Raw genomic sequence first — 256788 nt, forward strand, 5'->3', positions numbered from 1 at the left:
ATGAAAAAGTCTACTTGTAGCTTACAAACACCAAATCCACACTTATGGGATGGAAGAGACTTGGCTTAGCAGCTTTACATGTAAAAATGTAATCCTGCTGGGGTTGGGGTTGCTGGTAATCAGTTAGTCGTGTTGCACTATTCTACGATGAGGCTTTCCAGTTCAAAAGAAATTAATGAGCATTAAATACAGAAATGACCAGAGTCCCCAGTGGCACAGGAGAAAAAACTCCTGGGCTGCTGAACTTGCTGACTGAAAGGTCGGCAGTTCGCATCCAGGGAATGGGGTAAGCTACCGCTGTTAGCCCCAGCTTCTACCAACCTAGCAGTTCGAAAACATGCAAGTGTCAGTAGATCAATAGGTACCGCTCTGGCGGGAAGGAAACGGTGCTCCATGCAGTCATGCCGGCCACATGACCTTGGAGGTGTCTACGGACAATGTCGGCTCTTCGGCTTAGAAATGGAGATGAGCACCAACCCTCAAAGTTGGACACAACTAGACTTAATGTCAGGGGAAAACCTTTACCTTTACTAAAACATAAATGTGTGGGAGAGTGCCTGATTGCAGCCTGAGTTCAGTGGGTCCTTCATATCTCCTGGGGTTTGATTTCAGGATCCTACATGGATCCTGTGGAAACAGAATGAAATGGAATGAAAGGTTTGTTTTTTGAATATAAAGTGGATGGTTGAAGCCTTGTGTAGCTATATCCAGAGGGGAAAAGGAAAACAGAGGGAGGTAGTCAGTGAAGTCATCATCCCTGCCAGTCAAAACATGTGAACATGTGAGACCTGGCTATACTATACACTGCCATGCATTCCTGCCCGTAAAGCTCAAGATAGTTCAGGTGGTAAGGATGGACATGAGATCTTCTATTGCAAACCCCTCTAATTCTAAGCTTTCTCTCTCCCACAATAGTCCTACATTTATAGATTATTCTAACAGTTATTTTGTTTGATAATGCTAGTGTTCATGTGTATATATTCCCCTTTGTCCTGTGTCTCCCTGCAGGTTGTATCGAAAGACAGGATTGTCTCCACTGGACAGAAGCAAGTGCAGGTTGGCAAAGATGAGAGTAAGTAGCAAGAACCATGTTGAACTTTCAGTTCAGCCATATGGGATGGGCTTGGTGGGATTGTCTGTATATGTATATGTATATACATATATATGTACAGTATATGTACAGTGTACATATATACATATATATGTACACTTATCCAACATAAACGGGCCGGCAGAACATTGGATAAGCAAATATGTTGGATAATGAGGAGGGATTAAAAAAAAAGCCTATTAAACATCAAATTAGGCTATGATTTTACAAATTAAGCACCAAAACATCATGTTATACATACAACAAATTTGACAGAAAAGGTAGTTCAATACGCAGTAATGCTAAGTAGTAATTACTGTATTTACGAATTTAGCACCAAAATATCACGATGTATTGAAAACATTGACTACAAAAATGCGTTGGATAATCCAGAACGTTGGATAAGCGAATGTTGGATAAGTGAGACTCTACTGTATATGTGCCCCTTGTGGCACAGTGTGTTAAAGCGCTGAGCTGCTGAACTTGCGGACCGAAAGATGCCAGGTTCAAATCCCGGGAGCGGAATGAGCGCCCGCTGTTAGCCCCAGCTCCTGCCAACCTAGCAGTTCGAAAACATGCAAATGAGAGTAGATTAATAGGTACTGCTACGGCGGGAAGGTAACGGTGCTCCATGCAGTCATGCCGGCCACATGACCTGGAGATGTCTATGCACAACGCCGGCTCTTTGGCTTAGAAATGGAGATGAGCACCAACCCCCAGAGTCGATCACTTTACCTTTATAATAATAATAATAATAAAACTTTATTTATACCCCGCCACCATCTCCCCAACGGGGACTCGGGGCGGCTAACATGGGGCCATGCCCAGAGCAATACAATATAACAAAATATAAAACAACATAACATAGCACCATTAAAAATACAATAAATGCATCAACATCAAGAAATAAAAAAAAAAAAACAGTAAAACAAGGGCAGGCCACGTGAACACAAAGATAAAACCTGGGGTGAGAGGAACATAGGGGTACTCCACTGCGGGCAGGGACATATGGAAGTGGGGTAATCTAGAGGATAGATGTTCGGGGTGGGAGTAACACAGAAATAACAAAAGTTACCAAAGGCACAGCGGAAGAGCCATGTTTTCAAGTCTTTCCTAAAAGCTAACAGCGTGGGAGTTTGCCTAATTTCAGTAGGTAGTGAGTTCCACAATCGGGGGGCCACAGCAGAAAAGGCCCTCTCCCTTGTACTCACAAGGCGGGCCTGGGATAAAGACAGTGGTGCTAAAAGGGCCTCCCCGGATGATCGTAAAGATCGGGCAGGTTTATGAAAGGAAATACAGTCACGGAGGTAGGTGGGTCCCAAACCGTCTATGATTTATATGTCTATGATTCTAAATACATATAACCAAATAACACAGAGCAGATTATTTTTCTTCTCTTTACATACATAATATTTTTGCTATCAACAACAAATATGTTGAAAAAAATAGAAGATGCTGAAAAAACTCAAAAAACAGAAAGAAGAAAAGAAAGGAGGGAAAGCTGAGGTTATGATAAATCTAAAGCAGCTATTTACCAAAACGTACCGTATATACTCGACTATAAGCTTTCAGCCCTTTTTTCAGGCTTTCTGTTTGTGGTTCACCTACACATTCATGTGTCTTTTTCTCTCTGTGTGTTTTCTTTATTGGGGAGTGTCTGCTTGTGTGCCTCAGTGTGTGTGAATGCATCAATGTGCTTGTGAGTCTTTTTCTGTCTCCTCTCTGTCTGAGGAAGGTATGTGTGGTGCGAGAGGGAAGGAAAGAAAGGCATATGCCTTTCCCTCCTCCCTCACCTCATACGCACCTTTCCTGCTGCCGCCGAGGAAGGAACACATGGGGCAAGGGAGGAGGGAAAAGCGCACACCTTTCCCTCCTTCTGTCTCGCCCGGTGTGCGCCTTCCTCCACAGTGAAGGAGGAGTCGTGGCAGTGGAGGGAGGAGAGGTGCCACTGCAAAGGAAAGTGCATGTGGGCAGAGGGGGGAGGAGAGAAAAGACCACACAAGGTGATAGAAGAGGGAAAAGTACGCACCTCTCCCCCCTCCTTCCTCACCCCATGCTGACTTTCCATCTGCCGGGGATGCTTGGATTGTCATTTTGATGCATGAAGGTAGAAGGGGGTTGGACTAGATGGCCCAAGGGGTCTCTTCCAACCTTCTTTATTATTATTATTATTATTATTATTATTATTATTATTATTATTATTATTATTTTATTGTATGACACAGCAAACAAGATAGATATGCTGGATTTCGTATCACAAAACCACAAGTCGAACACTTCCCAAGTGTCTAGGACTGTGTGATGTATTTTCGGATGATGCGTGCAGATCCCAGTAGGGTGGCCTTTTGCAGTTGGCAGATCGTAATTTTGTCAATGTCTATTTTTTCCAAATGCCGGCGGCTAAGATCTTTTCGCACGGCACCCAGTGTGCCGATCACCACCGGGACCACCTGTACTGGTTTCTACCAGAGTCTTTGAAGTTCGATCTTGAGGTCCTGATAGCGGCTGAGTTTTTCCTGTTGTTTTTTGTCAATGCGACTGTCACCTGGGATGTCGACATCAATGATCCAAACCTTTTTCTTTTCCACAACTGTGATGTCTGGTGTGTTGTGTTCCAGAACTTTGTCAGTCTGGATTCGGAAGTCCCACAGTATCTTTGCGTGCTCATTTTCGAATACTTTTGCAGGTTTGTGATCCCACCAGTTCTTTACTGCTGGCAGGTGGTACTTGAGGCATAAGTTCCAATGAATCGTTTGGGCCACATAGTTGTGCCTCTGTTTGTAGTCTGTCTGTGTGATTTTCTTACAGCAGCTGAGGATATGGTCAATGGTTTCGTCAGCTTCCTTGCACAGTCTGCATTTTGGGTCATCAGCTGATTTTTCAATCTTGGCCTTAATTGTTGTTGTTATTATTATTATTAAGGCTTGGTGGCCATCTGTCGGGTTTGTTTTGATTGTGCTTTCCCTGCATAAAGGCAGAATGAATGGGATTGGACTAGATGGCCTTTAGAGGTCCCTTCCAACTCTAGGATTCTATTAAAGGGGTCTTAGTTGTTCACGAGCTGAACACATGCCAACAGTGTGATGCTGTAGCTGAAAGGGCCAATGCCATTCTAGGCTGCATCAATAGGAGAAGCCTGAGAGAAGGTGAAAGGGAACTGATATGATACTTTACCTCGGCTGGTTTTTTAATTGTTTTTAATGATAATTATTTAATGCAACTGTTAATTTTAACTTACTGTACAATGTTTAGTGTTGTCTTTTGTTTTAAATTTTTATGATTTTTTGTTTATATAGGCATCGAATGTTTGCCTGTTACTACGTTGGAAACTGCCCTGAGTCCCCATGGGGAGATAGGGAGGGATACAAAAAAATTATAATTATAATTATAATAAATTATAATAATTATTATAAAGTTATTGTTGATAGCATATTGTTTTTGTTGACCGTCCTTTTCCACTGACAGAGCTAGTTTACTGTTTTTCTCAAAAACATTTAGCCTACTGATGCCTCAATTAATGTAATTTTATTGGTATCTATTTTTATTTTTGAAATTTACCAGTAGCTGCTGCATTTCGCACTCTCAGTTTATACTCAAGTCAATAAGTTTTCCCAGTTTTCTGTGGTCAAATTAGGTGCCTCGACTTATATTCGGGTCGGCTTATACTTGAGTATATACGGTAATTTGAAAAGCAAATCATGACAACCACTGGAAAATTATTAAAAGATGCTAGAGCCTCATATAACCAGATTTCTGCAAAACTGTCTTCTTTTATTTCACCTCTTGCCAAATGGGCTTGAAAGGTTAATTTCACAGCTAGTGCTAGTGTAGTGATTTTAACTAGGACTGTGATTAAAGAGGTTCATATCCGGTGAGCATCCGCTTAACCAGCTCAGCCAAGACAGAGAAATAAACTCCCCAGGTTAAAGACAAGCCACAAGGTTTATTACGATTTGGCCCATAAAGATGTAAGTACAAGCAATTTCCTTCAAAGGATACAAGCATAAACTCACATAGAAATACACAATATTTATTCAGTTCTGACAGCTATTCAGACTTCCTGCTCCTCTCCCTGATTGACTGAAAAAGAGACAGACTAGGATATGCATCCAGATTGCCCAGGGGTTCCCTTGACATCACAACCATCAGGAGAAGACTCCTGTGACAGGAAGAACAGCAGTCTGTGGTTAGAACCAATTCATTGCAGAGATGCCCAATGGGAGAGTATGGTCCATGAGGAGAAAATGATGTAGACATGCTGATAAGTCTTTAATTAACTCGAATGTACAGTTCTGTGTGAGACAAAGGTGTAAGTCTCATAAGACAAAGATGGTGATTTTAGACAATCAAAGACTTGGCTGCTGGCATTAAGTTAGTGAATGCACACCTACTAAATCCACAGGCATGGAAAACTCTCAGCCTCAGGTGAAATAGACAAACATCCTGAGCTTGTTGTATGTCTTTCGGGCTGTGTGGCCATGTTCCAGAAGCATTCTCTCCTGACGTTTTGCCCACATCTATGGCAGGCATCCTCAGAGGTTGTGAGGTATGGAGAAAACTAAGCAAAGAGGTTAATATATATCTGTGGAAAGTCTAGGGTGAGAGAGGTCAGTGTGAATGTTGTGTAGTTAATCACTTTAATTAGCATTGAAAAGCTTATCTGCTGTCTTCTTCCTGCCTCTGGGGCATCCTTTGTTTAGAGTCGTTAACTGCCCTAGGTTGATTCATGTCTGGAAATCCTCTGTTTTCAGAGTATTGCTTTTTATTTACTGTTCTGATTTTTGAGTTTTTTAATACTGGTAGCCAGATTTTGTTCATTTTCATGGTTTCTTCCTTTCTGTTGAAGTTGTCCACATGCTTGTGGATTTCAATGGCTTCTCTGTGTAGTGTGACATGATAGTTGTTAGAATGGTCCAGCATTTTTGTGTTCTCAAATAGTATTCTGTGTCCAGGCTGCAGGGCCGGCCCAACACGGAGGCCACGTGAGGCTGCCGCCTCGGGCGCAGGCCCGGGGGGGGCGCCGTCAGGCGCCCTGGCCCCGCCTCCCACGCTGCGTGAGAGGCGGGGTCAGGGTGAGCTGCACGGGAGGCTCCCGCGCAGCTCAGCCTCGCCGGCCTGGCCTTTTGCAGGGGGCCAGACTGCAGCAAAGGCCCTTGCAGGCCGCAATCGCGGCCTGCAAGGACCTTTGCTGCAGTCTGGCCCCCTGGAAAAGGCCAGAGCGTGCTGGAAGGGAGGCAAGGCCCCGTCTGGGCGGAGCCTCGCCTCCCGGCCTGAGCGCCCTGGCCCCGCCTCTCACGCAGCATGAGAGGCGGGGCCAGGATGAGCTGCGAGGGAGGCGTGGCCAGGGTTGGCCCCGCCTTCCCCGCAGCTCAGCCTCGCCGGCCTGGCCTTTTCCAGGGGGCCGGACTGCAGCAAAGGCCCTTGCAGGCCGCAATCGTGGCCTGCAAGGACCTTTGCTGCAGTCTGGCCCCCTGGAAAAGGCCAGACTGGCAAGCTGAGCTGCGCGGGAGGCGGGGCCAACCCTGGCCCCGCCCCCCACGCCCTGGCCCCGCCTCTCACGCTGCGTGAGAGGCGGGGCCAGGGTGACCTGCGTGGGAGGCGTGGCCAACCCTGGCCCCGCCCCCACGCCCTGGCCCCGCCTCTCACGCTGCGTGAGAGGCGGGGCCAGGGCGCAGGAGGCGGGGCCCGCCGGCGGGGCGCAGGAGGCGGGGGGGCGCAATTTCCCCTCCCCGCTTTATATAAAAAAATATGTCCGGCCGGCCTGCCAGGCTGGTTCATCAAATGCTCTGCTATGGCTGATTTCTCTGGTTGAATTAGTCTGCAGTGCCTTTCATGTTCTTTGACTCTTGTTTGGGCGCTGCGTTTGGTGGTCCCTATGTAGACTTGTCCACAGCTGCATGGTATCCGGTAGACTCCTGCAGAAGAGAGAGGATCCCTCTTGTCCTTCGCTGACCGTAGCATTTGTTGGATTTTCTTCGTGGGTCTGTAGATAGTTTGTAGGTTGTGCTTCTTCATCAGCTTCCCTATGCGGTCAGTAGTTCCCTTGATGTATGGTAAGAACACCTTTCCTCTGGGTGGATCTTTGTCTTGACTCTCATGGCTTGTTCTTGGCCTTGCAGCTCTTCTGATGTCTGTGGTGGAGTATCCATTGGCCTGTAGAGCCCAGTTTAGGTGGTTGAGTTCACCTTGGAGGAGGTGAGGTTCGCAGATTCTTTGTGCACGGTCTGTCAGGGCTTTGATTGTGCTCCTTTTTTGACTTGGGTGATGGTTGGAGTTTTTATGAAGGTATCTATCTGTATGTGTAGGTTTTCTGTAAACTGTGTGGCCCAATTGTTGATTGGGTTTGCGGAAGACCAGAACATCTAGAAATGGCAGTTTTCCTTCCTTTTCTTTTTCCATGGTGAATTGGATGTTTGGGTGGATGCTGTTAAGATGGTCCAGGAACTTGCTGAGTTCTTCCTCTCCATGGCTCCAAATTGTGAAGGTGTCATCTACGTATCTGAACCAAACAGTTGGCTTTTTTGGTGCTGTTTCTAGGGCCTGTTTTTCAAAGTATTCCATATAGAAATTTGCTACTACTGGGCTGAGAGGGCTCCCCATGGCCACTCCATCCTTCTGTTCATAGAATCCAGTGTCCGACTGAAAGTAGCTAGTGGTGAGGCAATGGTGAAACAGGGCTGTGATGTCTTCTGGGAAGTTTTGTTTGATTAGTGTGAGGGTGTCAGCTACTGGGACTTTGGTAAAAAGGGACACCACATCAAAGCTGATCAGGATGTCCTTGGTGCTTAGATTGAGGTTGCTGATCTTTTCTATAAAGTGTGTAGAGTCCTTGATATAATGTGCAGTGAGCCCAATGTGGGTTTGTAGCTGTGTAGCCAGAAATTTTGCCAGGTTGTAAGTCGGCGATCCAATGGCACTTACAATGGGTCTGAGTGGGATGGAGTCCTTGTGGATTTTGGGGAGTCCGTAAAGCCTGGGTGGGAGGGCTTCTGATTTGCACAGCTGTTGGCGTATGTCAAAGTTAATGGAGGAGTTCTTGATTAGAGTGTTCGTTTTTCTGGTGATTTTGTTAGTGGGGTCTTGTTTCAGTTTCTTGTAAATTGTGGGATATGTCAAAGTTAATGGAGGAGTTCTTGATTAGATCTCAACTCAGATCCTGAAATCATCATTCTTCCAGCTGACAAGGGGAATGCCACAGTAATCATGGAAACAAAACAATACAAAGAAAAAATCAGACAACTTCTAGATCCCACAAAACTTCCCAGAAGACATCACAGCCCTGTTTCACCATTGCCTCACCACTAGCTACTTTCAGTGGGACACTGGATTCTATGAACAGAAGGATGGAGTGGCCATGGGGAGCCCTCTCAGCCCAGTAGTAACAAATTTCTATATGGAATACTTTGAAAAACAGGCCCTAGAAACAGCACCAAAAAAGCCAACTGTTTGGTTCAGATACGTAGATGACACCTTCACAATTTGGAGCCATGGAGAGGAAGAACTCAGCAAGTTCCTGGACCATCTTAACAGCATCCACCCAAACATCCAATTCACCATGGAAAAAGAAAAGGAAGGAAAACTGCCATTTCTAGATGTTCTGGTCATCCGCAAACCCAATCAACAATTGGGCCACACAGTTTACAGAAAACCTACACATACAGATAGATACCTTCATAAAAACTCCAACCATCACCCAAGTCAAAAAAGGAGCACAATCAAAGCCCTGACAGACCGTGCACAAAGAATCTGCGAACCTCACCTCCTCCAAGGTGAACTCAACCACCTAAACTGGGCTCTACAGGCCAATGGATACTCCACCACAGACATCAGAAGAGCTGCAAGGCCAAGAACAAGCCATGAGAGTCAAGACAAAGATCCACCCAGAGGAAAGGTGTTCTTACCATACATCAAGGGAACTACTGACCGCATAGGGAAGCTGATGAAGAAGCACAACCTACAAACTATCTACAGACCCACGAAGAAAATCCAACAAATGCTATGGTCAGCGAAGGACAAGAGGGATCCTCTCTCTTCTGCAGGAGTCTACCGGATACCATGCAGCTGTGGACAAGTCTACATAGGGACCACCAAACGCAGCGCCCAAACAAGAGTCAAAGAACATGAAAGGCACTGCAGACTAATTCAACCAGAGAAATCAGCCATAGCAGAGCATTTGATGAACCAGCCTGGACACAGAATACTATTTGAGAACACAAAAATGCTGGACAACCTACTATCATGTCAGACTACACAGAGAAGCCATTGAAATCCACAAGCATGTGGACAACTTCAACAGAAAGGAAGAAACCATGAAAATGAACAAAATCTGGCTACCAGTATTAAAAAACTCAAAAATCAGAACAGTAAATAAAAAGCAATACTCTGAAAACAGAGGATTTCCAGACATGAATCAACCTAGGGCAGTTAACGACTCTAAACAAAGGATGCCCCAGAGGCAGGAAGAAGACAGCAGATAAGCTTTTCAATGCTAATTAAAGTGATTAACTACACAACATTCACACTGACCTCTCTCACCCTAGACTTTCCACAGATATATATTAACCTCTTTGCTTAGTTTTCTCCATACCTCACAACCTCTGAGGATGCCTGCCATAGATGTGGGCAAAACGTCAGGAGAGAATGCTTCTGGAACATGGCCACACAGCCCGAAAGACATACAACAACCCTGTGATCCTGGCCATGAAAGCCTTCGACAACACATCCTGAGCTTATTTAGGTGGTAAAGATGATAATCTATATACATATACACAAAATGGTCTTGATAATTGTCTGGCTTGGGAAATAGCTGGAGGGATTGTAATGAAGTATGAATTTTGGTTTACAGATGTTATGTTTAATTGTGTGTATATGTTTTAAAAGGGTAAATATTAGAGTTATCAGTGCGTGGGGGATGGTAGCCAGCTCAGCATTCTGAGGCAGGTTGCCATAGAAACGTAGCTGCTTCTGTAGAATGTAACTATTTTGAAGCTAGCAAGAAAGGGGCGGAGCTAGCTGGATGAAAAAGGAGGGAATGTTTTAAAAAAGAGTTCAGTCTGTGATCGGGAGAGTCACAAGGAATAGACTGGTTCTAAGGTGGTTAGAACCAAGGAAGTTCAAATGTCAGTCTGTCATCTGAGAGTCACAGGAAATAGACTGGTTCCAGGTTTAGGGAAACCAGGGAAGTTCAAATCTCAGTCTGCGCTCTGATGAGGCACAGGGAAGATTGATTCTAGGTTGATGGGATCAAGGAGACTCAATTGTTCATTTTGAGTCGGTTTTAAATAACTTTGGTGACTTATTTAATGTAGTCTGTGTCCTGGAAAGGCACAGAGAATCTGTGATAGTATATCACAGGGGTGACTGTGGTTTGAAGTCACTGGATAGTCCAAGTTTCAGACTTTGGGAACCAATCCCAGCTGGACTCACAAAGATCCATTGAAGTAACAGTTAGAAAAGAGCAGAGGAATAGGTTTTAACTACTTTAAGTAAAAGAAGTGATACTTTAGAGCAGGGGTCCTCAAACTTTTAAAGCAGAGGGCCGGTTCACAATCCTTCAGACTGTGGAGGGGCCGAATTATCATTTGGAGGAAAAAAGACGAACAAATTCCTATGCACTCTACACATGTCTTATTTGTAGTGCAAAACAACAACAACAATGAAAACAGTTGTAACCAACCTAAACCTATCAGGATTTCAATGGGAAGTGTGGGCCTGCTTCTGGCCAATGAGATAGTCAAGTTAATTAGGATTGTTGTTGTTGTGTGCCTTCAAGTCATCTCAGACTTTGGGCGAGCCTAAGTCTAAAATTATTTATTTATTTATTCATTTACTACATTTATTTATTACATTTATATCCCGCCCTTCTCACCCCGAAGGGGACTCAGAGCAGCTGTATGTACATACAATCTATATATATAAAAGAGTGAGGGCATCACGGCAATTCACAAAACAACAAAAGTACAGGCCCCCCAACCTCAAAATTTGACAACACAACCCATCATCCACGCCTCAAGGTTGATACAACAAAAAGAAAAGAAAAATAAAGTCCTAATTAGAGGGAGAGCAATAATTGTTTTTATCCATTTGCTGCCAGTTTAGAGGGCTAATCTCTGCCCACTTGGTTGCCTAGCAACCAAGGGACAGGCAGGTTTCAGTTAGGGGACAGGCAGATTTAGGCCTCACTTAGACTTCTTCCACAGATTATCTAATTTGCACTGGATTATATGGCAGTGTAGACTCAAGGCCCTTCCACACAGCTATATAACCCATTTATAATCTTATATTATCTGCTTTGCACTGGATTATCTTGACTCCACACTGCCATATAATCCACTTCAGTGGGCATTTTATCCAGCTGTGCAAAAGAGGCCTCATATAATCCAGTTCTGAGCAGATAATATAAGATTAGAAATATACAGTAGAGTCTCACTTATCCAACGTAAACAGGCCGGCAGGAAAAGTGAATATGTTGGATAATAAGAAGGGATTCAGGAAAAGCCAATTAAACATCAAATTAGGTAATCGTTATACAAATTAAGCACCAAAACATCATATTATACAACAAATTTGACAGAAAAAGTAGTTCCATGCGCAGTAATGCTATGTTGTAATTACAGTAGAGTCTCACTTATCCAACACTCGTTTATCCAACGTTCTGGATTATCCAACGCATTTTTGTAGTCAATGCTTTCAATATATCGTGATATTTTGGTGCTAAATTCATAAATACAGTAATTACTATATAGCATTACTGTGTACTGAACTACTTTTTCTGACAAATTTGTTGTCTAACATGATGTTTTGGTGCTTAATTTGTAAAATCATAACTTAATTTGATGTTTAATAGGGTTATCCTTAATTCCTCATTATCCAACATATTCGCTTATCCAACGTTCTGCCGGCCCGTTTATGTTGGATAAGTGAGACTCTACTGTACTGTATTTACAAATTTACTACTAAAATATCACAATGAATTTAAAACACTGACTACAAAAACATTGATTATGAAAAGGCAGACTGCGTTGGATAATCCAGAACATTGTATAAGCAAATGTTGGATAAGTGAGATTCTTCTTTAATATGAAATAATTACTGGGATAGAATAATGCAGAACAATATAATCTCTAAAACCAGGACAGTAAATGAACAGGGGAATCCCACACAGGAAACAATCAGGGCCAGCTAACACCTCCCAACAAAGTATTCCCATCATCAAAATCAGGCAAATCCTCTGTTTTCTCAGGGCCACAGACAGTAGAAGCACATAAAATATCGCAAACAACACCACTCTGAAAACAAGGGAATTCCAGACAGGAAACAATCAGGGCCAGCTAACACCTCCCAACAAAGTATTCCCATCATCAAAGTCTGGAAAATCCTCTGTTTTCTCAGGGCCACAGACAGTAGAAGCACATAAAATATCGCAAAGAACACCACTCTGAAAACAAGGAAATTCCAGACAGGAAACAATCAGGGCCAGCTAACACCTCCCAACAAAAAATTCACTCAGGGAGGAAACAGCCAGGCTTTAAAGCTGCAAGGCCATTACATCCTAATCATTTTTCCTAATTGCAGCATTCATACTTGCCTCCAGCAAACAAAAAAAACCAATCAGAAATATTGTATATTCACAACCTTTAGGAAATAATATTCCCTGATGGCGCAGCGTGTTAAAGCGCTGAGCTGCTGAACTTCTGGACCGAAAGGCCACAGGTTTGAATTGGGGGAGCGGAGAGAGCCCCCACTGTTAGCCCCAGCTTCTGCCAACCCAGAAGTTCGAAAACATGCAAATGTGAGTGCATCAATAGGTACTGCTCCGGCAGGAAGGTAACGCCGCTCCATGCAGTCATCCCACATGACCTTGGAGGAGTCTACGGACAACGCCGGCTCTTCGGCTTAGAAATGGAGATGAGCACCAACCCCCAGAATTAGACATGACTGGACTTAATGTCAGGGGAAAACCTTTATCCTTGACCTTAACTACCACCAATTCCTCAATACTTTATTTCCCATACCACCATACTTCGCCACAGCAACGCGTGGCCGGGCACAGCTAGTATATTATATTATTAGCATAGCACAATATTAGCATTATATATTACTATATTGAACTATACCACTATACTGTAATATTATATGTAATATATATCATATAATTAATATTATTATATGGTATTATTAGTATTATATTGTATAACATTATATTATTACCAATATTATATGTATATACAATATATTATATTATTTAAAATGATATAAAAATATTATATTATAAAACTGAGGGCGGGGGCCAGGTAAATGACCTTGGAGGGCCGCATCCGGCCCCCGGGCCTTAGTTTGGGGACCCCTGCTTTAGAGAGTTGATTCATCTCATATTGTAAGTGTTAATAAGAATACCTCTAAGTGAAACATCTTTTGTAACCACCAAGCTTGTGCCTGAATAAACTTGTTATTGTTCTTCCAACATCTAAGCCTCTGTCGCATATATTCTAAAACAAGTTATGCTACCCTTTAAAGTAAAAGTAAACATCTCCCTGTGTCTTTGGTGGTTGCATCTTTACAAATTGGTGGCAGCGGTGGGATAAAAAGATTCCCCCTGCCTGAAAGAACCTTAGTCATTCATAGTCCTTTACAGGATCTTGACCACAGTCACCTTTCCCAGGGGATTATGTAAACTGGGTCATGAAGAGATGATTGCCTTTAAATTATATTTTGATACATTTATTAGAAACAGTTTATACATGTTATCTAGCAGGAATTGACACAATATATAATAGATACAAGGTATACAAAATCATCACATTCATATATTTTATTAAAGGATTAGAATTTATAGAGTTTATAGGGTACAGCTGCTGCTAGGTCCATTCCGGAATCTCTAGCACTTTGGCATTTCACAGCTTCAGATTTTAATAAAAAAGAAAGAATTATATATTTGCTCGGATTCTCTCGGTAAATTATACGTTATTGGCGGTGGGGGGGGGGGGGTAGCATGGCTCGATAACACTAGCTACCCTAATTTTAGCAGCACATAAATTACCATATTTACTTGAATATAACGTGCACTTTTTTGGCTAAATTACTTTGCCAAAATCAGCATGCGCATAGGGCCGTAGCCAGAAAAAAAAAATTGGGGTGGTTTGAAACATTTTTTTAATGAATTGTGAAAAGTAGTTCCATAACGCAAAATAATTTAGAACTCAGGCTCCATTGATAAACTTAAATGGACACTCAAGACAGATAAACTTCAGTGGACACACATGGGGATTTGGCTAACCAATTAAAATTCATGAGTAAACCAGGTTTTTTTAAACCTGAAAAAATTCGGGGAAGGTTTGAACCCCTAACCCCCTCCCCCTTGGCTACAGCCCTGCATGTGCATTACATTCGCATAATAGGTAAAACAAAATGGGACACCACTTCAGGAGCATTGAGTCAGGGCAGTGAAAGTGATATCGGGATGCATTTGTGGGACCAAGGAAGCTGAGGTGGGACAAACAGGAGAGGCTCTTTGAGGGAAGGGTAATCTGTTTCTCTGGCTTTACTTTCCATTGCTGTTAGTTTTGATGTTCTAACACTTTTTGTTTATAAAGGAAAAATCCTAAGCACACAGCAATTGTAAGGTATACTTTTTTGGAACAAATTACAAAGAATGCACTTTTCACCGCTGCACATTACATTAGCCAGCAAATACTTATTTTGGTGACAAGGCTTTAAAAATTAAGGTGCACCTTACATTCAATGACATACTAGATTTGAGTAAATACAGTAATTTTAGAATATTTACCATTTAAATATATTCCTTTCACTTCTTTGTGATTTGTGATCCTATCAATTAAGAGCTTATGAAAAACTTGTTTGTTGCATGTGATAAACACTAGCTTTTGAAAGTTATGCCCATTAACTGATATCACAGTTTTTATATTTTCATGGATGGATGCAGGGCCGTAGCCAGAAAAAAAATTCGGGAGGGGTTTTGAAAATTTCGGGGGGGGGGGGGTTGAAACCCTGACCCACCCGCCCCCCGGGTTCAGACCTGTCAATATCTGCTTGAGATAGTGCCTGGAGGGACTCTTAATGTTTTACGTCTCATAGATTTAGCATGGGGATTTGGTTAACCAGTTAAAATTCATGAGTAAACCAGGTTTTTTTTTTAACCTGAAAAATTTCGGGGGAGGTTTGAACCCCTAACTGTTTCCGCTACAGGCCTGGATGGATGGATATAGTATTAACAAATGTTTGGATGGACACATTTCTTTATTAAATGTATTCATTCTGATAACATTTGCAGTATCTGATTTTCTATGTTTGGGAACTGAAGTCACAAACACATGAAGAACCAAAGCTTGGAAATTACTGCTGTAAAGTATCTGGAATAACAAAGTGAATGAAACATGCATTTTCAACGCACTTTCATTGACTAGCATAATTCCACTTGTAATGCAGGTCTGAAAGGCACCTTCTCTTTCACCTTGACCTCAAGTTCTGACCTGGCACCCAAAGCCAGGCTTTTGCTCTATGCTGTGTTTGCGGATGGCGAGGTGGCAGCTGACCTTGAAGTCTTCACAGTAGAAAAATGTTTCCCGCAAAAGGTTAGCATGTAATTCCAAAGACATTAAGTGTGTGGAGCTAGACAAATGACAGAACCATTGCTTCTCATTTGTATACTTGTTTGTTTCTAATTCTCATCTGTAGCCAGACAGGTTTTGCTGATTGTTTTAAAACAAGTGGCACCAATGTAATAATTGTGCATTGAATTAAAAATTAAAAGGTTGCCATTCCACCATTAACCCTCCTAAAATGTATTTCCATTTTGTATTTTCCTTGTTTCTAAAGTTTTCCACTGCCATTCCTAAAAGTGCCTTCTTTGGGAGTGCAAAAGAGATCGACTATTGACCTATATTAGTCCTTGTACTACTGGTAGTGCTGCTCATTATTAACCATGCATTCTCCAGCCACATGGCAAAGGACATCGACCAGTAATCTTCCTTTCTTGCTAATTCCACTCCTTACTTACCCTTGTGCTTCAGGTGGGGACTGGTCACCTCCATGATTTGTCCAATGACTTTATGGCTGGCCTAAATCTCCAAACAGCCAGATGCAAAGGGGGTGGAGGGGAAACATAAAAGACTTGTTTGCAAAATAAAACTCTCCCCATTTTAGCATACCAAAAAGAAAGTCCCTGGTGCCAAGGAGGGCAAGGAGATTGTTTTTTTAAAAAAATGAGTGTGGAAACCTGCACTGGAACACATGCATAAGATTTCAGATGGCAAGTCATCATTTCTGTGACAAGCCGTCTTTAGTTCCAAGGCAAGAGACAATTAAAGTGGATATGTATAGGGATTTAATTGTTAGCCTAGGACAGTGGTTCTCAACCTGTGGGATCCCCAGATGTTTTGGCCTTCAACACCCAGAAATTCTAACAGCTGTTAAACTGGCTGGGATTCCTGGGAGTTGTAGGCCAAAACACCTGGGGACACACAGGTTGCGAACCACTGGTCTAGGATTCTGGGAGATGGTGATTCTAATCTCCAATCAGACATGGAAACCCACTAGATGAACTTGGGAAAGTCACATTCCCTTGACCTTGGAAAAAAGCAATGGCAAAATCCCTCTTTCCTTGCAAAGGAAAGGTCGCATTAGGTCAGAAAAAACTTGAAAGTGCACATCAACACAACCCAATAATGATGAGGACTACAACAACATCAGTGCAACGATTCATTAAACTAATAGGCCAGATATATTTCATGAAGTTTGACAGGCAAAAGAGAGAAAATCAGCAGGGTTTGAGAAAATCACTGTTCGGGCTACAGTTCCAAGATTCCCCCAACTCTCATGGCCACAGGGATTTGAGAGTCTGGGTCTAAAAAAGCAACCTTAACACAGTCTGGCTAAATTCTACATGAATTTCAATGATAAGTACAGTAGAGTCTCACTTATCCAAGCCTCGCTTATCCAAGGTTTTGGATTATCCAAGCCATTTTTGAAGTCAATGTTTTCAATTTATCGTGATATTTTGGTGCTAAATTCGTACAGTAATTACAACATAACATTACTGCGTATTGAACTACTTTTTCTGTCAAATTTGTTGTATAACATGATGTTTTGGTGCTTAATTTGTAAAATCATAACCTAATTTGATGTTTAATAGGCTTTTCCTTAATCCCTCCTTATTATCCAAGATATTCGCTTATCCAAGCTTCTGCCAACCCGTTTAGCTTGGGTAAGTGAGACTCTACTGTATATATAAGTAAGTCACTAGCCATGTTACAGACCATCCCCCTACATAAGATAGTACAATGCTATTAAAATCCATTTGAACTTTTACATTTGTGCTGAAGTAGTAGCTAAATGAAAGGAAAGCACAATAAATAATACAAAATAGCAATCAGGAGGAGATATGTGCAGAGGGAATGCAATGGTTCAATGAGTTTCATGCTTTTCAAGAAATCTAATGTGGATACCCCATTCTCTCCCCCCACTCCACCCCCCCAACCACCTTTGTGTTCTAGATTATTTACTGCCAATGCAGGTTTCCCATCTGAAAATCTCTCTCCCTTTTCTCTCTCCATAGGTCAAAGTGGCCTTCTCAGAAAAGGAAAAGCTTCCAGGGTCCAAGGTCAATCTTGATATAGAGGCTGCTCCAGGTGCACTCTGCTCCCTTCGTGCTATTGACAAGAGTGTGGCTCTGAAAATGAATACAACTCTTACACCAGAAGATGTAAGCAATTCATATTTCCTAGCAAGGGTCAGTCAATGCCTCCTGTGTAGCTCACTGGTCCTGGACAAAGAGCTTACATTTTGTAGTCTAGGAATTGAATCAAATGGCATTACGAGGCCATAGAATAAACACTTTGAAAGAAGATTCTACCAGGCTCCAAAGCAGCATATTCCAGTGTTAAATGCCAGGAAGTTCTTCCTAATGTTTAGGTGGAATCTCTTTTCCTGCAATTTGTATCCATTGCTCCATAGCCACTTTATTTATATACCACCCAGGGTTATAGCTAATAAACGACCCACCCTTAACATTTAAGTTTTTGTTTTGTTTTGTTTTTTGCTTTTAATTGTCTTCCTTGACGTCTATTAAATCATCTTGTAAGGAGTGGGGTTGTTCCTTGGCAGTGACTACAATTTCTCTTGTTAGATTCCTTTAAAACTCTTAAGCCGGGCCGGGCTGTGGCGCAGGCTGGTAAACAGCTGCTGCAATAAATCACTCTGACCATGAGGTCATGAGTTCGAGGCCAGCCCGTGGCGGGGTGAGCACCCGTCAATTAAAAATAAAATATAGCCCCTGCTTGTTGCTGACATAGCAACCCGAAAGATAGTTGCATCTATCAAGTAGGAAATAAGGTACCACTTATAAAAGTGGGGAGGCAAGTTTAACTAATTTACAATGTTGGAATGAGGAAGTGAGGCCAGAATCGAACATCCCCTCAGGAGAAGGTTAAAATTGCCTCTGCGTCTGTCTCTCTGTTGTCTCTGTCTCAGTTCGATGTGTTTATGGGCATTGAATGTTTGCCCTATATGTACATAATGTGAGTCCTGAGTCCCCTTTGGGGTGAGAAGGGCAGAATATAAATACTGTAAATAAATAAATTAAGCAGAGTTACTCATGATCTTTAAGCATGCAGAAGATCATTCATCCAAAAGGGAGGATTCTTGATTAAACATTCAGGAGTAGATTTCAAGCTCTCCTTCAATTTCTCTTCATTTAAAAAAGCAAATTGGCTTTGTTTATGTTATGGGAACAGCAACCACCTGCAATGGATGTTTCTTCTTAGATCGGTCTCTCTCCATGCTGTGGCAGATGTTGAAACAAGTGTCTAAACAAGCATTAGAAAGCAGAAATTGGAGCTTATTTGAGAATTGTCTCCAATCTTATCATACCAGAAAGAAATCTCCACCAGTCTAAAGATGACACAAGCTAGTGAGACCATAGCTGGCAACATTCCCCTTGAAAGCTTAGAGAGGGAGCTGTTTTAATTTTGCCATCTTGCCTAGTTTTCCTCACTTTTTCACTCTTGAATATGTTCTGATAGTGGTTGGCAACATACCTGGTGTCCTGGTTTTTAATTTCTGAAATATTGGAAGGTATATTATTCTAGTGACCTATTTTTTCAGGTGTATAGCATATACTATGATGGTGATCCAGTTGGTACCAGAGGATTTATGTATCACTTGGAAGACTTTGAGCCGTATCCATGTTTACCATCGGAAAGGAGGACAAAGCGTTACTTTCATGCCCCCTGGTTCCAAAGCCAACCTGATGTTTATGGTCTTTTCCAGGTCAGTATGCTCTGTAAAGCAGCTATCTCTGTCTGTTTGGGATTGAGTTCCTTTGGTTAAATCAGCAGTGGGAAACCTCAGGCCTGGGTCCAAACCTGATCCTGTGGAGCTTTCCAGAGAGTCATGTCCGCTAACTCTTTAACATCTTTATTTGGTGGTTTCTCTATTTTTTAGTGGCTCCACACCCACAGGTCTAAAGGCTGAAATGCTGACAGTAACTGCTTGGGAATAAAATAGATTGGAATGTTTGCATGCAATCTGTTGCCTTTGCTCCTGTACAGAGACACACAGAGCCTCTACCACTGCCAGTAGAATGCGTTTTAAAATGTGGAGGGCATGAAGGAAAATGTTCAAGATTTGAAATGGTAAAGCAGATTTTCTATTTAGCAATCTTAAGCCTGTTAATGAAGGTCTGCATAGTTAAAGCAATGGTATTCCCTATAGTAACTTATGGAGCTGGACCATAAGGAAGGCTGAGCGAAGGAAGATAGATGCTTTTGAACTTTGGTGCTGGAGAAAAATCTTGAGAGTGACTTGGACTGCAAGAAGATCCAACCAGTCCATCCTCCAGGAAATAATGCCCGGCTGCTCACTGGAGGGAAGGATATTAGAGGCAAAGTACTTTGGCCACATCATGAGAAGACAGGAAAGCTTGGAAAAGATCATGATGATGGGGGAAACAGAAGGAAAAAGGAAGAGAGGCCAACCAAGGGCAAGATGGATGGATGGTATCCTTGAAGTGACTGGCTTGACCTTGAAGGAACTGGGGGTGGCAACGGCCAACAGGGAGCTCTGGCGTGGACTGGTCCATGAGGTCACGAAGAGTCGGAAACGACTGAGTGAATGAACGGAATGGAACCCTGTTAAGAAAACTTAGAACAAAATTTCCAGTGTGTGCACAGATCTGTACTCTGTGTGTGTGTAGTTTATCTGGATTATGACCAACAATAACAAAAGCAGGAATGGAGTATATTTTGGGGCAGACATGATAGCTGAAATGCACAAAAGCAAAGTGGTCCATACAGGACAAACAAAACAAAAGCTAACCAGTACAAGTTTTTGCCAAAACAACTATCTGCAACCTCATGTCAGAATGATTCCTCTTGTCTGAACTTTTGCAATATATATGACTTCCAAGGACTTAAATTGTATGCACTTCTTCTTGTAAGCTTGAAGTTTGGAGAATTTGTTTATTATCTGTGGTCACTGGAGACCAGGAGGATGCATTCTGATGGAACTGAAAACCCCACAAAGTTAGCAATTTTACATAACCAATCATCCATTTTAAAGATTTGTTAAAGCATAGAACATTATAGATTACCATTTCAAGGCTAGATAAATGTGCAGGTGGACTCTAGAGGGACAGAAGAGGCAACAACTGCTGATCCCAATGCAAAACAGGTCAGGATAAGCTGGCTTGCCATTAAAGAACGCCTTTTAGAACTGTGTTCTTTTGTTGTGCCTTCTCCAGTAGCCTTCCCAGGTGGAGAAAACACATCAGAAGAGAGACAGGTAGCACATTTCCTGCTGTGTCATCAGCAGCAGGTGCAGAAGGTATAACTGGAGAAAGGCAGCACATTTGGTCCATTAAAACATCCTTGCGTTAGACAATACAAGGGCCTAAATACCCCAAAAAGCACCAGAGCCTGCCTGATCTTATAAGCTAAGTGGGGTCAAACTTGGTTAATACTCAGCCGTGGAGATCTACTGGATCACTATGAGAGACCATAAAGAAAGGACTGGAAAAATCACCTTTGGGTGTACTTTGTTGTACCTTGTGTTGACCCTATATGAAATCTATAGGGTCAACAGGCAACTTGAAGGTACATATACACACAAGTCAAACCTGTCATGAGTTTTCTTGGCAAGATTTGTTCAAAGGGAGCTTGCCTTTACCTTCCTTTGAGGCTGTGATTTGCCCATAGTCACCCAGTAGATCTCCATGGCTGAGCATGTATTTGAATCCTGGTTTTCAGAGTCGTAGTTCAACACTCAAACCGCTATACTATGCTGTCTCACTATTAAGGGGATGTGCAACCTATAGCAACTAAGTGGCTATGTTTGCTGACCTGGACCCCTATACTTCAGCTCCAGAGAACACTATGAATCTTGATTTGATACTAGCCTCTGTATTGCCACCCATAAATATAAAGAGGCATTTTTGTACATACGAGTTATATTGTTCCCCCTCCCCCACCACCACCACCAGTTTTTTTTACTACTTTGCAACCATTTGTATTTGATATGTGATTGCAACAAAGTAGGTTGTTCTTGCCATGAGAAGCAGATTTTAATATTCAACAAGGTTTCTGTCTTTTTCTGTTTGCTTGCTTTTATGACAGCAGGCTTGGCAGAGGTACTGGGTTTTTTTTTTCATTGTTACCCACATGTTCCTTCTCCCCATTACAACTCTGCCAGCCCTTCTAAAATCTCAAGGTTCCAGGTTTTTTTAATTCCCGTCACACTCCACCTTCTAAGCAAGCAAAATAAACTACCAAGACTGTGGTTGCTTTCTCTCTCCCCCCATTCTTTCTGCCTACAAGAGTCAATTGACTTTTTCTTACACCAAAGCACCATCTTATCCAATTCATGCTTTTGCCTCTCCTGCTTTGCACAACTAAAAAGGCACACTGGGAGAGCTTTGCATTGTGGGTGAGATTTTCATTTATGCATTTATTTCTTCAAAAACGTCGCAAATTTGAAATGTACATGAGGGTAAAGTAAATTTGAACTTGTTTGTCTTTTGTTTCCATTCTTTCTTTTCTACTCCCTTTGATATCCTCAGAAACTCGGGCTCAAAATGTTCACCAACACCAAGGTTAAGAAACCAGTCACCTGTGACCTGGCAGTGGTTGAGAGACGGCTCTTCAGAGGAGGTCAGTGTGGTGTGACTGTCTTTCTCCGCTGGAATTTTGTAGGAAAAGGGGAGGGAGACTGGTCAGTCTAGTCACCAAGTGTATAAATTGCACAGAAACTGCTACACATGTATTTCATCAGGACAAATGATCCTCTCTGCTCTGTTGGCTGCCAAATAATCTTGCTAGATTTCTTTTTCCCTGCAGGTGGATTTGGTTCACAAACAGTAAAATAATTTCATTTTTCACTTATGTGGTATCATTTGCAAACTTGATAAGCACACCATTCAAACCTTCATCCAAGTCATTGATATAGATGTTGAACAGTTCCCCAAGGACAATAGTGTCTGAATCTCCAATCTACTTCCATAAAGAAGGCAGGATCTGATTGCACAGTAAAAGTCTAGTCTGGAAGCATCTAAAGAAGCATACAACACTTAGAAAACAACACTAAAATGCTAAAATTAATTCAGTTATGTAGCAAAAGCAGCATAATGTAACATCAATAGAGGGCCAAATGAGCTTTATAATTACAGCTAGAAAAAAATCAACTAGAACTATAATATTTATTTATTTATTTATTTCCGATATTTCTACCCCGCCCTTCTCCCCAAGGGGACTCAGGGCGGCTTACACAACTGGCAGGATCACTACCAGTATATCATAATACAATAAAATAATAAAACAGTTAAAATAGTTAAATAACATATTAAAATACAATATATAAAAGATTTAACACAGTGCAACGCTGAATATATATGCCAGTCATCCATCAGACCTTGTGCAAGAGCCTTAATAAAAAAAGTTTACCTTCTTCCAAAATCTGGGTAGAATAAAAAGACCCTGGTAGGAGCCAAATCTCTTTCCTTGATGTAATTTACTGAGATAAGTCACACTGAAGTTTTATTAGTCTGACCTGATGCTATAATCAGGCCCAACGGGCCACAATAGGGCCATCTGTTGATTGTGGTTGAGCAGCTACGTTCTAAAATGATGGCAGAGGTTATGAGAATGGTAGTCAAATAGACACCAGGTTGTGGTATTAATAATAAATTAATAAACTTTATTTGTATACCGCTCTATCTCCCCGAAGGGTCTCAGGGCGGTTTCCAACATAAGTAAAACATTCAATTACCAGAACAAAACATACAGCAAAACCATAATAAAACATCAATATAATTACTATTTAACACAACATACTCATTTAAAATAAAACCTGTTTCTGTTGATGAGATTCAATAATGGAAAAGGTTCCAGGGTGGGCCTAGACAACTAAAGAGGCTGGGCCAGGGCTAGTGCGGCGAAGTGACATGGATAAAGTGTAAACTGGTGGCCAGGATAGAGCCTGGGTTACTGGTATCAAACATTTATTTATTTATTTATTTATTTATTTATTTATTTATTTCCAATATTTCTATCCCGCCCTTCTCACCCGAAGGGACTCAGGGCGGTATACAATTGGCAATAATTCAACACATCATTAAAACAAACAGCATATAATATCTATTACAAATAGTTAAATACAGTATAAAATATAAAACATTGTTCTGCATTGCTCACAAATAGATAAGAAAAGAACCTGAAAAAGAGATCTGGCTCAGACACAATGCTAAACATTATTTAGGAGCATAGGAATGTGTCTGTAGAGACTTCAGATTTGCACATGTGTCGCTCCTTTCCCCTCCTGTGGCACAGATGTAAGGAGAACAATTAGAGGCACTCCTTTTTTATTCTATCGGAAACAAACTAAAGTATGATTAACGTGTTTATGAAAAAAGGAAAAATCAAATCACAGTGTCTGACTAAAATTTAAATTATTATAATTTGTAGTTTAGAAGCAGCATTAAATGGGGAGGGGGGCAGAGAAAATGTGGCTGAACCTGTAAGAGTACCAAACTTTTATTTTCCCATGAGCTTTCACTTGGTACAGCATCTGAAGAAGTGGGTTTATATCCAAAAAAAACTTCATCCAGAATTAAAACCTAGGGGCTACACATTTCTTTTTTATTTTCTCCCCCCTTCCTTCCTCCTTTTAATACAGTTTTTGGCTTGGATGTAATGACTTTGTATAAGTCATTTGTGGTGGAAATCAAAAAAGAGCATACGCCAACAGGAAGATTGAGCATCACACTCAGAATAACTTCCACACCTCTGATATAGCCATACATATGACATGAGCTGCTTCCTCGTTGCTAACATTTCTCTCTTTAATTGCCTATGATCAGCAAGTTCCTTCTTCAATCAATATGCTCTGTAGTCATCATGGCTCCTACTCTTTTCTAAACATATTGGTAGAGATGATGACAATGACCTATCTTCATATTTGTTTGTTTTTTTATTCAGGAGAGCCTTTTCCTATTGCTTATAGTATCACTCAAGAAAGTCCAATGCCTAGTAATACAGTCACACGAGAAGAAGAGAAAAGTAAACCCAGGACACACTTTCCCGAGACCTGGATTTGGAATCTGGTCCATGTCAAGTAAGTAAAGTAAACATCTAACTGTGAGGCAGGATCCAAATATTCCTTATGAGTATGTGGCCTCCTCCTTTGGACATTAAACCACAAAACCAGCTGTCACAAGAGAACAAAAACCTTTTGCCAGTTTATCCATTGGCCAGAATTCCTTTTCAGATAGATCCCTGCAAAGATATAGGAACATTGTTCTCACATGTGAAAAGCTCATTTTCAATAGTGGAAGAATAAATACAGTCAGTTCTGTATTTCCTTTTCCACTGTTACTGCATCTACTAATTTTCTCTGCCACAGCGCCTGCATCTATGGATTCGACAAACCACAATTCAAAAATTCTTAAGAAAAAATTATCTAAAAAACAAACTATTATTTTGCTGTGTGCCAAACACATGGCCTGTTCTAGGTCTCCTATCATTTCACAGATCCTTGAGCTCTCTCCGGCGATCATTTCATTTGTTTGTCATTTAATACAGGGAAGACCAATTCTGTATCATGGGACTTGAACTTCCACAGATTTTGGTATCCACAGGGGTCCTAGAATCAACCCCAAGTGGATATTTTTCCATCTGCTATGATAGGCATCTTATCATCTGCTATGATAAGTCGGTAAGCACACCAGCCACCAGCAGCTCACAGTTTAATCAATATGACTGAACAAAAAACTTCAGAATTTGAAAAGAAGGGTAAAAGATAAAAGACTGGGGGAAAGGGTAAGAAAGACAGGAAAATGTCAGTGGAAGAATCAAGACTTCCTCATTCTTTTGATTTTACTTGCATATTCATGGTTTTGAATCCAAACTTTTTCTTGAGATATTCTGGGTTCCCCTCACTCCCCACCTTGTGATTTCTTTCTTCCCCCTGCCCCCAATTATGTTTCACATCTAGACTTGGGCAAAATTTCAGAAATTGCCTTTCACCAACTTTCAATGAGACCTCTTTTATTATGCTGTGTAACACAATTTTTGTTGCTGTAACCCAGCAATTACAGAGGCAAATTTCCTAATGTGGAACACATTTATCAAAATGCAAAAACTTTGTTTTTGCGGAACATCCTGTAGCACATTTTGCTATAGTTTTTCCTGAGAGTAATAATATAATAAAACTTTATTTATATACCGCCCTATCTCCTCAAGGGACTCAGAGTGGTTTCCAGCATAACAGGAAACATACAGTCAGTTAAAAACATGCAACAATTAAAACATTATACACATAAACAGCATAAAACAGATAATCATTAAGCACATAACCAAGAATTAAAACCTAATGACAGGGCTCCATCGATGAATCCGGATACAGTGGCCACGATTTAAGGTTGGAGTGGCCAACTATAAAGTGCAAGAGGTGCCAAGTGTTACAGTGCAGTGTGGGCAGGGGTGGATAAAGTGCTAAACGGGAGCATAGCTAGTGAGTCTAAGGAGCTCTATTCAAAAATCTGTTTAACCTTGTCCCCACCAACCGTGCCTGTGACAGTGGCGGAAGCAAGAGGAGGGCCTCTCCAGGAGATCTTAGGGCACGAGCCAGTTTATAGGAGGAGATGCAATCATGGAGATGGTTGGGCCCGAGCCATATCAACCAATTCAACATATGGTAGTTTGTGGCAACCACAAAAACAAAGTTTCTGGAGTAAACTACAGTAGAGTCTCACTTATCCAAGCTAAATGGGCCGGTAGAAGCTTGGATAAGCGGATATCTTGAATAATAAGGAGGGATTAAGGAAGAGCTTATTAAACATCAAATTAAGTTATGATTTTACAAATTAAGCACCAAAACATCAAGTTATACAACAAATTTGACAGAAAAAGTAGTTCAATATGCAATAATGTTATGTTGTAATTACTGTATTTACGAATATAGACCCAAAATATCATGATATATTGAAAACATTGACTACAAAAATGGCTTGGATAATCCAGAGGCTTGGATAAGCAGGGCTTGGATAAGTGAGACTCTACTGTACTTTCAAAGTACATACTACACAATTTAAATAACACTTTCAAACTAGGAACAGAATATGTTTCAAATTTTGTTACATATTGTTACTCAGGTGCTATAGTCAAAATGCTGAGGAGTTCTGGAAATATTACATGAGCAAAACATTGGGATTATCATATTTTATTGCTAGCATGTTTCTTTCCCTTGTTTTATCTCTGTTCAATCTGCTGTCCTAAGAACCGTCACTAAATTTCTTGGGAACAGGCATCTTCAGTAGTTTCAAGATAACAGAAACACACAGGCATGAAATTGTACATTTCATTTTAGGAAATATTGATTTAATTTTCACTCACTTTGCAGATGTCCTTTTAAGGCTTGATAATGGAAAAAATCATATAGTTCTCAAAAAACAGCAACAACAAATTGGAGAGGATGGGGAAAACCAGAAATGTCCCAGACTGTTCAAATAGTCTCTAAGCCTCCCTACACGAGCCCCAAAATTAATCCTCAGTCCTGGATGTGTTGGATACTTTCCCCTCCATTGTTGAAAATGAACATCTCTCAGGTAACATCAGTGTTCCTTTTCTAGCAGTGGAAGGGAAATAATTTCTCTACTTAAAGCTCAGCTGTTTTCAAACTGCTTAGGTAAACAGTAAACAGGGCTTGAGAGTCAGGTGCTCACCCCAACCAGGCTTCAACTGGCCACTTTTCGGTTGGTAGATCTTATTACTGCTTGTGATTTACCAGCTGTGCTACAACCCAGGAAACCTCTACCAAAACAAAGGCATCCAAATGGTAGTGGCAAATGAAAGTACAGTAGAGTCTCACTTATCCAACACTCGCTTATCCAACGTTCTGGATTATCCAACGCATTTTTGTAGTCAATGTTTTCAATATATCATGATATTTTGGTGCTAAATTCGTAAATACAGTAATTACTACATAGCATTACTGTATATTGAACTACTTTTTCTGTCAAATTTGTTGTATAACATGATGTTTTGGTGCTTAATTTGTAAAATCATAACCTAATTTGATGTTTAATAGGTTTTTCCTTAATTTCTCCTTATTATCCAACATATTCGCTTATCCAACGTTCTGCTGGCCCGTTTATGTTGGATAAGTGAGACTCTACTGTAGATGGTGAGAACTAAAGAGCAGCCATACAGATCTCTAAGATAGGTGCTATAGCAGCAGAAGTAGCAGTTGGAATTAATAACAACTACACACATCAGGAAGGTCCCCCAACCTGAATGACAAATGTAGTTCTGTTGCAAATTGTGATCCATTGTTCCAAAGTGGAGGATGGAATATTCTTGACAAGCATAAAAATGAACAAGAGGTCTGAGATCTTGAAGGAATGAGTTTGCTTGAGAGAAATTTGGAGAGCTCTGCAAACATCTCAGTTGCGTCAGGATTCCTCTAACAGACTAGCAGGCCAAAATAAGGCAAAAAAACTTTTCGTGATCTTTAAGTAACTGTGTTGTGTGCAGACATAAAAGCTATGCCCTATCTCAGACCTAAAAGATTTGGATGAAAAATACACCATGCTTTGCAAGCTGACCGGACTCAATAGTCCAACATTCTCCTAGACAAAATTCAAAGGGAGCTTTGGTTAAAGCATTCAAATCCTTGTGAGGACCGTAGGTGGAGTAGTGGTGAATTGTATGCCCTTTCAGCAAATAAGTTGCTTTCTTTCTACCAAGAGAATGGGGAAACAGGTTTTGATATTGCTGGGAGGACACAGTTGATGGCAGTCACTTGTATTTTAAAGGTGGTGGAATGAAGATCTTGTCAGCGTGGATGTCAGGGTGCGTGCTGGGGTTGGTTTCTTCAAACTCCATCAATCATCTTCTCCAGCACCCTGATGAATTGGTTGCAATTGTCTGCCATACCAATTCTTCTGTTCAATGTCAGACTCAAACACATCAGTAATCTGAAGTCCAAACATTTATTCAATATCTACTATAATACATATTTACAAAGCATAGCAAAAGCCATCGCTCTGAGCTGGCATTCTTCTATAGCCTCTTCGCTCCGGCAAGCACCAGCTCAACTCACTCAGAGATAAGAATCACATTCCTCAGTCCGAAGGAAGTTCCCAACCTCCAAAGCCGGAAATCATGCCTGATAGGTCATAGCAGTCACAACAGGCTGTCAGTCAAAACTAGCCTGCTGTTAACTGTTTCCTTGCTGAAACACACACTCTTTCAAAACAGCAAAAACACTTGATTTACATTTCATACACATACAACCATAATCCAACAGATCTTTATCTAATCTGTCATATAGAAACAGTTGTGCGCCTTCAAGTCATTTCCAATATATGATGATCCCAGAGTGATTTAATTATGGAGTTTCTTGACAAGTTTTGTTCAAAGCAAGTTTTGCCTTTGTCTTCTTCTGAAGCTGAGAATGTGTGATTGTCGAAGATCACCCACCCACTGTGTTTCCATTGCTGAGGTGGAAACAGTACTAATAAGTTAAGCCAAACAGTCTGGCAAAATACTCCTTTCCTTCTGCATCATATTTGAAAGGAAAGGAATCATTAATTAAATCATTAATGAAGGCCATCTGGGGTTTAAGGTGGTATTGACCTTCCATTGGGTTTTCTGACCAAACTAAACTAAGGTAAATGCTGATAATATTTTAGCAATGAAGGGCTCATCCTCTGGTTTTATGTGCTGAGAGGTCAATTCTCTTCGTGTCCTTCAGTGAAGAAGGGAAAGCAACTCATCCAGTCACCGTTCCAGACACCATTACAGAGTGGAATGCCAATGCTTTCTGTGTGGCAGACATTGGCTTTGGACTCTCCCAACAAGCCTCCCTCAGAGTCTTCCAGCCCTTCTTTGTTGAGATAACGTTGCCATATTGTGTGGTCCGTGGAGAGAGTTTTCAACCAAAGGCCACTGTCTTCAATTACCTCAAGGACTGCATTCAGGTTAGTGTCCATTTTCACAAACAAAAATGCTTCTCTTACATCTGTACCCAGGCAGATAGGCACGGGAAACCTCTATAGTTCTCTTTGAATGAGATAAATATATAAGCCAGGGGACTGGAAAATCAAGCACCCAGGTATTTCTGTGCTTACACTTTTAAGATGGAAGTTCCACATTTTCCCCACAGAAAAATATCCAAATTTGACAGCAGGTTTTAAATTTTGCCATGGATGGAGGGGAAGAAATTCAGTTTCTGTGTCAAGTGAGAAGGACTTCTGGATTTTTCATATATAGCACAGTGTTGGAAGCCTCAGAGAATGGTCCTATTAAATCCCCTGCCCAGGTGAAGAACATCCATCTGCTTGTTCTATTCTTTCTCTGCACATATTACTTCACAGGATCCAGGCCAGAATGTGATACAAGTAGTGGACAGAAGAAGTACATGAAGTGTTCCCAGAGTAAAAGGGTTTGTGTGAGAAGTTTATATGGGAAAATCAAACAGTCTGCTTGCAAAACAAATTTACCCAGAGGGTTTCTTGTAGTTCAGTGGTTCCCAACCTTTTTTTGACCAAGGCCCACTTTGACCAACGACCACTCTCCAACATTAGTACCAAAAGGGTTGCGAATCAGTTTTTGATTCAGTTTGGTTATTTGAGGTGCTAATTCATAAAATTGCATTGGATAGACCACATCAACTCTAGTTTCTGATACAGAACATCCAGTAGTCTCCATCTGCTCACCCACATAAAACCATATTTAATAATTTAGAGCTGATGCGGTCTATCCAACTCAATGGTCAGCTCTGCGGAAAGGAGTAGAAATCAAATAAATAAATAAATAAAGAGAAGAAGGTTCGTGGACCAGATTTTTGTTCTTACAGCCCACTGCTGGGCCACAGCCCACAGGTTGAGAACCACTGTTGTAGTCAGTCAAATCTAAGGAGAACTTCCTAAGTTCAATATTTTTCAAAAGAAGTGGAATGTCTGCACGGGGAAGACATTCCTGGGAAGAATCCTGACAAGCTGTCCTCCCTTGAATTGTTGCTTGTTGCCCATGCTAGCTGTCCTGTCCATATCATGTGTATTCCTTCCTTGCCTCATCCAGGTGAGAGTAAACCTGTTGGAGACGCAAGAAGTGGAGGTGAAACCATGCCCAGCCTGCCAGTTTACCACCTGCCTCTGTGCTGAAGAGGCCAAAACTTTCTCCTGGAATGTGACAGCTACCCATTTGGGTGAGGCTGAAGAGATGAATGGTGAAGGGTACAAGAAACTGGGAAGTCTGTGTTGTCCCTTTCTTTTCCAAATATCTTGCCATCTGTGAACTCTCAGATGAATCAGTAGTGGAAGGGTTGTTGGCTATGGTAGTACAGATGAGTTTATTGCCAGCCAAGGTTGTGTTCTTTCCAAACTTCTGCCAGGGCATTTACACTAGTGCTTCACTGCTAGTATAGAGGTCTGTGCATATATATATTGTGGTCAATCTGCATCCATTCCAGAAGCACCTCTCCATCTATGCTCTGTTTAGTATCTGTCCCATATATCCTATAAAGAGGAATAATGGAGACCTTCCTTGGCAGTCTTAATAATAAGAATAAGAAGAATACTTTATTTTTATACCCCGCCTCCATCTCCCCGAAGGGACTTGGGGTGGCTTACATGGGAATTCAAAACGCAGGTGTCTATAATCTACAGTGAAATGTAACAAAGGAAAGTATGGTATATAGTATGTAAGTACTGTTGGTAATATAATATTATCTTCTATATAAACAACTGTTAGTGGCACTTGTTATACAAGCTGTAAAAGAAGGGGATTATGGTGTCGTATTTAACAGCAATCTAAACTGGATTTGGCTAGAAACTGTGGTAGATCAAGTACCTGTCCCTATGGAATCGCTTACGTTTACTCGTAGTATATATTGCAATGAATACTTTACTCAAGGTATCCACTATTTGTGTTTTCATTCACTACAGTAGTATAATTCTTAACATGAAGGAATACACTTGGCAAAACTTGCAAAGGTAATATGGAAAAACTATTCCTATTTATAGTTTAAGTGCCAATTATGTCAAATAGAAATAAAAACCAAACAAAGTCTTGTAGTTGACTTAATAACAATCAAAATTGCTGTCTCAGCATTGAATCGAGTTAAATAAACAGTTCTTAACATGCAGATGTACAATAAGGTAACCCTTCACATAAGTCTTAACATAAAGCTGTTGTAGTCTCTAGTTTGATTTCAATCTTGTCAAATCGAATAAATGAAAAACAAGCAGAATCTGCTGCCCTCTTGATAGTGTTCTCAAGTGTTGCTGGAGCGTGGAAAAAGACAGTTCAGTAATTAATATAGCATCTGTATAAGGAGCTACTCTAAGAAGAACTTATACAGATGCTATAGTAATTACTGAAGCAGATTATACTATTGTAGTGAATGAGAATACAAATAGTGGATACCTTGAGTAAAGTATTCATTGCAATATATACTACGAGTAAACGTAAGAGATTCCATAGGGACAAGGCCTTGATCTACCACAGTTTCTAGCCAAATCCAGTTAGGTTGATGTTAAATACGACACCATAATCCCCTTCTTTTGCAGTTTGTATAACAAGTGCCACTAAAAGTTGTTTATATAGAAGATAATATTATATTACCAGCAGTGGCTTACATGGGGCCAAGCCCTGATAAAAACAGCCAACCAAATAAAAACATCAAAAAATACAGACACAGCTATTAAAATTCAACTCTCTAAACATAACAAAAGTATAAAATGATAACCATATTAACCATATTAAAACACTGTTTTACACACAATGCTAGGAGAGAATTCTTTATCCTGCCAGACAGAACTACTTACACTCCTGTTAGACCTCTGGTTGAAAGCCTGACATTTGGTGATTTCTGTTTTACCATCTTGTAGGTCATATTAACTTCTCCATTACTGCCGAGGCTGAGGAGACCCAAGAGCTTTGTGGCAACAAGATCTCTGTGACACCTTCACAAGGACGGTCAGATACAGTGATAAAGTCCCTGCTTGTCAAGGTCAGTAGGACCACCATCACCTGTATCAAACACTGGATTAGAATGTGTTGTCGAAGGCTTTCATGGCCAGGATCACAGGGTTGTTGTATGTCTTTTGGACTGTGTGGCCATGTTCGAGAAGTATTCTCTCCTGACGTTTCACCCACATCTATGGCAGACTTCCTCAGAGGTTGTGAGGTATGGATAAACTAGGCAAGGAAAAAATATATATCTGTGAGAGTCCAGGGTGTGGCAAGAGTCCTTTGTCACTGGGAAGCCACCATTAATGTTTCAGTTAATCACCCTAATTAGCATTGGAAAGGTTAACAGCATCCACCCAAACATCCAATTCACCATGGAAAAAGAAAAGGAAGGAAAATTGCCATTTCTAGATGTTCTGGCCATCCACAAACCCAATCAACAATTGTAAACACAGTTTACAGAAAACCTACACACACAGATAGATACCTTCATAAAAACTCCAACCATCACCCAAGTCAAAAAAAGAAGCACAATCAAAGCCCTGACAGACCGTGCACAAAGAATCTATGAACCTCACCTCCTCCAAGGTGAACTAAACCACCTAAACGGGGTTCTACAGGCCAATGGATACTCCACCACAGACATCAGAAGAGCTGCAAGGCCAAGAACAAGACATGAGAGTCAAGACAAAGATCCACCCAGAGGAAAGGTGTTCTTACCATACATCAAGGGAACCACTGACCGCATAGGCAAACTGATGAAGAAGCACAATCTACAAACTATCTACAGACCCACAAAGAAAATCCAACAAATGCTACGGTCAGCGAAAGACAAGAGGAATCCTCTCTTCTCTGCAGGAGTTTACCGGATACCATGCAGCTGTGGACAAGTCTACATAGGGACCACCAAACGCAGCACCCAAACACGTGTCAAAGAACAGGAAAGGTACTGCAGACTAATTCAACCAGAGAAATCGGCCATAGCAGAGCACTTGATGAACCAGTCTGGACACAGTATATTATATGAGAACACAGAAATGCTTGACCACTCCAACAACTATCATGTCAGACTACACAGAGAAGCCATTGAAATCCACAAGCATGTGGACAACTTCAACAGAAAGGAGGAAACCATAAAAATGAACAAAATCTGGCTACCAGAATTAAAAAAAAAACTCTAAAATCAAAACAGTAGATGGGAACCAACACTCTGAGGGCAGAAGTGACCCAAGGACGGCTAATGACTGAGCAAAGGAAGCCCCCAGGCAAGAGACAAAACCTTTCCAATGCTAATTAGGGTGATAAACTGAAACATTAATGCTGGCTTCCCAGTGACAAAGGACTCTTGCCACACCCTGGATTCTCACAGATATATATATATATATATTTTCCTCTCCTTGCCTAGTTTATCCATGCCTCACAACCTCTGAGGATGCCTGCCATAGATGTGGGCGAAACGTCAGGAGAGAATACTTCTGGAACATGGCCACACAGCCCGAAAGACATACAACAACACTGGATTAGAATGTCAAGCACTAGCAAGTGCTTCCAGGGATAGAATGTAGATTTTCCAAGAAGGGAGGGTCTTGGTGCCTGACACCTGGAAAGGAGAATGCCTTAGCATTTGCATGACCCTGTGTATTTTTGAGGCTCAAGCTTGGTTAGCAAAGACAGAAAGAGGAAACTCTAGGACAGTGGTTCTGACCTGGGTCTCCAGGTGTTTTGGCCTACAGCTCCTAGAAATCCCAGCCAGTTTACAAGCTGTTGGGATTTCTCGGAGTTGAAGATCAAAACATCTGGGGACCCACAGGCTGAGAACCACTGTTCTAGGTGGAGGGCTGAGCATTAATGGGAAATTTCTCTGCAAAAGCTGTACTGAAAAAACTCATGACACCCTTTCCCTCTCACAGCCAGAAGGTGTCCCTGAAGAAAAGTCCTTCAATACATTCCTGTGCTCCTCAGGTATGGCTGGATGGCATCCCTTTCTCATGTCAGGGGTGGGCTGACTGTATCACTTGTTCTGGACAGCTTGGTTTGTTCAAGGAACAAAACTCAGAAAGAACATGGTGCATTTTTTGTTGAATTGAAGACATACCTTGCTCAGGCTAGCCATTATATGTTTGAGTGGCATATATAGACCACTGCACTTATGCCAGGAAAATATCATTCAGGAAGAACATAAAGTCCTTCTTGTGGAACTAGTCGTGACATGCAAATTGCTGGTTTGACCTATAAAGCCCTATATGGTTCATGTCTAGGGACCTTATCACATAGGGATATAATAATAATAACAACAACAACAACAATAATATACTTTATTTATATTCCGCTCTATCTTCCTGAGGGGACTCAGGGTGGATTGCAGAACACACATATGGCAAACATTCAATGCCATTATACAATTAACAAGGACAAACAATACACAAATAGAAGTAAAGGCATTTCCTATCTTATTTCCGGCATCTTGGATGCTGTGCTCAACTCCGGCCACACCAGGGTGTGTGTGTGTGCTCTCACTACATCTTCCATACCAAGGAGCTTTTGTCATCCTTAGACGTCCTCCCAATCAATGTCCTTAAGGGTGTCTTTTATTACCTCCCCGCTAAAAGCGGTACCTATTTATCTACTCACATTTCTGCTTTTGATCTGCTAGGTAGGCAAGGGAGCTGGGGCTGACAGCAGGTGCTGACCTTGACCTGGGCTCGAATTACCGACCTTTTGATTGGCAGGACTTTCTGCAACACAGCAGTGTGTATATTAATATACATCCAATTTTTTTAGGACTGGTTCCATACTGTCCATTCAGACAGGATGCATACTCTCCCCATCACACCTGAGTATTACAGTTCTTACTAATTCAAAATACAGTGTTTTGACTCATCACATCACAGAAGTCTAATGGCTGTTCAAATGGCTTCCTAAGTCACTTAAAAAAAAAATCTAATATTGCACAGTAACATAGCCTAGCAGTCTCGAGCTACGAGTACCATTCTCATGAGATTTTAGGTAATGGAATGCATACTGATTTTCTGATCACACATTAAAGCAGCTCCTCAGAAATGTATAAGATTGTAGTATATTTTAAAAACATGATTAGAATCCCAAATGCAACTATTCAATTTCTGTGATATTTTGCTGATGAATTTCAACCGATTACTGACTAGCTTCTCTGCTTCCATTTGATGACATGGGATCACAGTTTTGTCTTCTTTATTGGGGTAACTGATAGATATGAATTGCCTTGAGCACTTGGGTGAAGCTCCCTATAAATATGTTGCTGCCACTTGGTTCAGGATAATATGTGATACTCCTGGGCTTTTATCACCTGACAGGTGACCCAATGGTAGACAAAGTTTCCCTGCAGCTACCTGAAAATGTTGTGAAGGACTCTGGCCGGGCCACCATCTCTGTCATTGGTAAGAAGATAATGTGCCTCCCTTGCTAAAGAAAAATCAGGTCCAGCATCCCATTCTTGAGCACATGAAGGATTAATATCCCTTAGAAATATTTGTTACAAGTGTAACAAATGTGTGTAGAATGGAATACGTTTTTTCCTGATCAACGTAGGTATAAACATCTAAAGCCATTCCACATCATTAAGAATGCTTTATTGTCTTTAATGGTAATGGATGCCTATAGATTGGAAGTGGTGAGTCCCAGCCCCATTGTTCCCATGTGGACTCCTGGTCGCTCACTAGAACTAAAATAATACCTCGTACATTGTATCAGTTTGGAGTAAGGTAAAGGTTTCCCCTTGACATTAAGTCCAATCATGTCTGATTCTGGGGGTTGGAGCTCATCTCCATTTCTAAGCCGAAGAGCCAGTGTTGTCTGTAGACACCTTCTAGGTCATGACTGCATGGAGTGCCATTACGTTCCCACCAGAGCAGTGCCTATTGATCTACTCACATTTGCAGTTTTCAAACTCTAGATTGGCAGAAGCTAGGGCTAACCCGGCTCCCAGGATCTGAACTGTCGACCTTTCAATCAGCAAGTTCAGCAGCTTGGCGGTTTAACTCGCTGCGCCACCAAGAGTTCCATCAGTTTGAAGTACTTTAAAGGGAGAGTTAGGCAAGGCCTCAATGGGGAGCTCTGCCAAGCCACTAGGACCCTGGTAGTTACTGAAGTGTGCCAGTTTTTTTCTAACCAGACTGTATTGCATCCAAATTCAGAAGACTTTACATGGTGTTCTGACCACCTGACAAAAATGTATGGGGAAGGTTTCTAGGAGTGAGAGATCTCACTTCTGAATTCTCAGATGTTTGGAAGATGGAATCTAATATTTTAATCTTACATTTAATCTGCATTCAGGGGACATAATGGGTGCTGCACTACAACATATAGATCATCTACTTCAGATGCCTTTTGGCTGTGGTGAACAAAATATGGTCAAATTTGTTCCCAACATCTTTGTGCTCCGATATCTGGAATCAGTAGGACAAGCAACCTCTGCAATCAAAGAGAGAGCAACAGAATACATGAAGAGTGGTGAGCATTGCATTTTGATCTCTCGCTGTGTGTCTATCTCATTTGAGGAGCAAAGGACTGCTGAGTCTGGTATGTTTATTGGTAGGAACTTTGTGAACATCAAAGGAATGGAGTAGGATGGCTCTCTCTGAGCTGTTTGACTTTCTACAGTCAAAATCTAAAGAATGAGATTCAGAATACTGGCATCTTTGTGAAACTTCTTTTCATAGTTACATCAGAACCCAGACTCTGTTAGAAGCCTGAGCACTGTGGCCCCTTCCACACTGCCCCTCTATCCCAGGATCTGATCCGAGATTATCTCATATAATTGGATTAGATGAGTCTCCACTGCCAGATAATCTGGGATAAACATATAATATGGGATGAGATCCTGGGATAGAGGGGCAGTGTGGAAGGGTTCTGAATTTAAGGATGAGAAAGATTTAGGTTAATATCTTTACCCAGACATGGAGCTCACTGTTAACCTTGGAGTTGTTGTAATAGTTCATCCTAGCTAGCCTTACAAGACTTGTTGTCCAATTCAATTATTTTTTTCCGTGTCAGGAGCAACCGGAGTTGCTTCTGGAGTGAAAGAATTGGCCGTCTGCAAGGACGTTGCCCAGGGGACGCCCAGATGTTTTGATGTTTTATCATCCTTGTGAGAGGCTTCTCTCATGTCCCTGCATGGAGCTGAAGCTGATAGAGGGAGCTCATCCGCGCTCTCCCCGGGTGGGATTCGAACCTGGCAGCTTTCAGGTCAGCAACCCAACCCTCAAGTCACGAGGCTTTTATCCCCTAGGCCATCGGAAGCTCCATCCAATTCAAATGAGGAACTCTGTATATAACAGCCATATTCTTCTTTTGAGGAAGAATCGGGTACAAATAAGCATATTGCTGAAGCTGGACACCTGGGATAAAGTATATTAATTGGAATAAAGTCACACAAAAAGACTTTAAAGTCAGACAAAAAGCCACAAAGACTGAAACTACATAAATAGCAATCTAAAAACCTCAAACCATCTTAATAACAGGAGGTTATTTAAACAAAACACATCATCTCTATGGCATGGAAATTTTGATTTAGCCCTCCTGGCTTGTTCTGAAACTCATCTTCCTATGCTTCATTTTTAATAGAGTCTCACTTATCCAAGCTAAATATCTTGGATAATAAGGAGGGATTAAGGAAAAGCCTACTAAACATCAAATTAGGTTATGATTTTACAAATTAAGCACCAAAACATCATGTTTTACAACAAATTTTACAGAAAAAGCAGTTCAGTACGCAGTAATGTTATGTTGTAATTACTGTATTTATGAATTTAGCACCAAAATATCACAATATATTGAAAACATTGACTACAAAAATGGCTTGGATAATCCAGAAACTTGGATAAGCGAGACTTGGATAAGTGAGACTCTACTGTACTTCTTTCATTGTAAAAGTCCTTGGTAGGTAAAGGATTCCCCCTGACATTAAGTCCAGTCGTGTTCGACTCTGGGGGTTGGTGCTCATCTCCATTTCTAAGCCGAAGAGCTGCCATTGTCCATAGACGCCTCCAAGGTCATGCGGGTGGCATGACTGCATGGAGCGCAGTTACATTCCCACCAGAGCAGTACCTATTGATCTACTCACATTTGCATGTTTTTGAGCTGCTAGGCTGGCAGAAGTTGAGGCTAACTGTGGGAGCTCACCTCGCTCCTCAGATTCAAACTGCCGACCTTTCAGATATCAGGTTCAGTAGCTCAGCAGTTTAACCCACTGCACCACTTGGGATTCCATTTGTGCTTAAATCATTTTGGAAAGCAAAATACTTTTGAGGGATTGGAATATTTCCTCTTTTCCTGCTTGTGTGTTTCCGCCTCTTTGGTACCACTTCCACCACATTCTCTGCCAGGCTATTGTTTTGTTGTCATTTTAAGATCAGGGTTACCTTCCCTGAAGCAAACAATTCCCGTAACCTCGGAATCACAAATGTGGGAGCGTCCACTCCTCCAGAAGGTCTCTCAAAGGCTGCTGAGGCAGTTGGTGAGGCCACTGCACTCTTTCTTACTTAACATTATAATCACGTTAACATCCCTCTCTAAAGGACATGAAAGCAGGGGCTGGGGGATAGAGCAATCATGTTATTTATTTATTACAATATTTATATCCCACCCTTCTCACCCAACAGGGGACTCAGGGTGGCTTACAATAAAACACACATATAGAACCTGTACAATACACTATAAATCAGTTAAAAATTAACTTACATAAAACATTCATAAAACGCATTATAAAAATAATGCTTCCCAGTCTTTCTTTCACACTCACACACCTCAAGTACAGGTGGCATGCAGAGAAGCTTATAAACAAACCACAGAGCAAGAAAATATTTCCAAAGGGTTCTGTATCTCTTTAACTTTTCATCTCCATGGATGGATTTCCAGACTTCTATGTGCATCTGTCTAGCATCTGTCTTCAAAGGCCCAGTTACAATGTGCCAGTGGTTACAGGTGTGCAAAATGGCAGAAATCTGTTTTGGTTTTGTTTCTAATTTTTGTCCCCCCCCCCCCACCCAAATTTCATTTTGGGAAGATTCGGGAAGAATTGGAGGGGGCATTTTGATTCGTAATTCAAAATCCGGTGTTTCATTATTGTTTCAGTAAGATTTGTTCCATTCGTGCCAATGGGGGAACATACAAGGCTTGTGTTCTGTCATTTTTATGGCTATCATGATGTAAGCCTGCCAAGTTTCAGAATGTTTCAGTCATCCACTGATTTTAAAGAATTTTTTAAATGTCTACAAAAATTATTTTTAAAATACCAAAACAGATATCCCCTTGAATTTCTCAACAGCCACAGAACATGAGTAGAGCATCATTCTGGCAAAGTTTCAGAACATTTTGGCTATCCACTGATTTTTAGAATTTTTTTAGAGCTTTTAAAAATAAAATTTATTTTAAAAAAGCAAAAGTGGTAGCCTAGTAGTGTTTTTAGTAGATTAAAGTAAAATTAAGAACACCTAAAAAATCTCCTCCCAAATGCACACCCACACATAGTTCCCTAACAGAATTTGGAATATAAAAGTTGGATAATTTCAACAGAGGAAGATCAATGTCAATGAAGGGACACAAAGAAAAAGAATTCTCAAAAAATTGTCGAAGGTTTTCATGGCCAGAATCACTGGGTTGCTGTGAATTTTTTGGGCTGTATGGCCATGATCCAGAAGCATTCTCTCCTGACGTTTCACCCACCTCTATGGCAGGCATCTTCAGAGATTGTGAGGTATATTGAAAACTAGACAAATGAAGTTTATATATCTGTGGAAGATCCAGGGTGAGAGAAAGAACTCTTGTCTATTGGAGGCAAGTGAGAGTGTTGCCACTGGCCAGCTTGATTAACATTTAATGGCCCTGCAGCTTCAAGGCCTGGCTTCTTCCTGCCTGGGAGAATCCTTGGTTGGGAGGTGTTAGCTGTCCCTGATTGTTTCATGTCAGGAATTCCTCTGTTTCCACAGATCTTCCACAGATATATACAGCCCTCTTGCCTAGTTTCCAATTCCGCTGTCCACATGCTTGTGGATTTCAATGGCTTCTCTGTGTAGTCTGACATGGTAGTTGTTAACAACTACCACAAGCATGTGGACAATTTCAACAGAAACCATGAAAATGAACAAAATCTGGCTACCAGTATTTAAAAAAACTCTAAAATCAGAACAGTAAATAAATAACAGCATTCTGAAAACAGAGGAATTCCAGACTTCAAACAATCAGGGCAAGCTAACAAAGGATTCTCCCAGGAAGGAAGAAGCCTGGCCTTGAAGGTGCAGGGCCATTAAATGCTAATCAAGGTGATTAATTACAACATTCACACTTGCCTCCAACAGACAAGACTTTTTCTCCCACCCTGGACCTTCCACAGATATATAAACCTTCCTTGCCTAGTTTCCAACAGACCTCACAATCTTTGAGGACATCTGCCATAGATGTGGGTGAAACATCAGAATAATGCTTCTGGAACATGGCCATACAGTCCAAAAAAATCACTCCAACTCAATTCTCAAAAAGCTAAACTAGCTAATAGCTAGTGTAACATTCACATACGTTTTAAGAAACAAAAACAGGCAGAATGGGCATAAGGACACTTTTATTCTCTCTCCAAACATCACACCACCACAAAAAATGGAGGAGTGGAGCACAACCCAAAATAGACCAGCTTTGCAGAAAGCTGTGTGATCGGCTTTCTTCTTTTGATTGGATGACAAGGAAGAAAAACAGCACACAGATGCCTTTGTCAATCACGTCAACCTGTCACAAAATCACACACACACACATACACGCACACACCAAGTTGAACTTGTGCAGCCTCTGGATTTAAATTAGTTAATCTCATGTCACCCCACTTTACAAAATCAGAATATTTATTTTCCCTCATTTCCTGCAGGATACCAGCGTCAGCTGCTATACAAACATGATGATGGTTCCTACAGTGCCTTTGGGAAGAGAGATGCCGAGGGGAATACCTGGTGAGTAAGCTGAGCTTGCAGATATGTGGCATAGCCAGTAAATGTAAAACTGGAACACTTTCTTTTTCTTTTTTCCCCTGATCTGCAGGCTAACAGCTTTTGTGGTGAAGGCCTTTGGTCATGCAAAGTCCTATATCTATATTGAAGAAAAGCATATTGAGGAAGCTGTTCACTGGCTAAAGCAACATCAACATCCCAATGGCTGTTTTCAAAGTGTTGGAAAGCTCTTCAACAATGCTCTCAAAGTAAGCAGCCTACAGTTTGTAGTAACAGCAGCAAATACACCAGTAATACTAAAAGGGCTATAAAAATAGCATTGGCATCAACCTTGAAGGACTCTTGCATAGGAGACCAAAATAATGGATATGATGTTTCTACAAAGTGATAACAAAGCCATTTTGATAAAAAAAAAAAAAAAAAGATTGGTGTGGCAAGTGACCACAGTGTGGCTGCTGGAGCCATGCTGAGGAATGCATCTTCCTTATATTGCCATTCCTCTCTACTGGCAGAAGGTCACTCCTGCCCATTAGCAAAAAGTATATACTGCAACATGCTAGTACAAATGAGCTTATGGTAAAAACAGGAATATCATAACTACATAGGGTGTCCCAGTAAGATACAAAAAAGAAATGCCAAAATAATTGTGACTATGCTGCTATGGAACTGTCCTGGATACTACATGGAAATGTCCCAAAATCCTTTTCCAGTCCAGGTGCCTGGCCAGACTGATAGAGCATTGGGTCTACCTCTGCCATTTTGCCACCAAAAAACAGCTACTTGGGAGAAGCAATGTTGATAGCAAGCTTCTGCCAAATAGCTTCTTCTAACCATTAACACAGGGGGTACATGTACAGAAGTGGGGCTCAGGAGCAACCTGGGGACCTGGACTTGTGGAGGCCAGGCTGTCCCTGAGGGGCTTTGGGGGTCTATAAGGCTTCTGACGGGCTCCTATCTCCCTAGGTCATCTTATGTACCAAATTTGGTCCAGTGAATGAAAATACATCTTGCATATCAGATATTTACATTATGATTCATAACAGTAGCAAATTTACAGCTTACAGTTATGAAGTAGCAATGAAAATAATTTTATGGTTGGTGGTCACCACAACATGAGGAACTGTATTAAGAGGTCGCGGCATTAGGAAGGTTGAGAACCACTGCGTTAGGGCCTCTTGACTCCCCACATGCTCTAACCTTGATCTCACGTAAATGATCAGCAAAAAGGGTTGAAATTATCCTCTTAAGGGCTACATATAAATTGAAAGCACTCTTAAGTCTTGCTGGACTGAGTAATACACCTTGTGAGGAGAAAACAATGCATAAACTCAAGGATAAATCACTTAGTACTTAACTGGCTGTACCTCCCCACCACACACATTATGGCTCTTAACAAGTTAGTAATGAAAGGAGATCTTATATAAATAAAATGAACATGTTAAGAACGTGTTAGTCCTGTCCTCAGCATTAATGAAGTTTGATGTCACTTTTACTGCCAGGTTCAATGATAAGGAACAAATGGAGTTATAGTTTTGCAAAATCTGTGACCTTCTCTGCCAAAGGGTGCTGTTGCCTCATCAAACTACAGCTCCTATAATTCCTTAGCCTTGAAGCATGACAGTTAAAGTGGTATCAAAGTGCATTAGTTCTGTAGCGTAGATGCAACCCTCCTCTGTGGTTGGTCACTATATGTAGAGTGCAGTGGAAACTCTCTACAGGCTTCAATTGAGGAGAGATGCAACCAAGAGCATGAGTAGCTGCCTCCTCTTTTTAATAATATAGTGAATGGCAGATGAGTTTTTGAAAAGATATATCTGTTTGTTTTGGAAGGGGTTCTCCTGTTTTCTGTTCTGCAAATAAGAGAGCTCTTGTTCTATGATTCCTCCTCCCTCCTTCCTCCCTCCTTGCATTAACCTAACTCTCAAAGTGAACCATTTCTGATGAGGTGGTCTTTTTGCAATTCCTTGTGAAAATGTCTCAGAGGCAAGGAAATATAAGCTGGTGTTACGTTTCTTGAGTTTTCAAGTGGACAGAAGTAAGCCCTACTCTTGGTCTGAAGTGCTGATAAAACAGTAATAGAAAACATCCTCTTCACTGTGCAGAGCTTGTCTCTCATGATTTTCTTAGTGGGCTTTTCTCTTCCTCCTCAGGGTGCTGTGGATGATGATCTCTCAATGACTGCTTACATCACAGCCTCTTTGCTGGAGATTCATCTGGAAAATGAAGTAAATCTTTCTGTAGTCTTTGGCTTTTTGCTATAGATCTTTGTCTAAAGTCTGAATTGTGGACTTTCTGGACAGTTGGTAATACTGATCAAGCAAACCATTGTAAAGTTTTGATTTGTTTAACCTAAGCATAGGCTGAATCTACACTGCCATATTCGTGAATCCAGTTCTTGAACCCAAATGACCTTCTTTGAACTGGATTATGTGAGTCTACATCTGGTTCAAAACAAATTATCTGGATTCACAAACTATATTATATGGCAATGTAGATGGGGCCATACTGGTTTGCGTGTTAGGCTGGACCTACACATATAACCTAGATAAGCAGATAATCCATATTATTAGATAATATGAGCCTACACTACCATATAATCCAGTTCAAAGCAGATAATCTGGATGTTATATGGCAGTGTAGATCCAGCCTTAGACTGGAGACCAGGGTTCAAATCCCTATTCAGCTAGGAAAACACACTGGGTGACTATGTCACACACACTTTTTCTGAAGGCAAGTTTTTTTGTGTGTGACAGGAGCGGCTTGAGAAACTGCAAGTCACTTATGGTGTGAGAGAATTAGCCGTCTGCAAGGATGTTGCCCAGGGGATGCCCAGATGTTTTTGATGTTTTACCATCCTTGCGAGAGACTTCTCTCATGTCCCCGCTTGGGAAGCTGGAGCTGATAGAGGGAGCTCATCTGAACTCTCCACAAATTCGAACCAGCAAACTTCAGGTCAGCAACCCAACCTTCAAGTCAGCAGTCCTGCTGGCACAAAGGTTTAACCCGTTGCGCCATCAAGGGCTCCTAGAAGGCAAGAAAACATCCCTCTGAATATATCTTGCCTATGATATGTTTGTCTTAAATTGAAAACGAATTGAAAGCTCACAACAGGCAACAAACATAAGCATATGTGTAGGATAGAGCCCATCGTGATAAATATTGCAAGAGTGATTGACTATAGGGCATATTTGGAGTTTTTTAAATGCCATCCTATCAGAATAATTTTAGGTACAGAAGTGTATGTGTCACTTATGGAATGATATCTATTACTTGCAACCTAAGAGGCTGTTGTTGTTGTATTGTAGGCCACCTTAATAGATAATGCCTTGCTCTGCTTGAAGAGGAACTTAAGTTCTGTGAGTGGAACTTACACCAAAGCATTGTTGGCTTATGTCTTCACATTGGCCGGGGATGTAGAAACCCAGCAACAGCTAATGAAAGAGTTGGATGAACAGGCTGAGAGAAAAGGTAGGCGTTCATATACTTTTTAGTACTTGCTTTGTTCTGGAGCTGTGGTTCTCAACCTGGGGTCCTCAGGTGTTTTGGCCTACAACTCCCAGAAATCCCAGCCAGTTTACCAACTGTTAGGATTTCTGGGAGTCGAAGGCCAAAACATCTAGGGACCCACAGGTTGAGAACAACTGTTCTGGAGGCTTCTGCTTTATGAACCTGGATTCTAAATTTGCTTTGATTAATTCCAAGTAGTCACTCCTTCCACTAAAAATGATGAACTCCTTAAATGCTTCCCCTAAAACACCTGTGTTAATTTATGCCATTTGATGGTATGATCTTAATTGTTGTTTTAATAATTTGTTTTAATTGTTTGGTTTCAACTGTAACTGTTTATTTTAATATATGTGTGTATGGCACCGAATTGCTGCCTGTAGTAAGGCAGCCTTGAGTCCCGTCCAGGGTGAGAAAGGCAGGATACAAACATAATAGATAGATAGATAGATAGATAGATAGATAGATAGATAGATAGATAGATAGATAGATAGATAGATAGATAGATGATTTTCTATCTCTGCAAGATGGGAAAAAGGTTCCAGAATTACAAGAGTCATTGCTGTGTGAATTATTTAGCTGAACATTATTTTTCTGATCCAACTATCATGAAAAAGGATTTTTTTTAAAAAAGACACATCTTTCTCATGCCAAGCAAAGATTCTGATTGAACAGGATGAGTCTACATTGCCATATAATCCAGTTCAAAGCAGATAATCTGAGATGAGAAACTGGATTATATGGCAGTGTTATGGGGCCAATGCTGCTTCTCCATTTGACTTCAGTCTGAGAGTTTGTTCCATTAGGGCACTAGTTCTCAACCTGTGGATCCTCAGATGTTTTTGGCCTACAATTCCCAGAAATCCCAGCCAGTTTACCAGCTGTTAGAATTTCAGAGGGTTGAAGGCCAAATCATCTGGGACCCACAGGTTGAAAACCACTGCATTTGGGGTTGTCTACACTAGCAAAAAAAAAAAAAAAACTCTAGACAACCTTGAATGGAATGCTGGCTGTCTTCATGACATGCAACTGCTTTTTTGTAAGAACCCTGGTTTGCTTGGTTTTTTGCTTTAAACTGGATTTGCCTTACTCGGGGGTACTCCAGAAGCTTGCTAGAAACTGTGGAGTTTCATTCTTTATTTACTGTTCTGATTTTAGAATGTTTTAAATACTGGTATCCAGATTTTGTTCATTCTCATGGTTTCCTCCTTTCTGTTGAAATTGTCCACATGTCTGTGGATTTCAATAGCTTCTCTGTGTAATCTGGTATGGTGGTTGTTAGAATGGTCCAGCATTTCTGTGTTCTTAAATAATATGCTGTGCCCAGGTTGGTTCATCAGGTGCTCTGTTATGGCTGACTTCTCTGGTTGAATTGGTCTGCAGTGCCTTTCATGTTCCTTGATTCATGTTTGGGCAATGCTGCGTTTGGTGGTCCCTATGTAGATTTGTTCAGACAAGAGTTCTTTCTCACACCCTGGACATTCCACAGATATATAATCCTCAGTTAGTTAGTTTCCAACAGAGCCCTCAACCTCTGAGGATGCCTGTCATAGATGTGGGTGAAATGTCAGGAGAGAATGCTTCTGGAACATGGCCATACAGCCCGGAAAACTCACAACAACTTAGTGATTCCGGCCATGAAAGCCTTCAACAACACATTTTATTACACTGTTATATTTTATTACATTATCTGGTCTTACAACTGTACTATTGGATAAACACAGATGTCTATTCTAAACAATGTAATGAGCTATACAAAACACAATAATGGTTCAAAGCATAAGTAGTACACAATATGTATATTAGAGCATCATATACATATTACATTCACAGAATCAATGTTCAGCCCTATGGTATATAACCCAAAAGTATCAAACTCAGTATTATAAATCAAACAAGATGATATAAGTCTCTGCAGTCCTAAAAGGATTTGATTGGCTTAAAGGCAAACCAATTCAGAGTCTCTGCAGTTCTGGAAGGATTCCTCGGGACTCCACAGGTTTAGAATCAATAGTAAAGCCAAGGAGACAGAATCAATGCTGATGTAGATCCTGAGTAGCTGCTCTAATATACATATTGTGTACTACTTATGTTTTGAACCATTATTGTGTTTTGTATAGCTCATTACATTGGTCTTACAACTGTGCCAACTTCTTTTTGTTCTCAAAATATCTTGGTATCTTTTCAGAGAGAGGTGTGGCAAACCAAAATTTGACTGAAAAAAGTAACAAACCAGCAAACCCAGGCACATTTTTATTAACCAATGTCCCATTTTAAAAAATATATCAGTGTGCAGGGGCCATCTGAAAAAGAAGAAAACACTGTATATTGCTTGTTTATGGCATGTTTTGTTATTTTTGGAGACATTCAAGGGTAGGAAATGGAGCTATCTGGGATGCAGGAGGCTTCAGGAAAACATTTGTAATTCTTGCTCCGGATTCTTATTACAAGAGCCGACGGGGTCCCAGTGGTTGACTTTTTGTTGTGCACTAAAAGGCTTTCCATTCCACTCTTTCTTTTTCCTTTTGTAGCTGGAATCATATACTTTCCGGAGGTAGAGACCATGGCCTACGTTCTCTTGGCTTACCTTTCTATGCCAGAGGTGCCTACAGAGAAAGCTTCCCAGATTGTACGTGCCCTCACCCCACAGCAGAACCCATATGGAGGTTTCTCCTCCACACAGGTAACAGGCTAGATTTGTCATTTGCGAAAGCAGGTTAGGGCTAGCAGTAAGGAACTTGCTATTCTTGTGAGCCTTATATTGGTAATACTTGCCCTGATGACCAAGAAATACACAATCTAGGAACAGGAGCTTGCCACAATAAATCCTGGACCCTAAATGCCGTGTCTAACAGAGTGAAGAATAGTATATTTTTCGTATATAAATATGGCACTACTACCATTTGATAGCAAAGGTCTATTGTTATAACTTGTCCACAATGCTTTAAATATATTTTGCAAAATGTAAGGATGTGTGGATGCCTGGATATTGGAAACATTTGGAAGAAATAATGGAAGCTATCGGAAGAAGTAATGTAAAAATCGTATATTCTCTTACTAATGCTCTCACACAATTATACAGTCCAAGAAAAAAATTCTTGGTATCTTGGCTTTTAGGCATGTTCTGGGTTATTTGGGGCACTGATTCAGAAAACTGCATTAGACAGACCGCATCAGCTCTTATGATTATCATGGTTTTCTGTGAGCTAGCCGATGAAGACTGGTAGATGGCATATGCTCTGTATCTCAAAACCTGATATGGGAAAACTGATGCCATTTTTGGAATCAGCAGGTCAGATATACACAGAAGCAGAGCTGACATTTGAGGCACCAAAATGTATGTTGGTCAGTATTTTAAAACATATTGTGAACCAGGCTCTGGGCATTTAGCCACCCAAGTGCAGTGAAAGATTAAAATAAAGTAAAGTAAATGTCAAAGAGTCTAACTGAAAGATAGAGAAAAAATACCCCAAAGGTATATTTAAGCAGTACACTAGTACTTAATTGTGTTAAGTCATATATAAAGCAATCCAAAGGGAAGCATATACAGTGTGTGTGTGTGTGTGTGTGTGTGTATGATAACAATTTGGTTATTTATTTATTTATTTATTTGCATCACTTTTACCCCACCTTTCTCTCCAAGGAGACTCAAAGCGGCTTACAGTAAATAGGCAAAAATTCAGTGCCTAAAAACAATGTAAAAACAACAATTCATATAAAACAATCTACAAAACAACAGTTCATATAACACAGATACCATTACAAAATAAAGTCACATTATATAAAATTTTAAGAATGTCCAAAATTAAAATCCATTGTTATGTAAACAAATAGCCTAAAAAGATGCAGCGATCTATTTTTCCCCATGTGGAGTAATCTGGAATTCCAGTGTTGAAGAGAAATGTTAATTTTTAAAAAATATTTTTTATTTGGTTACACATAAGTCATTTGTAACATTGTTCCAACTGCATACACACAATTATGAGAAATTTTATGTGACCCCATAAAATAGGTATAAAAAACCAAACATTTACTGATAATGGTCTTTATTTCTCCCATTACCTACAATTTGTTAGGTAAATAATTGTTTTTTGTTCAGTTCTTCTCCCTAATCATTCTTCAATCTCATCCTTAATCTTTTTGTAGAAATTTTGTAGCTTTTCACAGTTCCACCACATATGGATAAATCCTCCAATTCCCCCACATTTATGCCAACAAAATTTTGATATTTTTTTTTTGTAATGTGGGCCAGTTGGAGTGGGTTTTGATGCTATTTTGTCAATATTTTACATTGTGTTTCCTTAATCCCTAAATGTTTAATTTCCCTAATTGCTCTTATCCAATTTTCAATCTCATCCTCCTTACAATTTAATTGGTCTTTTCCATACCTCGGACAAAGTGTGTTTCATCTTGTTTTGTTTTTTTTGCCTCACCAAATTACAAATCCCAGGATTCCATACTGTTGAGCCATAGCAGTTACAGTGATGTAAAACTGCATTAATTCTACAGAGCAGATGCACCCATTTTTCCACCAATTGGGTTTCTAAGCGGGGTTGTCCATAACAAGGGTTCCAGAAGAGAAATTGAATGCTACATTGCCAAGATTTCTGTGCACTGGATTCCTTTTGCGTGACTTCAAGGAGAGTTATGCACATTTACCTTCCCTAATATTACTATTATTTTTTGTAGGAAACCATAATTGGCATGCAGGCATTAGCAAAGTATGCTGCCTTAACGTATCGTGAGATAGAAGACCTGAAGGTGGTGGTAAAATCAGGTGAGGATTTCCAGCATGAATTTCACGTGGACAAGAAGAACCAGCTGGTGCTGCAGCAGACCTCTCTTCCAGCTATCCCAGGTCAATACCATGTGGAAGTGTCGGGGAATGGCTGTGCATATGTGCAGGTGAGCTATGGAAACTCTAGGTGACTGGGCATAAAGCTACCAGTGAACTTGGCCTTTGCCCTCTGGCTGTGAAGGAGAGATTAGGGAAAGTATCCCAGAGAGTCCTCACAGGATAGAGGAGGACAATGATGGGGCATATGAGGGTTATTTTAGTTCTTAATACTGAGAAAAAGGAACATAGTCTGAGATCCTATTCCACATTGCTTATGCTGAAAGTCTGGCTCCATAGCAGTGTCTATGTAGACCATGGAGAAAATACTGCTCTCCTGGCCCTCTGTCATATTTACACCATGGAGCTAGGAATGCAATGCAAAGTTACTTCTTCTTTGGAGGCTTTTTGAACAGATGCTGGATGGCCATCTGTCAGGGTGTTTTGATTGTACTTTTCCTGCATGGCAGACTGGATGGCCTATGTGATCTCTTCCAACTCTATGATTCGTTCCACCAGCTACACAACCACAGCAGCCTTGCCACCACCAGCAATTTGTCACCAGGAGAGTGAAGCTGCACCCTGGCACTATCCCACTTACAGTATCGTGTTTCCCCAAAAATAAGACAGTGTCTTGTATTAATTTTTGCTCCCAAAGATGCTCTATTTATTTCAATTATTTATTTATTTCAATTATTTATACCCCGCCCTTCTCACCCGAGGGGACTCAGGGCGGCTTACAAGTGGCAATTGATGCCGTTACACTGATATAAAATAAACTAAAATGATTAAAACAGTTAAAACAATCATAAAATAGTCATAAAATAGTCATAAAATACAATATACAATATAGGTCCTATTTTCAGGGGATGTCTTATTTTTCCATGAAGAAGAATTCACATTTATTGTTGAACAAAAAAAAATAACATTTATTATATACTATACAGTAGTTGTCATCACAAACCAGCATAACCAGACAAACTGTGAATCCTATCAAGAATTTCTTGTTACTACCAATATTTCCATGTACAACACTCTATGGTACGTACATTTACTGATCCTGTATGCTCTGGTGTTCTGTTTGGCAGGCATGCTTCCAAACAAAAACTTTGCTAGGTCTTACTTTCGGGGGAGGCCTTATATTTAGCAATTCAGCAAAACCTCTACTAGGTCTTATTTTCTGGGGATGTCTTATTTTAGGGGAAACAGGGTATTTATGAAATGGTGGGGGATGTGCAACTAGGTATCCGGAAAGTTGGTTACAGTAGCATAATTCAATAAGATGATATTTCATCTTATTCAGCCCTCATTCAGTAGGAAATACATACGATTCACCTCTGTGCCATATTCTGCAGCATGGGGAGGGAAGCCCAGAAGATCTTTTGAAGAAATTTATCTCTGTCCTCCCAACAGGAGGCATAATCTGGATTAATCAAGAAGAGCCGGGCTGTGGTACAGGCTGGTGAGCAGCCTGCTGCAATAAATCACTCTGACCATGAGGTCATGAGTTCGAGGCCAGCCTGTGGCGGGGTGAGCACCCGTCAATTTAAAAAAAATTAGCCCCTGCTTGTTGCTGACCTAGCAACCCAAAGGATAGTTGCATTTATCAAGTAGGAAATAAGGTACCACTTATAAAGTGGGGAGGCAAATTTAACTAATTTACGACCTTGGAATGAGGAAGTGCCGTCACAGTGGATGATGAAGCAGCGGCTCCCCAGAAGCAAACATCCCCTCAGGAGAAGGTTAAATTGCCTCTGTGTCTGTCTCTGTCTCGGTTCTGTGTGTATATGGGCATTGAATGTTTGCCCTATATGTATATAATGTGATCCGCCCTGAGTCCCCTTCGGGGTGAGAAGGGCAGAATATAAATACTGTACATAAATTGTACAATTCTTTCTTGCTTAAAAGATTGGGGGGGGGGGGGGGCTCTTTAGGCAACTCAAGTAATTTCATTTGGTGTGAATGAACTGAATGGCTTAACTTGGAAAGAAGTGTCTGTCAAAATGAAAGAGCACTATGTTGCCCATGTATGTCATCCCATCTCTTATGAATGTACCATTTCCAGAACTGTACGTTTTGCTTTGAATTTGATAGGTTAATTAAAATGACCATGCATGCAGCACATTGCTTACTTGATAGCAATATCCATGATGCAGCAACGTTTTTTCTTACCTAGACTACCCTTCAATTCAACCACCAACCTGAGAAGCCCAAAGTTTTTGATCTGAGTGTTACAACATCCCCAAAGGAATGCAACCAGACTTCCAGGAAATATTTTGACATCCTTCTACAAGTGAGGTATGACATTTCATTTTATTTGATGCCTGAGGTCCAAAAAAATTGTTGGAGAGGCTTTCAAAGGTGTGAAGAATTGTGCCCCCTTTTCACAGTTCTCTATATGGTCTCATCTTCTCCAAAATCCTCCCTACTGAGATGTTTTTCCTTCTTTCTGTAGCTATATAGGTGAACGAGAGACAAGCAACATGGCTCTGATAGAAGTGAACATGGTATCAGGATTCATCCCAGTAAAGAAATCTGTGAAGAAGGTGAGGAGGTCTTAGTCTCCACCTGCCTCTTTATCTTTTTATCTAGTACAGTGGTTCTAGATGTTTTTGGGCTTCAGCTCCCAAAAATCCTAACAGCTAGTAAACTGACTGGGATTTCTGGGAGTTGTTGGCCAAAAACATCTGGAGACCCCAGGTTGAGAACCACTGATTTTGGAGAAGGCAGCTGCCAATAGTGTCACATGTCAAACCAGTGCAAGTTGAGATGCAAAGGCACTTGTCAAGTTAAAAATAGTGGGATAATTTTGATTTTTCTGAAAGTAATAACAACAACAACAAACAACAACTTTATTTATACCCCGCCATCATCTCCCAAAAGAGACGGGGCGGCTTACAGAACAGCACGTAATAGTGCCATACAAACCATATAGAATACATCAACATGTATAAATATCAATAACAAGACCATGAATTGAGATAAAACAACACTTGCAAAAATAACAAAAACCCATTTCAATTTAAATTAAAAATTGATAAAACCATAGCAGTAGCTGGCTACTGATTAAAATGGGCAATATAACCAAGTCACTGCAGAGGCCTCTAGGGATTGTCATTTCGTCTGCAAGAATGTGCCAAACAGGTGAGATATGGTTGTTGTAAGTCTTTCGGGCTGTGTGGCCATGTTCCAGAAGTATTATCTTCTGACGTTTCGCCCACATCTATGGCAGGCATCCTCAGAGGTTGTGAGGTATGGATAAACTTAGGCAAGGAAAGGAAAGCCAGCATTAATGCTGGCTTCCCGGTGACAAAGGACTCTTGCCACACCCTGGATTCTCCACAGATAGATATTCTTTCCTTTCCTTATCCATACCTCACAACCTCTGAGGATGCCTGCCATAGATGTGGGCGAAACATCAGGAGAGAATACTTCTGGAACATGGCCACACAGCCCGAAAGACATACAACAACCCTGTGATCCCGGCCATGAAAGCTTTCGACAACACAGGTAAGATATGGTGAGCAAACCAACCAGAAAGTCCAGCCAACGTTAGATTTAGGAGCTGTGATGAACTGGAAGCTGTATGCACCCCACAAGTCACTTACAGTTTGTTATGCAGATAGCTTTTTAAAAAAAATGTGGAACTCCTTGATCTCAGTTTTTCCATAAATGTGCATTCACAGTTATGGTTTCAGTTCATAACTGCTGCCCACAAAATCGTAACCAGGATGCTCCCTAACTTTGTCTTGTTCTGTATTTTGGCAGCTAAAAAACAACACCCATGTAAAGAAAGTGGAACTTGACCCTGACAAGACCATTATTTACCTGGATGAGGTGAGAGTTGGATGAGGAGATTGCTATCAGTTCAGTATGGATCAGCAATCCAGTGGGATGGACAGGGAGTGAGCAGCAATTACAGAAAACAGTCCAATTTCTAGATCACCATGAAAAGGAGGGGCTGGTAAACAGCTGCTGCAATAAATCACTCTGACCATGAGGTCATGTTCGAGGCCAGCCCGTGGCGGGGTGAGCCCCCGTCAATTAAAAATAAAATATTGCCCCTGCTCGTTGCTGACCTAGCAACCCAAAAGATAGTTGCATCTATCAAGTAGGAAATAAGGTACCACTTATAAAAAAGTGGGAAGGCAAGTTTAACTAATTTACAACGTTGGAATGAGGAAGTGCCATCAGAGTGGATGATGAAGCAGCTGCTCCCCCCTGTGGCCAGAATCGAACATCCTCTCAGGAGAAGGTTAAATTGCCTCTGCGTCTGTCTGTCTGTTGTCTCTGTCTCGGTTCAATGTGTCTATGGGCATTGAATGTTTACCCTATATGTACATAATGTGATCCACCCTGAGTCCCCTTTGGGGTGAGAAGGGCGGAATATAAATACTGTAAATAAATAAATAAGTAAATATAAATAATTGTTGCAAGAATGCATCCTGCGAGAAGTCTGATACAGATGCAAAACCTTTTCTTATTCTCCCATTTTCCTTAGCTGGATAGGAATGTTCAAAGCTACCATTTCTCTGTGGAGCAGGAATTTGAAGTGCTTGATCTGAAGCCAGCAATTGTGAAAGTCTATGATTATTATCATCCAGGTAAGCGATTTACTATAATGGCTTTATATTTATTTACACCAGTAGTTCTCAACCTCTGGGTCCCCAGATATTTTGACCTACAAATCTCAGAAATCCTAACAGCTGGTAAACCGGCTGGGATTTCTGGGAGTTGTAGGCCAAAACACCTGAGGACTCTCAGGTTAAGAAGCACTGATTTACGCAATTCCTTGTAAGTCCTACCATTTTGCACCCACAGATTTTTGTCAGGCTGCTTCAGTTTCCATCTCTTTTAATTTAGTAAAGGTAAAGGTTTTCCCCTGATATTAAGTCCAGTCGTGACCGACTCTGGGGGTTGGTGCTCATCTCCATTTCTAAGCCGAAGAGCCGGCGTTGTCTGTAGACACCTCCAAGGTCATGTGGCCGGCATGACTGCATGGATCGCCCTTACCTTCCTGCCGGAGCAGTACCTATTGATCTACTCACATTTGCATGTTTTCAAACTGCTAAGTTGGCAGGAGCTGGGGCTAACAGCGGGCGCTCATTCAGCTCCCAGGATTTGAACCTGGCACCTTTTGGTCTGCAAGTTCAGCAGCTCAGCGCTTTAACGCACTGTGCCACCAGGGGCCCCATACTTTTAATTTACCGTACTCTTATTTGTTCAAAATTGTACTCAGGGCCAGTGTAAGCCAGTCCCTAACAACCTAACAAAGTCCAGAACCCTAGTCTAAATGCTACATCAATGTCCCATAATGCCCATAGTGTTGAGTTCCTCTGGGGCATTATTTAAAAGATTACCCTCAGTTAAACAACATTCTCTGGAATGTTGCTGCCTATTAATGCAGCCAGGTGAGCCTAGCATGGTATTATGGAATTCAGGGGTTTTTTTTTAGGGGTGTTGTTTTGGTTTGGTGTTTTATTTTGAAATAGCTGTACTGTGGCACATATTTCCGTGACCCATTTCAAATCAGAGCAGGATACAGAGTTGAGATTACAATGGTCGCCTTAGTGGATTATCTCTATCCCAACGCCAACAGGGGGGGGGGGGGCGGTCTGTGTCCCTGTTGATGCCATGGTTTCCTTCTGGAACACCTGGAGGGGCTGGGAATCGGAGAATTGGTTCCGGTCATACCTTTCAGGCAGGTTCCAGACGGTGGTGCTTGGGGATAGCTGTTCCCCAAAAAATGAGTGGCTATGTGGCATCCCACCATGTGCCATTCTATCCCCAATGCTTTTTAAACGTTAACATGAAAGACATTATCCAGAGGCATGGGAAGGGTGCTTTCAACCGAAATATATTTCTCCATGCCTTCAATAACAGTTTTAGCTAAGGATGGTGTGTCTGAAACAAATACCTGGAAGAGTTAATGGGCTGGATGGAGAAAAACAAATCAAAACTGAATCCAGATAAATCAGAGATGCTTGCCATTAAGAGTTTTAACCTAAGGTTGGAGGTATGTCATCCAGTTCTGGATAGTTACATTCCATCTGAAAGATTGTGTTTGCAGCTTGGGAGTGCTCCTTGATCAGTCTCTCCAAATATCAGCCCAGATAGATGCAATAGTGCTTATTATCAGCCTCGACTGATATAACAGCTGCACCTCTTCCTAGAATCAGAAGATCTAAAGATGGCAGTGCAGGCACTGGTAACCTCAAGGTTGGACATCTGCTATGCATTGTACAAGTTAGTGTAAAATACAACAGGTAGTTTGATTACAGGTACAACAAGAAGCAAGTATATCACACCTATACTAAGATCACTCCACTGGTTGCTAATTAGTTTCTGGGGAAAGTACAAAGTGTTAGTTATCACTTTTAATGCGCTACATGGCACCTGGAGGATTGTCTTTTTTCATATAATCTGCTCTGGACAGTTAGGTGATTTAACCTAAGTGTCCAGGCTTTACTTTACTTTAACCAGCCAGAACTTGACTGGCAACTGTCACCCAAAAGATCTTTTCACTAGCGATACCTCGATTGTGGAATGGTCTCCCAGAAGAGATTCAACAGCTAAAGAAACTGTCATAATCTTCTATACACATAATAATAATGTGTATGTGGTATGGACATCCGTTCACAGAGACAGCCTCCGGTCTCCACAAACAGGATGTAGTTTCCAGTGCTGAGGAGCCACCAAGTCACTCCCTCCCAGGACACTGCAGATTACAGCAAGCACATCCCAGCATTTCTTTCTCTCGCCATTTGCATGACTCCACCCATTGCCTCTCACTTAATCATTTCCTATTCTTTTCTATGGCACACAGCAACTGAACATACTAGGGAGAGAGATTTGGGGAGCATTCACCATGATTTCTAGGAGTTGTAGGGACTGGGATGTATAGTTCACCTGCAATCTAAGATCACTCTCAACCCCAACTACGATGGATCTGGAACTCACTTGTCACACACACCCAACACGGCCAACTCTGCATACTGTCGGAGTTTTGGGATGATTGAACTTGGCATCCGGGAGTTATAGTTCACCTGTATTCAGAGAACACTGAACCCATCTGATGGCAAATCTGCACCAAACTTGGCATATAAATTCAACAAGGCCAACTGGGAATACTGGTGGAGTTTGGGGGTGATTGACCTTTAACTCTGGGAGTTGTAGTTCACCTGTGTCCTGTGAGGACTCTGAACTCCACCAATGACTGATCTGGACCAAACTTGGCACACAGACACAACGCTGCCAACTTTGCATACTGGTGGACTTAGGCGTGATTGACCTTGACATCTGGGAGTTATAGTTCACCCGTATTCAGAAAACACTGAACCCAGCAGATGATGGATCTGGACCAAACTGTGCGGGGTTTGGGAGTGATTTCCACTGGCATATGGGAGTTATAGTTCACCCACATCTTTATGTATTTCCTGATGGGAAAATTCATAAAAAATAAAATAAAAGCAAAGACTGAGTTTTTTCTAAGACATAGCCTAACATATGACCAAACTGATATGACCTAACACCCAAAAACAAACAAGGCCCTTTTCAAATAACCCGGGCACTGCCGGGTACCAAAGATAGTTTTAAATAAAATTAAAGACTTAACTCTTCTGGCAGGCCTATTCAGTCAATTTTAAACTCTGCCTTTTAAGGTGGCATTTTATTGGAATGAATGATTTTAATGTGTTTAATCATGTCTTTTAATATATATGTTTTAATGGTGTTACATTTTCATTTATGTATATCATGTTGTGGTTACTATTTCAGTGAACCACCAGAAAGCAAAAGTGTGACCATCTCAGCCACTAATGTGGACAGTTTGGAATCCTTTTATATTTCAAAATTCTAGATAAGGGATGCTCAGCCTGTATATGAGATGGCATTTTGCCCAGGGTCCCCTAAAACCGGCAGCCAGCCCTGACAATACTTCTGTGACCTCTAAATGGAGGTTCAGCAAGACACTGCCCTCTTTTCTCAGCCTGCTCCCTCCTTTTCATAGATCTTTACCACAAATACAATTTCAACAAGCTATTCTATGCATCCAGTATCATAGTGGGTCAGGTTCAGAAATCTGCCAACTGTTCTGTGCCCACACTTGTTTCATCACATCCATTTTATGAGAATGTAGTAGGTACTTCTCATGGTGGTGGGACGTGGCTTCCTCTTCCTTTTGTGAGCAGGAAATTCAGTGAGGTTGAGCCTTCAAGTGTAATACAAATCAGGTTTCTACAACTCTATATTAGAGTAATTCTCTTCAAACTATATTGCATATAACAAAATTGCTTTCAGGATATCATAAACAAAGGTACAATTTCCATGTCATAATCTCACAAAGTATACTATATCAGGAGTAAGTAACAGACATAAAGAGACAACCAAGTCCATATTATTCCTGGAGTTGCGTAGAATCTTGGGCCAATGTCAATTGTAGTAAAGATATTCAGTCTCCAAGATAACAAGTTCTATAACAGCTTGTTATAGAACTCCATTTAAAACAGAGCCAGAGCTACGAATAAGAATCATACTAAGCACAATAAAATTAAAACAGACACAACACACGAGGAAGTGATAACGAAACAAGGGGAACAACCCGGGAGACCTTGTTGTGTACCAGTTCTTGGCGTTGCGAAGCAAACGAAGAATTCCTTTGAATATAGAAACTATTATCTTGGAGACTGAATATCTTTACTACAATTGACATTGGCCCAAGATTCTACGCAACTCCAGGAATAATATGGACTTGGTTGTCTCTTTATGTCTGTTATTTACTCCTGATATAGTATACTTATGACATGGAAATTGTACCTTTGTTTATGATATCCTGAAAGTAATTTTGTTATATGCAATATAGTTTGAAGATAATTACTCGAATAAAGAGTTGTAGAAACCTGATTTGTATTACATTTCTTGGGATTTTTACAAGAGTGTATATACACATACATTATTGTTCTGTATTATTATAGATATTTGTGCATTATCAGCAAATAAGTTGAGCCTTCAAACGCATGCCGCTCTTTCTAAAAGGTTGCTGCCTGGAGATTAGCTACCTTTGTGAGGATCCTATGTTTCTAAAGAAAAGGAGGGCTGTTCCTTTAAAAATATAGGATCCAGGAAAAATTAGTTTAGGATTTGGAATGTTTTTGTCTGGTTGATTTAAAGATGCTATTGATGCATTGCTTTCGTGCTTTCTTTAAAAAATGATAATGTACTACTTGAATGTTGTACAGTTAGTTGTCCCTCCATTTTCACAAGGGTTAGGGGTGCAGCATCCCAGTGAAAGTAGAAAAATACAAATATTTTTTCTACTTTCCACTGCAATCCCAAGGGGGGAATAGCAAACCTGTGCACCACTTTACTTACCCTGCGGATATCTGCTCCTTTTCACCTTCTCATGCACAAGTCTGTCTTCACCCAAGTATAGAAAGGAAGATAGCATGGGGACTAGTAACACATATCAAACTGGAAAAAGAAGAGGAACCAGCCCCGATAATTCTGGTAACTCCTCCTCTTCTGTGCTATGTGTTCATGTTCCCCTAGTACTATCTTCCTTTGTCTTGGTGAACATGGATAGAGGAAGAGGAGTTGGATTTACGAGGTAAGTGAAGTGTTGTGGGGCCAGCTCCTCCTCTTATACTGCATCCTGCAAGTCTCTGTTCACATGGTGGCCCCAAATCACAAATAATCAAAATCGCAATTTTAAAACCTCTGAAAGTGGAGAGCCAGTTGTATTTGAATTCCTTTATGTGAGCTGGTGGGGACAAAGAACGTTGACATGAATTCAGTTCATTTCTTCTCTTTCACTTAGATGACCATGCAGCTATTGACTATAATGCTCCCTGCAGCTCAGGTAAGGTAGAGATGACTGCTGGTTTTTCTGTTTCTGTCTCACTTTTTTTTTGTTCTGGTTTGTCACTTTTCTTTTTCTCGTCATTAGATTGTTGTAGACATATTATTGTCATCCTTATATGGCAAGGAGCTAAACCAAATGGTTCATTGCAATGCTTTGGCAACTCCCCATATGGTTCTTTCTTTCTTTCTTTCTTTCTTTCTTTCTTTCTTTCTTTCTTTCTTTCTTTCTTTCTTTCTTTCTTTCTTTCTTTCCTCCTTCATATACCTTCTCCCTCTATCCCAGTGGTTCTCAACCTGTGGGTCCCCAGATGTTTTTGTCCTTCAACTCCCAGACATCCTAACAGCTGGTAAACTGGTTGGGATTTCTGTGAGTAGTAGGCCAAAACATCTGGGAACCCCAAGTTGAAAAACACTGCTAGTATCTTGTCTTTCTTCCCTTGATTTTCCCCATACACCTCTCTCTTCTTTCTTTCCTTCTTTCTTTCTTTCTTTCTTTCTTTCTTTCTTTCTTTCTTTCTTTCTTTCTTTCTTTCTCTTTCCTTCCTTCTTTCTTTCTTTTCTCCCTTCCTCCCTTCCTCCCTTCATCTCCTATCTTCTTCCTGCCTGGGAGCATCCTTTGTTCGGAGTTGTTAGCTGCCCCTGGTTCAAATGTCTGAGACTCCTCTGTTTTCAGAGTGTTGCTTCTTATTTACTGTTCTGATTTTTGAGGGTTTTTTTTAATACTAGTAGCCAGATTTTGTTCATTTTCATGGTTTCCTCCTTTCTGTTGAAGTTCACAAGCATGTGGACAACTTCAACAGAAAGGAGAAAACAATGAAAATGAACAAAATCTGGCTACCAGTATTAAAAAACTCAAAAATCAGAACATTAAATAAGAAGCAACACTCTGAAAACAGAGGAGTTCCAGACATGGGAACCAGGGGCAGCTAACAAAAGATGCCCCCAGGCAGGAACAAACCAGGAGATGAAGCTATTCGATGCCAATTAAAGTGATTAACTGCAACATTCACACTGGCTTCCAACTGACAAGAGTTCTTCTCTCACCCTAGACTTTCCACAGATAAATATAAACCTTCCTTGCTTAGTTTCTCCATACCTCACACCTCTGAGGATACCTGCCATAGATGTGGGCGAAACGTCAGGAGAGAATACTTCTAGAACATGGCCATACAGCCTGGAAGACATACAACAACCCCACTCCAAGATCTTTTTCACACGTACTTCTTTCGAGCCAGGCAGCCCCCATTCTGTATCTTTGCATTTCTTTTTTGCTGCCTAAGTGGAGTATGTTGCATTTTTCCCTGTTGAAGTTCATTTTGTTAGTTTTGGCCCAAAATGAAGTTCAACAGGGACAAATGTATTTGCTTTTCTCTCCTCATGCGTTTCCCATTTTCCTTTCTCTTTCTTCCCTTCCTCCTCTTTCTTTCTCCCCTCTCGCCTTCTCTCCTTTCTTTCCCTTCTTTGTCTCTTTTTTCCCTTCCTCCGCCCCCCTTGTACACATGTCATCTTTCTTTCCCAATGACATCACAGAGGGTCACTTCACCTAGCAACAGCCAATCCTTCACCTTGCAACAGCCAATCCAGTGACATCACAGTGGGACATTTCACCTAGAAATAGCCTTTGTGATACAAGCAGATAGGCAGATAAACATACAAAGATATATGTTGTCGAAGGCTTTCATGGCCGGGATCACAGGGTTGTTGTATGTCTTTCGGGCTGTGTGGCCATGTTCCAGAAATATTCTCTCCTGACGTTTCGCCCACATCTATGGCAGGCATCCTCAGAGGTTGTGAGGTATGGATGATATGAAGATATATATTTTTGACTTTTATATAAAAGATGATGAAGGCATGCAAGGAAGCAAATGTATAATTTTGAGGTTTTGTATGCAAACGTAAAATTTCCTCAGCCTCATGTGGGAGTAATAGTTGGGGGGGCATTGTTATAAGATTAATTTTTTAAATGCCACTTTTTGTTTCACAGAAAGAACAAAGGAAGAAAACCATTAAAAACCCTCAACCATCATCATCCGAAACATCCCAACGTGAACAGTTAAATTTCTGAAAAAGACTCATCTTGCGTCATTCATTGGTGGTTGCTTCTTTAAAAATAAAATAATAGACTATGGGATTAAATTTATAAACGGACTTTTCAGAGCAGCTTTCCATTCCACATGCCTACTTTTAATATTGTGTGTATAGGGCTCGCACTCATCATGTGTAAATCACCGAAATCCTCTTATGTCTCTCCTTTCCCACACGTCAACGACATTGATCTTCATGGCCAGCTGATGTCACCTTTGCATTTCCTGCCCCGTTTGTCCCTGTCCCGTTTGTTCATATGCTATGAGACTGCACCAGGGATGTCATAATTAAATAACATGATTATAACAAATATATTATATACAGTAGAGTCTCACTTATCCAACGTTCTGGATTATCCAACACATTTTTGTAGTCAATGTTTTCAATATTGCTCCTGACATGGAAAAAAATTATACCACAGTAATTATTACATATTATATTTATAATCTTATATTATCTGCTTAGAACTGGATTGTATGAGGCCCCTTCTACACAGTTGTATAAAATCCACACTGAACTGGATTATATGGCAGTATGGACTCAAGATAATCCAGTTCAAAGCAGATACTGTGGATTATCTGCCTTGGCATTCTGGGTAATATAGCTGTGGAAGGGCCTTGAGTCTACACTGCCATATAATCCAGCTCAAATTGGATAATCTGTATTTTGTAGGCAGTGTGGACGAGGACTAAGTGCACTCTGCCTCTGCCCTGGGCGCCATTTTGACTGAGGGAGTTGCTAGGATATGAAGGGGGCAGGGCCTAAAGGCAGCAGAGCCTACCTTTCTAACTGGCAGTTAGGGGGAGAAAGGCTCATCCTCTGTAATTTGGACTATTTTTCTAGTCTTTTGTGGCCAAATTTAGTGTGATTGGAGTCACTGGTTTTGTTGTTTACTCCATCGTAAAACGCCACATTACATATATATATATACACACACACACACATACATACATATAGCCTTCTCCTGTAAAATCTGCTCACATCTCAGCACACTGCACAGAAGCACATTGCCTGCACACCAGTCACATTGCGTTTTACTGAAGCCATATTGCATTTCTAGAAACTTCTTTGCATTCTAGAAGCTTCTACTCCAGCAGGAACAGGAAACTCCAAAAGGGGCACTCTACCCATTCTGGACCTTTCTATTGTTTTAAGCCTTGCATTACTGAAACCATACTGTTTAAACTATAAGCAGTTTTCACACCAGATAACATTACATACTTTTTTTCGTGTCAGGAGCAACCGGAGTTGCTTCTAGAGTGAGAGAATTGGCCGTCTGCAAGGACGTTGCCCAGGGGACGCCCGGATGTTTTTGATGTTTTTACCATCCTTGTGGGAGGCTTCTCTCATGTCCCCGCATGGAGCTGGAGCTGATAGAGGGAGCTCATCCAAGCTCTCCCCGGGTGGGATTCGAACCTGGCAGCCTTCAGGTCAGCAACCCAACCTTCAAGTCACGAGGCTTTTAACCCCTAGGCCACCGGAGGCTCCACATACTGACAGATTTAGACACAATGGAAAGGAGAACTGGGACCTTAGAAGAATGCCTTTTCCTCCTCGCGCCTCCATCTCTGTTCTGCTTCCAAATTAAGAGAGAAGGGAGGGCCTAAGAAACCTCACTTTCTGAGATTCTTCTCCTTCTAGCGGATGCCTGCCTCCCCACACTCCACATGTAACTGAAAGAAACCGAAAGCAGCCAGTTTTCGACAGCCACTATTCTGTTGCGGCCAGTTAAAAAATGACACTCATGCCGTTACTTGGCTTCCGAACAAGCCAAACAAGCTGAACAAGCCAAAGGCAAACATCCAAAACGAATCTATGCACAAGCCTGCTACATAGCCCCCAGGAAGAATAGCAACACTGTGTAATGCATATCAATAACATTGTCTCATTGTGCAATGCAAACATGCACATTGCACAACTGCAGTACAAATTACAGAATGTATAATCACAAAGCATAATATAGAATGCACAATTACCATGCTCCGTCAGAAAGTCTAGGAAATAATAGGATGCACAATGTGCAAATTGCAAAGACAAGGCACAGATTGTTATCGACCGCGTTTGGGGGATCGGGCCCCTTTAGAAGGAAGCCGATCCGGTCCTGAGGGAACGGACCTTGGCGAAGCCAAAAGAGGAATATAAGCCGCAATACAACCTGAAGCCTGAAATGAAGAAGGTCCGCCAAGTTGAAGGAAAATCCGCCAAGGAGTTTTTATTGAGCAATTCAGCTGAAAAGGACGCTAATAGTGATCATTCAATCTACTAGCGTAACATATGTTTCAAATAAAGTCATATTTATACAATGTTTCGGTCTGACAGCCCTTTGAATTTCCCGCCCCGCTTCCCTGCCCATCTGATCGCGGATAGGCTGAGAGTTGGAACGAGGCGGGCTTTCGTTTCCCGCCTTGCTCTGCTGGCCCAATGGGGAGCCGTTTTTTGTCCTCTCTCGGGCCAATCAGAGAGGAGGAGGCGGGAGCTATTGAAACAATGAGGTGACCGGACAGGAAACATCGGATTAATTCTGGCCCAGCCAATTTCTAAAGGAATTTATGACACCCATCAAGGATGTCCGGGGTCCTGTCACGCTCACAGATTTTAGATATGTCTTTTGGGGCATCAGACGGGAAGTGGTGATGGTTGTTGATGGGCCGTCATTGACAGCCCCACAGGGTGCCTTCCAGCGGCGTCCTGGCCTGGGATATGACAAGGTTTGCCCTGGGGGTGAGTCACCTTTAGGAATTTGGTGGCTCGCCCTATATTGTCCATGCGATCGGAATGAGATTGGATTAAACTGTGGCAGATTATCCTTTTGTTTTTGGGAAGGGAGGTCTGGGTCATAGGGCTAGAGTTCATGTTGGGGTCATAATATTTCCCATTTGATTTCACGATTTGACAATTATATGGGATGGAATGAAAATTAAAAATAAAGTTGAAACATAAACCCAGCAGGGAAAAACACATATTTTCCGGGGATCCCAAAGAGTATAAATACATATAGGCAGATAGGTAGATAAAGGAGAATCCATAAAGGTGGGTGACATTGCATAAAGGGGAATCATGAGTGATATAAACAATAGAAAACATTTGATAAAAACGAAGTTTACAACATCTGGGGAACCCAATATGGAGATTCATAAGAGTGGAGTTCTAGCAGCATACTTTCACAATCCATGAAGTTAGCCCAGCGATTAGAAATTCATACAACAGTGAGTTAGGAGAGGGTCCAAATACATAGAATATGGAAATTCACAAATACATGAGGGAAAAGAGTTCATCTGTGATGGGAGGAATTCGTAGAGGTGGCATAGGGAGGAGGCACATGTGGGTGGCAGTCTTTGGAAGTATAGGATTTCATAAGTCCAGGGGTAGGTCTGGGGAAGAATGTTCTTCTCTTTCATAAAATCATGAAGTATGAATGAAACGTGGAGGGCACCCATCCGGGCACCCCTTGGCAGCTGTAGAGGAAGAGGGTCCTTGGAGAACTAGGTCTCCCCCGCGAGAGAGCGATTCCCCCATCCCCAGTACACAGAAAGGGGCTAGGGATCTCTTAAACCCTTTCCGCGGGTCGCGGGGAGAGGAAAACCCGGGATAAAGCAGCAGCTTGGCTTGAAAGGAGCCGTCCGTCCTGTTTGACAGTCAGCTGTTGAGGTGCCGAAAACTGGACCGATTCCGGGTCTGCTGGTTGTCTTCGAGTCAGGAGCCTTAGAAAGGGTTAGGACTAAAAGAGGAGCGTTCTAGGGGTAATTTTGATAGAGATATGAGCCAATTTATATCGACCGCCATGTTAATCTATGGCAGAGAAACCTCAACCGGAGTTTAAAGGGACGGGAGGGAGAGAAAATGCATGCAAAGGAAGGAGTCAGAGGGAGATACAAAATAACCAGATAGAGAGTGTTATTGTTAAAATAAATGCTACTTTTATTGGGGGGATTTGTTACATAGTTCAGGGAAGGGGAAAATGAAGAGAAAAAAGTCTTTTAATAATAGTCTGCTGCGGTCCCGTTCCGTTCCTTTGGTGAGCAATCTATGGAACTTTCTGCGGCGTTTTCAAATCAATTTGAAAGCTGGGGTGACGGACATCATACTCCCCACTCGGTAAGGGCGGGGCGAAGTGGGAGGAGCCCACTTTGCCCCTGCCCTACCGCATAAGCATTATAACCTCTTAGCGGCAGCATGGCCATCTGCTGAGAGGGGTTTGAATGGTTCTTTTTGCGACAAATTTGGAACAGAGCGGGCAAATGCGACCAGCAGCAGCTTATTATTAGAAGGAAAAGGGTTACAGCTAGAAAGAGGAGAAAACCTTTCCTCAACCAGTCTAAAGAAGGGAGCCAGTCGGTCAGAAAACTAAGGTCGAATCTAGTCGTCTCCTTAATTCCTGAGGCCAAATCATCCAAACCCTCGATGGATTTATGAATCATAGGAGTCTGGTCTGTCAAATTAAAGCAGCACATGTGCCTTACACTCTCACAGCCATAGTGGTTTTTCAATAGGAGGAAATCAATAGCTGCCCTGTTATCTAATACAGCCTCCCGCAGCTCATGCATTTCCTTTGCCACTGATGCCAAGGCTTGAGAGGTATTGGCAGATAGATAACCATAGGCTGTCTGTCCACACAGGAAAAACCATCCTGGGGGCAGGACCAAATGGGCATTCAGATGAGACAGTATTTCTATATGTGTGCAATTTAGAGAGTTGTCAATGGGAAGCTGATGGCACTCACCGATGCAGGTGGGTATTTGAAAACAATTTTCTGCTTGAGGAACATGAGCAAGGCGGATGGTAGCCATGCCAGGCAACTTGTCCATGGAGACTCTTCCCCAGTTTGAGAGATCTCTGTAAGACATATCCTTTGGGATGTCTTTGGAACATGGTATAATTTCTAAAAATTTCCAGAGGTTCTGGAATGCCAATTAAACAGGTGGAAAACAGGTCTGTGGCTGAGGCTCCACTGGACAGGCAAAAATCTGAGACATTTAAGGCTTTTGTGGCCAACTGTTGCCAGAAGTTTACTTTAGAAGAAAGCCATTCATACAACACCGGGCTAGAACTGGCAGGGAGAGTCAGAGAAAAAATGAGAATTAGGGTTAGCATTTTCTTGGGTTAGTACCCTGGACAGCTACAGCTACCAAGGAGAAAGATAGGGAAAGAACAGAGAGAAAAATAGAGGGGAAATTAGAACTCACGGCTCCTGGTTCAGCACGCCGGATAGCTCCCAGTGGAATCGCAGCGTTAGTTCTTCCGAGCGGGGGGGGGTTGAGGTGAGGGCCGATTTGACAGCTGTCAAAGTGAGCTGTCAAATGTTTGTAGGTCCAAATGGGGGTGTTCCCGTGGTGCTAGAAGGATGGAATTTGGAGGAGTCCTTGGAGGGGGTCTTGTGCTTTGGTCTCTGGCTTTTGGTCTTTCTCCGGACCTCGGGAGGGTGTGGGTCAGGACAACTTGCGGGCGGCAGGCCCTGAGGAGGTGTTTTCCGGAACAACACCTTCAGGTCGTCTCCCAGCTCAGCAGTCCACAGGTCTTTGTCTTCCTCACCGCTGGTGGGGGCTGGTTCTGGTTCAGGAGCACTCTTGATGGATCCTGGCATGGATTCCAGCACCTTGCAAGCGATGTAGGAGGTCAGGAGGGCTTCGAGGAGGTTGTGATGCCATCTCCACCAGGCGCCTCCTAGTGTCCACAGCCAGGTCCAGCACCTCCACCCGGGAGGAGGTCCAAGGGATAGAGAATGCCTCAAGACAGCAAAGAAAAGAGATCACGTGTCCCCTCCCCACTCCCCTTCCCCCAAGACCCTAAGAGTGGAGGGTTAATTTTATAAGGAAGAATAAAGGAGGGAAAAAATGGAAATAAATCATTCATACCTTCTGGGACATTTTCAATACTGAAGGTTCCTCTGGCACCCTCGCAGCCATGTTTGGGCTCCCCACTCGCGCCTGACCCAGCGACCAACAGCGAGGGTCCTGTTCGTGGCTCCATGGGGACACACTTTTAGCCTCTGCCACCTCTTCTCAGGTGAGGGGGGTCGCCCTTACCTGCCAGCCTTCTCCTGGTCTCGTGGGGGCGCCCTCTCCTCCCTGCAGTTGAAGGGGGATGTTCTTCTGCTCAGGGTCAGCCTTACGATCGGAGCCAGCTTGTGGGTGGGGGCCTCATCACCGTGATGGCACCCCACTGGTTGCTCTCGCCTTATCTGAGCTGGGTTTCTCAGAGTCCCTTTATAACCACAGGAGCGGATGATGGTCCTGGTAGTCCAGGTCGGAGTGGGGTGCCTCCCATGTGGGGTGCCAGGATCCCCATTCTACAATTCCCAACGGTCCCTTTTATACTGAGAGAGTGTTAGTAAAACCCCTAACCCATTGTATACACAGTCATTCAAGAGATAGCAAACAAGAGGGAGAGAGAGAAACAGAGAGGATAGCTCAAGGAAGAAAATCATGAGGAAAAGGAACAAAACTTGGTTCCCCACATTTAAAGGACAGACAGAAGCTCCAATGTCAAGGCAATCAAACAAAGAATACTACTCAGAGAACAGGGAAGCCCCAGGCAGGACTCAGCCAGTCTCTGAAGATGGAAGGTTTTCCAAAGATACACAATATCCCCCAGAGAGAAGGGGGGGGGGCTGAGAGGGAGATTCAAAAAAAGGGGGAGGGGTTTTGCAGGGTTGCCCAAAGGGATTGGGTGAAGAAAAAAGAAAAAGGGAAAGGAGTCTTTGAGGACACAGGATCCTTTGGTTTGAGCAAATTTCAAGGTGTGACCTGATGCTTTGGAAAGAATGCCAGATCAAAGGTCCCACTTGCAAATTGTAACCAACAAAAATGCAAATTTACAGTCTAAAAATTTATGTTCTTCTGGGATCTTTGGGGAGTTTCTAGAGGTTTTGGGTAAAGTTTTGAAAGCAAACAGAAAAGAAGAAGGAAAAAGGGGATTGAACGGTGACTCAAAAATTCAGAAGCAGATTGCTTTGAGAAGGAGGGAGAGAGGGGAAAATAATTCTTTGGAGAACTATTGACCCAATATTCAGGCTTTAGATAAAACAGAGGATGGCAATGGATGTTCTTTGGTCTCTGAACAGTCAATTCCTCCTTCCTCTGAGGGTCCTCATCCCCCCCCCCGGCCCCTCCTTTCCCCCTGTTCCTCTGGTCAAAAAGGACGAGCGAGAGGAAGAGAGGGAGAGATCAAGGGAGGGGGGGCTGCAAGGGGGAAGAAGTCTTGGGGTGGAAGGGAAAAAGGCTTAGAGGGATTCGGTTGGGGAGGGGTGGAGAGGGAATAGGAGGTTGGGAAACGGAGGGGAGATGGGGCTGAGAGAAAACAGAGGGCTGGGAAACGGAAGGGAGATGGGGCTGAGAGAAAACAGAGGGCTGGGAAACGGAAGGGAGATGGGGCTGAGAGAGAGTTGGGAGAGTGAGTTTGGGAGAGTGGGATCCCGGGAAACAGAGGTTCCCTTGAAGGGTCGATTTGGGGGTTCTGGGTTGGTGCAGGACTCAGATCAGGGGAGAAAACGGGATGAGGTGGGGCAAGGGATGGGGGGTCGGGATTGGTAAGGTGGGGCAAGCAAATGTCTCCAGAAGTTCCTCTTCTGGTGGAGGCGGGAGGGGAAGTAGGTCTAGAGGGGAGCTTCTGAGGAGGGTAGGTTTTGAGCCCACGTCCCTGCATGGGAAGACTTGGACCCCCTCCCCCCTTCCACTCTCCCTCTGGCTTAAGGCCATGAACATTGCAGCATAAGCAAGTTGGGACCACTTGCCCTCCCCTGGTGAGTCACCTTAGGTCAACACTCCGAATTCGGCGACTCAAGCGGGGGGGGGGGCAAGCTGTTCCCCCTTCAAGGGTCACAAGGGGCCACTTATGTGCTCTGAGTTAGCCCAACCTGGCCTGCACCATGTTTTTCGATGCAAAGCCCACCCCAATTGGCCAGGATCTTTCCCAATGGAGAATCCCTGGGGATGTCTGCTGGGGTGGGACACCCTAGACGTGCTTGAACAAACACCCATTCTTGGCTCAACCCCTGCCCAGTACCTGACAGTTAACGGAGTAACGACTCACCCAACCGGCCAGGTCAGCTCGTCCTGCCGAGAGTTCCCTTCACCAAGACTGGATGGCTGGCGTCCGTGGAATCCGCAGGTGCCCCGGGAACACAACCGTTCCCCTACCCCGCGATTCTCGAACCTGTAATCTCACAAGCCAGACTGTTCTCACACGCCCCCCCGGGTGCCAGATTTTCCCGCGTTTCACCAGGAATTTGTTACCGAGCCCTGATCCGAAGTGCAATACCTCCAGGGCTCCTCCCACCTGGGTCTCAACAACGGGGCCGGTTCCCTTCTATTTTTTACAGGGCGTCCCCTGTTTCACGTTGGCGCCTTTCCTTCGAGGAGCTAAAAATCTGCTTCCTCCTATCTGGCTCCTTTGTTCAGTACCCTGAATCAGATCTAGAGAGAGAAAGGGGCTGCCAGAGAAATTTGGATGTGAAATGAGGTCAAATTGTTGGTCGGAGGGCCCTCCTTGCAGCCGTTTCTCTCCCCAACCTGTCCCAGAATATCTGGACCAAGGTCGCCGCTTGGAATTTTAGCCTAGAAATTGATCTTTGGAACTTCCAAGCAAGTCCCTTCGTGGTAAAGCCAAATTATGTTATCGACCGCGTTTGGGGGATCGGGCCCCTTTAGAAGGAAGCCGATCCGGTCCTGAGGGAACGGACCTTGGCGAAGCCAAAAGAGGAATATAAGCCGCAATACAACCTGAAGCCTGAAATGAAGAAGGTCCGCCAAGTTGAAGGAAAATCCGCCAAGGAGTTTTTATTGAGCAATTCAGCTGAAAAGGACGCTAATAGTGATCATTCAATCTACTAGCGTAACATATGTTTCAAATAAAGTCATATTTATACAATGTTTCGGTCTGACAGCCCTTTGAATTTCCCGCCCCGCTTCCCTGCCCATCTGATCGCGGATAGGCTGAGAGTTGGAACGAGGCGGGCTTTCGTTTCCCGCCTTGCTCTGCTGGCCCAATGGGGAGCCGTTTTTTGTCCTCTCTCGGGCCAATCAGAGAGGAGGAGGCGGGAGCTATTGAAACAATGAGGTGACCGGACAGGAAACATCGGATTAATTCTGGCCCAGCCAATTTCTAAAGGAATTTATGACACCCATCAAGGATGTCCGGGGTCCTGTCACGCTCACAGATTTTAGATATGTCTTTTGGGGCATCAGACGGGAAGTGGTGATGGTTGTTGATGGGCCGTCATTGACAGCCCCACAGGGTGCCTTCCAGCGGCGTCCTGGCCTGGGATATGACAAGGTTTGCCCTGGGGGTGAGTCACCTTTAGGAATTTGGTGGCTCGCCCTATATTGTCCATGCGATCGGAATGAGATTGGATTAAACTGTGGCAGATTATCCTTTTGTTTTTGGGAAGGGAGGTCTGGGTCATAGGGCTAGAGTTCATGTTGGGGTCATAATATTTCCCATTTGATTTCACGATTTGACAATTATATGGGATGGAATGAAAATTAAAAATAAAGTTGAAACATAAACCCAGCAGGGAAAAACACATATTTTCCGGGGATCCCAAAGAGTATAAATACATATAGGCAGATAGGTAGATAAAGGAGAATCCATAAAGGTGGGTGACATTGCATAAAGGGGAATCATGAGTGATATAAACAATAGAAAACATTTGATAAAAACGAAGTTTACAACATCTGGGGAACCCAATATGGAGATTCATAAGAGTGGAGTTCTAGCAGCATACTTTCACAATCCATGAAGTTAGCCCAGCGATTAGAAATTCATACAACAGTGAGTTAGGAGAGGGTCCAAATACATAGAATATGGAAATTCACAAATACATGAGGGAAAAGAGTTCATCTGTGATGGGAGGAATTCGTAGAGGTGGCATAGGGAGGAGGCACATGTGGGTGGCAGTCTTTGGAAGTATAGGATTTCATAAGTCCAGGGGTAGGTCTGGGGAAGAATGTTCTTCTCTTTCATAAAATCATGAAGTATGAATGAAACGTGGAGGGCACCCATCCGGGCACCCCTTGGCAGCTGTAGAGGAAGAGGGTCCTTGGAGAACTAGGTCTCCCCCGCGAGAGAGCGATTCCCCCATCCCCAGTACACAGAAAGGGGCTAGGGATCTCTTAAACCCTTTCCGCGGGTCGCGGGGAGAGGAAAACCCGGGATAAAGCAGCAGCTTGGCTTGAAAGGAGCCGTCCGTCCTGTTTGACAGTCAGCTGTTGAGGTGCCGAAAACTGGACCGATTCCGGGTCTGCTGGTTGTCTTCGAGTCAGGAGCCTTAGAAAGGGTTAGGACTAAAAGAGGAGCGTTCTAGGGGTAATTTTGATAGAGATATGAGCCAATTTATATCGACCGCCATGTTAATCTATGGCAGAGAAACCTCAACCGGAGTTTAAAGGGACGGGAGGGAGAGAAAATGCATGCAAAGGAAGGAGTCAGAGGGAGATACAAAATAACCAGATAGAGAGTGTTATTGTTAAAATAAATGCTACTTTTATTGGGGGGATTTGTTACATAGTTCAGGGAAGGGGAAAATGAAGAGAAAAAAGTCTTTTAATAATAGTCTGCTGCGGTCCCGTTCCGTTCCTTTGGTGAGCAATCTATGGAACTTTCTGCGGCGTTTTCAAATCAATTTGAAAGCTGGGGTGACGGACATCAAGATGAATACGCTATCAGCAGTTCCACTGTTAGAAGAATATGTTCATTGCACAATGATAACTTTTTGGCACTTCATATGTAGCCTAACTTCCATGCATATATTCCTAAGTGAATTTCAGTTGAGATATCATAGGATGTGGATATGTTTAATGGCTACCCATTTTGGTTGGATGTATTCGACATACCAATTTTGTATTGTAATAAACAAGAGGGGAACTTTAGCTTCAGTAGCTGAAATGCTTGTAAATAATGTTGAGTACAGCTGGCTTGTTGTGTTGTCGAAGGCTTTCATGGCCGGGATCACAGGGTTGTTGTATGTCTTTCGGGCTGTGGGGCCATGTTCCAGAAGTATTCTCTCCTGATGTTTCGCCCACATCTATGGCAGGCATCCTCAGAGGCTGTGAGGCATGGATAAACTAGGCAAGGAAAGGAAAGAATATATATCTGTGGAGAGTCCAGGGTGTGGCAAGAGTCCTTTGTCACTGGGAAGCCAGCATTAATGTTTCAGTTAATCACCCTAATTAGCATTGGAAAGGTTTTATCTCTTGCCTGGGGGGCATCCTTTGTTCAGTCATTAGCCATCCTTGGGGCTCCTCTGCCCTCAGAGTGTTGGTTCCCATCTACTGTTTTGATTTTAGAGTTTTTAAATACTGAAATCCACAAGCATGTGGACAACTTCAACAGAAAGGAGAAAACCATGAAAATGAACCAAATCTGGCTACCAGTATTAAAAAAACTCTAAAATCAAAACAGTAGATGGGAACCAACACTCTGAGGGCAGAGGAGCCCCAAGGACGCCTGCCATAGATATGGGTGAAACGTCAGGAGAGAATACTTCTGGAACATGGCCACACAGCCCGAAAGACATCCAACAACCTAGCTAGCTTGTTCTCTGATATATCTACCTAGTGAGTAACTGTTCTGTTCTGTTGAGAATCCTTCCTCATTACTCTGGGAGCCTATTCAACAAAATATTCCCCATTCACCACTTGAAAAAGTTGTCTAGAGTAGCATACAATTGGCACAATTATATACTTTCTTTGTTGCCATTGCAGCTGCCACAGAATGAATGCATTTATTTATTATGGTCACAGACCAAAATATTGCAACATTAAAGCATTAAATCAGAGGTTTATTGAAACATTAAAACCAGGAGTTCAACTCATTAAAAGCAGAAAGTCCAAGATACACAACCAATGTATTCAGCTTCCTATTTAAAACATATCTATGACACATCTAAAACATGGTACAGTAGAGTCTCACTTATCCAAGCTAAACGTGCCGGCAGAAGCTTGAATAAGCGAATAACTTGGATAATAAGGAGGGATTAAGGAAAAGCCTATTAAACATCAAATTAGGTCATAATTTTAGAAATTAAGCACCAAAACTTCATGTTATACAACAAATTTGACAGAAAAAGTAGTTCAATACGCAGTAATGTTATGTTGTAATTACTTTATTTACGAATTTAGCACCAAAATATCACAATATATTGAAAACATTGACTACAAAAATGGCTTGGATTATCCAGAGGCTTGGATAAGTGAGGCTTGGATAAGTGAGACTCTACTGTATATATAAATCCATGTGGAGTCTAAGCATGGTTTACAAATAGCACTTGATTTAAATATGTGAAAATAGATATTAAAATGTATAGGTTAAAACATTATGCACTAAAATCATCCACAGTCTGCCTTCATATTTTTGCAGCTGCAGCACAAAATTTGGCCACTATTAAAATGATCAATGATTCCCTATCCTCTATTAGGTATTGTAAATAGTACACACCACATAGTTAAAGCAATGGTATTCTAAATGGATGCGAGAGCTGGACCATAAGGAAGGCTGAGCGAAGGAAGAAAGATGCCAGGGATCATCTGCACGTTCGGAGCAATAAAAGCAGATTGAAAATCCCTGTAGAAGTGGCAATGTAATAGGACATGCCTGGCTTTTTCCACTTCCTCCAAACCGCATGGGCATATGCGCTCATGGTAGGGGATGCCTGTAAACCTACCCTGCAGAAATGCTGACAGTAGAACATTAAATCTGTTCCTTCAGCCTATTCCTAAGCTAACATATTGTTCCTCATTGAGGACTGCAGACTTGGGTAGTGTTGGGTTGAATTTCAACACTTATGACCTCATCAGAATGGCTACATTTGGTGACATATGCTGCTACTTCGTCCCTTTTGTCACAGAACCCGGGCTCCCATCCCACAATACACCATATATACTCGAGTATAAGCCGACCCGAATATACGCCGAGACACCTAATTTTACCATAAAAATCTGGGAAAACTTATTGACTCGAGTGTAAGCCGAGGATGGGAAATGCAGCAGCTACTGGTAAATTTCAAAATAAAAATAGATACCAATAACATTACATTAATTGAGTCACGAGCAAGTTAAATATTTTTGAATATTTACTGTATTTCAAAGAAAAACAGTAAACTAGCTCTATAAGTGGAAAAGTAGGGTCAACAAAAATAATATGGTATTAACAATATCTTAACAACAACAACAACAACAACAACAACAACAAAACTTCATTTGTACCCACCCTATCTCCCCATGGGGACTCAGGCCAGCTTCCAACATAGTAACAGGCAACATTCAATGCCTATATAAACAATGCAGAGCTAGATATAGATCTATAATTATATATACTAATTTTACATATGCATTTCCCCCTGAAACGTTTGCAAATCCTCTCTATATATGTGCATTTCCCTCCTGCATCTATCTAGAAGTCGGTGTGTGTGTGTGTGCATTTCCTCTGTAGTATTTCCAAGCCCTATATATCTATATTCATATATATCCAGGTAGACATCTCTCTATATATAGATAATTATATCTGCATAGGATTTGCAAAGACTTGCAAACATGTGAGGCAAAAATTCATATATAAAAATAATGTATACACATAGATACAGATATACAGATATATGGAAATCTCTAGATATCTATATGTATATAGGATTTGCAAAGACTTGCAAACATGAGGTGAAATTCATATATAAAATTAATATATAGAGAGAGATACAAATAGTTAGGTACAGTAGAGTCTCACTTATCCAACATAAACGGTCTGGCAGAATGTTGGATAAGTGAAAATGTTGGATAATAAGGAGGGATTAAGTAAAAGCCAATTAAACGTCAAATTATGTTATGATTTTTCAAATTGAGCACCAAAACTTCATGTTTTATGGCAAATCAACAGAAAAAAGCAGCTCAATACACTGTGATGTTATGTAGTAATTAATTACTATACAGTAGAGTTTCACTTATCCAAGCCTCACTTATCCAAGCCTCTGGATTATCCAAGCCATTTTTGTAATCAATGTTTTCAAATTCGTAAATATCAAATTCGTAAATACAATAATTACAACATAACATTACTGCGTATTGAACTACTTTTTCTGTCAAATTTGTTGTATAAAATGATGTTTTGGTGCTTAATTTGTAAAATCATAAACTAATTTGATGTTTAATAGGCTTTTCCTTAATCCCTCCTTATTATCCAAGATATTCGCTTATCCAAGCTTCTGCCAGCCTGTTTAGCTTGGATAAGTGAGACTCTACTGTATTTATGAACTTAGCACCAAAACATTGCAATGTATTGAAAACATTGACTAAAAAAACATTGGCTACTAACAAATTGACTACAAATAAAGATAGAATTGCACTTAATTGAACTTAAAGTAACAACATTGTCAGAAATTAAATCCATAAAAAGTTCAATCCTTGCTGCCTAGAGAAACAGCTGTGAATCCAGGCAGGAGGCAAACTGTGTTGGATAATCCAGAACGTTAGATTGGCAAATGTTGGATAAGTGAGACTCTATTGTACATAGAGATTGCAAAGGCTTGCAAGGGGAAGTGCCTACATATCTATAAGAGAGATTAACAAATATTTCAGGGGAAAATGCTTTTATAATAATGCTTCTTCCTGAATTGCAAGGGCTTATTTTCCTTTTCAGAACATTCCCTTTGGTTAAGAGCGAGGGAGGCTTTGGAAATACAAACACACTGATAAGGGAGGAGAGAAAGATATCATATACAGTAGAGTTTTGGTTATCAGATTAGAACAGGCAGACCAAATCTCGGATACCCGGATTTGTCGGATAACCGGATCTGTAGGCAAGCGCCCCGGCTTAGGGAAGTGCAGGGAGTGCTCCGTGCTTCTCTAAAGGCCCGAGCACCTAGTGGAGGGAGGAAACTTCTCCCTTTGGCAGGTGCCCGGGCTTTTAGAGAAGCGCGGGTGTGCCCCTGCTTAGCGACATGCTTCGTGCTTCTCTAAAGGTCCAGGCGCCTAGCGGAGGGAGGAAACTTCTCCCTTCGGCAGGTGCCCCAGCCTCGGGAAGCAGGGTTGTACCTCTGCTAAGCGACATGCTCCAAGCTTCTCTAAAGGCACAGGCACCTAGCGGAGGGAGGAAACTTCTCCCATTGGCAGGTACCCCAGCCTAGGGAAGTGCGGGGTGTTCCCCTGCTTAGTGACACGCTCTGCGCTTCTCTAAAGGCCCGGGCACCTAGGGGAGGAAACTTCTCTCTTCGGCAGGCACCCCAGCCTAGGGAAGCAGGGGCGTAGTGCTGCTTAGCGACATGCTCCGCACTTCTCCAAAGGCCCAAGCGCCTAGCGGAGGGAGGAAACTTCTCCCTTTGGCAGGCGCCGCGGACTAGGGAAGTGCGGGGCGTGCCTCTGCTTAGCGACACACTCCGCGCTTCTCTAAAGACCCAAGCGCCTAGCGGAGAGGGAGAGACATCCCTCAGCGAGCCCTCAACCCTTGGAAGGAGCCCACAAGCATTGCTGCCTAGCAGCGCTCATGGGCTGCTTCCCAAGGGGCGAGGGCTCGGGACGCTAGCTCCTCCCTCTCCCTCTCCTTCTCACAAGCTCCCTTCACTCGAGAGAAGGAGAGAGAGAGGCAGGGTGCTTCTGGGGCACTTCCGGGGTGCTTGCTCCTCCCTCTCCCTCTCCCTTTGCTCGCGAGAAGGAGAGGGAGAGGGAGGGGCGCCCCCAGCGGCGCTTCGGATAATACAGAGCCTCGGTTAACCAGAGCTCGGTTAACCACGGTTCTACTGTATTGCAAGCAATGGCCTCCAGGCTCCTCTGCTCGGCTTGACCTTGACCCCATTATAAGCCAAGGGAGGCTTTTTCAGCTGATAAAAAGGACTGAAAAACTCGGCTTATCTTCGAGTATATACGGTACATCTACATCGGGCAGGGCTCCATGCCAAAAGTGAAGAGGAACCAGTATATGCTGCTGCCACAGCAACATAGGAGTCTTCCTGTGCTGCATTGCCAACAATGGGGGGGAAGCCCCCCATGGGATGGGGTATGGAGGAAGCTGGGCAATGTCGGGTAATGAGTTCCCCACACCCTGCTGCCAGGTCCCGATGATTTCGACATGATGCGTGGTGAATCCCAAAGTTAATGTGATAAGGTACATAGTGTGAAGTCATACTATGAATGCTTCTGAATGCTCTGACTAGGCTCTGCACAATTTCTTTCCCCGAACTCAAATCCACCTCAAAGGACGTCATTTTGAGACAGTTGAAAGTATCCAGGCATCTGTGATGAGGGCTTTGAACAACATCTGAAATTAAGACTTCCTCCACTTTTATGAAATGTTGCAAAGACACTGGAATTGCTGTATTCGATCACAAGGATCACAATTATTCCTGGGACAGATTAAGAACATAGACATGTGATTAATTTTTTCTAAATAAAAATAGCCACCCATTGAGCACTTGTAAATGTATCAGCTCTTTCCCCCTCGGGGTTCATGAACATCTGCATCAATGGATCAGTGGCGAGGAGTCATCCCTGTACATCAGTAGGTGAAATCACAGGGTTCAGGAGGATGTGGGACAGCAAAACTTGTCAATAAAGCTCCAAAAGGGCATGTATATATTGTTGTTAATTATTAATGATTTAGTTAATCATTACCTTCAAATACTTCTTTATTTTTAAAAACACAATGACAGCAAAATGGAAAAAGGAAGAAAAAAGATAATTACGGTAGATTGTGTATAAGTGTGGGATAGGCATATACATTAATGTAAGGTGACCATAATTCAAAAAATACATTTTTCTGAAGTTGGTATCTATAAAATACACATTTATGCATAGATTAAAGTAGTGAGGCTTTCTGACCCTTGATCAATAAATAGTGAATGTTTAACTTTCCAGCACTGGAATAAAAAAATCTTTTGGTGACAGTTAAGCCTGGACCCGATTGAAATGACTATTGTCTACATTTTACATTTATAACGGGAAGGAGTCAACAAGTCTCAAAGGTTTTTCCAATACAAAATACATTGAACACATCGAGTTACTGAACATGCCCACATCGTACGACACACAGGCTGAAACATGTTGAGCTTTTTCCAAAATAAAAGCAGCCATCATTGAGGATGAGCACCTTTTTCCTGGATGGATGCTGACCAGTTTGCTCTTTCTGCAGAAGTACATGAAGCCAACCTGTAAAACACTTAGGCTTTCTAATGTCACTGCATTGAACTCTTCACAAAAATTTTGCTAGATCCATGGGTAGTGCCTCCAGAGCATGGTTTAAGCTCCTCAAGGCAGTTCTGTACTCACTGATCTCAGAGCAGCTGAGCCAAGTTTGCAAGTCTGACCTATCGAAAGTGGGTGTAGTAAGTTAGCTCTGGCACGCTGCGGTTTCATGAGTTGTGCCAGTTTCTGAAGAACAGAAACTGAAGAATAGAAATTGAAAGACAAGAAGCTCTGACGGGGATAAACAGTAGGCAAGACAGCGGCTTGAATCTATACCTGAAAACAAAGAGAGATAAACAAAAATCTGCAGATAGATTAAATGATTATTTTTGTGTGTTTTTCTCTCTCTAGGTCATGAAGGATTGTCTCTCAAATACCCAGATTACTTTTGCCATCACAATACAAATACTTTAAAATGAAACCAAGCAATTCAGTGAACTCCAGATGGGTGACTTGGGGTTTTTTCGGCCTGTTTTCCCTACGGGTCCACTCAGATATCTATTTAGTCCCTTTCATGTATTAATCTGTGATTTTGTGTTATTTATGTGTACTATATTATGTGAACAATTATGCATTTCCTCCTCAAAATGCACATCCTCAATGTAGGAATTTTGAAATGCCAAAAATGTCTCACATTATTTAAGAAAACCTTGAAATCTGGTGGGTAGCTTAAAGTTCAGATTCTCATTTTTGTCCAAATGGTGTGGATCTCATCCATTCATATTAGAATTCATGACTAAATAGACAAGTGAATTGAAGCTTGCTAGTTGGTACCAAAGACAGTTGCATCTCACCAGTTAACACCCAACTGTTGAAGAATTCTGGAGAACAAGAAAACTTGCTCATGACTTTGTGAGATATATAATTGATGGCCTAAACCTGGATCAAACAGCCTCCTTAGCTTTCAACAAACTATTTCTTTCCTAGGAATAAGGAGATGAATATCTGGTGATTTCAGGAAAATCAAAGTCTCCTTAAATGCAGAGAAATGAAATGTAATTATATAAACAAAGTGGCCAATGATTTTGCTCTCTTTTTAATGCAAAGAAGAATTGCCACCTTTAAAACAGAGGCTTTTTTCTACTTGCAAAATGTCCACAATGGCAGTGCAACTTTTTTTTCGTATTAGGAGTGACTTGAAAAATTGCAAGTTGCTTCTGGTGTGAGAGAATTGGCCATCTGCAAGTACGTTGCCCAGGGGACACCCAGATGTTTGATGTTTTACCTTCCTTTTGGGAAGCTTCTCTCATGTCCCCACATGGAGCTGGAGCTGATAGAGGGAGCTCACCCGTGTTCTCCCCAGATTCAAACTGCCGACCTGTCAGTCAGCGGTCCTGCCGGCAGAAGGGTTTAATCCACTGCACCATGTGGGGCAACTGAAACATTATGCAATACAGTAGAGAACGCTGGATAAGTGAGACTCTACTGTATATTGTTCACAGGCAGGAGGATTTGTGGAGAGGAAAAAAAGTGGCTGCCTCAATTGTTTTCTGAAAACACATCACATAGATGCAAATGCATGCAGTTGTATCTTCTAGCGGTCGTTTCTTTACACTTAGAGGACTTGATTTTATATATCCCCTCCACCAACCTGGTTGATCCATTATTCTATTTTATTTTAATTTGATTTTAATTGTTAATTGAGTTTTGATTGTCTATTGCATTGTTTGCTTAAGGTAACTGTTTGTATAATTGTCGATTTTACTGTATTTTATCGTAACATGTTTTAACTGTTTTACCTGTTTGTATTTTCGGGCTTTTGTCCCGCGTTAGCCGCCCCGAGTCCCAGATGGGAGATGGTGGCAGGATAGAAAAATGAAGTTACTTACTTACTTACTTACTTACTTATATAGGGTGTGCCAAAAGCCACAAGTGCCTATTCATATTAAATCACAAACTACCAGTATTTTGGACTCTCTTGACTGCCTTGGCTGCCATTTGAGAAATGAAGTCCAAAGCATCTCAAAATCCAGAATATTGGGACCACTGTTCTATACAGTATCTAGTTCTACTCTGTAGGGTTTTTTTCACTTTAGTTCACTCTACTCTTTACTCTCTAAGCAAAATAAAGTAAAATTAGGTTGCTGTAAGTTTTCTGAGCTGTATGGCCATGTTCTAGAAGCATTATCTCCTGACATTTTGCCGACATCTAATGGAACATGGCTATACAGCCTGGAAAACTCACAGCAATCCAGTGATCCTGGCCATGAAAGCCTTTGACAACATGTTAAAGAAAATTTGATTTTTATTCTTGTGTTTATTGTGTTTTCTATTTTAACAAGGGTGTGTATTAATGTGGCTCATGCTATTATCTTTCTTTTTTCTTCTCCTCCCTCCCTCCCTTCCTTCCTTCCTTGTAGCCAGGAGCTCCTGCCTTACACTAGTCAGCTTTGTGATTTATTTCCAGCAGTCAACATGCAAGGGTAAGGTTGCACTTATGAATTATACTCCTTGTAATACAGTAGAGTCTCACTTATCCAACATAAACAGGCCGGCAGAATGTGGATAAGCGAATATGTTGGATAACGAGAGATTAAGGAAAAGCCTATTAAACATCAAATTAGGTTATGATTTTACAAATTAAGCACCAAAACATCATGTTATACAACAAATTTGGCAGAAAAAGTAGCTCAGTATGCAGCAATGCTACGTAGTAATTACTGTATTTACGAATTTAGCACCAAAATATCACGATGTATTGAAAACACTGACTACAAAAATGCATTGGATAATCCAGAACGTTGGATAAGCGAATGTTGGATAAGTGAGACTCTACTGTATGTGCAAATCTATTCCTATTGAAAATGTCCGAATGAAAAAGCTATTGAAAATGTCCAATTGTCTCTAGAACCTTTGTTCCAGATTGTGTGAGTATAGCGGCCTTGTGTCTTTGCATGAGTCAAACTACATGCAGCATGCTGGTGTGGGACATTTAAATCTTAACATCCTAGGCTTAAACACAGGACTTCATGAGATGGTCTTCAGGCTCTAATTTCATGCACTTCGGAAACAGAGCCCCATGGAGGCCAGGCCATCACATGATGCAAGGTCCCCTCTGGTGGGACTCCATGGTGCTCCATTCCGTAAGCTCATAGAAACAGAGCCTGAAGGCCAGCTTCGGAAGTGTTACCTGACTCCAAACTGTTGAAAGCGGGAGGAAGATGGGGAAAGGCACCGAAAGGGCATGGAATGGCTGGCCATCCCAGAAGACAGGGAATGACAGGAGGGAACAACGTAAGATGGTTCCCTCCGCTTTCCCCCACCTGTCTGATGAATTGTTATCTAAATTCTGAATATTCCTAAATTTGAACATGCAGCAGATGCCCTCAAAATTTAGAGATCTCTGGTCCAAGAGAGCTTAGAACATGGTTTTTGTTATAAGTACAAATTTAATAGTATTTTTTCAAAATCTTACTTGTTGCAACAAGCTTTCTCAGAATATTAATTTCTTCCTCTCCTGCCCCACTCCATTTTTTGGCTTGATGTTATTATGCTTATGTTTATACATCCATTTATTATGCTGTCCCTTACTTAAATTTTTAAAATGTAAATCTTAACTAATTTGTAGGTAAAGGGTAAAGGTATTCCCTGACATTAAGTCCAGTCGTGACCAACTCTGGGGGTTGGTGCTCATCTCCATTTCTAAGCCGAAGAGCCGGCGTTGTCCGTAGACACCTCCAAGGTCATGTGGCCGGCATGACTGCATGGAGCGCCCTTACCTTCCCGCTGGACCGGTACCTATTGATCTACTCACATTGGCATGTTTTCGAACTGCTAGGTTGGCAGGAGCTGGGGCTAACAGCGGGCGCTCATTCCGCTCCCGGGATTTGAACCTGGGACCTTTCGGTCTGCAAGTTCAGCAACTCCGCGCTTTAACACACTGCGCCACCACCAGGGGCCCAACTAATTTGTATTACCTATAAATAATTTACATTCATAGGTGTCAATGGAAGCTCCCAATTCCAACCTTTGTAGGTCAAGATTTATTTTTTTGTTTCCGTTTATAGTAAAAAAAAATGGCAGAGGAAAAAAAATGAATCTCTTACACAGTGTTCTGTAACCTATGGGATGTTAACACTATGTAGCACGATTATTATTCCTGGGTTATAAATGTCATTTCCTCATTTGTTCTATCATAAGAACATGGAAAAAGTTTAGTGAACTACAAAATCTTTGGTTTTGAGGGACATCCTGCAGGAAATTTTGCTATAGTTTTTCAGTGAATATCTCATCAAGTCTTAACCAATTCAACAGAGTTTGTGGCAGCCACAAAAACAAGGGGAGTATAACAACTACAGTAGAGTCTCACTTATCCAAGCCTTGCTTGTCCAAGCCTCTGGATTATCCAATCCATTTTTGTAGTCAATATTTTCAATATATCATGATATTTTGGTGCTAAATTTGTAAATACAGTAATTACAACATAACATTACTGCGTATTGAACTACTTTTTCTGTCAAATTTGTTGTATAACATGATGTTTTGGTGCTTAATTTGTAAAATCATAACCTAATTTGATGTTTAATAGGCTTTTCCTTAATCCCTCCTTATTATCCAAGATATTCGCCTTATCCAAGCTTCTGCCAGCCCATTTAGCTTGGATAAGTGAGACTACTGTACTTTCAAAGTATGTACCACATAACTAAATAAGTCTGACTTGGCCATGGTGGTCCACACCTTGGTTACCTCTAGATTGGACTACTGTAATGCGCTCTATGTGGGGCTGCCTTTGAAGACGGCTCAAACATTGCAGTTGGTGCAAAGGTTGGCTGCCAGGTTGTTAACTGGAGTGAACTACAGGGAGCGGTCAATCCCCCTGTTTAAACAGCTCCACTAGCTGCCAATAAGTTTCCAGTCCCAATTCAAGGTGCAGGTAAATACCTACAAAGCCCTAAATGGTTTGGGACCTGCCTATCTTATTTATTTATTTTATTTACAGTATTTATATTCCGCCCTTCTCACCCCGAAGGGGACTCAGGGCGGATCACATTATATACATATAGGGCAAACATTCAATGCCCGTATACACACAGAACTGAGACAGAGACAGACGCAGAGGCAATTTAACCTTCTCCTGAGGGGATGTTCGATTCTGGCCACTGGGGGAGCAGCTGCTTCATCATCCACTGTGACAGCACTTCCTCATTCCAAGGTCGTAAATTAGTTAAATTTGCATCACCACTTCATAAGTGGTACCTTATTTCCTACTTGATAGATGCAACTATCTTTCAGGTTGCTAGGTCAGCAACGAGCAGGGGCTATTTTTTTATTTTTTAATTGACGGGTGCTCTGTTCCTGGGTTGAAAGTGTTTTTTTCTTATTATGTGATAATATATCCTGTCTTCTGGAGTGTTAGCTATCCCTCCCAGTTTGGTGTCATCTGCAAACTTGATGATCGTGCCTTCTAACCCTTCATCTAAGTCGTTAATAAAGATATTGAACAGAACCGGGCCCAGGACGGAGCCCTGCGGCACTCCACTCATGACTTCTTTCCAAGATAAAGAAGATGCATTGGTGAGCACCCTTTCAGAAGTAGGACCCCCCCTCCCCAAACTGGGGGCCTTGACTTGCTTTCTCATCAACACACAAAGGGCACAGGTCACCAGAGAAGTGCAGGCACTTCCTCATCAGCCTGGCTAAATAATAAATAGGAATAATGATAATCCATCAACTAGCAGCTGATCATCCAGGGACATAATGAAACCTCCCACACATAGTGATCCAGAAGCCCATTGTGCCGTTGCACCTCTTAGCGAAAGAGGCATGGATATGACATCTTTCCCCAGGGGATTGCTTCTTGCCCTCCTTTAGGGAAACTGGAACTCCCAAGGACCAAAACACTGTAGATAACTCAAAACTGGTTTTATTGTTCACAAAAGGTTATCCCAGTAAGCTGGAAGTTTCAAAGGGGTAAAGGAAAATATACATTACAGTCTTTGGTTGTCTTAAGTCCAAGGAGCTCTGCAGCTGAGAAGCTTTTCCAGGTCCCTCTTTCTCAATGGCTCTGAATGCCGGAACAAACCTCAGCCTCAGTCCAAATGGCCTATGTTTGAAAACACAGTCTTCCTCTGAATCATAATCATAGAATAGTAGAGTTGGAAGAGACCTCATGGGCCATCCAGTCCAACCCCCTGCTAAGAAGCAGGAAATCTCATTCAAAGCACCCCCAACAGATGGCCATCCAGCCTCTGCTTAAAAGCCTCCAAAGAAGGAGCCTCCACCACAGCCCGGGGGAGAGAGTTCCACTGTCGAACAGCTCTCACAGTGAGGAAGTTCTTCCTGATGTTTAGGTGGAATCTCATTTCCTGTAGTTTGAAGCCATTGTTCCATGTCCTAGTCTGCAGGGCAGCAGAAAACAAGCTTGCTCCCTCCTCCCTATGACTTCCCCTCACATATTTATACATGGCTATCATGTCTCCTCTCAGCCTTCTCTTCTGCAGGCTAAACATGCCCAGCTCTTTAAGCAGCCCTATGAGGAGCGGCTTAAAGAGCTGGTCATGTTTAGCCTGCAGAAGAGAAGGCTGAGAGGAGACATGATAGCCATGTACAAATATGATGCCAAAGAACTGATTTGAAGGTGCTTGAGACTCCTCAACGTCATCCAGGTTGGCCCTGAATATGAAGCATAAGTCTCAAGGGTAAGAACCTCAGAATTGGTGCTGAGAGGTAACTTAATCAAGGGCTTTTAGAGCCAAGTCTCTCTCTCACGTCCATCTGGTAGAAAGCTTGATGGTGGAATGACAAAGGAAACACTGACCCACTCCAGGAAAGGGTGGAGTCAAACAATTGAGCTGAGGGAGCAATATAACTGGTGCAAACATTGATTGACAGCTATAAATAACCAATCAGTCCAACTACTTCCAACTCTACTATTCTATGATTCTATGATTCTACATTTACAGGGTAAAAAGGCAAAATAAGGCATGATACAACAATTCAAATCTTGCAACTTACAGATCCACATATAGATGGCACCACTCGCGCCATCACACCCATCACTGCAGCCCTGTTCCCCATTGTTTCATCAAGAGTACTAGAAAACCTCATCACTCAAGGGCCATTCCACCCTGATAGCAATATTGTCCCCATTGTCCCCAAACAACACAGAAAACCCCCACCAGCAGAAAAGGAATGAACTCGAACATGACATCAGATTCAGGTTTCCTCCAATGCAGCTTTATTAAAATTCCCACCACACACAATCTGCCAGTCACAGCTTGAAAACATGCCAACAATGAACGTGCATCAAAACAATGAGACAATTCATAATTTGCACCAGTCAAAACAATGTCTATTACTTTGAATGCCTTAATAATAATAATAATAATAATAATAATAATAATAATAATACTTTATTTATATACCATTAAAAACACGAATGTCTGTAAATGGAAGGCATTCTCCACTGCATCCTTCTTTGATCTTTGAAGCATTAATAGCAACCTCTGGCTTTGCCCTCATCTCTGCATGTCTTGACTGGGACCCAATGGACTCCAAAATTTGGGACAGCAGACCCACTGTACTAATATATTTGAAAACTCTATTTTAACACCTTGTATGTATGCAATGTATTGGGCAAGTCTATTACTCTCCTAGTTTTGCCCCTTCCCCATCACCATTGCTTGGCAATTTTTGCAGCATGTTAGTAAAGGTAAAGGTAAAGTTTTTCCCCTGACATTAAGTCTAGTCGCATCCGAGTCTGGGGGTTGGTGCTCATTTCCATTTCTAAGCCAAAGAGCTGGTGTTGTCCTTAGACACTTCCAAGGTCATGTGGCCAGCATGACTGCATAAATAGTGCTGTTACCTTCCCACCAGAACTTTACCTATTGATCTACTCACATTTGCATGTTTTCAAACTGCTAGATTGGCAGAAGCTGGGGCTAACAGAGGGAGATCACTCCGCTCCCTGGATTCAAACTGCCAACTGTTCGGTCAGCAAATTCAGCAGCTCAATGGTTTAACCTGCTGCACCACCTGGGGATCCTTAGCACCATCCACATAAGAATATATCGATTCCCTTTCTGCGAAAGAGAAATACGTTTGAATTCCTGATACATTTCTTGGACGTTTTGCTCAGGGAGGAGTTCCAAATTTGCCTTTTTTCCTTACAAAAAAATATACAGTAGAGTCTCACTTATCCAACATAAATGTGCCGGCAGAACGTTGGATGAGCGAATATCTTGGATAATAAGGAGGGATCAAGTAAAAGTCTATTAAACATCAAATTAGGTTATGATTTTACAAATTAAGCACCAAAACATCATGTTATACAACAAATTTGACATAAAAAATAGTTCAATACACAGTGATGCTATGTAGTAATTACTGTATTTACGAATTTAGCACCAAAATATCATGATGTATTGAAAACATTGACTACAAAAATGCGTTGGATAATCCAGAACGTTGGATAAGCGAATGTTGGATAAGTGAGACTCTACTGTACTTGGAAGTGAATATTTTTGTGCTTATTCAGGGTGAAAATAAGGTAATGGTGTATAGCATGAAGATGTTTAAGTATGACAGGCTGAATCATTTCTGCTTAAGGTGGAAACTGGAAGCAGAGGAATTTTTGAGCAACTTCGGTCCCTCAGAACACCCAGAAGTTACTTATCTTTTGTATGAAATTCAGTGGGGAAGAAGTCGCAGAACATGGAAGAACTGGTGTAGAAACATTCACCCCGAACATGCTGAAATCATCTTTCTGGAAGATGAGGAGGTACACGACCGACCAGACATCCCATGCAATATCACTTGGTTTGTGCCTTGGACACCTTGTGGTGCATGTGCCTATGAGATCATTGCATTCTTGGAGGAACGTCCCAATGTGAACCTGGAAATACTAGCTGCGCAGGTGTACAAGCCTTATGACCATCGCAATCGGAAGGGCCTCAGAGACTTAGCTGATGAAGCCCAGATATCTATCATGGAGTTCTCTGGTAAGTTAAGAGCACTATGTTAAATCCATGAAGTAGCGGGTAGTGGGAAAGGAACTAGGAGTTGATACAATAATAGGCCTCTGATGGGCTGAGAAAGATAGTGAGAAACATAGAAAGAGAAAAACCTCTACTCCCATCATGCCCCAGGAGGGAGAACAGAGGTTCTTTCAAAGCCTGTGCTATGCAAAGGGCTGCTGGAAAAGCAAGTTTCCATTTGCCCCAAGTGAGCTCCGGGGGGGGGGGGGGGGGCTTCATGAAGGGATAGAGGAGGCTGTTGCGAAAGAAAGAAGAGGAGAAGCTGCAGCTTGCCTGATTTGCAAGGCTGCCCAGCCCACATGCTGCCTCAGCCCCAAGTGCAGATAAACCTCTGGTTTTAAAAAACGAAGTGGAAGCAACCCTCAGCACACTAAGGAGCAATTAATCAAATGGCATACCACTAAAGCTCCTTCAAGCTACAGAACCAGAATCTACTCTAGATCTTATTAAAATTTATTAAGAAGTATGGTAAACAAAACAATGGCTCACAGATTGGAATTTTTCAACATACATTCCAATCCCCAAGAAATAGGACACAAAAAAGAGGCTCTAGGGATCTTGTTCTGTCACGTGATGGGCCTGTAGCTATTGTCTTGTATAGGACGTATACTTTATGCCCAGCGGGAAGCCAGGGCGCCTCAAAGAGAGGTTCTTGAGGATTTTCCTGAAAAGGATAGTCCTTTGAGTCTTTAATGAGATAACAAAGTCTTTATTATTGAACAATTAATAAATCTTCAAGGAGTCAAATAACACTTCAAGGTTTCCTTAAAAAACTGTTGGCCTTTTCAGTCTTGTCCCCAGGGGACAGACAATTGGCTTTGGATAACTGTGCTTTCTCTATAAGAAGAAAAACCCCTTATAACCTCTCCCAGGCTGTCTATTATATGGGCCTAGCTGATGTGGGACCCACTACCAATTCCAAATGTGTCTTGGTATTGAGTGGACCTACCAACCAAGGCTTGCAGATGTTTCAGCTGGGGTTCCATGGATCTGTGGTGCTGTTTCCTCTCTGAGGTTTCTTTGGAAACTTTAGGGCTGTTTCCCTCAGGAGCTGTGAGGCTGATAGGCTGTGCGCTCTTAGCCAGAACCTTTGGGACCTTTCCCCTGGAATTGCTGTTTCTGATTCCTCGGATGTTCTATATCCCTGGATGTTCTTGAGATATGAAGCTTTTCTACGGGACGAGCTGGTCTACATCCTATAGCTTAGCTTCCTTAAGTGAGACTGACTTAAAAATGGCTCCTTCCCTCCCAGAGCCCTGAACAAGGGGCGAATCCAAACTTAATGATGATGGACAGACGGCCTGCCCTATGACTGTAAACATTAGCAGAAAGAAAATAAAGTTGGAGCTTCTGGTACAGCCATACCAGCACAGACCTCATCATACTGCTGCCCCCCACTCTTTTGTCCTGTTTTACCGGCAATTACCAGTGAAATGGAAGGTGCATGTGGCACCTCACGGTGAGCCATGCACCCTCCTTCGCCTATCGGGGCATGGCGCATTGGCACCCTGTCCCTTCACCCATCAGAAAGGGGCAAGTGTGGCAAGGTGTGTTGCCTCGTTGCCGTTTTCCCCATCAGACAAGGGGGAAAGGCCAAAAACCGCAGGTAGCACCGTGGTTGGTGAGGAAGCTTCTTACAGTGCTTCCTTGCCATTTTAGCCATCAATGTGGCAGGGCCATGGCCTGCATCATATAATGCGGTTCATCTGGATCTGTCCCTGATAAGGAGCCCCAGTGTGCTAAGGGGCAAAAAAACCCTTGTGTGAGGAGGTGGTAAGATATTGCAAACATACATTGTATTCTGGACCCTAACAAATAATTTCATAAGAAAATAAGCCTAGGTTTTATAGACTATAGCAGTGATTCCCAAAGTGGGCGATACTGCCCCCTGGTGGGCGCTGCAGCGATCCAGGGGGGCGGTGATGGCACCTATTAGGACACGGGGGCTGGGCCAGGAGAGGGGCGGGGTTTCTTCCCAAGTGCCAGAGACAGGGCTGAGCACCTGTTAGGGCACAGGAGGCAGAGCTAGAGGAGTGGGCATGGCTTCTTCCCAAGAGCCTGAGACAGGGCTGAGCCTCTGTATACCTCCCCTGAGGTGCTTGTTAGAACACGGGAGTGGGGTATAGAGGTTCAGCCCTGTCAGGCACTTGGGAAAAGGCCCCGCCCCCTCCTCTAGCCCCACCCCCTGTGTCCTGGCAGACACCGCAGGACAGGGATAGAAGCTCAGCCCTGCCTCAAAGCTTGTAACTCCGCCCATCCCAGTCCCGATCGCCCATTTGTGGCCCCGCCCACCTCCCCCTCCCAGCCCAGCATCTTGGACTAGGGGAGAAGCTCAGCCCCGCCCTCTTGAGCAGGAGCCACGCCCACCCCTCTAAGCCACGCCCCCCTTTCCAAGGAGCGCTGACTAATCTTTTTTCTGTAAAGGGGTCGGCAGGCCAAATAAGTTTGGGAACCACTGGACTATAGCAATGCTTTCAGTGGTAAAAAAAAATCATGAAAAAATATGCTTTTAAAAAATGGGTGTGCCTCAATATTTAATCATCTGGATGTGTAACATGTATAGAGGACAAGAGGAGTCCTCCAATATCTGTCCTCCAGATTGCACCACTACTTTATGACCCTGTTTTCTGTGGTTTATTCCTATTCCCTTTCTCACCCTGAGTTTTTAACCTAGTGTTCATGTGGCCCGCCCTTGGTTTTATTGTTCTTTTGATTTTGCTTAATGTAGTGTATATTATCTTTTATTGTAATGTTTAATGTGTTATGATTTGTTGTTCTATTTATATTCTGTGATATTGTATTGTTCTGGGCATGGCCCCATGTAAGCCGCCCCGAGTCCCCGTTGGGGAGATGGTGGCGGGGTATAAATAAAGTTTATTATTATTATTTTATTATTAGGACAGAATATGGATAAATAGAATGGTTAGCAAGGTAATTAGGCAAGGCTGCAGTTTAGGTCTTCCAGTCTGTCTCTTGGGTCAACATCCAGTAAAGGTTGATCATAGAGCCACACTGGAGGACCTATAGATACTGAGATAGATGCTTTCTCAGATTAAGAAAATGGATTTTTCCACATTTTTATAGGGGGGGGGGGCGTGTGTCCCTAATTCCAGTGAATGTGGAGAATCTGCTGCACATAATTTTCAAATAGACAAATACTTTAAGACACTAAAATAGATTTTTCATGACTTGGATGAATCCGTTATCTGAGTGAATACTTCAATCGAGGAATCAGAAGGAGATTAATACTTCAATGTGCAACTTCCCATTTCTATGTATGGGCATGAAAGCACAACAGTGAAGACAGCTGATGTGAGGAAAACCAACTCACCTGAAACATGGTGTGGATACAGCAGACTGATTAAAGTGGAAATAAGTGTGTCCTAAAGCAAATCAGTCTGAACTCTCCCTAGAAAACAAGATAACTAAACTGGGATTGTTGTGCTTTGGGTGTATCATTTGAAGACATGACTCATAAAAAAACAATAATGCTTGGAAAAGTAGAAGGCAACAGGGAAAAAAAGAAAACCATATTACAGGTGAATAGATTCAAAGAGAGAAGCTACAGCTCCTAATCTGCAGGATATGAGCAGCACTGTTGGGGATCGGGTGTCTTGGAAGTCTCTCATACTTAGGGTTGAAATCAACTTGAAGGCAGTTAACAACAATATCAAAGCTTCATTTGGGTTTTTTATGCTCTGCCAATCTTTTCTGTTGAGATAGAAGTCAATCATAAACTCAGCCCCCTATCTGAAGCTCACACTCAGACTGATGGGATATTTGTTTTCTTTAGATTATCAATATTGTTGGGAGAAGTTTGTGGATCATCAGGGGATGAACTTAAGGGCAGGAAGAGGTTTCTCAAATCAGAGACGGATTGATTCCAGGCAACTTGATTCAATCATCAAGTAAGTTAGGGGTAAGTTTGAAAGAAGAAATCCAAAATATCTGCTGTTATTTTAATGGTGGGATGTATTTGATCTTTCCTGGTAGTACAATGGAAGTGTAGTAGGGAAGGTTAAACAAGATTCATGACTCATCTTTTTTAATCTCTGATGATATTGGAGAGGGTTATATATCCATCTAGATCCATTTCTAGATCCTTCCCAACAGAGCTCTCAATCCCCAGGATTGGAAAATTTCCCACCCGAGAAACACTTCTCTACTTGTTTTTTCATACTGGGGCACCAAGCAGGTCCTGCTATTACTAGAACATAGAATGTTATTTTCTAATTTTAATTTATTCCAGCACTGGAAAGTTATCCATAGCTGTTACTCATTACAATGTTGAAAAAGTACCGTATATACTCAAGTGTAAGCTGAGTTTTCTAGCCCTTTTTTAGGGCTGAAAAAGCCCCCTTCGACTTTTACTCGAGTGAGAGTCCTGGTCAGCTTATATTCAGGGCAGCTTATACTCGAGTATATAGGTAATCCTATATCTTATTAAAGTCTTATTATTATCGTAAATTAAAGTTTTACGTAAATATTCAAAAACATTTAGCCTACGGATGCTTCAATTAATGTAATTTTATTGGTATCTATTTTTATTTTTGAAATTTACCAGTAGCTGCTGCCTTTCCTACCCTCGTCTTATACTCGAGTCATTAAGTTTTCCCAGTTTTTTTGGTAAAATTAGTTGTCTCGGCTTATATTGGGTCGTCTTATACTCAAGCATATACGGTAACTTGCTACCTTGTTTGATGCACATCTTGTTATTGTTTTGTGCTTTGTAATTTTGAAAGGTGGGAACCCCACGATGGAGAAAAATGGCATAAAACTTGGATTCCCAATGAAAAGCCTATCAAAATGTCCTTGAAACAAATACAGTAGAGTCTCACTTATCCAACATAAACGGGCTGGCAGAATGTTGGATAAGTGAATATGTTGGATAATAAGGAGGATTAAGGAAAAGCCTATTAAACATCAAATCAGGTTATGATTTTACAAATTAAGCACCAAAACATCATGTTATACAACAAATTTGACAGAAAAAGTAGTTCAATACGCAGCAATGCTATATAGTAATTACTGTATTTACGAATTTAGCACCAAAATATCATGATGTATTGAAAATATTGACTACAAAAATGCATTGAATAATCCAGAACATTGGTTAAGCAAGTGTTGGATAAGTGAGACTCTACTGTAAGTGAAAGTAATTAGAAACAGCTGCTCATTTTACTGATAAAGTAATTTTGATCTTACATGCTTTTGAGAAACGACTTTATTACACCTCTCTAACCAATAAAGTAACTGATTCCAGGTGACTTACTACCTGCAAGCTGTGGCCACTATTCCATTATCCCGTTTCTCTCTTCCACCGAGAATTGGGTACAGGCCCCTTCTACACTATCATATAATCTAGATTATCAAAGCAGAGAATCCACTATCTGCTTTGAAGTGGATTATATGAGTCTACACTGCCCTATAATCCAGTTCAAAGCAGATAATCTGGATTTTATATGGCAGTGCCACAAGACTCTGAACCACATCATGTTTCCTTGAGAATCATCTCCAATTGGATGGATTGTTCACTACACACTTATGGGACATGGGGACATACTTGTGTTTTTGTTAGCCTAAGTATGGCCACATCTACACTGACCATTTAATGCAGTTTTAAATCAGTTGATTACATGGGAAATCCTGGGACCAGTTTGAGGCCTGAATGGTGACTACACAAACTAAAGAGCACTGATGCACATCAACAGTTTTCTTTTATGCACTTTTGTGGGGATTTGTTGTTTGGCCCACACCAACTTTGGGAATTAGAGCCCACAGCTTTCTGTTGCAGTTTTGCCATCCATTGATGCGAAAGCAGCCAATAGCATGGAATGTCTGCAGTTATTCATTGCCATTTACTGCTTCATTTCCCCATAATGATGCTCCTAAAAACATATTGTTCATATCTCTCTCTTTTTCTCTCCACAGCCCATTTTGAATTGTCCCGGGTTGCCAAGAACAGCCACATGCCTAGCAGTTCACTATGATTTCCTTGATGCAATGAACAAATCCCTACACAGATATATGCTTTGTGTAGTTGCAAATATAACTGCTTCTTAAAAATTATACTGCACTGTTTCTTATTACGAGGGCTATCCAGAAAGTTCATTACGTTTTGGAATTAAAAATAAACAAAGTATAGAAGAAAACATTTACCATATTCAGTTGAAAACCAGACCCAAATACCAGTTCTCACCATAGTCCCAACTGAAATCTAGGCAGTTAACATGGCGATAAAAGTGTTGGGAAAGCCCTCCCACCACAACATTCCCACCTGGCTTCCCTTCCCTCAGCTGCGCATGTGCTGCACTCAGCTTTCCCCACAATCTTCCTGGATCGCTCTTTCGTTTTGCAAATGCTTGCAAGGAATGCGCTCTTCTAAGGTTTTGCAAGAAGCACACCTTTCCTGTCCCAAAAAAACCTTCCTTACAAGCGTTTGCAAAACAGAAGAGCAATCCAGGAAGATCGTGGGGAAAGCTGAGCGCAGCACATGCGCAGATGAGGGAAGGGAAGCCAGCCTGGTTCAGTACGCAAGCAAGGTGGGAATGTTGGGGGGGGGGGAGGGCTTTCCAAACACTTTTATCACTATGATAACTGCCTAGATTTCAATTTGGGTCTGGCTTTCAACTGAATATGGTAAATGTTTTCTTCTATACTTTGTTTATTTTTAATTCCAAAACATAATGAACTTTCTGGATAACCCTCGTAAATCAACATAGCTGTTTGCATTCATTTTTCAAAAACCTCAATTTGTTCCTGTGCATGTGCCACTATTGGTGTTGCTAATACTTCCTCCACAATTTTTATGATATTGTGTAGCATTAGCGATAATTTGATTTAGAGGGGAGCTCCAAGCTGTATGATGCATTACTAGCCGAATGTAATTTTTCTGATCTTGAATAAATCAGAGTTTTTCCTCTACTTCTTTGTTAAACGTCATTGGCATTTTGAAATCTCAAGGTACGGATACAAAAACCAGAGGAGAGAGGGGGCAGAGAAAAAGCAAAGGAAGAATATGGGTAGGAACTGGGAGCTTCTGGTTGGCTAGAATTCCTTCTTTTGTCTAGAACAGTGGTTCATAACCACTGATCTTTCAGATGTTTTGGATTTCATCTCCCAGAATTCATGACAGTTGGCCAAGGTGGCTGGAACTTTTAGGTTTGAAGTCCAAATCACCTGGAGAATCAAAGGTTAGGAACCACTGGTCTAGATGTTCCTCCAGCCTGAGAAACAAAAGGATATAGCTTTTCACTACCATCGCTCCAGATCTGCTATTGAGGAACTCACTTCCACATTCCATCCTGGACAGGAGAAGCCCACATTGAGTTTTCTGCTGGAGCCCTAAGGCAATATGTGCACATGTCCGGCTTTCATAGAATCCAGAAACATTATCTCCTGATGTTTTGCACATATCTACGGCAGGCATCCTCAGAGATTGTGAGGTAAGTGGAACGATGGAATAACTGATAGAATAAAAGTAACGAAAAGGACTAAGCAGGGATGTCCTATGTCACCAATATTATTTGCAATCACAATAGAAATACTACCAATGTAATTAGGAATGATGATAAATTAATACGGATAGGACAAGAATCAGATAAAATCAGCTTGTTTGCTGATGATACAATTTTGACTCTAAAAGGAATAACAGATACAACAAAAATAACAGGAGAGCATATGAAAACATTTGGAGAAATATCAGGGCTGAAAATAAATTAGAAAAAATCAGAGATGATTCTCTTTAACTATACAAAACAAGAAGAGGAAGTTTTCAAAAATCAGAGGGTGATAAAAATAACTCTAAAATAAAATATAAAATACCTAGGAGTAGTAGTAACTAAAAATGTAAGTGAAATAGAAAGGAAAAATTTAGAGGTTTAAGTAAAGAGACAGAGAAAAGATTAACTGAATATAACAATGCACACCTAGCTTGGTTTGACAGAACAGCTTTATTTCAAATGAAAATCTTACCCAAAGTAAATGTTATATTTAGAACAATATTCCTCAAAATTTCAGAAATTGAATTGAATAAATGGCAGCAATTAACAAATAAATTTTGTAACAATGGGAAAAAGAACAGAAAATATAAATGCTACTAGTACAAACAACAAAAAAGAGGATTAGGAATACCCAAAATTTAAAGTTATTATGAAGCGAACCAATTGAGACATGTGGTAGAAGGGATACTAAATAAAGCTGACACAGACTGGATGGAAATAAATACTAAAGATATAGAAATGAGATTAGAAAATGTATTTTTAAGGGAACACTCAAAAAAGGAAATTAACCAAAGGGAAATGTACCTTTAAAAGATATATTAATACTGTGGAACAAATATAATCAAAGGGAATTCTAAAATAATGCTAATCATAATGAAGGGGAAATTTCCTACAAACCTAAAAAAACGTGATGGATAAGGAGTTGAAAAGGAAGAAATTAGACAAAATTGGAAGTTGGATGGAATAAAGGAGAAGAAAAACATTAAGGAAATCCTAGGTGAATTAAATATATCATGGCTCCATTGGGTTCAACTGGGTCAATGGTTCAAAAATTGGAAAGAAATGAGCTCGGTAAAAAGAGAACCAATGAAATTCGAAAATATAATATTAAAAGAGGAAACTAAAGAAGAAAATGGGCATCAGAAAGGAATAATCGGTATGATATACAAAATATTAATCAAAATTAAAGGGGGAGGAAAGGGATACAAATAAGGGAAATATGGGAGGAAGAATTGGAAATAAAAAATAGGAAAAAGAAAGAATTTGTCTATTAGAAAAACAACTACAAGATGATATAGAAATGATATTTGACCCTGATAAAGATACACAATATGGACAAGAGCTGTTCAGAGAAATGTTGGAGGGGTTGCCAAGAAAGGGGAACATATATTCACATGTGGTGGCAATGTAAATATGCACACAGGTTTTGGGGAAAGTTATAGTAGAAAGTATTATGAAGAAACTATATAAACCCAATGACTATACTGTTATCCATTTATTATACAGATGAATGGAAAGAAAATGAAAAGAATTCGGAAACAATGTTGTTAACAGCTGCAAGGCTATTAATAGCAAAAATTGGAAAGATAGAAGAATGGTATAAGGAAATTTGGAAATTAGAAATAAATGATAAATTAAGATGTAATCTAAAAGTTAAAAAAGACCTAAGGAAAAATAATGATTTCGAAAGTATATGGAAAAAATTCATTGAAGAAACATTAAAGAAAGATGGGAACCAATCCCCACCAGAAGAAATGAGGTTCTGGTGGGATCATAAAGAAAAGAAGGACTCTGGAGATGGGGAGCACAACAGGTAACACAATGGGGGAAAGGAGAAGAAATAACTACATTAATTGTAAAAAAAATCTATAACAAAATGAATAGAAATGTAATAAAAATTATTAATTAAAAATGAAATAATAATAATATAATAATAATAATAATTTTATTCTTGTACCCCGCCCCATCTCCCCGAAGGGACTCGGTGCGGCTTACATGGGGCCAAAACAAAAGTTTTGTGCAACTTTTTTCTGATTCTTTTCCTTAGTTTCTTGGACAGAAAGTACTGCTTCCCTCTGTTCAAGGTAATCTTTGTTTGGGAATCATCCCTTTGGGGTGTGGCTGAGGTCTCTGCTTGGCTTCTAGAAGGCAAAATGAGATGGCTGGCCAATTGTTCACATTGGGACACATGCACATACAGTAGAGTCTCACTTATCCAACACTAGCTTATCCAACGTTCTGGAGTATCCAACGCATTTTTGTAGTCAATGTTTTCAATACATATTTTGGTGCTAATTTTGTAAATACAGCAATTACAACATAACATTACTGCGTATTGAACTACTTTTTCTGTCAAATTTGTTGTTAAACATGATGTTTTGGTGCTTAATTTCTAAAATCATAACCTAATTTGATGTTTAATAGACTTTTCCTTAATCCCTCCTTATTATCCAACATATTTGCTTATCCAACATTCTGCCGGCCTGTTTATGTTGGATAAGTGAAACTCTACTGGATGTCACACCACATGCCACAATAATGCAATTACAACAGCTATCTTCATTTGTAGTGGTAAGTGAGAGAGATACCACGGACGACTTAAAGTATTTTGGTAATATTCAATTTTATTTACTAGTACAAAAGTCAAGCACAGAAGTTCTCCTCTGAGCAGCAAATCTTTTCCTAAGGTTGCCAGAATGAAACATTGAGCAGGCTCCTGTATCTTTAATGGCTGCATAGAAGCATAAGATTCAGCAGCCACTAAAACCAAGAGTTCTCTCTAGTTTTCACTCTGGGAAACATTTCTACTTCCCTGCATCAGATCCCACAGAATTTGATGCCAGGTTCGAATCCCACCCGGGGAGAGCATGGATGAGCTCCCTCTATCAGCTCCTGCTCCATGTGGGGACATGAGAGAAGCCTCCCACAAGGATGGTAAAACATCAAAACATCGGCCATCCCCTAGGCAACGTCCTTGCAGACGGCCAATTCTCTCACTCCAGAAGCAACTCTGGTTGCTCCTGACACGAAAAAAAAATCCCACAGAACTGGGGTGGACATCATGAGGCCCTCCAGATGTTGGCAACTGCAAAATCTAGTAGCCTTAACCAAGTGCAACCAATCATACATTATGTTGGGAGTTGGTCCAGCAATATCCAAAGGGTTGCCTGGTTTCCTGCCCTGTCATAGGACTTCATCCCACAGGAGGAGGGGGGAATCAGAGGGAATCATCTTCTTAGCATGGCATTTCATGTCACTTCTTTTCCTAAGGATCCAGAGAACTTCTTTACCCCATCACATGTGTTTTCCTTCTCCCTTTTCTACAGATATCATCTGTTTCCTTTACCGTCACATTGGAGAATGTAAATTCCTCCCTGTTTCTCTCCCCTTGTGTGTTTTTAGAGAATTTCTCAATTCCTATACAGCAAAGTAGGAGCCCCGGTGGCGAACTGCGTTAAAGCACTGAGCTGGAGACCGAAAGGTCCCAGGTTCAAACCCCGTGAGCGGCGTGAGCGGCTGCTGTTAGCTCCAGCTCCTGCCAACCTAGCAGTTTGAAAACATGCCAATGTGAGTAGATCAATAGGTACATGCCGGCCACATGACCTTGGAGGTGTCTATGGACAATACCAGCTCTTCGGCTTAGAAATGGAGATGAGCACCAACCCCCAGAGTCAGACATGACTGGACTTAACGTCAGGGGAAACCTTTACCTTTTTATACGGCAAAGTAGCATTACTTCAGCATTGCAAATGCTTGTTAATAATAATTATTATCATATACAGTAGAGTCTCCCTTATCCAAGCTTCTGGATTATCCAAGCCATTTTTGTAGTCAATGCGTTTTGACCTATATTTTGCGTATTACACTTTCTGTCAAATTTGTTGTACAACATGATGTTTTGGTGCTTAATTTGTAAAATCATAACCTTATTTGATGTTTAATAGGATTTTCCTTAATCCCTCCTTATTATCCAAGATATTCGCTTATCCAAGCTTCTGCCGGCCCATTTAGCTTGGATAAGTGAGACTCTACTGTGTGTGTGTGTGTGTGTGTGTGTGTGTGTGTGTGTGTGTATGTGTATATATATATATATATATATATATATATATATATATATATATATCAATTATTTTCTGCTCTGTCTGCTGTTCCTAACTGTATCTTTGGACTGCCCACAGGAAAACGTCACAAAACAGAAAGAACACGGAAAAAGAAAGCAATTCTCATCACACCTAAATTTTGCTGTTTTAACCTGTCTCTATACAGGGAACCACCTGGAGTCGATTCCTAGGCATGTTTTATAATCCTTGCATTTCTACACACTTAAGAAACAGGCTCTAACGGGGAACCTATGGTGTATAGAAACACTTGGAGAGGCATCGTGGGATGAAGTCCCTAGGGAGAGGCATCCCTATTTTCTGGTAGGTTTTAGCTTATACTGTGCATGTCATTTCTCCCTCCCTCTCACCTACCTCTCTTTATCACTGTCTAGTTCTATTTGAGCAACAGTTTCTCTATTCTCCCTGCCTTACTTCGGTAATGCTTCTATTATTTATCTCACACAGAAAGATGCCCTTTCAGAATTGTGGTGGGAAATTGTGAATTCATTGTGAACTTGACATTATTATTATTTTTTCTTACCCACTTCTCCCCATGGCTCAAGATGGGTCACAGCACAGTCAAAAACACACAAATACTATAAAAATTGCCAGCCGGGTTCTGGACAGTTGGAGTAGCCATCCCCAGAGGATCTATGTAACACCCCTAGACTGTGTGAGCACTGGAAACCAACACGGAGGCCAATAAACAATCTAATATCTTTATTAAAGCAATAAAAAAAAACAAAAGTATGCAGAGTATATAGTCAAGCAATTGTCCTTATAGGAAAGATCAAAAATAGTCCAAATAAATGAAGTTATATGTCCAGTATTAGAGTGCAAATCTACAATCCAATAACCGAAACACACTCAAACTCTTTGGAAGTTTGAGTGGGGAAAGAGCAAGGATTCACCGGGAGATTCTTGAAGTGAAGTCCAGACAAGGATTCGAGGCTAGGCAAGGTAATTCGTGGTGGATCTGAAATGCAGTCCAAACTTGAACAGGAGTGAAAACGCAACTCCCGGTCTACTCGTGAGTAAGCGCACCAAAGCTCGGAAACAAGGAACGATGTTCTTCTTTGATTACTCACGTTGACACCGCGATAGGGAGAGCTCAGTGCAGAACTTTTATGGAAGTTGAAGAGTTCCCCCCAACAGGTGTTTAACTCCCCAATTGTTCCCAGAGAAAGTAGCTGTTTCAACATGCCTGCCTCCCTGAAACTTCCCAAGGGAAACGGTTTAATTACAATCATCTCTCTCCGCTAGTCTCAGAAACTCCTTATGGGAGCGATGTGTTTTGAGAAAGGACTTCCTATCAAACACAACACTTTCCGGGGAACCAGGCTCTGTTTCAAGGGCGTCCGTAATTGGCTTTGGCACGAAAATGTCAACAGGGGACATCTCGAATGGAACAGAATCTTGCTGAGATGGGGAAAAAAAACCCATATCCTCTTCAGTTTGATCTATGATGGCTGCAGGGTCATGGGTCATAGGTCCCTGAGACATCACAATCTAAGTGTGCAGGAGAATGAGATCCTGTAGGTAACCTGGACCCAAACTATGTAGGGCTTTAAAGGTCAAAACCAACACCTTGTACTTTGCCCAGAAACTAACTTGCAGCCAGTGGAGTGACTTTAGGATAGGTGTAATATGTTCACTCCTAGATGTTCTCATAAACTATCTGGCTGCCGTATTTTGAATCAGCTGGAGTTTCTGAACCTGGTACAAGGGTAGCCCAATGTAGAGTGAATTGCAAAAATCCAATCTTGTGGTTACCAATGCCTACAGATCTTCCAAATCTAGAAAGCTGGTGTATCAGCCAAAGCTGGTAGTAAGCACTCCTGATCGTCGCATCTATCTGGGCTGACATTTGGAGAGAAGGATCCAGGCAACCCAAACTGCAAACATAGTCTTTCAGGGGGAGTGTAAGGACTGGTTGACACACCTCCATCCCCATGTTAGGACACTTGATGGTAAACACCTCTGTTTTGTCTGGATTCAGTGGGATGTGGGAGTGCCATTACATCTTCCCATCCAGCACTAGTGGCTGTCCATGTGTTAAAGCTCCATTTGTTTTCCTTTCATTGCTTTGATGGTCAGTCTGAACTCGTGCCATTCTGTGCCTCTCTTTTCCTAACCACCTTTTCTTCCAGGCTATGTTCATATTAATATGTGGAGTCAAGAATGGGCTTCCATGTAACCACTCCCCAGCTATGAAGCACATAGGCATGTCCTATGGATTACATAAATCTGGTTTTATGTTTAGGAGTACTTAGCAGTGTGGTTTTAAGGTGTGGTGAGAGTGGTTATAGTTATGTGGTATGGAAATATGTGATATTTCTGCATATTTCCAATGACAGAGAGAAAAGAAAGAGAGATTAGAGTAGAAGGATACTTCTCTCTCCTTCCTTTGTGTATTGTGATGCTTCCTACCTTAGTCATTGGGCAGGTCTGACCATTGCAACCCAAACCTTTATTTATTTTATTTATTTTATTTACAGTATTTATATTCTGCCCTTCTCACCCTGAAGGGGACTCAGGGCAGATCAAATTGTATACATATAAGGCAAACATTCAGTGCCATATACACATAGAACAAAGACAGAGACAGAGGCAATTTAACTTTCTCCTGGGGGGATGTTCGATTCTGGCCACAGGGGGAGCAGCTGCTTCATCATCCACTGCGACAGCACTTCCTCATTCCAATGATGGCTGGATGATTATTATGGAGTCGTAAATTAGTTAAATTAGCCTCCCCACTTTATAAGTGGTACCTTAATTTCCTACTTGATAGATGCAACTATCTTTCAGGTTGCTAAGTCAGCAACGAGCAGGGGCTATTTTTAATTTTTAATTGTCGGGTGCTCACCCCGCCACGGGCTGGCCTCAAACTCATAAACTCTTGGTCAGAGTGATTTATTGCAGCTGGGTGCTCACCAGCCTGCGCCACAGCCCGGCCCACTTTTATTACTGCAATAGCCTTTTATTACTGCAATTTGCTCTAGAAATGTAATGGAGGTGAAATGTCAAGTCAAAAATCCTCGTATCACCCATGGCCCACCTATCCAAGCTACCTAAGCCTTCACTCAATTTCACTCCATTTCCTCTGGGAAAGAATCACCATCAGCTTGTGTGATGAAGGCCTAAGATTCAGTGTGTATGTGCGAAGGACACCAGCAAGATCTGAGTGCTGTTGCACCCTCCATATTACATTCCCAAGCATGTGACTTCTGATGAGTCTGAAGATGGTACATAAGGGAAAAAATAATGTCAAGTTCACAATGAATACACAATTTCCCACCATAATTCTGAAATGGCATCTTTCTGTGTGAGATAAATAATAGAAGCATTGTCGAAGTAAGGCAGGGAAAATAGGAAAACTGTTGCCCAAATAGAACTGGACAGCGGACTAGTAGCCATGGATATCTCCATGGGTTTATCCCATCACCCCCTTTTAAAAACATCCAAAATGATCATTGCTGCATCTTGTCACCATATCCTATTCCAGAGGTTGGTGGAAGTTTCAACCATGAGCCATGAATCCCACCTGGCAGGAGTGTGAGTGAAGCCATTCATATGTAATATCCAGTCTCAGAAATGTGGCTTTTATACAACTATAATTTCCAGAATTCTTTGCCATTTTGGCTGCTGGAGATTCTGGGAGCTGTTGTCAAAATCATTTTTCAAACTCTGCTTAATGTCACCACTCACCTTCCTCACACACTCAAACCACTGGATTCGAAGTAGCAGCAAGTAGATTATGTATCAGTATGATGGTGAATCCACTCTGGACTTTAAGAATGAAATCCAAGTTATTAAATCCCCTGATTGAATAACTTTGATCCTCCAGTTTAATAACTTTTAAGGAGCTATTCAAAGTACTGAACAGCAGGGGCACTGGCTGTTCACCACTTTGAACAGCTCCTTTAAAATTATGAAAAAGCCTAAAGTTCATTAACTACTGAAATACATGTTCTCATATAATGAACATACCATTAGTGCCTAGTGCAGAATTTCTGGTTCCTTGAGACAGACCACAAGATGCTTGTCATAGCTGAGGTCATGATTTCTCATGAAGGTGTGGCAAAATGGTTCTATGCCATCCTAGCGTTTCATTTTCTAAAGAACAGAAATTGAAACGAGAAAACTCCATATAAAAGGAGTAACCCATCTGGAAACTGACAGCAGAACAGAACGGATCCACACCCTTCATCAGGAGAAGGTAAAAATTCAATTTTATTGAAGTGCGAAATGAGGGAGCTATAATCCGTCAGGGAAACTTTGTTGATACCTTTAATATATTTTAGTTGTCCAAATTGTTGTGCTCATTTTCTTTTCTTTTTTAAAAAAGAATTTTATTAAATTTTTTATACTACATCGAAAGAGTGAGAACAACCAAGGTATAGAAAAGCAGGAAAAAGAGAGAAAGATAAAAGTCTACAATCTACAAAAATATAGCCACACACAAAAAACAAAAAGCAAAAAAAAATGTGACTTCCATTCCATCTTCTTGGATAATATTTTCTTATTATTCAATAATATTTTTTCTTACTAAAGAAAAAAAAATAGTAAAATTGTCTCTCGTAATCTTCATTTTCTCAAATTATCCAGATAGTCCTGAAGATCGTCCCAATTCGTTATTTTCATTATCTTGCCTGTATTTTTCTTCAACAAAAAAGTCCATATCCTTTATTTCTCTTATCTTCTCCACCCACTCCTCAATTGGTGGGGCTGAGTCCTGTTTCCATTCTCTAGCGAAAACAATTCTAGCGGTGGTCATAATATAAGTGAAAAGTTTATCTTCTTGTTCAGTCAATTGTAAGTCTAAATCTGTAAATCCTTGACATTTCACCTCCATTACATTTCTAGAGCAAATTGCAGTAATAAAAGGCTATTGCAGTAATAAAAGTGGGCCGGGCTGTGGCGCAGAATAATATTCTGTTTCTCTTATAAAGTTTCTCTTTAAAATCTTTTGTGATTCTTCATGAATCTTCGTCCAAAACTTTGTTGCTTCTTTACAAAACCACCACATGTGATAGAAGGAGTCAACTTGTTCTTTACATTTCCAACACTTATCAGAAACTGTTTTGTACATTTTGGCTAATTGTTTCGGTGTCATATACCATCTGTGGAACATTTTTATCCAATTCTGTTTCAAATCCGTTGCATATGTATATTTTAATTTTTTGTGCCACATTTGTTCCCATTCTTTCATTTGGAATGGCCTTAAATTTTGGGCCCATTTTATCATACAATTTTTAACCTGTTCCTTTTCAGTCAGCCAGGTGAATAATATATTATAAATATTTGATATTACTTTCTTTTCTAATTTTAAAATCCTATCCCAGATCACTTCTTCCCAACTAAAACCTAGTTTTTTATCTTGATTATAATAGTCTTTTATTTGCATATAATATAACCAAGTAATATTAGGGAATTTTTGTTTTAATTCCTCATACTTTTATTTAACAAATCTCTATAGGTTGGCCATTTTCTCCATCCTAAAAGTCTTCTCTGGTGAGCTTCCATAGGAGAGATCCATAGAGGTGTTTTAGAATAAAGGTGATTTTTGTATTTTTGCCATACTCTTAGTAAGGATGCTTTCACAAAGTGATTGCCAAAATTCTTTTCCTTTTTTTCTCTTTCATACCATAAATAGGCATGCCATCCTACTCTTAAATCATTCCCTTCTATATTTAAAAAGTCTTCTTTGTTCAGTAATATCCAGTCTTTTATCCATGTCATAGCACATGCATCGTGGTATGTTGTTGTGCTCATTTTCAAGTTGAAAAGTCAATTTTGCAAATAGAGGGCAAAATATAAAACCATCTTGCCAGTCTAAATTAAGAACTATGAAGCAGGAAAATAGAAAAGACCTATGGTACTACAACTAAGATTCCTGAGATTTAAAAGAAAAATATAAGAGGATGCTCTGAACTATGCAGGGCTCTCTGAGCTATTGCTGCTAGGATTCCTGATCGCTGCCAGAATTCTGCTAGGGTGCCAAGAGGTTATAAAGGAAAGCAGCCAGATGGGGTATCAGGTACAAATACAGTCAGTTATGGGAACAAACTCAATTATGGAATGATACGCAGAATCATTTTACACTGATGCAGGGGTTCTCAAACTGCTCCATGGAGCTCTTAGGGTGATAGTGAGGGGCTCTACAGCGGCATGCTGCTTCCCATCTCCTCCTTTTTCCTCCTGCTGAGAAATGCAGGGAAATTAAAGTTTTGAGCTGCTGGGAACAGCAGCAGCAGCATCCTCCCGGGGCACAGACCCTTTTCCCCAATCTTCCTCGCTGCCCAGACTCTTTTCCTTGCTACCCAAACCCTATCCCCCCCCCCATCACTCAGGGAGTGCTTAGTGTTTTTCCTGCATGGCAGAAGGGGGTGGCTATCTGGGGTCTTCCACTGAAATATTGCTAAGTTTATGTTGGTTAAAATTGTTATTGTATTGTTATTTCTTTCTTTCCTTTTTTCCTTTTAGTTCACACAAATACTCTCCATTCCATCTGCCACTGGCCCGGCCCATGCCTAATCTATATATCTATATCTATATCTATATTTATATCTATCTATATATATAAAAGAGTGATGGCATCACGGCAGCGGACAAAACAAGAAAAGTAAACACCCCACAACCTCGAAAATTGATATCATAACCCCTCATCCATGCCTCTAGGTTGATACAACAAAAAGAGAAGAAAAATAAAGTCCTAATTAGAGGGAGAGGAATAATTGTTTTTATCCAATTGCTGCCAGTTAGGCTAAGCTCCGCTCACTTGGTCTTCTAGCAACCCACACAGCCCAGGGGACCCTTTACCTTAACTACCACTAATTCCTCAATACTTTATTTCCCATACCACCATACTTCGCCACAGCAACGCGTGGCCGGGCACAGCTAGTATCTATATATAGAATAAACATTTCTTCAAGCTCCACAAGAAACTTTGGCTTCAAAATGGGCTCCATGGCTGAAAAAGGTCGAGAACTTTGCCCAATCATAATGGAGACAGCTTAGTCTGCCATTTCTTACTGCTGTTGTGGCTACAAACTTTTGATTCTGCCATTGGGCTGCTGAAGAAGTTAATGTAGTTTTGCTAATGTAGACCATTAAGAGGAATCCAGCATATGTGCTGGGTGCCAAATTAAGTATATTTGGAGTGGAATAAATGAGTTATGACATATTTGAAATCAATGCAGTAATCATGGCAACTCTTTTGGGGGGGGGTTATCTTGGCAAGGTTCATTTAGAGGGACTACCATGAAGAACCTTAACTATTGCAATATATTTCAGCTTAAATAACTACAGTGTGAGTGTTAACAAGTTAATTGTATATGTTAAAAATAACTTTCTTTTGAAAAAGCATTTTCTCATGATGTCTATTCAGAATAGATTATTCTTTCCAACAGGTATGTCAGACAGAGGAGCCAACCAAATGTAAGAAACACAATTTCATATTATATTATATTACACTCATACTCAGAAAGCTAGTGTGTTAGAGAAAAGCCTCAGAAACCTTGGGGCACTAGAGTGGAGAGACCATTGCCTTTGCTGTTGATGCGCTATTTTACTCCAAGGCTTGTTGGTCAGAAGCACGATTCCTGCCATATTTATTTGAAGATTGCTATGTTTGCTTTCTCTTCATTTCTTGATTTGTAATGTATACAGTATTGGCTTGTAATAGCAATGCATTTGCCTACTTGATGATGGCTATTGTCATGCTTTCAAGGTGCTCATGTTTGCTTGCACTGATAGAGATTAATGGTGCAAGCTCTCAGTACTGTAATTTATTTTTATGAGAAAAAAGAATGGGGTGGGGTTCCTAGGGAATGTTTTGGTTTAAAATCCAATGGGAAAAAGTCTGTACTAGAGGGATTGATGCATTACCTATAAATATATCATGCAGGTACTATTTTCCAAACTTGACAAAGTTTCATAGTATAGTTATCAACTTTGGCCCTATCTACAGTGACAATTAAATACATTTTCAAACTGGTACTAAAGAAAGTGTTTTTGCTGTGCAATGATTGGTAGAGCTATGCGATCGATGAAAAAAATGTTTCAAAACTCATTACAAAATTAATGGGCACTAGTGTTTTGTTTCTAAAGTGTTGTTAGTGAAAATTTAATTACTATAACAAGAGTAACGAAATTTCACTACTTTTTTGTTATGGTAATTGTGTAAGGGGGGAAATTCAGGGGCTCCTTTCTCCCTAATTTTTACAGCTATTGGGGCAAAACCTGCTACAGAGGTAGAACACGTTTACCACTGTTAGCCCACCAAGTTTCAGAATGTTTCACTTATCCACTGATTTTTGAGGAATTTTCAAAGTTTTTATAAATAACATTTTTTTTAAAAACCTACAAAAGCCATCTCCTTGAATTTTCTATACAATGACACAAGATAACAGGGGATCATTTATTTATTTACAGCATTTATATTCCACCCTTCTCACCCCGAAGGGGGCTCAGGGCGGATCACATTACACATATAGGCAAACATTCAATGCCTTTTAACATAGAACAAAGACAAAACAAACATAGGCTCCGAGCAGCCTCGAACTCATGACCTCCGGGTCAGAGTGATTCATTGCAGTTAATTGCAGCTGGCTTGCTCTCCCACCTGCGCCACAGCCCGAGCCCCCCTCCCAACTTTCAGAAGTATCCATACAACTGATTTTAGAGAATTTAAGTTTTGACAAAAACAGATTTTAAAAAAAACCACAACAGCTATCTCATTGAATGTTTCTCATGTTAAGCAATAGAACTTTAATTTAAGGGATTTCTTCCCAGCACAACACAGAGTAGTGTAATCCAGTTCAATGCAGTTAAACCTTATAATAGGTAGTGAAGATAGAGCCCCAGCCTGCTGTCCACACTCTGCCTGAAGTAGGGGCTGACATTCCCAACTTTCCTTAGAGCATGGCTGAAACAATTCACCCTGGTTTTCTCCCCATTGAGAACTAGAAGTCTTTGTATAGACTTCCAAGAGGAATCTCAGATCCACGTTTGGATTTCTCTCACAATTCTTTGGTATTTCACCTAAGGAAGAATATCTCCATTCAGTCCAACTGTAGCCTTATCAAACTCAAACATGCATTGCTCCTCGGCCTTTTGGCTAAGATCAAGTGAACTCAAACATACAACTGAACATTCTGTTGACCTGCTCTGTGCTGAAGCAAAACACGACAAAAAGTAGGGAGTACCTGAACTGTGAAAGGCTGCAATTCTATTATCAAATTTGTTCTTCAGGTGGCAAATGGAACCAGAGGCGTTTCAGAGGAATTTTGATCCCAGAGAATTTCCCGAGTGTACTTTACTGCTGTATGAAATCCACTGGGATAACAACACCAGTAGGAACTGGTGTACAAACAAACCTGGCCTCCATGCTGAAGAAAATTTTTTGCAAATTTTTAATGAGAAAATAGATATCAGGCAGGACACACCATGCTCTATCACTTGGTTTCTGTCTTGGAGTCCTTGTTATCCATGCAGCCAGGCTATAATTAAGTTCTTGGAAGCACACCCTAACGTGAGCCTGGAGATAAAAGCTGCTCGGCTGTACATGCATCAAATCGACTGTAACAAGGAAGGCCTCAGGAATTTAGGTAGAAATAGAGTTTCTATCATGAATCTACCTGGTAAGTTCAAGTCTTTATATGCTCAACAAGATGGAGAACCAGGGGGGTGGGTAAATTATCTGTCAAATTTTGTAAATTTCTACAGAGAACTCAATGTGGTAATTGTGGTGGAACATTTCAGTAGAAAACCACAGTTGCAACATCCCTAGTAGCCCTCACCAGTTACCATTATTGTATAAATTAGCTATCACCACCAGCCTATAGAGCCCCAATGGCGAAGTGTGTTAAAGCACTGAGCTGCTGAACTTGCAGACTGAAAGGTCCCAGGTTCAAATCCTGGGAGCGGAGTGAGCACCCGCTGTTAGCTCCAGCGTTTGCCAACATAGCAGTTTGAAAACATGCCAATGTTAGTAGATCAATAGGTACCACTCAGGTGGGAAGGTAACGGTGCTCCATGCAGTCCACATGTCCTTGGAGGTGTCTACGGACAACGCCGGCTCTTCAGCTTAGAAATGAAGATGAGCACCAACCCCCCAGAGTCAGACATGACTGGACTTAACGTCAGGGGTGACTTTTACGTTTACCTACCAGCCTATACTTAAGTCTTTTAGTTCCGTATTGCTGATTTGGTGAAGATATGGAGCAAATACATTTTAGTAGTCCACTCCAGGATAAATTGCATGAATATATCTTGCTTTGTTATAGATCAATTTAATTATTCAGGTATTCTCTGTATATCTTTCAATGCTGTTAATTAACAGCTTTATCATACCTGCAGAGGCCTGTGGCCGGTGGTGGCAGCGTTCTGTTTCACCGTGGGGCATGAGAAATCTAGCGCCCCACGCCCTGCATCACTCAGATCCATGGATGACCTGGAAAATCAGTGCATAATGCCAATTTTAGCTCAATGTGATGAGGCCACAAGACTAACATCATTTCAAGTGCTTTCCAAAAATAGTTAAGACTGCTCTAGTTCTATTCCTTTATTAACAATAGTGAAAATTCCAATTCCACTCTGTCCCAGTAGCCTTGATTTACATCTACTCTTATCCTACATTTTTGGTCTTTCCCACCCCACAGACTGCCAACAAGGACATTCAAAGTGCCCAACTTCCCGTCTTTCTCTTAGGAGACATATTCCTTGCCAAGTGGATTAGTTGATACTTCCAATTCTAAAAGAGCTGTGTGTTTATATTCTGGATCAGGAAAAGATACTATAACCTTTTGTCAGGAAGAACTATGGCATGTTTCCTTACTCACACGCTCCCAACCCATCTTTTAGCTACAGCAGTCCCTCTACTATCAATGGCCAGTGAAATATGGAAAGCAGAGAAGCATCCAACCTTATAGCTGGGTACACACAATAATAGTGTCACCTTGTGTTTTGTACACAACAGCTTTTCTCTGACCCCCAATTGGCTATAGGCATGTACCTGAATTTGATTTAGCTGTAAAATAAGTCTTAAGCTATTATTAAAAAGCTACTCTTTATTCCATTGGTGCTCAAGGGCAGCCCAAAGGACCTGGATTCATCCTTGGAGTCAGTCAGCTCTTGTCCACCAGCAGTCTCCTCTACCATCTTTAAGTATGCTGCCTTGCAGACAGACTGCCTCATCACACTAGAGTATGAATCCACTTTAAATCTAGTTTCTGCCTCCTGCATAATTCTGGGGTTTGTAGTTTGGTGAGGCCCAGGACCTGTCTGGCTGAGCTGTTTAAAGCCCCCTTCAAAAAGCGGATTTAAAGTAGATCCGAGCTCAAGTTTGATGAGGTCCTTTAAGGTTCCACCAACATAATATAGTATCCTAACTTTGGGGATTGAGTAAGGCTCAATTCGATCCTTCTTGCTTTATAGAATCATAAAATAATAGACTCAGACTTTGAGCTGTGGAGAAAAATATTGCTGATTTGAAGCCTGTGTATTCTTCCTTCAGTCTATAGGATATATTTTACACATCAGTCTGATGGAATCAGAAACAAACTCTATCAACCTCTGTTGTGATGTTGAGTACCTTCTAAGACAGGGGTCCCCAAACTAAGACCCATGGGCCGGATGCGGCCCTCCAAGGTCATTTACCTGGCCCCTGTCCTAAACTTTAGACTTAGGGTTGACTTAAGTCAACCTGGTCTTTCGAGGTCTCTTTGCTTATCTATGGTCTTATGAGATCATCTAGATGGTCTTTGAAGGTCTCTTTGCTTAGCTACGGCCTTATGAGACCATCTAGATGGCTTTTGGAGGTCACTTTCCTTATCTATGGTCCTATGAGACCGTCTAGATGGCCTTTGAGGGTCCCGTTACTTACCTATGGTTTTATGAGACCATCTAGATGGTCTTTGGAGGTCTCTTTGCTTAGCTGTGGCCTTATGAGACCATCTAGATGGTTTTTGGAGGTCACTTTCCTTACCTATGGTCCTATGAGACCGTCTAGATGGCCTTTGAGGGTCCTGTTACTTACCTATGGTTTTATGAGACCATCTAGATGGTCTTTGGATGTCTCTTTGCTTACCTATGGTCTTAGGAGTCTATCTAGATGATTCTTGGATGTCTCTTTGTTTACCTATGGTCTTATGAGATCGTTTAGATCAGGGGTCACAAAACTAAGGCCCATGGGCCAGATGTGGCCTTCCAAGGTCATTTACCTGGCCCTTGTCCTAAACTTTAGACTTAGAGTTGACCTAAGTCTGAAATGACTTGAAGGCACACAGCAACAATCCTAATTTTGGACTATTTTAACATAGTCCGGCCCCCCAGCAGTCTGAGGGACTGTGAATCGGCCCTCCACTTAAAATGTTTGAGGACCCCTGTTCTAAGACATTCATACTTATAGAGATTTATTTCTCCAGATTATCGCCACTGTTGGACAACATTTGTGGTTCCTAGAGGGGCAAATGAAGATTATTGGCCACAGGATTTCTTACCAGCCATAACAAATTATTCCAGGGAACTTGACTCAATTCTTCAGGTAAGTGCTTTTTTAAAAAAGCAGCAACTAAATCTAATATTGGGAGGAGGAGTAATGTTTTGAAATTCCTTAACACAAAAGTGCCTGGGGTTGTGCCAGGTACTGAATGGTCTTCTGCAAGGACAGTATGTTCTGAGTATCAAAACATGTCATGCATACTGTTGCACCAGAAGCATTATACTATGTAAAACATTTTTTCCTGGGTTGTAAATATCATGTCCTAATTCATTCCATCATACAAACATGGAAAAAGTTTATTAACCTGCAAAAATTTTGTTTTTGTGAGACATTCTGCAGCACATTTTGCTATAGTTTTTCAATTAATATGTCATTGAGTATCAACCAATTCAACTTAGTTTGTGGCAGCCACAACAACAATTTTCTGAAGTATAATAACTACTTTCAAAGTAAGTATTGCACAATTAAACAGGAATAACACTTTCAAACCAAGAAAAGATTTTTTTAAAAAAAATATATTACATAGTGTTATGGGCTTCTTGTCACTGGAAATGAGTAGGTTTGGTTACCATGGTAAGAACATTATTCTTTTTCCATTCAGAAATAAACGACATCCAGTTCTGGTGACCCCAAAGCCTAGGCAACAGGTTTTGCTATCTTTAGTTGTATCTCATACTTTAGTCAATTACTTTGTTCCATAATTTTATTAAAGTATTTACCGTATATACTCGAGTATAAGCCAACCCGAATATAAGCCGAGGCACCTAATTTTACCACAAAAAACTGGGATAACTTATTGACTCGAGTATAAGCCAAGGGTGGGAAATGCAGCAGCTATGGGTAAATTTCAAAATAAAAATACATACCAATAAAATTTCATTTCATTAATTGAGGCATCAGTAGGTTAAATGTTTTTGAATATTTACCATATTTCAAAGAAAAACAATAAACCAGCTCTATAAGTGGAAAAGTAGGGGCAACAAAAACAATATGGTATCAACAATAAAATAATAATAATAATAATAATAATAATAATAATAATAATAATAATAATAATAATAATTTTAAAAACTTCATTTGGATCCCACCCTATTTCCCCATGAGGACTCAGGCAGGCTTCCAACATAGTAACAGGCAAACATTCAATGCTTATATAAACAATGCAGAGCTATAGATCTATAATTATAGATACTAATTTCACATATGCATTTCTCCTGAAAAGTTTGCAAATCCCTGTGTGTGTGTGTGTGTGTGTGTGTGTGTGCATTTCCCCTACAATATTTGCAAGATAGATATTCATATCTATCTAGACATGTCTATAGATATTTGTGTATTCATTTTCCCCCTGTAATATTTGCAAGCCCTATATATAGGTAGGTAAGAATATATTCATGCCTATCCAGACATCTCTCTTTATATAGATATTTGCAGAGACTTGCAAACATATGAGGGTAAATTCATATATTAAAATAATGTATATGTATGGCTACAGATACACAGGTACATGGATCTATATGTATAAAGGATTTGCAAAGACCTGCACACATATGAGGGCAAATTCATATATAAAATTAATGTATATAGATAGATACACATATAAAGGTACATAGAGATGGCAAAAGCTTGCAAGGGGTCAATGCCTATATATCTGTAAGAGAGTTTAACAAATATTGCAGGGGAAAATGATTTCATAAGATAAATTAATATATATTTTTCTTCTTCCTGACTTGCAAGAGTGTCTTTCTCTTTGCAAAACATTCCCTTGATTAAGAATGAGGAAGGCTTTGCAAAAGAAAATACACTGATAGGGAGAAGAGAGAAATAGATCACGTATTGCAAGCAATAGCTTGCAGGCTCTGTTGCTGGCCTTGACCTTGACCCGATTATAAGCCAGGGAGGCTTTTTCAGCTCATAAATAAGAGCTGAAAAACTCTGCTTATCTTCGAGTCTATACGGTATGCATAGTTTAAACAGCCAAATAACCTGATAGCTAGACCATGATGGCCTAACCATTCATAATGATTGCATTTTCCTCCTAATAGCTAGACCAGATGCTGTTGGAGCTCAATTCCCATCAGCAGTCTAAGAAAATGCAGGCCAGTGGTTCCCAAATGTTGGTCCTTCAGATGTTTTGAACTTCCATTCCCGGAATTCTTGACTTCAGGGCAAGCTGACTGGGACTTCTTAGAGTTGATATCTAAAACATCAGAGGAACCAAAATACAGTGGAGTCTCGCTTATCCAACCTTCACTCATCTAACATTCTGTATTATCCAATACAGTCAGCGGTTTCTCTAGGCAGGCAAGGATCACAGATTTTTTTTAAATTTTCACAGGACTGAACTTTTTACGGATTTAACCTCTGACAATGCTGTTACTGTAAGTTCATTTTATGCAATTCTATCTTTATTTGTAGTCAATTTTTAGTAGTCAATGTTTTTGTAGTCAATGTTTTCAATACACTGCAATGATTTGCTGCTAAATTCGTAAATACAGTAATTACTACATAACGTTACCGTGTATTGAGCTGTTTTTTCTGTTGATTTGTTGTAAAACATGATGTTTTGGTGCTTAATTTGTAAAATTATAACGTAATTTGACATTATGTAAATCACACTGGGAATTGTGGTCAACATCTGTAGGGTCTTTGTCTATCCATACCTTATTGCCACCACAGTCCTAGGTCATTTGATTTCCTTCATGGAAGTGAATAGCAACCGGTTCCTTCTGTCACTTGCCCCTATATCACATTTTATCCAGTCATCTCATTTTATTTATGTGACCTAATTTCTCCCTGGTTTTTCTTTCTTCATGACAAAAACATTCCTAAGCTTCTCCTGAACCCCTTATCAGATTTCCTTGTGATGGGTTATTGTGGTAGTTTGTCAGTGTGTTCCCTACCTTTTGGTCAGAGTAAGGTTGCAATCCAGACTGATTCCATCTTTCCACTCATAAAACTAGACTACAAAATATTTACAGTATTTTGTAAGGAGCTGAGGAGCATGAACTCCTTATGAATACCAACTGCCAAAATAAGAATCTAGTTTGTCTATACTGCAGCCATACCTGATAACATTTTTTGGATCATTGTGAACAATTTCCCACCTGTATGGTGTTTTACTATGTGACATGGTGATAATTTTCCCCTTTGTATCTTTGCAGGATCTGTGCTCTAAAGCCCTTTGCTATCAGATTGTCCTTCCTGGGTGTAACAGTCCCAAGTGGAATTTCAAAGAAACCTGTGCAAAAACCTTTCCTCAAAACCAATCACATATTTTTATAAATCTTTCAATGAAATATCTGTGTATGTTTAGATTTTAAATCCAGCAGTTCAGTGATTCTCAATCCTTTTTAATTCTGTGACCCCTTAATACAGTTACTCATGGTGTGGTGACCCCCCAATCATAAAATTAAATTTGTGGCTACTTCATAATGTAATTGTGCTGCTGTTTTGAATTGTAGTATAAATATCTGATATGCAGGATGTATTTTCATTGTTACAAATTGAACATAATTAAAGCATAATGATTAATCACAAAAGCAATTTGTTTGGGAGAGTATGGACAATGGATGATGGGATTTGTAGTAACCTTCAACCAATTCAACACTGACTTCCACAAACCCAACCCCCCCCCCCCCCCCCCCCACGAATGAAAGAGCTGGACCAAACTTGGCACATAGAATCTCCATGACCAACAGAAAATATTGGAGAGGTTTGGGAGGAATTAACAGTGATTTAATAGTAATAGGATCCTAGACTTGCTAGAGACCTCCAAGGGCCATCACAGTCAAAGCCCCACAACAGATGGCCATTCAACCTCTGAATAATAATAATAATAATAATAATAATAATAATAATAATAATAATAATAATAGAATCCTAAAGTAGGAAGATAATTCCAAGTGCCACCCAGTCCAACCTCCATCTGCCATAAAGTAAAATCACAATCAAAGCACTCTTGACAGATGACCAGTCTGCCTCTTCTTAATAATGATAATGATAATAGAATCCTAAAGTAGGAAGAAACCTCCAAGAGCCATCTAGTCCAACCTACATCTGCCTTAAGGAAAAAGCACAATCAAAACACTCCTGACAGATGGCCGGTCTTGTCAGCAAAGGTAAAAACCTTAGGTTGCAGAGTATCAAAAGAAAAATATAATAAAGCTGCAGCAGAAACAAAGCCCCGAAGTAATGTGGTTAAATAAGAAGCATAAAGTCATCTTACTTTGTTGCTGTAACAGAAGCATAATACAGGAACAAAAGACTCAGAGAGAGAATACAGGCAGAATGCAGAGAATATATAAATGAAAAACATAGCTCCACCTGTATCTGATTGATAAAGCTCAAAATACAAGCATACTACCAGTTAAAGGTACATACCTACTGACTAAACATGAACTATATAATTTTGCAAACATTATAATACTTTCAACAGGTCTGGCTCTGTTTAATCATTACAATGATAATAATAGAATCCTAATGTAGGAAGAGATCTCCAAGGGCTATCCAGTCCAACCTCCTTCTGCCATAAGGGAAAAGCACAATCAAACCATAATAAGAATAGGAATTGTGGTTCACCCGCATCCAAAGAACACTTAATAGCGAACAACGGGACCACTGCTTTTAGATTAATTTGACATTATTATCCAAGGATTCACCACCGCCTGAGATTGGTCTGCACATCCAGATAAGGCATTTCCATCTGTTGCAGCTCCACCAGAAGCTCCTTTCCAATCTCCTGACTCCACTGGCCACTTTGTAACCAAGCCCCTAATAAAGTGTATCCCCTTTTTCTTTTTCAGCTCTCTGCTTGAAACATTGTGTCTTTTTCTGACTCTAGACAGCATTAACCCTTTTCCAAGCAGGCTTAACAGAGACGCTTCAGCAGCGCCCCAAGAGCAAGGAAATGTGGTCCTTGAAACTGTGGATACAGAATTTCTGCTTTGTGCACCCATAACCTCGGGTTCACTGATCCTCACCGGACCAATGTCATTCTCTTCCTTGACTAATTCTAAGACTAACTGCTATCTTGCTTTTGGTTGAACAGACCCCTAACACCTTCAAATTTTACTTTTTTGTCCTATCCAAAGACCCCTGTGGATACCAATGGGCCTACCACGGATTTGCGGTTCCACTAAACTTCATCATCATCATCATCATTTAATTACTTATTAATCGCCCTCCATCCAAGATGCTCTAGGCGATTTACAAGCTAAATTGTAAAGGATAAAAATACATACATACAAATATTGATAAAATTAACATAGATCAAAAGCTCTAGCAAAAAGCCAGGTCTTAAGTGCTAGGGTAAAAGGCCCTAATTCACGCATGGCTCTCATATAGGGCGGCAAGGCATTCCATAAGGCAGGGGCAGAAATAAAAAAAGCTCTGTGTCTGGTCCTTTCCAAGTGCACTTCTCTAGGACCCGGTACATAAAGTAAGTCACGTTGGGATGATCGTTGTGACCGATGATGGGAGAAGGAGAGATGGTCCCTAAGGTACGATGGGCCCTGGCCGTAAAGAATTTTAAAGGTCAGAACTAGCATCTTATATAAACCACGGTAATCAGTTGGAAGCCAATGCAAATGCTGCAGGACTGGTGTTATGTGGCATTTCATGGGTGTTCTTGTGAGTAGCCTGGCTGCTGCATTCTGAACAATATGGAGCTTTCGGGTCGTGGACATCGGAAGGCCAACATACAGGGCGTTGCAATAGTCCAGCCTAGACATGTTAATCCAGCTCTTGGACATGTTAATCATTTTTCATATAGTCCACACATAAACTTATGTGTTTTCCCTTGTCCCTGGGCATGTCACCCCAGAATGGTGTCTGGATGGTGCCTGCTGATCCCAGAAACCCCTTTTGTGTCTTCCTTGAGCCCCCTGGTCTCATCAAATGTATTGGCTACCTTCATGAATGGAACTTGGTCTCTTTGTGAATGAAATTTGGTTTTTTTAATGAACTAAACTTTTATTAATGGACTTTGGCTGATCGATGCCTCATTGAACCCTATAGGACTCCTTATGAATTCCAAGGTGACAGGGACTCCTTTCTTCCCCGTGCTGCATGCTCTCCATGTACCCTGGTGCCATTCCCTTAGTCTTCGGGATCCCCACGAGTTCCTTGCCTTCCTAGGAACCGACGGGGACCCCCTAAGAGACACTTTTCCCTCAAGGGCAGCCTGACTTTTGCCTGGTATGGGTCCCCACGCTGCTCCTTGAGCCCTATCCTGTATGTTACCCCAAAAACTCCATATTGGGAGGCCTCTGTTCATATGGGTCCCCCTACCCTCTATGAACCCCCTTATGTGTGCACATTATCTATTATTTCTTTCAAAAATTATATGTAAATATATATAAATATAAAAATATAAGGAGCCCCGGTGGCGGAGTGTGTAAAAGCACTGAGCTGGAGACCGAAAGGTCCCAGGTTCAAGCGGCGGGAGCGGCCGCTGTTAGCTCCAGCTCCTGCCAACCTAGCAGTTCGAAAACATGCCAATGTGAGTAGATCAATAGGTACCGTTCCGGTGGGAAGGTAATGGCGCTCCATGCAGTCATGCCGGCCACATGACCTTGGAGGTGTCTCTACGGACAACGGCGGCTCTTCGGTTTAGAAATTGAGAAGGACACCAACCCCCAGAGTCAGACATGACTGGACTTATCAAGGGAAAGCAGGGTGACCCCGTTGTGAACTCTGACCAGCAGTTCTAAGATCTGGATACCTCAGGTTGCCTCAGATCATCACTTTGTTAAAAGGACTTTCATGCATCCAACACAGTGGACAATAGACTATTAGCTTCCCCCCCCCCCCAAGCTTCAGAGGGTAGGAGACCAGGCCACTTGGGAAGCTGAAAGCTCTTGGACATGTTAATCATTTTTCATAAGGGACATTTCCTCTCTATGGTGAGCAGGGAACGTTGCAGCCTTCCCCAACAATGACATTTCCACTTCCCAGGAACTAGGATCATCTGATCCCATCAAGATATCCAGATTATTGCTATTTTACAATGGAACTGGTGCTGGTGTGTCAGACCCACTCATAGAATCATAGAATCATAGAATAGTAGTGTTGGAAGAGACCTCATAGGCCATCCAGTCCAACCCCCTGCCAAGTAGCAGGAAATCACATTTAAAGCACCCCCGACAGAAGGCCATCCAGCCTCTGCTTAAAAGCCTCCAAAGAAGGAGCCTCCACCACAGTCCAGGGGAGAGAGTTCCACTGCCGAACAGCCCTCACTGTGAGGAAGTTCTTCCTGATGTTCAGGTGGAATCTCCTTTCCTGTAGTTTGAAGCCATTGTTCCGCATCCCAGTCTGCAGGGCAGCAGAAAACAAGCTTGCTCCCTCCTTCCTATGACTTCCCCTCACATATTTGTATAAGGCTATCATGTCTCCTCTCAGCCTTCTCTTTTGCAGGCTAAACATGCCCAGTTCTTTAAGCCGCTCCTCATAGGGCTTGTTCTCCAGACCTTTGATCATTTTAGTTGCCCTCCTCTGGACACATTCCAGCTTGTTAACATCTCCCTTCAACTGTGGTACCCAGAATTGGACACAGTATTCCAGGTGTGGTCTGACCAAGGCAGAATAGAGGGGGAGCAGGACTTCCCTGGATCTAGACGCTATACCCCTATTGATGCAGGCCAGAATCCCGTTGGCTTTCTTAAGGGAAAATGTTTCAAATCTTCGTGTTAATAGACAGGTCAGGCTAGATGGCTTCCAGCTATCGCCAAGACCATATAGAAAAAAGGGCCCAGGAAGAGCTAACCATAATTCTATCATCATATCAATATTCCTCTTGCTTTACTGCTGGTGCACCTCCACTGCTACCATTGGCCAGCAGGGAGGCAACATCACAAGCAAGGCTCAGACTCTCATTGGCTGATGCGTGAAAGCCTCCAGCAGCTCCTCCCAGCTTTGGGATTCCCCTGAACAATCACTGTGAAGCCGGCTCAAGGGGAGAGCATGGGAAATTCAAACTGGAAAAGTGTATAAAAAGTGTATTTCTCTGTGTTTTGGTTTGCCGGCTTCTTCAGCAGATTACTGCAGTTGTCAGCCTTTCCAGCTGGAACAGAAATAAACTGCAGTGGCTTTGTTTTATCCTGGTGAGACTTTTATTGGCTAAGAAATGAAAAACTTTTATTAGCTTCTCTGGCTCGCCAGGCTTTGCGGACCCCACATTCCTGGGTCTTGCTGATCCCTGCTCAGTGCAGGATCCCTAAATTTCTGCTCGGCTTCACTCTGTACCCGACTGATGAAAGAAAGAGCTGGCACCAGGCGAGAGGCTGCCATCGGAGGCACACAGCTGCCCGCACACCGGCACAACTCTGGTCATGGCAGGGCTGGAGACGACAAAGGATAGGCCATTTGCCAGGCCTCACCGTCCCTTGCCTGGGCACCTCAGCCTTGCTGGGCCTGGTGCAGGGCAGGAGGGAGGTGATTTTCAAGGCAGTCCTCGCTCGCCCAGCACCGGCCCATTCTTCTTTCTCCTGCAACTGTGGGGCACCTTCCCAGGGCACCATGACCCCTGATGGCTGAGGGTTGCAAGGCTCCCTTTGCAGTGAGGCCTGGCAAGTGGCCTATCCTTTACCTGGCAGGGAGTGGGAAGGTGCCCCATGGTCGCAACAGAAAGAAGGGGCTGGCACCAGAGGAGCAAGGCTTACCTCGTAAAGCACCCCCTGCCTACTCTGGTCCTGCCGGCACCCAGGCAAGAGATGGCGAGGCCTGGCAAGCTGTGCCTGCACGAAGCAGCCAGCCAACCGTCTTGCCGAGGGAGGGGGGGGAGTAGAAGGTCTCGGGCTTCTACTCACCCTTTGGGCTGACAAAGGGTCCCAACAGGGGGAAGGGGCCCTTCCCCACCTCACCCAGTCCTCTCCACCCCACCCCAATCCCCTCCACACCTGGTCCCCACACCCACTTGACGCGAAGGGCGGCAGGCAAGCTACACCCGTGCGCCCACCCGCAGCCAGGAGGGTTGGGAAGCCAGAAGGCCCACCACACACCTCTCCCAAGCCCCACTTACGGAATAAGGGACACACTTCTCTTTCAGGCATGGGTGCTGGCTGGCTCTTTGGCTGCCAGAGGTTGGCCGGCAGCCATTCCGGGGATGCAAAAGAGGCAGAGCCAAACAAGGCAGTTTTTGCCTTGTTTTTGCCTTCAAAAATTATCAATCGACCCCTCTGGGGGTTGCGACCCCCAGGTTGAGAACCGCTACTGCAGTGTCTAGCTTGTGTAATAAAAATGTCGAATTCAGATACCTTTGTCTCCATATATTTTGCACCACTATGGGAACTACCAGCAGGATGAGTCAACCCAAAGCATCCAGAGTTGTGGACAGAAAATCCAAGTGACAAAGGACCATGGTGGCCATAATCAGAAGCAAACTGAAAAGCTTGAACAGCATTAAAAGCTGAGACCAAGCTGGAAGGAGGTGAAGTCAGTAACCAAACATGGTAGAGACAGGAAACTATTTGTTCAACGGGTTATCTGGAGCCAAATGATAAGCAAAGAGGCTCCACCCAAACATTGGAAAGAACTTTCAGATTGCTTGACTGTCAGCTCACCACAGCCGCTCCTGAATGAACACACGAGACTCTTTGTGGTATCACCAGGAACTTTTACTGTAGGAAACATGAACATCAGAAAAGCCAAGAATGGGAGGCTCCGGCCAACCCTCCTTTATATACCCTCCCCCTCATTTGAACAGTCTCTTCCCGCTCAGTAAAACCCCGCGCAAATTCCCCGCCAAGTCCATCAGCCGTTTCTCCTCCGAGTCCTGGGACGCAGGTGTCTTATCAATGTCAGTGACCCTGAAACTCAGAGCCACATCCAGGCTCTAGTAGCAGGGTTCTGACATGGCGTCCTCCTCCCCTTCGTCCTGGAAGGAAAAGATTAAACACAACTATTGTTCTCCGCTGTCCAGAGTTCCTTTATACTTTTTTAACAGGCTGCAATGGAATACCGGGTGTACCTTTCCTAGGTCCTTTGGTAGCCTCAGCTCATAGGTCACTTCGTTTATTCTTTTTGCTACCCTGAATGGCCCTATATAGCGTGGAGCCAATTTCTTGGATGGGAACCCCAATTTCAGGTTTTTTGTGCTCAGCCAAACCAGATCTCCTTCGCCCAATTTGTCCCCCTCTCGGCGCCTACGATCCGCAAAGAGCTTGTACTTCTTTTGTGTTTCCCGCAATGCCTCTACCACGGTTTGCCACCCTTGCTTGATTTTGGCCGGCCATTCCTCGTCGGTCTGGCCCTCCCCTTCCTTCCACTCGGGTAGCCTGGGGAAAGGTGCCACCTCCTGTCCGTATACTATTTCGAATGGGGCACGACCTGTGGCCGAATGTACAGCCCCGTTAAAAGCCATCTCAGCAAACGGAAGAAGGTCCGCCCAATCATCCTGTCTATAATTGGTGTACATCCTTAAGAATTGGCACAGTGTCTGTTGGGTACGTTCGACCCCCCCGTTGGTCGCGGGATGAAAGGCAGAGCTCAGGTTCCTTTCTGCTCCTAACAGCTGTAAGAATTTTCCCCAAAATTTTGCAGTAAATTGGACTCCCCGGTCACTAATTATCTTGTCGGGACACCCATGTAGGCGATATACATGCTTCACATACAAATCAGCAAGTTTCTCAGCTGAAGGAAGTTTTGGCAGAGCCACAAAGTGTGCCTGTTTTGAGAATAGGTCCAATATTGTCCAAATGTATCTGTGGCCTCTGCTGGGGGGTAGTTCGCCTACAAAATCCATGGCTACGCATTCCCATGGCCTCATGGGCTCCACCACCTTCTGCAATAGCCCCTGGGGCTTCCCCGGTGGTGTTTTTCCCTCTGCACATAATTCACACTGCGTGACGTATCCCCTGGCGTCTTTCCTCATTCCGGGCCACCAGCATTGTTTGGCCAACAGTTTAATAGTCCTGGTGGGGCCTAGATGACCCGCACCCTTGTTATCATGGTACTTCCTTAACATTTCTCGTCTTAAACATTCAGGAATATACAATTTCTTATTTACAAACACCAAATCCCCACACAATTCTCCCTTTTCTTTGTTTGTTTGTAACCATTTGTCCATTCCATACGCTCGCTTCAACTCTTCCTCCCATATTTCTCCTCCCCCCGTGGAAATGGCAGTACGTTTGCTTTCTTTGGCCGCTTGTGCTCGAGTAAGTACTGCCAGGCCCCATTGCTTATCAAGAAAAATACTCCCTTCAGATTCCTGAATTCCTCCCCCGTGCTGAGGCATTCGAGAGAGAGCGTCAGCGAGTATATTATGTTTCCCCTGGAAGAATCTGAGTCTGAAATCAAAACGGCTGAAATATTGGGCCCATCTAATTTGCTTCGCTGATAGTTTACGAGGGGATCTTAGATACTGTAAATTTCTATGGTCAGTCCACACCTCAAACGGTGTTCCACTTCCTTCCAGGAAGTGTCTCCAGCACTCTAGTGCTTTTAGAATCGCTAAGGCTTCTCTCTCCCAAATCGGCCAGTTTTTTTCTGTATCGCTAAACTTTTTTGACAGATAGCCACATGGCTTCAGGTTCCCCCCCTCGTCTTTCTGCAGCAGAACTGCCCCATATGCCCGGTCTGACGCATCGCAATGTAATACAAAGGCTTTAGACATATCAGGGTGCTGTAGGACAGGCTCCTCAGTAAAACGTTTTTTAAGGGCTTCGAAAGCTTCCTGGCATTCTATTGTCCAGGTCAGTTTGGCCCCTGGGGCCTTCACTTTGGCTGTTTCTCCCCTGCCTTTAGTCTTTAACAAATCCGTTAATGGCAAAGTGAGGCGCGCAAAGTCCTTGATAAATGTTCTATAGAAGTTTGCGAACCCTAGGAAGGATTGCAGCTGCTTCCGTGTTTTGGGGGCTTCCCACCCCCTCACGTCTTCTACCTTCGCAGGGTCCATCGCCACTCCCTGGGAGGAAATCCTATACCCCAGAAAGTCTATCTGGTCTTTATTGAACTCGCACTTGGCAAGCTTCGCATACAGTTTTGCTTCTCTCAACTTTTGCAGGACTTCCCTGACTAGTTCTATGTGTTGCTCCTTAGTCCGAGATACTAACAATATGTCATCTAAGAAAACAAAGACTCCCTTGTACAACAGTGGATGCAACACTTCGTTGATTAATTGCATGAACGCGGCGCCTCCGCCGCACAAACCGAAAGGGAGCACACGATAATTGAATAATCCGAATGCACAGGAGAAGGCCGTCTTCCACCTGTCCTCTGGTTTAATCTGCAATTTATGGTACGCTTCAATTAAGTCCAATTTGGTGAATATCTGTCCCTCCGATAACTGGGCGATCAAGTCCTTCACTAAAGGTAGGGGGTATTTATTTCCAGAACTGATTGCATTCAGGCCCCTGTAGTCAATGCAGAGCCTCAGCGTTTGGTCCTTTTTGCGCCTGAACAACACAGGCGCCCCTAGAGGGGAATTTGAAGGCTCTATGAAACCCCTCGCTAGGTTTTTATCAATGTATTTTCTCAGTTCCTCCTTTTCCCTAGCCGACATTGGGTATATTTTTGCCTTAGGAAGCTCTGCTCCTGGGACTAGCTCTATCTTCACTTCAACTCTCCGCTTCGGTGGGAAACTGTCTGCTTCCTTCTCATCAAATACGTCCACAAAATCCCGATACTCTGGGGGTAATTTATCTGCCAGTTCTGCTATCCTGATAGAGTCTTCCTCCCCCCTTTTCCCCGGCTCCCTTTCCACTTCCTGGCTCCCTCCTTCCAACTTCATCCTGAAAATCATGCTCTTATCCTCCCAGTTGATTTGCGGGTTGGCCTGCCCCAGCCATGGCATGCCTAGTATAACATTATAGCTGGCTATTTGTGATACCACAAATGACACCTTTCCTTCCCAACTCCCTATCTTACACTTTACATCTTCGGCACTGTACTTAGCTAATGATCCCGATGCTGTGGATCCGTCCAACTGCGAAAAAGCTATTGGGGATTCTAGGTTCGTTCTCTCGCATCCCAATCCCTCGGCTAATTCAGGGGAGATGATGTTCCTGGAACATCCACAATCCACAAATGCTTTGCAGGTTGCTTGTTTGCTGCCACTTTCCAGCTGAATGGGGACCACTATCATGGCTTTGTCCTGACTTACCAACCCCCCCGAGTGGTGCCTCATCGGTGGTTCTTCCTCGGCGCGTTTCCCTGCCACGGCTCTTGGTTTGGGCGGGCCTCCGCCTTCCCCTTTTCTCTGCCAGCACTCGGCAGCCCTGTGGCCCAAACGGCCGCACACGAAGCAGCCCCTCCTGCTGGTGCTCACGTTCCCTGTCGGCTCCGTTCTCCTCCCGGCTGGGGTTGATCCCTCCTTCCGGCTCCCCTCTTTCATCTGCGGCCGCTGCTGTAGCCCTCCTCGGTGCCTCCTCGCCTGGGCCAGCGATGTCTCGACGCGCCCCGCCAGCTGAATCCATCCGCGCAGTGTGTCGGGCTCATCACGATGCACCGCCCAGGAGAGGATCTCCCGCCTGAGCCCCTCTTTGAAGAGTTCTATCTTTGTCACTGCAGACCATTCCGGCACCTTTTCAGCGAGGCATTGGAACTCCTCCGCATACTCAGATACCGACCTCTGCCCCTGGGAGACGGTCTTCAACTCCTCCCTCGCCCGGATCTGCTCCAGTGGATCTCGGAAACGGGTCTCCAGGGCCCCCATAAAGCGTCGGAGTGACCCCAGACATGGGTCGCGCCGCGCGTGCAGTTGAACGTACCAGCTGGCCGCTCCCCTCTTCAACACTGCACCAATGGCCCGTACCCGGCTGGATTCCGTTCTAAAAGTGTGGGCATTGTCCTCCATATAGCCCCTCACCGTGGTCAGGAAAAAATCCAGTTCAGAGGACTCTCCCCCAAACTCGATCCTTAGTTCCTCTCGTCTCGGTAGGGGTCCCTGTGGTGGCAATCCCCAATCCTCCGCCCGTCGCAAGCCCCCTTGCGGGCCAGTGGGCCCCGCTGCTGCTTCCCTTTGTCCTGTGCCACGCCCGGCATTCGCCAGGGGCACCAGGGTCTCAGTTGGGAGCGTAGCCGGGATTCTCGGAGGCTTTTCCCCTTCGTCGTCACTCTCCTCCACCCGCGTCAGGCTCGTTTGGATCTTGGGCCGGGCACCGGGCTCCTTTCGCATTTCCCTTCCCTTCGGTGCTGGGAGGTCTGCAAAGCCCTGGCTGCTTCCCATGCTCACGTCCCACATTGAGCTAGCCCGGAGTTCCCTTCCTCGCTCCGGCTCCGCCAAAATCGCCAGGCGCTCCATCGCCCTCGACATCACTGCCAGGGTGGTCTCCATCGCCGACATCCTCTCCTCCAGAAACACCATCTTTTGCGGGCCTGGAGAAGGTGAACCTTCCTCTCCTCCGGTGCTATCTCCCCGCACCACTCCGCGCCTCTGGGTTACCCCATTTGGCTGGGCATAAGCGGTGGATGACGCCAGGGCCGCCAGCTGGTGGAACTCAGCGTCCGTCTCGGGAGTGGCCCTTTCCGACCTTCCTCCTCCGGCGCCCAAGAGCTCTTCATCCTCCACTTGCATGTTACACCTCACCGCTACAGCGGGATGGTGTCCGAATTCTTGGCTTAGTGTCAGCTCACCACAGCCGCTCCTGAATGAACACACGAGACTCTTTGTGGTATCACCAGGAACTTTTACTGTAGGAAACATGAACATCAGAAAAGCCAAGAATGGGAGGCTCCGGCCAACCCTCCTTTATATACCCTCCCCCTCATTTGAACAGTCTCTTCCCGCTCAGTAAAACCCCGCGCAAATTCCCCGCCAAGTCCATCAGCCGTTTCTCCTCCGAGTCCTGGGACGCAGGTGTCTTATCAATGTCAGTGACCCTGAAACTCAGAGCCACATCCAGGCTCTAGTAGCAGGGTTCTGACACTTGACTATACAATGAAGTGACCCTCCTTTGGAGGTCTTCAGTTACCCACCTCTCAGCAGTGCTTTAGCTGTAGGTGCCTTTACTTGAAGAAGTCAGATTACCGTATATACTCGAATAAAAGCCAATGTGAATATCTTTATTCTCCTCCCCTGCACCTTCCCTCCACCCACCAGAAGGGTCTTCAGATAGGAAAGATAATAATGGGAGAAATGTATGATGTAATATGGGGCATAATGGCATTGGCAAGCAGAGTGGGAAAGTCAATGAACTCCACTTTTACATGTAGGAGTTCTTTACATATCTTGATATTTGTACATGTGGAACATTAATACACAGATCAGAACAACACTTCCAAATGACAGGCATGAGACAGTAATCTTCTCCATCAATTTGAACCATCACATGAGTACATCACATGCTTCAAGTGTGGAACTACTGCTGATCCTTTGTTGTGCTTTCTGTGGAACGAATACAAAGAAGTAAACAAACAAACAAAAATAGGCCAGTGTTAAACTGGGAGTTCTATCACTAGAATTAGTAAGTCAGAGCAGCTGGGTGAGTCTCAGAGACAGAAACAACTGATTATTTATTTAGTATCAAAACATTGCATAAATAAATAAGTATAAAACTGATAAAGGGAGCAGAGGCAGCTAAATAATTTTAGACTGATGTTGAGCACCGACCCCCCCCCCCCCCAGGTCAAAATTAATAAAGACAATACCCTGACACAGACAACAATGGACATGGGCGCCATGGGTGTCTGACACACCCTGATGGGTCACTCACAATACAAGCCCATAATCATCAGGGACCTGATGGCCCTGCTTTGTTCATCTCAAAAGAGAGACAATGTGATTCATTCATAAAACTATGTATTCTTTGTCTAAATCGTCATCCAGCACCCTGTCAGCCATTGGAGAGTGTGGACCACCCTCTAATTGGCTGTCGGGTTCCACAGTTCCGCCTCACAGAGGGAATCCTCCCAGCTGGTTGTGATGCCAAGACCGGCTCCGCCAATCAGCATGAAGCCAGCCCCAGCTGAACGTGAACAGGAAAAACAAAAGACCCTACTGTATAAAAATGTCTGTTTTATGATTGTCGAACATGTCCACTTCTTTGAGCGGTGTACCACTTGCTGACATCACTTCTGGATGGATTAAATAAAATACCTCAGTGGCTTCTGCTTCAACTGGTGAGATTTCTAGATTGGGGAACATTGAGTTTTAGCTTTAAGTCTCACCAAGCATGGACTCACAGAAGCCTAGTGCTGGATCTCGCTATCCACCTGTCAGATCTCACTATCCATGGTCCAGATCTCACTATCCGTGAACCGCTCTAAATTGCTCAACCTCAAGACCAAAAACAGGCAACAGGAACTGCATTGTCTGTAGCTTTAAACAGTTCTTCCTCTGTGCATGAGGCACATGTATATTCACAGGGAGACTTTAACAGCTTTAATGATGGACTATGGATTTTGAAAAATGATTCAGTTATGAGATCATGACTCGGCATTTTATTTGGTTTTAAACTGTTTAACTGATTGACCTGTATTTTAATTGCACATGTTTAAATTGTTGTTTAGATTTATTAAGATATATTTTAATGTTTGTAAGCTGCCTTGAGTCCCCTCTGGGGTAGAGAAAAGTGGGATAGAAATGAAGTAAATAATAACAAATAATAATAATTCTTGCTGTTGCTGGAGGAACATTAAGAGGAATGGTGGTTCTCATGAAACTTTTCCTTGGTTTAAGTGTACTGGAAGGAAGCTGATTGCTATACAGTAAGTGGCTTTCCCAGTGTTCAACTTTATTTCTCTCACAATTGGCAACAACTTTCTGTTGCACTTCGGGGAGGGGGGGCAATGCCAGCTAGCTTATAAAGCCTATCAGCAGGTGTAGGTTTAAGATATTCAGTGATTATTTTGTGGGGCAGGTTGAGTCTCCGCGGGGCTCCATGAGTTTGTTTTTAAAACTTTAGAGAACTTTAACAATTTTTCTCTTTTTGCCATCCCTCTCTAATTTCTATAAACCCTGAGGTGGAGGTGGTCACCTAAGAGGAGTTTTAACATTAAAGAGGGAGGTAAGAGCAAGAAACTAACAGGAACGAACAGGAGCCTGGCATGGGAGAGAAAAAGGCACCGCCGGCCATTAGAACTGGCGTTCTTACAAAGAAGCCTATTCTGTCTATTACATCTGGCTGCCGAACTGCCCTAAGGGACTATAAGAACTGTCCTTGTCCCCCATACCTCATTGGAAGAGCATTCTGGGGTCAAGTTTAGAACCGTGGGCCTGTGTGGCCCTCTACCAGAAACCTGGATAAAAACTTCACCATTGGTTGCTGGCTCATTTTAATGCTGCTTGGAGCTAGGGCCCTACTCCTTTGTGTTGCCGGCTCAACTGGGGGACCTCGCTGTCGACTGCTGGCTCGCCAGGGCTGTTGCTTCTTGCCGTTGGTCTGTTCTGGGGAGTCTTGCCGCCAGCTGCCAGCCTGCCTGGGTACTGCGGGTACTGGGGGGGCTCGGAGCTATTGCTCCTCCTTGCCCTTCTCGCTGCTCCTCGCCGTCGGCCTGTCCTGGAGGAGGCCTCACCTGATGCCGCTGGGGTTTGGAACTGTGGCCCCTTCCTGCTGTCGGTTTGCCCCTGGAGTTGCTGGCCACCTATTGGACTTTCCACCAAGGCTGAACATCATGAAGTGCCTGCGTCATCTGCTGTAGTAGCGACACTGTGCCCGAGGCCATACAGTGGTGTTGAAGAGTCCCTACTGGCCTTTACCAACTTACCATCGTTGGTGTGGGTATACTACTGTTATTGGTTTGGAACTACCATTTGTCATCATTGGCTGGGAATTACCATCGCCCACTACCCACACCAGACTGAGGGCCAATTTCCATCTTTTGGACTCTGCCATTGTGGTGTGTCATCTCACTTACTGTCTATGAAAACTGGGCTAGAATATTTCCTTGAACATTTCCTATTCCACCTAATCCACCTGGTGACTTGTCTCATCCAGAAGTGTGCAGTAACCATCTTATTGACTAACCCCTCGACTAAGCACTTTATTCTGCTGCTGTTATTTAGTGTTTAATATTATATTATGAATTTTACCATCTTGCTATGAATTGCGTTTAGTCTTATCAACTTTGGGTTGTTAGTTGGGGTTAGGGAGGGAGTTAGGGTGGGAGGGCTTTGTTAATGATCTACAGAATAGCCATAATCCGTTCAGAGTCATGTCGAAGCACATAGTCACTTTAGTACTTAAATATCTTTGCAACACTATGGCAAGAATAATATTCTCTGGCACTTCAATTGTGAATTTATTAATTTTTTTGTTGTAGATCAGTTTCCTTACCCTGGTGATTTATTATAGCAATTAATGAACTAGATCCCTCTCCACCCTATTTATTTATTTATTTATTCATTTATTTACATTACTTTTACCCCGCCTTTCTCTCCTAGGAGACTCAAAGCGGCTTACAGTAAATAGGCAGAAATTCAATGCCTAAAAACAATGTAAAAACAACAGTTCATATAAAACAGATACCATTACAAAATAAAAACACATTATATAAAAATTTTAAGAATGTCCAAGATTAAAATCCATTCATCCAGAATCCTCAAGTCTTTGTACAGATCATGTAAAGTCCATGTTCTCATTCATTAAAAGCGTGTGTACACAACCATGTCTTTAAGGCTTTCCTGAAGCCTAGGAGAGTTGGTATCTGCCGTATGTTGCTGGGGAGGGTGTTCCACAGCCGAGGAGCCACCACCGAGAAGGACCTGTCCCTCGTTCCCACCAGCCTTACCTGCGAGGCTGGTGGGACCGAGAGCAGGGCCTCCCCCGATGATCTAAGAGTTCTAGAAGGCTCACCCTAGCACCTTGCACTTTAAGAATTACAAAATAAGGAGAGAGTTATAGGGCCTTCTTGGTGGTGGCCCTTCGGCTGTGGAACACCCTTCCTAGTAACATTCTGCAGGCCCTGACTCTCTTGAGCTTTAGGAAAAATGTAAAGACGTGGGTCTGTGCACAATCATTTAACAAATAAGTATTATGATCTGACATGGCCCAAACTAATGTTTATGTATGAGGTATTTGGATGAATGGACTGAATTATTTATGTGTTTTAAACTTTGTATAATGTTTTTATTAAGTAAAATTGTGCTGTAATTGTGCTGTTTGTTTTTATTGAAGTCTGTTTTGGGGTATTGAATTTTGCCAACCCTGTAAGCCGCCTTGAGTCCCTACAGGTGAGAAAGGCGGGGTAAAAAATGTAAATAAATAATAAAAATAAAATGTTTCATTTAGTACTACATTCACCTACTTCACATGGGCAAATTTGTACCAAACAAGGCAGGCATACTCAGCAGGGGGTTTTTTTGGTTTTTTTTTTCGTGTCAGGAGCAACCTGAGTTGCTTCTGGAGTGAGAGAATTGGCTGTCTGCAAGGACATTGCCCAGGGGACGCCTGGATGTTTTGATGTTTTTACCATCCTTGTGGGAGGCTTCTCTCATGTCCCTGCATTGAGCTGGAGCTGATAGAGGGAGCTCATCCGCGCTCTCCCTGGGTGGGATTTGAACCTGGCAGCCTTCAGGTCAGCAACCCAACCTTCAAGTCACAAGGCTTTAACCCGCTCCACCACCGGGGGCTCCTACTCAGCAGTTGAGTAAGACAGGGCTGATGTTCTTATTAATTTTGGGTCTGTACCCCATGCGCTATCAGTAAGTTTCAACAGGATGTTATTGTATGTAGCTTTGTGCTTGGTGTTCACATAGTGTTTCCTTAGTTTCGATCTAAGGTGATGCCGAGATATTTAGAGTGGGAACAGTGTTCAAGCCTTCCTGGGTAACTTTCAATGTCCTGTTGGCTTCATGATTACGTAGGTGAAAAGCACACACTTGTGTCTTGGGTTAGCCTTCAGGTGATTATCTTTGTAGTGGCTGGAGAGGTCTTTCTGGGCATTAACAAGTTGGTTTTCAACTGTTTTCAAAGTCTTTTGCTTGTGTTGTTAGGCCAAGGTCATCAGCATATATAAAGCTCTTTGTGAGTGTTGACTGTGGCTGATCATTAGTAAAAATGTTAAACAAGATCAGTGCAAGAACACTGCCTTGAGGTAGACGATTCTTTACCTCCTCTAACTACTAATTGATAATAATACTGGAAAACCGCCTCCCATATCACTTTTAAAAAATACCCCTCTAAAAATATAGTCTACAGCTTGAGTGTATGTTTGTTTATAGGAGACAGAGGGATGTGATAAAGACTAAAGGTTGGGTTGCTGACCTGAAGACTGCCAGGTTCGAATCCCACCAGGGGAGAGCGCGGATGAGCTCCCTCTATCATCTCCAGCTCCATGCGGGGACATGAGAGAAGCCTCCCACAAGGATGGTAAAACATCAAAACATCCGGGCGTCCCCTGGGCAACGTCCTTGCAGACAGCCAGTTCTCTCACTCCAGAAGCAACTCTGGTTGCTCCTGACACAAAAAAAAATCTATTCATATAAAATAGAGAGGCTTTGCCCAATCTGGGCTAAGGCAGAATTTGCTGCCCTTTCGTTTATGGTCCCTTGAGAGGCAAGCACAGCACATGCACTGTCTTCTATCCCAGTTGATGAGCAGGATCATCAACAGCAACAACGGGCCTGAGGGTTATGCAGAGCATTCTATCTATTAATTATTCCCTCTCTGGAAGACCAAAAGATTTAAAGTAAAATGAGTTGATCACCTTCAACCACTATGCTAACTCAAGAGACCACTGGACTTTTTCAGACTAGCAGCAGCAACAGGAAAAGAAGATTGGGACTCTCATGAAATGCCTAGTTTCCAGATGGTCAATGAACCTAAGGGAATTTGGTGTGTGTGTACTGGCTCGGCCAACAGCTTGTGCCACTGGGCCACCATAGGTGATTGCCTAAGCCATCCATGTGATAACTGCCCTGGCTACATGGTCCCCTTAGAAGCCAGGCATTCAAGAAGAGCACAAGGAAGCAGGCAGTCCCCTTCTTTCAATGCTATTTTATCCCACCTTTTTCCTCTTACTGTTTTAATCACTACTATTTTCACCTTTGCTGTTAAAGAGCCTGGCCAAAGTAAAACAAGCATAACATTTGCCCAGAACTTTCCTTTTTAAATAAAATAGGACATCTGATTCATCATTTTCCTTTTATGCTACAAGCAAATCAAGGCCACAAAAGGAAAAAAAAATGGAGGAACATTCTTCAAGCTACCCAAAAGTGATTCAGAACTGTTTGTGACCCCTTTAGCCTTCTGGAATGTTAATCAAGAGTAACCTCAACCCATCCTTACCTGTGCTGCAGGGAGCATTATATTCTGCAATTGCATTGTCTTCTACATGAGAGAGAGAGAGAAAGAAGGAGGGAGGAAGAGGGGGGAGAAACAGTCTGTGAGATGAAAATGAAACTCCAGTACCACTTTCTTTCCAAACTCTGTCAACATTCATTTCTCTTGATCAGTAGTTCTCAACCTGTGGGTCCCCAGATGTTTTGGCCTTCAACTCCCAAAAATCCTAACAGCTGGTAAACCGACTGGGATTCCTAGGAGCTGTAGGCCAAAACACCTGGGGACTCACAGGTTGAGAACCTGTTCTTGATCAGTCCTGGTGGCTGTGTGCACCAACCAGCCATATTGAGGCGAAACCAAACTTACAGAACACTTTCCCAAGATAATATCATTTTTAATAACTTATAATACTAAAAGCCAGATTCATCTTTAAAATCCTTAGCTTTATTGTATTCTATGAAATGTTTTTAGAGCGACTACTTAGAGCGATTATGTTGATTGTAGCCTTCCACGTTTGCTAGTTTAACTTTGGCAGATGTAATTATTTATGGGTTTAATTGATACGGTCTTTGTATGAACCTTTAGGGTCATACTAGAACAGAAGTTCTCAACCTGCGGGCCACGGCCAAGCAGTGGGCCATGAGAATGAAAATCTAGTCCGCGAACCTCCTTCCTTTTTATTTATTTATTTTATTTATTTTATTTCCGCTACTTTACGCAGAACTGACCATTGCATTGAATAAACCACATCAGCTCTAGATTATTAAATATGGTTTTCTGTGGGCGAGCAGATGGTGACTACTGGATGGCATATGTCCTGTATTAGAAACTAGAGCTGATGTGATCTATCCAAGGTGATTTTCTGAATCAGCACCCCAAATAACCAAACCGAATCTAAAGTTGACCAAAAACTGATTTGTAACCCTTTTGGTACTAATGTTGGAGAGTGATCCCTGGTCAAGGTGATCCCTGGTCAAAATAGTCCCTGTTCAATTTGGCCCTGGTCAAAAAAAAGCTTGGGAGCCACTGCACTAGAAGATGTAGCGCTTCCTAGAGAGATGTTCCCTCTGGTTATTTTTTTTCCCAAATTTTATAGCTTTTCCATTTTTGCAGGGGTCCTGTACTCCTAACATCTGAAAAAGTTGGGGTGGGGGTTGCTAGTGGCTCAATTTTTTAAAAAGTAAATACTGGATCCTTTTGAAATATTATGACAGTGGCCCCTTCAACACTGCCATATAAAATCTAGATTGTCTGCTTTGAAATGGATTATATGGCAGTGTAAAAAGGTAAAGGTTTCCCCTGACGTTAAGTCCAGTCATGTCTGATTCTGGGGGTTGGTGCTCATCTCCATTTCTAAGCCAAAGAGCTGGCGTTGTCCATAGACAACTCCAAGGTCACGTGGCTGGCATGACTGCATGGAGCGCCCTTACCTTCCCGCTGGACTGGTACCTATTGATCTACTCACATTGACATGTTTCCGAACTGCTAGGTTGGCAGGAGCTGGGGCTAACAGCGGGCGCTCATTCCGCTCCCCGGATTTGACCCTGGGACCTTTCGGTCTGCAAGTTCAGCAGCTCAGCGCTTTAACACACTGCGCCACCACCAGGGGCCCCCATATGGCAGTGTAGACTCATATAAACCAGTTCAAAGTAGATAATGTGGATTATCTGCTTTGATGATATGGATTATATGGCAGTGTAGAAGGGATCAGTGTCTGAACTTTGCTAAGCATATCAATTATCATTTTTATTCCTATGTTTTAAAAAATGGCTGATGGAGGGAAGGGTTGTGTATTTCTTTTATGCTTCTCATGTAGAGGCAGCTTATTCATACATGCAAGTACAGTAGAGTCTCACTTATTCAACATAAATGGGCCGGCAGAACGTTGGATAAGCAAATATGTTGGATAATAAGGAGAGATTAAGAAGAAGCCTATTAAACATCAAATTAGGTTATGATTTTACAAATTAAGCACCAAAATATCATGTTATACAACAAATTTGACAGAAAAAGTAGTTCAATACGCAGTAATGCTATGTAGTAATTACTGTATTTACGAATTTAGCACCAAAATATCATGATGTATTGAAAACATTGACTACAAAAATGTGTTGGATAATCCAGAACGTTGGATAAGCGAATGTTGGATAAGTGAGACTCCACTGTATGTGCTTGTTAGAAGGCAACAACTTCCTATGGAGAAACTACATTAAGAAGGAATATTACCAGTGCTAAGTTATACACATCACATGTCAGTATTGTGTTTGTATATACCAGACCTCTTCAGTTGTTTATTAAAGAGCATTAGTTCAACATTTAGTTGATTATTTATTTGTGGGTTTTGTTTATGCATGCCCTTTTCTGCAGTCAAATTAACAAACTTTTGGCTGTACCCTCATCCCCCACCCCACCCCGGATTAGAATCTAAATAAAACACATGTGAGATACAGACTCTGCTAATTTTGCCTATTATGCCATCAGTTCTGTCCCTTTGCTCACATAATGATACTCAAGGGAAGAACTTCTCAGGACCATAGGGCTTACAGTAAAGCCTGAATGCATATACCCGGGGGGGGGGGGGGGGGGGGAGGGGGGCTGTGTTGCTACAAATGCAGTTAGTGATAAGAAATTATACCCACTGCAGCAGCATCAGATGTTTACCTGGCTGATAATAATCATAAACTTTCACTGTTGCTGGCTTGAGATCTGACACTTCATTTTCCTGCTTCATAGTGAAGTTGTACCTTTGGACATTACTATCCAGCTGAAGGGGAGACAGGGAAACAAAAACTGTTTAATTGATGACCTCTGGAACAATAGATAGTATAATTAGAACAGGATGAACTCAACACTGGTATTTTCATTAAGACATCCTAGTCTATATATTTGTAGAAATGCTCTGACTCACTGCCTGCATATTATAATTTATTATGCTTTATTTTATTTAATAAAAGAACATTCCTAAAATAAAAAAGTGATACAACAGACCATAGGATAATTCTGCCTGAAATGCAGGCATTTATATTCTACCATCTAAGGAAATACATTAAAAATATTCTTAATGTACTAAAAAGCAAAAATATACTATTCTTGGAGTAAGAACATGATTTATTACTAGCCTTAATTAAATATAGACTTATCATATATGCACGTTATATTATTCTTCTATATCTCTCTGTTAACCAAATGATGACATACTGCTTGGAAATCCTGACTATTAGTATTACTACTTCTACAATTATTATTATTATTATTTTATTTTCCAACTGTCGTACTGGAACAACAATGATTGTTTAGTTTAACTATAACAATTTTTGGCAATTCTTTGTTAGAACATTACCAATGTCAGCTGCTTCTAACCTAGCGATTTTATTTGAAGTGTTTAATGCCAGTGCTAATGCTTTTTGCTTTTGCTTTTTGGTGTGTTTCTTTGCCAAGTACTTTTGCATTTTTATATCGCCATTTGTTCAGATTTTTTTTCTTTTTTATATAAATATGGACATTTTAGCTTTGTTTTTGGTTTTGGGGTTTTTTTTCTCTCTCTCCCTTTTTGATCCTTTTTAAATCTCAGTTTTCCTACTTTCTATACAATCAAATGTTCTCACTCTTTCCATGTTAATTTACTCTCTTTTATAAGGTAAAACTTCAATAAAAATGTATTTTTAAAAAACTTCACATAGTTGTATTGGTGTGTTAAGACAATAACACAAAATTACATTTTTCTGTATTTGGTCAGAATAAAAGAATGAGAAGGCTTTAGGATTCCCTGGAACACTTCTAGCTGGATGATAAGGAGTTGTTTTTAAAGAAAAAGTGGACTGAAGACTCATGGTTAGAGGAATAATAATGTTAGATCCAATGCCACATTTTACTGAGTCATCATCATCATCATCATCATCATCATCATCATTTAATTACTTATTAATCGCCCTCCATCCAAGATGCTCTTGGCGATTTACAAGATAAAATTGTAAAGGATAAAAATACATACATATAAATATTGATAAAATTAACATAGATTAAAAGCTCTAGTAAAGAGCCAGTAAAGAGTCCCACATGAATCATCATCTTGAATAATTTCTCAACCACCCCCCCCCCCCCCCAATTAGAGATCTGCAGAATTCTCACCTGATCCAGATAGAGGATGATCTTGTCATTGTCAAATTCCACTTTTTTAACAAGGTTTAACATTAGCAGCTGCCAGAAAACAGGGAAGAAAAAGAGCAGTTTATAAACTCCACAATAGGCACAGTCATCAGTAGTCTAAAGGAGAACTTTGATTCATGATGCCTTTTTACCCAAGGAATGTTTAGGGTAAAGGTTTTCCCCTGACATTAAGTCCAGTTGTGACCGACTCTGGGGGTTGGTGCTCATCTCCATTTCTAAGCCAAAGAGCCGGCGTTATCCGTAGACGCCTCCAAGGTCACGTGGCCGGCATGACTGCATGGAGCGCCGTTACAAGGAATGTTTACATAACCACAAGTATATAAAGCATGGAGGGGAACGGGAGAGAGACACCCACACACATGAGAAAGGAAGGCAGAGGGCCCTTCTACACTGCTATATAAATTCCAGATTATGTGCTTTGAACTGGATTATATGGCAGTGTAGAAGGCCCCAGAGATATGTGCACACCCGTGAATGAGAGAAAGGAAAGCAGAAAGAGAGCTGAGAGGAGGGGGGAAGAAAGAGGGGAAAACAGAAAGAAATGGGAGAGAAAGAGAGGAAGGAAAGCAGAGTGAAGTGCTCTTGGGGGGAAATGACGGCAACACCAGCAATACAGTGATGACAACCCCATTTGGAATCCTGACCCATAGTTTAAGAAGCTCTAGTCTAAACAGTCAGTCAGAAACCAATGGATTCTGGGTCTATACAAAGGACATGTCTGTGAGCAGCACTTTATGAACTGATACAGTTGATATGCAGTAAATGAATAAAATCAAATTATTATTTTAAAGGAAAAGAGGGTCTGGGTATGTAGAATGAACGCAGTTCGACACCACTTCATCTGTCATGCCTCAATATTAGCAATTTCTGGGAGTCATCGTTTGGTGAGGCACCAACATTCTTTGACAGAAAATGATCAAGACCTTGTAAAACCTGAGTTAGTAGGATACTTTTAAAAGCGTAGAAGTGAGAAATTGTTCTAAGAGTAGCATGTCACGGCAAGAAAAATTGGAAGGATGGTTCATGATGAACACCATCAAAAGAAGGCAGACAGAAGGTTTCCATCTAGCCCAATTTCTGTATCATTCCTAAACTAAAACAAGCAAGGAGATGTTGCAGTTTGTGATGGGGAAAAAACTAACATTCAAAGGGACATCTATCTATACTCACTGCAGCAGCATCAAATGATTACCCTGCTGATAATAATCATAAACTTTCACTGTTGCTGGCTTGTGTACTTGGCTTTGTGTGCTTGCAGACCTGCGAATGTTTTTGCATGGTTTTTCACTTTATCTGTTTATATGTGAATGTGCGTATATATTTATTACTACATGATAAACCTATAAAAAAGCGGAGCAGCAGAGGACTGTGAGCAGGAAACAATTACTAAGGTTCCATTATGGGTGAATTGGCTAAATGCAAAGGTAAGCAGAACTCCCACACCTTTAACAATAATATGCAAAAGATCAAGTGTAACTTGCATGGCAAACTATTCTTTCTTTAAAATAAACTACACAGCTATTAAAAGTGCAGGAATTCTGTCCTCTGTTCCCTTGATCTATCCCAGGCATTCTTACATTTTGGAATGATGTTGAAAAGCTCTCTATGGATGCAGGCATTCAGGAGCAATAGCTGTACTTTTCCTATTTTAACTTACAGCATGCTGCTATCAGTAATATTATTATTATTAATAATAATACACTTTATTTATATGTGTTGTCGAAGGCTTTCATGGCCGGGATCACAGAGTTGTTGTATGTTTTCCAGGCTGTATGGCCATGTTCCACAAGTATTTTCTCCTGACGTTTCGCCCACATCTATGGCAGGCATCCTCAGAGGTTGTGAGGTATGGAGAAACTAAGCAAGGAAGGTTTATATATATCTGTGGAAAGTCCAGGGTGAGAGAAGAACTCTTGTCAGTTGGAGGCCAGTGTGAACATTCATCGAATTTCTGGTCTTGTTCTTTATGGTGTCATAAAATACTTCCCCTGCTAATTAGCAGTATCTAATTTCTCTACTTGGAGCCCCCGATGGCGTAGTGGAATAAAGCCTCCTGACTTGAAGGTTGGGTTGCTGACCTGAAAGCTGCCAGGTTCGAATCCCACCCGGGGAGAGTGTGGATGAGCTCCTTATATCAGCTCCAGCTCCATGCATGGACATGAGAGAAGCCTCTCAGAAGGATGGTAAAAACATTAAAACATCCGGGCATCCCCTGGGCAACGTCCTTGCAGACAGCCAATTCTCACTCCAGAAGCGACTCAGGTTGCTCCTGACACGAAAAAAAACTCTACTTATAGCTCTAAGCTGTTTTTGAACTGCTTAGGTAAGCAGTAAGCTGGGTTTGACGGTCAAGTACTCACCGTGACCAGGCTTTGAACTGGCCACCATTCGGCTGGCAGATCTTATTACTGCTGGTGATTTGCCTGCTGTGCTAAAGCCCAGCCCCAAGTCTTATTTTGAACTGTTCAGATATTTAATGATAGATTGAGAGCTAGATAGATCTGTTAACCAGTATATGTGTGTGTGTGTGTGTGTGTGTGTGGTGCTAACAGCCACTTCTAATGTTAATTTTTATGGGAGATTTTAGATCACAGTAGTTGGACTCTGTGTCACAACATAATAGAATAAATATTCTAACATAGAAAATTAATTGGGTGATGATGGTAAAAAAAAATCCAAACTATCTTACCGTCTTCACAATTTTCTTCTCAGGGACATATCCGGATAACAGGTTCACCTCTATAAGGGCCATATTACTTGTCTGTCGGTGTCCTGTGTAGCTAGAAAAAGCAAGGAAATATGATATGTCCCAATAAAGGCAGTGGCTCGAAAAACTCTGGCAAAGACCGGGCACCAACTTTCAGCCATTGCTCCCAACATGGCTTTTACTCATCTGTCATAAATCATAGAATCATAGAATAGTAGAGTTGGAAGAGACCTCATGGGTCCAAGCCCCTGCCAAGAAGCAGGAAAAGTAGGAAGAGCAGGCAGAGAATAACAGCAAGCTCGGTTAAATTTGTTGGTGCTCCCATGTCTCAATAAGGATGATGCTTCACCACTTTTCCGTCTCCTCAACACACCACCTTTCTCACATTCTGCTTTATTTCCAGTGTTCCATTTCCTTTGGAAATAGGAAAGAACAAATCCTGGCAGGGGTGCTTCACACTGAATTCAGAAACAGCAGATCTGTGATTTATGATAACACTTTCTGTGGGTGTAGATATAGATTCCAGACCATTCATAATAACTAGGTCAGTTTTCAAGGAAGTTACCCCAAGAGCCTTCCTTTAAAGACTACTGCTTCTAAACTGTGCAGACAGAGTAAACTGGTTTCAAATGGGGCTAAGTTTAATCAGGCAAAAAGACGCAGTCCAAAGCCATATACGTAAGTGATGTCCCTACAACTGTGATTTCTGAATTCTTCAGGAAATATTCAAAGTGGGCTACAGTACCTCACTTCTACATTGAGAACAAAATGCTTTCTGGATTCTTCATTACATTCCTCTGGTGATGTTTCTGTACTCAGAGCAAAAGCTTCAGGCTTTGGGGGTGGGCTGTTATATTGAAGAACAGTCTATGTGAGAGAAGAAAACAAGATGAATTTTGAGGACATGCCATTGCTGATACCTATTGGAAAAAAGTATACCAGAAAGACTCTGTGATGGCCTAGCAAATGGCTGAATTTGAAATGCTTCACAAGAAACTGAACCACCGAGTTGCCAGTCTGTTTCCATCATTTGGAATGGTTTCTTGGAACAGAATGTTGCTTCTAACATCATATGAAGCTACCAGTTCCATACTTCATGACGTATGCCCGTTATTCTTCGAGACACTTCTAGTTTCAAATTCTATCATCCCTGACCACTGGATTTGCTGGCTGAGTTTTGTAAGTTGGGCTCCATCATATCTGAAGGGTTCCCTATGAGAACTCATGTATGGGACCAGCAAATGCCTTTCTGCCTTGGGGAAGGGTATACTACAGAGCAGCAAATATATTTTACACAAGTAAAGCATTGCCATTGTGAGATCAGTTCATCATCTAGTGCTTTTTTCACATTTTGCTAGAGAAAATAGTTGGAGAGAGGTATCATTGATCATTATAAACCCCCCCCCCCCCCAATTCAATTTCTACAAGCAATGAGTTTGCTTCACAATCTGCTGACATTTCTCACAACAGCTTGTCAAATCTGATTACAGGCAGTCCCCAAGTTATGAACAAGACAGATTCTGTAAGTCTGTGTTTAAGTTGAATTTGCATGTAAGTTGGAACAGGTACATTGTTTAAGTGTAACTCCAGGAAAATATATATTGGAAGCATAGGGAAGGGTTAATGCCCATGTAACGTTTCTGTTGCTATCTGTGCCATTATTCTGAAGATTTTACCTCACTTTCTGTCCCTGTGATAATTGGATTTTGAAAAATGTGGCTTGTTGTGGAAACAAGGATTTGTGATAAAGCTTCAGTGGATACACCTTTTTCCCATGGTAACTCTTTCAGGAATGCATTTCCCTTCCTAGATTTATCCTTCCTGTTGTCTCATTCCTGTTCTTAACTGTGAACCATTTGTAAGTTAGATGTTTGTAACTTGGGAACTGCTTGTATATGGCAGCCAGATGCCACTGGTATGTAGTTCCACACTCTTTGTAACTGGATTGTGAAAGCAGAGCTACACCCAGGTGTGGTCTTGTTCCCCTTGTGCAGCTGGGAGAAAAGGAACAGCCTTCTCAATGAGGGCAGAGTCTTAACTTTTTTTTTCAGATGTCCAAAGACAGCTACATGGATGACAGACAGAGCTCTGCCTCTGTGGCCAATTGGTAACTATATGTGAACATTCAGGGTGCTGCCTGGCTGTTATTATGCAGCTAGGAAAGGAACAGCTCAGACCTCTGGCTTTAGAAGACTGGTGGAGCTACATGTTCACCAGTACTGAATAGGATCTCTGCCTCCATTCCCTTTTCTCAGTGCTGTTCAGGATTTGGATTTCTCCTCTTGTCGTGGGCCCTTCCACACAGCCACAGGCAGATAATCCACAATATCTGTTTTGAACTGGATTATGTGAATCCACGCTGCCATATAATATTGTTCAATGTGGATTTTACACAGCTGTGTGGAAGGGAACACTCTCCCAAATCTCTGCTTCACATCCAGTGGGTGAAAGGCCAGGCTCACTGGTAGCTTTATTCCCTGTCGCCTAGAGTTTCCATGGCTCACCTGCACATATGCGCAGCCATTCCCCGACACTTCCACATGGTATTGACCAGGGACAGCTGGAAGAGAGGTCTGCTGCAGCACCATCTGGTTCTTCTTGTCCACGTGAAATTCATGCTGGAAACCCTTGTCAGATTTCATAACCACCCTGAGGTCTTCTATCTCATGATAAGTAAGGGCTGCATATTTTGCCAAAGCCTGTGTGCTAAGCATAGTGGTCTGGGGAAAGGGAAATATAATTAGTGGGCAGGTTAAGTGTGCACAACTCTTCTTTGGAACCATCAAATAATTTTTAACATACATCATTGAACCAATACAGGAGAAAACCTTGTCTGCCTATGGAGAGAGAGTTTAAACCCTGATTTTCCAGGCAGCTGGAAATCAGTGTTGACAATGTGTTGTTGAAGGCTTTCATGGCCGGAATCACTAGGTTGTTATGAGTTTTCCGGGCTGTATGGCTATGTTCCAGAAGCTTCAGAAACAACCCAGTGTTGACAATGGTAACAGATGGAATGAAACTTAATAAACTAGAGGGAGGTGAGCACTTCTATCAGAATGTGGTTATTTACTGGGTTGAATTTATGGGGATATTTACATATCAATTTATCAGTATTAGTGCACTTCCATGTAACAGAAAATATGCTTTTTCTAGTGCATGGGATAATGGAAAAGCAGAGCATTTATATATATATAATACACATACACATACACATACACATACACATACACACACACACATATATATATTAAGGTAAAGGTTTCCCCTGACGTTAAGTCCAGTCATGTCTGACTCTGGGGGTTGGTGCTCATCTCCATTTCTAAGCCGAAGAGCCGGCGTTGTCCGTAGACACCTCCAAGGTCATGTGGCCGGCATGACTGCATGGAGAGCCGTTACCTTCCCGCCGTTACCTTCCCGTTACCTATTGATCTACTCACATTGGCATGTTTTCAAACTGCTAGGCTGGCAGAAGCTGGAGTAACAACGGGCGCTCACTCTGCTCCTGAGATTTGAACCTGGGACCTTTCGGTCTGCAAGTTCAGCAGCTCAGTGCTTTAACACACTTCGCCACCAGGGCTCCTTATATATATATATATATATATTATATGCTGTTGTTGGGTTCAAGAATTCCAAGTATCATTAATGAAGCTACATGAATCACTATTGCTTTGATTAATCCACAAAAAGAAGTTTTTGTCTCTTTTATCTTTATCTTTCAATGCCATTCCAGTCACAGAGCATAATGAGGATGACAGTTTTCTTGATCCCACCTAAATACCAACCTGTGTAAGAAAATGCATCCAAAGGCTCAATAAACAGATTTTCCTTTGAAATATTTCCCACCACACTGTCACCTTTAGTTAAAAGGACATTCTGATTCTCTAGTCTAGACCATGAATTAAGCATTTGTTCTTTACACAGCACTGTGATTAATTGGCATCACAATCTCCCACAAAATCCCGGGATTTGCCTTTAGGGTGTTTATAACTCTGAGATGGAGATATCCTCTGGTGCCTCTGACCAAACTATAAACCCCAGGATTCCATGGCATACAAATTTACAGTTAAAGTTAACTGCAAATTTGCAGTTAAACTATACACTACAATTGTCCAGGATGAAAGAGCCATCTCTTTGCACTCACCAGATTAGCACTTCTAACGCTATCTGCGTGCAATACATTTATATACCTACAGCTACCATCTTCTTACATGAAATAGATGTAAAGGCTGAAACCTTTTTATTCAGGAAGGCTTTTAAAGAAGACAGCTTTTAAGATCAAGCCAGGAGCTTTGAATCGGGTTTTTATGAATTTTAATCTTTATTATTTTAAAAATATCATTTATATTTAATTCTGTTTTAATGTTTGTATATTTGTAGATTTAAAATTGTATTGAAATGCTTTTTAATATAAGCCTCTTCTGAGTCTCCTTTGTGGAGAGAAAAAGTGGGGTATTATTATTATTATTATTATTATTATTATTATTATTATTATTATTACTACTACTACTACTACAGTAGAGTTCCGGTTAACCGACTTCTGGTTAACCGACACTCCGTATTATCCGACGTCCCAGGCCCCTTGGGAGGCGCTCATGCACGTTGCTAGGTAGCTTGCTATCTACCTAGCAACGCGCACAGGCACCTCCCAAGAGGCAGGGCGGCGAGCAGAGAAGCGCCTGTGCACGTTGCTAGGTAGCTTGCTATCTACCTAGCAACGCGCACAGGCGCCTCCCAAGGGGCAGAGCAGCGAGCACTCGGCTTAGCGAAGCGCCTGTACGCGTTGCTAGGTAGCTTGTTATCTACCTAGCAGCGCGCAGGGCACCTCCCAAGAGGCGGAGCAGAAGCGCTCCTGCACGTTGCTAGGTAGCTTGCCATCTACCTAGCAACGTGCACGGGACACTTCTTTCAACCGGCTTGCTGGATAATAGGGCCTCCCTATTATCCATCAAATCCAGTTATTCGACATCGGCCCGCCCGTTTATGTCGAATAACCGGGACTATACTGTACTACTACTACTATTATTCACTATGTAACACGATTTTGTTACTGAGTTAGAAATGTCATTTCCTAATTAGTTCTATCATAAAAACATTTATAAAAGTCTATAAAACTGCAAAGACCATATTTCTGCAGGACATCCTGCAGCACATTTTGCTATAGCTTTTCAATGAATATCTCATAGAGCAGGCATGGGCCAACTTTCTAACTTGGAGGCCGCATGGCAGGCCAGAGTGGGGTGGGCGGGCTGGGAGGGAGGGTTCCCCCCCCAAGTCCCCTCCCTACTCTTTCCTCCCCTTCCTCTTCTCTTTCAGAGGCAGAAAGTGAAGGAAAGATGGGAAACGTTTGGATCCCAAAAGGGTTAGCCTTGGTCAGGATGAGATGGTGGACAGGAGAGAAAAAGTGTGTACCCCATATTGCCTACTCCTGATATAGAATCCCAGAATCCTAGAGGTGGAAGAGACCCCCAAGGGCCATCCAGTCCAACCCCCTGCCATGCAGGAAGGCACAATCAAAGCACTCCTGATAGCCTTTGCGGAAAAGACTCCAGAGAAGGAAAATCCACCACACTTCAAGACAACCTATGCTACTCTCTAACAACGCTTACTCTCAGGAAGTCCTTCCTAATCTTTTCTCCGCCATTTGAACCCTTTGCTCCCTTGTGCCCTGGTCTCTAGAGCAGCAGAATATCAGTCCCCCCCCCCCCCCAATTGGGACACTATTTTAAATCTTGAAACATGGCTCTCATATTCCCTCTCTACCTTCTCTTCTCCCAGCTAAACATCACCCGGGAGTAAAGGAGGAAGGAAAATGAAAAGGGAGGAAGAGAAGGGTGGAAGGGGAGGGAGGGAGGGAGGAAAGAGAGAAAGAAGGAAAGATGGGATGGTGAGAGAGAGGAGAGCCTGAGAAAAGAGCCCAAGGGGTTTGCCCATAACTGTGATAGAGTCTCAACCAATTCAACATAGTTTGTGGCAGCCACAAAAACAAAGTTTCTGGAGTATAACAACTACTTTCAAACTACGTACCGCACAATTAAACAGGAAATAATGCTTTCAAACCAGGAACAGAAAATTTTTGAAACGTTGTTACATAGTGTAATTGGTGTTACCTGTGTGGAACCGTATCCTCCAGTTTTACTCTGCCACAGGGAAAGTCTCTTTGCCAAATCTGAGACATGGCTGATGTCATCTGGCGATACTGCTGGCCTAGAGAGATAGGCCAAGATTACAAAGGCTGTACTTTCAACGGATATATGCTCTAGTCCTAGAAACAAAATAATAGAAAAGAATGAGACTTAAATGTTATAGGATAGATGTCACTAGGACCTCATTTCAATTTCAGAGGAATTTTTGACCACGACTTGATAGAATGTATGAGCCTTTTGCATTATCTGATAGCTTTTTGTTGAATTCAGAGATTCCTTTCTTTTCCTGTGAATACATATATCATGTGCCAAGTAAATTTTATTTTTGAGATGAGTGGAAACAATTGGCAAATACTAAAAAAACTGAAACATTGATGTGGTTCTAGCATTTCAGGAACATTCATGTGACGCGTAGGCATGAAAAATCTCCTGAATTGGCCCATGACAGGGAGTCAGCAGACAAGGGGAGAAACAACAATTCAAGAAGCATATTAAAATCTAGAAAGTGTCCAGAGGGAACGAACAAAATGGCAAAAGGCCTGGATGCCACGTCCTATGAGTAGCCGCTTAGGGATTAGCGTTTGATCGCAGGGCTTTTTTGAAAACAGAGAGATCGCAGATAAAAAGTTTGAGGAGAAGCGCCAGATTAGTGGAGCGTGGTGACTATGGCTAAGCTTAGTTCTCTTGGGAAGAATTAGGGAGTCAGGCACCTGGTTTGGGGGAGCTTATGAACTTCAATAAAAGTATTGCGCTGGGAAATTTCCTTTGCGGTATTAACTTTACTTCTCACTGAGAAACATCATCGTCTCCAGCTCCTGGATCCCAAGCGGTCTGACAGTGTGCTTACTCTTGAGTAGACCGGGCGCCGGTCTACCTTCTTGCCCTTGTTTGGACTGCATTTCAGCTCCAGTACATCTAGCTCGTACCTTGCCTTGAAATCTTGTTTTGGACATTTACTTCGGAGAACTCATCTGTGCTATCTTGCTCCTTTTCCCCACTTAATCCTCAAACTGAGGTTGAGTGTGTTTCGGTCTATGGATTTTGGACTTTAATATTGGACATAAGACTTTCACTTATTGGACAAATTTTGATCTTTCCTGAAAGGTCAATTGCTTGCTCAACTTTTCTGCTTATTTTCTTTTGGAACTTTATTTGCTTCAATAAAGATATTATATTGTTATTGGCCTCTGTGTTGGTTTTCAGTGCTCTCACTGCCTAGGGGTGTAACACATACTGTCTCTCTAAACATGCTTTATATATATATATATATATATATATATATATATATATATATATATAGAACAGAGCAAAAAACTGGGGACCGTGAACTAACCAACAAAACCACACATCCCAGAAACACCACTCTGAAAACAATGGAATTCCAGACAGAAAACAATCAGGGCCAGGTATCTACGGACAACACCAACTCTTCGCCTTAGAGATGGAGATAAACACCAACCCCCAGAGTCAGACATGACTAGACTTAATGTCAGGGGAAAACCTTTACCCTTTACTTTAACTACCAACAATTCCTCAATACTTTATTTCCCATGCCACCATACTTCGCCGCAGCAACGCATGGCCGGGCACAGCTAGTTTTCTTATAAAGGCTGTGGCAAGCCCTTTATTTGAAAAAAGCAACACTAGAAAACTTCCAGTCAGTCACCAAAATCTCTTTTTTGGACAAGGATGTGGTGTACATAATGACCTCTCAGTTTCAAAGATTCCTGAATGAAACAGTTCATTTCTCTGATGAGGCAGTGGAGATGGGCTGTGATCACCTTGATGGATAACTAATGCTGAAAACTGAACAGGATTCCGCTGGTCTTTTGATTCCGCTATTGATTCCGTTGGTCTTTCCATAGGCTTTCAATACAATCAACTGTGGATCCTTCTGAGAAGGTAGGATACAGCAAAGTTTTACAGTGGTTTCCATTTTTCTTGGCGGTGGTAAGGGAGTATTTTTGACCCATCCCCTTCAGGGCCACTGACATTCAGGGTGCCCTTCAGCTCATCCCCTGCCCCATATCATTCTTGGATAGTTTGGACCTTGGCTGAAGATGTGCAACTCTTTTTTTTTCTTTCCATCGCATTCCAAGAAGTCATCTTTGTACTAAATCAGAATCTGCTGTCAGAACAGATGAAGGGGAATATATTGAAACTCAGTGCAAATGAGGCAAATGTGTTTTAGGTAAGTGAAAAGGCAGATCAGGAGATAGGGGCTAGATCTACATCAGTGGTTCTCAACCTGTGGGTCCCCAGATGTTTTGGCCTTCAACTCCCAGAAATCCTAACAGCTGGTAAACTGGCTGGGATTCCTGGGAGTTATAGGCCAAAACACCTGAAGATCCACAGGTTGAGAACCACTAACATATAATGCAGTTCCAGAATTCAGTTTGACTGCATTCAGTTTGATTATATGGCAATGAAGACTCATGTAATCCACTTCAATGGAGTTAAGCAGAATTCTGAAACTGCATTATTTGACAGTTTAGATCCAGCTAGTGACACAGTCTGTGCTGGGTGGGGTTGCACTCTTACTAAAATCTCATATGAGTCTCCACTGCCATATAATCTGGGATAAGAATATAATCTTGGATCATATCCTGGGATATAAGGACAGTGTAGAAGGGGCATCAGGCTTATAGTTTGTATGTACTCTTGCAAACTCATCAGACTGGCTACTTGTTCTCCTGTCATACGGTGCTTGTTCTCCCCTTTCAGCATGGAGCCCATTACACAACGTACGTGTACTTCTGGCCGGGCTCCATTGCAAAAGGAGAGAAAGTTGGCATATGCTGCCACTTGCATGTTGCCTTTAAAACAATGAGGAAAAGCTAGCAGCAGAAGCTTCCCCCATGGGATGGGGTCCCAGGTAAGTCAGACACGGTGGGGTGTGGGGTGACGGGCTTCCTTGAACTCAAATGCCCAGGTAACTGCAGCACATTCAAAATTCTGCACCTGACCATGCAGGTTACATACAGTTTCAATTCTTAGCTGTTTGTTTCTGGACACATTTCAAAATGTTGGTTATGGTCTAGAAAGCCTCGTCTTAGTTCCAGCTGTTATGAAAGACTGTACATTCCAATATGGGACTAGCCAAGTTTTAAGACCATTAAAAGAGGGCTGTTATTGTGTCCTACCATCATCACAACCAATTCAATGAGGACACAGAACTTGCTCAGTAACTGCCTCCAAAGCTAGGTTTTCCCCCTTGTCTGCTTTCTTTGTGCCATTACAAAAGAGCTTTTAATATAGACATTCTTTATCTGTATCATTATTATGTTTTAACTGCCAGTTATTGTCTTCAATATGGTAATTTATTTGTTTTTAAAAATCTTTTATAATATCCCTATGTTTAACTGTGCTTGGTTTTAAACTTGGTTTGTAAGTAGCCTTGGGTCCCATACTGGCAGACCAGTACAATATACATTCAATAAATAAATATTCATGTAAATATGTTCAGAATTCAACCCATCAGTTCATAGAAATGGCTACTGCTTGAAAAGGTCTCAAAGTCAGTCTGCAGCCCAAGCTCCCCAAATAATCAGTCTGGAAATAAAGTATGTAGTCAGTGAAGTAAATCCTTTTACCTTCTTCATCTAATTCCGCAAGGAGCTGTTGTCGTGTTTCTGTGTCACCAGCCAATGTGAAAGCATAAGCTGACAATGCTTTAGTGAAGAAATTCATAGAACTCAAGTTCCTCTTCAGGCAGAGCAAGGCATCATCAACCACCTTTAAACACAGAAGCAGCAAAAACAAATGGTTATCAGTCCATTGTCAGCAAGCAATATTATCTATCAGTGGAATGATTGGAGAAGTCAACAAAATGACTCTTCTCTTTCCTGCTTCTAGCTCCCCATTGTGGATTCTTGTAAGCATCTTCTAGCATATCTATCCAGCTGGCTTATGCAGCTGATTCCCTGGACATTCTTTCTTGTTCTACGAACAGTGTTTAAATAGACAATAAACCTGTTAGGTTGTAACGATCCAAAAAGTCTTTTAAATGTTTGATTCAGAGACAGGTACAGGTTGTGAATGCAACAAGTACATTATCATTATTATGATTATTTTCACTGCTTTTAACAAATAAAATCCAAATCTGCTTTGAACTAGATTATATTGCAGTGTAGACTCATATATAATCCAATTCAAAGCAGATAATCTGACGTGATAATATGGATTATATGGCAGCTTGGAGGAGCCTGGGTCTAGCAGGGATTTGTCCACAATTAAGAACAGGCATGAACCCTAGACCCTGAATATACAAGAAAGATATTGGCCAACAGATTAATTTTCCCTTTCTTCCATTGCACCTGAAACTTCTGTCCTATGCTCGAGCGCTCCATCGCATTGATAACCCCATCTTGAATTAGAGTTGTAGGAGAAACTAGATTTCAGGAGTAGCAAAAGACATTTGGGGAAATTGTCAAATCTTGCAGAAAAGCCAGGCTACAGAAAGATTTACCTTGTTCTGCAAGTTGATCTCCAACAATGAGGCAGTAACATAGGATGCCAGTGAGAGTTCATCATCTACATCACCCTGAGAATGAAAAAAGATGTTAAGATATAAAACCATGATAACCCAGTTCCTTACAGTTTGGAAACACACTCTCAAATACAATCATGTCCCTGCATTGTTTCTGGAGACAAACAATTCCTTAGTGTTCACTCATTTCTACTCCTTTGCTAAGGAGATTTGCTTAACAAAGTCGACTTATGAAGGAGAGACTTCCAAGAGCCCTACTCAAGTTCTGCAGACTCAGGGACGTGGCTGCACTGATTGAATGTTCTGTAGATAATGTTATATTATGGAGGTTGTGGGTGTGTGAATGCATGTAAATCCTGCTGCTTGGAAGCCACTTGCAGCCTCAGGGCCTCTTTTCCATATATTAGAATGCTCTTAGATCCTCGCTGCCACCAAAAAAGGCTTCTTTACATGTCCTAGTGAAAGGTGCACTCTCCAAATAAAACTACACAAAAGAACACAGTACAGACATATTAGATTGGGAGGGGGGGGAGAGACCACAATGTTATTTGGTTACAGCTATAGGCAAGGTTTATCACACATATAGGTCTGGTTCCAGGCATTGACAATAGACCTGCCTGCTGATTCATCCCATGGATCCAGTCTGGTACCTGATCCCTTTAGGATGGCCTGAGATGCTCAAGCTAAACCAGGCCCCGCTATGGTCTCTTGACCTGCAGGATGTGTGTGTGTGCTTAGAATTCCTTCTCTAAAACAAAAGTGTTTCCAATGATGGAAAAGAAAAAAAGAGAAATTGGTAACCCTTCTCTATACTGTTCATCCCACCTCGACTTCCTTGAAGTGCATCTGCAGTGTAGAATTAATGCAGTTTAACATCACTTCTGCTGATACGGCTAAATGCTGTAGAATTATGGGAGCTGTGGTTTTCCAAGGTCTTTTGCCTTCTTCACCAAAGAGTTTTGGTGCCTCGCCATACTACAATTCCCATGGTTCCACAGCATTGAATGATGATATTCTATGTGTTGCAATATAAGTGCATCCTAGGTGATTCCAAAGCCCCTGGTTGTACACTGGAATTAATGCAGTTTAACACCACTTTTACTACTATGGCTCAATGAACTGGAATCTTAGAGGCTGTAGTTTTACAAAGTCTTCGGCCTTCTCTGATAATGAACGCTGGTGCCTCACAAAACTACAACTCACAGGATTACATGGTACTAACCGGCAGGGGCGGTTCAACCATTAAGCAAATTATGCAGTCTCTGAAGGCGCCATCCTCTAGGGGGCGCCTAGGGGGCGACATTGAGGCACCTCCGCCCAGGTGGTCTTCTTGCCTCCATGGCCGCGGCCTGGCCTAGCCTCCGCAGTGGCCGGGCCACCATGGCAGTTAAAAGTGGTGCCAAGGTGCCTTCACTTTAAAGCAGAGGCACAGAGTCACTTCCTTCAAGTGACCACAAGCTTCAGTGGTGACCCAGGTGTTTTGGACTCCAGTTCCCACCAACCCCGAGCATCAGCCAAAGCAGTGAGGCTGTTGGGAGTTGAAGTCTCCTCCCTGGGGGCATGGCCTGAGGAGGAGGCCACTCAAATTCAGGCATGGTGGCCGCAGCTTGCTCCCAGCGCTGGTGAGGAATGGAGGGCAGCGGCGTGGAAAGCGGGGGCCAGGGCAACGGGGACATCTATGGAGCGGCCAAGGCGGGCAACCCCTTTGACCTGTGGTGCTTCCTGCAGCAGCCCCAAGTCCTCGCCCGACTCCTCAGTGCCGTAAGCCGGGACTTGGGATGGGCGAGGAGTTCGGAAGGGAGTTGAAGGAGCTCTCTGGGCGCACCCGGGGAGGACTGAAGTACGGCCTCCTGATTGGTTGCTTCAGATACCTGGGCTTGAAGAAGGGAGTCATTGGCCCAAAGACTTTCTGAAATTCCCAGGATTTTATAGCATTGATTGCTGCAAAGTTGCATTTGTTTACTTTACAGCAAGCATAGGCAAACCTCTGCCCTCTGGTTATTTTGGACTTCAACTCCCACAATTCCTAATAACGAGGGGCAACCATGAAAACAATTTGCTCAACTATCTATGGCAGGCATGGGGCAAACTCCGACCCTCTGGGTGTTTGGACTGCAACTCCCACAATTCCTAACAGCTAGTAGGCTGCTAGGAATTGTGAGAGTTGGAGTCCAAAACACCCGGAGGACCGAAGTTTGCCTCATGCCTGATCTAAGGCAAACAATTGGCATAATAAAGCATACTGGGTTCAAGTTAACTAGCAAGGAAAGTGGGATGATGGTCATATGTGGAGTCAAGGCTCTTCTGGACTCTTGGACCAGTTCTTAAACACACTTCGTGTATTCCAAGTAGACTGAAACATACTTGTGGATTATCTGCCTTGATATTCTGGGTTATATGGCTGTGGGGAAGGACCCTCAGGGCTCTTCCACACAGCCATATAACCCAGAATATCAAGGCAGAATAAACCACAATATCTGCTTTGAACTGGGTTATCTGAGTCCACACTGCTATATAATCCAGTTCAAATCAGATAATGTGGATTATCTACCTTGATATTCTGGGTTATATGGCTGTGTGGAAGGACCCTCAGGGCTCTTCCACACAGCCATATAACCCAGAATATCAAAGCAGAATAACCCACAATATGTGCTTTGAACTGGGTTATCTGAGTCCACACTGCTCTATATCCCAGTTCAGTGTTTGGTGCTAAATTCGCAAATATAGTAATTTCTACATAACATTACCATGTACTGAACTGCTTTTTCTGTTGATTTGTTGTAAAACATGATGCTTTGGTGCTTAATTTGTAAAATCATAATGTAATTTGATGTTTAATAGGCTTTTCCTTAATCCCTCCTTATTATCCAACATTTTCGCTTATCCAACGCTTTTATTTTTCAGTGATTGGTTTGGAAGGGGGCGCCAAAATTCTGTTCACTTACACTTGAAAATTACCTAGGGCCGGCCCTGCTAACCGATTAAAAGTGGTGTCAAACTGCATTAATTCTGCAGTGTAGATGCACCTTGGGAGGGCTAGGCTGGGACCACAGACTTTAGCCTTCAAATCTACTTAGAGCTATACCAACGTGAATGCAAAAGGGAACCACAAGTAAATCTCACAAAAAAAACCTCTGAATTAAGTCCCTTTATGGGGATTAAGTGCTCCAAAGGCACCAGGTATTATCAGATCTTGGAAGCAAGTGCTAGTTAATAATATCTGGATGAGGTACTAGTTAATAATAGTGCTAGTTAATAATATCTGGATGAGGTGACCATCAGTGAATACCAGTTGGTAGAGGGTGTATAAGCAAGACTCTACTGTATGTTCTTTGTTGTGGAGAAACCAAGTTAGTGCCTGGGTGGAGTTAGACTCGAGTCCTGTTAATAAATCGTTATCCTTTCCCTAAAAGCAACAGCATGGACATTAATTCTGTGCGGTTCCTTGTTCTCAAAGAAGGTGTACAGCATCCCCCAAGCTGAAAGTTTAGATACGTTCATGCCAAAGATACCTTAACAGCAGTTTGGGTGCGACAGCACACCCCCTTTTGGCTTTGCCCCATTTGTGACAGCCTTCAGTACCAGTCTAACTTTGGGGTGAGGAGACAGAAAATGTCTTTATATCAAAGAGCTTTCTCTTCTTCTTTTACTTGTGTTTTTACTAAGGCTGCTCTGTGTTTCCAGACCTCATGGTGTTCCTTAAGCAACTTCCCCTTTTGCTTTAGCTCAGTACTGGATCTACACTGCCCTTTATCCTAGGATCTGATCCCAGATTATCTGGCAGTGTAGACTCATATAATCCAGTTCAACACAGATAATCTGGGATCACATCCTGGGATATAGGGCAGTGTATATCCAGTCTAAGGTTACCATTTTGCATGAAACTAGCACGTACCCTAATTTTGGGAAAGTAATTTAGCCAAAAAAAGATGTACATTAGACTCGAGTCAATACGGTACTCTTCCCTGTCCATAGTTTTCCACAATATATTTACCTTCAGAGCATTGTTGAAGATTCTTCCCACACTTTGAAAGCAGCCATTGGGAAGCTGGTGCTTCTCCAACCAGTGAACAGCATCCTCAATATACTTTTCCTCCACATATATGTAGGGTTTCGCATGGTGAAAAGTCTTAGCCACCAAAGCTGTCAGCCTGTAGAATTACAAAATTCAGTGCCACTCAGAATCACAAACACATCTCATTTATTTTTCCTCTAGGTTTGCCAATATCCCAGTTATTTTATGCATTTTCTGTTCATTGATCTTGAAAGAAGCAATGCAGTTATGTAGATTCTTACACATTAACAGTGTTCAAAGATATAGCCATGACAGTCCGTAAAATACATATAAAGAAATGCCCTAAAACCTTTTAAATTAAATTATGTAGACCTCAGCTTACATCATCAGATTTATGAAGTGATCTAAATGATCTAAACTGATCAAAGGTCTGGAGACCATGCCCAATGAGGAAGAACTTAAAGAGCTTGATATGTTTTGTCAGCAGAAGAGAAGGTTGAGAAAAGACATGATAGCCACATATAAATATGTGAAAGGATGTCATAAGGAAGGGGGAGCAGGGGAGTTTGCACAACAAGATAAGATGCTCTGACAACCCTCTCCCAGAAAGTTAAGAGTTATACCCATAAAAAGAAGAAAAACAGAAATAAAAATAAAAATAACAGGTAACAGACTAATTAGCTTGGCTGAGCAGAACTGGAACAAAGCTCAACAGAAAATTTAAGAGTGAGTACTATTTGAACAAATCTGGGAGGCTAAGATAAACAGTTTGATAAAAGAAAATGGTAAGAAACAAAGAGCTGACAGAAGTACTCTTTAGTATGGAAAAAGTATAAGGGTGGATATCAAAATTGTTCAGAAGGAGCTAAAACAAGTCCACATTGAAATGAAGTATGTTAAGAAAACTGCAGATAATGCACAAGAGAAAGCAGACTCAAATGAAGCAGAAATAAAGCAGTGTTCCAAAGAACTAACTCAGCACAGTGATAGAGGAGGAAGAATTTAAGATTATTAGGAATCTTGGAGGAGGTCTCCTCTGCAGATCTGGAAAAAACTCTTAACAAGCTGGCTAAGAGAAGTAACAGAATTGGAAAGCCGAGAAGATGACTTCGAAAGAATACACAGACTGTTTAACCCTAGAAACACAACTGGTATTCCCCGATAATTAATAATAGCTTTTGCCACAGAAAGAAAAAGGTACTGCTTCTTTAAAACACTGAAAAAGATAAAGGACTTACAACTTAAAGGACAGAGAGTTATTGTGAGGGAGAATTTCTTCCCAGATACGTTGCAGGAAAGAAGACAAATGAAACCATATGCTCAAGGGATTAAATTTATGTGAAATTATCCTGAGTCGATTGTAGTCTACAGGGAGGAAAGACGCTACAGAGCAAGAAATCCAGAAAAAGCTTAAAAATGCTGATAGAGTTGGGAGTAAGCCAGGAGATCTGCCATCAGTGGATTCAAGTGAAAGCCTGGAAGGACAAAGCTTGAGTGTAACTATATTCCAGAGTAAAAGGCTCTGTTTGGACAACTTGGGGGAAACCCTTAGGTAAAAAGGTAAAGGTTTTCCCTGATGTTAAGTCCAGTCATGTCTGACTCTGGGGGTTGGTGATCATCTCCATTTCTAAGCCGAAGAGCTGGCGTTGTCCGTAGACACCTCCAAGGTCATGTGGTCATGACTGCATGGAGCGTCCTTACCTTCCCGCCGGAGAGGTACCTATTGATCTACTCACATTGGCATGTTTTCGAACTGCTAGGTTGGCAGGAGCTGGGGCTAACAGCGGACGCTCACTCCGCTCCTGGGAATTGAACCTGAGACCTTTTGGTCTGCAAGTTCAGCAGCTCAGCGCTTTAACACTTGAAGAGAGGGAGGGGGAAGGGAGTTGAAAACACAGCTTCAAAATAGAAGAGAAGAGACAGAGAGTAAAATCACTCCCTTTTTTCAAGGTCTCTGTCGGGTTGGGGGTGGGGACAAAATTTCTGCAGGAACTAGGTTAAAATGACCCCATTCCTCCTGCAACTTAGGACAGCTCTGAGTTAGTCCGCTGTATGGGAATTATTCCTACAGTCAATAATGCATAGAAGTGGTCTCCGCAGGGAGCTGCTTGTGACCTCTGAGGGTGGGGGGTGAGGAATTTCTGCTATTTATTGTTTGCATTTTGCCCTATGGCAAATTTGTCCTAAGTAGAAGTCTTGTTGATTTTTTTCACTCCATACAATATGTATTACAGGGTGAAAAATAGTTGTAATTCTATGAGTTTGAGCACTTTACACTGTGTGGGGGCTAGGAAGGAGAGAATCGTGTCCAGTTGGCTCAGGCAAAAGGAAACAGCTGTGGCCCCTCCAAGAATATCTGTTGTTCCTCAATAATCTTTGCCATCTTAGCCACGCTATGATGTTGCCTTGCTGCATGTATCCTGGTGCCTTTTCATAAAATGTTGAAAAGTATCTGCTTACTCACCAGGTATTTCCCTCGGTATCCCGCTTCCCAAAAGTACTGTAGGAACCATCATCATGTTTATAGAGAAGCTCACGCTGGTACCCTGCAAGAAATTAAGGAGTATGTTGTGCCATCAATTTTTTATCTGTACATTCACATTTTATATTATTATATTTTATTGGATTCATCTCTTATTCTTAAGTCAGAAACATCCCAGAGTGGGCCAATAAAGCCAGATCAGTGAACTATATAGAGAGAACTATATTAAATTGTAGTCCAGGAGGAGGCAAAGCATGGTCTATAAACTGTGTGGTCTGTGATGGGGGGCACTGACCCAGCATTTCTTGTGGGGAATGTTACCAATAAATAGCCAACAGAACATCTCAAAACCTTAGGAAGATACTGCTAGTCTCTGTAGTAATCCCTCACCTTTATCAACTCTTTCCAGCCCACACACCCTTTATAGGCTATAGGAGTAAAAGAATCCAATGGCATTAATAAAATTCAGCAGGTCAGAGCACAGGGAAACTTTGAAAAGAGTGTTCATCTAACACTGGGGAGACACCTGGATCAGCATTGGGTCCCTGGAGTTTTTCATCAGAGTGACCTATAAATTAAATACTAAGAAGACACTAGCAATCAAGGCTTGCACAAGCTACACTTCAAATGATCATATAAGCATTCGTCTTATTTCAAATCAAAACAGTCTGCACTCGTTATATACTGATTTATTTTATTATTTTTTTGCTTTTTCTGCCAGGGTTGGGCTTCAAGATAACTGAGGTTCAAGAAAATCCAAAAACTGTATACATTAAAATACAATTTACATTAATCCTAGTATTAAATTCCAACTGAAACACTTTTAAAGCACCACACAAATAATAATGGGAATAATGATTTATGGGATCTAGACTCGATTTATGGCAGTTGGTGTACAAGAGATATATGCAAACACTCCTGAACATTTTTCTTTACAAGGCAGTCCTAGGCAGGCATCAATTGCAGGTACTGGCAGATGTATATTTTCTTTATAAAAGGATCTCACACTTTTAACACACACACACACACACAAATTGGGAAGCACTTTCAGGGAGCCCTTCTACACTGTCATATAAAATCCAGATTATCTGCTTTGATAATCTGGATTATATGGCAGCGTAGAAGGGGTCTGACAGTAAGGGCTGATTCATAGCGGACATACTGTCTCAAGGAGTCTCTGTGACGGCGCGAGTGGTGCCATCTATATGTTGAACTATAAGTTGCAAGATTTGAATTGTTGTATCATGCCTGATTTTGCCCTTACCCTGTAAATGTAGTTGGATTGGTTATTTATATCTGTCAATCAATGTTGTTTGTACCCGTTATATTGCTCACTCAGCAAAACTGTTTGGCTCCACCTCTTCCTGGAGTAGGACTGTGTTTCCTCCTTTTCATTCCACCAGCAAGCTCTCTATCGGATGGACGTGGAAGAGAGGCTTGGCTCTGAAAGCCCTTCAAAAGTTACCTCTCAGCACCAATTCTGAGGTTCTTACCCTTGGGACTCACACTTCATGTTCAGGGCCAACCTGAACAATGTTGAGGAGTCTCAAGCGCCTTCACATCAGTCCTTTGGCAACAGAGGAAGACTCTTGTCTTCAGATATAGGTCATTGGACTGAGGCTGAGTTTGCTCCGGCATTCACAGCCAGAGAAAGAGGGATCTGGACAAGCTTCATGGACTTAAACAATCAAAGACTGTAATGTATATTTTCTTTTACCCCCTTTGTGAACAATAAACCCAGTTTTTGAGTTATCTACAGTGTTTTGGTCCTTGGGAGTTCCAGTTTCCCTAAAGGAGGGCAAGAAGCAATCCCCTGGGGAAAGATGTCCATGCCTCTTTCACTAAGAGTACAGCCCCAGGCGCGACGGCACAGTCTCCTCTGGAGGTTTTAAACATGAGTTGTATGGCCATCTATTGGCAGTGCTTTGACTGTATGCATGTTTTTAAATATGATGTGAGCCGCCTTGGGTTCCATCCTGGAGAAAGGTGGCATAGTAATCTCTGTAATAAATTAATATAAATATAATAATGTGTGCCTACATGTCAGAAAGTGTTCGACTGGATGATTTCCAGGGAAATGGATATAGTGCAAAATAATACTTCCCTTTGCACCACTTCTATTTTGGGGGTATATCAGAACAAGTTCTAGTCAAATGTGGGAATAGTGTTTCCTTTCTTTGCAGACAAAATGCCTTTTCCTTTTGCAGACAATGTTTGCCATCATACCTTGAAAGATATAGTAATGGAAGGTCCATTGTGCAATCAACATGCCATTATTTTAAATTTGAATTGAATTGAATTGTTGCCAACATTGTGAATCGCCCTGAGTCCCCTTCAGTGTTGAGAAGAGTGATATATAAATACGACAAATAAATAAATAAATAAGTTGTATATATCTATGCAGGCTTTTTAAAAATATTATGGCTTCCGGATTTTTAAAATAAGTTTGTGTGTTTGCGTGTGTGTATGTTTCAATTATAATCATGTTGAGTAGAGGAGGATTCTGTGAATGCTGTGAATGCATTGTGTGTATGTTTGTGTGTGTGTGTGTGTGTGTGTGTGTGTGTGTGTGTGTGTGTGTGTACTTCATAAACCTAATTCAACCTTTTAACAACAAAAGCAGCATTTTACAAAACAGGGCAATCGAAATAGACCTCACAGGCAGAACATTGCAATTCTTGCAATTGCAATTATTACATCCACAAAGCCACCTTGAGTTTAAATGTATGGCCATGAACAGAGCTGCTTCCCTACTTCTTCTGGTGACCTTATGCTCCTCAAGAAGAGATTATGTTCTTGCAGACACCATTCTTGCCAATGAACTCTCTTCAATTCCAAGCTGAAGAGGAAGCATTACTTACCACTTTTCATGAATTCTATTACATTCTCTTTGAACTCAGGGGTTACACGTTTGGTATGCTCCAAGTACTGAAGTACAAAAATATTAGGAGCAAACTTGATCATGTTTTGTTCACCGCAGCCAATGGGCAGATTAACGAGCTGGTCTATATTGTTTGTTGTGAGACCCAAAATATCTCCTGAAGGAGAGAAAAAATGGAGGAGAAAAATATTAAATCATCTCAGTAGAAGTCTTCTTCCAAACTTTTGAAGAAAACTTTTGAAGCCCTTGTTTCTTAGAGACCCGAGAGGTAAAATAATCATATTGGTAACTATAATTATAAGAATAGCAATAAGAGCCAATGTGACCATTACAGTTTGGTGTAGTATGAGAACATGAGAACACAAATATGATATAAGATTATTCATTCATCCATCTATTCCTTGTTAGAAGCGCAACAAAGCTTAGCATTGAAGAGAACAGACTGCCTCGGAGCACGCAAGTAGCAATAGGGTTTGATAGTTTAAAGTCACATCTACACTGCCATATAATCCAGTTTCTGAATGCAGATTAACTGCATTGAACGGGATTATATGGCAGTGTAGATTCATATAATCTGAGTGTGGAGTTATGGCAACTTGTCTTTGTATTTTGGCTAATCCCACCCAGAGGAGAGCTTTGGCTACTGCAAGATATAATGTGTTGCTACCAGCTCTTGGGAGATAAAAAAATATGGAATGTTCTAAAAGTGTTTGTTCTTGTGACTTCGCTTCTGTTGAAACACTTGACCATTCTTTGTTTGTATGCCCCAGATATGATAAGATATAGATGAAATACAGGAATTCAATTTTTTCTCAATGACAAGAGTGTTACAAAATTCCATACCTCCTGAACAAGTCTGATACATTCTTTTGTGAGACTGCTGCAAGTTTTATTCTTGAAATTAATACATTTTAATCACGTTTCTCTTTTATTCTCCGTGACTTCTTTTTGTTATACCTATCAGTGCTGTGATTTTGTTACAGTATGCCAATAAAGGCTGTTTTTGTTGTGACTCTTATAAACTAGCTCAAAGATGTTAATCTGCATTCTGAAACTGAATTATATGGCAGTGTAGATCCAACCTTAGTGATCTTCTTGTCTATCCAACCTGACCTCTTTGTAATATAACTAATAAAATAAAGAAGTAATAAATAACTCATAGGGATGTTTTTCTACCTTTTCTTTCCCCACCAGTCCTCTCTCATATCTTCCCTAGAATGAAGCTAGATTAGGCCACTTCTACACTGCCATATAATCCAGATTATCAAAGCAGATCATCTACATGATCTGCTTTGAACTGCATTATATGAGTTACACTGCCATACAGTCCAATTCAAAGCAAGTAATCTGGATTTTATATGGCAGTGTAGAAGGGGCCTAGATCAACACCCTGAGTACCTTTGACTTTAGTTTGCCTCCCCAGCCATGAATACCTTTGCTCCTTTATCAGGGTCTCTAACCACTGCATGTACTCTCTATCATTCCTTTCACAGAGGAAAATCAGGGATAGTCTTGTGTCCTCTCATCTTCTCTCACCCCATAACAAGCTGTCTAATGCTTCTTTTTGACTGCTGTACATGATGCTGCCAATGTGCATTAAATTATAGCAAGGAATACATGTTTTCCACCTTACCAATGACAGAGACTCTGGCTCGTCCAGAATCTTTCACAACATCTTCAGGCAGCTGTAAGGAAATGTCTTCTGTCTTTGTATCTCCTGCAGGAAAATAATGACCAAGAATTCAACAATACCGTACCATGTTTTGTACAATGTTTTTTTTCCTCCAGTGTTCAGGGAAATCCACATTTATTTGCTTCCCTGCCAAGGAGAACAATACCAATGTTGTCCACTGGGAACAGGAAGGTTGAGAAAGCTGCCTAATGGGGCATAACCTGCTCGCATACATCTCTGGCCCACCTTTCCTCCCTCCCTCCCTTTTTCCCTCAGGTAGGTTAAAAGGTAAAGGTTTTCCCCTGACGTTAAGTCTAGTTGTGACCGACTCTGGGGGTTGGTGCTCATCTCCATTTCTAAGCCGAAGAGCCACCACTGTCCGTAGACACCTCCAAGGTCATGTGGCCGGCATGACTGCATGGAGCGCACTTACCTTCCCGCCGGAGCTGTACCTATTGATCTACTCACATTGGCATGTTTTCGAACTGCTAGGTTGGCAGGAGCTGGGGCTAACAGTGGGCGCTCATTCCGCTCCCGGCATTTGAACCTGGGACCTTTCGGTCTGCAAGTTCAGCAGCTCAGCGCTTTAACACACTGCGCCACCACCAGGTCCCTTTTTTCCCTCAAGCAGATGCAAATCTAGCTTCTTTTGTGCCTCTTGCATCATGCTAGTTTCCTAGCATGAGATGACAGACACTTCAGTTCAACAAGAAAGGCAATGTGATCTTTCCAAAATGTATTCCCTGGAAACCTGGGACAAGGCATATTGCCCACAACAAGAGGGATACAGCCAGCCCACACCTGATCGGAACAAGCGATGCTCTCCATCCATACCTGAGGAGCAGAGGAATGCATTGTAGGTCTTTTCTTCAGGGACACCTTCTGGCTGTGAGAGGGAAAGGGAGTCATGAGTTCTTCTGGTACAGGTCTCAGAGGGGAATTTCGCTCTGCCCTCCACCTCATGCATGCTCTCTCAGTGTCTGGTCAGGCCTTCAGACTGCATACAATTGCTATTAGAAAGGCAACAATGCCTTTGTACTGAGAGTCAAGAATGCTGTACAGTGGACAGCAGCAACAGGTAGTTTGAGTGCCCTGAAGTGTCCTCCCTCCTTATCTATCTATTCTAACCCTGCATGGATGTAAACTGGTACACTTAAGAGATGCTGCTTTACCCCTTCTTCTTCCCAGGATTCCTTTCACAATCTTTCAAGATGTATTTAGATTAAATCAGCACCACCCTGAGTTACTTTCCTGTCTCAAAATGGAGGTTCTTCAATACAGCTTAGTTTCTTTCTATACGCCATCAGCATGTTTGGTCCTTAAATCAAGATCCCTAACTGCTGCATGCACTCTAACATTTCTGTTCACCTGGATGACATGGTCTGAGACCCAGAAACACAGAGGCTCTTGGAAATGCCAAGTAACCCCTCCTTCCCTAGCTTTAAGCACTGAGACACAATAGAGAGTCAAACCTTTCCTTGGAGAGCTACTTTCCAGCTTTGACAGCATTTGCTAGTGCTCGGAGGCTTGGAATCACAGTTTGATTGAGATGCTGAAGGCCCCACTAACCTTGACAAGCAGGGACTTGATCACTGTATCTGACTGTCCTCGTGGTGGAATCACAGAAATTTTGTTGCCGCAAAGCTCTTGGGTCTTCTCAGCTTCAGCAGTAATGGAAAATTTGACCTCTCCTACCAGAAAGTATAATACCAGAGATCATCAAATGCCAAGCATTTTGCCATGGGTCTGAGTGACTGCTTATGTCTGACAGGATAAATAACACCTTTCGACATGACTCCTGGCACTGTGTGTGATGCTGCCAATGAAAACCACCTATCTACACACCACATGGGATAGACACTGGTGACAGCACAGAAGGAGAAGTTCTTCTGGAATTGGTTCAGACATGTGCAACAAGCACTTGTAACAGTCCCTAGATCTTCAATACAGCATGCATGCAAATACACTAGCAGAAGTTGGTATAGACATAGCATTGTCTGGCAAGAAAGTAATCTGTACTGCCGTAACCATCAGCATTTCCCCCAGATAACCATCTAAGTGTTCACAGATTATAAGGTATTTGAGAAAGAGGGGACATACACAGGGAAACCTCAGCACCTCTGACTTCCCTGCACTCTTCACCCCTCCAGTACTAGAACATAGGTTTATCCTCTCATTAATGTTGGGTTGGATATAGGGATGACATGCTAAAAAGAGGACAAAGTTACTTTAATGATTATACAAAAGACAACATTTCAACATGTGTAATTTGCATGGCATTTCTCCTTCCCTTAATGCTGGGCTGTATTTAGAGTTGCCATGTGAAAAACAGCAAAGCTTCGTATCATTATTAGTGATGACCCTCCAGCCTTACCCAACTGAGTAGCTGTCACATTCCAGGAGAAAGTCTTCGCTTCATCAGCACAGAGGCAGATGGTATACTGGCAGGTTGGGCATGTATTGACTTCTGCTTCTTGTGACTCCAAGTTTACTCTCACCTGAATGAAGCCAGGAAGGAATACACATGATATGGTCCAGGAAAATGGTAACCATTCAAGGGGAGGCAACACAGAATCATAGACTTGGAAGAGACTTCATGGACCACCCAATCCAACTGCCTGCCAAGAAGCAGGAAAATCGCATTCAAAGCACCTCCAATAGATGACCATCCAGCCTCTGCTTAAAAGCCTCCAAACAAGCAGCTTCCACCACACTCCATGGCAGAGAGTTCCACTTCTGAACAGCTCTCACAGTGATGAAGTTCTTCCTAATGTTCAGGTGGAATCTCCTTTCCTGTAATTTGAAGCCACTGTTCTGCGCCCTAGTCTTCAGGGCAGCAGAAAACTAGCTTGCTCCTTCCTCCCTGATTTCCCCTCACATATTTATACATGGCAATCATGAAGAGCGATGTCTTATGTTTTCTCTTTGTTGGCACTGTTTGCAATTGCGCCTTGAGTATTTCACTCTTGAAGAACTCCATCCATAACTCCCTTGTCTTTTAGTATTGGTGTCCAAGGAATGCCACTCAGTATTTCCTTCATTTTTCGGAATTAAGCTCTCCTAAAGTCTAGAATGTGGGTTTGACTTATCTTCGTTTCAGCCTTCCTTTGTATTGCAAACTGCAGGAGCATATGGTCACTTGCCCCTAAGAATCCGAACACTTTGACTGCATAGATCAGGTCCTCCACGTTTGTTAGGATGAGACTGAGAGTAGCCAATCCCCTTGTTGCCTCTTCTACCTTCTGGACCATAAAATTGTCTGCAAGGCAAGCAAGGAATTTGTTGGACTTTGTACTCTTGTGTGAGTTTGTTTTCCAACAAATATTGGGATAGTTGAAATCATCCATGACTATATCTCTTCTTTGTACCTGAATGATCAACTGTTGACAGAAGGCTTCATCAAGTTCTTCAGCCTGGCTTGTGATTCCACAATGAGATCTTTTTGGGTCTTGGTTCCCTTGATTCTTATCCAGCTGCCTTCAAGCTGGTTTCCTGGATTGAAGTCTTGCATTTCTTCTGCAATGTATCTGTTTTTGACATATAAGGCTACTCCCCCTCCTCTCCCCTTCATTCTGTTTATGTAAAAGAAGTTATAGCCCTTGATGGCTACATTCCTGTGATAGAAATCATCCCACCAGGTTTCAGTGATGCCAATGACATCATAAGTGTGGTGTTGTGCTAAAAGTTGGAATTGTCTTGTTTATTTCCCATGCTCTGTGCATTAGTGTAAAGACATGTAAGCCCCGGGACCTTCTCCTGAGCTGTTTATTAGGCATGTGCAATCCATGAAAAAAATGGCTCAAAACTCGCTGCAAAAGTAGGGGGCGCTGGCGCTTCGTTTCTAAAGTCATTTCTGAATTTTGAAGGCAAAAAGTTCAAAACTTTCCGAAATTTCTGATTCTTCGTATGTACATCATTAATGGTGGATGCGCATACGCATGAAGGAAAACATTATTGTCAATGGGAAAAATAGAGGGACTTCTCTCTCCCTCATTTTTTGAGCTATCCTAATGAAATTTGCTACAGTGGTAGAATGCATTTACCACTCTTAGCTCACCAAATCTAAGAACATTTGACTTATCCTCAGATGTTTCGCAAATTTTCAAAAATTTTATAAAAAACATTTTTAATAATTGCAGAAATCTGTTCCTGGTTTGAAAGTGTTATTTCCTGTTTCATTGGGTTGTCTTTACTTTGAAAGTCCTTGTTCTACTTCAGAAACTTTGTTTTTGTGGCTGAAACTTTGTTAAATTGATGGACAGAGACTCAACAAACCATAACGTGCTATTTTTTATGGGACAATTCATGCAGTATACCTAGAGGCTGGCAGATGAGCATTATCGTCCCTATTCATAAGAATGGAGAAAAAACCAACCCAAAGAACTATCAACCTATAAGCCTGATTGATATCACAGCAAAAATCTACACAAAATATTTTTTGATTAAAATTGAGGAATGGTTCAATGCAAATAATATTCTCTGTGAAGAACAATCAGGCTTCTGACTGGGACGTTCAACCATAGATAACTGCTTTGTTCTGCAGCATATAATCCAAAAGTATAATTCAAGGGGGGTGAGTCTGTATACAGCATTTATAGACTTGTCTTCAACATTGGACACAATCTGCTGCAACACGTTATGGGAAAAGCTGGCTGCCACAAACATTGACAGAAGATTACTTACTTTAATCATTACGTTGTATTCTGATACAATACTAAAAGTCAGACTTGGACCCAGTGGAGCTCTGAGCAATGAAATCAAAACTTCAACTGGAGTGAGACAAGGGTGCACATTAGCCCCTTTTCTCTTTAACTTCTATATAAATGACATCGTGAAAACATTATCCTCTGACAATCTACATGGCCCTAAAGTTCTGACCAGAACTATCAACATCTTACTTTATGGTGATGATATGGTGATCATGGCAATGTCTCCAGTGGGACTGAGAAGATCTCTGGCAAAATTCAATTTGTATTGTGAACTAAATCCCCTCATTATTACTATTGATATTATTACTGTTGTATAAACCTTTGTTTTAACTTCTGTTTTATCATCTTCTTGTGTTTTAAACTGTGTGTATTGTTTATGTATTTGCGTTGTTACTTTTGTAACATTGTGAGCTGCCCCGAGTCCCCACGGGGAGATGGTGGCGGGGTATAAATAAAGTATTATTATTATTATTATTATTATTATTATTATTATTATTATGAACAAGGATAAATCCAAAATTATGGTCTTTGGAAAAAACAGGAAGCAGTACACTTGGACCCTGAATGGTGTACACTTGGAAGAAACTAAGAGCTACAAATATCCAGGCATTACGTTTTCATCATCTGGTGCTTGGGCTAACCATATTACTCATAATATACAAAGAGCAATTAAAGCAGCAGGTTCCATTTACAAGCTGTACCATCATAGATACCCAGGCACAATCAGACCCGCCCTGGAAGTCTTTAAGAAAAAAATAATGCCAACACTTATATTTGGGGCTAAAATTTTGGGGTACACCAATTTGGCCAAGATTGAAGCCTTCCAAGTTAAACAGCTTCGCATCCTCCTGGGCCTTTCCAGAACAACGCTGATGGCTGTAGTAAGGGCAGAGCTAGGAATGCTCCCAGTAAAAGCTCAAATTTTAATGAGAAAATTCAATTACTGGTCAAAGGTAAATCGGATGAATTCCAATAGACTTCCTCGCCTATGTTTAGAGGATCAAGACCAGCGTGTCCACGAGTCATCGTGGGTAGTGGCCTTAAACAATGAGATGGCTAAAATTGGCCTTCCTTTCTGAATGATCTAGGACCCAGGGCAAAACAAGTGCTCATGCAATGCACTTGTGATATCTATGCTCAATCGGACCTAGCAAGCATAGGTAGGTCTTCTACCACAAAATTTTTAGCCTCCCACAAAATGAATATTCATTTAGAACACTATCTGACTATATGGGCTGCCCACCCTTACCCCCAGTTTGGTGTTTGGAAAGTGTGGAGCTGGTACAAAATTGAGTATTCAGATTTCCCATTTGCTTTTAGGGACATATTTGGGTGGGAAGGCATTTTTCTTCAGGTTAGACTAACCAGAAATAATCCTCTGGAGATATCTGTCATACAAGTGGACAGTTAGGTTTCCCCACAAATTTCTCACACAAAGCCTGCTGCTCTGGGAGAATCTCATGAGCTTCTTCTGTCCACTGCACGTGGCACATTCTGGCTTGAATTCTGTGGGATAATGTGTGTGGAGAAGGATTAGGTCAAGATCATGGGTGCCCTATATCTGAGCAGGAAGTTGAACTAGGTGGTTCTCTAAGATCTTCTACGCTCTTCTGAGTCTCTTTTGATATGACAGAAAGGTAGCTGTTTTGCCCTTTACACTTCTGTGACACATCTAAAAGCTGCATTTCTGAACCTACCTCTACAACAAGGTATGCTAATTGCCCCCAAAGACTAACATTTGGCATTTCACAATGGGGAAAAAGTAAAACATTCATCTTAGAAATGATAAATTGGTGCAAACATAGGAAGGACATGTCACATAATGTTTAAGTTACTTGACCTCTATCTCATCCAAAGTGGATCATTGGGTTTTTCCTTTACCTTTCTTTCTGGCCATACATGTAAAAGAAACATTTTTGTTTGTCTGAAATGAGCATTTACCTGGATGCAGTCCTTGAGGTAATTGAAGACAGTGGCCTTTAACTGAAAGGTCTCCCCACGGACCACAGAATATGGCAATGTTAGATCGACAAAGAAGGGCTGGAAGACTCTGAAGGTGGTTATTTCGGAGAGTCCAAAGCCAATATCCGCCACACAGAAAGCATTGGCATTCCACTCTGTAATGGTGTCTGGAACGGTGGCTGGGTAGGATGCTTTCCCTTCCTCACTGAAGAACAGGAAAACAATAATGTTTTGTGTCATTTATAAGCTTTGAAGTTTCGCTCTACTTTTTAAGGGGTTAGCTAAGGTGGAAATTGGAATAACACAGAAACTCTTCTTGGGTGAGAACACTTGGGTGAGAACAAAGAAGTTACTGGACAAATATATACAAAGAAACACTAGTCTCTCAACATAGCAAATGAGAGACTAACCCAGAAGACCATTCATCTGTTTTGGAGATGAGAAGAGTTTAAACCTTTTTTCCTTTGTCTAGCATATTTTCCAGTTCTGATTTTTCTGAAGCAAATCCCTTCTTTTTGTTCTTTTTAAATCTTTCATATAATTGGTGATAATGAAACCAGTCTTTGTGCAGGAGGAGCAAGAAACGCCAGCAGATGCGGTAGAAGAAGAGGAGGAGGAGGAGGAAGAATCTGAGTAACAAGGGACTCTGTTTGAGAAAGATGTGTATGTATAGACTTTAAGCTTACATAAGGGGGGGTGTCATGGGGGGATGGGGGGAAAACAGGGTATAGATAAAAGGTATCAGTAAAATGTCCACCAAATTTTTGAATATAATTGTTGAATTACCTCTATCTTTCTGTACGTGTTGTCTATAAACAGCATTGAATATTTGCTGTGTATATGAGCATTGTGATTCACCCTGAGTCCCCTTCGGGGTGAGAAGGACAGAATATAAATACTGTAAATAAATAAATAAATAATAAATAAATGTGTCTCAATGAAGGACCACAGATAAAAACTGAGAAAGTCCAAACATTGATTTGTACAGCTTTCTCCCTATGATCACTCTATAGTCTACATTATCCCAAAGATAAGGACAATCAGTAATAACTGTATGTTATAAAAAAATCAGCAGTGTCCAAATAGTGTTGTGGCAAATAATTCTGCTTATTCCTGAAACCGAACAAGGGCAGTGCATTGTCAAGGCTGAAAACTGCTTGCGAATGATATACAAAACAGATATTTAATTTAATTTATATCCAATATAGTACCCAAAGCAGATGGCACCACCAGCATTACAAGATGCATTCAATTCACTCCCCAGCAATATCTAAGAAACACTAACTTGACTGGTACTAAATCCCAGATCCAGCTCTCTGGAAAGTGTGTTCTGGGTTTGCCTTTCTTCTTGTCTCTCTTCTTTTTGGAATCAAGATGCTGGGACTCTTCTTCTATCACATTAGATTCATGATATGGTGCTCCTAAGAGAAACAGAGAAAGAAGCAAAAGTGTTAGCTTTATTACTAACTAAGGCTAGCAACACTGCAAAACATTCAGCAACCAAATGACAGAATGCCTTATTGATAGGGCATAGTCATCACAAGTTACGAAAATATCTGCAGTTACAAAAATAATTAACTCTAGGGAAAATAATTCAACAATAGTCCTACCTATAGCATGTGTGTATGTGTGAATTTTCAAGTTGCCTGTTGATGTATGGTGATCTGATGAAATTCACAGGATTTTCTTAGGCAAGTAATAACCAGTTCCTTCCTCTGGGCCCCATCAACACTGCCCTATAATGCAGTTTGGGATTGCATTATATGGTCAGTATAGACACATATAATGCGGTGTAACTGCATCAAATTGCATTATGTGAGTCTACACTAACCATATAATTCAGTTTCAAACTGGATTATATGGCTGCGTTGATAGGGCCATAGTCACTAAAATGAATAAGCTGAATATCTGCTTTCTTTGAGCTAAATTGAACATTAATCTTACCCAGAAAAGATGGAACTCCATTCCAGGTTAGATGAATGTCAGATTTAGCCACAAGAAAATATACTTGGACAGAAAGCACTGCAATTATTATTCTCACCATTCCAAATCTTATTTATTTATTACAACATTTTCAACCTGCTTTTTATGTTTGGATATGTGGTGGTATGCAATAAACATTATGAAACACTTAAAAGCTTCAACAATTTACAATCCATGTATATTTACATTTCAAAGTACATTAGTCCTCACCCTCAAAGGCTTAAGAGAATTAGTATGTTGGTTTGTCAGCAGACAGAAACCAACATTGATTCTTGCCAGGATTGCTAGGGAAAGGCATTCCGCAACCAAGGAATCACCACTGAGAAGTCCTTCTTCCATTTGTCCTCGCTGGTGGTATACACAAGCGAGTACTGCCTGCAAACCTCCGTTTCCAGGCAAAATTATTTAGGAAAAGGTATTCCTAGCTACAAAGCAGTCAAAAGAGTAACTCACCCTTTTCTCCAAAACCACTTAAAGGTGTTATCACTCTAGGTGGTAGATCACAGGAAACAGGCTTTTTAACTTCTGTGTTGGTTAAAACTTTCATCTTCAGTTGCTGTGGAGAATCAGAAGAAGGAGGAGGGGGAGGGGGAAGAGGAGGAGGAGGCATCATCAACAACAACACATCAGGCCCATCAGCACCAGTTTACGTAAAACCAAAAGCACACCTCACTGCTTCCTCTCCATCATTTCTCTTCTTTCCTAGTCCTGATGCCCCTTTTGCTTTCTCTGTACACTTCAGGGGTTTTGCATTGTCTTGTTTCCACTGTGTTAGAAAGATCTCACATATATGCCTCTACCGTAGAGGAGGATGGAAGAGAGGAGTTGGTATCATCCATTATGGACACAATCCACACAAATGGGGATGCCACCAAAGGGGCTGCACAAACCTGGAGTTAGCCTACACTAGTAGGGATCCATCTACACTGCAAATTTAATGCAGCTTGACACCACTAAAGGAGCCCCAATGGCGAAGTGCGTTAAAGCGCTGAGCTGCTGAACTTGCAGACCGAAAGGTCCCAGGTTCAAACCCCGGGAGCGGCGTGAGTGGCCGTTGTTAGCTCCAGCTCCTGCCAACCTAGCAGTTCGAAAACATGCCAATGTGAGTAGATCAATAGGTACCGCTCCAGCGGGAAGGTAAGGGCGCTCCATGCAGTCATGCCAGCCACATGACCTTGGAGGTGTCTACGGACAATGCTGGCTCTTCGGCTTAGAAATGGAGATGAGCACCAACCCCCAGAGTCAGACATGACTGGACTGAACGTCAAGGGAAACCTTTACCTTTACCTCTACCTTGACACCACTAACTACCTTAATGCAGTTTGACATCACTATCTGCCATTGCTCAATATTATAGAATAATGGGAATTCCAGTATTACAACGTCTTTAATCTTCTCTATCAAAGGAGTGCTGTTGCCTCAACAAACTGCAGCTCCCATGATACCATAGCATTGAGCTATGGCAGTTAAATATCAAACTACATTAATTCTACAGAGTAAATGCATCCTAAACATAACTTAGATAAAGATATTTGGAGGAGTTGCCAGGAATGCTGTACAACATGCACTATATTCCTGCAAAGACCCCTTTGGGTTCATGAATAGGAAGGCTACTCTTAGGAAATTATTTGAGATTTGCCTCCTTTGTAACATTATTTTACTGCTCTGAGAATTCATATAGCACAGGGCACCCTGGCTCTGAACTTCTTCTACATTTCTTCCAAACCCTTACAGGAATCACTGAAATACCTACAGCAGAAACTACACTGGAAGAGTGGTGGTTCTGTTGGACCCTTCAGAGGCACCAACTATGAAATTTCATGTGGCTGCAGTGCCTTGCCTTGCCAGCATGGGACCTCGAGATTACAGTGCCCCATTCCCTCTTGGAAGGCCAAGCCCAGAAGTTGGTGCTGAGATTGAATTTCTTTATATACTAGAGAATATGTATAACAATACCCTCCCACTTCCACACCCTCAGCGATACAGTAAACTCCTGTATAGATCAAGGATACAATAAACTCTTGCGTATTTAATTTACTAAAAAACTTTGTAATGTATATATCATGCTTTTCTTTATTTCCCATCCTTCCCCCACCTTTCCTTTACATTTTAAAAACTTCGAAAATGAAATAAAAATATTGTAAAACAATATACTTATTTAAATAAGAGGAAAAATTTCATACAGACCTTTCTGGTGATTTTGTTGTGACTACAAATACTCTTTAGATCAGTGGTTCCCAAACTTATTTGGCGTGCTGCCGCCTTTCCATAAAAAATATGACTCAGTGCCCCCTGGAAAGGGGGCGTGGCTTAGAGGGGTGGGCATGGCTCCTGCTCAAGAGGGCAGGGCTGAATCTCTCCCCTAGTCCAAGATGCAGGGCTGGGAGGGGAGGTGGGCGGGGCCAAAAATGGGTGGCCAGGACTGGGATGAGTAGAGTTACAAGCTTTGAGGCAGGGCTGAGCTTCTATCCCTGCCCTGCCAGGACACAGGAGGCGGGGCTAGAGGAGGGGGCGGGGCCTCTTCCCAAGTGCGTGACGGGGCTGAACCTCTATACCCACCCCCGTGTTCTAACAAACACCACAGGGGAGGTATACAGAGGCTCAGCCCTGTCTCGCGCTCTTGGGAAGAGGCCCCGCCCCCACCCCTAGCCTTGCCCTTTAGTCCAAAAAGGCCTCTCAGGAGAGGTATAGAGGCTCAGCCCTATCTCGGGCTCTTGGAAGGAGGCCCCGCCTCATTCCCTAGCTCTGCCCTCTGTGTCCCAAAAAGAGCCTCAGGAGAGGTATAGATTCTCAGCCCTGTCTCGGGCTCTTGGGAAGAAGCCACGCCCACTCCTCTAGCTCCGCCCTCTGTGTGTCCTAACAGGTGCCTCAGGTGCTCAGCCCTGTCTCCGGCACTTGGGAAGAGGCCTCACCCCTCCTCTGTTCCCGCCCCCGTGTCCTAATAGGTGCCATCACCGCCCCCCTGGATCACTCCAGCGCCCACCGGGGGTTGATAGCGCCCACTTTGGGAATCACTGCTTTAGATGAATAGATTTCAAAAGAAGAAAGTCATATTCAAGTTGGCCTCAGAAGTAGGAGGTACTCACCTTCAACAGACTATAAACATCAGCCTCAGCCTGGTACCAAGGGGCTTCCTTCACGGAGCGCTTCTGCTTTTGAGGGGCCAAACAGGGGTATGGCTCAAAGTCTTCCAATCGATAAGGGAATCCTCGTCCACCAATTATATCAAAGTCTGGAGGTAAGTGAGGATCAAATACCTGGAAAACAAAATGCTGAAATGTTTGGGCTACAATTCCCATTATCCATGCTGGTTGAACTAATTATCCATGCTGGTTGCACAGAAATTTGGGGAAGGCTATTTTAGTTGCACAGCTCCTACTCTGCGGAGACAGTTACCTCCTGACTACAGACTATGCTCACTCTTAATTAGCAACTGGGATTGCAAATACACAGGATGAAGAAAACATCACTGCTCGTTCAGGTATAAACACTCAGGTATAAGAAGGAAATGGTAGTAAGATATGATTCCTCATACCGTAAACTAAAGAGAAGAAGGATTGGTAAAATGGCACAGTGATTGAGGGGCTGAAGGAATCCAGGAGCCGGATGTTTGCTGTAATGACTGCAATGAAGATGGAAATTGGATGATAGAATCAATCCAACCATCTACCAATGGAAGAAATAAACAAAGAATATGAAATTGGCATGGGGCAAGAAAAGAGTAACAGCAGGATCCACTGCTTCCAGCTCAGAAGGAAAAGCATCCTTACGTTTTCTGCTGTCAGCATTTCATCCTTGTTCAGGAGGACACTCTTGTCCACGGCATGGATAGAACACAGTGCTCCTGGAGCAGCGGCTACTTCGACATTAACCTTGGATCCTGGAAGCTCCTCTTCCTCTGAAAAGTCCAGGGTGACCTGTAGAGGAAGATATACAGAGGGCTGCTTATCAGAAGCAAGGAACTGATAAAACCATTGCAGAATCCGCTATTGGAAGCAGTAAGGTTTTCCCACACGGCCCTGCTCCATTTCCCACAGACCTTATGGTTGAAGCACTCGTCTACTTGGAAGACTTCAAGGTCAGCCACCACCTCACCATCTGTAAATACAGCGTAAAGCAGGAGCCTGGCTGTGGGTGCCATCTCAGGGCCCGCGGACAGGCTGAGCGAGAAGGTGCCTTTCAGTGCTGGATCCGCAGAAAGAGAAGATGGAAGGAAGTGAGAAAAATTGTATCAGCACTATGACACAAATGACCCTGTGGACCTCTACTAGACGGTAACACGGCAAATGAGAATCAAACTCACTGGATCTCATTCCTTGTGAATGCTATGTCTTGCAATTCAAAACTGGATTTGCATCAGGACACGTTCTTTTTACACAGAAATTTCCATCCCCAAATGTCTCTTGAAGTCTACTGAGGACACTTCCAGAAAGCACCAAATTGTGGGTTTTTCATGGGGTCAAAAAAACAAACAAACCTGGGACCAGGCATGTAGCCAATGGGGGCTTGAGGGGCTTCAGCCCCCCCCCCCCCAAAATTCTCAGGGTGGTCCGCGAGAAGGCCTGACATTTATTATTTACACTGTTAAGTTTATTCATATCATGATCTGATCACCATGCTCAATATATCCCATATGCATGGGGGTATTGGGATAACGATACAAAAGGTTTCCTAGGATAGGAACTCAGCCCCCCCCCCGAACCAAAATCCCCCCCCCCCCACACAACCTACAGGCCTGCCCGGGACCTAAGAGGAGATCCGCGCACAGACCTGTTGTCCCAGGATTTCTGCTTGTGATGTCCAGATTTGCTGCTTCATTACAAAATTTTGAAGCTGCAAGATGGCTGCTGCGGGACATCTGGTGATAATTTTGGCTTTAAAAAAAAAACCTTTAAATGCCCAGATGTGAATCTAAGCATTGTTTGTATGGGTTTTGTTCCTGGGTCATACATATTTGTTCCCCATTGCTTTTATCCTGAAAAGATGGCAAGTTGACTAGAGGGCAAAAACTTTGTCCTGGCAAGATAAATTTTATGTTGTTGAAGGCTTTCATGGCCGGGATCACACAAGGCTGTTGTACTTACTGTCATCTTTGCCAACTGGCACTTGCTTCTGTCCACTGGAAATAATCCTTCCTTTTACTATAACCTGTAGGAAGAAAACATGTTCTTTGGAACTGCTGAAAGCTAGAAAAATGCAGAAGGAAAGAAGCAGGGAAATGGGACATTGATAAACACAGAAGAAAAAATGTGAAAAAAATACCCTTGGGATAGTAGAAGGGTATAGGAAAAATAAATAAACAAGCAAACAACAAGCGGCCGCAAAGAGCAAGGAGTAGTGATCTTTCCAGCAGAAAAATAAGAATTAAATGAGGTTATAGTCAAATGTTAAACCGCTGAACTGCTGAACTTGCTGATCAAAAGGTCAGCAGTTTGAATCTGGGGAACAGGGTGAGCTCCTACTGTTAGCCCCAGTTTCTGCCAACCTAGCAGTTCGAAAACATACAAATGTGAATAGATCAAAAGATACCGCTCCGGCGGGAAGGTAATGGCACTCCATGCAGTCATGCTGGCCACATGACCTTGGAGGCATCTTCGGCTTAGAAATGGAGATGAGCACCAACCCCCAGAGTCGGACACAACTAGACTTAATGTCAGGGGACAACCTTTACCTTTACTTATAGACAAATGTTATAGTCAAAGTCAATCAAAGCTTTATGTGGAAATTATGTTATTAAAATACTTTTAATTACATAAAGAGAATGGCATATATTGAATTTATATTGAATTAAAACTACACCTGAAAGAATTCATTTTAAAACATATACACAGAAAGAGTATAACTGATTATCTGATGTGTATTTTATCAACAACTTCACTTTCTTTTGCTGAAATATAACTGTCGTAGCTTCAGCATCACTTTCTGTTCAACACATTCCAGTTGAGAAAAAACTGATGTGATATCTGAACATTGAGTTTCAGAGATTAATGTGATTCTGTAGACACAGGCAACTTTTCACATTTTGTTTTGACTACTTGCAACAGAGAAACAAGAGATTCTGTGAAACAGGAACAAGCTTAATAGTGTTTGGGTTTCTCAGTTCTTCTGAACATCATATCAATGGTTGTCCCCAAAGAGAATAATTAGTTTATGTCCTTAGTCCACCTAACATGATTGATTATAGTAATATGAAAATATGAGGAGATGTCTATATGTGTGTACCCTCCAGATGTACAGACTCCAGATCTGCAATTTCCACTAACCACAGATCATCACATCCTATTCACAAAATGGTGATGACGTGAATGCAGAAGCATCTGTGTATATGTTATCACCATTTAATAAACCAGGACACAACCATCCCCCTTTTTTGGCATCTGCCACAGGTCCTGGAACCAAAAAGCTTGCTGTTCATTTTTAGAGTGATGTTTTGATAGAGTGGTTAACAAACAGAACTCTTAACATGAACCAACAAACGTTTTGGCTTCTGTCTTCTTGAGTTGTTAAAATTTTTGAATGTACAAGTGAAAGGCATGACTAGGAAATCCTGATCTTGCGTGTCTTCAGTGTCTTGGACAAAAAACCTTTCATTTTTGCCCTTCGCTTTTGAAAGCCCATCACTGTGGTTGATCCATCTCAGCTTGGCTATTGATTTTTTCATAATGTCCAGTCATTGTATACTGGAAGTATATATTCCACCTCAGCATCTATGTCACAAGGCTCTAACTCAACATGGCTTTATAGTATAAACTACTAGCATAAGAAGCCAACCAATCGTAGTTCAAGAAATATATATATATATCTGCTTATTCCATCTCGAATTCTATTTTCTTTTCCCTTCTTGCCTACAGTTTTGCTTTCTGAAAATATTTGCAAATACTCACCAAAAAGTAGAAATCTATATGGTCAGCCTCTGGGTCTATTTCTTTCCGATCGATAATATAATCCACCAATATTTCATTATCCTTGTCACAGGACAGACTTTCCTCCACAAATTGGATTTCAAGGAAACTGTTACTTTCTGAGTAGAATGGCTTTAACCATGCAAGATCTTCATTATCCAGTCTCTGAACTGTCTCCAATTGGGTTGCATTCTCAAGGGAATATCTGGCCTATAGAGCAAAACAACATGGAAAACAAGAGAAGTAATTACGACACCAAACTGGGAGGGATAGCTAACACTCCAGAAGACAGGAGCAGAATTCAAAACGATCTTAACAGACTAGAGAGATGGGCCGGAACTAACAAAATGAAGTTCAACAGGGACAAATGCAAGATACTTCACTTCGGCAGAAAAAATGGAATGCAAAGATACAGAATGGGGGACACCTAGCTAGACAGCAGTACATGTGAAAAAGACCTTGGAGTCCTGTGGACAATAAGTTAAACATGAGCCAACAATGTGATACGGCTGCTAAGAAAGCCAATGGGATTCTGGCCTGCATAAATAGGGGTATAGAATCTAGATCCAGAAATTGTGCCTTGGTCAGACCACACCTGGAATATTGTGTCCAATTTTGGGCACCGCAGTTGAAGGGAGATGTTGACAAGCTGGAAAGCGTCCAGAGGAGGGCAAACTAAAATGATCAAGGGTCTGGAGAACAAGCCATATGAGGAGCAGCTTAAAGAGCTGGGCATGTTTAGCCTGCAAAAGAGAAGGCTGAGAGGAGACATGATAGCCATGTATAAATATGTGAGGGAAAGTCATAGGGAGGAGGGAGCATGCTTGTTTTCTGCTGCCCTGCAGACTAGGACACGGAACAATGGCTTCAAACTACAGGAAAGGAGATTCCACCTAAACATGAGGAAGAACTTACTCACTGTGAGGGCTGTTTGGCAGTGGAACTCTCTCCCCCGGACTGTGGTGGAGGCTCCTTCTTTGGAGGCTTTTAAGCTGGATGGCTATATGTCAGGGGTGCTTTGAATGCGATTTCTTGCTTCTTAGCGGGGAGTTGGACTAGATGGTCCATAAGGTCTCTTCCAACTCTACTATTCTATGATTCTATGATTCCATGATTCTATCCACCAAAGTGTTATGGACTGGCATTGGAACTGACGAGCTCGATAGTTGTAATGCTGCCTGAATTTATTATTAGAACATGTCCATACTACAGAGATAAAGCCGCTTTCAAGTGTATCCTTAGAATCATGGCATCATAGAGTAGAAGAGAGCATAAATGCCATACAGTCCAAACCCTGAGCCATTCAGTGTGTTATATTATACTGAAAATGTTAGCCATAAGGAGTTTCACATGTTCCTCTAATGTACACATTTTGCATTGCTGTAGGTTATCATTCCAGCATATTGGTTGGAGTATTTATTTTGGTCTATAAAATTCAGAAAGCAAGAGAGGAAGCAGAAAGCATAAGGAGAGCAAGACAACTAACATTGAATAAAGCAGAGAAGAGAAATTGCTGCAAGCAAAGGAGCTATACTGTTCTCACCATGACCTTTGACAGCATACCCTCAACTGCTCACATACATTCACAAAAATCCCAAATGTTTGCCTTAAGAAATATTGGGAGCATTTTTGTCATGCTTGGAGTGGGGTGTGTGGCTCTGGTCCATTTTAGCCTCAGAAGAGGCATTTTATACAATAAGAAGTGAGTCAGAAATCACTTATTGGTGACTTTCTGATTAAAGAAAAGTGTTATTTTGGGCTTTAAATGTGTAGAAGCACCAAGAACATAGTGAAAATGCTTTTCAACACCATCAAGAGGGCATCTGATATCATTCTGGGGAGGGGGGGGGGGGAGAGAGAGATAATCTTGACCCCTAGGAGGCCCTAGAGACCACAAAAGAGGCTCTTAATAATGGATATTCTGGGATTTTATTATAAACTCTCAGATTGAGAAGAAAATCAACAGATAAGTCTGTCCATGGAACTGTACCAGGCACTGATACATCTCCTGATCTTTAAGTAGATGTAGAGTCCTTTGAATTAAAGGAACTGAAGAGAACTGTTGAGGACTACTCAGCCTCCCTAAAATCTGCTCCCACTTTACAAGTCATATCTTGGTTAGTAGAGTATGTATGTATGCCCTTGCTGAGTTTTAAGATCTCCAATAAAAAGGCTTTTAATCAATGGTAGTCCTTTATCACAGTTGTGTTTAGTGAGGATGCAGATGAAAGCTTTCTCTCAAACTATGGAATCCTCTGCAACAGGAACTCCATTGCTCCTACTATTTTGAATTGGTTGAGGCAGAAACATTATTTCTATAGGAGATGCAATCTTATACAGCTCTACAGGAAAAAGGGCCAACAAAGGGCAAGATGGATGGATGGTATCCTTGAAGTGACTGGCTTGACCTTGAAGGGTGGTGATCACTAACAGGGAGCTCTGACATGGGCTGCTCCATGAGGTCACGAAGAGTCGGAAGCAACTGAATGAATAAACAACAACAACAACAACAACAACAACAACAACAAAAACAACAGGTCTACTCAGAGATAATCCCGCTGAATTTGATCATGCTTACTGCCCTGAGACACCGTAACTACCCTATTTGAAAGGACATATAAAGGCAAGAAAAAAAATCCAAAGATCAAAGCTTCAGCTATGTCTGGACTGCAAATAGGAAAAAACAAAAGAAAAGAGTGTTGACCTTTCCAGCCCTTCATAGGTGAACAGTAGCCCAGGTGACGGCTCTGGTGACTTGATGCCAAGTTCTCACTAACCAGGCACCACCCACCAATCTAGAAACCCTTTTCCACCACCCAATTCCAATTTCAGGGAGGGGAAATCCCAAAACAAAAGTGTACACTGGAGGATTTTTTAAAATGGTCTGAAAACCCCAGGCATCAAAAAGAAGTATTTTCAGAATGAGAAGAATATTATGATGTTCCAACAGGTCTGAGACTGAGGTAAGGCTACATTATTTCACCCAGTAGATTCAGCCTAAGTATGATTTTTTTGGTGCTTTCATAATTATAGAGCTAACAAAATGTGAATTAAAAATCCACTAGTTTTGCATTCGTCTTCAGAACTGCAATTACATTTGGATAATATTGGTTATATCAGCATCCACTGCAGTGTAGCACTGATGGTCCTGTATACATTTTTTTTTTGGGGGGGGGGGGGACATATTAACATTTTGGCCCCTTCCACACAGCCTAATAAAATCCCACATTATCTGCTTTGAACTGGAATATATGGCAGTGTGGACTCAGATAACCCAGTTCAAAGCAGATATTTGGGATTTTCTGCCTTGATATTCTGGGTTATATGGCTGTGTGGAAGGGCCCTTCATCTCTTTCCTGCAAATTGCTTTCTAAATATGGCCATGTACTTAACTCACCCACAGAGAAACCAAGGTGTCTTTCCAGTTAGTTGTATCTAGGGAGAAGTCGACAATACCATTTTCATCTGTGATAAATGGCATATGGGTTTGTTCATCATCAACATCAACAGTAAGGTAGATAGTCTGGTTCTGAATAGGCTTGGCAAGGATGGCTCCAATGATCTGCAGGATTAAAATGAAAACGACGTACTACAGTACCACTCACATTCTGAAAGCATTTACAGATCACTATTCCTTCATACAATAAATAAGCAGGCAATATTTGTTTTTTGCATGGGATCCAACCAGGTTTTTCTTGCTCCAAACTATTCCTTTACTGAAATTTAGGCAGCAAAATTTTGAAAAACTGCTGTGTTTTTCAATGTGTTTGTAGCATAGGACTGCATAGATAAGTGGTTCTCAACGTGTTTTTGGCCTTCAACTCCCAGAAATCCTAACAGCTGGTAAACTGGCTGAGATTTCTGGGAGTTGTAGGCCAAAAACATCTGGGGACCCCAGGTTGAGAACCACTGGCATAGATCAACTGGTCCTATTTTCTCCACAGCTGAAATAATCAGAACACTTCTTAGAAGTTTCATGCTACACTGTCAAAACCAGTGGTTCTCAACCTGGGGTCCCCAGATATCTTTGGCCTACAACTCCCAGAAATCCCAGCAAGTTTACCAGCCATTAGGATTTCTGGGAGTTGAGGGCCAAAAACATCTGGGGTGGGGTGGGGTGAGATTCACTAGCCAAAACTATATTGAAGTGGAGATTGGTACAATCATTAAATGCAATTAATCTACATTCTTAAACTGCATTATATGGCAGTGTAGATGGGGCCTCAATATTAGAACAGCCCAGGGTAAATGTACCCTATGTGGAAGAATAATTATATAAATGTCCCGTCTTTGGATTTGGCCCCAGCACGGCATCATAGAGTTGGAAGGGGCTCAAGGTATTACACATCCTACTCTCTCCCTGGATTCCTGTGCCTTCAGATACAGGGGCCGGGCTGTGGCACAGGCTGGTGAGCAGCTGCTGCAATAAATCACTCTGACCATGAGGTCATGAGTTCGAGGCCAGCCCGTGAGCACCCATCAATTAAAAATAAAATATAGCCCCTTCTCGTTGCTGACCTAGCAACCCGAAAGATAGTTGCATCTATCAAGTAGGAAATAAGGTACCACTTATAAAAGTGGGGAGGCAAGTTTAACTAATTTACAACGTTGGAATGAGGAAGTGAGGAAGTGCCATCAGAGTGGATGATGAAGCAGCTGCTCCCCCCTGTGGCCAGAATCGAGCATCCCCTCAGGAGAAAGTTAAATTGCCTCTGCGTCTGTCTGTCTGTCTGTCTGTCTCTGTCTCGGTTCGATGTGTTTATGGGCATTGAATGTTTGCCCTGTATGTGTATAATGTGATCCGCCCTGAGTCCCCTTCGGGGTGAGAAGTGTGGAATATAAATACTGTAAATAAATAAATATACACAAAGGAAATGAAGATTTGCACATCTGAAGAACACCATCCACCCTTCTCCATATATCTGGTGATTAATTTAGCAATTGACTGGATAAAGTTCACAAACAAAGTTAATGGAGCCTGTGAGCTCTCCTCAGCTTGATTTGATCATCAGGCAGGCTCAAAAATACCCTGAGCCTAACCATACACTGCTGGTGCACTTACAGTTTTTAAAAAGAGTTGTAAAATCTGACCTTACTGCCTCATTTTCACACAGTGCTACTAGTGTATCAGACAGGTTTCCTGACATAAAAATCTAAACTCTTAATTAATTAGGGGACGTAATGCCCTTGCTGGGTTTTTCTGGGCAGATACTTTTTTCAGACAAAATTGATACCTTTAGTGCACTCCCACTTGAAAAACTAAGTGACAGCTTGCGTTATTAAACATGAAGGATGGGCTAGGGGTACCTTTCCAGTGAACGGGAAGCCTTTCTTGTAGAATCGATTGGGTATTAACATTTTCACTGTAATTTCCTTCACAGCAACAGGGATCGTTTCCATTGCTACGTTTGTCAGCCCTGCACCAAGAGATGGCAAGTTGGTTTAGCATACCAGTGAATACAAGTATAAATGTAAATATGGTGTCGTTTCTTTTTCCAAAGAGTCCATAATACCATTTGAAGGACACTTTTTAAAAAGCTTCTAAAACAATAACTGACTTTGTTGATCAAATAAATAGGAAATAAGCAGGAAGAGCCAGGGAACTCTGACTATCAGAAATCTTTAACAATTCTTCCATTGATGATACATAGGCATTTAGTTTTAGCAGCTTTGAGTCCTCTTTGGGGAGATAAAGCAGGGTATAATTAAAAATAATAATAATAATAATAATAATAATAATAATAATAATAATAATAATAATAATAATTTTATGTACCGATGAAAAAGGTGTTTCAATAAAACAATCTTCTTCTGATAAAGTGAACTCAATAAAATCAATGATTCTTGGACAATGGAAAGAAAGTAGCTGCCAGACAAACATTTAAAAAGCTGTTTCTACAAATAGGTAAAGGTAAATGTTTTCCCTTGACATTAAGTCTAGTCGTGTTTGACTCTAGGGAGTGGTGCTCACCTCCATTTGTAAGCCAAAGAGCTGGTGTTGTCTGTAGACACTTCCAAGGGCATGTGGCCGGCATGACTGCATGGAGCGCTGTTACCCTCCCGCTGAAGTGATACCTATTGATCTACTCACATTTGGATGTTTTTGAATTGCTAGGTTGACAGAAGCTGGGGCTAAAAGAGGGAGCTCACTCAGCTCCCTAGAGTCAAACTGCCATCCTTTCGGTCAGCAAGTTGAGCAGCTCAGCGGTTTAACCGGCTGTGCCACCGGGGGCTCCGTTTCTGCAAATACTATACTTATTTATGCTTAATTGTCCAACAAATGAAAATATTCAAGCCTTTAAAATTGTTATTTTGAATGACAATTTATCTTTTCAGCTGTAGTTTTTTAATCATTTGAATACTGTCAAAAATGTAACCCAGTGTAATGTGTTTTTTTTTAATGTATTTTTTTTTAATTGGCCTGAGTTCGAGTTTTGGAAGAAAGGTGGATTCGAAATAAAAACCGTGATTATTGCAATCCTGATCCTTTTATTGTGTTACAGTAGAGTCTCACTTATCCAAGCCTCGCTTATCCAAGCCTCTGGATAATCCAAGCCATTTTTGTAGTCAATGTTTTCAATATATCGTGATATTTTGTTGCTAAATTCGTAAATACAGCAATTACTACATAGCATTACTGCGTATTGAACTACTTTTTCTGTCAAATTTGTTGTATAACATGATGTTTTGGTGCTTAATTTGTAAAATCATAACCTAATTTGATGTTTAATAGGCTTTTCCTTAATCCCTCCTTATTATCCAAGATATTCGCTTATCCAAGCTTCTGCCGGCCCGTTTAGCTTGGATAAGTGAGACTCTATTGTATATATATATATACCGTATATACTGAATAAGCAATATTCATGTTTCATCATATCTGATATCCTATTCCAAGTTCAGTTAAGGACTAAATTGCAGGAGTCCTGTTACAGATCTATTAACTCTACCCTCACTGAAATTGTTCTTGTACAGTTCAGATTATCGGTGCATCTACACCACAGAATTAATGTGGTTTGACACCACTTTAACTGCTATGGCGCAGTGCTATGGAATCATGGATGCTGCAATTTTACAAAGCTTCAGCTGGTTAAATATAACTCCCAGGTTGCCACAGCAATGAGCCACAGCAGTTAAAGTGGTGTCAAATGGCATTGATTCTACAGTTCAGATGCAAGGGTGATACAGATGTTTTGAAGATATCTTCACCATGATAGCAACATAAAACACTTGAAACTCATCACCCTATCTGCCACAGATCTGATCCCCATGGCTTTATACCCACTTGTTAAAGCAATGTGGCTTTGCCCAAGGTCATCTCGTCATTAGAACTAGGACATTTTTATTTTATTTTTTATTATAGTTCTCTTATTATGTAAATTCTATTTCTATATTGCCCAATAGCTCAAGTTCTTCTTGTCGTTCACCAGAGATAAAATCATAATAAAATACAGAAAAATAAAACACGACATAAATACATTTTTAACAAATCACAAATATAATTACAGAAGACTATAAAGCACAATACTGATTTAAACTAAGGGACTTTAAAAGGTGCTCCCAATCACAGAATGTGTGTTCGAGTGTGTGGGAATTGCATGATTGTGCATGTGAGTTTGCACAACTTCTGCCACCAACACACAACTCGGGTATCTCGATTTTGATGGTTTCAGTCATATCTGCACTACACAATTATATCAGTGTCATATCACATATCATTTATTCATTGTAAAAACTATTAGGATTTGTAGTTTAGTGAGGTACTTGACATTCTTTGTTCTCTCTTCTAAACAACTCTGAGAAGAGAGGAATTGTGTATAGGAGATGCAGCACGCTAATAAAGAATTACCCTGTTTCTCCCAAAATAAGACAGGGTCTTATATTAATTTTTGCTCCAAAAGATGTGTTAGGGCTTGTTTTCAGGGGCAGGCTTATTTTTCCAAATTGACTTTTTAAATGAACTATATCTAGGGCTTATTTTTGAAACAGGGCCTATATTTCGAACATCCCCAGAAATGCTGAAAAATCATGATAGGTCTTGTTTTCAGGGTAGGTCTTATTTTGGGGAAAACAGAGTAAGTAAATTGGTTTGTGTCAGCTTCAAGGCACCTGTCAACTTATGACAACCCATAGATTTCACAGTTTTCCTCGGAAAGGGGTGATCAGAGGTGGTTTTACAAATTCCTTTCTCTGAAATTCAGCACCAGATTACAAATCCTAGGTTTCCCTTGGAAGGAACCATGGCAATTAATGTGCAAAATTGGTATAATTCTGAGACAGCTGAGAGGATGTTCATTAGCATGTTAATATGCTGTGAAGGGGACATTTAGATATAATGTAGGAGTTCTCATCTATGATGTGCGAGAAAATATGTCAGTGCAGAAGCAACATCCCAATAAGCCGAATTTTTAAAATGACTTAAAACCGGAAGAGACAACCGAGGAAACACATTCACCTAATAAGCTGACAATTATATTTTCTTTCTTTTGTTTCCCCTCATACCTGTTCCTTCCTCCTCTAGTTCCGCAAAAAGACTGATAAAGTTATTAAAGCCTTTCTGATGCAGATGAACATCTGTTCCTTCAATAGTAAAAGTTGTGCAACCAGTCTTGTTTGTCTGAAGATGCAAAAGAAAAACTGTATGTTAGCAACACTGTCTTCTGTGGAAATGGAGAAGACTGCTTCCTGAAACAAAAGTTAATACATTAACAGTGAATACCTAATATATTATTGACATGTGGTGGAAAAGGGATATGGGACTCTGTCATACAAGACTCGCAACCTGGAATTGCAGGAGGATACACACATCTGCTGCCAAAAGCTTTCATGCGATGTCATGTGCAACCAGTTATCACTTTTAACAGGCAAAGCCCTTCAATGCCTCCCAATACCACCATGTTCTCATTACTTAGTGCCATAGGCCCTTCTTAGTGCTATAGGTGAGGTGCCAGTAGTCACATGACACTCTACCTCTCTTTTACTGTTCCCAAGCTGGCGGTTAGCTTTTCCTTTCCTATTTCTTTTATGATCTTTTTTTTTTTCTATCGCTGTAATTGCAGAACTCCATTAAAATAAAATAAAAAATTATTAAAATGCAAGACACACAGGATAGGACATAAAGAAGGACTGCAGTATTATGGAGACTGTGCCAAAGACTGATTGTAGAACCACAGATTTCCAAAGCAGTGCAGTTGCTCTAATGCAGAAAGGTGCAATACTGAATGGGTCCCAAATGGTTATGAGATAAAAAATGAAATACCTTGGCAATTAAATGCTATTCTAATTAATTCACAAAATTAATATATTTTCAGGTATGCTTTATAGTAAAGGTTTCCCCTGACGTTAAGTCCAGTCGTGACCGACTCTGGGGGTTGGTGCTCATCTCCATTTCTAAGCCGAAGAGCCGGCGTTGTCCGTAGACCCCTCCAAGGTCATGTGGCCGGCATGACTGCATGGAGCGCCGTTACCTTCCTGCCGGAGCGGTACCTATTGATCTACTCACATTGGCATGTTTTCTAACTGCTAGGTTGGCAGGAGCTGGAGCTAACAGCGGGCACTCACTCCACTCCCTGGGTTTGAACCTGGGACCTTTCGGTCTCCAGCTCAGTGCTTTAACGCACTTCACCACCGGGGCTTATACACATAGTAATTTTATAGAATATTTTATAATATTATGGGCAAAACAAAGGTTGCCAACTTTGAACCATCAGAAAGCAAAGTTGTTACTGTTCCGGCCTTTCATGTAGATTATTCTGAATTTTGGATTACTTCATGGCAGTGTTGGACTGGATGACCCTTGTGGTTTCTTCCAACTCTAGGATCATATGAAATTATCTGTCTTTATTTCACCATCAGCCTTCCATATCCATGGATTCTATTTTCACAGATTCAAACACCCATGCCTTGAAAATATTTCCTCCACCATCTCCATTTTATATGAGAGATTATCTTTTGCCTCATCATTGTATATAAAGGGATTTTGAGCATCCATGGATTTTAGTATCCACAAGTATCCTGGAAACAGTACCAAGGGCCCATTACATCATTACGTATTGTTTTAAACTGAAATTATTGCAAGCTGCCCTAAGCTATTTGGATATACAGTATAAGTATCCTTATAAATACAGTAGAGTCTCACTTATCCAACATAAATGGGCCGGCAGAATGTTGGATAAGTGAATATGTTGAATAATAAGGCGGAATTAAGGAAAAGACTATTACACATCAAATTAGGCTATGATTTTACATATTAAGCACCAAAACATCATGTTTAACAACAAATTTGACAGAAAAAGTAGTTCAATACGCAGTAATGCTACGTAGGAAGTACTGTATTTCCGAATTTAGCACCAAAATATCATGATGTATTGAAAACATTGACTGGAAACATTGACATTAGGAATGAAATAATAAACTAAGTCAATGGTGCTGATGTTAAACTCACAGCTTAGGAGGTAGCCATTAACCTTTTTTTTTAAAAAAAAAAAAAAGGATAGCACTTATCACTATCTAACCCAGGGGTCCTCAAACTTTTGAAGCAGAGGGCCGGTCCATAATCCTTCAGACTTTTGAGGGGCAGAATTATCATTTGAAAAAAAAATACAAACAAATTCCTATGCGTACTGCATATGTCTTATTTGTAGTGCAACAACAACAACGAAAGAACAATACAATATTTAAAAATGAAAACAATTTTTACCAACATAAACCTATCAGGATTTCAATGGAAAGTGTAGGCCTGCTACTGGCCAATGAGAAAGTCAAGTTAATTAGGATTGTTGTTGTTGTGTGCCTTCAAGTCATTTCAGACTTTGGCCGAGCCTAAGTCTAAAATTAATTATTTATTTACTGCATTTATTTACTACATTTATATCCCAACCTTCTCACCCCGAAGGGGACTCAGAGCAGCTGTATGTATATACAATTTATTATATTATTAGCAGAGCACAATATTAGCATTATATATTACTATATTGAACTATACCACTATACTATTATATAATATGTAATATATAACATATAATTAATATTATTATATGGTATTATTATTAGTATTATACTGTATAACATAATATTATTATCAATATTATATGTATATACAATATATTATATTATTAAAACTGATATAACATATTATATTATAAAACTGAGGGCGGGGGCCAGGCAAATGACCTTGGAGGGCCGCATCCCCTGGCCTTAGTTTGGGGCCCCCTGATCTAACCTATCCCCTCCCCTGCAATGCCACTCTGATCTGGTAAGACACACTAGCAAAAATATTCTTTCTCTGGAAACTGCAACACAATAAGTGAATTTTTAAAAATTATGTTAAAGCCTAAAAGAAGCAATTTCACTATTCAAATGGCTGGACGTCGTGTGTTCCTACAATTCCAAAATAGAGGTGGGTATGGATTGATTTTTTTTTGTTAGGGTGGATGAAGCACCAGTTACCTTACCTGCCCTTTGTAGTCTCTATTCATCATAGTCAGTGGTTCAGTGTCAGCATCTTCAAACATAAAGGATCGGTCTCTTTCCACAGTAAGTTTTACATTTCCTCGAACAGGTTTCCCATAGGTATACCTGTGGCCCAAAACAAAGAGGATTTGGGAAAAAAAACATACTTTTGTTTATAGCAGCAACTTTCATAATGTATCAAAGGGAAACTTTGGAGAGCTCACTCTATCAAAATACCAATATTGGTTGACAAGTTTGTTGGATTATGGTTGCATGTGTATGAAATGTAAATCAAGTGTTTTCTGCTGTTTTGCAAGAATGTGTGTTTCAGCAATGAAACAGTTAACAGCAGGCTAGTTTTGACTGACAGCCTGTTGTGACTGCTATGGCCTATCAGGCATGATTTCCGGCTTTGGAGGTCGGGGACTTCCTGCAGACTGAGGAATGTGTTTTATCTTATCTCTGTGTGAGTTGAGCTGGTGCTTGCTGAGCGAAGAGGCTGAAGAGAAATGCCAGCTCAGAGTGATGGCTTTTGCTGTGCTTTGTAAATATGTTTATAGATATTGAAATAAATGTTTGGACTTCAGACAACAGATGTGTTTGAGTCTGACTTGAACAGGAATTGGTGTGGCAGACGATTGGCAACCAATTCATCAGGGTACTGGAGCAGATAATTGATGGAGTTTGAAGATCCCCACCCGACGCGCATCCTGACCTCCACGCTGACAAAGTTATCTTGTAAAGGGCTTAGTCTCCATAGGTTACTGTCACAGAAAAGGACCAAATGTACTCTAAGGCAGCAATTTCCAATCCTGGATCTCTAGATATTGTTGAACTTCAAAGCCCAAATGACCCAGTCAGCATGGTGAGGGATTCTACAAGCTATAATCCAACAACATCTGGGGACCCACAAGTTGGGAAACACTTCCCTGTGAGTATACTCATTATATGAAGAGTATCCATACACATGGCACACTATGTGAGTTACTCTGAACATTTTCTAGATCAGCCATAGGCAAACATTTTGATATAGGGGCCGCTTTGCATTTTAAAATTTGACAGGGGAGCCCGGCCAGTGGCTATGGATTGTGTTTGTGTGAACCCATTGGGGAAAAAATGAACAAATTCCTATACACACAGCACTTATCTCATTTGTAGTTTGGGGAGGTGGGGAGAGAATGATACAATATTTAAAATGAAGCACAATTTTAACCAACACAAACTTAACAGTATTTCAGTGGAAGATCCCAGAGGTCATCCAGTTCAACCTCCTTCTGACATGAAGGAAAAACACAAAGTGCTCCCGGAAGATGGCAGTCCAGCCTCGTAGTAATAATAATAGTAGTAATAATAGTTATAGTAATAGGAGCAACCCCGGGGGCCATCCAATCCAACTCTCTACCTATTACACAAATGTAATGCACATGCTGATTTTTTCAACATAATTTAGCCAAAAAGGTGCACGTTTCATTTGAGTAAATACAGTATTTTTGAGGATGGCTCCCAAATGGCAACTGATGGTGGATCTGGACCAAACCTATCCATCATGATTATCTTAAATACTGGCAAGGTTGGGTGTGTGAGAGAGAAAATTGATCAGGATGATGGGAATTGTAGTCTGCCCACATCCAGAGAGCACTGTGAACCTCACCAATGAAGGATCTGGACCACACTTGGCACACATACACATCATAACCTACTTTTAATACTGACAGAATTTCGGGGGGATTGGCCCATACTTATCATGCCCATGTTATAATAATGGTGAGGTGTGCGGAGAATTGACAAAAGATTATAGGAGTTTTAGTTCATCCACATCCAAAATATTTAACCCAGGCATTGCCTAAGCTAGTTAATCTATTAATCTATACACATAATAAAAGTGAAAAATGTGTATGTGTGTATGTGGTGGAGGCGTCCACTTATACAGACAGCCTCCCGCCTCCACAAACAACTATAGTTCCTACTGAGCAGGAGACACCAATGGCCCTCCCTCCACTGACATTGCAGGTTATAGTGAACATGTAACCCAACCCCTACCAGTGTCTTCCACAAACACCATTCTGCCCCCCAAGCAAGTGAAGGCTTTTGTATGGGGACAATTTCATCCTAGATGTTCCATTTTATCTACAGAGCGCACAGCCCAGGATTCCTTAATTTGCATGACCCTGCCCACTGCCTCTACCTTAACCCTTTCCTACTCTTTCCTATGGCACACAGTTAACAGAGGCATTGATCAGCAACTGAACAAGAAGTTCGGGAAGAATTCATCATGATTTACAGGAATTGTACTTGACCTACATCCAAAGAGCATTGTTAACCCAACCAATGATGGATCTGAACCAAATTTGCCACGGATGATGGGACTTGCAGTACCTTCACTGATACTGTGACCCCCACCGACAATGGACTGGGACCAAACTTGGCACAGAGAAGCCCCATGACCAACTGAAAGTACTGTGGGGGTTTAGGAGAATGGACCTTGATTTTGGGAGTTGTCATTCACCTGCATCCAGAAAGCACTGAACCCAGCCAACATCAGATCTGGACCAAACTTGGCACACAAACCCAACATGACTAACTGTGCATACAGGCCTGGTTTGGGGGTTATTGACCTCAGATCTGGGAATTGTGGTCACCCTTATCCACAGAACCCTGAACCCAGCCAACAACGGATCTGGACCAAACTTGACACACAGACCCAACATTGCCAATTGCGAATACTGGCTAGGTTTAGGGGTGATTGCCCTGGAAATCTGGGAGTTGTAGTTCACCCTTATCAAGACAGCACTGAACCCAGCCAATGACGGATCTGGACCAAACTTAGGTGATACTACCTAACATCACAAAACAAACAATGCCTTCTTCTAATAACCCGGGCACCGCAGGGTCCCCAAGCTACCGTGTTTCCCCGAAAATAAGATAGTGTCTTATATTAATTTTTGCTCCCAAAGATGCTCTAGGTCTTATTTTCAGGGGATGTCTTATTTTTCCATGAAGAAGAATTCACATTTATTGTTGAACAAAAAAATGAACATTTTACTGTACAGCATAACCAGACAAACTATCAAGAATTTCTTGTTACTACCAATATTTCCATGTACAACACTATATGGTACGTACATTTACCGATCCTGCATGCTCTGGTGTTCTGTTCTGCGGGCATGCTTCCAAACAAAAACTTTGCTAGGTCTTACTTTTGGGGGAGGCATTATATTTAGCAATTGAGCAAAACCTCGACTAGGTCTTATTTTCTGGGGATGTCTTATTTTAGGGGAAACAGGGTAGTTATAAATATAGAAGAAAATCACAGAAGCAATGAAGACATGTCTCTTTAAGTTAGACTTGCAATATGCCTTCCAGTCTACAAGAACCTAAATAATTGTTACAAGAACCTAACTAAATAATTAGGTTCTTGTAACAAAGGTCTGTTTTATTTGTAAGCTCAGGTATATTTCTCTGAATAGCTGCAAAGCTACAAGTCAATCGGAACATAATTTTCCACGTTTACTTACTTGCCACATACTGTAACACAAAAGTTTTCCTCTGAAGTCGTGACCACTGATGGGACTACAAACAACACTTCAAATTTATTCAACTCTGTAATGAAAGAAAAAGATGCAAAGAGAAGAAAGAAAGTAGATCAGATGGTTCAGATTGAAACCAAAAGACAAAGCCATGTCTCCAAAGTCCAACTAGCCAGTGGAGGGCTAGTTGATTGGTTTATGAGAATAATCAATGCCTCTTTGGAGCAGGGCATATTTCCATCTGGCCTAAAACAAGCTGTGGTGAGGCCTGTTTTGAAGAAAGCCTCCTTGGATCCGGCTAACCTCAGTAACTACAGACCAATCTCTAACCTTCCATTCTTGGGCAAGGTCTTGGAGCGGGTGGTTGCTTCCCAGCTCCAGGGATTCTTGGAAGATACGGATTTTCTGGACCAATCGCAGTCTGGTTTCAGACCTGGCTACAGTACCGAGACGGCTTTGGTCACCTTGGTGGATGACTTCCGCAGAGAGCTGGACAGGGGGAGTGTGACCCTGCTGGTTCTCTTGGACATCTCAGCGGCTTTCGATACCATCGACCATGGTATCCTTCTGGGATGACTCTCTGGGATGGGCCTTGGGGGCACTGCATTGCAGTGGCTCCAGTCCTTCCTAGAGGGCCGTTCCCAGTTGGTGAAGCTGGGGGACACCTGCTCGGACCCCTGGCCATTGACCTGTGGGGTCCCGCAAGATTCCATTTTGTCCCCCATGCTTTTTAATATCTACATGAAACCGCTGGGTGAGGTCATCCGGAGTTTTGGAGTGCGGTGCCATCTCTACACGGATGACACCCAACTCTACTACTCCTTTCCACCTAATTCCAAGGAAGCCCCTCAGATACTGGACCAGTGTCTGGCCGCTGTATTAGCCTGGATGAGGGCGAACAAGCTGAAGCTCAATCCTGACAAGACAGAGGTCCTCCAGGTCAGTCATACGTCTGATCGGGGTATTGGGTGGCAACCTGTGCTTGACGGGGTCGCACTCCCCCTGAAGGCGCAGGTCCGCAGCTTGGGGGTCCTCCTGGACTCTGCGCTGACACTTGAGGCCCAGGTGTCGGCCATGGCTGGGAGGGCCTTTGCACAACTAAAACTTGTGCGCCAGCTGCGACCATACCTCGAGAAGTCAGATCTGACCATGGTGGTCCATGCCTTAGTTACCTCTAGACTGGATTACTGCAATGCGCTCTACGTGGGGCTGCCTTTGAAGACGGCTCGGAAACTACAAGTAGTACAACGATCGGCAGCCAGGTTTCTAACTGGGGCAGATTACAGGGCGCGCTCAACGCCGCTGTTTAAAGAGCTCCACTGGCTGCCATTTATTTTCCGAGCCCAATTCAAGGTGCAGGTTATCACCTACAAAGCCCTTAACGGTTTGGGACCCACCTACCTTCGAGACCGCATTTCCCCCTATGAACCCGCACGACCTCTTCGCTCGTCAGAGGAGGCCCTCCTCTCGCTTCCACCAACTTCGCAGTTGCGGTTGGTGGGGACGAGGGAGAGGGCCTTCTCCGCCGTGGCCCCCCGGCTGTGGAACTCGCTCCCCAGGGAGATTAGGCAGGCCCCTACCCTACTTTCCCTCAAGAAGAGCCTGAAAACTTGGCTATTCCAGAAGGCCTTCGTTGACTGATCCTTGTGGGATCATGTTATTTAACTATTAAGCAGTAGACCCTCTGGATTGTTTTTAGGATTCATTCAGCACTTTAAGTATTACACCTGCTGTATAATTATCCCTCCCTGATAACTTGATATTGCTTTGCACCTTGGCCTGGATCTTTTGACCCAAATCGGGATTTTAATATTATTGTGTATATTGACTTTTATGACTGTTTTTAATCATGTTGAAGTTTTACTGCTCGGTTTAATGTTTTATCTGATTTGTGCTGTCGTGTCTGGGCATGGCCCCATGTAAGCCACCCCGAGTCCCTCCGGGGAGATGGGGCGGGATATAAGAATAAAATTATTATTATTATTATTATTATTATTATTATTATTATTATTATTATTATGTTTACACATGAAATGTACATGGATTTAAAGGAGCACAAAAATATGCATTTCGTCACAACACTTTTCCCCCTTTTTCCATCAGAAAAGGGGGGTGCGACTTTGGAGGCTTTTAAATAGAGGCTGGATGGCCATCTGTCGGGGGTGCTATGAATGTGATTTCCTGCTTCTTGGCAGGAGGTTGGACTGGATGGCCCATGAGGTCTCTTCCAACTCTACTATTCTATGATTCTATGATTCTAAACAAGGAAAAAAATGTTACTTTTTTTAAAAAAGTATTACCTCCGAAAGGTGAGGAGAGATGATCCAGCCTCAGACAGCTCAGTTTCTGTTGTTTGTTTTTCAAAAATTGTAGAGTCATTTGAGCCTGATTCTCCCTTCCTTCCTTCTTTCTCAGAAGACAAGGCAGTTTAAAAATTATTAAATGGAGGCTGCACTCTTCCCCCCTCCCACCCTCATAGAATCATAGAATAGTAGAGTTGGAAGAGACCTCATGGGCCATCCAGTCCAACCCCCTGCCAAGTAGCAGGAAATCGCATTCAAAGAACCTCCGACAGATGGCCATCCAGTCTCTGCTTAAAAGCCTCCAAAGAAGGAGCCTCCACCACAGCCCAGGGGAGAGAGTTCCACTGTCCAACAGCCCTCACTGTGAGGAAGTTCTTCCTGATGTTCAGGTGGAATCTCCTTTCCTGTAGTTTGAAGCCATTGTTCCGCGTCCTAGTCTGCAGGGCGCAGAAAACAAGCTTGCTCCCTCCTCCCTATGACTTCCTCTCACATATTTGTACATGGCTATCATGTCTCCTCTTAGCCTTCTCTTCTGCAGGCTAAACATGCCCAGTTCTTTAAGCCACTCCTCATAGGGCTTGTTCTCAAGACCTTTGATCATTTTAGTTGCCCTCCTCTGGACGCTTTCCAGCTTATCAACATCTCCCTTCAACTGTGGTGCCCAGAATTGAACGCAGTATTCCAGGTGTGGTCTGACCAAGGCAGAATAGAGGGGGAGCATGACTTCCCTGGATCTAGACGCTATACCCCTATTGATGCAGGCCAGAATCCCGTTGGCTTTTTTAGCAGCCGCATCACATTGTAGGCTCATGTTTAGCTTGTTGTCCACGAGGACTCCAAGATCTTTTTCACACATACTGCTGTCAAGCCAGGCGTCCCCCATTCTGTATCTTTGCATTCCATTTTTTCTGCAGAAGTGAAGTATCTTGCATTTGTCCCTGTTGAACTTCACTTTGTTAGTTTCGGCCCATCTCTCTAGTCTGTTAAGATCGTTTTGAATGCAAAACAGTTTACAAAACCAGGAATGAAGTTTTTTGGAGGGTTAGGGTTAGGGTTAGAGGAAGGAAAAAGGAGAGAAGAGTGGAGCTTCAGTCTTCCTTTTTATGGTTTTTTTAATAGTTTTATAGTTGCCTTCAGGGAAAGGAGAGAGAATCAGTCCCAATTGGGGATGGCCATATTTCACAGTAACAAGGTTAAACCCTTGTGCCAGCTGAACTGCTGAGACGGGGTGAGCTCCCGTTTGTCTGCCCCACCTTCCCATGCGGGGACATGAGGGAAGCCTCCCATAGGATGGTAAAACATCTGGGCGTCCCCTGGGCAATGTCTCTATAAACGGCCGAAACTGCTTGCTCAGTTTGCTTCTCACACGATAAAAAAACATAACAAGTTTGACTGACAGTATCTGGTGTTTTAAAAATGTAGAATTAAAAATATTGAAATTACATACCTAGAAAGCCAAGGCTAGCTATATATGTGTGTGTGTATGTGTGTGTCTGTGTGTAGGCAATTCCCATGCACATATACAAAATGTGGCTGAAATTAAGGATTTTTAAGGCACGTGGCTTCATAGGTGGAAAAATGGTAGTCAGGGGCCATATGCAGCTGGTATTAATGCAGATGGCAAGAAGGGAGAAATAATAAGAATTTGGTAATCTTAACTGCTTTTATTCTCATTGTAACATTTTTGCCAGTGGTGCAACAGGTTAAATTGCTGAGCTGTTGAACTTGCTGACCAAAATGTTGATGGTTCGAATCCGGGGAGTGGGATGAGTTCCTGCTGTTAGGCCTAGCTTCTGCCAACCTAGCAGTTCGAAAACATGCAAATCTGGATAAATTTGAAGTGTGTACCGGTCTGGCAGGAAGGTAAGGGCTTTCCATGCAGTCATGCCAAACATGACCTTGGAGGTGTCTACGCACAACATCAGCTCTTTGGTTTAGAATTGGAGATGAGCACCAACCCCCAGAGTTGGACACGGCCAGACTTAATGTCAGGGGAAATCTTTATCTTTTTCTAATATTTATATGTACTCCACTTTTTATTGGGATTAAAATAATTCAATTAAATTATCATTTCGAGAGAGGCGGGACAAACAAGCTGTTTTAGAAGGTTCTTTTGATATTGAAATATTACCATATTCCCACACTTCAAATGTTTTCACACTTTTGCCTTCCACTTTGATGGAATATCTTCCCAGCTCCGCTTCAGAGGCCAAAGGGAAAGACAGATCTGCAATGCCATGATGAGATGTCACATTCAACCACTGGCCAATTAGGTCTTCCGAAGGAGTCTGCAACAGATATAAAAACAGCAAACCATCATGCTTGGGTACTTGGCCAGCAATACTAAAAACCATTGAATGGTATGTAAAACAAAAAAACTGGAAGAGGTCATATGCTCATGTTTGTGTGCATGTGTAAAACAGATAACTTGTACTGGCAAAGAATAATGAGCCTGTGTGGCATGGTGTTTTGATACGACTCTGGGTTCAAATCCCTGCTCAGACAATGATATGCACTGGATGAACTTGGACAAGTCACACATTATTGACCTCAAAGGAAGACAAAGGCAAACTATACTGCCCTAGGGGAGCCCCCAGTGGTGCAGCAGGTTAAACTGCTGAGTTGCTGAACTTGCTGACCGAAAGGACGGCGGTTCGAATCCAGGGAGCTGAGTGAGCTCCCACTGTTAGCCCCAGTTTTTGCCAACCTAGCAGTTCGAAAACATCCAAATGTGAGTAGATCAATAGGTACCGCTTTGGCAGGAAGGTAACGGTGCTTCATGCAGGCATGCTGACCACATGATCTTGGGGATGTCTACGACAATGCTGGCTATTCGGCTTAGAAAAGGACATGAACATTACCCTCCAAAGTCGGACACGACTGGACTTATTGTCAAGGGGAAACCTCTACCTTTACTATACTGCCCTATATCCCAGGATCTGATCCAAGATTCTCTGCTTTAAACTGGATTACATTAGTCTCTCCACTGCCGGAAAATCTGGTATCAGATCCTGGGTTATAGGGCCAGTGTGGAAGGAGCCTAACCCTGAGCAAATCTTGCAAGCGAACCCCTAGGATTAAGGTGGTTTAGATGATATTGTTATGTGCCTTTAAGTTTTTGTTGTCGTCGTGATTATGATGATAATGATGATGATGATTATTATTATTATTATTATTATTATTTATACCACACTATTTCTCTCCAGTTTGTATTGGAGACAATTTAGGCCCCATCTGCACTGCCATATAAAATCCAATTATCTGATTTGAACTGGATTATATGATAGTGTAGAGCCAGCCTCATATAATCCAATTCAAAGCAGATAATTTGGATTATCTGTTTTGATTATCTAGATCAGGGGTCCCCAAACTAAGGCCGGGGGCCGGATGCGGCCCTCCAAGGTCATTTACCAGGCCCCCATCCTCAGTTTTAGACTTAGGCTCGCCCAAAGTCTGAAATAACTTGAAGGCACACAACAACTGTAGTCCTAATTAACTTGACTATCTCATTGGCCAGAAGAAGGCCCACACTTCCCATTGAATCCTGATAGGTTTATGTTGGTTAATTTTTTAAAAAAAATTGTATTGTTTTTTTTTGTTGTTGTTGTTGTTTTTGCACTACAAATAAGACATGTGCAGTGTGCATAGGAATTTGTTCGTATTTTTTTTCAAATGATAATTCGGCCCCTCAACAGTCTGAGGACCATGAACTGGCCCTCCACTTAAAAAGTTTGAGGACCCTTGATCTAGATTATATGTCAGTGTAGACTCAGTCTTAAAGGCACATAATAATGACAATCGTCAACTGCAGAAGAGGTGGGAAGTTACATTTTAAAATAATAAGCTACTCACTGCAGAACCTGAAAATTAGACCCCTTCTATGCTGCCATATAAAATCCAGATTATTCGATGATCTGGATTATATGGCAGTGCATACTCATATAATCCAGTTCACTGTTGTGTGTCTTGTCATTGTATAACCGGCACTGAATGTTTGATGTATATGTGTTCTGTGATCCGCCCTGAGTCTTCTTCGGGGTGAGAACAGCAGGATATAAATGCTGTAAACAAACAAACAAACAAAGCAGATAACATGGATTATCTGCTTTGATAATCTGGATTATATGGCAGTGTAAAAGGGGCCTTAGGAGGTTGCTACAACACTGTATAGACTTAGTAAAAAAGACTGATGTAGACAAGGGATCTCTTCACACTAATTTTAACCCTCCCCCTGCCCTCAATTAGTTCCATTTCGGGAATTGCTGGCAAAATGACAAGCGTGCGGGATGCCTTGTGGAACCCCTCGCACCATCCTTTCTTTTCCCATCACATTGGAGGAACAGGACATCAAACGGGGAAAAGGGTGGCAATGTGTGTTGCCATGTAACCCTTTCCCCCATCAAATGGGGAAAATAGGTGGAAAAAGTGAGTAGATCTATTGCAGCTACTCAAAAAACACACCAGAAGTCATCTTGTCTGCATGATTTTTTTTTACTAATTCTATGAGCCCACTGGGGAGACAGCAAAGGTAGGGAGTAGAACTTAGGCCACCCAGACTGGCTGAGATCCCTTCTACATCTATATATATAAAATAGTAATGGTGTCACCCCTGTCGCTAAACAACAAAAGTACAAGCCCCAGAACCTAGAAATTTGCCAACACAATCCCCCATCCTTGCCTCTAGGTTCCTAACTAGGGGTCAGGCTGTGGCGCAGGTGAACAGCTGCTGCAATAAATCACTCTAACCATGAGGTCATGAGTTCGAGGCCAGCCCGTGGCGGGGTGAGCACCCGTCAATTAAAAATAAAATATAGCCCCTGCTTGTTGCTGACCTAGCAACCCAAAAGATAGTTGCATCTATCAAGTAGGAAATAAGGTACCACTTATAAAAAGTGGGGAGGCAAGTTTAACTAATTTACAACGTTGGAATGAGGAAATGAGGAAGTGCCATCATAGTGGATGATGAAGCAGCTGCTCCCCCCTGTGGCCAGAATCGAACATCTCCTCAGAAGAAGGTTAAATTTCCTCTGCGTCTATCTGTCTGTTGTCTCTGTTTTGGTTCGATGTGTTTATGGGCATTGAATGTTTGCCCTATATGTACATAATGTGATCCGCCCTGAGTCCCCTTCGGGCGAGAAGGGCGGAATATAAATACTGTAAATAAATAAATAATAAAACATCATCAACCTCCATGGGGATTACAAATCCCAAAAAACAAGAACACTCCATCTGCACCTGCGCCAAATGCCACCGCTCGCCCAGACAGAAAAACCCCCAACACCCCTCCCCTCAATGACTGTTGCCGCGTGGTCACTTCTCACACGCGCGCACACAAGGACACCCACCCATCCTCTTAGCGCCCGCTCCAGCGTGCTCCCCCGACACAAAGCACTCCTTCGCCCAAGTTCGTTCCACACACGGAGAAAAGGCACGGAAGGGAAAGCCACCCATCTGCCCTCACCTTCCCTTCAAAGGCGAGGAATGGCAGATTTGTCTCGGGGAAGGACGGACTGACAGGCAAGAAAAAAACACTACTTGCCACTTAGACCCGCCTGCCTCTCACCCTTGCTTGCCTTCCTGCAGTTATAAAGGGGAATGATGGGACTCCCAATCACCGCCTCAGAAAGGGGAGGGGACAAGCAAATGCTCACAGAACAAGGTCTTCATTTGTTGCTGAAGACTTTCATATATCACATGCATTTTTTCCTGACGTAGCACCCAGGTCTATGGCATGCATCCTCACACCCTCACAACCTCAGGAAAAGCATGCTAACAATGTGGATGAAACTGCAGGAGACAATACTTCAGGAACATAGCCAGGCACCCCGCAGAGCAACCCAATGTTGGATAATGCAAGGGGGGTTAAAATACAGTAGAGTCCCATTTATCAAACATTCACTTATCCAACATTTTGAATAATCCAACACAGTCTACCTTTTAGTAGTCAGTGTTTTTGTAGTCAATCTTAAAAGGCACACTGCATTGGATAATCCAAAACATTGGATAAGCAAATGTGAGATAAGTGAGATTCTACTGTAATATGAAATAATTACTGTGTTAGAATAATACAGAACAATATAATCTCTAAAACCAGGACAGTAAATAAAGAGCAACACTCTGAAAGCAGGGAAATTGGGAATTCCACAAAGAAAACAATCAGGGCCAGCTAACACCTCCCATGAAATGATTCTTCTAGAAAGGAAGCTGAAAACGGAGTGAAGCAGTGTGTATTACCAAAGTCATTATTATTACTATCATTATCATCATCATCATCATTATTATTATTATTATTATTATTATTATTATTATATTGCTGTAAACCGTGAAAATGAATAGAATCTGGCTCCAACTATTCAAAAACACTAAAATCAGAATATATAAAAATTACTGTGGTATAATAAAAGAGAACAACACTCTGAAAACAGGGGAATTCCACACAAGAAACAATCAGGGCCAGCTAACACCTCCCAACAAACTATTCCCATCACCAAAGTCTGAGAAATCCTGTTTTCTGAGGGCCACAGACAGTAGAAGCACATAAATTATTGCAAAGAACACCACTCTAAAAACAAGGGAATTCCAGACAGCAAACAATCAGGACCAGCTAACACCTCCCAACAAAAAATTCACTCAGGGAGGAAGCAGACAGGATTTAAAGCTGCAAGGTCATTACATGCTAATCATTTTGCCTAATTGCAGCATTCATATTTCCCTCCAACAGACAAAAAATAATAAAAAGTATTGTATATTCACAAACTTTAAGAAATAATATCCCCTGATATTATTATTAGTGTTAAAGCGCTGAGCTCCTGAACTTCTGGACCGAAAGGTCGCAGGTTTGAATTGAGGGAGCGGAGTGAGCCCGCACTGTTAGCCCCAGCTTCTGCCAACCCTGAAGTTCGAAAACATGCAAATCTGAGTAGATCAATAGGTACTGCTCCGGCAGGAAGGTAACGGCGCTCCATGCAGTCATGCCACATGACCTTGGAGGACTCTACGGACAACGCTAGCTCTTCGGCTTAAAAATGGACATGCACACCAACCCCCACAGTCAGACACAACTGGACTTAATGTCAGGGGAAAACCTTTACCATTTACCTTAACTACCAACAATTCCTCATACTTTATTTCCCATACCACCATACTTCGCTACAGCAACGCGTGGCCGGGCACAGCTAGTTGCCATATAAAATCCAAATTACAGTGTTCCATCACTTATCGTATGGGTTAGGTTCCAGGACCACCCGCAATAAGTGAAAATTCGCGAAGTAGGGACGCTACATATTTATACATTACTAGCTGTGCCCGGCCACGCGTTGCTGTGGCGAAGTCTGGTGGTCTGGGAAATAAAGTATTGAGGAATTGGTGGTAGTTAAGGTCAAGGGTCAAGGTTTTCCCCTGACATTAAGTCCAGTCATGTCTGACTCTGGGGGTTGGTGCTCATCTCCATTTCTAAGCCGAAGAGCCGGCGTTGTCCGTAGACTCCTCCAAGGTCATGTGGGATGACTGCATGGAGCGGCGTTACCTTCCCGCCGGAGCAGTACCAATTGATGCACTCACATTTGCATGTTTTTGAACTTCTGGGTTGGCAGAAGCTGGGGCTAACAGTGGGGGCTCTCTCCGCTCCCCCAATTCAAACCTGCGGCCTTTCAGTCCAGAAGTTCAGCAGCTCAGCGCTTTAACACGCTGCGCCATCAGGGGATATTATTTCCTAAAGGTTGTGAATATACAATATTTCTGATTGGTTTTTTTTTGTTTGTTGGAGGCAAGTATGAATGCTGCAATTAGGAAAAATGATTAGGATGGAATGGCCTTGCAGCTTTAAAGCCTGGCTGTTTCCTCCCTGAGTGAATTTTTTGTTGGGAGGTGTTAGCTGGCCCTGATGGTTTCCTGTTTGGAATTCCCTTGTTTTCAGAGTGGTGTTGTTTGCGATATTTTATGTGCTTCTACTGTCTGTGGCCCTGAGAAAACAGGATTTGCCAGACTTTGATGATGGGAATACTTTGTTGGGAGGTGTTAGCTGGCCCTGATTCTTTCCTGTCTGGAATTCCCCTGTTTATTTACTGTCCTGGTTTTAGAGATTATATTGTTCTGCATTATTCTATCCCAGTAATTATTTCATATTAAAGAAGAATCTCACTTATCCAACATTCGCTTATACAATGTTCTGGATTATCCAACGCAGTCTGTCTTTTCATAATCAATGTTTTTGTAGTCAGTGTTTTAAATTCATTGTGATATTTTAGTGGTAAATTTGTAAATACAGTACAGTAGAGTCTCACTTATCCAACATAAACGGGCTGGCAGAATGTTGGATAAGCGAATATGTTGGATAATAAGGAGGGATTAAGGATAAGCCTATTAAACATCAAATTAAGTTATGATTTCACAAATTAAGGACCAAAACATCATGTTAGACAACAAATTTGGAAGAAAAAGTAGTTCAATACACAGTAATTCTATGTAGAAATTACTGTATTTATGAATTTAGCACCAAAATATCACGATATATTGAAAGCATTGACTACAAAAATGCGTTGGATAATCCAGAACGTTGGATAAGCGAGTGTTGGATAAGTGAGACTCTACTGTAAATACTACATAGCATTACTGCGTATGGAACTACTTTTTCTGTCAAATTTGTTGTATAATATGATGTTTTGGTGCTTAATTTGTATAACGATTACCTAATTTGATGTTTAATTGGCTTTTCCTGAATCCCTTCTTATTATCCAACATATTCACTTATCCTGCCGGCCTGTTTACGTTGGATAAGTGAGACTCTACTGTATATTGATAATCTTATATTATTTGCTTAGAACTGGATGATATGAGGCCCCTTCTTCACAGCTGTATAAAATGCACACTGAAGTGGATTATATGGCAGTGTGGAGTCAAGATAATCCAGTGCAAAGCAGATAATATCTATATATATAAAAGAGTGATGGCATCACGGCAATTCACAAAACAACAAAAGTACAGGCCCCCCAACCTCAAAATTTGACAACACAACCCATCATCCATGCCTCAAGGTTGATACAACAAAAAGAAAAGAAAAATAAAGTCCTAATTAGAGGGAGAGCAATAATTTTTTTTATCCAATTGCTGCCAGTTTAGAGGGCTAATCTCTGCCCACTTGGTTGCCTAGCAACCAAGGGACAGCCAGGTTTCAGTTAGGGGACAGGCAGATTTAGGCCTCACTTAGACTTCTTCCACAGATTATCTAATTTGCACTGGATTATATGGCAGTGTAGACTCAAGGCCCTTCCACACAGCTATATAACCCATTTATAATCTTATATTATCTGCTTTGCACTGGATTATCTTGACTCCACACTGCCATATAATCCACTTCAGTGTGCATTTTATACAGCTGTGAAGAAGGGGCCTCATATAATCCAGTTCTAAGCAGATAATTTAAGATTATCAATATACAGTAGAGTCTCACTTATCCAACGTAAACAGGCCGGCAGGATAAGTGAATATGTTGGATAATAAGAAGGGATTCAGGAAAAGCCAATTAAACATCAAATTAGGTAATCGTTATACAAATTAAGCACCAAAACTTCATATTATACAACAAATTTGACAGAAAAAGTAGTTCCATGCGCAGTAATGCTATGTAGTATTTACAGTAGAGTCTCACTTATCCAACACTCGCTTTTCCAACGTTCTGGATTATCCAACGCATTTTTGTAGTCAATGCTTTCAATATATCGTGATATTTTGGTGCTAAATTCATAAATACAGTAATTACTATATAGCATTACTGCGTATTGAACTACTTTTTCTGAAAAATTTGTTGTCTAACATGATGTTTTGGTGCTTAATTTGTAAAATCATAACTTAATTTGATGTTTAATAGGGTTATCCTTAATTCCTCATTATCCAACATATTCGCTTATCCAACGTTCTGCCGGCCCGTTTATGTTGGATAAGTGAGACTCTACTGTACTGTATTTACAAATTTACCACTAAAATATCACAATGAATTTAAAACACTGACTACAAAAACATTGATTATGAAAAGGCAGACTGCGTTGGATTATCCAGAACATTGTATAAGTGAATGTTGGATAAGTGAGATTCTTCTTTAATATGAAATAATTACTGGGATAGAATAATGCAGAACAATATAATCTCTAAAACCAGGACAGTAAATAAACAGGGGAATTCCACACAGGAAACAATCGGGGCCAGCTAACACCTCCCAACAAAGGATTCCCATCATCAAAGTCTGGAAAATCCTCTGTTTTCTCAGGGCCACAGACAGTAGAAGCACATAAAATATCGCAAACAACACCACTCTGAAAACAAGGGAATTCCAGACAGGAAACAATCAGGGCCAGCTAACACCTCCCAACAAAGTATTCCCATCATCAAAGTCTGGAAAATCCTCTGTTTTCTCAGGGCCACAGACAGTAGAAGCACATAAAATATCGCAAACAACACCACTCTGAAAACAAGGGAATTCCAGACAGGAAACAATCAGGGCCAGCTAACACCTCCCAACAAAAAATTCACTCAGGGAGGAAACAGCCAGGCTTTAAAGCTGCAAGGCCATTACATCCTAATCATTTTTCCTAATTGCAGCATTCATACTTGCCTCCAACAAACAAAAAAAACCAATCAGAAATATTGTATATTCACAAACTTTAGGAAATAATATCCCCTGATGGCGCAGCGTGTTAAAGCGCTGAGCTGCTGAACTTCTGGACCGAAAGGCCACAGGTTTGAATTGGGGGAGCGGAGAGAGCCCCCACTGTTAGCCCCAGCTTCTGCCAACCCAGAAGTTCGAAAACATGCAAATGTGTGCATCAATAGGTACTGCTCCAGCGGGAAGGTAACGCCGCTCCATGTAGTCATCCCACATGGCCTTGGAGGAGTCTACGGACAACGCCGGCTCTTCAGCTTAGAAATGGAGATGAGCACCAACCTCCAGAGTCAGACACGACTGGACTTAATGTCTGGGGAAAACCTTTACCCTTGACCTTAACTACCACCAATTCCTCAATACTTTATTTCCCAGAACACCAGACTTCGCCACAGCAACGCGTGGCCGGGCACAGCTAGTAAGATTATAAATGGGTTATATAGCTGTGTGGAAGGGCCTTGAGTCTACACTGCCATATAGTCCAGTGCAAATTAGATAATCTGTGGAAGAAGCCTAAGTGAAGCCTAAGTCTGCCTGTCCCCTAACTGAAACCTGGCTGTCCCTTGGCTGGTTGCTAGGCAACCAAGTGGGCAGAGATTAGCCCTCTAAACTGGCAGCAATTGGATAAAAAAAATATTGCTCTCCCTCTAATTTGGACTTTATTTTTTTTTCTTTTTGTTGTATCAATCTTGAGGCGTGGATCTGCTAGATTATATGAATTATACGGCAGTGCAGACTCATATAATCCAGTTCAAATCAGACAATCTGATTTGGCCTTGTAGAAGGCGCCTGGGTCTTAGGACAAAAGGATGTGGGGGGAGGCAGAGCTATTGGGGCCAAGACCCTTCCTCTTCTTCCTCCAACCTCTTCTCTCAAACATAAGACTATTTAAAAAAAACAAAACTGGCAGATGTAAGGTGCCATCAACTCTAGGGCTCACCCTGATTTTGAAGCCACTTAACACAGGAAAAATTGCGCCCTAGATTAAGGACCTTTCTACACAGCCATTTAACCCAAACGGCCAAAAAATATCAAGGCAGAAAATCCCACAATATCTGCTTTGAACTGGGTTATCTGAGTCCACACTGCCATATATCCTAGTTCAAAGCAGAAAATGTGTGATTTTATTCAGCTGTTTGGAAGGGGCCTAGGTGAAATATGTATGTAACTCTACAGCTGCAGTTTGTTTTTTGTTTGTTTGTTTGTTTTCGTGTCAGGAGCGACTTGAGAAACTGCAAGTCGCTTCTGGTGTAAAAGTACATTGCCCAGGGGACGCCCAGATGTTTTTACCATCCTTGTGGGAGGCTTCTCTCATGTCCCTGCATGGAGTTGGAGCCGATAGAGGGAGCTCATCTGTGTTCTCATCTGCGGGTTGTATTCGAACTGGCAACCTTCAAGTCAGCAGTCCTGCCGGCACAGAGTTTTGATCCACTGCGCCACCAGGGGCTGCTGGTCATCAAACTAGAAAAATTAAACTTCCTTATTCGGGTGATCATTTTAGCAGCAGTGCTTAAGTCTCATTGAAATATCAGAGTTGGTTGTGGGGTCGGAATGTAGAGGCTTCTACTCTGATAAAAGTCATTCTCTCTCTTTTCTGCAAACTTCTCTCTCACACTTTATGACAATTTCATACATAAAAATCACTATACAACGAGACTGCAGCCTATTGGTGGCAGAAACAAAGATGTCCACATGCACAAGGAATGGGAGAATAAAGCCCCTTTCAAATGAACAATCCCTGCATTGAAGAAAAGAAAACTGAGCCTTGTTATGTTAACAACAAAAGCAAAGGAGAGGAAGTCCGGCTGGTACCTTTCTGGCTCCAATGAAAACATGTTTGTTCAGGAAAGCTTTCAGAATCAAATTGGCTTCACACAAGAAATCCTTATGCGTTAATGATTTCAAATCATTTGAAATAATTTTAATGTTTCAAGCTGCCCTTTTAAATTGTTTAACATATTTTCAGCCCTTTAAAATCATTTTTTATTATTTATTTAACCAGATATAAATTGTCAGATTGTTTTTATTGTACAACACCATCAAATGTCTTGATGAAGGCTTCCAGATTTTCAAATTAACATTAAGGAAACATCAACATTTATGACTCACAATCAAGAAGTAGCTGTTAACAAAATAACTTCTTAATAAAAGTTAATGTAACCATGTGTTTCTATGTTAAAATAGCATCCCCCACCATCTCAGCAACATAAATATACGGTGCAAACGTTTCTATCTTTATGAAAATCCAGTTATGATAGGGACTAAAACTGATCCCATCTATCTTCTATATATATAAAAGAGTAATGAAATCACCGCCTGCCACTAAACAACAAAAGTACAAGCCCCAGAACCTAGAAATTTGGCAACATAACCCACCATCCTTGCCCCTAGGTTCTGACAACAAAAAGAAAATAAAAATAAAGTACTAATTAGAGGGAGAGGAATAATTGTTTTTATCCAATTGCTGCCAGTTAGAAGGCTGAGCTCCGCCCACTTGGTCTCCTAGCAACCCACTCATCCCAGGGGACAGGCAGAGTTAGGCCTCACTTAGGCCTCTTCCACACTGCCTATGAAATGCAGATTATCTGATTTGAACTGGATTATATGGCAGTGTAGACTCAAGGCCCCAGAGGCGGACCTAGGTAATTTTGCCTAGTAGGCGAACCTAGGAGCATGCGCCACAAGCGGGCCCTTACTTTGGCCTCCATGCTGGACCTGTCCCGAAGGCCCTTCCACACAGCTATATAACCCATTTATATTCTTATATTTTCTGCTTTGAACTGGATTATCTTGAGTCCACACTGCCATATAATCCACTGCAGTGTGCATTTTATACAGCTGTGTAGAAGGGGCCTCATATAATCCAGTTCTAAGCAGATAATATAAGATTATAAATATACAGTAGAGTCTCACTTATCCAACATAAACACCCTGGCAGAACGTTGGATAACTGAATATGTTGGATAATATGAAGGGATTCAGGAAAAGCCTATTAAACATCACATTCCCTCACGACCCTATCTGCTACCAAACTGCCATCCATGTCTATGCCAGGCATCCTCAGAGATTATGAGATCTGTTTGAAAACAGACAAGTGGGATGTTTATTTCTATCTCAGCAATGATATCCACGATGGGACAATTCTTATCTGTCTGAGGCGACTGTGAATGTTCCACTTGGCCACCTTGATTACCATAGAATGCCCTTGCACCTTTAAGGCCTGCCTATTTCCTGCTTCAGAGGGGGAATTCTTTGTTGGGAGATGTTAGCTGGCCCTCAGTACATCATGTCTGGAATTCCCTGATTGCTCAGTGCTGTTCTTTAGTTAACTGTCCTGATTTCACAGATTTTTTAAATACTGGGAGCCACATTTTGTTCGTTCCAGGCAGGCAGGAACCATCCAGGCTTTGAAGCTACAAGGCTATTCAGTGCCAGTTCCAACATTCACACTTGCCTAAACCAGACAACACTTCTTTCTTCCACCCTGGTCATTCCACAGATATATAAACCTCACTTGTTTTTGTTACAACACATTTCACAACCTCTGAGGATGCCTGCCATACACGCAGGCGAAACAACAGGAGAGAATACATTTGGAACATGACCAGGCAGATCACAGAACTCAGAGCAACCCAATACAAATAGAAACAAATAATAATAAAATAAATACAAAAAATACATAAAAAACCAAAATAAAATAATACAATTTAAAAAAACATAAATCAAAATAATATAATCAAATAATAAAAGATAATACATACAAATAATAAAATAATAAAATAAAATAATAAAAACACAAATAATAATAAAAGAATAAAAAATAAATTAAATACAAATAATACAATAAAAATAATAAAAAACACTAAAAAAAATTAAAAACACTAAAATATTAATACAATAAAATACTATAACAGAAAATAACTAAAAATAATACAAGAAACTAATAAAATATAATAAATTAAAAACATAAGTTACAATAAAATTAATTTAAAAATACAAATAACATCAAATAAAAATTCCACAACAATTTTTAACCAATACCACCACAACTTTGCCACAGCAACGCGTGGCCGGCCACAGCTAGTTTATTCATATAAAAATAACTCAAATCAGTCATGACATATCTATAGATATCTGCATTGGAAGGTGGTGTGACTGCATAAACTTTGTGGTTTCACAGATCTATATTATTTACACTACAGATTTCATTTTTACTCAATTCCACATCCATTTTGATTAATTGCTGAAGTGTCAGGAGAAAACATCCAGTAATTTGGAACTTTATTATATGAGCCAGGCAAACTGACACTGAAGCTAGGTTGTATGCCAACACTGCATATATAATTGTAAAGAACTCAGGCAGGGGGGAATCTTTTGAATCCCACCGCTGCCACCCATTTGTGGAGATCTATGACCAGCTGAGGTTTTTCCAGGCAGGGGGGAAACTTTTGAAATTCCACCTCTGCCACCAATTTATAAAGATGTTTATTTACACTGCCACCAGAGGTAAAAATGTTTATAATGCGGCCACCAGATGCCGCTGCCACCAGATGCAGCTGCCACCAATTGTAAGGATTTCAGAAAGGGTGGAAATCTTTTTTTTTAATCCCACCTCTGACACCGATTGCGGAAATGTGGAGATGGAGGTTGTTTTTAATTAATTAATTATTATATATTTAACTATATCCGCTGCCACCAGTTATTAAAGATGTTTTTATTTAAAAGCTGCCACCAAATTATAGAGGTTTTATAATGCTGCCACCAAATTACAAAGGGGATCATCAATTCTTGCCACCACTATAGGAATACGTAGCCACTAGCTACTTAGAGAGGAGACTTTTATTTTCCTTCTTTCTTCTTGTTTATTCTTGATGTCTGTATGTATGACAGAGACTGAGATGCTTGAAAGAATAATAACATTTATTTAGGCACAAGCTTGATGGTTACAATAACTTTTCTTCTTGTTTGAGGCACGTTACTGAACAGTTGCAAAGTTATATTGAGGTGTTTCAAACTTTAAAATTCCACTTCAATCACAGAATATCTGTTCCTAGACAGGAGACAGACTACCTTAAAATAAGTCACCAAACTTATTTTAGACTTGACTCAAAATCCAACCTTTGAGCCACCCTGATTCTCCAACTGAGAATCAGTCTTAACTGCAATTCCTCCAATTATAGACTACCTTAAAATAAGTCACCAAACTTATTTTATCCCTGATCCCCTAACTTAGGATCAGCCTTCCCTGAGCGTCAACAGAGCCTTTCCCTAAAATCAACCTTTCCCTGTAGTTCTCTGACCACAGACACTGACTAAGTTTCCCCTCCAAATTCTGCTCTCTCTTCAGCTCCGCCCCCTTCTCCATGGCAATCAGCCTCTGGTGCAGAGTAACTGAAATATTAACCCTTTTAAAAACATAACCACACAATTAAATATGGCATCTGTAAACTAAAATTCATACTTCTTTACAATAATTTATCACATGATGCTGTGTGTAATCCCACTGACAGTGTACCTCCTAACGCGTCCCCCTTTATTGACAGGCAAAGTCCAAAGATAGCAGCCAATCTTACAAAGTTCCCAACACCTACCTAAGTGTGATAGACCTGTCCTGCTTCTATTCCAGCATACAGCATATGTCAAGTTACATCAGGGACACGATTTCCCCCCCCCTTCTCCCCCTCGCTATTCCCGAGCTGTTTATTTTCTTTTGTGGCATCCCTTTCAAGTGTACATAAAAAGCGTTTCCAGTCCTCAGATAAGGGAAAGCTCTTAAAATAAGGGACTATTGGCAATCCTATAAGGTTTCAGGCCCTCAGCCAAGGGACAACACATAAAGAGACACCTGGCAACTTTGTTCAGGATAGATGGTAACACTGAAATATTTTTATGAAATAAATTATAAAAATGTTTTTACTGGATATCATAAAGTAAAATATTAAGAATGTCTTACCAGCAGCTGCACCACCAAGATCTGCAAAAAATAGAACAGACACAACCCAAATCAACTTCATGAGAAATGTCTCCAGTTTCCCAATAGTAACCAATGCAAATTAATCTGCAAGACTCACTCACCCTTAATGCCCGTCAGACCTTCTGCCCAAGTTCAGATTGGACAGGAATGGTATATAATAATCTCACAGACATGATTTCTCTTGGAAGGTAAAGAAAACTCCTGGCTAAAATTCAATGTTTTAAAAACGGAGCCTGATAAGTCATAGGCGGATAAAGTGCAGACCACCACCTAAACAGTTTTTGTGATCTTCAACATTAACACGCTCTGCAAAAAAATCTGAATTGTGTCTCCTAAAAGCCCCCTGCCAATTCTCTTCTTAAAATGGTGGGAGGGCATCTACACTGACACTATAATTTATCTTGGAGCCAGTTTGAGAGGAACCAGTTTTGCGAAGTGGGTGATTACACAGATTGGTCTGGAACATGTTTGAGGTGGTTTCAAACCACTTTGCAGATTTGTTTTTTTTTTCTGTATCTCACAGAATCATAGAATCATAGAATAGTAGAGTAGACCTCATGGGCCATCCAATCCAACCCCCTGCCAAGAAGCAGGAAATCGCATTCAAAGCACCCCCGACAGATGGCCATTCAGCCTCTGCTTAAAAGCCTCCAAAGAAGGAGCCTCCACCACAGTCCGGGGCAGAGAGTTCCACTGCCGAACAGCCTTCACAGTGAAGAAGTTCTTCCTAATGTTCAGGTAGAATCTCCTTTCCTGTAGTTTGAAGCCATTGTTCCGTGTCCTAGTCTGCAGGGCAGCAGAAAACAAGCTTGTTCCCTCCTCCCTATGACTTCCCCTCACATATTTGTACATGGCTATCATGTCTCCTCTTAGCCTTCTCTTCTGCAGGCTAAACATGCCCAGTTCTTTAAGCCTCTCCTCATAGGGCTTGTTCTCCAGACCTTTGATCATTTTAGTTGCCCTCCTCTGGGCAACATCTTGTCAACATCTCCCTTCAACTGCAGTGCCTCAGAGAGATGCACATCAGTGCACCAGAAGCGTATGTGGTAGGAAAAAAGGGAACATGGCAGTTAGGAATAAAGGTGATCCCACTCCCAGGGGATTGATTAGCCCTCCGCTTCCTAGACCTTGGGGCATTTCTCAGCACCGCATGTTCTGTGTCTGGTAATGTGCTTCAGCAGGGGCAGGTGTCTACAATACCCTTTGCATCTTGCAGAGGCGATTTTGCCATGGATCTGGGATATACTTGGTTTAGCTGTAGTACATTATGTGGGTTACATCGGACTTTCATGAGACTTATTTAAAATGCATTGCCTCCTGTTTAATCCATGCTGCAGCCAACATTGCCAGCATGTGTTTTAAGGCAACTGCAGCCTCCAGTCGGCTTCGAACTACATCATATGGTCAGTGATGGAGGGCTTTTACTTTTTTTTTTTGTTTTCAAAAGTAAATGTGCACTTTTACCCACTTCCAGTTTGCTTTGGTTTTAGCTGTTTGTGAGGAGGCAACCAGAAAAAGAACCTTGGTCACCAGAGCCAATACTGTTGCTCATTTCTGTATTACTTGGGGGGGGGGGGGGTGAGGGTGGTAGAGCACGTAAGATATTGTATTGTCGAAGGCTTTCATGGCCAGGATCACAGGGTTGTTGTATGTTTTCCGGGCTGTATGGCCATGTTCTAGAAGTATTCTCTCCTGACGTTTCGCCCACATCTGTGGCAGGCATCCTCAGAGGTTTTGAGGTATGGAAAAACTAAGCAAGGAATGTTTATATATATGTGTGGGAAGTCCAGGGTGAGGGAAGAACTCTTGTCAGTTGGAGGCCAGCGTAAATGTTCCAGTTAATCACCCTAATTTGCATTGAATGGCTACATCTACTAGCTACTTTCTGACTGGGGGCATGCTTTGTTAACTGCCCTTAGTTCCCATGTCTCAGAGTGTTGCTTCTTGTTTACTGTTCTGATTTTTGAGTTTTTTAATACTGGTAGCCAGATTTTGTTCATTTTCATGGTTTCCTCCTTTCTGTTGAAGTTGTCCACATGTTTGTGAATTTCAATGGCTTCTCTGTGTAGTCCTCAGGTACTCTGCTCTGGCTGACTTCTCTGGTTGAGTTAGTCTGCCATGCCTTTCATGTTCTTTGACTCGTGTTTGGGCGCTGCGTTTGGTGGTCCCTATGTAGATCTCTCCACAGATGCAAGGTATACGTTAGACTCCTGCAGAGGTGAGAGGATCCCTCTTGTCCTTCACTGACCGTAGCATTTGTTGGATTTTCTTTGTGGGTCTTTAGATGGTTTGTAGGTTGTGATTCTTCATCAGTTTGCCTATGCGTCAAAGAACATGAAAGGCACTACAGACTAATTCAACCAGAGAAATCAGCCATTGCAGAGTGTTCCGTCCCCCAGGACGATGGTTTGCCTTACCTATTGGTCGTTTGTTTGTTTTCCCTCCTTTACATTTTGTTTGAGCCTCTGGCTGCAAAGGCCTAGGAAAGGTGGCTTGGAATCTGCAAGAGCTGGCTGCAGTTTTCTTTGCAGTGATTGGTCAAAGAGTGCAACATCTTAGGACCGCCCTTTTTACCAGGGTCTAGTCTCCATTTTGGAGCTTCATTCTGGCTATAGTCTTCCAACGTGCTGGAGCTGTGCAAAGCTAACTGGGACAAATCATCCTCAAAACCAGGCCAATCTAAGCCTATCCAAATTAGATAAGTATTGAATTATATTGATCTGGAATAGGAAATCTAGTTAGAGGAGCAAAGTTATTCCATCGCTTCTAGAACTAATCTTTGCTGTAAAGATAGGGAAGGAAAGAGTTTCTCCTTCTAATATAGGCAGCGTGATTAGGGTATAGTGGTTTTATAATCACTTTTGCCTTCTGGAACCAGGGATAATTCTGCAACTAAAACCTATGGAAATTTGTTTCATTTTCTGCAACTTTAAGATCTGTGCCAGGTTTACAACCTTGTATGAATAAACATCCTTTTTTGAAGTTATCCAGACTCAGTCGTTCAATATCTATAGGACAGCTTATAGGGATTTGCAGTTCGCCCGGATAAAGGACAGCACGTTTCAGTTTTATAGTTTTTTATTGTCCGGCGGACGGCACAGTTTTGAGGTAGATCAGCGGTTTTTCCGCTTCAGCTAGCTTGCACGGCCATAGAGACTTTGATTTTGTTGGTCTGTTGCAGTGAAAGCTTGCTGCCAGGCCGAAAGGCAAGTGAGAGAGTGGGGCTCCATTCCTTCAGCCTCTGCAGTATCCTGCTCTTCAGCTCGCGTGTGTGCGCGTAGCCCTGCGGCTGTTTCGGCAATTGCACGGCTGTGCAAAACCCAGCAGTAGGTCCTGGAGGTGGTGAGTCCAGAAGCACTCGGCCGGGACAGTCGCCTGGCGGTGGTGACCTGCCTCATCGTCCTGCGGTAGTGACCTGCCTCATCGTCCTGCGGTGGTGACCTGCCTCATCGTCCTGCGGTGGTGACCTGCCTCATCGTCCTGCGGTGGTGACCTGCTTCATCGTCCTGCGGTGGTGACCTGTTTCATCGACCTGCGGTGGTGACCTCCCTTCACAGCGGGGAGGAGGCGTCTCTTCTCTCCTCCTTTCCAAAGCCAGCCTCGGTGCTCCTTCGGCGGCAGGCCTCGAGCCGCAGAGCACAAGGTGCTTGAAAATTTGGCGAAGTCGCCATTTTGGCAGTTTACGTCACTCGGGCAAGGGAGGTATCAAGTGGCAAGTTGCTGTCAGTTGGCATTTTGCAGCTTGCCCACTAAAATCTGGCGCCAAAGGTCACAATCTTTGCAAAGTATAGTTACTTAGTGATATATATTGCTATGGTTAAGTGTTGTGCATTGTATTATATGTTGTATTTGCTTTTGTTGTAAATTTACTTGCTATTAAGAATACATAATGTCTATGCAATTTCAAGACGATACAGATGGTATACCTCCTTCTGAGGCTGAAAGTAGGAATGAAAGGCCCCAAAGGATAAAGCACCCTTCAGCCAAAATGCTAGCCCATCTAATAGACGAAAAGGAGCTCCTCCATGTGAGGTTAGGTTCGGCATGGGAGCGAATTGTAACATTGATGGTCAGAATTGAGAGCTTGGGTATTACAAGGGTGCCATCCATATTACAGACAGACCTTGAAGAGACCTTCGGTCTCTGGAGGGGTTTGGTGTCTAAGATAGTCCAGGTCCTCGAGCGCATTAACGCCAAGGATTCAGAGTTAGAAATAGTGAGTGTCTTAGCTGACACTAATGAGAAAGAAAATAAGGTGAGGGCAATTCTAGATGCCTTGGAATTTAGTTCTCCACCTGTTAATCTAAGGTCTGAGCCAAAAGGAAATCAGTCTTCCTTATGCAGCCATGAGACCAATCTTTTAAAATCACCTGCTGTGGCACTTAGTCTTAAGTCTAACCGCTCTAGCCAGGTATCTAAACTAAGGGAGTGTGCATCATCTAAACATAGCCACTCTAGCAAGTCTTCTGCTGCTGGGAGTGCCATCTCTTCCCTAGCTGCCTTGCACATAAAGGAGGCTGCACGTCTGGAGCTAAAGAGCAAGGTAGCGGGGGCGGAGGCTGATGCTAAGGCAGCTGATCTCACCCTTCCCTTTAAAGAAGAAGAGCAACGACTGCAAATAGAACAGGCCCGTAGACAAAGCGAAATGCAAATAGAACAGGCCCGTAGACAAAGCGAAATGCAAATAGAACAGGCTCGTATAGAGATGCTTAGAATAAAGATGGATGCCGCAGCCAAAAGGGTAAGGGCTGAGACTTTGGCCAAGGCCCTAATTGAGCCACTCACAGAAGAAAATGTAAGCCAGTTACCAATACAGGATCCTTCTGCCAAAGTGTTTGCGCACCTTGGCAGCATGAACAGCCAGTTTTCGGATGAGGAACAGGAAGACTTCTCTCCTTACCCAGAGCAGGGCCCCAAAGTCACGTTTGAATTTCCTGCAGAGCAGAGCGTCATAGCGGGGAGCTCACCCTTGCTCGAGCTACCTGTGCCTCCTGCTAAAACCCTAGGTCAGTCAATCAGGGCCCCAAGGCCGAGCGCTAGTTGGCCCCTACAGACAGCTGCACAGGGAACCATCGATTCGTCAGTGGTCGATGTCATCCCTCCAAGAGGCCAAAGGTTGACGCAAGGTACACGGTGGGAGTCCACTCCACAACAGCAAACTCCTCAATTGTTCCCTTCGACGCCAGAGTCCCAGCTTGTCTCCATCATCAGAAGCCCCAGAAGAGATCTTAAGGACAAGGGTGTCGAAAAGTTTTCGGACAAGCCTGAGGAATTTCTTCTCTGGAAGGCCACCTTCCAGAGAGCAATCAGAGACTTAAAGTTATTGCCGGAGGAAGAACTGACTCTTCTGGCTGCATGGTTGGGCCCAGCCTCATCCTCACAAGTTAAGAAGATCTACGCAGCCCACGTAGCCGATCCCGACAAAGCCCTGGAAAAGGCCTGGGCCAGGTTGCAGCAGAGGTATGGGGCCAGCACAGAGATTGAAGCATCTCTTATGGACAAGCTCCAAAGGTTCCCAGCTTTGAAACTCAAAGACTTCAAACTCTTGTGGGACCTCAGCGATCTCCTTACGGAATTAGAGTCGGCCAAGGAGAATCCAGAACTGCCCGGTTTGAAGTGCCTCGATCAGCACCTGTCCCAGAGGCAGATCTTGACCAAGCTGCCCTTCACTTTGCAAGAACGCTGGGGACAGGAGGTCTTCAACTACAAGGAGGCCCACTCCCAGGCATACCCTCCATTTTCTCATTTGGTCCAGTTCATCACAAGGGCGGCCAGAGAAAGGAATGATCCGCAGACGGGCCTCCCCACCTTATACCAAGGGACCCAGCCAGAGAAGGCACCTAAAGTGGACAAGAAACCATCTAGAGAGGCCAATAGACCTGTCAGCGTAAAGGCAGTCGAAACTCAACACAAGACTGATGAACCCAGGTCGGAGGTAAAAGAGTTGCTTTGCCCTATTCACCAAAAGCCTCACAGCTTGGCCAACTGCAGGGAGTTTAGTAGAAAGACATACAAAGAAAGGCAACAGCTAGTTCAAAAGCAGGGAATCTGCTTTAGATGCTGTGGAGCAACTCCACACTTTGCATCCAACTGCAAAGAAAACATCAAGTGTGAGAAATGCAACAGCCTCAAGCATTGCACCGCAATGCACAACTCCAATATCATCTCCCACCCCAAAGAGAACGCTTCACCAAAAGAAAAGTCAGCAGTCGAAGACACCGACAAGCCAGCCGCACCAGAGATGCAGGTGGAAGTTTCAGCAGTCGCCTGTACAGAGCTGTGTTCTGACTCGCACCAGTACAGAGTTTGTCATCCTATCTGCCTAGCGGATGTATATCCAGCCAAGAGCCCTTGGCTTAGAAAGAGACTCTATGTGGCCCTGGATTCACAGAGCGACGCCTCCCTGGCTACTCCAGAGTTCTTCCGCATGTTTGACCTTAAAACCAAGATGGTCGACTACACTATGGCTACGTGTGCAGGAAAAAAGAAGTTGCAGGGTCGCATAGCATCTGGCTTTGTTGTCTCCTCTTGCGACCAGAAGAGACAGTTCAAGTTGCCAGACCTGATTGAGTGTTCCTCCATCCCTCGGAACAAAAAACAAATTGTAACTAGAGAAGTTGTGGAGGCTCATCCACATTTGCGACGGTTAAAGAATGCTATACCAGCCTTTCGGCCAGATGTGGACATTGCCCTTTTGCTTGGCTCGGACTGCCCGAGCTTGTTCTGTGTGAACGACCAAGTTAAAGGACCTCCAGGTGCACCTATCACACAACAATTGCCATTAGGCTGGACAGTCATAGGCCCAGTGTGCATAAACAAGATGCACCCACCATCGTCGTTGGACTCCAATCAAGCACAGGTGCTTAAAGGTGGACGTCCTACACTTGTGCGCAGTTGCCTAAGTCATATCTCGGTCTACTGCCAAGCAATAACTCCAGAGTATTCCTCCATCTTCAAAGTCTCTGAGAGAGACGAAGCCACAGCGCTCTCGAAAGATGAGCAAAGGTTTTCGGACATTATGAATGCTCAAGTCTCACGAAGTGCAGAGGTGAAAGCCTGCAAATCAACCACAGAAATCAAGATGGGCCAAAGATCTTGCCTGGAACCACACCGTTTTGAACGTTTTTCGGAGTGGCACAGTCTTCTTAGAGCAGTTGCTAGGCTTATACATCGCTTAGTCTGCAAAGATAGTCAGCCTTTACAGGTCCAGGATATGATAAAGGCTAAGAGCGTCATATTCAAGTCAGTACAGAGATCTGCTTTCAAGCAGGAAATAGCTAGGCTAGAGCAAGGGCTCAACATCCCTAATCAAAGTCTTCTAAATGAGTTAAACCCATTTTTAGACAAGGAGGGTATTTTGAGAGTTGGAGGAAGGTTAGCCAAAGCTAAACTCAAGGCGTGCATAAAAAACCCCATCATCATACCCCCTAATAGTCACACTGCATTGCTGCTCGTTCGGCATTACCATGAGAAAATCCATCATCAAGGTAGAACTCTGACTGAGGCGACCCTTAGAAATGAAGGCCTGTGGGTGGTAAATGCTAAAAGTTTGGTCAGCAGTGTTATTTTTAAGTGTGTCAAATGTCGGCGACTCAGAGTCAGCTGATGGCTGAGTTACCTCAGGACAGGACTTTGACAGACCCCCCCTTTTCCCATGTGGGAATCGATGTGTTTGGTCCTTGGGAGGTTGTCACTAGGAAAACCAGGGGTGGTGTTGTAAATAACAAAAGATGTGCGGTTTTGTTTACTTGTTTGTCAAAACGAACTGTCTATATAGAGGTTGCAGAGGGAATGGACACTTCATCATTCATAAACGCATTGAAAAGGTTCATAGCCCTCAGAGGGCCAATTAAGTCAATTTGGTCGGACTGTGGCACCAATTTTGCATGTGCAGACCTTAGCCAACCACTTCTGGAAGAGGTGGAAGGCCGAATACTTAAGCCAGCTTCCAACCAGAAGACTCTGGCAAACCCCAAAGGACAATGCCAAGGTGGGAAACCTTGTGTTGCCAAAGGACAAAGACTTGCCCCGCTATGCCTGGCCTATGGGCATTATACTAAAGACCTTTCCTTGCCCTGACGGTAAGGTTAGAAAAGTTCAAGTAAAGACTCATAGTAAGGACAAAATGTCTGTCCTGGACAGACCAATTAGTGACCTCGTGTTGCTTATTGGAGATGTTTAAAGTTCTAGTGTTTGTATTGTTGTGTATACAAAGGTGTTTGTATGTTTTTGATTGGTAAATTCCCACATCCTGGGAATTTAGCGGGGAGTGTTCCGTCCCCCAGGACGATGGTTTGCCTTACCTATTGGTCGTTTGTTTGTTTTCCCTCCTTTACATTTTGTTTGAGCCTCTGGCTGCAAAGGCCTAGGAAAGGTGGCTTGGAATCTGCAAGAGCTGGCTGCAGTTTTCTTTGCAGTGATTGGTCAAAGAGTGCAACATCTTAGGACCGCCCTTTTTACCAGGGTCTAGTCTCCATTTTGGAGCTTCATTCTGGCTATAGTCTTCCAACGTGCTGGAGCTGTGCAAAGCTAACTGGGACAAATCATCCTCAAAACCAGGCCAATCTAAGCCTATCCAAATTAGATAAGTATTGAATTATATTGATCTGGAATAGGAAATCTAGTTAGAGGAGCAAAGTTATTCCATCGCTTCTAGAACTAATCTTTGCTGTAAAGATAGGGAAGGAAAGAGTTTCTCCTTCTAATATAGGCAGCGTGATTAGGGTATAGTGGTTTTATAATCACTTTTGCCTTCTGGAACCAGGGATAATTCTGCAACTAAAACCTATGGAAATTTGTTTCATTTTCTGCAACTTTAAGATCTGTGCCAGGTTTACAACCTTGTATGAATAAACATCCTTTTTTGAAGTTATCCAGACTCAGTCGTTCAATATCTATAGGACAGCTTATAGGGATTTGCAGTTCGCCCGGATAAAGGACAGCACGTTTCAGTTTTATAGTTTTTTATTGTCCGGCGGACGGCACACAGAGCACCTGATGAACCAACCTGGACACAGTATAGTGAGGCGGGGGGGGTTAAGGAACCCCAGGAAATACCATATATGGGCAGAGATGGCGACAGCTAGCGACCCGGGTGCATAAACTCACAGAAACATGTGACTTCTGGGAAATCATGTGTTTCTGAAGAAATGAAAGCTAAAGATAAACAAACAGCGCATGCGTACGCAGGCGCTGTTTGTAATTTGTGAGCACGGCACAAAAAGGGTGCAGCCGGCCTGCTGGTCAGCACTGATTGGGCAGCGTCACAACTCTAAGCCAATGAATTTGCTTGTGGGCGGGCATAACCCGAACCCTGTAGTGTGTATAAATGTTCACTCAGCATGCCACTGGTCGGTTCCCCTGGAGAAGCACTTACTTTGTGCTAGGGGGACCCCTAGTGGCCATTAGCGAAATAAAACTGCTTTCTGGGAAATTCCTTCAGTTGTCCGTCTTCAAATTCCTCCACTGCGCCAACAAGAACCGTAGCACGAAGGTTCCGCTACATTTTCTGGTGACCCCGACGTGATTTTTTCCTATAAGACGGGCCAGGAGATTTGGAGACGGATCCCGTTGGCGGGACGGCCTCAACTCAGCGGTGGGGGCCTGAGGCAACTACCGTGAGACGAGAAGGGGCCCCTGAATACTACACGACCGGCTGCGGTGCTTGCCTCTGATGCCAACGCCGACTGACGGTGAGAGCTGCAACATCAGCGAGGTTCCACAGAAACCGGCTAGGAGGAAAAGGATCCAGGGGAAAAAAGCCCAGGGGCGAAGGTTGGTCCGACGTCTACAGAAATCTGGCAAGTATAGGGGTTTGCATGAGATATTAAGGGAACGCCAGCGCTGGGAGGGACAAAAAAAGTTCCCAGGGAGGTAGAAAGGGGTTCTGTCTTGTGTTTCCTGACGCATGCCGTGAGTGGCCGGGTGCCCAGGCCAGGACAGTCCCCTCTATTAGGCAGGATGGGAGGGAAAAATTCAAAGAGCTCCACTCCCTTACAATGCATCTTAGATAATTTTGGCTCTTTTGCTAGCAGAGCCGTAGCAGGGAATCCAAGGGACCTAAGAGATTATAGACTGAGAAATTTGTGTCAGGGAGAATGGCCAGATTTTGGTTTAGGTTGGCAAGTAGAAGGAACGTGGGATCTGAAACTGATCCGAACAGTGGAAGAATATTGTGCTGTGAATCATCCGAACCAGTGGGTCTATATTGCTACGTGGGAACGGGTAGTTAGAGAAGATCCAGGTTGGGTTCGACAGTGCAGGAATGGCAAATGTATGGTGGTGAAGAAGGAGGGGAAAAAGAAGGAAGTTTTCCAATCCAATGAGGAGGACTACCCAGATTTACAGTTGAGTGTACAGGCTAGACAACAGGAATTATTGCCGCCACCCTTGCCACCGCCCCCCCCCCACCCCAGGGAACAGCCCCCACACTAGGAACGAGACCCCCACCCTACTCTTCGGAGTCAACCGAAGCGGCCAAGAAACACTATCCTAGCCTAGAAAAATATCAGGAGGAAACAAAGGAAAAGAAGAAGTCACAACGGATGCCCAGTGATGCTTCTCCGGCACAAACTCGGAGACATGGAGCTCCGGTGTGGTCTGGTGATTCACCGACCGGACCGGCCCTCCAGATGCCCTTGAGAACGGTGCCTGTGATAAACAACAGGAATGAGATAGTTCAAGCATACCAGGTAGTGCCTTTCAGTAGTAGTGACATTTTGAATTGGAAAAATAATACTCCACCTTATAGTGAAGAACCCCAAGCTATGGCTAGGCTATTGGAAGGGATTATGGCAACCCATAATCCCACCTGGCAAGATTGCAGACAATTGTTGAATATGTTGTTCACATCAGAGGAGAGAAGAGCAGTGTTGAATAATGGGGTAGCCATAGCCCAGGTTGGTGCCCCACAAGATGGTGATGCAGCCGAGTGGGGAGCACAGAGGTTTCCTGTGGAAATAGATCCCCAATGGGACACCGCAGAAGAAGGACATTTGCAGAGACTGAAAGGATTCCAGCGTATATTGGTAGAAGCGGTAAAGAGGGGCCCGCCGCGACCCGTCAACATTGTAAAAATTCAGGGAGTGGTACAGGAAAAATCTGAGTCACCAACAGCCTTTTTGGAAAGGCTGGAGGCAGCATATAGAAAGTATAGCCCGTATAATTTGGAGGATGAAAACGGTAGGAGGGCGATTCAACAGTCTTTTATCAGTCAAGCGGCTCCTGATATCCGGAGAAAGATTCAAAAGCAACCAGGATTTCTAGGAAAGACTATGAATGAATTGTTGGCACTCGCAGATCAAGTTTATATGGCGAGGGACCAGGTAGAAGAAGAGAAGAAGGACAGGAAGAAGAAGCAGGAATACCAAGCATTAGTTACCATGATGGAACAAAGTGCAAGTGGACAGAGAGGAAGAGGAGGATATGCCAGAGGGGGACAAGGAGGAAGAAGGGGGCCCCCTCGGAGGTTAGGTCGAGACCAATGTGCTAAATGTAAGAAGTTTGGACACTGGAAAGGTGAATGCCCAGAAGGAAGAGAAGGAAGTCAGGAAGGACCGAGAGAAAGAGGAAGGCCTGAGAGAGGAAGAAACCCAGGAAGGGGAAGAGGACGTGGGAACTACGTACCTTTTCCTGCAAGAGAGGTGATAGCTGCAGCAGCTGTGATGGAAGAAGAATGGGAAGATATGGATGGAGGAGAGGAATGAGGAAGCCAGGCTCTTGTTTTGTTGGACCCCGGGGAGCCGATGGTCACACTTGAAATCGGGGACCAACAATTGGACTTTTTAGTGGACACAGGTGCCGAAAAATCAGTAGTAAATACAAAAATTAGTCCACCAACTCGGGAAACTACGAAAGTAATAGGGGTGTCTGGGAAGACCCAGAAGTGCCCCTTCCTTAAGGAACGCACCTGCAATCTGGCCGGACATCAGGTCAAGCATAAGATGTTATATCTCCCAGACTGCCCAGTCCCTTTATTGGGAAGGGACATTTTATCAAAATTACAAGCACAACTCCAGTTCATGAAGAATGGACAAGTGGAGCTATCATTTCCCATGGAAGAGGAATGGAGACTGTTTCAAGTTAGGATTTTTACTGAAGAAATACAATGGCCATGGCATGAGACTCCTTTAGTGTGGGCAGAAGATAATCCTCCAGGATTAGCTAAATATGTTCCACCGGTGGTGGTGGAAGTGAAAAGAGGAATGGGGCCCATATGCAAGCCACAGTATCCCGTCAGTCGAGAGGCAGTGCAGGGGATCAGAAAGCATCTAGAGCGACTTCTGCAGCATGGGATATTGGTACCATGCAGTTCCCCATGGAACACGCCCCTGCTCCCAGTCAAGAAACCAGGAGGACAAGGAGAATATCGCCCAGTCCAAGATTTGCGGGCTGTAAATCAAGTCACCGTTCCCCTAACCCCGGTAGTGCCAAATCCATACATCATGATGAGTCTAGTACCAGCATTTGCCAAATGGTTTACTGTATTGGATTTAAAGGATGCATTCTTTTGCATTCGATTGGCCCCTGTATCCCAACCGATCTTTGCTTTCCAGTGGGAATCTCAGCAGTCAGGGCAAAGGACCCAGTATGTTTGGACACGCCTTCCTCAGGGGTTCCGGGACAGCCCGACCATTTTTGGTCAAGCCCTGGCCAAAGACTTACAGGATTTTGTAATACCTAAGGAAGAGGGAATTTGGCTTCAATATGCAGATGACCTGCTTATCGCTTGCCGGACACTAGGGGGCTGTAAAGAGCATACTTTGAGATTTCTCAAGACATTGGAAGAAAAGGGTTACAAAGTGTCAAAGAAAAAGGCCCAGTTGTGCTGTCCCACGGTGAAATATTTGGGGTTCCATCTGACCGAAGGAAAGAAGATGTTAGGAGCTGAAAGAAAGGAAGTTGTTTGTGCCATCCCCACTCCCAGTACCCGGCGACAGGTGCGGGAATTTTTGGGATCAGCAGGATATTGTAGACAGTGGATCCCCAACTATGCCGTGTTGGCTAAGCCACTGTACCAGGCTACGAGAGGTGGAAGAGAAGATCCATTTGAGTGGACAGAAGAATGTCAACAGGCATTTAAGGCATTAAAAGAAGCATTGATGTCATCTCCAGCATTAGGACTGCCCGATTTGGAAAAACCATTCACTCTGTTCGCTGCAGAGCGGGAAGGAACAGCGGTTGGAGTATTGACCCAACCACTAGGTTCATGGCAAAGGCCGATTGCCTACTTGTCAAAGCAATTGGACACAGTGGCTCGTGGATTGCCACCTTGCCTGAGGGCTGTGGCAGCATCAGTAGATTTAATCAAAGAAGCGAATAAATTGACCCTAGGACAGCCACTGACAGTTAAGGTGCCCCATAGCGTTAAGGCACTGTTAGACATTAAGGGACCGCGCTGGCTCACAAGTGAGAGGTTAATGAAATATGAGGGATTGTTGTGTGACAACCCACTGGTGACCCTGGAGACTTGCTCCACTCTGAATCCGGCCACCTTGCTCCCGACTCCAGGAGACACCACGATCCATCAGTGTGCCCAGGTGATGGATGAGGTATTCTCCAGTCGACCGGATTTGAAGGATGTGCCACTAACTAAGGTGGACGACACTCTGTTCACAGATGGAAGCTCCTTTATGGAAAATAATCAAAGACACTCAGGTTATGCGGTTGTTCGGTGGGGGGGAGAGACGCTGGAAGCAGAGTCACTGCCCCCGGGGACTTCTGCCCAGAAGGCCGAATTGATTGCCCTGACCCGAGCGTTGGAATTGTCAAGCGGAAAGCGGGTTAACGTCTACACAGACTCAAAATATGCCTTCACCACCCTCCACGCACATGGAGCACTGTACAAGGAGCGCGGGCTCCTCACGTCTGGAGGAAAGTGCGTGAAACATGCTGGAGAGATTGTGGATCTCCTGGAGGCGGTTTGGAAGCCAAGGCAGGTGGCTGTGATGCATTGTAAAGGGCACCAACGTGGAGACGATCCCGTAGTGCAAGGAAATAGGCAGGCTGATCTGGCAGCCAAAGAGGCAGCTAGGCTGCCCTATATTGAACATCAGGTAATGGCCCTACAGGTAGAATTAACTGAACATAACATTACATATACACCAGAGGAAGAAGAATGGGCCTTAAAGGAGAAGGGTCAGTGGTCAGGAGAACTCATAGTGATGCCAGACGCCCGTGTCTACGTCCCTAAGGACTTGGCATGGCACTTAGTCCAACACATGCACCAAAACACACATTTAGGAAAAATGGCATTGGCAAATCTGCTAGGACGACAGTTGTATATCGATGGATTACATAGCCTAACGGCAGCAGCAGCCCGAAGATGCTGTACATGTATCAAAAATAACCCCAGAGAAGGACCCCTCAAGCCACCAGGAGTCCAACATGTGGGTGGGGTACCCTTTGAAGCTTTAGTCACTGACTTTACAGAAATGCCCCCATACAAAGGATACAAATATTTACTGGTGTTCGTGGACACATACACAGGATGGGTGGAAGCTTACCCTACAAGAACTGAGAAGGCTGTAGAGGTGTCAAGAGCTCTAATGAAAGATGTTATTCCCAGATTTGGCATACCCTTAGAAATTGGATCAGATAATGGCCCCGCATATATTCAACAGGCTGTGCAAGGATTATGTAGAATTTTGGGCATAAAATGGAAGTTACATTGTGCATATAGACCCCAATCTTCTGGAAAAGTGGAAAGAATGAATAGGACATTAAAGGCTCAGCTTGGGAAACTTTGCCAAGAGACAGGATTGCCGTGGACGGTGGTTTTGCCCATGGCATTATTAGGAATCAGATGTGCACCACACAAACGGACAGGACTCTCCCCTTTTGAAAGACTCTATGGACGACCCCCTTTGAACTTGAAGGGAGCCTTAGAGACAGGAGCTGAGCAGCACCTCATAGGAGAGAAACAGACATTGGCCCAGGTTCAGGCTTTGGGCAGACAAATGCAGCAGTTAGAAAAATACATTTCTGAATTGAACCCACCATTCCCTACCACACCTCTACATTGTTTTTCACCAGGTGACGAGGTTCTGGTCAAGGATTGGAAGATTGAGCCATTGGGACCCAAGTGGCGAGGACCCTATGTTGTGCTCCTGTCTACCCCCACTGCAGTGAAGGTGAAGGAGATTAAGCCGTGGATACATTACACCCGTGTAAAACTAGCACCTGAGGAGTGGCGGACGGAGCGAGTTCCTGGTGAGGACCTGAGACTCAGGATCATCCGGCAACTCCCTAAGGGGTCAACAAGGCCATGAAGCTGATCCCTTCGGGTGCAACGGAGCGTCGGTGGTCAAGTATGTCGCAGCATGGCCCAACAAAGGCGCTCTCCGGGAGATGGTGGCTAGACATTTTGAGAGGAAAAAGTGGGAGACAAGCTATGAGGAGGGGAGGAAAGCGCACTGTGTTTGGTATATTATTTGTGCTGAGTTTTATTCTCTCTTTTGGAAAAAGAGCACATGGGAATTGGATAAAAGAACATGCCAATTATATGTTTGAGCAGCACGGGAAAGAGGTAGCATTAATATATGAACACCCCCTCACCGTAGGAGATTTTTCATTTCTTCCCGATTTAATTGATGAACCACAGATTGTGTTGGAGGGATTGTCCAAGGCTCAGGAGGGTCCACCTACCGTGTTTTCTAGCATACCGCAAAGGATAAATAAAACTCGGTTTCGACGGTTTAGATACCATACCTCCACCAGGGGTTTGTGCTTCTGTTGTGGAGGATCGGGAATATGGAATTCTGAGTGGAAACACTGGGGAACTAGGCAGGCGTTCTTTTCCCGATTAGGCAATTATTCCCATTGTCGAGACCGGTTCTATCTACATGGACGATTTAATACATCTTATGTCTCACGATTAAATCTAACCGCAACCGAGTGGGCTAGCATGTATCCAGATTATCCCACATTTAGTGTGAATGATTCTATTGAGGGCCTAAAATCTTATATGAACATACTGCAACAATTAACCCAACTGAGCCTAGGTAAAAGCCTCTGTCCGTTATGGCAAATTAGGGATCCAAATCTATGGTTTTTCTTTGATAAATGGGCCACAAATTATCACCCCGGCAACTACCAGTGTGTCGGTGTGGGTTATTTGACATTCCCAGTTCAGGTCTTACACAAAGGGCATCAGCGCCTGAAACGGGACATTGTGCAAACAGGCCCTCTAGGACCAGAATGCTCGGATGAGGTCATTATCAACAAGGCCCTGTCAGGTTCAGAAGCCTCCCGTGTAGGAGGAGGCCTGATCACAGGCTTGTTGACACTGGGTGCTTACCCAGGGATTGTAGCTCAAGCAAACCGTAGAAGTGTTCTAGGCCTGACTTGCCGCCTTGAAAAGTCCATAAATGCCACTGGTAAAATTTTCCGGGAAATCCAGTCTGAAGTAGAAGAAATCAGCCAGATGGCCCTACAGCATAAGTTGGCCCTTGACTACCTACTGGCGGCCAGGGGGGGGTTATGCGCCATGGTTAGAGGACGTTGTGTAGTGAAATTTCATAACTTGAATAATACTATTGAAGATGACATCGAGTCATTACAAAAGTTAATTTACAATAATGTCCAGGAGATAGAAGGTTGGTCTCCCTTCTCCTGGGTGACTAGCTGGTTACCCTCAATAGAATGGTTGAAGAACATATTGTTGGTAGGGATTTTAGGATTGTTCATTGTTCTCATAGTTATGTGTTGCACTCCAATAATGATGCAAATGTGTACTAGGTGTGTCACACAATCTTTACCTGAAAAAAAGATAGCCATACTCCAAGCCAAGCGGGATTGGATGGAACCATAATGCTTTGCTTCAGCTTTTGTACATGCGCTTCGCAAAAAGAAAATGGGGGAGTGAGGCGGGGGGGGTTAAGGAACCCCAGGAAATACCATATATGGGCAGAGATGGCGACAGCTAGCGACCCGGGTGCATAAACTCACAGAAACATGTGACTTCTGGGAAATCATGTGTTTCTGAAGAAATGAAAGCTAAAGATAAACAAACAGCGCATGCGTACGCAGGCGCTGTTTGTAATTTGTGAGCACGGCACAAAAAGGGTGCAGCCGGCCTGCTGGTCAGCACTGATTGGGCAGCGTCACAACTCTAAGCCAATGAATTTGCTTGTGGGCGGGCATAACCCGAACCCTGTAGTGTGTATAAATGTTCACTCAGCATGCCACTGGTCGGTTCCCCTGGAGAAGCACTTACTTTGTGCTAGGGGGACCCCTAGTGGCCATTAGCGAAATAAAACTGCTTTCTGGGAAATTCCTTCAGTTGTCCGTCTTCAAATTCCTCCACTGCGCCAACAAGAACCGTAGCACGAAGGTTCCGCTACATATTATTTGAGAACACAGAAATGCTTGACCACTCCAACAACTATCATGTCAGACTACACAGAGAAGCCACTGAAATTCACAAACATGTGGACAACTTCAACAGAAAGGAGGAAACCATGAAAATGAACAAAATTTGGCTACCAGTATTAAAAAAAACTCAAAAATCAGAACAGTAAATAAGAAGCAACACTCTGAGACATGGGAACTAGGGGCAGTTAACAAAGAATGCCCCCAGGCAGAAAGTAGCTAGTAGATGTAGCCATTCAATGCAAATTAGGGTGATTAACTGGAACATTTACGCTGGCCTCTAATTGACAAGAGTTCTTCCCTCACCCTGGACTTCCCACAGATATATATAAACATTCCTTGCTTAGTTTTTCCATACCTCACAACCTCTGAGGATGCCTGCCATAGATGTGGGCGAAACGTCAGGAGAGAATACTTCTAGAACATGGCCATACAGCCCGGAAAACTTTCAACAACCCCACGAAAGATATTTTCAGAAAATGTTAATTCTTAACTGATTGTATGGCAAGCCATACCTGCTGAACCTTCCTTTTCTACACAACCAATAAAGTGAAAGGTGTCATCTCCAGTCTCACTCTGACATCCCTATTCCCTACATGAATATTTTCATTGTAAACTGCAATGGGCGATGTTCAGCCCTTGCTTCATGTAATAAGGAAGTCCTACTCACTGGTTTATTAATTGCCTTCAGTTCTTCATCGAGTCTCACTATACGAAACCTAACTGAAAAGACAAAACAGAAATATAAATTTGCAAGTAACTTTCTCTTTTAAAAGACAATGTTGTTAGATTTTCTCTCTCAGTATTAGCACCCACCGTGGCAGTATATGTTCTGTAGGTTTGTTCTTATGTTGAATTTGTATGGAAGTTGGAACAGATGCATTTTAAGTGTTAAGTCCAGCCAAATATATCTATATTTCTTGGCCTTGGATAGCATAAGGAAAGGTTAATACCCCTGTGGTATTTGTTTTGCTATCTGTGCCCATGTTCAGAAGATTTCACCTCACTTTCTGTCCCTGTGATCATTGCATTTTGAAAAATTTGGCTTGTTGTGGGAACAAGGATTGTTGAGAAAGCTGCAGTGGAGATACTTTCCAGGTAACTCTTCCGGGAGATAATTTTTCTTCTTAGTGGTAGATTATTCTCACTTCCTCTTGGCTCACCCCCGTTCTTAAACTATTAGTGATTTGTAAGTTGGATGTTTGTAACTTAAGGACTACCTGTGCTATGCAGAGAGAAGTACAGTAACCTTCCTTTTGAAGATCTTTTACCAAGAAAATCCTATGATAGACTGTCTAAAATGAAACTCCAAGGTCAGAAGGCACTCAGCAAGTGACTGTAGTATAGCAGAGATAAACTGTGAGTAATGTATTTGAATTGTATTTGGTTTATTAAATATTAATTAAATGCATAAACGACTCTCCGGTTTTGGAGCACTATTGAACACACATTACCCCAAAGGAGCGACACCAGGCACTTTCCTTTCCAGGAAAATCCTATAATAGACTATCTAAAATAAAAACCCCAGGTCAGAAGGCACTCAGCAAACTACTGCAGTATAGCAGAGAACAACTATGAGTAAGGCTAGGCTGTGGCGCAGCTGGTTAGTAGCCAGCTGCAATAAATCATTACTGACCGAGAGGTCATGAGTTTGAAGCCAGCCCGTGTCGAATTGAGCTCCCGACCATTAATAGCCTAGCTCGTTGTTGACCTAAGAAGCTCAAAAGACAGTTGCATCTGTCAAGTAAAAAATTTAGGTACCACTTTATGCGGGGAGGCTAATTTAACTAATTTACAATACCATAAAAACTTCAGCAAGTATGCAGAAGAATGAGGAAGTACTCCAACAAGGACTTGTTGTCACAAGTGGACAATGAAGCGGCAGCTCCCCCTATGGCTGGAATTGAAGATACCCTCATGAAGCCAGAAGCTGGAAAATGTTAAATTGCCTCTGTGTCTGTGTCTGTATGTCGTATAACTAATGGCACTGAATGTTTGTCATTTATATGTACATTGTGATTGAGTCCCCTTTGAGGTGAGAAGGGCAGAATATAAATACTGTAAATCAGTCTGGCCCAACCTTTAGTTACCCGAGGGCCAATCAAACATTAGTATACGAATGTGAGGGCCAGAGACATTCCAGAAAGAAAATGAATTACATATTCGTAAGCAGTAAGAAGGGTAAACGATTTTTTTCCAAATGTTAAATTAAAATATTTTTCCAGTAGAAGGGCAAGGGCCAACAAAAATGAATTGGTGGGCCGCATGCGGGCTGCGGGTTGGACTACACTGCGGTATATAAAATAAATAAATAACTAAATAGTGCTGTAACTAACAATGCAATTTGATTCAATCCAAAAAGGATGTTCAGTTGTTGAGATGCTCAAAAGAGAAAGGCAAGTCCAAAGCAGCATAAGACTTACTATGGGAAAGTGGAATGTCAGAAGCATGAATCAGAGGAAGCAAAACATTGTAAAACAAGAAATGAAACTCGTAAACATTACAATACTGGGAACGTGCAAACCAAAGTGGACATGACTGGGACATTTCAAATCAGTGTTTTACTCAGGAAATGAAAATCTAAGGAGAAGTAGGGTGGCATAAATAGGGAGGAGAGGTGAAGCAAAAGCAGTCAAAGATTGTAATGAAAAGTCTGCCCAAAAATATTCTTCAGGGAATACCCTGTCAATATATCCATGTTTATGCTCCAACTACAGAAGCAACAGTGAAAGAAATTTAAAGATGCTGGAGCCCAGAGCCCTAAAGACAATGATTCAACAACTTGTGCACAATGACAAACAGAACTATTATGACAATCAATGAAAAGCAATAGAAAACAACAACATACGGTAAATTAGAACAATTTATTATTTATTTATGATATTTCTATCCCACGTTTCTCTACCCCGAAGGGGACTCAAGGAGGCTTCAAAAATTGGCAGCTCTTTGATGCCTTAACAACAATACAAAATTAAAATGACCATTTAAATAAAATCGCAAAATACAATTAAAACAATAAAAAACATATAAAAGCCAACCACAATTAAATCACATAATCTACCAGCATAAACCAGGCCATTCCTATAGTCATAACATGTCATTCCATATCTGATTATTGGACAAGTTCTCTGAAAGAGAAGAGACCGCTTCCAGAACATTAAAGAAATCAAATAATTTAAAAAAGAATAGGGATGCTTTACAAGTAAGGGAACACAATGCATGATCAAGAAGAAATTAAAAGATGGTGAAAACACTCACCAAAGAAATTCAAAAGAAAACTAGACTGAGCTTTATAGATTATAACAAAGCCTTTGATTGTGTAACTGTGTGTCGCGACACTTTTGTTGCAGTGCATAGGTGTGTCGCATGAATGTTATGGGAAACCTCTGACTCCATGTGAAATAAACAATAAATCACAAATTTTAAAAATATAAATGAATGTTTTTCATGAGATATGTTGTGTCTCCACACATTTCATTATTACAATGTATGTATATGCCCGTATCTTTTACAAGAGATTGGTTTAATCTTCAATTTGCTCGTAAACCTGAAGTACTATATATGATGCATATCTAAAAGGTTTGTTACCAATATGAAATGTTTGGAAAGCTCTGTTATAGAAAATTAAAAAGACCTACAGATTGCTCTTAAAAATGGCTGTATCACAATATTTGAATATCCTAATGCCTAATGTGTACTCAGAACAAAAAGCCAGCTTCAGAACAGAATATGGAGAAACAGATCTCCATGTAGTTTGTACGTTAACTGGTATGTTTAACTGAATATATCATGAGAGAAGCAGGATTAGACTCTAAGGAAGGAGGTATGAAAACAAAAGATGTAGCATCAAGAATTGAAGATATGCCAATGACACCATACTACTAACAGAAAATAGCAAAGACTTGGATCCGCTAATAAAGAAAGTCAAATGCGAAGGCAGGTTAACAAACAGATGAAACGAAAAATAATGACATTGATAATGAAAGCACTGAGTAAAATATTTCATATACAGTATCTTGGCTCAATCATGAATCACATTGGAGACTACAGTCAAGAAATCAGAACAAGTGTTTGAACTAAACAAGAGCCTCGGGTGTAAAGATAAATCATTGAGTACCAAAGTTAGTATTATCCATGAAAGCTGGGTGGGTGGGAAATACAGATATTTCCTTCTCTCTGGAGTAAACACCAATGGCATTTTTTAGGTTTATTTGGGTAAAGATGTGAATTCAAGCTTTTAACTTAAAACTAAATAGCAATGTAACATGCATGCTATTTTTCTACTTATAACATACATATATTTGAATTACATTTGGTTTATTAACTATTAACTGCAAAACTGCATAAATGCATAAACCACTCTCTGGTTCTGGAGCACCATCACACACTTATAATTCCAAAGGAGGGACACCAGGTATTTCCTTTCCCAAATTTCACTGACCACTGGAACCTACCTGTCTCTCCAGGCTTGTAAAAGGGCTTCTCTGTTTCCGCAATATTCTTTGGATAAGCATTTTCTACCAGCACCTTTTTCTGGCCCTTATATCTCACATTGTCATCTTTTTGGATTAGGACATGGACATAGCCCACTGCTTCTTCGTATCCCTTTCCAGTACAAACAAAGAAAGCTGCTTCAATACCAATAAGACTGAGAACAGAAAATCATTTTGCAGGTGGAGGGGACATTTGGAAAATCACCCTCCCTTCCAAAACAGGCCTGTTTCTTTTATTGTCCCTCCTAGGAAATTGGGAAGAAAGAATATACTACTTATGACAACTCCCACACACATCCTCATTTTATCTCTCTTCCCAGTTCTGTCTTGGTTTTCTCCTTCATCCTGTCCTTTTCGTTGATTCTTTTCACACTACATCATTATAGCGCTATCATGTCATGGAATTTGTGGGATTTGTAATTGAGAGGAAGGAATAAAGAATTCTCAACCAGAAAGCCTCTGGTCAACCCCAGGTTTCCAATTAAGATGATATCTAACAACATCGCACTCACCAAAGTCAGCATCCGAGGATGCTTCCAGACTGTTTTGGAGATGAAGTCTCACACCAGCCATCACATGATGCCATGTGAATTCTGGCAGATGCCCGGTCCCCAACCAGAGATAGCACGGATCCACCCCAGAAGGGCAATGCTTCCCATGTGTGATGAAGAAAGTGTCGCTTAGAGGGAGCTGTGTGCGGGATGACGGATTCGCTCCACTGCCCTTCTCTTTCCTCCTTTGTGATAAGTTCGATACTGCTAAACCCCAGATTTCCAGCTAACATGGTATTGTAGTATTCTAATTGTCTAGTGGGAAAGGACCTTTAGTCCTTTTTCCTTCCTCTTAAGCCACTTCAAAAAGCTTTCTCTCATCCCTCCTCTAGCATGGCACACCATAACATGAGAAGATAAGGAATAGTTGAGCAATAGAAGACTTACGGCTGCAGTAGTTCCTTCGGGGCTAAAAGATGGAACCTGGGGAAAGAAATTGAGTAAAAGGAAATTACAAGCTAAATATAGTAACATAATTGAATTATATTATCTCAATGTAATAGATGGCTTGGAATTTCATATATACAGTGTGTGTGTGTGTGTGTGTGTGTGTGTGTGTGTGTGTGTGTATATACATATACACACACACACACACACACAAATACCCTGGTGGTGCAGCAGATTAAACTGCTGAATTGCTAAATTTGCAGACCGAAAGGTCAGCAGCTCAAATACGAGGGAGCGAGGTGAGCTCCTGCTGTTAGCCCCAGCTTCTTCCAACCTAGCAGTTCGAAAACATGCAAATGTGAATAGATCAATAGGTACTGCTCCAGCAGGAAGGTAACAGCGCTCTATGCAGTCATGCCAGCCACATGACCTTGGAGACGTCTACGGACAATGCCAACTCTTCAGCTTAGAAATGGAGATGAGCACCAAACCCCAGAGTTGGACATGAATAGACTTAATGTCAGGGGAAACCTTTACCTTTTATAGATGATAGATAGATAGATAGATAGATAGATAGATAGATAGATAGATAGATAGATAGATAAGGTAAGTCCAGTCATGTCTGACTCTGGCGGTTGGTGCTTATCTCCATTTCTAAGCCAAAGAGCCAGCGTTGTCTGTAGACACCTCCAAGGTCATGTGGCCGGCATGACTGCATGGAGCGCCGTTACCTTCCCGCCAGAGCGGTACCTATTGATCTACTCACATTTGCATGTTTTCGAACTGCTGGGTTGGCAGAAGCTGGAGCTAACAGCGGCCGCTCACACCGCTCCATGGGTTTGAACCTGGGACCTTTCGGTCTGCAAGTTCAGCAGCTCAGTGCTTTAATACACTTCTCCACCGGGACTCCTTAGATAGATAGATAGATAGATAGATAGATAGATAGATAGATAGACAACTCTAAATATTTTCAGGACCTCATCATATGGCCAGTGGCAGGTGGTGGCAGCGGTCCTCTTAAGGGTGAGCCATGGGTTTTTTTTTTCTTTTTTCTCGCCAGCCAACAGGCCGATCACATGGAGGGAAGTGAGGAGCGCGTGGCTTCCTCCCATGGAGCTGGCCGTGCGGGAAGCCTCCCTGTTTTCACATTAATGGGGGAATCTGCGTGCACTAGGTGCACTTCTCGCTTCCTGCTGCTGGCCGTGTGGCGAGATCACTAGATGAGCTCAGAGTAAACAGTGAAGTCCACCAAGCAAATGCATTATATAACAGATTTCCAAACACTGATTTTCCACTCATTTTTTCCCTTGGAATATACTGTTTAAGGTAGATTACAATCAGAAAATGTTCTGAAACTGAAATCCCGTCTACCTCAGCTCTTTACTCCAAAAGGAGGGGCAATCAGCTCAATGGCAGCTGCATGATTCAGGGCGCTTCCAGACATATATTAAACCCGCTTCAAGCGTGGGTTTACCTAAATAATTCGTGACAAAACTGGGTTTTACTGCTTTGCCACAAAAATTCCTCTTTTACCAGAGGCGTTGTTTGGATGCCTCCAGTAAAAGCGCAAGAGCTTCTGTATTTTGAGCCCTGTCTGGATGGGTCTGCACAGATCTGATTTGGGTTAATGCAACCTTGAACTCTGTTAACAAACATGCTTTGATACTCCAGCTCTTCCCTGAAGCTCTGGAGCTTGTCCACATTTTCGCAAGTGTAAACATTGGTAAATCCGGAGTGACACTATACCTCCACACTATACCTCCATTCCCCTTCCCTCTCTCATGTCATTTGTCCCTCTGGCTATCACCATTACAAGTGCTGAGCAGTGACCCCAGCCATTTTCATTCTCAGCGGGCACTGCAAAGACCAGAATAATAAGAAAAGTAATAAAAAGAAAAGTAATAATAAGTAACACTCCAGCTGGCCATGAGGACCATGCAGTTCCCCACTCCAGTTTAGCATTGCTTTTTTTTTTGGAACATTTAGTGCAGTGGTTCTCAACCTGTGGATCCCCAGGTGTTTTAGCCAACAATTCCCAGAAATCCCAGCCAGTTTACCAGCTGTTAGGATTTCTGGGAGTTGACGGCCAAAACATCTGGGGACCCACAGGTTGAAAACCATTGATTTAGTGCATCCATAGTTTCAGCTGAGATTTCAGGTCTTAATGCATTATTAGACCGCTCTGGGTCCTCCTGGGGGGAGAAGAGCAGTATATACATACATACATATTAGGGCTTACTATGTCATTCTCATCTACAACCTCATCATATTGGCTAATTTGCCCATTGTACACCGCTTGCTTTCCCCTTTTGCCACTGAGCCCAATACATAACACACATTAACATCTTGCAGGGCTCTGTGGCAAAAGGGGAAAGCAAGTGGTGTATGCCGCCATTGCGGCAATGAGGAGAAGCCGTGTGGTGGATGCCTTCTCCTGTGGGATGGGGCAAGCAGTAAGTTAAGCAATGTGGGACATAGGACAACGGGTTCTCCACGCCCCTCGCCTGGACCCTACAAATTCGTTAGGATGTGTGGCAAATACCAACCTTAATGTGATACGGCCCTAGTCTTATGTGACTGGATGACTCAGGACACTTCCTCAGGACACTACCTCACAACCTCTGAGGATGCCTGCCATAGATGTGGGTGAAACATCAGGAGAGAATACTTCTGGAACATGGCCACACAGCCCGAAAGACATACAACAACCCTGTGATCCCGGCCATGAAAGCCTTCGACAACACACTTCCACACTGGCACTATAATGCAGCTTAGAAATGGTTTCATGACATGGGTGATCAGACTGCCATGCCTCAAACTGATCTGAGGCCAGGATGGTAATTAAATTTACCATGGAACTTGGCTTCAAACCACTTTGTGAATTCTGTTAACAAAAGTGTTTTTTTTTTAATTCCATTTTTTCCATTTTCAATATAATACTCATCAGTGCACCAGAGGCGTAGCAGATGACCAAAAAGGAAAAGTGACCGCAGCAGAGGTAATTGATTGCTCTTCCCAGGGGACATCCCACACTGCTAACCGGTTTTGTCCTTGGGGTGTTTTTCAGCAGTTCCCACTGGGAATACTTTACTCTGCTTCAGCAAAGGTAAGTGGCCACAATGTGCTCCACATTTAGTGGAGCTGATTTTGTCATGGATCTAGAATACAATGGTATCTGTTGTGGTGTATTTTTTCATTAAACAGTCTTTCCCCACACTTTTTAAAATGCATCGTATACATTAGATCAGGGGTCCCCAAACTTTTTAAACAGGGGGCCAGTTCACGATCCTTTGGACCGTTGGAGGGCTGAACTATAGTTGGCCACCGAGCAATAATAATAATTAATAATAATAATAATAATAATAATAATAATAATAATAATAATAATAAAGAAGGTTGGAAGAGACCCCTTGGGCCATTGAGTCCAATCCCCCTCTGCCTTTGTGCACTGAAAGCACAAACAAAGCACCCCTGACAGATGGCCACCCAGAATCAATGTTAATAATAATAATAATAATAATAATAATAATAATAATAATAATAATAATAAAGAGGGTTGAAAGAGACCCCTTGAGCCATTTAGTTCAATCCCCTTCTGCCTTTGTGCACCAAAAGCACAAGGAAAGCACCCCTGACAGATGGCCACCCAGCCTCAATGTTAATAATAATAATAATAATAATAATAATAATAATAATAATAATAATGTTTGTAAGAGAAGAGCCCATCCCCCTTCTGCCCTTGTACTGTGGGGGCCGGATAAATGGCTTTGTGGGCTGCATCCGGCACCCGGGCCTTAGTTTGGGGACCCCTGCATTAGATGCACACTCAGTTCGCATTGCCAGCCTCAAGTTGCCTTTAAGTTGCATTATATGGTCAGTGTAGAAGGGCCCTGAATGGGCCAAGCAATATTGTGGATGATTGTATGGCATGTCAAAGCCTTTCCAAGCTCTTGTTAGAAGAGTTGAAGAAAAAGAAAATAAACATTTGTAGGTCTACATTGTGGGCCATAGCCATTGATGTCTCAGAAAGTGCTGGAGTCCTCCAGAGTCTCACCATCACTCCCATCATCAGTGTTGGACTACTAGCATTGGAGAGATGAGAGCCACAACTTTTTCAATAGGAGGATCCCAGATGAGATCTTTCAAAGCTCAGCACTCCTTGGTGGGGAGGGCTCATTCTGAACATAAATATAATTGCTCCCACCACTAAATTCTTTCTCCAGACATTGGACTATCAATAGCTACTAGTCATTATGGTTTTATACTAGATACAATCTCAAAATTTGTATATCAATTAATACCTATTACTAGGAAATCATTAGCAGGACCAGGAAGATTCTAAATTGTATCCATGCACTGCTTTTGGACTTCTCATAGATATTGGAAGGGACACCATAAACAGAAAATGCAGGACCAGAGAAGCATTTTTTGGGATTAATCAGGAAGGCTCTTATATTCTTAAGGCTGCCCCGCCAGTTTATGCCACTGCTGACCATAGGTAAAGGTGTGGAAAGACAGTGTAAAATTAATCCAACTCACATGCTGAATTCTGCTAATTGTATTTGGAGAGAAAGCACTACAGTAAGGTCAAAGCTCATAGCTGAAAGTTTATTGTATAGACTACATCTTTGTGGTAAAACATAACCTATTGTTCTCTGACATCATTCCGAAGTACTTACATTTGCTGACTTAGGCCCCTTCTTCACTGCCCTACATCCCAGAATCTGATCCCAGATTATCTGCTTTAAACCCAGATAATTTGGGATAGAAAGATAATCTGGGATCAGATCCTGGGATATAGGGGCAATGTGGAAGGGACCTAAGACTGCATCTACACTGTAGAATGAATACAGTTTGAAAACTGTCATGGCTCAATGCTATGGAATCCTAGGAGTTGTAGTTTGGTGAGGCACCAGTACTCTTTGGCAGAGAAGGCTAAAGATCTAATAGGATTACAACTCCCAGGATTCCATAGTATTTTTTTCATGTCAGGAGTGACTTCAGAAACTGCAAGTCGCTTCTTGTGTGAGAGAATTGGCCGTCTGCAAGGACATTGCCCAGGGACGCCCTGATGTTTTGATGTTTTTACCATCCTTGTGGGAGGATTCATGTCCCTGCATGGAGCTAGAGCTGAGATTTGAAGAGGGGAAATTTGAAGAGGGGGCGCAATTGACCCCTGGACTGGACTTTGGACATGCCTGCTATAGTGTATCATTCCCCCTTTAATCCTAGTTTCTGGTTTAGCATTTTGAGCCTGAAACTGAAAAGGAGAATTGCATTTAGACAGAGAGACCCTTTAGGTTTAGAGCTCAATGGCAGAATGCATTTTTTTTTTTATCTGTGTCAGGAGCCACTTGAGAAACTGCAAGTCGCTTCTAGTGTGAGAGAATTGGCTGTCTACAAGGACGTTGCCCAGGGGATAACCGATATTTTGATGTTTTTACCATTATTATGGGAGGTTTGTCTCATGTCCCCGCATGGGGAGCTGGAGCTGACAGAAGGAACTCATCTGCCCTCTACCCAGATTCGAACAGGCAACTTTCATGTCAGCAGCCCAACCTTCACGTCATCAGTCCTGCCGGCACAAGGGTTTAACCCACTTAGCATTGAACCAGGCAGTTAAAGTGATGTCAAACTGCATTATTTCTACTGTGTGGATGCCATCTGAGAAGGAACCTACCTCCTAGTCAGTGATTTGTAGTCAAGAAACTTACCTGGAAGTCGAAGCACTCAAAGGTCCCTGGTTGCAACACATCCTTGTCCACTAAAGTATGATTCTTAGCTTGTAACTCCAATGTTACTGACAGGTGGACAGTCTCTGGTAGGGAACGTATGAGTATGCAGACTTTTTCTGTATTCCCATGATGAATGAAAGCTGGGAAAATGACCATATAATGACTGAAAAAGAAGAGAAAACAGAGATATTGCATGCTCTGGATCCCTTTTAACAAAGGATTTGGAACTAGTTGGTTCAGTTATTCAATTACTGTTATTCAACTGCTATTTAGTTATTTAATGTACACTAATACATTACTAACATATATTACACTAATATATAATGTACACACCCCTGGTGGTGGCGCAGTGTGTTAAAGCGCTGAGCTGCTGAACTTGCAGACCGAAAGGTCCCAGGTTCAAATCCCAGGAGCGGAATGAGCGCCCGCTGTTAGCCCCAGCTCCTGCCAACCTAGCAGTTCGAAAACATGCAAATGTGAGTAGATCAATAGGTACCGCTCCAGCTTGAAGGTAACGGCACTCCATGCAGTCATGCCAGCCACATGACCTTGGAGATGTCTACGGACAACGCCGGCTCTTCGGCTTAGAAATGGAGATGAGCACCAACCCCCAGAGTCAGACATGACTGGACTTAACGTCAGGGGAAAACCTTTACCTTTACCTTATTACTCACTCATAAATCTTATCTCTCACCAATTCATATTATTTTGATCCTATAATATTCAAATCCAAAAATGCAGTCGTACCTATAGTAGTCCCATCAATGAAAACATTGAATTACTGCAAGATTATCCTTTTTTCAACTTTTAAGAACTACATTCAGTTTTAACAAAAGATAATCCATTGAATGAATGAGAACTTGACAAATCAATACTCAAATACTTTCCACTAAATCCAACTGATTTGCTTGTTTGTTTATAGAGTTTGATAAGTCTATGTGGAGTTTTACTTGTGAAACTAAAACAATAAAAGAGCCAGCCCTGACAAAGTCACACACATTGAGTTATACAAACAAGAAACTGGTGAGTCTTCAGGTTGTTTCTGATTCCTGGCAGCCCTAAGTTGAACTTAGAAACTGTACAGCCATGTTCTAGCAGCATTTTCCCCTGACGCTTCGCCTTCATCTGTGGCTTTTTTTTAAATGTCAGGAGTGACTTGAGAAACTGCAAGTGGCTTCTGGTGTGAGAGAATTGGCCGTGTGCAAGGATGACCAATTCTCTCATACCAGAAGTGACTTGAAGTTTCTCAAGTCACTCCTGACATTTTAAAAAAAGCCACAGATGTAAACAAAGCGTCAGGAGCTTCAGAAACCACACAACCCTCCAGTGATTCCAACCATGAAAGCCTTCGACAATACATTTATCTAGACATAAATGTAAAAATCAATACCATATATTAATGGAAACTGAGAAATACATATAACCAAAATATACTACAATTATAAAACATTGTTGATCTAAAATGGCCAAATGTTTTCGGAAACAATACAGCTTTGAAATGCAATATAAAAACAATGAAAGAAGGAGCAGCCCTAAAAATGTTCCAAAGTATAGAGCAACAAAGCTGAAAGAATAAGGCTAAGCCAAGGAATAGGAATCCCTCAGTTGAATGAGAAGCCTAGACCCTGGGATGCAGAATCTGACCATAATGTTGGTGGACAGGAAAAGAGATTTTAAGATGTGCTTAAAGCCAACCTTAAAAACTGTGGCACAGACATCAAGAAATGGGAAGCCCTGGCTCTAACTGGAGGTCAGCTGTGATTACCAGTGCTGAGGAATTTGAAGAGGCACGAATGGGAGGCTTAAAGGAGAAATGTGCCAAGAGGAAGGCACGTCAAGCCAACCCTGACCAGGGCCACCTTCCACCTAGAAACCGATATCTTCACCGCAGAAGAACATGCAGGTCAAGAATAGATCTCCACAGCCACCTATGCATCCACCACCAAGACACTACACTTGGAGGGCCATTATCCTCAGGCGACGAGGGATCACCTAACTAACTATATAACATCGAAAAACAGTTAAAAGAAGATTACAATAATCAAGACGGCAAATGACCATGGCATGAACTAAAGTCTATGCAGAGGACAGAAATAGAAAAGTTTTGATTCTGGAAATATTATAAAGAAAAAAAGGGCTATGACTCACAACAATAGGCATGGGTTTGTGGCTGGTTTATGGGAGTTGAAGTCCAAAACACCTGGAGGGCCAAAGTTTGACCAGGCCTGCACTACCGCCTCAGTGTGAGGAACAAAAGATAAAGAGTAAAAAATACAATGAAGGTGGCATGTTTCCTTCACAGGATAAATCCTATACTGAAGAGAACATTAGCCACAATCTTCAGTATCTCCGTAACACCTTTCAGCATTCCTTTTGGTCATCTACCCTTCTATTCTTCCCCAAAATGGAGCAAAGAGAAAGGAAAAATAAGGATCTTACGCATTTGAAATGACTGATGCTGGGAGTGACAAGAGAGCCAGCGTCCAGAGGAACACAGCAGCCCGCATCGCTTCAAGTGAGTTGGGTGACACTGGAGCTCTGAACAGAGAGCCCTGGAATACAGTGACTTAAATACCATCACAGAGATCCCTCTGTTCCTAAGAACACACGCACTATGAAGTGTATGGGTCAATGACCATTGTGTTTACTTTCTTCCCCCGCCTGTGCTGAATCAGCAGTACAAACCCCATTCCCTTCCCTCAAGCCCTGGACTAGGAGATTATTGTAACAATTTCAGATGAAAGAACAAATAGTTGTGAAATAACTAGTAGGGCGGTGCAATATAGCTGCAGTTAGTATCAATCAAAATTCTTCTATGTGGAGGGAAAGGTAAACAGGAATTTGGAAAAAAACTAATCTTCGGATTTATATAATCAGGTAATTGTTGTCAAAACCAGGACTTTGAAACAGACCCCAAAACCCTTAATTCCAAGGATGACCAGAACCAGAAGTCTGCAATAACCTTTGCCCCATTTTTGGGTGACTTCTGGAAGAACTTGCCAAGTTGCAGAAGCACTACAGAAAAAAAAAAAACATAATCCCCTCACATAATGGCCTTAAGGAGAGCCATGGGGCTTTTCCAAAAAATTTACCTAATTCTATCCCTGGAAACACTTCCTCCTTCCGATTGCTAGATTAGACCCCCTCCCTGGGGTCTCCACTGAAGCTGTGCCAACATGCCTGACACCCATTGTGTGGCCATCTAATAACCATTGTACTTTTCCGGACAAGCAGGAATACAGCTTCCCATTAATCAACCCCATTAACTCTAACCCAGCCCACATTCCTTTTCCCCTGCACCCCTTTCATGAGCGGTCAAAGAAACACCCACTAGACTTCAAATCCAGCACTGACAGTTTATTAAACTTCCCGCTATGCCTGCAAGCCAATCAGCAACTATGACGGCTCCTGTACCTAGTGGATCCTAGCTGTCACCAATCTGAACCAATCAGCAGCTGGAACAACAAAGTTTCTTTATTATGAATAGTTGTCAAAGTGCTATAAATAAATCTATATGTTCACAATTGCACTTACGTCCATTTTTGGACTATAGACTCTGTTTATATCCACTTTGGCCAAGGTGAATAAATACCTCTGTTCTTTGCCTTCAACCCATCTGTATCTTATTCGGTCCTTTCGAGCTTGATACACTGAGGCCTGAGCCCACGGTCCTTACAGAACTGAAATCACAAAACAGAATGGACAAGTTTATCTTACTTGAGAATAAGTGTATGGTATATCAGTGGTTTCGTCTAAACAGAGGGATGTCATCTTATTGTGTGAGAAATGAAAACACTCCACAAGTACTTTGGTACTTATGAAATGACTTCCTAACAAAGCCATGCATACAGTAACATTATTAATGCAGTTTGACACAACTATATCTACAATTGGTCAATACTACGAAATCCTGGGGTGTGTAATTTGGTGAGGTGCCAGCACTCTTGAGCAGGAAAGACTATCTTGTACAACTAAACTTCCATGATTCCATGGCATTGAACCATAGCAATTAAAGTGGTATCAAACTGCATTAATTCTGCACTATATCTATGGTATAGATGCACCTTCTGTCTAGGACAGTGGTTAACAAACTGTGGATCCACAGATGTTTTGCCCGTCAACTCCCAGAAATCCTAACAGCTGATAAATTGTCTGGGATTTCTGGGAGTTGTAGGCCAAAACATCTGGGGACCCACAGTTTGAGAACCACTGATCTACGTACTCTTTTTTAATGGACAGTGCCAAATTATTTGCTTTCTTCTTCTTTTTAAATCAAACTGGGAAGTTCTTCAAATCAAACACACTTTCACATACAAGATGGCTCCTTCTCAAGCAGCTTACTGCTGTTATTACTTCAATTTATGGGTTGCCTATGAATAAGAAACATAGGATCAACAAGAGCCCTGATCAGGTTTTACAAACACAAAGGCATCACTTCCTTTATAGAAACAGTTCATGTATAAGTACAATTTCTTCTTTGTGTACTGCCTCCCACTTTACTGAACATGATCATTTCCCATGGGTCGTGTCATCTTATAATGCAGGAACTATAAAACCCCTGTACTCACCTTGGACACATTTCTATCTTTGTGTGAATTTAGGGTTTTTTTTCATGTCAGGAGTGACTTGAGAAACTGCAAGTCGCTTCTGGTGTGAGAGAATTGGCCGTTTGCAAGGACGTTGCCCAGAGGACGCCCGGATGTTTTTGCTGTGCTATCATCCTTGTGGGAGGCTTCTCTCATGTCCCTGCATGGAGCTGGAGCTGATGGGGGGGGGGGGGGGCATATCTGCACTCTCCCCGGTTTGGATGGGTGAAACCATGGATAATAAAAAAACCCTTTTGAAATGAGGGACATTCAGCCCATGAGTATCATAGAGGCACACTGGAGGATCTAGAATAGCAGCTCTCAACTTGTGGGTCCCCAGATGTTTTGGCCTTCAACTCCCAGAAATCCTAACAAGTGATATACTGACTGGGATTTCTGGAAGCTGTAGGCCAAACCACCTGGAGAAACCACAGGTTGAGAACCACTGACGTAGAAGATGTCTAGAGAGGACATATTTTGTCAGATATTGATAAATGAAACTGTAGATACTGTTCCATGAATTGAGGGATTGTATTGTATTCTTATTTCAAATCTAACACATATGAGCCCCCAGTGGCACAATGGGTTAAACCTTTGTGCCGGCAGGACTGCTGACTTGAAGACCGGCTGCTAACCTGAAGGTTGCCGGTTCGAATCCGGGGAGAGCGCAGATGAGCTCCAGCTCCCCATGCAGGGACATGAGAGAAGCCTCCCACAATAATGGTAAAAACATCAAAATATCCAGGCATCCCCTGGGCAACGTCCTTGCAGAAGGCCAATTATCTCACACCAGAAGCGACTTGCAGTTTCTCAAGTGGCTCCTGACACGGAAAAGAAATGAATTCTGCCAGTTGAGCTCTGAACCCAAAGGGTCTCTCTGTTTAAATGCTATTCCCCTTTTCAGTTTCAGGCTCAAAATGCTAAACCAGAAGCTTGGATTAAAGGGGGAATGATACACTAACAGCAGGCATGTCCAAAGTCCAGTCCAGGGGCCAATTGCGGACCCTGTTCACATTTCCAGCAGCCTTCTCTCTCTCCTTTGCTTATTTCCTTCCTCATCTCTCCCTCCCTCCCTTTCTTGATTTCCTTCCTCTCTTCATTCCTTTCTTCCTTCCCTCTTGGGGATCAGTGCCCTGGAAAAGACGAGCTCCTCAAAAGGAGAGAAAGAGACATGGCGGCTTCTTGCATCCCTTCACCCCAATTAAGCATCATCTTCTCCTTGGGTTGCTCCGGCCTTGGGCATCCTGTCCCAGTGGCCCCTTCTCTCTCTCTCTCTCAATCTCTCTCTCTCTTCCTCCACAACTTTTTCTTTATTTCTTTGCAAAGGACGACTCCCCAATTGCCCCGCTTGCCCCAGGAGCTTGCTGCTGTTGCTGCCACCACTACTGCATGACCGGGAAGGGCAGGCCTTGGAGGCCAAGCATCTGCCTGTCTTTCCTCCCTCCCTTTCTCCTCCGCCCCGCCTTCATCCCATGTTGCCTTCCCATGTGTTCCCAAATGGCTCCCCTTTGCTGCAGCCTCTCCCTTGGGAAGAAAAGGGGAGAGTCAGGTGGCAACTATACCCCCCCCCCCCCCGCCACAACCAATGCCCTCTTGACAGAGGGCCATGCCATCTCTGCTGAAAACCCTCCAGAGGAGGAAACTCCACCAGGCTATAAGGCAGCATATGCGAAGATCACTGCAGATGCAGACTGCAGCCAGGAAATCAGAAGACGTCTACTTCTTGGGAGGAGAGCAATGGCCAACCTCGATAAAATACTGAAAAGCAGAGACATCACACTGGCAACAAAGGTCTGCATAGTCAAAGCAATGGTATTCCCCATAGTAACCTATGGATGCGAGAGCTGGACCATAAGGAAGGCTGAGCGAAGGAAGATAGATGCTTTTGAACTCTGGTGCTGGAGGAAAATCCTGAGAGTGCCTTGGACCGCAAGAAGATCCAACCAGTCCATCCTCCAGGAAATAATGCCCGACTGCTCACTGGAGGGAAGGATATTAGAGGCAAAGCTGAAGTATTTTGGCCACATCATGAGAAGACAGGAAAGCTTGGAGAAGATTATGATGCTGGGAAAAATGGAAGGAAAAAGGAAGAGAGGCCGACCAAGGGCGAGATGGATGGACGGTATCCTTGAAGTGACTAGCTCGACCTTGAAGGAACTGGGGACGGTGACAGCCGACAGGGAGCTCTGGCGTGGACTGGTCCATGAGGTCACGAAGAGTCGAAAACGACTGAACGACTGAGACGACGACGATGCCACTGTCTGAAATTACTTGAAGGCACACAACAATCCTAATTATTAACTTGACTCTCTCATCAGCCAAAAGCAGATACACACTTTCCATTGAAAGACAATTATGTTGGTTAAAACTGTTCTTCTTTTTCTATATTGTTCTTTCATGGGTTTTCTTTTCTTTTTTTCTTTTTTTTTTTTTTGGACTACAAATAAGACATATGCAATGTGCATAGGAATGTCTTAATTTTTTTCAAATTATAGTCTGCCCCCCTAACAGGCTGAGGGACTGTGGACTGGCCCTCGGTTGAAAAAGTTTGGAAAGCCCTGCACTATAGGATACAGCAAGATAGCTACAGATGTTCTGTAATCCTTCTGACTACAGTGTCCTGGCTACAACAGATACTTCAGACCTTTATCAGAATAAACTCTATGTTCAAAAAAACCACTACCACCAGGTAAATTTAATCTGAGTGTCCTGTTTGTTGAACATTATACAAATGCCAGCTATATATTATTGTAGAACGTGTGGCCTGACACGTTCTGGAACAGACTCAAAGTGAACTTTCCACTCACTATGAAGGCCAGTCAAACACAGCAAAAGAAAGCACAGTGAGTCAATGACCACAAAACCTAAAGCTATCAAGATTGAGATTGGACTATCAGTCTCATCCAATATTTTTCACTCTATTTACCCCTCTGAAATTAGAAATCAGAGGTAGAGAGAACAATTTTTGCTTGGACATGACTTATGTAACCAAGATTTACAAAGCTTACACTCTTACCAGCTGCTGATATTGATACCAATAATGTTGAACAAAGGAGCCCCGGTGGCGAAGTGTGTTAAAGCACTGAGCTGCTGAACTTGCAGACCGAAAGGTTGCAGGTTCAAATCCCGGGAGTGGAGTGAGCGCCCGCTGTTAGCTCCAGCTTCTGCCAACCTAGCAGTTCGAAAACATGCCAATGTGAGTAGATCAATAGGTCCGGCGGGAAGGTAAGGGCGCTCCATGCAGTCATGCTGGCCACATGACCTTGGAGGTGTCTACGGACAATGCCGGCTCTTCGGCTTAGAAATGGAGGTGAGCACCAACCCACAGAGTCAGACATGAATGGACTTAGCGTCAGGGGAAACCTTTACCTAATGTTGAACAAAGGTACTTTTTATTATATCCTCCATGCTAGCTGAGAACCTAGGAGCTATCATCTCAAGACTAACTTTTCCAAGCACAGGATGCAAAGAGTTGTAAATACCCCATATCTCTTCTAATGATGCCGGAAATTTGAGTGTTTTCAAAGCCCCGCAGAAACCAAGGGACGCCTGGCAAACTTTGCTAACAGCGAATGCTCTGGAACACGAATCAAGAATCTTATCAAGTATAAGGCAAATGACAAAGACTTTAATGTGTTGTCGAAGGCTTTCATGGTCGGGATCACAGAGTTGTTGTATGTTTTCCGGGCTGTATGGCCATGTTCCAGAAGTATTCTCTCCTGACGTTTTGCCCACATCTATGGCAGGCATCCTCAGAGGTTGTGATGTATTTATTCAATCTGTGCAGAAGGGACACTTGTACAGCAACAGGTGCTGGAAAGGTACAAGCGTAAAACCAGGGCCGGTCGGAGATAAATTTAAATATTAAGCGGAGGCGCTGAAAAGCGCCCCCCGCCGGCCCCGCCTCCTGCGCCCTGGCCCCGCCTCCCACCCAGCGTGCCCTGGCCCCGCCTCCCATGCTGCGTGGGAGGCGGGGCCAGGGCACGCTGGGTGGGAGGCGGGGCCAGGGTTGGCCCCGCCTCCCATGCTATTCGCCCTGGCCCCGCCTCCCACGCAGCGTGGGAGGCACGGCCAGGGTTGGAAAGAGGGAGGCTTCCCGGGCGGCGAAAGAGGGAGCCACAAGGCCAGGGCGCACTGGTCGGGCGGCGGGGCACCATCAGAGCGGTGCCCCGCCTCCCGCCCAGCCTGACGGCGCCCCCCGGGACCTGCGCCCGAGGCGGCGGCGTCACGTGGCCTCTATGGTGGGGCCGGCCCTGCGTAAAACATAATGGAAAAGCAGGCATCTTTATACATAAGAGTTTTCATGCATTAACATTGCTACCTTTTGAACCTCTCTTCCTCCTGATTGGCCAGCACCAAGAAGCCAGCCAGCATTTTCCCAGCCTCTGATTGGCTGAGAGGCAGGCCTTAGCCGGTGTGCGCCTCGATTGATGGAGACAGTGATGACATGGCCGGGGATCTCTTTTGAGCTGGGCAGAGAGGCCCTGGGGCTTCCAATGAGCCAGCCGAGGTGGTCCTGGGGGCACCGGGTGTAGCAATGGAATGCTGAAGAGAAAGAAAGTTCAAAAAGATTACTGATGGGATTATGAAGATGCCATGTCCTGGCTGCAAAGACAAGGAACGATGCATCTCTAGACATTTTCCCATGCTGGAAAGTCAAAGAAAGGGTCCTAGAAATGTCTATTGGTGATGAGACTGCAATCAAAGTTTCTTCCTAGAGCGTTTCTACACATACACTTATCCCGGGAATGTTCGCGTTTAAAGAACACAAATGCTCCCAGGTCCCCATCCACACACACCCTAGTTTTCTGGGGTGGGTGTCCAGATGTTCTCCTGGAACTTTCAGGGAGAAAACCTGGACACTGTCACACTCTCCCAGAAGCTCCCCAAACCACTTTGAAAAGTAAGAAAAAACATACCGGGCCTCTATTAATGATCTGATAGCTCTCCTGTTGCGTAACAATGATGCACCAGGAGGGGGGGGGGGTGGAGAAGTGGTTTGGAGGGCTTTTGGGGAGGGGGTAGGTGTCCTCGCAGTTTTCCAGGCTAATTCAGCCTGGAAAACCACGGGACTGCACTCCGGACAGTGAAAGTAGTGGGTTTATCCTGCGCCTTCCTGGAAGGCATAGAATAAACCCACTATCAAATTAATTTGCCATAAATGAGGGTTTTCCTGGTTTGTGGAGAAATAATTCGTGGTTACCAGAACAGCCTCCTTTTTGATGCAGGAAGTCCCACATTAAAGGGGCTGTAGACTTCACTTCATGGATAGCTGAGATCCACAAAAGGGAAGTTTCAGCCATGGAAGACGTATCTGGAATTGCTCAAGAGGCTGTTTGAAAGGTTATTGCAGTTCATGAGTTCATGTACATTTGCCTTCAGTTTCTTGTAGTTCAATAATAATACAGTAGAGTTTCACTTATCCAAGACTCGCTTATCCAAGGTTCTGGATTGTCCAATGCATTTTTGTAGTCCATGTTTTCAACATATCGTGATATTTTGGTGCTAAATTCATTAACACAGTAATTACAACATAACATTACTGCGTATTGAACTACTTTTTCTGTCAAATTTGTTGTATAACATGTTTTGGTGCGTAATTTGTAAAATCATAACCTAATTTGATGTTTAATAGGCTTTTCCTTAATCCCTCCTTATTATCCAAGATATTCGCTTATCCAAGGCTCTGCCGGCTTGTTTAGCTTGGATAAGTGAGACTGTACTGTAATAAAATATAAATATATAAAATATAGTTCTTGTGGGGCTTTGATATAGGTTTCTAGAGGGAAAATGGGGTGAAGAGAGGGGGTCCTGCCATCGCTGACTATGGGGTGGGAAAGGTTATTTGCCTTTATTTTAATTCATTCCCCTGCGCTCATGCCCATATTTGCACCAAAAAAGAGAAAAATAAAAAGAAGTATAGAAAGCTACTTTGTAGCAGGGAGCCCCGGTGGCGAAATGTGTTAAAGTGCTGAGCTGCTGAACTTGCAGACCGAAAGGTCCCAGGTTCAAATCCCCGGAGCAACTTGAGCACCCGCTGTTAGCTCCAGCTCCTGCCAACCTAGCAGTTCGAAAACATGCAAATGTGAGTAGATTAATAGGTACCGCTCCAGCGGGAAGGTAACGGCGCTCCATGCAGTCATGCCGGCCACATGACCTTGGAGGTGTCTACGGACAACACCGGCTCTTCGGCTTAGAAATGGAGATGAGCACCAACCCCCAGAGTCTGACATGACTGGACTTAATGTCAGGGGAAACCTTTACCTTTTTTTTTTCTTTGTAGCAGAGGGTCTGGAGATGGGGTGCTTGATATACTCCAACTTAGTTGGAGAGTGAGGCCATGAGGCGATCTCCAGCTGGGGAGATTTGCTGCTGCCTACTGGTTCAGGCTGAACAGCTGAGCTGCTGGTGTGTGTGGAGTTGGGGGCTATGGGGTCAGGGTTGCTGCTGGTCCTGAGAGGCTTGAGAGAGGCTGCAGGAACAGCAGTCATTACCATTCATTAGGCTTTGTCCTTGGGAAACTTCCTGGAGATTGAATTATGTCTCCTTTTAATTAGGACCGAGGGGTAGTCATGTTTGAGAACACTAAGGAAAAAGTTGCCTCGACATAAGTGAAATATAAATATGGCGATGCTCCCCAGGATTATTAATGTGAAGCATGACACCATTAGAACAGATGATATGACAATACTTGAAGTAAAGTACTATACCTGGCAGAAGCTCACTGTAAAGTGCAGGTGGAAAAAGGCCACCACTTTAAATTTATTTAAAAGAACATGCCACCCTACATCACAGCTGCCTTATTTACTTAAATGAGTTGCAACACTAGGTCAAAACTTATACATTTTCCTTTCTTAGAATGTATCTACACTATACAATGAATGCAATTTGACACTGCTTTGTCCGTCATGGCTTAATGCAATAGAATCATAAGAGTTGTAGCCTTCTCTGCCAAAGTATTGGTATCTCATCAAACTACAACTATCAGGATTTAATAGAATTGAGCTACAGCAGTTAAGTGGCTCCTAGGGCAATGATGGGCAAGCTTTTGCACTTGGTGTGTCAAAATTCGCCAAAAAACCTAGCATGACTTGGGTGGTGTGTCACTTTGAGAGAAAAAACCCATAATTTTGCAATATGTATAGTTTAAATAACAAAAATGTATAATTGTAATATATAGCTATATTTAATAAATCAAAAACTGTTATGATTGAGCCTCATGGCTCTGTTACTGACAGACGTGGGCGTAAGACTCCTCGAGAGTCAGATACTCTCGAGGAGCGAGAAAGAAAAAGACTGCGAGACATTTTTGCAGCACCATCTGACGAAGAGTCTTTTGAGGGGTTTACGGAGAGAATGGAGGAGGGGCTGGTTAGCTCGGAGGAGGATGAGATGGATTGGACTCGGGTAAGGGAGGAATTGGGTGCCACTGGTCATAATGGGATAGAAGATGAATGGGGACTTTCAGGATTAGACCCATGGCTTAGCTGGAGGGATGGGACGGGATCCACAGCTGGAGATGCTGTGGGGCGTAGTCAGAGGTGTTCCAGCTCTGATGAGGAAAGTGATGAGGAAACGCCCGGGTTAAGGAGGACAGCTGACAGTGATGAGGATTTGTAACTGGCATAAAATGGGGCTTGGGAGCAATTGCAAATTGCGTTGGGCAAGGTAATCTGGACAAACGCTTGGGATCTGTGTGGGACGCTTTCCTGAAGACTGGTGTGTTTTCCTGTGCTGAGACCTTGACCTTCCGTCGTCTTCTTGACGGACGCCATCTCCTGCTTTGAAAACTCGGATTGAACTGACCACGGCTTGTCTTCCCCCTTCTGGACTTGGAAACTACAACGTCTACTTCTGGCTTTGAACCACGGAAAGGAACTGGGTCTACTCTTCTGCTACAATCCTTGGCTGATCTGTTCGTGTTGGAAATCCTGTCTGCTGTGTGTGTGGGAGCGACGCAAGTTCCTCTAAGCACCGTGTTGGCAGCAGAGAGGAATCTGCTGCCAATTAGTTGCATTCTTTTGTTCCTTGGCTTTTGTTTTGTTTACCCTCAGGCTGAAGCAAGCAGTTTGTTTTTACCCGGATTAAACTTCGGTTTAATCCGGTTTATCTTTTGTACGTTTTTCCCTTGTCCCTTTTTTGCTCCTAAAGGCTAAAATTGCCTGGCCCTTGTGTTTTTACGGGCATTTTTGAGTTCTGTAATTAAATAAACTCTGTTATTTTGAACCTTGTGGCGTTCTGTCCCTGACAGATTGCCCAACGCCATAAAAAGTTTATTGCAGCAATAAACCCGTCAGGAAGACGATGGATGAGTTAAGAGCCAAATTTGACCAATTACAAACGGCTTTTACCGTTAGCCAAGCTGCTCATGCTGTGAAAGGACATGTTTTGACTCCTGAACGCTTTGATGGGACCAGGTGCAAGTTGCTAACCTTTTTGGCACAAGTGGAGCTTTATTTTTCCCAGCTCAGTGCTCATGCTTTTCCTACAGACACTAGCAAGGTGGCATTTATTTTGAGTTTGTTGACCGGTCCCGCAGGACAATGGGCCACTAATTTAATTTTGGGAAATGACCCAGTCAAAGACAATTTGGATAATTTCAAAAAGTTATTAATTGACACTTTTGGGGATCCTCTCCGCACGGAGAATGCTGGGTGGGCTCTGTATCGGTTGAAACAGGGAAAGGGGACTGTTTTGGATTACTTAAATAAGTTTAACCTGTATCGCCACCAGCTGGATTGGGGGGAAAATGCATTCATGCTTTTATTTACTGCCGGGTTAAGTGATATGCTCCAGGATGAATTAGCACGCTTGGAGCCGGCTGAAAATTGGGATGCCTTAGTAGCTAAGGTGCTGCGTTTAGACGCAAGGTTCGAGGCTCGTAGACACTCGAAAGCAATGTGTGCGCCACCCATGCATATTACCAGGGCACCTGTGGTGATGGGGGAAGAGCCTATGGAGCTTGGGGTCTTTAAAAAGCTGTCTACAGAGGAAAAGAGCCGTAGGAGGCAGCTGGGTTTGTGTTTGTACTGTGGGAATGCGGGGCATTTTGCCAAAACCTGTAATGTGAAACCTTCCCAGCTTTCGGGAAAAGGCCAGCCCTAGTGCGACGTGAGTCCAACGCACTAGGGCTCCTCAAGCAGTCAACTGAGGGGAGGAAGCATGTTTTCATACCCATTACATTATCTGTTGGGGGAAGGGAACTTGTTTCCACTTTGGCACTGCTGGACTCAGGGGCTACGGTCTCTTATGTAGATATTGAGTTTGCTAGGAAGCATGGCATTCCTAGAGTGCGCAAAGCATGCGACGTGTGGGTGGAAGGAGCAGATGGGAGACTGCTGGAGACTGGGGTGGTTAACCATGAAACCTCAGCAGTAATGTGGGAGGTGCAGGGAGTAACGGGAACGTTTGTGTGGGATATTACGAGCTTGCCTAGATATGACGTGATCCTGGGGATGGATTGGCTAGCTGTAGTAAATCCACAAGTAGATTGGGCGACACGTAAAGTAACCTTAAAGAGGCAGGACGGTTGCATTCTGAATGTTACTCAATCTGATATGGAGGGTGTGCCTGCTGAGTATGGGGAGTTCTCTGATGTGTTTTGTAAAAGAGAAGCGGACAAATTACCACCGCACAGGCCATATGATTGCGCCATCAAGTTAGCAGAAGGTGCGAAATTGCCAGCAGGAAGGCTGTATGCCTTGACTGTACCGGAAAGGCAAGCTTTGCGGGAGTTTCTAGATGAAAATTTAGCCAAGGGGTTTATTCGCCCATCTAGTTCACCAACTGCGGCACCAGTATTTTTTGTAGCCAAAAAGACTGGGGTACTTAGGCTGGTCTGCGACTATCGGATCCTAAACAAATACACCATTCGGGATAGGTACCCGCTACCTTTAATCTCGGAACTATTATCAAGGGTGCAAGGGGCTAAGGTCTTTACCAAGCTTGACCTGCGGGGGGCATATAACTTAATCCGTATACGGGAAGGGGATGAATGGAAGACGGCATTTAACACGTGTTTCGGATGCCACGAGTTCCGAGTCATGCCTTTCGGACTTTGCAATGCTCCCGCGGTCTTCCAGAGGTTCATGAACGATGTGTTCAGGGACCTAATTGACCAATTTTTAGTGATTTATTTGGATGATATCTTGATTTTTTCTAAGGACGAGAAAGAACATCGTCAACATGTCAAGCAGGTTCTGCACCGTCTGCGGGCTAATGGGCTTTTCGCCAAGGCTTCCAAGTGCGTCTTTCATGTGCCTGAAGTGGAGTTCCTAGGTCATGTAGTGTCAGGTAGGGAACTTAAAATGGACCCACATAAGGTTGACGCCGTCAACTCATGGCAGGAGCTTAAGACTAAGAAGGATGTACAAAGGTTCTTAGGTTTCGCTAACTACTACCGGGAGTTTATTCCGAACTTTGCAAAGCTCACGGTACCTTTGACGCAGCTCCTGCGTAAGAAACAGCCATTTGTGTGGGGGCGGGAAGCTCACGATGCGTTTCTACAACTTAGTATGTTATCCGATTGAAAACTAGACTTAACACATCCTGATGTTGACAAACCGTTCGTGGTAGAAGCGGACGCTTCTAGCTACGCGTTGGGGGCTGTATTGTCTCAGAAGGATTCCTCAGGGACCTTGCGTCCCTGTGGATTTTACTCGCGGCAACTAACACCCTTCGAGCAGAACTATACCATATGGGAGAAGGAGTTGTTGGCGATTAAGGTGGCGTTTGAGGTGTGGCGGCACTGGCTTGAAGGGGCACGGCACCAGATCGTGGTCAGATCTGATCACAAGAACTTAGAGCACTTGCAAACAGCAAAGAAGTTAAACCAGCGTCAAATTCGATGGGCTTTGTTTTTCTCCAGGTTTAACTTCAAGGTGCAGTTCGTGGAGGGGAAGGCAAACTTGCGGGCCGATGCTTTATCCCGCAAGCCGGAGTTTAAGACCAATGAGCAGGTAGTATGTCAGACCATCTTGCCTACTGCCTCTCTATGTGTTGTAGACAATGAGCTCGGGTTACATGACCAGATCCTTGAGGCTCAGAGGGATGATGTGTGGACTCAGGAACAACTGATGTTACTATCAGCAGGTAACCGTACAATACTGCCGCATCTACAGGATCAAGACGGAGTATTGGTACGCAGGGGGCAGGTTTACGTACCAGTGGGGGCCCTCAGGTTGGAGGTGATTAGAGCCCACCATGACGAACCCATGGCTGGGCACTTTGGCAGGTTCAAGACCGTACAGCTTATCACCAGGAGCTACTGGTGGCCAAAGATGCGGCAAGACATTTTGCGCTTTTGTGACAGCTGCGCTGTTTGCCAGCAGAGTAAGACGCCTGTTGGGCGCCCTAGAGGGTTGTTGTCGTCTCTACCTGTTCCAGAGAGGCCATGGCAAATCATTTCCATGGATTTTATTTCGGATTTACCTAAGTCTGGGGGTTATACTTGTATTTGGGTGGTGGTGGATTTATTTAGCAAACTGGCTCATTTTATTCCTTGTTCAACCATTCCGGCGGCCCCTACGTTGGCCTTACTATTTACTAAGCACATCTATCGTTTGCACGGAGCACCCGAGGTGATTATTTCAGATAGGGCTCCGCAATTTGTGTCACGCTTTTGGAAACACTTCCATGAGTGCTTAGGGACTAAGTTAAACGTTTCTTCAGCTTTTCATCCACAAACGGATGGACAGTCTGAACGGGTTAATGGGCTCTTAGAGCAATACTTGCGTTGTTTTTGCTTGGATCAACCCACGGCTTGGGTGAAGTGGTTACCGGTGGCTGAGTTCGCTTACAACAATGCGGTGCACGCGTCTAGTCAGCATACGCCATTTGAGCTAACTTATGGTTTTCACCCACGGGGAGGTGTGGCGCCGTCGACCAATGTGGTCTCTTCGGACCCTGTGTACCGCTCTTCGGAAATGGCTGCACTGCATGATGTTGCCCGTCGCTTACTGTTGGAAGCTAAGGCAACGCAAAAGACTCAGGCTGACCGCCACAGGCAGGCAGGGGAGGAGTTGGAAGAAGGGGATTTGGTGTGGTTATCTTCCAAACATATTAAACAGGCTGGGGGAAAGTTTGCGCCTCGGTATTTGGGTCCCTTTCCTATCGTTAAAAAGATTTCTTCCGTTGCGTTTCGTTTGCGTTTACCGTCTAGTTTAAAGGTCCATCCAGTCTTCCATCGTTCGCTGTTGAAACTGGATACCTCTAGTCGTCGTGGTGCTATAGCGGAGGGTATCACTGCCACTTCTCCGCCATCGGGGGAGGAGGCCTTTGTGAGAGGGGATAGTGTTATGATTGAGCCTCATGGCTCTGTTACTGACAGACGTGGGCGTAAGACTCCTCGAGAGTCAGATACTCTCGAGGAGCGAGAAAGAAAAAGACTGCGAGACATTTTTGCAGCACCATCTGACGAAGAGTCTTTT

General features: G+C 42.4%; 4 protein-coding genes and 1 long non-coding RNA gene across 7 annotated transcripts in view; 4 read left to right on the forward strand and 1 right to left on the reverse strand.

The window, feature by feature from the left end:
• Positions 1–61884, forward strand: part of a2ml1 (alpha-2-macroglobulin like 1) — a 104749-nt gene extending 42865 nt beyond the window's left edge. The window contains exons 14-37 of the mRNA XM_062971387.1: positions 1009–1072; positions 15536–15681; positions 17664–17810; positions 19211–19375; positions 22161–22251; positions 24574–24709; positions 29351–29576; positions 30679–30805; positions 32490–32611; positions 34482–34533; positions 35904–35987; positions 36883–37059; positions 41462–41543; positions 41632–41788; positions 43691–43765; positions 44846–45008; positions 47576–47727; positions 49734–49949; positions 52055–52176; positions 52334–52424; positions 53647–53715; positions 54380–54482; positions 59693–59734; positions 61721–61884. Coding sequence (XP_062827457.1) covers positions 1009–1072; positions 15536–15681; positions 17664–17810; positions 19211–19375; positions 22161–22251; positions 24574–24709; positions 29351–29576; positions 30679–30805; positions 32490–32611; positions 34482–34533; positions 35904–35987; positions 36883–37059; positions 41462–41543; positions 41632–41788; positions 43691–43765; positions 44846–45008; positions 47576–47727; positions 49734–49949; positions 52055–52176; positions 52334–52424; positions 53647–53715; positions 54380–54482; positions 59693–59734; positions 61721–61746 — 2835 coding nt within the window. The 3' untranslated portion in view covers positions 61747–61884. The remainder of the gene's footprint in view (positions 1–1008; positions 1073–15535; positions 15682–17663; positions 17811–19210; positions 19376–22160; positions 22252–24573; positions 24710–29350; positions 29577–30678; positions 30806–32489; positions 32612–34481; positions 34534–35903; positions 35988–36882; positions 37060–41461; positions 41544–41631; positions 41789–43690; positions 43766–44845; positions 45009–47575; positions 47728–49733; positions 49950–52054; positions 52177–52333; positions 52425–53646; positions 53716–54379; positions 54483–59692; positions 59735–61720) is intronic.
• A 16975-nt stretch (positions 61885–78859) lies between these two features.
• On the forward strand, positions 78860–94879 carry LOC103277744 (C->U-editing enzyme APOBEC-1). Of its 2 annotated transcripts, XM_062971391.1 has the most exons (5): positions 78860–79270; positions 81339–81403; positions 87528–87919; positions 91749–91863; positions 93887–94879. In XM_062971391.1, the coding sequence occupies exons 2-5, from the start codon at positions 81396–81398 to the stop codon at positions 93894–93896; spliced, it is 525 nt and encodes a 174-aa protein (XP_062827461.1). In that variant the 5' UTR covers positions 78860–79270; positions 81339–81395; the 3' UTR covers positions 93897–94879. The 2 variants fall into 2 exon arrangements, with proteins under 2 accessions (XP_062827461.1, XP_062827462.1); XM_062971392.1 differs by lacking the exons at positions 78860–79270; positions 81339–81403 and adding an exon at positions 84339–84494.
• A 13898-nt stretch (positions 94880–108777) lies between these two features.
• On the forward strand, positions 108778–116863 carry apobec1a (apolipoprotein B mRNA-editing enzyme 1a; the record flags this gene model as incomplete). Its single annotated transcript, XM_016990788.2, has 4 exons — positions 108778–109201; positions 111986–112104; positions 114398–114440; positions 115224–116863. Coding segments are annotated over 3 exons (549 nt in total), but the record flags the coding sequence as incomplete, so codon positions are not given.
• Positions 116864–127041: 10178 nt separating this feature from the next.
• On the reverse strand, positions 127042–242371 carry LOC100557873 (alpha-2-macroglobulin-like protein 1). Of its 2 annotated transcripts, XM_008103822.3 has the most exons (37): positions 242214–242371; positions 239754–239937; positions 234040–234075; positions 233063–233213; positions 229279–229331; positions 211218–211238; positions 196742–196898; positions 192296–192380; positions 188783–188906; positions 185832–185946; positions 182640–182749; positions 180730–180894; positions 177315–177542; positions 175515–175578; positions 174470–174615; positions 174201–174347; positions 173517–173687; positions 170884–170986; positions 169733–169868; positions 168427–168652; positions 164151–164274; positions 163346–163467; positions 162611–162662; positions 161738–161821; positions 160085–160261; positions 157206–157287; positions 154721–154877; positions 150706–150780; positions 149831–149972; positions 146202–146356; positions 142599–142814; positions 140840–140961; positions 140077–140167; positions 137349–137417; positions 135882–135984; positions 133227–133268; positions 127042–127384 (listed from the first exon to the last, which is right to left on the reverse strand). In XM_008103822.3, the coding sequence occupies exons 1-37, from the start codon at positions 242279–242281 to the stop codon at positions 127359–127361; spliced, it is 4329 nt and encodes a 1442-aa protein (XP_008102029.1). In that variant the 5' UTR covers positions 242282–242371; the 3' UTR covers positions 127042–127358. The 2 variants fall into 2 exon arrangements, with proteins under 2 accessions (XP_008102029.1, XP_062827460.1); XM_062971390.1 differs by lacking the exon at positions 211218–211238.
• Positions 127435–130029, forward strand: LOC134296432 (uncharacterized). Its single transcript, XR_010003175.1, has 2 exons — positions 127435–128118; positions 128962–130029. It is a non-coding gene; the product is annotated as an uncharacterized LOC134296432 (long non-coding RNA).
• Positions 242372–256788: the final 14417 nt, after the last annotated feature.

Source organism: Anolis carolinensis, chromosome 2 (assembly GCF_035594765.1).
Source record: "Anolis carolinensis isolate JA03-04 chromosome 2, rAnoCar3.1.pri, whole genome shotgun sequence".
Classification (NCBI taxonomy): Eukaryota; Metazoa; Chordata; class Lepidosauria; order Squamata; family Dactyloidae; genus Anolis; species Anolis carolinensis.

Excerpts from the sequence above, each read along its gene's own strand:
- LOC103277744 (XM_062971391.1), top strand. Across the intron at positions 87,920-91,748 it reads ATCTATCATGGAGTTCTCTG|ATTATCAATATTGTTGGGAG; the intron begins GTAAGTTAAGAG and ends TGTTTTCTTTAG.
- LOC100557873 (XM_008103822.3), bottom strand. The coding sequence starts at position 242,281 with ATGCGGGCTGCTGTGTTCCTCTGGACGCTGGCTCTCTTGTCACTCCCA. Across the intron at positions 140,168-140,839 it reads GTTCTCAATGTAGAAGTGAG|CTACACAGGACACCGACAGA; the intron begins GTACTGTAGCCC and ends TGCTTTTTCTAG. Across the intron at positions 133,269-135,881 it reads TTATGATTATTATCAGCCAG|AAGACAATGCAATTGCAGAA; the intron begins GTAAACATCTGA and ends TCTCTCATGTAG.